This window comes from Scyliorhinus torazame, chromosome 9, assembly GCF_047496885.1.
Source record: "Scyliorhinus torazame isolate Kashiwa2021f chromosome 9, sScyTor2.1, whole genome shotgun sequence".
Taxonomy (NCBI): Eukaryota; Metazoa; Chordata; class Chondrichthyes; order Carcharhiniformes; family Scyliorhinidae; genus Scyliorhinus; species Scyliorhinus torazame.
The window spans coordinates 146430014-146718371 of record NC_092715.1 but is presented as its reverse complement, the minus strand read 5'-3'; the positions used below and the strand labels follow the sequence as shown (position 1 = coordinate 146718371).

Here is a 288358-nt window from a genome sequence, read left to right as displayed (position 1 = left end):
ATCGGGAAGGCCGTGCATTTTAACTGGCGTGGCTGCTAGCCCCTCACTGGTCTGAGGATCGGTGCTGGGGCTGTGCCAATTTTTCCCATGTAAAACACCACGGATCCTCCAGACAGAGCCCCAAGATCGGAGAATCCAGCCCCATGTATTGGCCAGGTATCAACAATTATATTCAGGTAATGATGAAAAGCTGTACACAGCTTTCATCGCAATCGTCTGTACAAACTTCCAAAGGAATCAGTTAATCGAAAACTAGAGAGGAAACGTATTTTTCAAAAAAGGAGGCAGAAGAGGGATTACGACAAATTCAAAAGAAGGCTCCAACCATTGCAAAAAGATGACACAGTCAGGCTGAAAGATCCCCTGATGGGAACGGATGGTTGAAGTATGCTAAGGTACTGCAGCAGGCAGGTCCTCATTCGTATATAATCATCACTGGTCATGAAACAGTCTTAAGGAGAAACAGGAGAGCTTTGCTGAAGGTTCAGCAACCTTTGGTTTTCAAACCACAAGAACACATTGTAAGCAATACAAAGACAGTTGAAAAAGAAACATTTCAGCATACAGAGCCCGAACACGCACAAATTCAAGTAGAACATCAAGAAACATCTGTAACAGCAAATTAAAATGAAGCATGGTCACAAGTTCAAGCTATGCTCAGAAGGTCAACATGACAAAGAAGAAAAACTGAGAGATTGAATTTGTGATGGACTGTAAATAGTTAAATGTTCTAAAGAATGATGTATATCATATTGTATTATAAAATAAAGTCATGTATGTAAACAGTTACATTTCCAAAGGAAAGGGGATGTGATGAAATGCATAAGCCACCATGTATATAGTGATGTAAATGACCTCCAACCAGCAGGTGGCAGTGTAAATCTACCACATGATCTGTGCCTCGAGGAGTCTGGAGCTAGTTATGTTAGTGGATAGTCATACTTGCAGTAGCACTAGGATAATTTATCATAATTAGTAGTTTGTAATATATTTCTCCTAGTTATTTGAACCACACATTTATTTTATAATAAAACACTTTAACTAGTCAAGGACTAGACATTCTTTTGTGCATCATTGCTACTGGCCAAGCACCAGAACATAATATTCCACGCACCCTCCAGTGCCAGTACATTCTTTCTCAAGTAAGGAGACCAAAACTATACACAGTACTCCAGTTGTGGCCTCACCAGCACCCTATACAGCTGCAACATAACCTCCCTGCTTTTAAACTCCATCCCTCTAGCAATGAAGGACAAAATTCCATTTGCCTTCTTAATTACTTGCTGCACCTGCAAACCAACTTTTGTGATTTATGCACAAGGACATTCAGGTCCCTCTGACAGCAACATGCTGCAATTTTTTACTATTTAAATAATAGTCCATTTTGCTGTTAATCCTACCAAAATGGATGATCTATCATTTACCATCATTGAACTCCATCTGCCAGACCATTGCCTACTCACTTAAACTATCTATATCCCTTTCAGAGTCCTCTGCACACTTTGTTATACCACTCATCTTAGTATCATCTGCAAACTTTGACACATTACACTTGGTCCCCAACTCCAGATCATCTATGTAAATTGTGAACAATTGTAGACTCAACACTACCTCCTTAGTGATGATGATTGTTTTTAGATCCTTACCTGCCATAGCCTCCTTGCCAACAATTATTGGCATATTATTTGTGTCTTCATTCTGAAGACTGACACTAAATACCTGGTCAATGCCTCAGCCATTTCCCATCATTAAATTCCCCTTCTCATCCTAAAGGACCAATGTTTACCTTAGCTACTCTTTTTTGTTTTATATATTTGTAGAAGCTATTGCTATCTGTTTTTATATTCTGAGCTCAGAGTTCACCACCCAGTAATAGTGCCTCAGATTGGGCAAGGCTAGGCTACCAAATTGTCGCTCCCTCTCCAGTAATGATTTATTAATCCAAGGGACCGCAACTGACCAGGTAAATGAAGAGATCGTCACCCATGAAAAAAGCTTTAGATGAAAAGACCAGAAGACACTGAAATAAAAATAAAAGCCAGGGCAGAACATTCATTTTTACCACTTGCACTTGGCCCACAAGCGATAGGGATAGGCTATCCCACATTTGTAAGTCTTCTTTAACCCTTGCTGTTAGGCTTGTAAAATTTAATTGACAGATCTGAGCCCATTCTCAAGCTACTTGTACCCCCCAAGTATCTAAAGTGGTTAGTTACTGATCGAAATGGCAAGTCTTCCATACTCTGTCCTTCCCTTGGTGTTGAGATTGAAAAGCACTCATTTTTTCCAAAATGTAACTTATAGTCTGAGAAGGTTCCAAACCTTTTTAGTAGCCCAATAATGTTTCCAATCATAGCTATCTGGTCAGTATATAAAAGTAAATTGATGGCATACATTGAGACCCTGGGCTGGATACTCTGTTTGGGAGATCAAGTCCCAACGCCGGCATGAAAATGGTGGTGTTTTATGGCAGGAAAACTGGCGCAAAACGGCCACCAATTTGCCGTTTTGCTGGGGCTAGCAGAGAGGCAGCGTAGAGCTCCCAGCTCTAGCTGCCGATACAGCCCTGAGCATTTCCGCGCGTGCGCATGGTGCCGGCCTGAAGCGGCTGCACTGTGCTTCATGGCGGTCTCAGCCCGTGGACCGGACCATGAAAATAGTACCCCGCCTTCGGCTGCTTGCGCACCCTGGACCACTCGCCCACAGTGCCCCCAGCCCCGATCGAAGCCCACCCTGCCCACGGATTGGCCCTCCCCCGACTGTGACGGCGCCAGACAGAGTCCGCAGCCACCACGCTAAGTTCATGACAGGTGAGACCACACGTGTCCCACGCAATGGCCAAGGGTTCTATCGCTAAAGTAAATAGTAGAGGGACTTCGGGCACCCGTGTCTCATTCCCAGCTGTAGCCGAAAGTACTCCAAGTTCATTTTGTTCATTTATACACTCGCTCTCAGATCTGTGTACAATAATTTGACCCAACCTGCCAACCCAGTCCCATTCAAACACTTCCATTCGACTCGATCAAAAGCCTTCTCTGCATCTAGTGCCAGTATCACGTCCTGCTGATTCCTCTCTGCCGGAGTCAAAACCACGTTTAACAGGTATTGTACATTTGAAGCTAACCGTCTCCCCTTTACGAATCCCATCTCGTCTTCCCCTACAATCTGAAGCAGATACTTCTCTAATCTAAGAGCCAATACCTTCATCAATATCTTAATGTCCACGTTAAATAATGATATCAGGCGATGTGACCCACACTCCACCGTATCTTTATCTTTTTTCAACAATAGTGAAATTGAAGCTTGCCTTATCGTCTCCGGTACCATCCTCCCCTTTAGTGCATCTTCAAACATCATTCCCAGTAGTGGAGCCAGCTTACCCATAAATTCCGTATAGTATTCCACCAGGAATCCATCCGGTCCTGCTGCCTTCCCCATCTGGCGAACTAATCACCAAGAGTAGTCATAATTTCCTCCAGCAAATATCAATCTAAGGAACGAGTATTGCAATGGGCGAAGCTGAAACATGAGGGAAGATGGGAAAACAAGGCCATTTGCATCTATCAAGATGTGGCAACTGAGCTAGCAAAAAAACATATGGGGCTGGATTCTCCAATTCAGCGGCTAAGTGCCAGCGCCAACCGAGCATGTGTGGTCTATTACGACCAAAATGTTAGTGCGAAATCCTCACCGATTCCGGGACCAGTGAGGAGCTAGCACCAGCGCCGAGTGGACCCCCGCCTCCCATGCCGAAAACGGCCGGAGAATGGCCGGGTCCCAGGCCGCTCATGCGCACGGCTGACGACCTGCAGAGGTCATGCCGTACGAGATGGCGACGGCCGTGCATGGACCCAACCTGCCATCCGCGACCCCCACAGCCCATCCCCTGGCCACTCTCCACCAGTCCCCCCAGCCTTTGCATAAGCCCCCACGGCTAGCAGCACTGAAATCGGCCGAGTGTGGCGGCGCTGGACACATGTGGTCCGTGCTGTCGGGAACTTGGCCCATCGGGGGCAGTGCACTGTGGGTGGGCTGGCTGGTGACGTGCCAATGCCGTTGCAACGGCACGCGGCGCACGTCTCGATGATGCCATTTCCGAGGGCGCGGAGCACGGCTGACCGGTGTCAAACAGGCGCTGGCCCTGATTTCGGCATTGGAGCCAATCCTCCACCCCATCGCCGAACACGATTTCGGCGTCGGCCAACGGAGAACCCCGCCCATGGTTTTCAACAAACCAAAAGCTGCACTCTATAAGAAGGGCATACAATTCAGAATGGTCTATCTGGCGAGATTACGAGTGACATACAACTCCAAGGATCTTTTTGCAGAGACGGCAAAGGTATTCATCAGGGCAGAAGGCCTGGGTCCGGGTTAAGTATTGCGTTAAGGCTTTGATATTATTGTTAGGTTGGATTGGTTTGATGTGGTGTTCTGTTATAGTTACTTCCATTTTATACGGTTTTGATGTTTATTGTCAACATATTTGGCTGTTTATACTATAATAGGATTGTATATAAATGTATAGGAAAGAATTGGGGTAAAGAATTTGTATGTTTAAGAGGGAAAAAAAGAAAAAACATATAATATTTGGGGAAAAAATAGATAAATAAAACATATTCTGAAAAAGGAGGAAGTAGTGGAGAAGAGCAATGTGAAGTCCCTTATATTTGAGACATTAATGTAGAGGGTTTTAATGGGAGCTACCTTGCTAGTAAGCTGCGGCTGGCTAGTGTACAGAAGTGTAGTGGGAAGTGGCTGCGGCAGGTCGAGCCTGCTAAAACAGGATTCGGCCGACCTAGGAGGTGTGAATGAATGAGAATAAGGGCAAAGATAAGGAAAATAGTTTCAAGAGTAAATATCTGGGGGATTTATGGGATAGGGTGGGGGCGGGGGCGGGCGTAGGGGAAACTGGCTGACATAGCTATGGTATAAGGGTCTGGCCCACCTGGCAGGTGAGGCCAAAGGTTATAAAAATGAGGTGAGGAATTGGAAATACTGGCAGGGGGACAGACATATCCCGCGAAAGGGCGATGGTCGAACGGGTAGAGAGAAGAGGCGGGAAACCCTCAGACCGGTTTCTGACTTGGAGCACAAGGAAACTGAGAGGTCCTCTGAAAAGGACAAGAGTCCTCTCACATCTGAACAGTTTGAAAACCAATGTGGTGCTGCAGGAGTCTCGTTTGAGGGTAAAAGATAGGTTACGGCTCCAAACTGGTTGGGTGAGTCAGATGTTCCACTCGGGTTTTAATTGCAGGACCCAAGGGGTGGCAATATTGGTGAGCAAAAGGGTTAAATTTCAGATAGAACAAGTAATAATAGATCAAGGGGGCAGGTATATCATTGTCAAAGGTATATTGGAGGGAAGATCAGTGGTACTGGTTAGTGTATATGCCCGAACTGGGACAATGTAGAATTTATGAAAAGGCTGGTGGAAGCTATTCCAAGTCTAGATACACATCAATTGGTTTTAGGTAGGGATTTAAACACGACTGATCCTTAAGTTAGATTGTTCAAATCCAAGCGCATTTACTCCTTCAGGTGGGGCGAAGGTGTTGATGAAAGGGATGGGGGTGCGAAGACCCATGGCGGTCCACCGGAAGGGAAGAGAAGACTCCTTCTTCTCTCCTATACACAATGTATACTTAAGGATTGATCAGCCAGTAAATTTGGTTAACATTTGCATCACACCAGAAATGTTGACCTATTTTTCTCTTTCAGCTGTTGGGTTTCTATTTCAGGTTTCTAACATTCACCGTTTTCTTTTTTTCTTTAGTAATTTATTGATGTCATTTCAAAATATATTTCTCTGCCACAAGACTTGCAGTGGCTCTGATTTCAGCTGTAAAGTTCTAGTCTAGTTTTATGGAAGTTTTCAACACATAATAAACAACTTTGACACTTACCATCACAAATGAATACGTGTAACAAATTTTACTATCATATATTACCTGAGGGAACCTAACATCATAGAATCATCCTCCCGTCCCCGGCGCTGATGCCCCTCCAGGCACTCCCCCGGAGCCCACCCCACTCTAACCCCCCCCCCCCCCCCCCCCCCGCCGCACACACACACACACTCACAACCCTACACACACCTCTCCCCCACACATACAGACTGCGGCCACGCCATCACCTCTCCAGCAGCCAACCCCCGCAGGCCGTCCCCCACCTCCACGCTGGTCGGCGTAAACCTTGAGCACTGGTTGACGCCGATTGAAAGGTGTTATGATTTACGCCGACGTGACCATGGGACTTCGGCCCATCCGGACGGGAGAATTTCGGCAGCCCCGAAATCCATTGCCTCGCGCCCACCCGTGCCATTCTCCGAGGCATGCGGCGTGATTGACCCCCCGCCGACTTTTCTCCTTTCGGAGATTTCGGCAGGCGGCGGGGGCGGAATTCACGACGGCCCACGGCGATTCTCCGGACCGGTGGGGGGTCGGAGAATCTCGCCCCAGGAATCAAGCCTTGCATATACCTAATTGATCTGGCTCAGATTCACATCAGGCAATACATTTAATACCTAAAAATGAGTGCATGTTTCCACTATAGATTACATAGACATCACAAGCAGAAACTGACAGCCTCGGCCAACCAGACCATGTTGGTGTTAATCCTTCTCCAAAACAGTAGTCCTAATGTGCTGTCTATCTAATGTATCTTGCTTCAGCCAACTAATTAACCTATTCTTAAAAATTGACATTATCATAGATTATCATAGAATTTACAGTGCAGAAGGAGGCCATTCGGCCCATCGAGTCTGCACCGGCTCTTGGAAAGAGCACCTTACCCAAAGTCAACACCCCCACCCTATCCCCATAACCCAGTAACCCCACCCAACACTAAGGGCAATTTTGGACACTAAGGGCAATTTATCATGGCCAATCCACCTAACCTGCACATCCTTGGACTGTGGGAGGAAACCGGAGCACCCGGAGGAAACCCATGCACACACGGGGAGGATGTGCAGACTCCGCACAGACAGCGACCCAAGCCAGAATCGAACCTGGGACCCTGGAGCTGTGAAGCAATTGTGCTATCCACAAGGCTACCGTGCTGCCCCATTGCCTGGCCTCTGTTTCAATCACAGGATTTCAGATTTCATTCTCCCGCCTCACAGATCAGTAAGTGTTCCATCCTAAATTTGAATCTGCATGTACACTTAAAGCAGGTTAAATATTTTTTTTATAAATTTAGAGTACCCAATTCTTTTTTTCCAATTAAGGGGCAATTTAGCGTGGTCAATTCACCTACCCTGCACATCTTTGGGTTGTGGGGGTGAGACCCACGCAGACATGGAGAGAATGTGCAAACTCCACACGAACAGTGACCCGGGGCCTGGATTGAACCCGCGCCCTCGGAGCCGTGAGACAGCAGTGCTAACCACTGAAGCAGATTAAATATAATTCGATAAGTATTTATGGCTGTCTTAGATGCAATAACCTAAATTAAGTAAATATATTAAAGTACAATAATGGATAAAATGTTCTCGTAAAAAAGCAAAAGATTTTCTAAAGACAAAGTTGCTAAATAGTTACTTACAAGAACAAACAAAAGCGTCCGCGATAGTGTAACAGCAAAATCCTGTAGGTGCTGGAAATCTGAAATAAAAACAAAAAACACCAGAAAAGATCATTAGATTTGGCAGCATCTGTGGAGGGAAACAGAGTAAATGGGTGGGATTTAGCAGCTAAATCTTGCAAGAGGCCAAAAGCGGGATTTGTGCCAGTGTGATTTCAGAATGCAATCTTCCCAGGGCCTCCCCGGTGATGAAATCAGGTTCATGAGGGGCAGCACGGTAGCATTGTGGATAGAACAATTGCTTCACAGCTCCAGGGTCCCCGGTTCGATTCTGGCTTGGGTCGCTGTCTGTGCGGAGTCTGCACATCCTCCCCGTGTGTGCATGGGTTTCCTCCGGGTGCTCCAGTTTCCTCCCACAGTCCAAAGATGTGCAGGTTAGGTGGATTGGCCATGATAAATTGCCCTTAGTGTTGGGTGGGGTTACTGGGTTATGGGAATAGGGTGGAGGTGTTTACCTTGGGTAGGGTGCTCTTTCCAAGAGCTGGTGCCGACTCGATGGGCCGAATGGCCTCCTTCTGCACTGTAAATTCTATGACCAGGCACAGCATGAACCTGATTTGCATGAATTTGAATCCATTATAATATAGTTTGTATACTTCATATACTCAGGAGCTATGCTGAGATGAAATAAAATAAAATTCTAGAAATCTCTCACAGACTTCACTACATAAAAACTCTAAATGATACAAGCCCATTCCAGAAATTTAAATCCCGTCAATCACTTAGTTTATTACAAAAACAAGCATTCCCATTTATTTCTTATTTCTTATCTTATTTTTATTAACTAAATGGGTTTACAACAATAACTCTGTTCCATGTGGTGTGTCAAATAGCTACTGACCAAAACCCATTATTGATTTATATCAGCGGTTACATGAATATGCCAAGCCTTAGTGTACAAAGGTATTAATGCAAACATTCCTCTTTTCGTAAAAAAAATGCATGCACTATCATTTCATGTTACTCCACATGCATGGCCCATAAAGAAAATGATCACATGTGAACAAAAACTGTTTGTTCTTGTTTGTCTGTTCCAATCTCATCTCACCCTGTACACACATTGCACACAATCTTTGACATGTTCAGGTCTTTTTATGTTACATGTGTGAATTGTCTGTTCACCTGGTGTCCGTTGGTTTCTGGGGTGTTGTTGGCTCGCTGGGACATGCTGCTGCTATGGTAATTGTTGCTGCTGATTTATTGCATTGGTCAGGAATAGTTAATCTCTGGGACTGATGGTCATTCTATTCCTTGTGCATTTGGTGAAATCATATCTGCTTCATCAGCTGTCTGCTGTGAAGGAGCAGCTTGTTCAGGTCGCAGGTAGATGTCTGTAGTTGCAACCGATCTGGTCATTCACTTTCACTGTGTACGATTGCAGTACATAGGTCTCTGCCAAGTGTGTTGAATGTTGAATCTCAGATCGTCTCTCCAACTTGCAGCTCCGACAACGATTTGTCTTTTGGTCATTTCACTTTGATCTTGCCACTCCTGTTCATACTTCTGGCTTGAGGAGATTTCTTAACTGTTGAAGAGAACCCTGGTGTGATGTGACATTATTTTTTGGACTGGAATACATTTTGGGCCTTCAATAAGTGTGTTTTTCCACTCTAAAATTGCCGACCACACATCTGTGCTGGATTTAGTAAATTTGTTGATGAGCACTTTGGCAATTTTCACCATTGCCTCAATCTTTCTATTTGGCTGGGTGAGTCGTAGAGTGCTGAAGTTCCCAAATATTCTTCAAGTCTCTCAATTCAACACTCATGAATTGAGGGCCAATATCACTCATCACAACGTCAGGAATGTCTGGACAATTGAAGGTACTCTACAATCTCAATGGTAGTCATTGGTGTCAGCTGGTCTAACTCCCAGTAGTCTGAATGAAAAACAACTGTGGTGAGATAATCAGTTCCAGTGAGAATGAAGAGGTCCAAGCTTCATCCATGGTCTGTTTATGATATTATGAGTCATGAGCAGCTCTTTAGTGTGCTTAGTTTGATGTTCATTACAAGCACTGCACTGACTGATGTGATCCTTAATCTCATTGCTCATGTTTGGCCAGTATAGCACTTCTCTTAAATGAAAACATAAAATGCTGGCAAAACTCAGTAGGTCTGGCTTCGTCTGTACAACGAGAAACAGGATTAAGATTTTGAGTCTAACATTCTTCTTCACCAGAACTGGAGAGAGGTAGAAAAGTTTTTGCTGTTGAAAAAGTTCAGAGTGAAAGGTCAAGAAAAATAAAAAGGTCAGCAATAGGTTGAAGGTCAGGAGAGATTAAATGATGATAATGTCTTGGAACACAAGACAAGGGGAGTGGTAATAATAGTATTAAATCAAATGTTAATAGCGGAACAAAGGTCAGAACGATCTGAAAGCAATAAGCAGAAGAGTAAGTTGTGAAGAGAATATAAAGAATCTGCAAAGGGATTTAAGTAGGTTAAGTGAGAAGTCTGCAAAGGTATTTAAATAGCAGATGGAGTTTAATTTAGAAAAATGTGAAGTTGTCCACTTTAGCAGAAAGAATACAAAAGCAATATGATATTTAAATGCAGAGAGATCGTAGAGCTCTGCAGTACTGGGGGATCTGGGTGTCCAGTTATATGAATCAAAAAAGTTAGTGTGCAGTGTCATGTCCATAAGGCTTGGAAGATGAGCCTAAATTGTGTAAATCAAACCTTACTTTTTCCTTATTTAAAAATCGACTTTGCAGGACTATAAACTTTGCTGTTACAGGTCACATGATTTTAAAGTTGGTTCTGGTTCTGGAAACTTCCAACAGTAATTATAAGACAAAGCTCAACACCCGTCCTTGTAGAATCTCACCCCTATCATTGTGCGGGGTCCATTACACTCAATGAAACAAGGAACGGGAAAAGGTCTGTCTCCCCAGCCTAGATTTATAACAGAGGCCGGGATTCTCCAAAATCCCGGCTAAGTGTTGATGCCGGCGTAAACACCGGAGTGTTTCACTCCGGCGTCAACGGGCCCCCTGGCTCAGCGATTCAGTGGTCCACAGGGGTCCAGCAGAGCGCGGTGACCATTTCCGCACTGGTTCCGCGCAACATGGCGTAGAGACACAGCGGGCCCGCGCAGAAGAAGATAGCCCCCCCCCCACACAGATCGCGCACGCCCGCCAATCGGTAGCCCATAATCACGGGCCTGGCCATCGTGGAGGCCCCCCCAGAGTCTGATCCCCCCGACCCCCACCACGACAGCACAAACACTTCTTCTTATGGACAAATGGTTGATGGATTGGGTGTTCTGGAACACATACAGGTTGTCAACACTTGAAGTAGTGCAACACTATTTTATTAAAAGGTTAACTATTTAAACATACTTGAACTGTGGGTAAATATGATACCAGCTTTCACTAAAGACCTTTGCCTTGTCCTAACCAGTTGATGCACTCAGCACATGGTGAATGTCTGTGTTGCAGGCTGTGAGCTCTGTGCTCCTAGCTAGCTGCTACTCGAATGAGCGGGAACTCTGATGTCCCCTGTCTTTATAGTGCATGTGCTCTCACTGGTGATTGGCTGCAGTGTTGTGTATGTTGATTGGTCCCACTGTGTGTCCATCAGTGTGTGTCTGCACCATGATATACTGGTGTATATTATGACATCCCCCCTTTTATGTAAAAAACAATGTGCCTGCGTGACAATAAATAGTGTGTGGTGAATGTTCCTGACTACGTGTGTGCGAAATACTTACAGGACTATGTACATAAAACTAAGCTATTTGCATGGGAAGGTGCCTGGTACAGAAAAAAACAGCGTGTCACACAAATAACGAGATGATCACTATATACAAACCACTTGAAAGATTAAACGGAAGAACAGAACAGAACAGAGAGTCCATTAGTGCAAAGTTCACAAATTAAGTCTCTGAGGTGGGCGACAAATTCTGGTTGACCGCCTCAGGGTGGGTCAGGAACCACCAGCTGAGGAGCGGGCTGGACTGCGTCAGAGTGAGGAGGATGCAGAGTAACTGGAATCTCTGCATAGTCCAGGTCACGGACAACAGGAGGGCATGGCACTGGCGGAGGATCATGTAGCGAGCGCGGAACGAGACGAAGGGCACGCCGATTACGGCGCAGAATGGAACCATCCGGTAGACGAACCAGGAACGAGCGGGGAGCCAGCTGCCAAAGAACCACAGCAGTTGCAGACCAGCCACCATCCAGAAGATGGATGAAGACGTTGCCATCTGGAGCCAGAGCAGGGAGATCAGCTGCACGGGCGTCATGAGCCGCCTTGTGCTGTGCACAAGACAGTTGCATTCATTGAAGGATCGGAACGTGGTCGAGGTCTGGGACGTGAATGGACGGCACCGTCATCCTCAGGGTGCGACCCATGAGCAGCTGGGCTGACGACAGGCCAGTGGACAGTGGGGGCCGAGCGATAGTCCAGCAGGGCGAGGTAGAAGTCGGATCCCGCATCGGCAGCCTTGCAGAGGAGCTGTTTTGACTATGTGGACGCCCTTCTCCGCTTTGCCATTGGATTGGGGGTACAGGGGACTGGATGTCTCATGCACAAAGTTGTACCTCCTGGCAAAGTTGGACCATTCCTGGCTTGCGAAGCAGGGGCCATTGTCCGACTTCACAGTGAGTGGGATGCCGTGACGAGCAAAGGTGTCCTCACAGGCACGGATGACTGCAGACGGTGCGATGTCGTGCAAACGTACCACCTCCGTGTAGTTTGAAAAATAGTCTACAATCAGAACATAGTCCCTGCCCAGCGCATGGAACAGGTCGATGCCGACCTTGGACCAAGGAGACATGACCAATTCATGTGGCTGTAGGGTCTCATGTGGCTGGGCCGGCTGGAACCGCTGACAGGTGGGACAGTTGAGCACCGTGTTGGCGATGTCGTCATTGATGCTGGGCCAGTATACTGCCTCTCGGGCCTGTCGGCAGCACTTCTCCACGCCAAGATGGCCCTCGTGTAGCTGTTCCAAGACGAGCTGGCGCATGCTGTGCGGGATAACAATGCGGTCCAGCTTCAGGAGGACACCATCGACTACCGCCAGATCGTCTCTGATGTTGTAGAACTGCGGGCATTGGTCCTTGAGCCACCCGTCTGTTCGGTGGCGCATGACACGCTGTAGCAGGGGGTCAGCCGCAGTCTCGCAGCAAATTTGGACGAGGCGTTTATCTGTGGCCGATAGATTGGAGGCTTCGAAGGCCACATGGGCATCAACCTGGCAGACGAATCCCGCTGGGTCACATGGGGTGTTGACTGCCCTGGATAGAGCGTCGGCTATGATCAGGTCTTTGCCCGGGGTGTATACGAGCTGAAAGTCGTATCGCCGGAGTTTGAGCGGAATGCACTGGAGGCGAGGCGTCATGTCGTTCAAGTCTTTTTGTATTATATTGACCAGCGGGCAATGGTCGGTCTCGACGGTGAATTGGGGAAGGCCGTACACATAATCATGAAATTTGACAACACCGGTCAACAGGCCCAGGCACTCCTTTTCTATCTGCGCATAGCGCTGTTCCGTGGGGGTCACGGCACGGGACGCATATGCAACGAGGGCCCATGATGAGGCCTCATCGCGTTGCAGGAGCACTGCCCCAATGCCAGATTGGCTGGCATCTGTCGAAATTTTTGTCCCTTTCGCTGGATCAAAAAAGGCCAATCAGGGGCCGTGGTAAGTTTGGTTTTAAGTTCTGTCCATTCGCTCTTGTGGGCAGGAAGCCATTGGAAGTCTGTCGTCTTCCTGACCAGGTTCCTGAGAGCTGTGGTATGAGAGGTGAGCTTAGGGATGAACGTCCCTAGGAAGTTGACCATACCCAGAAATCGGAGGACGGCCTTCTTGTCCTCTGTCTTTTTCATGGCTGTGATGGCAGCCACCTTGTCCGCATCCGGCCGCACACCCAACTGGGAGATGTGGTCCCCTAGGAACTTGAGTTCCGTCTGGCCGAAGGAGCATTTGGCTCTGTTGAGGTGTAGGCCCTGCTCCCGTATGCGTTTGAACACGCGCTGGAGGCGACTGATGTGCTCCTGCGGGGTGGTGGACCAAATGATTATGTCGTCAACATAGACGCGAACACCTTCAATGCCTTCCATCATTTGTTCCATGATCCTGTGGAATACTTCTGATACCGATATGATCCCAAACGGCATCCTGTTGTAACAATGTCTGCCAAAAGGGGTGTTAAAGGTACATAGTTTCCTGCTGGATCTGTCTAGTTGAATTTGCCAGAATACTTTCGAGGCGTCAAGTTTGGTGAAGAGCTTGGCCCGAGCCATCTCGCATGTGATCTCTTCGCGCTTGGGGATTGGGTAATGCTCCCTCATTATGTTGCGATTCAGATCCTTTGGATCAATGCAGATTCTGAGCTTGCCGGAAGGCTTCTTTACGCACACCATGGAACTGACCCAGTCGGTTGGTTCCGTAACTCTGGAAAAAACTCCTTGGTCTTGGAGGTCCTGCAGCTGCTGCTTGAGGCGGTCCCTGAGGGGTGCTGGGACTCTGCGAGGTGCATGCACCACAGGCGTGGCGTTCTGTTGGAGTAGGATCTTGTAAGTATATGGGAGCATGCCCATGCCTTCGAAGACGTCGCGGTGCTGGTCGATGATGGCGTTGAGTTGCGCCCTGAAGTCAGCATCCTGGAAGGCAGACGTGTCATCAGGAGAGAGAGAGAGTGAACTCTTTGAACGAAGTTTAGCAATTTGCACACCTGTGCGCCAAGCAGAGAGTCCTTCGAGGAGCCCACGATCTCGAAAGGAAGGATGGCTTTTCGTGACTTGTGCGTCACTTCGAGTTGGCATGATCCGGTAGCAGGAATGATGTTGCCATTGTAGTCCAATAGCTGGCAGGCCGATGGGAGAATGGTTGGTTTGACACGAAGGCTTTGGAAAGCAGACTACGCCATGAGATTGGCGGAGGCACCAGTGTCCAGGCGGAATCGTATTTGGGACCGGTTGACCGCCAGGGTGGCACACCACTCATCGACTGGATCGATGTTGTATACCGACAGCGGCTGCTGTCTTTCCTTCGGGGACAGCCTGTTTTTCGTTACGACACCGACTCGAAAAGGCACCTTCGGGTCCTCGGTGTCACTACTGTGTGGATGGTCGGAATCGGTGACCGTGGGTTGAATTGCCCGAACATTCCCGCGAGGCTGGCTGAAGCGATATGAATTGGAAGGCTGAGCGGCTCGACAGCAGGCAGCATAGTGGCCAAGTCTTCCACATCGTAGGCATTGTCGCGATTTTGCGGGGCATTGCCGCTTTAAATGGGTGGAGCCACAGTTGCCGCACGTCGTGACGTCAGCGCGTTCGCTGCACCACCGCGCATGCGCAGTGCGGTCCTGCATGGTGCGCACCTGCGCATTGCGTTCCTCCTTGTCGCCGTCCCCTCATTTGGTGCGTACAAGCGCGGGAGTCCGCGAAAAGCGCGCAAAATGGCCGCCCTCATCCAGGCTGAGGCCCTGGAGGTGTTCAATCTGTTGGACCCGTTCCGCCTCGTGGGGACCTTGCTGCACCGTTTCAGCCGCTTGTATATGGGAGTACCGACTGGTGGCATTTTTATGTAGGACACAGGTCTCGATGGCGGTCACTAGGGTGAGTTGCTTTACTTTGAGGAGCTGCTGACATAGGGGGTCCGACTGAACACCGGAAACGATCTGGTCGCGTATCACGGAGTCGGAGGTGCAAGATTGCGCAAGGATGCGGAGGTGCGTTCAAAAGGATTGGAACGGTTCGTCCTTACCCTGCAAGCACTGCTGGAACACGTAGAGTTCAAAACTTTCATTCACCTCTACGCTGCAGTGAGTGTCAAATTTGAGGAGAACCGTCTTGAACTTCGTCTTGTCTTCGCCATCTGCAAAAGTGAGAGAGTTGAAAATATGGATGGCATGGTCCCCGGCCGTGGAGAGGAGAAGAGCAATCTTTCTGGTGTCTGAGGCACCCTCCCAGTCCGTGGCTTCGAGGTAGAGCTGGATGCGCTGTTTGAAAATCTTCCAGTTGGCCCCGAGGTTGCCGGCGATGCGGAACGGCGGCGGCGGGCTGATGCTGTCCATGTTGCAGATTGACGGAATGCTGGCAGAAGGCAGATCACTTGTAGGTAGATCTAAGAAGTGCTAGTATGCAACCACCCCTGGTATCATGATGTGTTGGCTGTTCTGGATCACATACAGGTCACCAACACCTGAAGTAGTGCAACACTATTTTATTAAAAGGTTAACTATTTAAACATACTTGAACTGTGGGTAAATACGATACCAGCTTTCACTAAAGACCTTTGCCTTGTCTGAACCAGTTGATGCATTCAGCACATGGGTGAATGTCTGTGTTGCAGGCTGTGAGCTCTGTGCTCCTAGCTAGCTGCTACTCGAATGAGCGGGAACTCTGATGTCCCCTGTCTTTATAGTGCGTGTGCTCTCACTGGTGATTGGCTGCGGTGTTGTGTATGTTGATTGGTCCCACTGTGTGTCCATCAGTGTGTGTCTGCACCATGATATACTGGTGTATATTATGACAATGGTGAGAAAAATAAAGTTCCGTTTGCCTCTCTCCTGTCCGTAAGGCAGGTGATTTAGAAAACAAACAGAATGTTGTTGTTTATTGCAAAGGATTTGAATACAAAAATATGGGGCTGGATTCTCCGCCACCTCGGGCCAAAATTGCGTTTGGCGTGGGGACGGAGTATCCATTTTGGCGCACAAAATCAGGAGCGGCACCAGTTCTTCAATTCTCCGTCGCCAAAAATCAGTGTACTCGTACAGTACGTCGCGCTGAGTATCCACTGCCTCAGGCCATTGCCTGAGGCCCGCCTCACGATGCTCCCTCCCCGACTGGCTGAATTACCGATGGCGTGGACCCCTTAAGGTCCCACCGTCCGGGATCCTTGCATGGAGGCTGTGGATTCAGTCCGGGGCCTCCACAGTCGGGGGAGGGCCGATTGGCGGGCAGCGGGGCTTTATTTAGGGCTGGGAGAAATGTGTGCGGGCAGTCCGGTGCCGCGAGCGGCAGATACGTGACACTAATTTGCTAGTCCAGGGTCCAGGTCCAGACCGCCATGGAGCACGGCGGGGCTGCTGGAGGCCGCCGACATGCATATGCACGGCCTCAGGCCCGGAAATGCGGGGGGCCATATCGGCAGCTATGATGGCTGCCTGCTAGCCCCCAACAAAACAGGGAATCTGTGGCCTTTTGACACCAGTTTTCCGGGCGTAAAAGACCACAGTTTTCCCGAAGGCGTGAGAACATAGTCCCAAAAACAGAGAATGCAGCCCCATGTTCCATACAGTATGTCAAATGGCTACTTCCCAAAAGCCTTTATTCACATATGAAGACATGAGAGGTCACATGAATAGGTCAAGCCACAGTTTTAAGAAGTGTTTGATAAAGGACAAAAGTGAAATCAAGAGTTAAAGAGGGTTAGAAAGGGAATTCCAGGACTTAGGGCCATCAATGATAGAACCCTGATAACTGGGGATATACAAGAGGTTGAATTTAGAGGAATGCAGATCTCTAACAAGATTGTAGATCTGAATGAGATTGCAGAGATAGTCTGAAGTCAGCAAAACATTTCAAAGCAAGTATGAAAATGTTAAAGTTGTATTGTAGATTCAGGAGCCAGTGTGGGTCAATGAACACTGGGTTGATTGGTGAGTAGCATTTAATGCAAGTTAGGACAGGCAGCAGCGTTTTGGATGACCTCATGTTTACAGAGGGTGAAATGCAGAAGGACTGCAATAGAATAGTTAAGTCTTGAGGTAACAAAGACACAGAGGACAGTGTTGGAGGATGATAGTGATCAACTGTGTCAAAGGCTGCAGATATGTGTCATGTGAGAGTACCTTTAAGACATGGATGTTTAAGCAATGTACCTTTAAGAAAACAGTGATGTCAGAGAGTGGGTGGAGCTGAGGTCAGGTCAGCCATTTTGCAGTTTAGTTTTGCAGTTTGAAAAGAGCTTGGGGAGTGTCTGTTGTTGCTAATTTTGGTTGGCTCTTAATTCGTTGCCCATTGGGTCTTTACTGAATTTGCTCTGTTTCTATAACCTTTGTTCTAGAGTCGCCAGGTATCTTTATGATACCGCACGAGGTTCAAGTTCAAGTACTGATCAATAACTTGACACACCAATTAGTAAGATTCAAATCAAAACACATTTATTATACACAGTAAATCACTACTCATGCATAAACTCTACTTTCTAGACTATTCTCGATCACTAAAAGGCCTATACTTAGCTTTGGAATTGGCCCACCAGGTCAGGGGAACAAATGGCCTTTCGTTCGATCGGAGTCTGCAGGATTCAAAAGCTGGTATGGACTGGTAGCTAGGAGCACCTATCTCGTAGCGTGCGTTGACTAGAAACTTACTTGGCTGATACGGCAGCTTAGACAGTTAACTCTCAAGGGTTGAGTCGAGTTGCTGTGTGACCCTGCCAAGAAGACCGATTTGAACTTGGGGGCTTTACTTTATAGTCCCCAGGGCTTCCCGTCCTTCGGGGCAGACCCTGTGCCTGGTTCCAAGTGATTGGACTACGTTCCGATCACTTGGATCGATTTTTCCAATGCTGGAGTTGTTCCCTGATCGCTGGGTGGTCCCGGAGTGTCCGTTGGCCTTCCTTTGTCTTGGCTCTTGCTGGTGCCAAGGAATCTGGCTTGGCCTTATTCACCTTAAGTGTTTCAATTGTGCCCGGGGATCACTCATTAATATGCAGATGGTTGCTGGTTTCAGTGCTATATGGACTTTGCAAGTTCTAATACACAGGATTTCTACACTTGCTAGTTTTTGCCTGTGTTGGCTGAATTTCCCTGTAGTCTTTGCGGTTCTCCATTTTAAGTCGGGAAGTGGACAACCCAGGTGGCTACACTCCCTCCTTGTGATCCCTAACGCAAAGCATGAAGGATCACATAACTGCGTTGTCTTCTCTTCCTGACCCAGCGAGCACTCTTCCACGGCCTCTACACTGACCATAACTATGTATGAGAATTTTAACTAACAATTCTAAGTGGTGCTGTCAGACAGGGACATGCATTACAACAATAAAAAAAAAACGGTACCTCTAACTGTCCTCAATAAACTACACTCACTCAAACATTCAATCATACTAACTTCCTAACAATACAAAAATAATAGCAGCATTCACATTTGTCCTCTGTCTTGGCAGTCAAGCACAGAGGTGTACAATATTTCCGTTGTAAACGAAACACATTTCTTTATGTACAAAAGATGCAACACAAATGTTCTTTATTGTAGATCAATTCCTGGTGATAACAGAAGATAGGGGATCTTATTCCGTATACCGGGGTGCGAGCGCGGTAGGCTCTCCTTCTCCATTTCCTCATGCGGATAGTCTGCACAATGCTGCAGAGTATCGCCAATATTAGAAGGGATTCAATTATGTATGATAGTGAATACCAGGTTATGAACGTATCACAACATGATGGTGTGTAGATGACTATCTCGGGGTTAACTATTTCAGGGTGTAGTGTATGGCAGGGGTGGGAATCATTCACGGCCTGTGTGGTAGTGGTCAGGGGGTTCGCATTCGCGCGGAACCGGATACAAATTACAATAATGACGAAAATAATTTGGACTAGACACACTTAAAAAAACTGAAACAGTGCGAGCCGTCTCGCAGGCTGTGCGATTTACCATCCAAATGTTTGAGGATGTAAATAGCATAGGGATGGCAACCTAAGGGTTGCCCAAAAACAAAACAAAACATTTTGAACCAAGAGTGCCGAAATGAGGTGCGTATGGGCCGCGACGGGTAAGATTTGGATGGAATCCCCGGGTAGGATGGTGATCAATGCCGTATGTGCTCTACCTGAGAGTAGCTGACCAGAGGGGGGGTCCTCAGGCAAGGCGGGTCCCAATGCCGTTTCTCCACTGCCTGAGCAACCGGCAAGAACGGGCAAAAATGTTGTCATCATGGGGGGTTGCTGTAAAGGTTCTACCGTCGAACCAGAAGAGCAGTTATGAACGGGGGCTGGCAAGCTTTCAGCGGTTTCTGCCGATAAGCGTACTGGCAAGTTTTCACAGGTTTCTGCCGACAAATATGGCATGTGGCCGTGGAACTTCCAAGTGTACAAACAACACTTAACAATAACACTAACAAACAACATTGAACAACATGCTGCAGGTTCCATTAGAAAGGACACCGTTTCTACCAAACGGTTCCTTTTAAAACATCATCTGGACACCTCAGTTATCAGTTGCGAACAGGGTCGCGAAGGGGTTCTCGTTTTGGGAGTCAGACTCAAAGTCATCCTCTTCTCCCGGATGCCATACTCTGGAATGGATGAGGGTTGATAAAGCTGCATGGTGTGACTTAGGGTCCATCTCGTCGTTTCGGACGAGCCTGTATGAATTATCGCGGTGCCAAAAAGTTGTGTCTATTCCTGTGGGGACGGAATCGGGGTCGTTATCGTAGGGCGGTAGTCTTTGGTGAGGTTTGTTGAGGAATGTGATCAGGAAGGAATCACTCGAATCGTATTCAGATTCGCTGGGTGTGGGGCCTGTTGCATTGGGAGAGTAGGGAGGTGTGCTGTGGCTATTATCTATGTCACAGTCGCTGTCTCTGCTGCTGCTGTCTGTGGGTGTTCCGGGGCAGAGTCTAGAGTTCGGGGGTGGAGTCGAGGTTGAGTCCGTGGATGTGGTGGGCGTGTTGGGGGAGGGTAGGGATTCGTTGGCTGTGGGCGGGGGGTGGTCTGCTGCGTCGAGCATGACGTGGTGTGCGTAGTTAGACTGTGGGCCATATGCCTTAAGCTGGTTAATATGGAACCACGCAGTCTTTCCATTGGGGTACTTAATTTTGTAGACGGAGGGGCTTACTTTGTCCGCAATGGAGTACAGACCAGAATACTTCGGTGACAGGAACGTGCTGGGGTTGTAAATGGAGAGCATGACCTGCTGTCCTACCTCAAACTCGGTCGCTGCACTGTCTTGTCGGAACAGGCCTTTCTCTGTTTCTTTCTACTGCCTAATCTTATTGCGGCTGTTAGCTGAGCCGTTTTTACATTTTTGACTAACTGTTTTACTGCATTCTCATGTGTGAGGGCCGTCACTTTGGGGCTGGTCAAGTCAAGTCCTGATAATAAATCTGTGCCTTTCATGGGGCATCCGGTCATGAGAGTGTGTGGGGTGTATCCTGTGGATGTCAAAACAGTATTTCTCAAAAACATCAGCGCAAAAGGGAGGACTGAATCCCAAGTGGTGTTGTTTTGTTGGACCATTTTTCTGAGGGTTGCTTTTAGGGTCCGATTCATGCGCTCCACAATACCACTTGACTGGGGGTGGTATGCGATGTGGAATTTTTGGGTAATGCCAAATATCGTGAGGACGTTCTTCATGACACGTCCCGCAAAATGGGAACCTTGGTCGGATTCAATGCTGCGGGGCAGTCCCCAGCTTGTAAAGATGGGGTGGGTTAAGATCTTGGCTGTGGTCTTTGCCGTGTTATTTCTGGATGGGAATGCCTCTACCCATTTCGTAAAAGTGACTATGCCGACTAATATGTACTTGTAACCATTCCTGCAAGGGGGCAATGGTCCTATGAAATCAATCTGGAGGTTAGTCCAGGGGCCATTAACGAGGCGGGTGTGGCTAAGTTGAGCTTTCTTTGCGTATCTGTCCAGATTGTTTTGGGCACAGATAAGGCAATTCTCAACGTAGTGCGTTACGTCTTCTTTTAAACTTGGCCACCAACAGAGCTGCCTGAGGTGGGCTGTAGTGGGATCAATTCCCTGATGCCCATGACTGTCATGGAACAAACAAATAAGCTGATTCCTGTCCTGTTCAGGAACCACATAAAGGGTGTCTTTTAGGACCACACCGTCATGTGTGGTTAGTGCATTTTAAAATCTAACATAAGGTGCTGGAAATTTTCCTTACAAAATCTCCCTGAGATTACAATCTTGCTTCTGGGCCTGCACTAAATCCTCGATGTTAGTCTGTGAGACCTGAACTGCATTCACTGGGGCGCTTTCAGGGGGTGTCCAAAAATGTCCATGCCTGGAACCTGCCTTAGCCAGTGCGCCAGCTTTTACATTTCCAGGTGGGGAGGAACGGTGGTGACTTTGAACGTGAACAATTCCAAATATCCTGCCCTGTGCTTTCTCTAAAATGTGGCGGAGCAATGGGGCTGAAAGGAGGGGTATTCCGTCTGCAGAAACAAATCCTCTTGCTTTCCACAGGGGTAGGAATTCTGTAAAGCTGTTGCAGACATAGAGGCTGTCCGAATATATGTCTGCTGGGCTGGGTAAGGAATCTGGGTGATCCACAATATACGCAATGGCCACTAGTTCTGCCGCCTGCGCGCTTAAGTGTCCTGGTAGTTTTAAGGAGTTTTCTTCTAGGGCGCGTCCCTGCGCGTCCTCAACATAGATGCCACATCCTGTAACGCGCATCCCATCTAATACGGTGGAAGAACCATCCACATAAATCCTTAAAGGTGCGCATGTGTCTGTATACTGGGGGCCCTGGGGTGAACTACCTATCTTTTTGGTGGGGGGGGTTCGCAATAAAGGGGCCTGTGTTGTGGTGCGGAGAGATGATTTCACATTCGTGGGGGGTGCCTGGGTACTGAAGGTTGTCGGCTAGGAAAGTGTGGGTCTTGGTCCTTTTAACAGTGATGTCCCATCCCTGCAAAAGAAAGGTCCATCTGACTGCTCTAATCTGGCTTACTGTACCGTCCTTAAACGTCCGTCTAGTAAAAGTTGGGTGGGGATGTGTTCCATGAGGATTGTGATGGGGTTTAGGCTGGTTATGTAGGAAAAATACTGAACCGCCCAGAAAACTGCGAGCAGGTGCCTTTCACAGGCTGGAAATCCCTGCTCTACAGGATCTAAAAGTCTGGAGGCGTAAGCCACGGGTCTTAACTGTTCGTGCCGTTCCTGGAGGAGCACGGCCGAAAGGGTACGGTCTGTGCTAGCTATCTCTATCACATAGGGGGAAAGCGGGTCTGGAACCTGACTGCGGGGGCTGCAATGTGGGCTCTTTTCAAAGCATCCACAGCATCCGTATGCTGCGGAAGCCATTCCCAAGGGGCTCCTTTAGGAGTTCCGAGCGGGATGCTGCCTTGGTAGCAAAACCGTCAATATGGTTTTGGCAGTAGCCAACCAGTCCTAAAAATGACCGGAGGGCTGAAATATTCTGGGGAAGGGGCTATTTGACAATCGAGTCAAGTCTTTTATGCTCGATCTCGCGTTTACCATGCGTGATAATCGTACCCAAATACATCACTTTGTTTTCCAAAATTTGGGCCGTTTTGGGGTTTACTTTGGAACCAATCTGCTGTAGGAGTTCCAGGAGTTCGGACAGAAGCTCAATGTGCTCTGCCTTGGTGTCTGTCTGCAGTAAAAGGTCGTCCACATACTGGACCAGACATTCGGGGCGAGAATATTTTGATAATCCATTTGCCAGCTGTCGGTGGAAAATGGAGGGGGAGGTGTGGAATCCTTGTGGAAGGCATGTCCACGTGTACTGCTGACCTTTAAAAGTGAAGGCAAATTTGTATTGGCTCGCTTTTGCCAATGGAATGGACCAGAATCCGTTACTGACGTCCAAAACCGTAAAATATCGTGAATTGACTCCCTGTTTGAGCATGGTCTCGGGACTTGTGGCTACCTTGGGGGCTGCTGCAGGGGTGACTTTGTTGAGTTCCCGGTAATCGATGGTCAGTCGCCATGTTAGGGATTTTCTATAGGCCTCCGAAAAGTTCCAGAGATGTAGAGGAGAGGATTGCAAAGATGATTCTGGGTAGGAGTGAAAGCAACAGGGTAGTTGTTATGGGGGACTTTAACTTTCCAAATATTGACTGGAAACGCTATAGTTCGAGTACATTAGATGGGTCCATTTTTGTCCAATGTGTGCAGGAGGGTTTCCTGACACAGTATGTAGATAGGCCAACGAGAGGCGAGGCCATATTGGATTTGGTACTGGGTAATGAACCAGGAAAGGTGTTAGATTTGGAGGTAGGTGAGCACTTTGGTGATAGTGACCACAATTTGATTACGTTTACTTTAGTGATGGAAAGGATAGGTATATACCGCAGGGCAAGAGTTATATCTGGGGGAAAGGCAATTATGATGCGATGAGGCAAGACTTAGGATGCATCGGATGGAGAGGAAAACTGCAGGGGATGGGCACAATGGAAATGTGGAGCTTGTTCAAGGAACAGCTACTGCGTGTCCTTGATAAATATGTACCTGTCAGGCAGGGAGGAAGTGGTCGAGTGAGGGAACCGTGGTTTACTAAAGCAGTCAAAACACTTGTCAAGAGGAAGAAGGAGACTTATGTAAAGATGAGATCTGAAGGTTCAGTTAGGGCGCTCGAGAGTTACAAGTTAGCTAGGAAGGACCTAAAGAGAGAGCTAAGAAGAGCCAGGAGGGGACATGAGAAGTCTTTGGCAGGTAGGATCAAGGATAACCCTAAAGCTTTCTATAGATATGTCAGGAATAAAAGAATAACTCGGGTAAGAGTAGGGCCAGTCAAGGACAGTAGTGGGAAGTTGTGCTTGGAGTCCGAGGAGATAGAAGAGGTGCTAAATGAAGGGTGCCTCCTCCTACATTCTGTGGGTCGGAAAGGGCTGCTACGACTGAAGGGTCTACATTCAAAACTGTGAGCTTCACGTACTCACGCTCATCCAGGCCGTACATGTTCGCCTGCTTTTTTACTCTAGCAAAGAAGTGGTGGGTGTCTGAGGTGGGGAGGAACGGTGTGATCTTTGCGCACGCATCCCATAATTGGGTCACGGTTAAGGGGGTGGTGTAAAGGAATTCTGCGTCTCCTTCCAATGTGACTGTGCGGTGGGTAGTGACTGGATTCATGGGAACCTGATCTATCTGCTCGGTGGGGGTTGGGGTGCTTTTCTCCTTTGGGGCTTTCCTTGTGCATATGTTCCCTGAACATACCTATGCGCGGTTTCATTTAATTCTTGCCAATCAGGGCCGTCTGCCTCATTTAATTGGGATCTAAAGGTGCTCTGAAACCCATTTTGCACTGAAAGCAAAGACTGCAGTTCCGCAATCTGCTTCCTGCATTTCGCATGATCTAATGAGCTTTGTCTGTGCTCCGTGGTAGCAGCATGGATATCATAGAATTTACAGTGCAGAAGGAGGCCATCCGGCCCATCGAGTCTGCACCGGCTCTTGGAAAGAGCACCCTACCCAAGGTCAACACCGCCACCCTATCCCCATAACCCAGTAACCCCACTAAGGGCAATTTTGGACACTAAGGGCAATTTATCATTGTCAATCCACCTAACCTGCACATCTTTGGACTGTGGGAGGAAACCGGAGCACCCGGAGGAAACCCACGCACACACGGGGAGGATGTGCAGACTCCGCACAGACAGTGACCCAAGCCGGAAGCGAACCTGGGACCCTGGAGCTGTGAAGCAATTGTGCTATCCACAAGGCTACCGTGCTGCCTTGGAGCATGGAGAGCTCTTAATGCTGCTTTTAAATCGCTGCACTGCCTTTGCAATGCCTCTACCTGTTTCTCTGTCTCTTCTCTTACCAGGAGTGCACGTTGCGTATCCTGATAGGCCTTATCGTACTGGGTTTGGAAACTGCTCAGATGCGCTAGACAAGACTGGCGTGCCCACTTGGCATCATCCACCTCTCCGTCCTTTGCTGTCAACTTCCTCCTTAAATCTACATTCTCTTTCTCGATCTCGCTAACATCGACCTTGCTCATTCGAAGTGTCTCCTCTTTCTCTTTCTGGAGCATCCGAACGACCTCCTCTGTGCCTCGCAATTGTGCCAAACAGGAAACGATTGCCATCGGCTTGCAAGCTTTCCCTAAGCTTTTCTTATGGATCTCTGACAGGTTCTCCCACTAAGCATGTCCTATACTCCCGGGTCCTGTTTCCTTATTATCACATAATTCACTCCCTTCCCTTTGAGATATTTCCTGATCTCTTCTTCGCAAACGGGACACTGACCTGCTCTACTGCTGGTCGCTGCGACCGCGAATTCTTCAGGGTTCATGAGGCATTGCATTGCCATCTTTCCTCTCTAAATGCTATCTTAAAATTTGGAACGAGGGGTACTAAGGTGGTGCTGTAATTATGGGTACAGCTTTCGCTATTTTCCGGAATACAAACTCCCGACAGTTTTTTCGCAACAAAATTCTATTAGTTTTACCTTATAGCCCTGTTAGTTACGCATGCATTAACACACTTCCGAATTACGAGGATTGATCAGAACTGCTTGAACACCTGTGGTTTTCTGTTCCCAATTGGATTCTAATTCAAATTTTGGGTTCCCCCGGAGTGGTTAAGCCACTTCTAAGTCGGGTCCCGGCAGGATGTCGCCAGTAATATGTTGCTAACTTTGGTTGGCTCTTAATCCGTTGCCCGTTGGGTCTTTACTGAATTTGCTCTGTTTCTATAACCTTTGCTCTAGAGTCGCCAGGTATCATTATGATACCGCACGAGGTTCAAGTTCAAGTACTGATCAATAATTCGACACACCAATTAGTAAGATTCAAATCAAAACACATTTATTATACACAGTAAATCACTACTCATGCATAAACTCTACTTTCTAGACTATTCTCAATCACTAAAAGGCCTACACATAGCTTCGGAATTGGCCCACCAGGTCAGGGGAACAAATGGCCTTTCGTTCTATCGGAGTCTGCAGGATTCAAAAGCTGGTATGGACTGGTAGCTAGGAGCGCCTATCTCGTAGCGTGCGTTGACTGGAAACTTACTTGGCTGATACGGCAGCTTAGACAGTTAACTCTCAAGGGTTGAGTCGAGTTGCTGTGTGACCCTGCCAAGAAGACCGATTTGAACTTGGGGGCTTTACTTTATAGTCCCCAGGGGCTTCCCGTCCTTCGGGGCAGACCCTGTGCCTGGTTCCAAGTGATTGGACTACGTTCCGATCACTTGGATCGATTTCTCCAATGCTGGAGTTGTTCCCTGATCACTGGGTGGTCCCGGAGTGTCCGTTGGCCTTCCTTTGTCTTGGCTCCTGCTGGTGCCGAGGAATCTGGCTTGGCCTTATTCACCTTAAGTGTTTCAATTGTGCCCGGGGATCAATCATTAATATGCAGATGGCTGCTGGTTTCAGTGCTGTCTGGGCTTTGCAAGTTCTAATACACAGGATTTGTGCACTTGCTAGTTTTTGCCTGTGTCGGCTGAATTTCTCTGTAGTCTTTGCGGTTCTCCATTTTAAGTCGGGAAGAGGCCAACCCAGGTGGCTACACTGTGTTTGCAGTGAGCTGGATCTCTGCCATGAAAGACTATCTCTGGATCATTTGTGTGATTTAAACTCATAATAGTAAAGCCTTTAACCTGATGTGATTCTGTTTAAAGTTGTTAAGTCTCTTGGAAGTTTGAAGGAACATTTTGCGGAATTATTTACTGTTGCAATATTTTCTGAGTTATCTTTGAAGTAAGGGGTGTTCAGAGATCCAATGTTTATTTAAGATGTTAAGTTGAGTTCATGGAATAAACATTGTTTTGTGTTTAAAAACCCAACGTGTCCATAATTGTAATCCCATACCTAGGGAACAAGCCGTGTTCTGGGAAAAGCAACAAATACATTAAAGGGGGACGTTGGTTGAACTCCATGATACATTTTGGAGTTCTGAAAACGCCTTGCCCACAACAATTGGGGGCTCGCCCGGAATAAAAGTCTATCTATTGGACTGGCTTTTGTGAATTTAAAGCCAGTGAAGGATTGTTGCTTTTCCAGTGTGGTATTTTAGTTTAAGTGGGGAGAGTGTTGTGAACAATGGCTCTTTCAGAGGCTCAGAGGTTTTTGTGGGTGGAGAATGTCACACGTAGTACTTTACGGACAGAAACAAAAAGCAGACTGTTAGATTTGGCAAGAACATTGCAGTTAACATTACCTGACAAAATGCGAAAAGATGAGGTAATTATGGTGGTGGTTAAGTATTTAAAGTTGCCTGAGATAGAGTTTGACTCATTGGAAATGGCAAAAAATTCAGTTGCAAATTAAACAAATAGAACAGGAGAAAGAATTAAAGCGGCTTGAATACGAGTGAGAGAGAGGAAAAAGAAAGAGAGAGGGAGAGAGAGGGAAAAGGAGGTGAAAGAGAGAGAGATGAAAAAGAAAAGGAGAGAGAAGAGAGGAGAAAAGAAAGAATATCGCTAGCAGAACAAAAAGAAAAAGAAAGGGAGATACAGATCAGGGAAAAAGATAAAGAGAGGGAGTTTGAACTTCAGAAAATGGCCATGAAACATGGCAATCAGTTAAAATTGGCAGACGTAAAGGGAAACGTACAGTTGGATGATAGTGATGAGGATAGTGAGAAAGAGCGTCAAAGTCGAAGTCTTGGTGGGAATCTATTTAAATATGTCCAAGCATTACCAAGGTTTGACAAGAAGGAAGTGGAAGCCTTTTTCATTTCATTTGAGAAGGTAGCTAAAGAAATGAAATGGCCACAGGACATGTGGGTGTTACTGATTCAAACAAAGCTGGTGGGAAGAGCTAGTGAAGTGCTTGCATCACTCGCGGAGGAGGTATCTGGAACGTATGAGGAGGTGAAGAAAACCACCTTAAGTGCATATGATCTAGTGCCTGAAGCTTACAGACAAAGGTTTAGAAATTTAAGGAAAGAATTTGGTCACACATACATGGAGTTTGAAAGGCTCAAACAGAGTAATTTTGATAGGTGGATAAGGGCTTTGAAAATAGACAAAACGTATGAAGCTCTCAGAGAAATTATATTTTGGAAGAGTTTAAAAATTCAATTCCTGATGTATTGAGAACTCATGTGGAAGAACAGAGGGTTAAAACTGCGAGATTAGCAGCAGAAATGGCAGATGATTGTGAATTTGTTCATAAATCAAAGATTGGTTTCCAACATCAGTTTCAGCCGGTGAGGGATAGAAACTGGGGACTTGAGAAATACTCAAGTGGTAAAGGTAAAGGTGATCTGATGGGAGACAATAAAGAGAGTGTACCTCAGATTTAAAAAGAAATCCAGAAGGGTGGAAAAGAAATGAAAAGTTTCAGATGTTTTCACTGTAATAAACTAGGCCATATAAAGTCACAGTGTTGGTGGTTGAAGAAAAGCACTGGGAAGGCTGATTTGGTAAAACAGGATAAGACAGTAGGGTTTGTTAGAGTGGTAAAGGAAAGCCCAAGGGAAGCGAAGGAGGTGCAAACGATTGTACAGCCTGTTCAAGAAGTAATTGTTGAGAAGGTGCCAGATGTCTTGAAATAATGTACTTGTGTGGGTAAAGTTTACTCGTGTATCAGGAGGAGCAGGTAAAGAAGTCACAATTTTAAGAGATACAGGAGCTAGTCAATCTTTAATGGTAAGAGATGAGGAATTATGTAATTTGGGAAGAATGTTGCCAGAAAAGGTGGTGATGGTGATATGTGGAATTCAGGGTGAGAGGAGTAGCATTCCATTATATAAGGTAAGGTTGGAAAGTTCAGTGAAGAGTGGTGAAGTGGTAGTAGGGGTAATAAATAAACTATCTTGTCCAGGAATACAGTTTATCTTGGGTAATGATATAGCTGGATCGCAGGTGGGAGTGATGCCTACTGTGGTTGATAAGCCAGTGGAAAATCAGTCAACTGAAGTGTTGAAGGACGAATATCCTGGGATTTTTCCAGATTGTGTAGTAACAAGGTCGCAAAGTCACAGGTTAAGACAAGAGGAGAAATCAAAGAGTGAAGATGAAGTTGAAGTGCAATTATCAGAAACGATTTTTGATCAGATGGTTGAAAAAGAACAGGTGGAGGATGAGACGGATATTTTTAGCTCAGGAAAATTGGTGGAGTTGCAACAGAAAGATGTAGAAAAAAAACTGATATATCAGAAAGCATATACGGAAGAGGAATCTGAGAGTATACCAGAGTGTTATTACCGTAAAAATGATGTCATGATGACAAAATGGAGACCTGTACATATGCAGGCGGATGAAAAGTGGGCAGAAGTTCATCAAGTAGTATTGCCGGTAGGGTATTGAAAGGAGGTGTTGCAAGTTGCACATGAGGTACTATTGGGAGGTCATTTGGGAATAAGGAAAACTCAAGCTAAAATCCAGAAACCTTTTTATTGGCCTGGACTACATAAAGATGTAGTTAAATTTTGGCAATCATGTCACACGTCAAGTGATAGGGAAACCTCAAGCAATGATAAAACCAGCGCCCTTAATACCCATTCCAGCATTTGAGGAACCTTTTTACAAGGGTCCTAATCGATTGTGTAGGACCGCTTCCTAAAACAAAAAGTGGGAATCAATATCTTTTGACTGTAATGGATGTGTCTACTAGGTTTCCAGAGGCCACTCCAGTAAGTAATATTACAGCTAAAAGGATTGTGGAGGAGTTACTTCAATTCTTTACTAGATATGGACTACCCACAGAAATTCAATCGGATCGGACTTCCGGTGACGGCGGGCGGGAGGCGGCCGCACAATGGAGAGCCCCCGCTCGGGAACGGCAATTTCGGGGCTTTAAACCCGGTCCCAGGGTCCGCGGAGGCGGCAGAAGAAGGGAGAAGGCACGGAGGAGGCACTGAGAAGACACAGGAGGGAAAAAACCCCAAAGAAAAATGTCGAGGGTGAGCAAAAAAACGGCCGATAAAAAACCAGCTGGAGGTCCGTCGGGGAGTGGAAAGGTCACTACGGGGTCACCAGGAAAAATGGAGGCTGGAGCACCAGGGAAGGCCGCACTGCTTACGGCTGAAGAAATAACCAAGGTGATGGCTGCGGAATTTGAAAAGCAGTTGGCGCAGATTGCGAAATGCATGGAGACGGTGAGGAAGGAGATGAGGGAGGTCTTGAGTGTGCTGGTGAAGGAGGAGGTTGCCCCGGTGAGGACGGAGGTGGCGAGCGCAGTGGCAGAGGTGCGAGAGCAAGGGGAGGCGCTGAAGGAAGTGAAGGAGACGTTATTGCAGCACGGTGATCAACTTGTCTCGATGGGGAAAGAGATGCGGAAGGTGATGGATACTAACAAGGATCTGCGAGGAAAAATGGAAGACCTGGAAAATAGATCCAGGCGACAGAACTTGACGATTGTGGGGCTGCCCGAAGGAGTTGAAGGACCAAAACCGACTGAGTATTTTGCCGCGATGCTGGCAAAACTACTGGGGGATGGGGAGGACCCCTCCCGATATGAACTGGATTGGGCTCATCGGTCGTGGAGGCCTGTACCAAAGGCGAGTGAGCCGTCAAGGGCAGTGACTCTGTGCTTCCGTAGGTACAGGGTGAAGGAGAAGGTCCTGAGCTGGGCCAAGCAGAAGCAGGTGGTGCAGTGGGCTGGAGCTGGTACGTGTATACCAGGACTTTACGGTGGAGCTGGCAAGGAGGCGGGCTGCCTTCAACCGGGTGAAGAGGGCACTGTACATTAGCAAGGTGCGGTGCGGCACTGTATATCCAGCGAAGCTGAGGGTGACTTACAAGCTCAGGGACTTTTATTTTGGAACGGCGGAAGACTTTGCGAAAGCAGAAGGACTGTGGCAGAACTGACAAATTGAGGAATGGCCATGTGCCGATGTAACCTCATGACTGTATTTTCTTCTTTTTTGTATCACTGCGCGTGGGTGTAGAGATTAAAGGAGCCAAGGTGTTATATATTTGGACAAGGGAAGGGACGGGACTTTCACTCAAAATGAGAGTTCTTTGGGGTGTAGGTGGATAGGTGGGGTTTGTGTGCTAAAAGGGGATCTTTGGGCTTTCCTGGGGCCGGGCAAGTGGGAAAGGGACCCGGGCGGAGGCCTCCATGCTGGCCGGTGTGTGCCGGCCAGTGAATGGGAGTGAGGTGGGGGGAGGGGCTGCGGCCATCGGAGCCTGGCAGAACAGGGTCCGAGTGGTCTAGCCGGGGTGGAAAGTTGGGGCAGAAGGAACTGAGGGTAGGGGGAGGAGTTTTACAAGAGGCAGTGGACGGGAGGAGCTGGCGACCTGGGGTTGGGGGGTGGGGGTTGGGAGCGGTGTAAGATTAAGGGTGACTACGGGTAATCCCTGATTTATTTCTGTCATTTGTTTATGTAAACATGCGGGTTGAGGTTTGGGGGTTGGTGGGTAGATGGGATCGTTGTTGTTATTATGGGGACTGACATATCTTGCTGATTATTGTTTATTGTTGATGGATGTAAATGTGGGAGAAAATGTGAAAATGGAGGAGAATAAAAAAAAATTTTTTTTTTTTTTTTTTTTTTTTTTTTTAAAAGAAATTCAATCGGATCAAGGAACAAATTTTACTTCAAAGTTATTCAAAGAAGTTATGGATATCTTAGGAATAAAACAATTTAAATCAATTGCGTACCATCCAGAATCACAGGGAGCATTAGAAAGATGGCATCAGACATTAAAGACAATGTTGAGGGCGTATTGTCAAGATTATCCAGAGGACTGAGATAAAGGAATCTCATTCGTATTGTTTGCAATTAGGGATGCACCAAATGAGTCTATAAATTTAGTCCTTTTGAACTAATTTTTGGTCATGATGTAAGTGGACCACTTAAATTGATTCAGGAAAAATTGGTGGGTGAGAAATCGGAAATTACACGATTGGATTATGTGTCAAGTTTTAGGGAACGATTAAATAGAGCAGGTGAATTGGCTAGGCAACATTTGAAAGTTGCACAAAATGTGATGAAACGGGTAGCGGACAAGAATTCCAAAGTTCGTAGTTTTGCCAGTAGGGTTGTTACCAGTGGTAGGGGAGCCTTTAAGAGCTAGGTTTTGTGGGCCGTATCAGATTGAAAGGAAATTAACTGAGGTGAATTATGTGGTAAAAACACCAGATAGAAGGAAGATTCACCGAGTGTGTCATGTGAATATGCTTAAAAGGTACTTTGAAAGGGAAGGAGAGTAAAATGAGGTTTTAATGATTCTAACTCAAAGTGATAAACCAAATCCAGATTACTGTGAATTTGACATACCTCCAATTAAATTGAAAAATGAGGATGTTCTTAAAAATTAGGATGAATTGTTAAGTTACCTTCCAGAGGAAAAACGAACTGACCTGAAAGAGTCATTGATATCACATGGGCAAGTTTGTTGAGATAAAGTGAGAAGTACTAAAATGGCTACACATGGATGTAGATGTGGGAAATGCTGTTCCTAACAAACAACATCAATATTGACTTAACCCTTTAGAATTGGCACAGGTTAGTAGAGAGATTGAGAGTATGCTGAAGAATGGCATAATTGAAGTGGGATGCAGCCAATGGAGCTCACCCATAGTGATGGTACCTGAACCAGACGGTACCCAACGGTTGTGTGTGGACTACAGAAAGGTGAATGCAGTTACAAGAACGGACTCTTATCCTATCCCACGTTTGAAGGATTGCATTGAGAAAGTGGGACAATCTGCTTTTATTTCCAACTTTCTGACATGGAAAGAGCATTTAAAACATCGTATGGAGTTCTTCAATCGACTTCAGGAGGCGGGTTTGGTGATGAACCTTGCCGAAAGTGAATTTGGAGAAGCCCGAATCATTTTTCTTGAAGAGATTCCGATACCCTCAAGATGAAGGGAGGCAATGCGATCTCTTAACATGAATGAATTTGATCGAACGTTTGTGAAAAAGTTTTGTGGCGTGATTACTCCACTGATGGACTTGCTAAAGAAACCTAAAAAATTTCAATGGACAGCAGACTTTCAACAGGCATTTGACTGCCTGAAAGCTGTGATCACCAATGCTCCTGTATTGGAGAATTGCAAGGGACTCGGTGGTCAGATTGAACTAAAGTATCTGGGGCGAAATTCTCCCGAAACGGTGCGATGTCCGCCGACTGGCGCCCAAAACGGTGCCAATCAGACGGGCATCGTGCCGCCCCAAAGGTGCGGAATGCTCCCCATCTTTGGGGGCCGAGCCCCAACATTGAGGGTATAGGCCAGCGCCGGAGGAATTTCCGCCCCGCCAGCTGGCAGAAACGGCCTTTGTTGCCCCGCCAGCTGGCGCGGAAATGACATCTCCGGGCGGCACATGCGCGGGAGCGTCAGCGGCCGCTGACAGTTTCCCACGCATGCGCAGTGGAGGGAGTCTCTTCCGCCTCCGCCATGGTGGAGACCGTGGCGGAGGCAGAAGGGAAAGAGTGCCCCCACGGCACAGGCCCGCCCGCGGATCGGTGGGCCCGATTACGGGCCAGGCCACCGTGGGGGCACCCCCCGGGGCCAGATCGCCCCGCGACCGCCCCCTCCCCCCAGGACCCCGGAGCCCGCCCACGCCGCCTTGTCCCACCGTTCAAAAGGTGGTTTAATCCACGCCGGCGGGACAGGCAATTTATTGGCGGGACTTCGGCCCATCCGGGCCGGAGAATCCAGCGGGGGGGCCCGCCAACCGGCGCGGCCCAATTCCCGCCCCCGCCGAATATCCGGTGCCGGAGACTTCGGCAACCGGCGGGGGCGGGATTCACGCCAGCCCCCGGCGATTCTCCGACCCGGCGTGGGGGACGGAGAATGACGCCCCTGATTCTAAAGAGAATTGCTGAGGAGTAGAGGAATGGATGGACTGTGCAGAGACTTTGTTCAAAGAGACTGTCAATCGAGAAGGATTTTGGTTGGAGGAAGAAGAACAAAGAAAAATGGACTATATTATTATACCTGTTTGAGTGTGTTGTTTTCTTTAAATGAAAATGTATATTTACTGTGTACATTTCTTAATGGATGGTGCAAAAGTGAAAAACGAAACCATCTTGAAGTTGGTGGTTTATTTTTTTTTCTTGGGGGGAGGTGCCATGTGAGAGTACCTTTAAGACATGGATGTTTAAGCAATGTACCTTTAAGAAAACAGTGATGTCAGAGAGTGGGTGGAGCTGAGGTCAGGTCAGCCATTTTGCAGTTTCGTTTTGCAGTTCGAAAAGAGCTTGGGGAGTGTCTGTGTTTGCAGTGAGCTGGATCTCTGCCATGAAAGACTATCTCTGGATCATTTGGGTGATTTAAACTCATAATAGTAAAGCCTTTTACCTGATGCGATTCCGTTTAAAGGTGTCAAGTCTCTTGGAAGTTTGAAGGAACATTTTGAGGGATTACTGTTGTAATATTTTCGGAGTTATCTTTGAAGTAAGGGGTGTTAAGAGATCCAATGTTTATTTAAGATGTTAAGTTGAGTTCATGGAATAAACATTGTTTTGTGTTTAAAAACCCACGTGTCCATAATTGTAATCCTACACCTAGGGAACAAGCCGTGTGCTAGGAAAAGCAACAAATACATTAAAGGGGAGGTTAGTTGAACTCCATGATACATTTTGGGGTTCTGAAAATGCCTCGCCCATAACATATAGAAGGACGAGGAAGGATAGTTTGCCTTTGCCATGGTCAAAGAGGATGTAATTTTCGGTATAATATGCCTTTAAGGAATATGAGCATGAAAACACTAGAAGGAAAATGTGTCATGCGATCCAGTCTTAGTTTCATTTTTGCTTTATGCAGAGCACACAAACAACTCTAATGCTTTCAAGCTTTATACCTATGTATAACTGTTCTCATGTGCCTAGTCTTAATAAATGAATCCGCAATGTGTTTATCCAACCTGTTATGAGTGATTGGTGCCTTGTGTTTTGTACAGTAAATAAGCCCAAAGTATTGTATCATTATAATAACACAACATGGTGATCAGCAATGGTCAGACAGGTAGCAGCAAGATGAAGTACAAATATGACATGGTGAACAGCCCTTGATAATGCTACACGGCACGAAAAACTCTTTTAGTCAGACTGCAATGAATTTGCAGCATTGGAAAGTGTTACAAACGGAGTGTAGTGATTGCAAAGAAAAACTTTGGAGACACAGTGCCAAGCTAGTGTTCAAATGAAGAGCTGGTAACCTGACAGATCCCTCATGGTGACATTGCAGCACATAGACTGTCAGTTCCGTGAACAGGACAACAGGTCAAGAGGATCAGCACCAGGTTAGCTCACTTGGGAAAAGCCAGTGACCAGGGCGTGGACCAGGTCAGTAGTGAGCAAGAGAGAGTTAAACAAACAAAAAACATAGAAATTGGTCAGAAAAAGTTGCAATTATAACAGGCGGCTTCGAGAGTTGCTGGACAATAAATTGAATAACAAGTAAAGGTGCCATGACTCCATGGTGCATGTCCATCACAACTTGTTTTCATGGGCTGTTCTTTAGAAAGTTGGATAGTTGGGAGGAAAGTCAGGTGGTCAGTGGTTTTGTGGGAATAGAGTTGTGGGCAGCACGGTAGCATAATGGTTAGCACAATGGCTTCACAGCTCCAGGATCCCAGGGTCAATTCCTGGCTTGGGTCACTGTCTGTGTGGAGTCTGCATTTTCTCCCCGTGTCTGTGTGGGTTTCCTCCGGGTTCTCCAGTTTCCTCCCACAAGTCCAGAAAGATGTGCTTGCTAGGTGAATTGGACATTCTGAATTCACCCTTTGAGTACCCGAACAGGGGCCGGAATGTGGCGACTAGGGGCTTTTCACGGTAACTTCATTGCAGTGTAAATGTAGGCCTACTTGTGACAATAAAGATTACTATTAAGAGGAAGAGTTGGATCTAAAACCATAAGACCATCAGACATGGGAGCAGAAGTAAGCTATACGGCCTACCATTCAATGAAATCAAGACTGATCTGATGTGATAATCCTCAACTCCACTTTCCACCTTATCCCCATAACGCTTGATTCCCTTACTGATTACAAATCTGTCGACCTCGGCTTTGAACATACTTAACAACCCTGCCTCCATATCTCTCTGCAGTGAAGAATTTCATAGATTCACTACCCTCTGAGAAAACAAATTCCTCCTCAATTCTGTTTTAAATAGGTGACCTCTTATTCTGAGATTATGTTCTCTGGTTCTAGACTCTCCCACCAGGAGAAACAACCTTTCAGCACCTACTCTGTCAAGCCTCCTGAGAATCCTATGTGTCTCATTCTTCTAAACTCCAATGAGTACAGGTCAAACCTAATAAGCTTCTCCTCATGAGACAATCCCTCAACCTAGTGAACCTTCTGTGGACTGTCTCTAATGACAGTATATCTTACTTTAGATAAGGGGACCAAAACTATTCACAGTCTGATAGGGTCTGATAGATACAATGAACTCAGTGAGGGCATGAGGGGAGATGACAGATAAACTAGAAAGGGATAGAACCTCAGGGCGATAGTAGTCTTAGAGGAAACTTAGTTTTTATGGGATAGGAGAAAGGAGAGAAGTGACAGAAGCAACGGATCAGATAATCTCAACCTTAGTAACAAAGGGATCCATGTGCACTTTGCACTTGTTGAATGTTGTGGTGGAGGAGACAAGGGAGAAAATGGCTTGAGTGGTGAAAAGAAGCTTGAGATTATATTCCAGGATGTTCCTGGAATAGCGAGCAGTTTTTCTTTTTGCTCAGAGAGCTAGCCAGATAGTACTTTATGTTGTTTCACCACATCTGGTGATGAATGATGAGCCACCTAAATTGGCCAACTCCCGATTTAAAATGGCAAATGGCAAAGGCTGATAGGACAGTCAGCCAACATAGACAGAAACCAGCAGCTGCAGGTTTGCTGTGTATTTACCTCTGGAAAGGCCAGACAACATCGATACCAGCGAACATCAGCATAACAAAGTAGCAGCCATCTGCATACTGATGAGCAATCCCCGGGAACAATAAGTAACATTTTGGACACACAAAGCAAAGCCAGACTCCTCGGCGCCAGCAGGAGCCAACACAAAGGAGGTGAACGAGCACCTCAAGACCGCCCATCGATCAGGGAACCGCTCCAGTATTGGAGAAAATCGAACCAAGCGATTGGGACAAAGTCCAATCACTTGGGACCAGGTACAGGGTCCGCCCCGAAAGGCGGGAAGCCCCTGGGGACTATACGAGTTGAGCCCCAAGTTCAAATCGCGCTCTCTTCACCTCTGCGTCCTGCCCGGGTCACCCAGCAACACGAACCAACATTGACCGTGACCTGAGCAGTGACTCCCGACAGAAGTAAGTCTTAATTCAACGCTCGCTACGAGATAGGCGCTTCTAGCTACCAATCCGTACCAACTTCGAATCCCGCAGACTCAGAACCCGAACGAAAGGCCATTTACTCCCCTGACCAGGTGGGCCAGTCCGAAGTTAAGTATAGGCCTGTTAGTTGTAGAAGTAGCTTAGACGTAGAATTTGTGCATGAGTAGCGATTACTGTGTATAATAAATGTGCTTTGATTTGAATCTTACTAATCGGTGTATTGGGTTATTGATCATTACTCGGACTTGAACCTCGTGGCGGTATCATAAAGATACCTGGCGACCCGAGAGCAAAGGTAATAAAACAGAGCAATTGAACCAAGGAGAAAATCAGCAACAATGGCTAAAACAGTTGTCTGCCATATCCATTCAAGTCAAGTCTTTGGACTTAAGGGAGCCAAGATGAGGATCGTACTAGGAGGTTTGCCAGAGGGAGAGTGAGTAAATGGTTTTAATAAGGACTAGTGTGTCTGATGTGGAGGTGAAGGTGAAGGTGTGGTTGAGCAGATCGGTAGCTGACGAAATGTCATGGTGAATGGAGGGGCAAAAGCTAGATCATTGGAAATTTAAGAGCGCGGTTCTAAGTGAATTCTCGGGGCAAATACAGACGGAAGTAGAGTTTGGAAGAGGAACTGGAGTATGGGTAGAGAATAATACAGGGAAGTGATCAGACCTTTTCTGTGGTTTTCCAAAAGTAATATCATGAACGTTGTTTTGAGAGATAAACATACATTTCTGAGATGCCAACTGACCAACAGTAGTCTTCACCCTGTCACAAGTGCAAATAAGTGCTGTGGATACCTTTTGCATAGTGATTTATTAGTGGTGCTCGATTACTGTAATGCTGGCTGCTAATTAACTGAAGTCCTGTGAAATGTCAAGCTGAAGCTGTATGGATTTTAGGATTAAAAATATATGGTTGCTGGTCCAGGCACAATTTGAATAAATACAATATTAATTTTTGATTAATAAAGAACAATTGGACCATCTGGATCCCTTAAGATTTGGGGAACCCTCCCCTCCAGGACCTTGGAGCCCCTCCCCTTCCAGCCCCCCCCCCCCACCCCCCCTACCCCCGAATACCGAGATTGTCCCCCTTTGGCCACTGCAGCACTGTGCCTGGACGGGCTGGAGAGCTGTTGGCTAATTTTCCGAGGGGTCTCCAAGGTGGGACTACATTCCAAGGGCAGACAGAAGTTCCGCCTACTGCCACTCAACACTCATTTGAGCGTAAAACGGGAGTGGGACTGTCAGAGTTGGTGAGGCCGGATTACATCAGGCCATGAAGTTTGGAAGAGATGCAGAGATGGATGACAATGCTGATCTATAGTGCAAAGAGGCCTATGATTAAAATAAGGTTAAGAAAACGAAAAGTCCGCAGTCGTTCAAGAGAGAACTTTAGAAATGCATATAGGATAGCAGTTAATGGAAAAGGTGAACCTGGAGGGCTACTTCAATTTAAACCGCAACTACAGGTCAAAGAATAATTTAATCAAAAACAACTTCAGGAATAATGTCAGAAAGCAATTATTCACATTTCTCCTGCTTGAAAGGAACCTTTGATTTTAAAAATGAATGTCATTGTTTTTTTTTGACTTGACCGAGAGTACACTGCTTATATTATTTTTTATTAGCATCTGATTTAATCGGTGATGTTAGGTTCTTTCCACATTGTTTCCTGGTGATGTTGAAGAAGCAGTCAACAGCAGTAGACAGCTGCCTGCAATGTTAATTGATCCCAATGGTCCCCTCACTTGGCTTCACACTTGCTGGCCAACCTTTGTTGCTTGTTCTTAAATGTGTATTGTGGCTAACAGGACAACAACAAGCCATAAGTCATTTAATGCCTAATCTATTTATTAACACGTATCAAATCAACTCAGATCATGGGGGCTACATTGGGACAGTGGACAAAACTGTGTCAGAGTCATATGGCACAGGAGGAGGCCATTCAGCCCATCGAGTCCATGTCAGCTCTCATTGCCCCACTCCATCCTTGTGGCCTGCAAGATCATTTCCCTCAACTGCCTATCCAATTTTCTTTGGAAATCATTCATTGTCTCCACTTCTACCACCATCATAGACAGCAAGTTCCAGGTCATAACCATTTACTGTATTGAAAAGTTTTTTTCTCACATCCCCATTGTATGTCTTGCCCAAGACCTTAAATCAGTACCCTCTAGTTCTTGTACCATCAACTAATGGGAAAACAGATTTCTTTGTCTATCTTATTTAAACCTATCATAATCTTGTATGCCTCTATCAAATTCCCCCTTAATCTCCTTTGCTTCAAATAGAACAACCCCAGTTTCTCCAACCTAATAGTGCACCTAAAATCCCACATCCCTGGAACCATTATGATAATTCTCCTCTGGAAACACTCAAGGACCCGCACACCTTTGCCTGTGCTATTACTTTGTGATGGTCACATCCCAAATTACCGGTACTGCACATCTACACCTATTTCACACATGTGAACTATAGTACAGGTACATTTTATGCATCCAGAGGCAGTTTTGCAGTGTTTCTATGCTGACTAGAAGCAGAGCAGAAATTGCCCAGTTCATTTGACATATATTCTGGGAGATTGAATTCCATCTACCCTGGAATTCAGATCTAAGGCCTGAATTTTTGTAGTATGGTGGAAGAGTCGGCAGAGAATGGATCCACACCGACTCCGACAGACCAGTTGCCATTTAACACTCATTGATTGGTAGCAGGCACGACTTCCATCCTCATTTGAAAGGATTTCCTGCCTTAAGAACTTCTGGCCAGTCAGATTGGCTGACAAGAATTTGGGTTATCGGGGATAGGCCAGGATGGTGAAGCCGGGTCCTTAAGGGGAGAGCTCCCCCAGTCAGAAAGGGCTTCTGATAACCGCTCCCCCCACTCCCACCCCCTCCACCATCACCCCCGCCGCCAGCTCTCCACATTCTCACCCAAGGTCAAGGATTATAAATGTGTCTTTCCTGGAGCCATCCGAGATCCACCAGCCTAAAGATTGAAGCTGGATGTGAAATTTAGGTAAGGTTAGGCTTCCCTGCTGAGGCCCTGCCCGCCCCACTGTAAATTCCACCCAGGCCAGGACAAGCGGTACCCTGGAGGAAATCCCGTCCACGCAATTTCACACTCCCCACCCAAATCCCCTGCCTCAAAACCCGCTGGGCGAGAGCGTAAAATTCAGACCTAGCTTTCAAAGGACAATTATTTTTAATTTGCATTCGAAAAACATGTATTTATGATTCCATCATGATCTACATTGGTCATACAATGATCTGTGAGCATATGGAGTTGAGACTTTCATTTTGGATTGGCTCGTTTGCTTGAAGTGGGTCTGAGTAAGGTCAGATTGAATAGAATAAAACCCCTGCCCTTTTGTTGTTTCACTTTAACAAAGCTCCATTATAGCTGGCAGGAGAATTGCCTGCTGAGAGACAACACAGATGATGTTGATTTTCCCCTTATTATACGATACTCTGTTTCCATGGGAAATCTCACCTAGCAACCAGGTTAAGAACTGATGACACTCTTCACATTTATGGCTCTATTTCAGTGCAAAACAATGCTGAAACGGTAACCAATGGTCTCAGAAGTTTGATTTTAATGCGCCATCACTTTGCCAATAAGTCATTCATTTTACGTTTTCTGAATTTCTTTTTATTCTATCAAAGCTGTCGATAGAATAATAGAATAATTGAATGGCTATCAGACAGAATAAGGCTGTTGGGCCTGTCTTGTCTGTGCTGGCTCTCTGAAAGAGCAACTTAGCTAGTCCCATTTCCCTGACTTTTCCCTGAAACCCCACAATTTCTTTCGCTTTTGATAATGATCCAATTCCATTTTGAAAGCCGTAAGAAGTCTTACAGCACCAGGTTAAAGTTCAACAGGTTTGTTTTGAATCACTAGCTTTCGGAGCTAGGCCTGAATTTTACACTCTCCCCCAGCGGGTTTTGAGGCAGGGGATTTGGGCGAGGAGTGTGAAATTGCATGAATGGGAATTCCTCCGGGGTACCGCTTGTCCCAGCCTGGGTGCAATTTACAGTGGGCCGGGCAGGGAAGGCTAATCTTACCTAAATTTCACGTCAGCCTCAATCTTTAGGCTGATGGATCTCAGCTAGCTCCAGGAGAGACAAATTTACAATCCTTGACCTCGGTCGAGAAGGTGGAGAGCTAGCGGGGGTGGTGGGGATGGGGGGGGGAGGGGGGGGGGGGGGAGGGTCGGGGTTATCAGAAGCCCTTTCTGATTGGGGGAGCTCTACCGTCAAGGACCCGACTCCACCACCCTGGCCTATCCCCGATAACCCAAATCCCTCCCTCACAACCATCGCACCGCCCGCCAACCCATAGAGACCTGCCTTCCCCTCCCTCTACCACCCACTTGACCTCCATGTGCTGATAGTTGGTCCTGCCATGATTCTTCTAGTCATTGTAGAGCTGCACCTGTATGGACTGGAGACTTGTCAGCATTTGACATACAAGGCAGGAAATCCTTTCAAGTGAGGATGGAAATCCTGCCTGCTACCAATCAATGAGCGTTAAATGGCAACTGGTCTGTCGGAGTCAGTGTGGATACATTCCCTGCCGACTCTTCCCCAATATTATAAAAAATACAGGCCTTAGATCTGAATTCCAGAGTGGATGGAATTCAATCCACCAGAGTATATGTCAAATGAACTGGGAAATTTCTGCTCTGCTTCTAGTCAGCATAGGAACACTGCAAAATTGCCTCTATATGCATAAAAGTAACCTGTACTATGATTCACATGGGGAAAATACGTGTAAATGTGCAGTACCGGTAATTTGGGATGTGACCATGACAAAGTAATAGCACAAAATAATAATGTGAGGTTCACCTGAGGAAGGAGCTGCGCTCCGAAAGCTAGTGATTTGAAACAAACCTGTTGGACTTTAACCTGGTGCTGTAAGACTTCTTACTGTGCCCACCCCATTCCAATGCCGGCATCGCCACATCATGGCTACCATTTTGAAAGTCATGATTGAACCTGCCACCACCACACTCTAAGGCAGTGAATTCCATATCCTAACCACTCACTGCATGATTTTTTAACAGCACGTCTTTCGGGACTTGTGGGAGGAAACCGGAGCACCAGGAGGAAACCCACGCAGACACAAGGAGGAAGTGCAGACTCCACACTGACAGTAACCCAAGCTGGGAATCGAACCTAGAGCTGTGAAGCAACGTTTGTGCCACTGTATGTGTGTGGAGTGCACCAGATAGTGCCCCAGGTACCTCTTCACCAACCGAGGTGAGTGTCTTTGGGATGGTGGTCTTGGAGACAGCTGTGATGGGAAGTTGTGTCTTCTCCGGACTCGAGCTCCGGGGATCCACGGGATGCGGGTCGATGGTTCCCGTCCGTGTCGGTGTCATCATCGTCACTGCTCGACACCTGTGGTCGTGGTTGCAGTTGGGGGCAGGGGACACCAGAAGGGCCGCCTCATTACTAGCAGCTCCTGCAGGACACAAGACAAGACGCATGATTGCATCAGTGGCTGGGGGAGAGGGAGTGGGGCTAAAACTAAGTCTAAAACTATCCTCCTTTCCTCAGTTCACAATACTTTCAGATTTTGTGTCAGCTGCAAATTCTGACATTGTGCCCTATACACAGTATCCAGATGTGTTCTCACCAATGCCCTGTAAAACTGTAGCAAGACTTCCTGGCTTTTATATTCCATCCTACTTTTAATAAATGTGAACATTCCATTTGCCGTACCTGCATACTCACATTTTGTGTTTCATGTACCAGGACACCCAAATCTCTCTGCCCCTCCGAGATGTGCAATCTCTCTTATTTAAATAACATACTGTTTTTTCTATTCTTCCTGCCAAAGTGGACAAGTTCACATTTTGTCACATTATTCTCCTGCTGCAAAATTCTTGTTAACTCATTTAACCTATCTGTATAGTTTGGCAGACTCTGAGTCCTCCTCACAGCTTACACACCTACCTATCTTTGTGTCATCAACAAATTTAGCAACTGTGCATTCAGTCCCTTCATCCAAGTCATTGATGTGGATTATAAATAGTCAAGGCCCCAGCACAGATCCCTGTGGAACACCACTGGGTACAACTGCCAATCCAAAAGTGAACCATTTATCCTTACTTTCTGCTTCCTGTTAGCTAACAAATCCTCTATCCAATATGTTACTCCTACACCATGAGTTCCTATTTTGTGTTTTAACCATTGATGTGGTATTTTATTAAATGCCTTTTGGAAATGCAAGTACACCACATCCACAAGTTCCCCTTTTCTAAGTTGCTTTTTGCTCCCTCAAATAACTCTAATAAATCAGTCAAAGATAATATCCCTTTCACAAAATCATTTTGACACTACCTGATTCCATTAAGGTTTTGAAGGTGCCCTGCTATAATCTTCTAAACAATAGATATTAGCATTTCTCTATGGCAAATATTAAGCTAGCTGGCCTGTGTTTTCCTGCATTCCATCTCTCTCCTTTCTTGAATAGAAGAGTTCATACACTATTTTCTAATCTGATGAGACATTTACAGAATCTAATGGCTTTTCGAAAATTACAACCAATGTATCTACTGTCTCAGCAGCCACTTATTTTAAGATGCTAGGATGCAGGTCCTGGAGACTTGACAGCCTGTAGTTATAATAGTTTTATCTTCACCCTTTCCCTTGTGATTATTATTACTTTAAGCTCCCCTCTCCCTTACAACTCTTGATTTACAATTATTTCTGGGATGCTATTTGTGTCTTGTATAAAGAATCCTGCTTCTGATTCCATGAAATAGGCTTTATAGTCTTGAGTATATCAACAGCAAGTATTTGTTAACAACTATATGCAGTAGAGAGTAGAGGTATAGAGCTGACCCCATCCTAGGTCCATTTATATCCGCCCATTTCTAGACTGACTCTAGCTCAGGGTCCTATGCCTTCTTACATCACAGAGTGGGTGGTCCTGTACTCAGCCCCACATTAACCCTGCATGTTCCAGACCCTTAAGTCTTTATCCCATGGATATAGTTCATTTTCTTGACTTCAAGTTACATTGTTCAAAGTCTTGCACATTTACCTTATTGATACAACTTTAATGCTATTACAACATTATTGCTATTATAGTATTAACATTAACAACATTCTCACGAACCCATCTTCCCCTTCAAGTCCTTAAAGTAAATGTTCAGGCAATCTGGGGCCTTATATCCCTCCCGCATTGTTCGCTGTTCTGTTGGGACAGTGGTAGGTTCTGGTGGTTCTGGTTCCTGTTGTTGGCTTGGAGGTTGGACTGTCATTTGGATTTGGTTTTATCCATTTCTTCCACTGCTTGATGTTAACCCCCTTTGCTACATCTGGCTGGTTTGGCAATGCACAGTTGTGACTCTTGAGCTTTTCTTGCAGGGTGGACGACAATGCGATTTATCTGGGATTACCAAGAAGCTCAGCGAGGCTGAGAACGGGCGTTCCTTTGGTAAGAAGAAGATTGAGCAGCATGTTCACCTCTGCTTTTTGTTGTTGATGGTGCAAGATTGCTGTGAGGTTCCAGCATCCCTTGTGGTTCTGACATGCTGGCTGGAAGTTGACTTGTGTGATCAATGGTCCTTGAGTCTACCAAATGTACCATCATCGGAACAGCTCCTCAGACTGTTGATCCTTCTCTAGTACCACTTCCACCGAAGGTGCTATGGGATCCCATGGGCAGTAGGTTTGATCTGACCATTGGAGACTTTCCTGGACTTGGAATAATGATGGGCAAACTTGGTCCGCAAAAAGAAGAGAGATCGCAGGTGAAATCAGAGTCTGAATACTCTTTAGTGTTTGAGTAGTCAGGCCTGTGCTGTTTGAGCTGGCTAACATCAGCGGTGGTCTTTTTTTTAAAATTTAGAGTACCCAATTCATTTTTTCCAATTAAGGGGCAATTTAGCAGGGCCAATCCACCTACCCTGCACCAATCCACCTACCTTGCACATCTTTTAGGTTGTGGGGGAGAAACCCACGCAAACACGGGGAGAATGTTCAAACTCCGCACGGACAGTGACCCAGAGCCGGGATCGAACCTGGAACCTTGGCGCCTTGAGGCAGCAGGACTGCCCCACTGCGCCACCGTGCTGCCCTGACAGTGGTGGTCTTAATATCTTCTGCCATCTGGAGGAGATCTAGGGTGATACAGGGCCCCTGTTCAGAAGAGAGAAAGGGGACAGCGTATATCAGCACAAAGATCTGTTCATCGCCATATCTCAGTGTTATTAATGAGAACATAATATTAAAACAGCAACATCAGTCGAAACGCAGAAGAGTCATAACATTTCAATCAAATAAATTCAAATTTGAAGAAACTTTCAAAAAGCAAAATCAATATATACAGTTAGTGACCAAAATTACTGCTATTCTTAGGTTTCTTAACTTTACTTTGAATCCTGGTCCAAAGGAAATTGTTCATCTGTAATTATTGCTGGTGAAATTTTAATGACATTATTAGTTTGATCTAAATCAAGCACAATCCATGTTTACCACTATAATTTCTTATAGCAGGTTATGATGAACAGATGTAAATCTGACATTTTGATGCTTTTTTGTAGCATGTAACCACAGTTGTGGCCTATTGTATATAATCAAGACAGCTATCATTGATACATTTAAATATTGTCATTTAGGTCTATTTTTTCTACTCATTCAAATTAAGGTTGTCAGTGATATGGATGCAGCACTCTTCTGTTTTGCATCAGCATTCCGTGTCAGTACCAAGGACCTCTGGGTTAAACAGAGCCTACGAGAGTATGGACATGATTAAATGACTATATTGTGCATAAGTGAGAACTCGACGAGGCCGTTAAATCGCGGGAGAGGCCAAAACCAAGAACCGCGTCGGGCGGCGAACGGTTTGCGATCTAACCAGCCCGCTCCTGTAGGCGAAGTCAGGATCCTGCCGTAGCATGGCAAGAAACCAATAATCACCATTTAAGACCAATCTCCATACAATTAACAGGAGTGACCCCCTATCTAACGACCTCCCCAGCAAGTGGTCACGCGGGCACCAATTAATACTCCTTTTTTAAAATGTGAAGATGACGGAAGGGCTGCTGCGGGCACCCGAGCAGGTGAGTAGCCATCTTTACTCACAGGCAAAGAGCCGGGGGGGGCACTGGGGTTGCTGCCCCAGTGCTCAGAGGAGGGTGGGGAAGTCACCAGGCATTGGTGAGTGGGGGGGTGGCGACGGAGCTGGGGTGGGAGGTGGCCACCCATGGCCTGGGCTGGGTTTGGAGGGTGGGGAAGAAGATAGGTGTCTCAGCGTCCCACAGGTCTGCCATGCAAAACCCTGGACCATGTGGTCCTGTTCTGGGGGAAGCCCCAGCCACAGCCTGCCTGCCCCACCAACCACCCATAACTCCTATTGACCGTGGAGACCTCTGGCCACGTGACTGAAAACGATAGCTAATTTGGAATTGTAGTTAAGTGAGCACTTCACACCTCCCAAGTGGATCCTGTGGGTGGGCGTGCCATGTAGCATCCCAATCAGACCATGATGCATGGACACTGTGCCTCAACACTGTGGGAACCAACACCTAGGACACAGCGGCCAACATCCGAACACCCAGGGGTTGGGCCCCAGCACCAGGGGCAATTCCAAATCAGAGGGTGGGTGTGTGCATCGGGGAGGATACCAGCGCCCGGTCCAGGTAACGTTACGTGCGGGTGTCTAGGGTACAAGTTCTGGGGTCAGATGAGCAGCGGACAGAGATGTGTGGGCTGGGCGTGCCGGGTCAGGGTGAGATGGTGGGGGGGGGGGGGGGGGGGGGGGGGGGGAGAGATAGTGATGTGGGGACTGGAGGGTCCCAGGTTGGAAGACACCACTGGTTGTCTGCCGCACACCCTCCTCCAACTCCTTACAGATATTACACGCAATGGATGACACCTTGGACCCCACAGAAGTTGCCCTCATAGTGCTGCTGGCAGGCCAGCCGCCAGAAGCTGTAGGAGGCGGTGGCAGCAGCGTCAACAGAGGCTCGAGGCAACGGCCATGTGCAGGGCCCCGCCCCACACCCTGAGGACTCGGCTGCCCAACAAGCCAGGGCGGGACCCAGATGGGGAGGCCCACGCGGCCCAAGGTGTACAGGCGCCGCTGGTCTTTCGAACAGTTGATGGACAGCATGTGCCACAGGAGGCTCCTGCTCAACAAAGGGACGGTGCGGACCTGGCAACACGTGGAGGAGTAGGAAACCCGCTCCCGGTGGCCATCAAGGTCACCGCAGCCCTGGATGTCTACGCCCCAGGATCATACCAGGCTCAAGAGGGAGGTTGGGCAGCATCTCACAAGCTACAGCCCACAAATACATCCGTGGAGTCACAGATGCCCTGTTTACCCGGGCAGAAAACTATATAACTTTTCACATGGACCAGGTCCAACAAGATGCCCGGGCAGCAGGATTCTCCACCGGGATGCTCCAGTTCCAGGGGCGAACAGATCTGGAAGTGCCCCACATCAACAAGAAGGGGTTCCACTGCCTGAACATCCAGCTCATGTCTGACCACCACATGAGGATCGCGCATGTATGTGCACGCTTCCCAGGGAGTGTGCACGACAACTACATCCTGAGGCAGTCAGACATGCCTGGCCTCTTCGATGACCACCCCAGAATAGTCGGCTGGATTTAGGGGGATAAGGGGTGCCCACTGAGGATCTGAATAAGGGCGACGTACGGAGGCCGGTGACCGAAGCAGAGCCCTGGTACAACAAGGCGCATGTGGCAACCCGGTCTGTCATTGAGCAGTGCATCAAACACCTCAAAATGAGTTTCTGATGCAGTGACTGCTGTGGCCATGCAATGCAGTACACCTCCCAGAGGGTCGCCCGCTTTGTGGTGGTCTGCTGTGTCCTACACAACCTGGCACAAGAGCGGGGTGACGTGCTGGAGGTGGGGACAGAGGAACATATGACTACTCCGAGGAGGAGGGCAAGGAGGCGCTGGATCAAGAGAGCTGGAGGGCGAGCTCGGGCAGGATCCGCCGGACTACCCGTAGGATGGAGTGCAGGCTGGAGAGGTGAAGGTCCGGCAAGCCCGGAGAGCCAGAGAGGCCCTCATCCTCTCTCGCTTCACATAGGACGTGGCCTCGTCTATCATTCACCCTCTCTCCAACCCCTACCCTTCCTGCACACCCCATCCCTCTGCCTTCCCCCTCCCTGTTCAACATTCTCCCCACCCCCTACCCCCATTTCCCACCCTCCCAAGGTCTGTGTAACATTACTACAGTGTGCTGGGACTGTGTCGGCATTGTCAGCGGGTCACTGCCGAGGGCAGAGGGGTGATGATAATCTGCAGAGAGCGGAGTGCCGGTGCTCCTCATTCAATGCCATAGTCTGATCCCTGCCTGTCTGCTGAATGCTCGCTCACACCCATCACCTGCAAGTGATGTGCTGGGGGGAAGGGGGGTGGGGGGGTGGGGTGGGGAGAGGAGTCCAGGACCTCCATGTCCAGGGAGATGGGGCATGGGATTGGTGCTTGGCCTGCATAGCGGACGAAAATGCCAAGGCATCATATTGGTCGAGGTCAACAGATTTTAATCATTTACAGAAGTGTCCCCAACTGCCACTCTCCCGATTGTGCCACCCCACTCTCTCCACCCCTCCCAGACTCACCCACATCCCTTTTCCCCCCCCCAATGCATCCCCCCCCCCCCTTACCTCCTTCCCCTCCAGTACCCTCTCAGTGATCCTCGACATACTGCCCCTGGCCGGTGTCCCCTGGGGCTCTGGGGCTGGAGGCCCCGGCTCATTTGCAAGCCACACTATACTGGGTGCTGCCTGCCAGACGCACTGTTGTCAGGGGGATGAAACTCAGGGGAGCTGGTGGCTACCATCGCCACTCCATAGGATGGCTCTAAGTTGACACCCTGCACCCCCTGCACGCGGATGGAGCCCATAAGGCCCTGGGGTTCGCTTCAAGAGGCAGGGGCCGCTGATCGAGCCCCGACAGCCCAGCAGCATCTGTCTCTGCCAGTCTTGCAGATCCCCACTGTCTAAAGCACAGTGTTGATGTCCTCGGCGATGCTCCTCGGGACATGCTCGTGTGTCGCAGCAATGCACACCTGAGACTGGGACATGTCCCCCAGCAACCGGGAGATGCTCTGCAGCATGTTGGCTATGCCTGTCTGGGACTGGGACATGCTCCACTGCACGCCATCAAGGTCCAGCTGGTACTGGGTGAAGTGCCCTAGCGAGGCACTCAGCCATGGTCATCACCAACTGGGCCATGCCTTGATCACTTCCACTCATGCTGCTAACATCGTGTGCCAGGCTCTCCACTGTGTTCGCCACCCTAGCGGTGTTGGCCTCAGTGCCATGCAATGCCTGTGCCATCACCTGTGCCCGTAGCCCCTGGGACTCCTCCAACCGGCTATGGACCTGCTGGAGTGTTGCTGACGTCCCTCTCTGAATCTCATGGCCACACCCTATCACCTCCATCAGCTCTGGGTAAACCTATTCCAGAGGCTCAGCACCTGACTGGGGTCCAGCTGGGTCCTGGGATCGAGCAGACTTTCGACTGCTGTCTCGCCTGGGCGATCCTGCCTTCAACTGATGCGCAGCAGCAGCTTTGTGGTGTTCATCAGAATGTGCCCCAGAAGCCTGACCACTACTGCCACCCAACGTGATGTGTCTCTCTGTGCTGGTGGATGGTGGGATGATAGCTATGCCATGATAATGGTGGCAGTTTCGGATCTCTCCTCTGAAGTGTTCTCTTGGGGGGGCGGGGTGGCGCTGACGGCTGCACATCTGCGGGAGGATGGACATGTGGTCAGTGGGAGGGATGGGTCAATCTGTTTGGCATCAACAACTCACATTTGACAGGTCATCTGAGTGGGGGCTAATGAATCCTCACCTCTGCGCCATACGCCGACGTCTACGGTGGCCACTGATCTGTCCTCGGCCACTCCCATGACCTCATGGCCCGTTCCTCATAGAGGAGGGGGCTGAGGGAGATGAGCCATATGGGGGAGGGAATAGAATGGTTAGGGTGGCACTGCTGGACATGGCTGGCCGAGGCACGGAATGGTGCTGGGCAGAGGTGGTGCCAGGCGCATTCTCTTGGGTATATGGCGAGGGTCCATGCAAACTGACCAGAGCGGCCCGGTGGAGGTTGGTGATCTTCTTGCGGCACTGGGTGCCAGTCCTCCTGGTCACGATCCCCAAGCTGATGTCCGCTGCCACTTCCTCCCATGGGGGAACAGACATCCCATCTGGCCTTGACCACTTAGGGTAGTCTGTCCAGGTCTGCATCCCCGAATCGTGGGGCTGGTGATCTCGGCATCATGGCTGCGAGCTGAGTGGGGTTGGCTGTGCAGGATCGGTTTAAGTGCTGCCCTCACTTGTTAGCAGGGGTCTGGTAAGCCTGGTCCGGGCAAATCAGCCGGCGGGACCACGATTTGCGACGAGAAACCCTTGGGGCTTCGTTAACTGGACCAATTAAAGGTTTATCGTGGTAACGTCCTCGCCAGGCTGAGCATTGGGAAATTCCCGTGAACCAGAACACTTAGAAACCTTTCCATTAAATTGTGCCATATACCCTTCCCCTACCCTGCTTCAACAATGGGGGGTCTTTAATGTTCAGCATGGAGTTTTCTACTTGTTCAATTAATAAGCCTGAAGCAATAATCCCTAAGGCCACTCTGAATGAGGTGGATAACTTAGAAGTTGACATTGACAGTGTTACCAGCTGGTACTCAGTCTGCTCACTGATGCTCAGTTTGGGTTCCACCAGGGCTGCTCGACTCCTGACCTTGTTGCAACCTTGGTCCAAACACAAACAAAAGAGATGAATTCCAGAGATGAGGTGAGAGTAACCGCCCTTGATGTCAAGGCAGAATTTGACCAAGTGTGGTTCAAGGAATCAGAGTAAAATTGCAACCAATAGGAATCAAGGGGAAAACTCTCCACTCGTTTGCATCATACCGAACACAAAGGAAGCTGATCTTGGTTGTTTGAGGCCAGTCATCTTTATCCCAAGATATTACTGAAGGAGCTCCTCGGAGTAGTTTCCTTGGTCCATCCATTTTTAGCTGTTTCATCAATAACCTTCCCTCCATCATAAATTTAGAAATAGGGACGTTCGTGGAAAAGTGCATTATGTTCAATACCAATCATGACTCCTCAGATACTTTGGCAGTCTATGTACTTATTTGGCAGGCAGCACACAATTGTGCCATGCAATGACCATCTCCAACAAGAGAGAATCTAACCATTTCCTCCTGACATTCAAAAGCATTATAATTCCCTACTATCAGCATCTTTTGGCCTACCATTGACCAGAAATTGAACTGGACCCATTAAAATAAAACTGTAGCGACAAAAAGCAGGATAGAGGCTGGGAATTTCATGGCGAGTAACTCATTTTATGACTCCTCAAAGCTTGTCCATCCTCTACAAGGTACAAATCAAGACAATGATTAAATACTCTCCACTTGTCTGGATGAGTACACCTCCAACAACACTCGAGGTCACCATCCAGGATAAAGCAGCCTGCTTGACCAGCCCCCATCCACCATCTTAAATCCACCACCTTTCATAGCCAATGCACAGTGGCAGCAATGTGTACACAAACCCACGGCCTCTGCCACCTAGAAGAGCAAGGCCAACACAGGTATGAGAACATCACCAGCTGCAAATCCCCTTCCAAGCCATACTCAATCTCCTCTACGACAAGGAAAACAACCCCAGTCTATCCAATCTCTCTTCATAATGAAAACCCTCCAGCCCAGGCAACATCCTAGTAAATCTCCTCTGCACCCTTTCCAGTGCTATCACATCCCTCCTATAATTTAGTTTCCACAACTGCGCACAATACGCTAGCTTTGGCCTAACCAACGTTTTATACAGTTCCAGCATAACCTTCCTGCTCTTAAACTCTATGCCTCGGCTAATAAAGGCAAGTACAACTTCTTAACCACTTTATCCACCTGCCCTGCTAACTTAAGGTAGCAGTGGACATGCACACCAAGATTCCCCTGATCCCCAGTGCTTCCCAGGGTCTTGCCGTTCATCATGTGTTCCCTTGCCTTGTTTGTCCTGCCCTAGTACATCACCTCACACTTTTTAATAATCTTTTATTGTCACAAGTGTGAAGTTACTGTGAAAAGCCCCTAGTCGCCAGGTTCTTTTCCGGATTGAAATCCATTCCCCACTGATGAACACATCTGCCAGCCTGTCTGTATCTTCCTGTAATCAAAGGCTATTGTCCTCTCTATTTAGCACCCCATCAATATTCATATCATCTGCAAATTTACTAATTAACCCCCATACATTCAAGTTTAAATTATTTATATAAATTACAAAGAGAAAGGGTTCAACACTGATCCCTGCGGGACCTCACTGGGCACAGGCTTTCAGTCAAAGAAACATTCCACGACCATCACCCTCTGCTTCCTGCCGTCCAGCCAATTCTGGATCTAATTTGCAAATTTCCTTGGATCCCATGGGCTCTTACCTTTGCTATGAATCTCCCATGTGGGACCTTATCAAAAGCCTTGCTGAAGTCCAAATAGACTGCGTCAAATGCATTGCCCTCATCTACACACCTGGTCACCTCTTTGAAAAATTCAATCAAGTTGGTCAGACTTGACCTAACCTTAACAAAACCATGCAGACTGTTCTTGATTAATCCCGGTCTCTCCAAATGCAGATTCATTCTGTCTCTCAGAATTGCTTCCAATAGGGGCTGCACAGTGGCGCAGTGGTTAGCACTGCTGCCTCACGGCACCGAGGAACCGAGTTCGATCCCGGCCCCGGGTCACTGTCCGTGTAGAGTTTGCAAATTCTTCCCGTGTCTGCATGGGTTTTACCCCCACAACCCAAAGATGTGCAGGGTAGGTGGATTGGCCACGCTAAATTGCCCCTTAATTGGGGAAAAAACCTTAAAAGAAACAAACAATTAAAAAAAAATTAATTGGGGTGCTTCCAATAGTTTCCCCACCACTGAGGTTAGACTGACTCGCCTGTAGTTTCCTGGTTCATCCTTGCCTCCCTTCTTGAATAATGGTACCACACTGGCTATCCTCCAGTCCTCTGGCATGTTTCCTGTGGCCAGAGAGAAATTGAAAATTATTGCCAGTGCCTCTGCTAATTCCTCCCTTGCCTCTCTCAACAGGCTGGGATCCACTTCAGCTGGCACTGGAGATTTTAAGACTGCCAGACCATTCAGAACCTCCTCTCTGTCTATGTTAATTTCTTTAATTTTATCACAATCCTTCTCCCTGATTTCTATATCCACACCGCCCCTCCCACTAGTGAACACCAACACAATGTATTCATTTCGAACCCTACCTACATCCTCCAGCTCCACAAACAAATTACCACTGTGATCCTTAATGGGCCCTACTCTTTCCCCAGATATCCTTTTACCCTTATTGTAAAATAACTTATTTTACTTGCCAGTATCCTTTCATGTCCTCTTTTTGCTCTACTAATTTTCTTTTTAAGGAACCTCTTGCATATTTTATACACCTCTAGGCTTTCTGCTGTTTCAAGCCCTTGATATCTGACATGGGACTCCCTTTTTATCTTCATCCAATGCTGCATATATCCCTCTATATCCAGGGTTCACCGAAACCGTTGGTCCCACCCGTTTTCTTTATTGGAACATGTTGGCTCTGAACTCTCTCTTATTTCCTTCTTGAACGTGTCCCACTGTTCTGAGACAGATTTATCTAAAAAGTGTCTGCTCCCAGTGCACTCTGGCCAAATGATATCTGATCATATTAAAATTGGCCTTCCCCCAGTTTAGAACTTTGATTGCTGGCCCATCCTTGTCCTTTTCCATAACAATTTTGAATCTAACGGAGTTTATGATCACTGTCTGCAAAATGCTCCCCCACTGATACTTCGACCACTTGTCTGGCTTTGTTACCTAAAATCAAGTCTAGGACCGTCCCTTTCTTGTAGGATCTTCTACATATAGGCTTAAAATGTTCTCCTAGACTCATTTTAAGAATTTTGCTCCCTCTAAATCTTTCGCACTACGACTGCCGCAGTTAACATTGGGGTAGTTCAAATCCCTCACGATCCTGTTACTTTTACACTTCTCTGAAATTTGCTTATTCATCTGCTCTTCTATTTCTCTCGGACTGTTAGGGGCCAATAGAACACTCTCAGCAATGTGATTGCTCCTCTTTGGTTTTTACTTTTTACCCAGAAGACTTCATTTGAAGACCCTTCGAAGATGTCCCCTTGCTGGTGTAATTGATTTCCTGATCAAAATTGCGACACCGTTCCTCATTTACCTCTTTCCCTGTCTCACCGGGAGATGCTATATTTTGGAATATTGAGCTGCCAATGTTGCCCCTCTCTCAACAATGTCTCACCAACAGCACTAGTGTCATGTGAGGGTGCCTTTAAGAAATGAATGTTTAAGCAATGTACCTTTAAGAAATGGAGCTGCTCATATTACTGAAGTGACGTCAGAGGATGGGGGGAGCTGAGCTGAGCTCACTTCTGCTTTTGGTTTCAGTTTGAGGAGAAAGCTGGGGGTGTCTGTGTGTTTTGAAAAGAGTTGCAGGAAGAAAAGCACAGAGCTGGTCTGTGGATGTCTGCAAATCCAAAGACTATAAGTATATTGAATGTAACCTCATATCTGTTGTTAAAGGTGAAGTCTTTTGGAGGTTTGAAGGAACATTTTGAGGGATTATTTAGTGTTGTATTATTTTTGGGGTTATCTTTGAAGTAATGGGTGTTAAGAGATCCAATTAAAAGGTTAATTTGAGTTCATGGAATAAACATTGTTTTGTTTTAAAAACCACGTGTCCATAATTGTAATACCACACCTGGAGAACAAGCCGTGTGCTTCAAAAGCAACAATCCATTAAAGGAGGAGATTGGTTGAACTCCATGATACACTTTGGGGTTCTGAAAACACCTCGCCCATAACAATTGGGGGCTCGGGGGATAAAAGTTGATCTATTGGATTGGCTGTCGTGAACTTAAAGACAGTGAAGGTTTGTTGCTTTTCCGGTGTGGTGTTTTAGTTTAAGTGGGGCGAGTGTTGTGAACAATGGCTCTTTAGGGGGCTTAGAAGTTTTTGGGGGTGGACACGGTAACAGGTGATACCTTACGGACAGAGACAAAAAAACAGACTGTTAGGTTTGGCAAAAGCATTGTAGGTAACACTGCCTAGCAAAATACGAAAAGATGAGGTACTTAACGCGGTATCTGCACATTTACGTTTGCCTGTGATACATTCTGACTCATTAGATATGGCAAAGCTCCAGTGGCAGGTTAAGCAATTTGAACATGAAAAAGAATTAAAGCAACTTGAACATGAAAAAGAATTAAAGTGGCTTGAATATGCAATGAAAGAAAAAGAAGGAGATAGAGATACAGAGGAGAAAGAAAAGGAGAGAGAAGAAACAGAGAAAGAGATAGAGAGGAAAGGGAAAAAGAGAGACAGTTTGAACTTCGAAAAATTGCTCCGAAACATGAAAATCAGTTAAAATTGGCAGACGCAAAGGGACACATACAGTTGGAGGAGATGGATGAGGATAATGAGACAGAGCCTCATAGTCGAAGACGTGGTGGGGATCTATTTAAATATGTCCAAGCATTGCCAAGGTTTGACGAGAAGGAGGTAGAAGCCTTTATTATTTCATTCGAGAAGGTAGCTAAACAAATGCAATGGCCACAGGACATGTGGGTATTAATGATTCAAACAAAGCTGGTAGGTAGGGCTAGTGAAGTATTTGCATCACGACCGGAGGAGGTATCTGGAACATATGAGGAGGTGAAGAAATCCATCTTAAGTGCATATGAGCTAGTACCTGAAGCTTACAGACAAAGGTTTAGAAATTTAAGGAAATAATTTGGTCAAACATACATGGAGTTTGAAAGGCTCAAACAGAGTAATTTTGATAGGTGGATAAGGGCTTTGAAAATAGACAAAATGTATGAAGCTCTCAGAGAAATTATACTTTTGGAGGAGTTTAAAAATTCAATTCCTGATGTAGTGAGAACTCATGTGGAAGAACAGAGGGTTAAATCTGCGAGATTAGCAGCAGAAATGGCAGATGATTACGAATTAGTTCATAAATCAAAGATTGGTTTCCAACATCAGTTTCAGCCGGTGAGGGATAGAAACCGGGGACGAGAAATACTCAAGTGGTAAAGGTAAAGGTGATCTGATGGGAGACAATAAAGAGAGTGTACCTCAGATTAAAAAAGAAATCCAAGAGGGTGGAAAAGAAATGACAAGTTTCAAATGTTTTCACTGTAATAAACTAGGCCATGTAAAGTCACAGTGTTGGTGGTTGAAGAAAAGCACTGGGAAGGCTGATGTGGTAAAACAGGATAAGACAGTGGGATTTGTTAGTGTGGTAAAGGAAAGCCCAAAGGAAGCGAAGGAGGTGCAAACGATTGTACAGCCTGTTCAAGAAGTAATTGTGAAGAAGGTGCCAGATGTCTTGAAATAATTTACTTGTGTGGGTAAAGTTTACTCATGTGTATCAGGAGGAGCAGGTAAAGAAGCCACAATTTTAAGAGATACAGGGGCGAGTCAATCTTTAATGGTAAGAGATGAGGAATTATGTAATTTGGGAAGAATGTTGCCAGAAAAGTTAGTGATATGTGGAATTCAGGGTGAGAGGAGTAGCATTCCATTATATAAGGTAAGGTTGGAAAGTTCAGTGAAGAGTGGTGAAGTGGTAGTAGGAGTAATAGATAAACTATCTTGTCCAGGAATACAGTTTATCTTGGGTAATGATATAACTGGATAGCAGGTGGGAGTGATGCCTACTGCGGTTGATAAGCCAATGGAAAATCAGACAACTGAAGGGTTGAAGGACGAATATCCTGGGATTTTTCCGGATTGTGTAGTAACAAGGTCGCAAAGTCACAGGTTAAGACAAGAGGAGAAATCAAAGAGTGAAAATGAAGTTGAAGTGCAATTATCAGAAACGATTTTTGATCAGATGGTTGAAAAAGAACAAGAACAGGTGGAGGATGTGGCGGATATTTTTAGCTCAGGAAAATTGGCGGAGTTACAACAGAAAGATGTCAAAATAAAACGGATATATGAGAAAGCATATCCGGAAGAGGAATCTGAGAGTATACCAGAGTGTTATTACCGTAAAAGTGATGTCTTGATGAGAAAATGGAGACCTGTACATTTGCAGGCGGATGAAAAGTGGGCAGAAGATCATCAAGTAGTATTGCCGGTAGGGTATAGAAAGGAAGTGTTGCGAGTTGCACATGAGGTACCAGTGGGAGGTCATTTGGGAATAAGGAAAACTCAAGCTAAAATCCAGAAACATTTTTATTGGCCTGGACTACATAAAGATGTAGTTAAATTTTGTCAATCATGTCACACATGTCAAGTGATAGGGAAACCTCAAGCAGTGATAAAACCAGCACCCTAATACCCATTCCAGCATCTGAGGAACCCTTTACGAGGGTCCAAATTGATTGTGTAGGACCGCTTTCTAAAACAAAAAGTGGGAATCAATATCTTTTGACTATAATGGATGAGTCTACTCGGTTTCCAGAGGCCATTCCAGTACGTAATATTACAGCAGCAGGATTGTGGAGGAGTTACTTCAATTATTTACTAGATATGGACTACTCACAGAAATTCAATCGGATCAAGGATCGAATTTTACTTCAAAGTTATTCAAAGAAGTTATGGATAGCTTAGGAATAAAACAATTTAAATCAACTGCGTACCATCCAGAATCGCAGGGAGCGTTAGAAAGGTGGCATCAGACATTAAAGACAACGTTGAGGGCGTATTGTCAAGATTATCCAGAGGATTGGGATAAAAGAATCCCATTCGTATTGTTTGCAATTAGGGATGCACCTAATGAGTCTACCAAATTTAGTCCTTTTGAACTAATTTTGGTCATGAGGTGAGAGCACCACTTAAATTGATTAACGAAAAATTAGTGGGTGAGAAATCGGAAATTACACTATTGGATTACGTGTCAAATTTTAGGGAACGATTAAATAGAGCAGGTGAATTGGCTAGACAACATTTGAAAGTTGCACAAAATATGATGAAACGGGTAGCGGACAAGAAATCCAGTTTGTAGTTTTGCCAGTGGGGATAAAGTTTTAGTGTTGTTACCAGTGATAGGTGAGCCTTTAAAAGCTAAGTTTTGTGGACTGTATCAGATTGAAAGGAAATTAAGTGAAGTGAATGTGGTAAAAACACCAGATAGAAGGAAGATTCACCGAGTGTGTCATGCGAATATGCTTAAAAGGTACTTTGAAAGGGAAGGAAAGAAAAAGGAGGTTTTAATGATTCTAACTCAAAGTGACGAACCAAATCCAGATGACTGCGAATTTGACATACCTCAAATTAAATTGGAAAATGAGGATGTTCTTAAAAATTGGGATGAATTGTTAAGTTACCTTCCAGAGGAAAAACAAACTGACCTGAAAGAGTTATTGATATCACATGGGCACGTTTGTAGAGATAAATTGGGAAGTACTAAAATGGCTATACATGATGTAGATGTGGGAAATGCTGTTCCTATCAAACAACATCCATATAGACTTAACCCTTTAAAATTGCACAGTACGAAGTCTTACAACACCAGGTTAAAGTCCAACAGGTTTGTTTCGATGTCACTAGCTTTCGGAGCGCTGCTCCTTCCTCAGGTGAATGAAGAGGTCTGTTCCAGAAACACATATATAGACAAATTCAAAGATGCCAAACAATGCTAGGAATGCGAGCATTAGCAGGTGATTAAATCTTTACAGATCCAGAGATGGGGTAACCCCAGGTTAAAGAGGTGTGAATTGTCTCAAGCCAGGACAGTTGGTAGGATTTCGCAGGCCAGATGGTGGGGGATGAATGCAATGTGACATGAATCCCAGGTCCCGGTTGAGGCCGCACTCATGTGTGCGGAACTTGGCTATAAGTTTCTGCTCGGCGATTCTGCGTTGTGTATCTGTAGAAGCTCGTTGGATTCTCCTTTGCATTATTTGCCAAAGCAATTTCATGTCCCCTTTTTGCCCTCCTGATTTCCCTCTTAACTCTATTTCGACAATCTCTATACTCTTCAAGGGATCCACTTAATCCCAATTGTTTATGTACGTCATATGCCTCCTTCTTCTTTTTGACCAGAGTCTCAATATCTCGAGTCATCCAGGGTTCCCTACTTCTACCAGCCTTGCCCTTCACTCTAAAGGGAATGTGCTTACCCTGAACCCAGGTTAACACATTTTTAAAAGCCTCCCATTTACCAGCTGTCCCTTTGCCTGCCAACAGTCTCCCCCAATCTACCTCTGAAAGTTCCTGTCTGATACCATCAAAATTGGCCTTGCCCCAATTAAGAACTTGATTTTATGTTTGTGGTTTGTTCTCCGTGTTATTAAAGACACCCTCGGTAAAACCTTTGAGAAAGTGAACAGGTTGAAAGTGTCTGAGGTTTCACTGATACAACTCTTAGCTACCCTATGATATGGCCTGGGAAACCAGTCAATTCACAAGCAATTAGGAATGGCACCAAATGCTGGCAGTGCCAGCGAATCCCACATCCAAATGCTGGCAGTGCCAGCGAATCCCATATCCAAATGCTGGCAGTGCCAGCGAATCCCACCTCCAAATGCTGGCATTGCCAGAGAATCCCACATCCAAATGCTGGCAGTGCCAGCGAATCCCACATCCAAATGCTGGCATTGCCAGCGAATCCCACATCCAAATGCTGGCAGTGCCAGCGAATCCCACATCCAAATGCTGGCAGTGCCAGCGAATCCCACATTCAAATGCTGGCAGTGCCAGCGAATCCCACATCCAAATGCTGGCATTGCCAGCGAATCCCACATCCAAATGCTGGCATTGCCAGCGAATCCCACATCCAAATGCTGGCATTGCCAGCGAATCCCACATCCAAATGCTGACAGTGCCAGCGAATCCCACATCCAAATGCTGACAGTGCCAGCGAATCCCACATCCAAATGCTGGCAGTGCCAGCGAATCCCACATCCAAATGCTGGCAGTGCCAGCGAATCCCACATCCAAATGCTGGCAGTGCCAGCGAATCCCACATCCAAATGCTGGCAGTGCCAGCGAATCCCACATCCAAATGCTGGCATTGCCAGCGAATCCCACATCCAAATGCTGGCATTGCCAGCGAATCCCACATCCAAATGCTGGCAGTGCCAGCGAATCCCACATCCAAATGCTGGCATTGCCAGCGAATCCCACATCCAAATGCTGGCAGTGTCAGCGAATCCACATCCAAATGCTGGCAGTGCCAGCGAATCCCACATCCCATGAATGAATAATAAAACAACAGGTGGCAAGGGATCAGATGCAACAGTAAATAGAAAATGTACAACGAATAATTCAAGAAGAAGAATGAAATACATCGATATGACTTGCTAAATTGCTGCGTGCTATTTGCGAGGTGAGATTTTCTTACCTTTGTTCACTCATTTAAGTTTAGATTATTGGAGATAATACTGTTTCAACTAAGTTTTATCCCAGATGCTCCAAGCACCTCAGTCATGCTCATGAAAACCTTCACAAGTCGCATCAATTTTAAAGTGACCTTTGTATTGAATAGAGAAAATATTTAGAGGCTCTATAAAAAATGAAATCTCTTGGCATACTTAGCAAAAGAATGGCGCTGGTTTAGCACAGTCTTGGGGCTGGTTCAGCACAGTCTTGGGGCTGGTTCAGCACAGTGGGCTAAACAGCTGGCTTGTAATGCAGAACAAGGCCAGCAGCGCGGGTTCAATTCCCACACCGGCCTCCCCGAACAGGTGCCGGAATGTGGCGACTAGGGGCTTTTCACAGTAACTTCATTGAAGCCGACTCATGACAATAAGCAATTATTATTATTATTAATAAAACCTAATCCAACATGAAATGAGGGATATGGGGCGGGATTCTCCATCGGCCGAGGCTGAAATCAGGAAAGATGATTGGGTGGAGAATCGGTCTTGAAACCGAAATCGGGGCGGGTGCCGATTTCATGCCAAATCGCAATTCTCCGCTGTCTCAACAACCGCATTAATGCGTTCCACTCCGCAAGTACAGTAAACGCCGTTTGCATATAATTAGCGGGCCTGACCTGGTATTCTCCAGGGCCTCTGCGATTCTCCACCTCCACTGGAGAAAATTCACGATGGCGAGGTTCCCTTGTGCCGTGGCTGAGGTAGGACATGGAGAAGCGCGATAGTGGACTACCAGTCCTGACACTGGTTGGGCTGGCTGCGGGGGGATCATTGTGTGTGGGGTGGGAGGGTCCGTAGACCCAGGGTCCAGACACGGACCACCATTGCCACAGCCTGCAAGGCAGCCATCTTGCTACGCATCACACTAACCATCTACCGTGGCCTGGTAGATGGTTAGTGTGATGCGTAGCAAGATGGCTGCCTTGCAGGCTATGGCAATGGCGGTCCGTGTCTGGTTCTGCAGAGTGCCACCAGCCATATGCGTGCCCCCACCCCACCACCCCCCCGCACACGAGCCACCACCCTCCATCACTCCTGCACCTGAACTTCCACCTCTGCACCCCGCCCTCGGCGATACCCTCCCCCAACCGGCCACCTACCACCGGTGAGGCATCACGCAGTCCTCCCAAGGACAACGCTTACAATAGCTCCTACAAGGGGACGCCGGATGGGGGTTGTGGAGCGTACCACTGGAAGGGGCCTGCCAGCCGACGGGACCCCTGGCAGCACGGATGGGCGCCGGTGCCAGACACCGATGGGGCCAGGAGTGCAGAGATGGGGGGGGGGGGGGGATACATGAGGGGGTAGCATCTGCAGTGCCAATCGAGGCCACCATGTAGCCCATTGGTCATGGTTGGGCACGGGGGTACGCACCATGCTAACATGTCGGTTGTACAAGCTGGCGCTGCTCATGGAGGAGGAAGCTGCAGCAGTGAAGCCTGCCCCAGAGGAACTGGAGGAAGCCGCTGATGATGGAGAGCCGGCAGCCCAACAAGATGAGGTTCAACGGAGGCACCACATGAGGTTTCGTGTGTACGGCGGAGCCTGTCATTTGAGGACAAAGACCGGGCATGCCATCGAAGATTCTGGCTGAGTAGAGGGACAGGGCGATATACCTGCCAAATCATGGCGCACCTGGCACAGTGGGGGAATGGGAGACGACACCCGCTCCTGGTGGCTGTCAAGGTGACGGTCGCCCTGAACGTCTATGGCACGGGGGCCTTCCAGGCACTAAGTGGGGACCGGTCTGGGATCTCACAAAGCTTGGTGCACAGGTGCATCAGAGAGGCCCTATATACCCAGTCGGCACAATACATCCATTTCAATGTGAACTGAGCCCACCAGGACCCTGGGTAGGCGGTTTCGCTGCCATCGCCGAGATGCCCCAGGTCCAGGGGGTGAATGCCAGGATGCATGTCACCCTACGAGCATTCGCAGATGACCGGTCAATCTTCACTAACCGAAAGGGGTTCCACTCGATGAACGTGCAGCTGATATGTGACCATCAGATGAGCCTCATGCACATCTACACCCGTTACCCAGGCAGTGTGCACGATGCCTGCACCCGTTACCCAGGCAGTGTGAACGATGCCTGCACCCGTTACCCAGGCAGTGTGCACGATGCCTGCACCCATTACCCAGGCAGTGTGCACGATGCCTGCACCCGTTACCCAGGCAGTGTGCATGATGCCTGCACCCGTTACCCAGGCAGTGTGCACGATGCCTGCACCCGTTACCCTGGCAGTGTGCACGATGCCTGCACCCGTTACCCAGGCAGTGTGCACGATGCCTGCACCCGTTACCCAGGCAGTGTGCACGATGCCTGCACCCGTTACCCAGGCAGTGTGCACGATGCCTGCACCCATTACCCAGGCAGTGTGCACGATGCCTGCACCCATTACCCAGGCAGTGTGCACGATGCCTGCACCCGTTACCCAGGCAGTCTGCACGATGCCTTCCTCCTGGCACACTCGCTGGTTCCTGGCCTCATCGAGTCGCACACCCAGGTGGGGGGGGGTTGGCTCCTGGCTGACAGGGTTACCCACTGCGGTATTGGCCACCACCCCACCTGCAACCTCCTCCGTGATTCCTACCTGCCTCAAGAAGGGGTGCGGGCACTGGGTTGGCAGTAATAGCAGGTCTGGTCCATGGGATGGAGGATGATGACAATCCGGTCTGCAATGAGCTCTGGTGCTCCGCATCATTTGACAACGTCTGACTCCTGCCCACGATAGCACTTCCCAACGTCTACCTGGGCGATCCCTGCAAGCGAGCTAGCCATTCCATCACATGGTCGCATTGGATCCCTGGGGTGGTGGTGGGAAACTGGAGCGGTGAGCGCTGGTTGAACCGCGGTCCCTGGGTCAAGCCCACCCCCAACATCTGCCCATCCACCCTCCCCTACTTGCATCCCCTCTGCAGCCAGCCCAGTCCAGCCCACCCCTCACACCCTTCTGACAGTGCAGAGGCAGGTTGTAACATTGTGCACTGGTGTTTAGTGAAAACATATATGCAGGTTACTGCCCCGCCCCTATCGCTAAACTGTGCCCTGCACCCATGCCAACTTAACTGGTTTCTAACTTTCTGGTCTTACGGGCACCAACGCTACGTGTCAATGGATCCCCAGATGGTACATCAGGACATGAGGCAGCCTGCTGTGATTCCCATCCTATAACCTGAGTCCCCTTTGGCGGCAGTCTTCTGGGGCGACCGGACCTGGAGAGGACTGGCTGCTGTTTGCGTGTCCCAAGTGGCGCAGTGCCGCCCCATTCTGCACGCTGTCCACGTGATTTGGCGGGGGGGGGGGGGGGGGGGGGGGGTCCGAGGTGTTCTGAAACCTCCCCTGCCGGAGTCACCGGCACAGGCCCCATCACCTCCTCCTCCCTCGGGGTGCCCAATGGCCCCCAGGGTACTCGATGGGACATGGGTGCGAGCGGAGCTAAGCCCTGAGGCTCCCCCGCCACCTGGCACTACAGTCCTGGAGGCCTGCTGCCGTCTTGACCCAGAGTCTGCATACTTGCAGCGATGGAGTACAGGGAGTGGTCCACCTCCCTCTGGGACAGCGGCACAAATCGCTGCGACTGTACCAGCACCTTCTGGGTCTGTTCCACATCTACCAGTGACTGCGCCATCTCCTTCTGGAACTGGGCCACCTCCTCGGTGTCTGCACCACGTCGGCCACTTACGCTCCCAGCCATCACCCGTTGTGACTGGGCCATGCTCAGGAGCATAGCTGCAATGTCCAGGTGACTCTGGCACATGGAGGGTGACACAAGTGCCATGGGGAACCGCAAATCAGTGGTGCCAGTTTTGCTGTTGTAGAACTCCACAAATCCTGCCCCGGCGTCAACACTTAGGGCGGGTTTCTCCGATTGCTCCTGACTTCCCGACGGCGTGGGACACGTGACCTCTCACTTTTTGTAAACCTGGCTTGGCGGCTGCGGACTGTGTCCAGCGGCGCCACAGTCGAGGGGGGGGGGGGGGGGGGGGGGGGGGGGAGTGAGAGCCGTTCTGCTGGCAGGGGGGGGGGGGGGCATCGGCGGAGGCTGGGGTGGCGAGGGGGGCTACAGGGGAGCGGTTTTTAGCAGGCCGGGTCCGCGCGGGGCCGACGCCATGTTGTACGGCGTGGCCGCCACAGGACCCGGCCATTCTTTTTACATAGATTACATAGAACATACAGTGCAGAAGGAGGCCATTCGGCCCATCGAGTCTGCACCGACCCACATTAATCCCTCACTTCCAACTTATCCCCGCAACCCAATAACCCCTCCCAACCCTTATGGACACTACGGGTAATTTAGCATGGCCAATCCACCTAACCTGCACGTCTTTGGACTGTGGGAGGAAACCGGAGCACCCGGAGGAAACCCACGCGGACACGGGGAGAACGTGCAAACTCCGCACAGACAGTGACCCAGCGGGGAATCGAACCTGGGACCCTGGCGCTGTGAAGCCACAGTGCTAATCACTTGTGCTACCGTGCTGCCCAATCTGTGTCCATATTGGCAGGTAAAGCCGGGGGCTTTATGTGGCGCGGCTGCTAGCCCCCCACCGGGTGGAGCATCAGTACAGGGGCGGCATTGACGTTTTGGTCGTAAGACCAGATGGATCCTGCGTACATAGCCGCAGAATCGGAGAATCCAGCCCTCAGTCTCAGGAAAGGAGAATCCGGCCGCTGGACTAGGTTCAAACTCTGGTGCATTGTCAATTGACTGGGCTAGCTCCACAAACACTAAATTGATCTTAGTAGCCCAGGTTAGTGGGGGGATAAAATAAACTGGGGTTCTCACGTACATCATCCAGTGAGGCTTCCCCCTGAAGTTTGGCAGGCTCACATTAGGGTGAGAAAAAGATCAGGCTAGTTTGTGATAGAATCATAGAATCCCTACATGCAGAAGGAGGCCATTGAGTCCACACCGACGCTCTGAGTGAGCATGCCACTCAAGCCCACTCCCCCCGCCCTATTCCCGTAACCCCATAACCCTACTTACCCTGCACATCTTTGGACACTAAGCGGAAATTTCTTTGGCATTGCTAATCCACCAAACCTGTGCATATTTGGACTATGTGAGGAAACTGGAGCACCCGGAGGAAACACACGCAGACAGGGAGAAAATATGCAAACTCCAGAAAGACAATCACCCGAGGTTGGAGTTGAACCCACGTCCCTGGCACTGTGCCACCATGCCACCCTAAAAAGCTCTTGATGCCCCCTCTAACATACCAATATTACCTGGGCTGGTCATCTGGCTAGGAGTTGACAGCTCTCAAGAACTGCTTCCCTCTTCAACAGCAAAGGAAAATAACAAACACAACACTGAATTACAAATAATAAACCAGGAAACGAAATGGTACCTCTTACTCCTCTACACAGTGCACATCTGCCATCTACTGGCGAGAACACAGACTTGCTCAAAACTGCTCCTTGCCGTTGAATGCAATTTTTCTATTTGCTGGAGAATCAAAAGCTGAAACACTCATTGTAGCCGAGGTTAAAAGTCCAGTTTCAGGTTTCAAGAGTTTAATTTCTAAGACTTAAATATCTGGAAACCCAAAGGGGCAATGTCAACCTTGCCCACATGACGGAAACCAGAGGGCAGGCAGTTCAAATCACCAGGGAACTTACACACTGGCATCCGTTGTCACTCTGGGCAGGATTCTCCGAGCCTCCGTGCCAAAATCACGAATGGTGTGGGGGTGGAGAATGGGCGTCGACACCAAAATCCGGCGTGACGGCGCTCCCGCGATTCTCCAGTCCCCAGAGAATCGCTGCGAATCGCGCACGCACAGTCTACGTGGGGCGGGGTAGTGGGCCATAGACAGAGGGCCCCTCGGCGATTTACCAAGAGTAACTGGCCGAGTTCCCGACGGCATGGTTCTCTCATGGTCCCACCCGCCAGGAACTCAGCATGGTGTCTGCAGACTCAGTCCATGGCCGTCATGTTGTGGGGCTCCTTCACCGGGGGGGGGGGGCTCACAGATGGCCGGGCTATCGATCGGGGCCCACCGATCCGCGGGCGCGCGCGATCTCGGGGGTCCCTATCTTCTTGGTGCCAGTGTGGGTCTGCCATGTTGCGCAGGCGGCTGACACAGGCCGCTGTGGTGCGCATGCGCGGACCCCCAACCAGAAGTGCGGAGCCCCATATCGGCAGCAGGAGCTGCGAGGACAATTCCCGGGCCCTGCTAGCCCCCTCCAGGTAGGAGAATCGGGTTTCATGCTGGAGTGGGGACATAGGCCCATTATTGGAGAATCCCGCCCCCTATTTTTATTTTAAAATGGTTTTCTCCAATTAAGGGGCAATTTAGTGTGGCCAATCCACCTACCCTGTGTCATGATATTCCGATAAACATATCATGGTGCAAACACACATACACACTGATGGGCAGATCAACGGACCAATCAACACACACGCAACATCACAGCCAATCACCAGTGAGAGCACACGCACTATAAAACGGGGCACACCACAGTTCCCGTTCATTCCAGCAGGAGACAGCTCAGGGCACAGAGCTCACAGCAAGCCACTCAGACATAGACCATGTGCTGAGTGCCTCTCTAAGATAGTGTTAGGGCTAGGTCCACAGGTTAACGGGTAAATTACGAACCAGTCATAAGTTTACAGATGTGGTTATCAAGAGTAATAAAACTGAGTTGTACCATCTACAACCGTGATGGTTCGTCTGTATAGCGGAACACCCAACACGACATAGTTGCTGGGTTCCAATCCTGGTACTGTGAGACCTACCTGCACATGTTCAGGGATCCGCCATCCTGCGCCATGGACACCATCAGCCCGCCGCAGCCGCTCCAAATCGCTTGAAACCTCGGCATCAACTAGAAGCTGTTTAAACAGCACTTCCAGTTCTACCTAGAAGCCACAGAAAGGGAGAATGCATCAGACACCAGGAAAATCGCCCTCCTCCTCTCCACGGCAGGGCAACACGCCATCCACATCTACAAATCCCTGGTGTTCGCGGAAGGTGAGGACAAGACGAAGTACAAGACGGTCCTTCTTAAACTCGAGCAACACTTCAGCGTCGAGGTAAGTGAGAGCTTCGAGAGGCACCTCTTCCAACAGCGCCTGCAAGGTAAGGATGAGCCTTTTCAATCTTTCCTGACACACCTCCGTATCCTCGCGCAGTCCTGCGGCTATGAGGCCACCTCCGATTCCATGATTCGGGACCAGATAGTTTTTGGGGTCACCTCGAGCACCCTACGCCAGCAGCTCCTCAAAATTAAGAGCCTCACCCTAGCCACCGCCATCGAAGCCTGCGTCCTCCATGAAAACCATCTACAACCGTGTTGGTTCGTCTGTATAGCGGAACACCCAACACGACACCCTGCACATCTTTGGGTTGTGAGAGTGAGGCCCATGCAGACACGGGGAGAATATACAAACTCCACACGGACAGTCGGGGCTGGGATCAAACCCAGGTCCTAGGCGTCGTGAGGCAGCAGCACTAATCACTGCGCCACTCTGCCACGCTCTGTTTTTGATTTTAAAGAATACTCCACCTAGCCCGACTAAGGATGTTTAGGCCTTTTCTTTCCACAGGCTCCTTCATCCCAGATCACATGATCCTTCAAATCACTCACCTCCTGACAGTCTAAAGTGACACCCTGCCAGCTAGCATGGGGCTGTCACCCACCAGCCAATTTTCACCTCAAAAACAATAACATCTTGCGTTTAAAATGTCCATATTTGGTGAAAATGGCAGTGAATCCCTCTATTTGAGTGGCTTTGGCAATGGTAGAAGGCCTTACTGCTTTTAAAATTCCATTTCGGAATGGTGCACATTTTGAGAATTGTTATGGGCAAGGGTTTAGAGAACCCCAAAGTGTATCATGGAGTTCACCTGACCCACAACTTTTAATAGTGAGCACACAGCCCACTCTACAGGTGTGATGCAACAGCGAACTAAGAGTATTTTAAAACAAAAACAATGTTTATTCTATGAATCCAGTTAACATTTTTAAACACACACAGTAAACATCTTAGCAACTATCAACTCAAATATTCCCCCCGAAGAATACAGTACTCTATAAGTAAACCTTAATCTTTCCTTGCAACACCCATAAGACTAATACCCTCTTCAACACAGACATCAGATTTAAATTCTCTACTGAGAGCAGTTATCACTTTTAAATTAGCAAGTGATTTGAAGACATTCCTTCCATACAGAAATAAATCTGAATTATACCTGGTTTTGCTGGATGCAGCTCCTGATCTGCAAAACTAAACTAAACACACCCTGTAGCTGCTAGCTCAAAGCGAAAGTAAAACAGACAGACAGCCCAGCTCCACCCACACTCTGAAATCACAGCAGCTATTTGATAAACACCCATTTCTTAAAGGTACACCCACTACAGCTATTTGCTAAACGCCCATTTCTTAAAGGTGCATCCACTACAGCTATTTGATGAACACCCATTTCTTAAAGGTACTCTCACATGACAGAATGCAGTTCAGAGAGTCACGTATGGTGATGATCAGATCCAGGTGATATCAATGTCCTGATCTTGGATATTTCCACGACAGCTTGTGGCACGGTTTGCTCCTGAAAGAAGGCGTTAGTCACACAAAGCTCATGGTAGCAGCTGAGCTCAAGTCTTCTCTGTCTGTTCCCATCTATCTTTCCTAGGCCATTGTATCTGAGGTAAGAGGGCTTTGCATCATGGTTAACACTCACTCTTGTATTGAAATACCCTCAGTAGGTTAAGACGTTCTGACTAAGGAATACTGTGGACAGCAGTGTCAATCTCCTCACAGGATAGTCTTTCTCCTCTGTAGTGGAGCTTGGACATGGCGAGATGTCCAAGCTCCATCTCGCCTCTGTTCCTGTTGTCTTGTTGTAGATAATCCCCTGGTTTGGGGGAAGAGGACGAAGGACATGCTCTGCGACCCAAGATACTAGCCTGCCATGGAGTTTAGTGAGATAAGTGGGAGTGATCGAATTAGATTGGGAACAAAAGCTACCGTGCTGTGGGCAGCACGGTAGCCTTGTGGATAGCACAATTGCTTCACAGCTCCAGGGTCCCAGGTTCGATTCTGGCTTGGGTCACTGTCTGTGCGGAGTTTTCACATCCTCCAGTGTGTGCGTGGGTTTCCTCTGGGTGCTCCGGTTTCCTCCCACAGTCCAAAGATGTGCGGGTTAGGTGGATTGGCCATGATAAATTGCCCTTAGTGTCCAAAATTGCCCTTAGTGTTGGGCGGGGTTACTGGGTTATGGGGATAGGGTGGCGGTGTTGACCTTGGGTAGGGTGCTCTTTCCAAGAGCCAGTGCAGACTCGATGGGCCGAATGGCCTCCTTCTGTACTGTAAATTCTATGACAAAAAGGGAGAGTTTGGGCTCATTTGTGCTCTCTTCCTGAGAGTTTGGGCCAAACTTAAGGGAGACTGTGCGTATCTAAAAGTCCAACCTATCAAAATCCCAGGACGACTGCATCCAGCTAGGCGACACGACCCAATTAAAGCAGAGGTTCTGCAGGCAGTGGGTAATATAACAGATGATTTAAAGGAACAGGGAATAGTTACAGAAACAGCCTCAAGCACCAATTCACCAATTTGGCCAGTGAAAAAGCACAACGGGTCTTTTCGATTGACAATCGACCATACCACCCTGAATGCTGTCACACCCCATATCCACCCGATCGTGGCAAGCCCATTGACCATGTTAAATTCTAGCCACTAGAGCATAAGCCTTTTACTGTACTATATATTTCCAATGGATTTTCGGCAATACTCCTTGATCAGGAGTCCCAATCCAAGTTTTCCTTCACCGTCGGGAACAACAATAATAATAATAACTTATTGTCACAAGTATACACCTAGACCAGAGTCCTGCAGGGATTACATAATAGCCCTGGCATTTTGTATCTGAATATGGCCAAAGCCATTGAGGGGATAGACTTAACCAGGATGGGAGGGGTCCTACTTCATCACATGGACAACCTTCTTTTGGTCTCCACGGATTCCAGGAGCCACATCTTTGATCTTTTAGGCGACAGGTTTAGATGAAGGATTGAAGGGCCTGTTCCTGTGCTGTAATTTTCTTTGTAGTACAATTATTATGAATCATTGAGGAGGCAGGATTAAAAATCAATCCAACAAAGGCACCATTAGGACATCCAACCGTTACTTATCTGGGATATAATAATAACAATAATAATAATCTTTATTATTGTCACAAGTAGGTTAACATTAACACAGCAATGACGTTACTGTGAGAATCCCATGATCGCCACACTCCAGCACCTGTTCAGGTACACTGAGGGAGAATTCAGAATGTCCAATTCACCTAACAAGCACGTCCTTTGGAACTTGTGGGAGGAAACCTGAGCAACAAGGCCCACTCTCCCGCCTCATCCCTGTAACAGCAATCAGCACATCTTTGGGACATTAAGGGGCAATTTAGCATGGCCAATCCACCTAACCTGCACTTCTTTGGACTGTGGGAGGAAACCGGAGCACGTGGAGGAAACCCATGCAGACACGGGTGTCATAATATCCGCGCATGTATATAATGAAATGCAGACACACAGGATGACCAGTAAGCACATAGCACAGTGCAGCTAATCACCAGACAATACACCACCACAGCTTTGAACTGGTTGCAGCATTTATGTAGAGGATGCGCCCTGGAAGAGATTTCACTAAAGTTGCCAGGACATCTAGGCTCGCAGGCAGCAGAACTGGCAACCATAGCTTACACTGTAGACCACCCTGACTCATTTCCGACCCCAGCAGACACATATTTGGACAGCTTATATGTCTGGAATAGTCACCAGACAGGACACCACCACTATAAAGCCAGAGGGCACTAGGTTTCGCGCTCTCTCTGGACCCACTGAAACAGTCAGAGTCCACGAGCTAGCACAGTGCAAACACCATACGGTAGCTAGTCAGTCTGGTCAGGTTAGTACAAGGTCTCCCGTCAGTTCAGTATAGTGTCGACCCACAGTTAAATATGTATGTTAGTTCTATCGTTCAATAAAACCGTGTTGGATCTTCACAGTGTTAGAGGTCTGTTTCTCGCATCGCTGCATCAAGTGCAGTCCACACCGAACCGACCTGCCTAACACATCAACGGGGAGAAAGTGCAAACTCCACACAGACAGTGACCTGAGGCCGGAATTGTGGTGACAGAATGTTGAGGGAAAGGATCATGAGCGGGATTCTCCATTGGCTTACTCCAAAATTGCGAAACACGATTAGGCGCAGAATTGGTTCTGACACCAAAATCAAGGCGGGCACCGATTTGACGCCAAATCGCAATTCTCCGTCACCTCGACAGTGGCATCTGCACGTTACAGAACACACATACAGTAAACACTGTTTGCATGTCATTAGCGGGCCCGACCCGCTATTCTCCAGATCCTCCTCGATTCTCCTCAACCGATGGGCTGAGTTCCCGACGGCGCAGTTCACATGTGCTTTTAAAAATAGTTACGCGTTGCCTGAGCCACCACCTTTTGGGATTGTGCCGCATCAGCCAGTGGAATCTATTTATGTTTTTCTGATGACAAATCTTTTGTTTTCCATCTTCTTACTTGTGAAGCTGGGAAAAATCAAAATAAACAAAGTAAAATTAAGGTATCAGTGATTCTATTGGAACACAGAACATAGAACAGTACAGCACACAACAGGCCCTTTGGCCCACGATGTTGTGCCGACCATTTATCCTAATCTAAGATCAACCTAACCTACACCCCTTCAATTTACTGCAGTCCATGTGCCTGTCCAAGAGTCGCTTGAATGTCACTAATGACCCTGACTCCACCATCTCTGCTGGCAGTGCATTCCACACACTCATCACTCTCTGTGAAAAGAACCTACCTCTGGCATCTTCCCTGTACCTTCCTCAATCACCTTAAAACTATGTTCCCTCGTGACAGCCATTTCCGCCCTGGGAAAAGTCTCTGGCTATCCACTCTATCCATGCCTCTCATCACGTTGTACACCTCCATCAAGTCACCTCTCCTCCTTCCTCGCTCCAGTGAGAAAAGTCCAAGCTCCCTCAACCTTTCTTCATAAGACATGCCCTCCAGTCCAGGCAGCATCCTGGTAAATCTCCTCTGCACCCTCTCCAAAGCATCCACATCCTTCCTGTAATGAGGTGACCATAACTGGACACAATATTCAAAGTGTGGTCGAACCAGGGTTTTATAAAGCTGCAGCAAAACCTCGCGGCTCTTCAACTCAATCCCCCTGTTATTGAAAGCCAACATACCATACACCTTCTTAACAACCCTATCAACCTGGGTGGCAACTTTGAGGGATCTATGCTCGCTGGTTAGCGCAGTGGGCTAAGACAGCTGGCTTGTATTGCAGAACAAGACCAGCAGTGCGGGTTCAATTCCCGTACCGGCGGCGGAATGTGGCGACTAGGGGGCGTGATTCTCCCACGCCGCGCCGTTTACGCCACTTTTTCCCACGGCGTCGGTCTGACGCCATTCTGCCATTCTCCCGACCGGCAAGAGCAGTGTCACAGAGGTCGGCGCCGCGCATGCCGGAGAATCGCCCGAGCAAGTAATACATGCGATTCTCCCTGCCCCCCGCTACTCAGCAGCCCAGATGGGCCGAAGTCCCGACGGCGTGACCCCAGGTCACGCCGTCGCCATTCACCCCTACTAAATAAATTTGTCAGCCAGTCGTGGTGGCTGACGATGTGGATGAGGGAGGTGAGTGGGCGGGCTCACCCCAGGAAGCAGGAAGCTGTGTCCACGGACAGTGATGGCGGGTGGCGGGGGGAGGGGTTTCTGATGTGTATGCCTCGATTCCCCATGGGGAGGGGGGGGGTGGGGGTGGGGGGAAGGAGGAGGAGGGGGTGGGGGGAGGAGGGGGTGGGGGAAGGAGGAGGAGGGGGTGGGGGAAGGAGGAGGAGGGGGTGGGGGAAGGAGGAGGAGGGGGTGGGGGGAGGAGGAGGAGGGGGTGGGGGAAGGAGGAGGAGGGGTGGGGGGGAAGGAGGAGGAGGGGGTGGGGGAAGGAGGAGGAGGGGTGGGGGGGAAGGAGGAGGAGGGGGTGGGAGGGGAAGGAGGAGGAGGGGGTGGGGGAAGGAGGAGGAGGGGGTGGGGGAAGGAGGAGGAGGGGTGGGGGGGAAGGAGGAGGAGGGGGTGGGGGGGAAGGAGGAGGAGGGGGTGGGGGAAGGAGGAGGAGGGGGTGGGGGAAGGAGGAGGAGGGGGTGGGGGAAGGAGGAGGAGGGGGTGGGGGAAGGAGGAGGAGGGGGTGGGGGAAGGAGGAGGAGGGGGTGGGGGGAGGAGGGGGTGGGGGAAGGAGGAGGAGGGGGTGGGGGGAGGAGGAGGAGGGGGTGGGGGAAGGAGGAGGAGGGGGTGGGGGAAGGAGGAGGAGGGGGTGGGGGAAGGAGGAGGAGGGGGTGGGGGAAGGAGGAGGAGGGGTGGGGGGGAAGGAGGAGGAGGGGTGGGGGGGAAGGAGGAGGAGGGGGTGGGGGAAAGGAGGAGGAGGGGTGGGGGGAAGGAGGAGGAGGGGTGGGGGGAAGGAGGAGGAGGGGGTGGGGGGGAAGGAGGAGGAGGGGGTGGGGGGGAAGGAGGAGGAGGGGGTGGGGGGGAAGGAGGAGGAGGGGGTGGGGGGGAAGGAGGAGGAGGGGGTGGGGGGAAGGAGGAGGAGGGGGTGGGGGGAAGGGGAGGAGGAGGGGGTGGGGGAGGGGGAGGAGGAGGGGGTGGGGGAAGGGGGAGGAGGGGGGGTGGGGGAAGGGGGAGGGGGGGTGGGGGAAGGGGGAGGGGGGGTGGGGGAAGGAGGAGGAGGGGGTGGGGGAAGGAGGAGGAGGGGAAGGGGGAAGGAGGAGGAGAGGGTGGGGGAAGGAGGAGGAGGGGGTGGGGGAAGGAGGAGGAGGGGGTGGGGGAAGGAGGAGGAGGGGGTGGGGGAAGGAGGAGGAGGGGGTGGGGGAAGGAGGAGGAGGGGGTGGGGGAAGGAGGAGGAGGGGGTTGGGGAGGAGGGGGAGGAGGAGGGGGTGGGGGAAGGAGGAGGAGGGGGTGGGGGAAGGAGGAGGGAGAAGGAGGAGGGGGCGGGGGAAGGAGGAGGGGGTGGGGGAAGGAGGAGGAGGTGGGGGAGGTGTTGGGGAAGGAGTAGAGGGAAGGGGGAGGTGTTGGGGAAGGAGTAGAGGGAAGCGGGAGGGGTTGGGGAAGGAGCAGAAGGAAGGGGGAGGCGTTGGAGGAATGAGAAGGTGGAAGGGGGAGGGTTTGGGGAAGGTGGGGTGGGGAAGGAGTAGAGGGAAGGGGGAGGAGTTGGGGGAAGGGGAGGGGGTGGCGGAAGGGGGAGGGGAATGGGTGGGCAAATGATGCCACCATTCTGTCGGGGGGGGGGTGGGGAGATCTTCAAGGGTACCCGCGGGACCGACACCCCAGCTGGAGTGCCATGGCAGGACGGTGGCGAAGACACGCTTCCAAGTTGAGGTCATGGTGATGGGCTGAGGCCGCTGGCGCTGCAATGAGGAGGGATGGGGTGAACTGGGCAGGAGGCGGATACTGTGGGCAGGTGTAACGGTGCTTACGTGAATGAACCGTAACCAGGCAGCCGGGGCACCCATGCATCGAAAGGGCCCTGGCTGCCTACGTGCAAATGTCCTCGTCCCTCCCTCCCAAAGCCGCCCCCCCCCCCCCCCCCGTCTAGTTCGTAATGTTTGCACAACAGCCAACAATGTTTGCCGCCGTGGTGGCAGCGGCTGCCCTGCAGATAGCCATTCGGTGCGGCCGACCCTGGCGGCTCAGTGAAGCTGCTGCAGAGGCAGCAGAGGGGACTGGCTTCAGAGGGCCCCGTGCCAGCTGCTCCTGCTGCAGGCCCTCACGCCCAACAGGTCCAAGAGGAGGCGGAGGGTGACAATGGCCTCCACATCGTCGGGCAGGAAGAGGTCGACGAATCAGATCCTGATGGGGCACCAGGGGAGGAGCACGAGCAGGTGGTCGGGCCAAAGCGGCGGAGGCGCCCCATGCGGCCTCGTGTGTACCGGGACCGCATTTCCGTTACAGGACCTTACGAACGCGGCATGCAGGAGGAGACGCAGATTGAGCCGTGAGACGGTGGCACATATATGCCACCTAATGGCGCACCTGGCTCCACGTGGAACTGGGGGAGGACATGCCATACCGGTGAGAGTCAAGGTCACGGTTGCCCTCAATTTTGTTGCAACGGGGAACTTCTAGGCGCCAAGCGGGGACCTCTCTGGTATCTCTCAGACATCGGTGCACCGGTGCATCCGGGCCATTACCGACGGTCTCTATGCCATCGCGGAAAGATACATTGATTTCCTGGTGGACCACGCACACCAGGCTGCCAGGGCAGCGGAATTCGCCTCAATGGCCGGGATCCCGATGGTCCAGGGCGTCATTGATGGGGTGCACGTCAACCTGCGTCCACCCTCGGAGAACAGGGACGTTTTCCTGAACAGGAAGGGAACTATTTGTGGGCAGCACGGTAACATAGTAGTTAGCACAATTGCTTCACAGTTCCAGGGTCCCAGGTTCGATTCCCGGCTTGGGTCACTGTCTGTGCGGAGTCTGCACGTTCTCCCCGTGTCTGCGTGGGTTTCCTCCGGGTGCTCCGGTTTCCTCCCACAGTCAAAAGATGTGCAGGTTAGGTGGATTGGCCATGATAATTTGCCCTTAGTGTCCAAAATTGCCCTGAGTGTTGGGTGGGGTTACTGGGTTATGGGGATAGGGTGCTCTTTCAAAGAGCTGGTGCAAACTCGGTGGGCCGAATGGCCTCCTTCTGCACTGTAAATTCTATGAAGTAAATTATATGGTCAGGAGGCCGCACGACGCCACCGGCTGGGACAGCGAGCACGCGAGGCGTTGATCGCCACACGTTTTACACATTAGTGGGAGGGCATCGTTGTACAGGGCACTTGCACCGTCGATCGCGCACAAAGGCACCACCCAGCACCCCCCCCCCCCCCCCCACCTGCTGCACCAGCGCACAACCCTACCACCCACAGCACCACTCACAGCAATCTACACGTGCGGCACATCGTGAATTTTGTTACACATTTACTTCTGTCAGCGGGTGTGATCAGTGCCATGTTGGATGATGACAACCCGCTCTGCGATGAGCTGAGCGCTCCGGATCGCTACAGAATGTCTGACTCGTGGCCATATCTGAACCCTTCACCTCGGTGTGCCCTTTATGCGTCACTCCATCACATGTCCATGTGGGGCAGCTGGCGTCGGTGTGCTGAGGACAACGGCGTGCTTGGGGTTGGGGGTGGGGGCACACCCGGCCTCACCGTTGTGATGAACTTCGAACACCATCATCACCCGGTCTCCCTCACGACCCCTTCAGGCACCGGACATAGGACAGACGTCATCTAGTTTTGGTTTAACAACTTTAATAGTGACATTGAAAGACAAGTGCCCTAGCCCCTATAACTAATCCGTGCCCTGCACCTGTGCCAACTTACTATGTGTCTAACTTTTTGGCCTTACGGGCCCTACCACTAGTTTAGGCGTTTCCCCAGATGGTACAGCAGGAGTGGAGGTGGAATGCTGAGAATCCTGCCCTTCGACGTGGCTCCCCGTCGGCGTGCGTTTCCTGGGGCGGCCCGGCCTGGATGGCCAAGGCTGCTCGGCGGCGGGCGTGCTGGATGGTGTGGTGCCAGCCTGCTCTGCCCACTGCCCACCAGATGCACCAGGGACAGAACAGGGGGAGTCAGAGTGTTCCGGTCCATCCCTTGCTGGTGTAACCGGGATGGGCACCAGAACCTCCTCCTCCCTCGGGGAGCCCGGTGGCCCCTGGGCCTCTCTCTGGGGCGGTGGTGCACACGGAGACAAGCGCCGTTGCACCACCAACACCTGGTGCTGCCAGTCCTGGAGGCCCGCTGTGGAATCAACCAGGGTCTGAACATTCCCAGCGATGGAGCTCAGGGAGTGTGACATCCCTGTCAGGGACTGTGCTACCTCCTGCTGGGATTGTGCAACGCTATCCATCACATGGGCAAGGCTGCCGATGCTCTGAGTGATGGCCTGCTGGGACAGGGCCATGACCTGCTGAGACTGGGCCAGACCCCAGCGCGGCAGCAATGTCCAGCTGGCTCTGGCGCATGGCTGCCTGTGAGACGGCAGCCCTGTCGTGGGCCACGGATGACGCGTGCACACTAAGCCCCACGCCTTGAAGAACCTGACCCATGGCCGAAACCGTTGCCCCCATTGCGTCCATCGCGGACGCCACCCGTGAGGTGTCGGCCTGGGTGGCAGCCATGACCGGCACCATTCCCTGCTCGTGGACGCGGATGGACTCCTCCAGCTGCATGTGCAGTTGCCAGAAGACAGCCGTCATCCCGTTGTATTGTCCCTGGGGTTGCAAATGCATCGGGTCTGTGGGTGGGTCTGGCAAGTCCAGGAACCCGGGAACCGTCTGGGCGGCAGCTGGGTGCTGGGCCTGGGCTGCCCTCTGACCGTCCAGCCCCCCGGCTGCTCATACCTCCACCTGCTGTACCGGGTCGGATGTGTGGTGACCACCAGTCAGTGACCCGAAGTCTCCTCACTTACTTGTCGAACCGAGGTGATTGTATCTGTGATGGTCGAAGTGGTGGGTGACAGCAGTGTCACAGACGCTAGGTCCTCGTCTGTCCCCAGGTCTGGGGTATCCTGGCTCGAACCTTGGCCCGGTGCATTTAGTCCACGGCCCATGTCAGATGCCGTGCCCCTGTCCTTCGTCTGTCGCAACGTCCTCTGTGCGTCACTGTCCTGATGGGCTGTCCTGTCGCCATCACTGTCCTGTCTCACTGTCATCTGTGTCATGACTGTCCATCCTGACATCTCTGTCTGTCCTCTGTGCGCGCCCTTCAGTGGCCCGGCCTCAAAAGAGGGCCCTCCTGCCCGTGATCCTTCCCCTCTGTCCCATTCATCCCTGTGGCCGGAAGAGTTTGGAGCTGGATGGCGGCGGAGTGAACGAGCAGTTCCAGGATGGTGATCTTCTGGCCCTGGAGAACACAATAAAGCACATATTGTTAGACACGCGGGGTCATTTGTGAGGGGATTGAGGGGCGGCGGGGGGGCGAGGGGCGGCGGGGGGGGCGAGGGGCGGCGGGGGGGGCGAGGGGCGGCGGGGCGCGAGGGGCGGCGGGGCGCGAGGGGCGGCGGGGCGCGAGGGGCGGCGGGGCGCGAGGGGCGGCGGGGCGCGAGGGCCGGCGGGGCGCGAGGGCCGGCGGGGCGCGAGGGCCGGCGGGGCGCGAGGGCCGGCGGGGCGCGAGGGCGGCGGGGTGCGAGGGCGGCGGGGTGCGAGGGCGGCGGAGCGAGAGGGCGGCGGAGTGAGAGGGCGGCGGAGTGAGAGGGCGGCGGAGTGAGAGGGCGGCGGAGTGAGAGGGCGGCGGAGTGCGAGGGGGATGGGGATGGGGTAATGATGGGCTGAGGGACTGTATGCAGACAGGGGATTCTCACTTGGTGCTGTGCCTCCGACCTGGCAGGGCGCTACCTCCCCGCTGGCGGCTCCCCCAGCGAGGTCCAGAGCCCTCTGCTCGTAGACGGTAAGGGGGTGGAGCTCAGGTCACCCCCTCCGATTCTTGAACGCTCCCTGTGGTTGTGAGCAGTCTTGCCCTGTGGGGGTGGGGAACCCAGGGTTAGGCGGTCATCAGCAGGACGCACACGTTAGCACCATTATCACTAGGTGGGGACACTCGGACCCACGCCATGGCACCTCTCCACGGGTGGGGGGGGGGGTTCCACATATGTCTCGGGTGCAACGTGGGGCCCCAGGCACCCCCCTCCCTCCACATGTGGGCAGGGGGGGGGGGGGGGAAAACAGGATGGGGTGCTGCCCGGGGGAATTCTCGGGGTACTTACCCTCGCAGCGCTCGTGAGGTCGTGCAGTTTTTTCCTGCACTGGCCTCCCGAGCGGGGGCTGTGCCCCACAGCGCTGACCGCCATGCCAACCTCTCGCCATCCCCGCCTCACAGTGCTGCACGGCTGCCGGTGGCCACATTTGGGGGAAAGGATGGCCCTGCGCTCCTCTACTGCGTCTAGCAGTGTCTCTAGATCGCTGTCCCGGAAGCGGGGAGCGTCATGGCGGGGCTCAGCCATCTCCAGACTTCAGGGCCTGTGTTCTGATTGCGCACTTCATATGACACGGCGCGAAGTCATCCTGGCGTCGCGCGATGACGCCGCTGCTCTGGCGCCACACCCACCGCGTTTCTCGCGGCGCCGCTTCTGGCCCCTTTTCTGCCCCTGAATCGGTCGCGACGGGAGCCGTTTCGCACCATCATGAAATGCGACGGCGTTCACGACGGCGCGCACACTTAGCCCCGCGTTCAGAGAATCGCGCCCAGGGGCTTTTCACAGTAACTTCATTGAAGCCTACTTGTGCCAATAAGCAATTATTATTATTAGGACCTCAAGATCCCTCTGTTCCTCCACATTTCCAAAAATCCTGCCTTTAACCCTGTATTCTGCATTCAAATTCGACCTCCAAAATGAATCACTTCTCATTTATCCAAGTTGAATTCCATCTGCCACTTCTCAGCCCAGCTCTGCATCCTGTCAATGTCCTATTGTAACCAGCACAGTCCTTGACACTATCTACAACTCCACCCACCCATCAGCAAACTTACCAACCCACCCTTCCACTTCCTCACCCAAGTCATTTATAAAAATCACAAAGAACAGAGGTCCCAGAACAGATCCCTGCGGGACACCACTGGGCACCGACCTTCATGCCCAATACTTTCCATCCACTACCACTCGCTGTCTTCTTTCAGCCAGCCAATTCTGTATCCAGTCAAATTTCCCTGTATCCCATGCCCCCTAACTTTCTGAATGAATATACCAGGGGGCACCTTACCAAATGCATTACTGAAATCCATATACACCACAACCACTGCCTGACCTTCAACAATGCGTCTCGTCACATCCTCAAAGAATTCAATGAGGCTTGTGAGGCATGTCCTGCCCCTCACAAAGCCATGCTGACTATCTTTAATCAAACTATGTTTTTCGAAATAATCATAAATCCTATCTCTCAGAATTCTTTCCAGTATTTTGCTCACCACAAATCTAAGACTGACTGGTATGTAATTCCCAGGGATTTTCCTATTCCCTTTCTTGAACAGGGGAACAACATTTGCCTCCCTCCAATCATCCGGTACTTCTCCAGTTGAGATTGTGGGCGCAAAGATATTCGCCAACGGCGCAGCAATCTCCTCCCTCGCTTTCCGTAGAAACCTTGGGTATATCCCATCTGGCCCTGGGGACTTATCTATCCTAATGCTTTTTAAAACTTCCAGCACATCCTCCTTCATATCAACATGTTCGAGTCTATTAACCTGGTTCACACTGCTCTCATGAGCAACAAGATACCTCTCTCTAGTGAATACTGAAGCAAATATTAATTTAGGGCCTCCCCTATGTCCTCAGACTCTAGGCGCAAGTTCCCGCCACTATCCCTGATCAGCCCTATTCTCACTCTGATCATCTTCTTATTTCTCACATAAGTGTAGAACGCCTTGGGGTTTTCCCTAATCCTTGCCACCAAGGCTTTTTCATCCGCCTTCTAGCTCTCCTAAGACCATTTTTGAGTTCCTTCCTGGCTACCTTGTAACCCTCTGGAGCCCTGCCAGATCCTTGTCTCAGTGGGACAAAACTACCCAGCACTCACAGCAAGTGATTCTTAAACAACCCCCACATTACTGTTGTGCATTTCCCGGAGAATAACTGTTAACAAATTTATGCTCCCCAACTCCTGTCTAATAGCAGTATAATTTCCCCTCCCTATTTAAATAACTTCCATTACTGTCTGTTCCTATCCCTCTCCATGACTATGGTAAAGGTCAAGGAGTTGTGGTCACTGTCACCATTGGTTATAGCTATAGCCACCAAGTGAGATTAGCGAACACTTCCCAGATCAGGGGCGGGATTCTCCACTCCCACGCCGAAGTGCCCACACCATCGTGAACGCCGTCGAGGTTCACGACGGCGCGAAGCGGCCCCGATCCCGACCGATTCAGGCCCCGACAATGGGCTAGGATCGGGGCCGCCTGATCTACACGCGCCAGGCCTTGTCGCCACCTAAAGGCGGCACCGCATAGATGACACGGCCGGCGCCGCATAACTGGCGTCACCCGCACATGCGCGGTTGCCGTCCTCTCGGAGTCCGCCCCGCAAGACGATGGCGGACAGATCTTGCAGGGCCACGGAAGGAAGGAGGTCCTCCTTCAGAGAGGACGGCCCGACGATCGGTGGGCACCGATCGCGGGCCATCCCTCATTTGAGGTACCCCCGGTGCAGGATCCCCCCTTCCCCCCCCGCAGGCCGCCCCCCCCAGCGTTCCCACGCTGTTCCCGACGGCAGCGACCAGGTGTGGACGGCGCCGGGGGGAACCCGCCGTTTTGGGCTGGCCGCTCGGCCCATCCGGGCCTGAGAATAGCGGGGGTGGCGGAGAATCGCCATTTTGGGTGTCTCCGCCGATTCTCCGGCCTGCGGCCCAGTGTACTCGACGGGGCCGTTCCCGCCCCTTGGGAGAATCACGGGAGGGCGTCGGACCGGCGTCCCGGGAAATTTTGGCGGCCCAGGTGATTCTCCCAACCGGCGCAGGAGTGGAGAATCTCGCCCCAGATGTCCCGCTCACGCAATATGGATTCATGGATGTATTTTAAATGATTGTTTTACCTTAAAACATGGATAATGGACACATTCTTGTTAAACAAAATGGAGCTAAGAGGTCAGGTGATTTTCTCTTGACTGTCAATATACACGGAACTACACAAGACCCTATATGTCTGGACAAAACATTTAAATGCAAATGAATTTACACAACATCTTATTCGGGAGTCATTAAAATGCAACAAACCTTCTTGTGGATTAATTGTTTCCTTATCCAAATAATATAAATGTATTCACAATAGGCATACCAACCATTTGGCTTTGAGTGGAATTCCAAAGAATGGCTGTGTGAAAAGATCTATTCTATCAGACTGACATGCAAATGAGGGAAATTCAAAACCTATTGTGTGTCAATGGCCAGGTCGCTAGAGACCATTTGTGAGGACAGTGAAAAACAGATACTATGGTTACTTGACAGAAGCCGGGCTTCTGAGAAGGGACATTTAATAAGACGCATTTTGCGGGAGCAACAGAAGTGTCATGTGAGAGTACCTTTAAGAAATGGGTGTTGATAAAATAGCTGTAGTGGATGCACCTTAAAGAAATGGGTGCTTATTATGGACCAGGGTTTAGAGAGCCCCAAAGTGTATCATGGAGTTCACCTAACCCACAACTTTTACTAGATTGTGGTATGGGGAGCACACGGCCCACTCTACAGGTATGGTAGAGCTGAAATGGAAAATTATTTCTTAAAGCAAAACAATGTTTATTCTATGAACTCAAGTTAACCTTTTTAAAACATACAGTGAACACCTTAGCAACCATTAATTCAAATACAACCCCCAAAGAATACAACACTATGTTATCCTTTAAGCTTTCCTTTTAACATCCATAAGACTTAAAACACTTTTTATCAGAAGCACATCAGGTTAAAGTCACCAGGATCAGCTTTTTTACTTTCATTTTAGGCTGTTTGCTGCAGGGTGTGTTTTAGTTTCATTTTCAGAGCTGGATAGCTGCAGTCACAGCCGGAAGGTGTATTAGAGTCTCTCTCTGTAATGTAAATCGATCCTGGTGACTTTAACCTGATGTGCTTCTGATAAAAGGTGTTTTAAGTCTTATGGATGTTTTTTTCTTCTTCCTCCAACTGAAATTTCTTTCGTTCATCACATTTGTGACAAAGCATCGGCTATCACGTTTTCTCATCCTGCCACATGTACTATTTTTAAATGAAATGGCTGTAACAATAAACTCCAGCGAAACAGCCTTGCATTGTTATTCTGGAATCGCTCCAAAAATGTCAACGGATTATGATCAGTACATATAATGGTGTCAGACGGATTGCTGGTCACATAAATGTGAAAATGTTGCAAAGCTAGCACCAAACTCAACATCTCCTTCTCAATCGTTGAATACTTTTTCTGGTGAGAAGCACCGCACCTACACCCACATCACTCGCATCAACCGCCACTTTGATTGGTTTCGTATAATTTGGGATGGCTAACACAGGAGCAGTGGTTAACACAGCCTTCAGGCTGTGAAATGCCTGTTGACACTCCGCTGTCCACTAGAATTTGTTCCGCTTCTTGAGCAAGTCCGTCAGTGGAGCGACCACACTGCTGAAATTCGGTACAAATGTCCGGTAAAATCCACTCATACCAAGAAATCGCATTATTTCCCGTCGTGTAGAGGGTATCGGAAACTCCCCAATAACATTTGTTTTCACATCCCGTGGGACCATTTGACCCTGTTCAATTGTATGACCAAGGAAAATGACTTGGGCTTTTCCAAATTCACTTTTGGCTAGGTTTAGTACTTCCCAATTTATCTCTACAAACTTGCCCACGTGATATCAACAACTCTTTCAGGTCAGTTCGCTTTTCTTCTGGAAGGTAACTCAACAATTTATCCCAATTTTTAAGAACATCCTCGTTTTCCAATTTAATTGGAGGTATGTCAAATTCGCAGTCATCTGGATTTGGTTCGTCACTTTGAGTTAGAATCATTAAAACCTCCTTTTTCTCTCCTTCCCTTTCAAAGTACCTTTTAAGCATATTCACATGACACACTCGGTGACTTTTCCTTCTATCTGGTGTTTTTAACCACATAATTCACCTCACTTAATTTCCTTTCAATCTGATAAGGTCCACAAAACCTCGCTTTTAAAGGTTCACCTGCCACTGGTAACAACACTAAAACTTTATCTCGACTGGCAAAACTACGAACTTTGGATTTCTTGTCCGCTACCCGTTTCATCACATTTTGTGCCACTTTTAAATGTTGTCTAGCCAATTCACATGCTCTATTCAATCACTCCCTAAAATTTGACACGCAATCCAACAATGTAACCTCCGATTTCTTACTCACCAATTTTTCCTGAATCAATTTATGTGGTCCTCTTACCTCATGACCAAAAATTAGTTCAAAAGGACTAAATTTGGTTGATTCATTAGATGCATCCCTAATTGCAAACAGTACGAATGTAATTAGTTTATCCCAATCCTCAGGATAATCGTGGCAATAAGCCCTCAACATTGTCTTTAATGTCTGATGCCATCTTTCTAATGCTCCCTGTGATTCTGGGTGGTATGCAGTTGATTTAAATTGTTTTATTCCTAAGTTATCCATAACTTCTTTGAATAACGTTGAGGTAAAATTGGATCCTTGATCCCGATTGTATTTCTGTGGGTAGTCCATATCTAGTAAATAATTTAAGTAACTCCTCCACAATCGTTTTAGCTGTAATATTATGTACTGGAATGGCCTCTGGAACCCTAGTAGACACATCCAATATAGTCAAAAGATATTGATTCCCCCTTTTTGTTTGAGGAAGCGGTCCTACGCAATTAATTAGGACACTTGTAATAGGTTCCTCAAATGCTGGAATGGGTATTAAGGGCGGTGGTTTTATCACTGCTTGAGATTTCCCTATCACTTGACATGTCTCGGTCACTGGGCAGCAAACGTACCAGAACGTCTGTAAGGGCATCCACATCTGGGCCTAAGAGACACTAAGACACGCTTCTGGGCCTAAAAGACACTAAGGCACGGTTGGTGACATATACCGGATAGCTATTAACCATCATTGGAACAGGGACTATTTTGGTAAAGAGGCGACTTAATAGAGGCATACAAGTTGATCAGAGGATTAGGTAGGGTGGACAGTGAGGGCCTTTTTCCTCGGATGGTGATGGCTAGCATGAGGGGACATAGCTTTAAATTGAGAGGAGATAGATATAGGACAGATGTCAGAGGTAGGTTCTTGACTCAGAGGGTAGTAAGGGCATGGAATGCCTTGCCTGCAACAGTAGTGGACTCGCCAACATTAAGGGAATTTAAATGGTCATTGGATAAACATATGGATGATAATGGAATAGTGTAGATGGGCTTTAGATTGGTTTCACAGGTCGGTGCAACATTGAGGGCCTGTAATGTTCTATGTGTGACATGATTGACAAAATTTAATTACATCTTTATGTAGTCCAGGCCAATAAAAATGTTTCTGGATTTTACCTTAAGTTTTCCTTATTCCCAAATGACCTCCCACTGGTACCTCATGTGCAACTCGCAACACCTCCTTTCTATACCCTACCGGCAACACTACTAGATGAACTTCTGCCCACTTTTCATCCGCCTGCATATGTAAAGGTCTCCATTTTCTCATCAAGACATCACTTTTACAGTAATAACACTCTGGTATACACTCAGATTCCACTTCCGTGTATGTTTTCCGATACATCAGTTTTATTTCTATATCTTTTTGTTGTAACTCCGCCAATTTTCCTGAACTAAAAATATCCACCTCATCCTCCACCTGTTCTTGTTCTTTTTCAACCATCTGATCAAAAATCGTTTCTGATAATTGCACTTCAGCTTCATTTTCACTCTTTGATTTTTCCTCTTGTCTTTGAAAAAATAGATATATTTACTCAAATTTTTCAACAGGTTTTCAACAAATCCCCCCCCCCCCCCGCCCGCCCCCCAACAAAAAGAAAGAAACAAGAACACAACAATCAAAAATTATACAAAGATTATACGTTGGATTTCCCCCATATACAATAACCCCCCATATGACATTTAAAAGCACCAGTAGGGAAGCCCCCCCACCCACCCAAACACCCCCCCAAAAGAAGCCCCCCCCCCTCCCCGCCCCTGGGCTGCTGCTGCTGACCTCCTCCTAACGCTCCGCGAGATAGTCTAGGAACGGTTGCCACCGCCTGAGGAACCCCTGCACAGACCCTCGCGAGGCAAACTTTATCCTCTCCAGCTTGATGAACCCTGCCATATCATTAATCCAAGCTTCCACACTAGGGGGCTTCGCATCTTTCCATCATAGCAAAATCCTCCGCCGGGCTACCAGGGTCGAAAAGGCCAGAATGCTGGCCTCTTTCGCCTCCTGCACTCCCGGCTCGTCCGTTACCCCAAATAATGCCAACCCCCAGCTCGGCTTGACCTGGGCTTTCACCACCTTGGACATAGTCCTCGCAAAACCCCTCCAAAACCCATCCAGCGATGGGCACGACCAGAACATATGGACGTGTTTTGCCAGGCTTCCCGAGCACATCCCACATCTGTCCTCCACCCCCCCCCCCAAAGAACCTACGCAACCTCGCCCCTGTCATATGCGCTCTGTGAGTAACTTTGAACTGTATTAGGCTGAGCCTGGCGCAAGAGGAGGAAGAATTAACCCTACTCAGGGCATCAGCCCACAGACCCTCATCTATCTCCTCCCCAAGCTCCTCCTCCCACTTGCCCTTTAACCCCTCCACCGAGGCCTCCTCCTCTTCCTGCAGCTCCTGGTAAATCGCCGAAACATTTCCTTCTCCAACCCATACACCCAAAATCACCCTGTCCTGAATCCCGTGTGCCGGAGCAGCGGGAATTCCCTCTCCTGCCGCCTCACAAACGCTCTCACTTGCATGTACCTGAAAGCATTTCCCGGGGGTAACCCAAACTTCTCCTCCAGGCCCCCTAGGCTCGCAAACGTCCTATCGATGAACAGGTCCCCCATTCTTCTAATCCCTGCCCGATGCCAGCTCCGAAACCCCCCATCCATCCTTCCCGGGACGAACCGATGATTCTCCAGAATCGGGGACCAAACCGAGGCTCCCACCTTGCCCGTGTCGCCTCCACTGCCCCCAGATCTTCAACGTCGCCACCACCACCGGACTCGTGGTGTACCTTGTCGGCGAGAGCGGCAGCGGTGCTGTCGCCAGCGCCCTCAGGCTCGTGCCCACACAGGACGCCATCTCTAACCTCTTCCACGCCACCCCCTCTCCCTCCATTACCCACTTACGGATCATCGCCACATTGGCTGCCCAATAATAGCCGCACAAATTCGGCAGCGCCAGCCCCCCCCCTGTCCCTGCTATGTTCCAGAAACACTCTCTTCACCCTCGGGGTCTTATTCGCCCACACAAAACCCATGATGCTCCTACTTACCCGTTTGAAAAAGGCCTTGGGGATCATAATGGGAAGGCACTGGAACACAAAGAGAAACCTCGGGAGGACCGTCATTTTGACCGATTGCACCCTACCCGCTAGTGAGAGTGGCAGCATATCCCATCTTTTAAAATCCTCCTCCATCTGCTCCACCAGTCGCGTCAAATTGAGCTTGTGCAGGGCCCCCCAACTTCTAGCTTCTTGGATCCCTAGGTACCGAAAGCTCCTTTCCGCCCTCTTCAGCTGTAGCTCGTCTATCCCCCTTCCCTCCCCTGAAAGCACCACAAAGAGCTCACTCTTCCCTACATTGAGTTTATACCCCGAAAAGTCCCCAAACTCCCTTAGGATCCGCATGACCTCCGCCATCCCCTCCACTGGATCTGCCACATACAGCAACAGGTCGTCAGCATACAATGACACCCGGTGATCCTCTCCCCCCCGGACCAGTCCCCTCCATTTCCTGGACTCCCTCAGTGCCATGGCCAGAGGCTCAATTCCCAGTGCAAACAACAAGTGGGACAGGGGGCACCCCTGCTTCGTCCCCCGGTAGCCGAAAGTACTCCGACCTCCCAATTCGTAGCCACACTCGCCAGCGTGGCTCTATATAGCAGCCTGACCCATCTGGTGAACCCCTCCCCGAACCCAAACCTCCGCAACACTTCCCAAAGATACTCCCACTCCACCTGATCAAAGGCCTTCTCCGCGTCCATAGCTGCCACTACCTCCACTTCCCCCTCCACCGGGGGCATCATAATCACATTGAGGAGCCTCATCACATTTGTATTTAATTGCCTACCCTTCACAAATCCCGTCTTGTCCTCATGAATCACCCCCGGGACACAGTCCTCAATTCTCGTAGCCAGCACCTTTGCCAGCAACTTAGCATCAACATTGAGGAGCGAGATCGGTCTATACGACCCACATTGCAGTGGATCCTTGTCCCGCTTCAGGATCAAAGATATCAGCGCCCTAGACATTGTCAGGGGCAAGGTCCACCCCTCCCTCGCCTTATTGAAAGTCCTCACTAGCAACTGGCCCAGCAGGTCCACGTATTTCCTGTAGAATTCAACCGGCAACCCATCCCGCCCCGGGGCCTTCCCCGCCTGCATGCTGCCCAATCCTTTAACCAGCTCCTCCAGCCCAATCGGCGCCCCCAAACCAGCCACCTCCTCCTCCTCCACCCTCGGGAACCTCAGCTGATCTAAGAATCGTCGCATCCCCTCCTCCCCCGCTGGGGGCTCAGACCTGTACAGATCCCCATAGAAGTCCCTAAATACCTTGTTTATTCTCACCGCACTCCGCACCGTATTCCCCCCTCTATCCTTAACTCCACCAATCTCCCTCGCTGCCTCCCTCTTACGAGGCTGGTGTGCCAGCATCTGACTCGCCTTCTCCCCATACATCGCCCCCTGCGCTTTCCTCCACTGTGCCTCTGCTTTCCCTGTGGTCAACAGGTCAAACTCCGTCTGGAGGTTCCGTCGCTCGCTGAGTAGCCCCTCCTCGGGGGCCTCTGCATACCTCCTGTCCACACTTGGAATCTCCCCCAACAACCTCTCCCACTCCCTCCCCTCTCTCTTCTCCCTGTGGGCCCTAATGGAGATTAGCTCTCCCCTGACCACCGCCTTCAGAGCCTCCCAGACTACCCCCACCTGCACCTCCCCGTTGTCGTTGGCCTCCAAATATCTTTCAACGCCTCCTCATCCGCCAATAGTCCCACATCAAGGCGCCATAGCAGGCGCTGGCCCCTCTCCTCCCCCAACTCCAGCTCCACCCAATGCAGGGCGTGGTCCGAGATGGCTATGGCCGAATATTCCGTTCCCTCCACTTTCGGGATTAGCGCCCTACTCAAAATGAAAAAATCTATCCGTGAGTAGGCTCTATGGACGTGGGAAAAGAAGGAAAATTCCCTGGCCAGTGGCCTGACAAACCTCCATGGATCCACTCCCCCCATCTGGTCCATAAACCCCTTCAGCACCTTGGCCGCAGCCGGCCTCTTACCTGTCCTGGACCTAGAGCGGTCCAGTGCTGGGTCCAGCACCGTGCTGAAGTCTCCCCCCATTATCAAGCTTCCTACCTCCAGATCCGGAATCCGACCCAGCATGCGTTTCATAAATCCGGCATCATCCCAATTCGGGGCATATACGTTCACCAGTACCACCCGCACCCCCTGCAACTTATCGCTCACCATCACATATCGACCTCCATTATCCACTACAATATTCATTGCCTCAAACGACACCCGCTTCCCCACCAGTATTGCAATCCCTCTGTTCTTCGCATCCAGCCCTGAATGGAAGATCTGCCCTACCCATCCCTTTCTCACCTTCAAATGTGTCTCTTGGAGCATAACCACGTCTGCCTTCAGTCCCTTTAAGTGCGCGAACACCCAGGCCCTCTTGACTGGCCCGTTCAGGCCCCTCACATTCCAAGTTATCAGCCGGATTGGGGGGCTACTCGCGCTCGCGCCCCCCCCCCCGACTAGCCATCTCCTTTTCTAGCCCAGCCACGTGCCCGCGCCTCCCGCACCCTCCAGTCCCCCAGGCGGCGGACCCCCGCCCGACCATCTCTCCTACTTCCAGCGCCCCATTGGCCAATGCAGCAGCAACCCTGTTTCCCCCCCTCCCCCCGCTAGATCCACATCTAGCCACTTTGCTCCCCCCATGACACTCCCGTAAGTCAGCTGACTCCTGCTGACCCCGGTCTCTCCCGCCATTCCATCGACCCCCCAGTGAGAATCCCCCCTCCCCTTGGCAGTTAGTGTGCGCTCCTCTCTAGCACCGCCCTCCCCCCGGCCCCACCCCCGTCCTTCCCTAACACGGGAAAAAGCCCGCGCTTTCCTAAGACGGCCCCGCCCCCTTTGGCGCAGCTTTTTGCGGCCTTACCCCAACTCCCCATCCCCGGGCCTCTACTTCCCCTCTTCCTCCGTGGGGGCCTGATCCTCCAACACCGACGCCCACACTCTCCCACAGCCCCCACATCAAATCCATTCACCCATCCCCACCCAGCACTCAAACCAACAGAACATTCCCCAAACGTAATAAACAGTGAACACAGTAAACATCCCCCCACGACAAACCCTCAATTTGAGTCCAACTTTTCAGTCTGTGTAAAGTTCCATGCCTCATCGGGCGTTTCAAAATAGTGGTGCCGATCTTGGAACGTGACCCACAATCGCACTGGCTGCAGCATCCCGAACTTCGCCCCCTTCCGATGGAGCACCGCCTTAGCCCGATTGAAACCAGCTCTCCTCTTAGCCACCTCCGCACTCCAGTCCTGGTAAATTCGGATTTCTGTGTTCTCACACCTGCTGCTCCGCTCTTTTTTGGCCCATGTCAGGACACACTCTCTGTCCATAAAGCGGTGGAACCTCACCACTACAGCCCTTGGCGGCTCGTTGGCTTTGGGTCTCCTTGCCAGGACCCGATGAGCCCCATCGAGCTCCAGGGGCCCCGGGAAAGCTCCCGCGCCCATCAGCGAATTGAGCATCATGCTCATATATGGCCCAGCATCGGGCCCCTCCACTCCTTCAGGGAGACCCAGAATCCGAAGATTCTTCCTCCTCGACCTATTCTCCAGGTCCTTGAATTTTTCCGCCCACCTCTTGTGCAGCGCCTCGTGCGCCTCCACCTTCACCGCCAGGCCCAAGATCCCATCCTCGTTATCCGAGGCTTTTTGCCGCACCTCCCGGAACGCCGCCCCTTGGGCCTTCTGGGTCTCCACAAGCTTCTCAATCGCCTCCTTCATTGGCGCCAGCATTTCTGTCTTCAGCTCCTCAAAGCAGCGTTTAAGAAACTCCTGCTGCTCCTGCGACCACTGCGCCCATGCTGCTTGGTCTCCACCCGTCGCCATCTTGCTTTTCCTCCCTCGCAATTTTCGCTGCCCCAAGATCACTTTTTTCACCGCTCCACTCCTGGTCCAATCCATATAATGTCGGGGGGACCTTGCTGTGACCTTCCCACACTGGAAGCCGTCGAACAATTGCCGTTGGGGCCCCTCTGGAAAGCCCAAAAGTCCGTTCTCGGCGGGTGCTGCCGAACGTGCGACCTACCTAGGCATAGCCGCAACCGGAGGTTTCTCCTCTTGTCTTAACCTGTGACTTTGCGACCTTGTTACCACAATCCGGAAAAATCCCAGCATATTCGTCCTTCAACACTTCAGTTGTCTGATTTTCCACTGGCTTATCAACCACAGTAGGCATCACTCCCACCTGCGATCCAGCTATATCATTACCCAAGATAAACTGTATTCCTGGACAAGATAGTTTATCCATTACTCCTACTACCACTTCACCACTCTTCTCTGGACTTTCCAACCTTCCCTTATATAATTGAACACTACCCTGAATTCCACATATTACCACCTTTTCTGGCAACATTCTTCCCAAGCTACATAACTCCTCATCTCTTACCATTAAAGATTGACTAGCTCCCATATCTCTTAAAATTGTGACTTCTTTACCTGCTCCTCCTGATACACGAGTAAACTTTACCTACACAAGTAAATTCTTCAAAGAGATCTGGCACCTTCTCATCAATCACCTCTTGATCAGGCGGTACAATCTTTTGCACCTCCTTCGCTTCACTTGGGCTTTCCTTTACCACTTTAACAAACCCCACTGTCTTATCCTGTTTTACACCAGCCTTCCCAGTGCTTTTCTTCAACCACCAATACTGTGCCTTTACACAGCCTAGTTTATTACAGTGAAAACATTTGAAACTTTTCATGTCTCTTCCACCCTCCTGGATTTATTTTTTAATCTGAGGTACATTCTCCTTATTATCTCCCACCAGATCACCTTTACCTTTACCACTTGAGTATTTCTCATGTCCCCAGTTTCTAACCCTCAGGCTGAAACTGATGTCGGAAACCAGGCTTTGATTTATGAACTAATTCATAATCATCTGCCATTTCTGCTGTTATTCTCGCAGTTTTAACCCTCTGTTCTTCCACATGAGTTCTCACTACTTCAGGAATTCAATTTTTAAACTCTTCCAAAAGTATAATTTCTCTGAGAGCTTCATAGGTTTGGTCTATTTTCAAAGGCCTTATCCACCTATCAAAATTACTTTGTTTGAGCCTTTCAAACTCAATGTATGTTTGACCAAATTCTTTCTTTAAATTTCTAAACCTTTGTCCGTCAGCTTCAGATGTGGAGATGCTGGCGTTGGACTGGGGTGAGCACAGTAAGAGATCTTACAACACCAGGTTAAAGTCCAACAGGTTTGTTTCGATGTCACTAGCTTTCGGAGCGCTGGAAGGAGCAGCACTCCGAAAGCTAGTAACATCGAAACAAACCTGTTGGACTTTAACCTTGTGTTGTAAGACTTCTTACTGTGTCAGCTTCAGGCACTAGTTCAGATGCACGCGAGATGGATTTTTTCACCTCCTCATACGTCCCAGACACATCCTCCGGTAGTGATGCAAACACTTCACTTGCCCTATCTACCAGCTTTGTTTGAATCAGTAATACCCACATGTCCTGTGGCCATTTCATTTGTTTAGTCACCTTCTCAAATGAAATGAAAAAGGCTTCTACCTCCTTCTCGTCAAACCTTGGCAATGCTTGGACCTAGTTAAATAGATTCCCACCAAGCCTTCAACTTTGACGCTCTTTCTCACTATCCTCATCGCTATCATCCAACTGTACGTTTCCCTTTACGTCTGCCAATGTTAACACTGTCATGTTTCATGGCCATTTTCTGAAGTTCAAACTCTCTCGCTTTATCTTTTTCCCTGATCTGTAACTCCCTTTCTCTTTGCTCTGCTAGGGCTATTTTTTCTTTTCTCCTTTCTTCACTCTCCTTTTCTTTTTCCTCTCTCTCTTTCTTTTTCCTCTTTCTCGTATTCAAGCTGCTTTAATTCTTTCTCATGTTCCATTTGTTTAATTTGTAACTGAATTTTTGCCGTTTCCAATGAGTCAAACTGTATCTCAGCCAACTTTAAATGCTTAGCCACTGCCATAATTACCTCATTTTGTCAGGTAATATTAACTGCAATGTTTTTGCCAAATCTAACAGTCTGCTTTTAGTCTCTGTCCGTAAGGTACTGCGTGTGACTGTCTCCACCCCTAAAAACTTCTGAGTCTCTGAAAGAGCCATTGTCCACAACACACGCCCTACTTAAACTAAAATACCACACCTGAAAAGCACCCACAATATGCTCACCCCTCACTGTCTTTAAGTTCACAAAGCCAATCCAATAGATAGACTTTTATCCCGGACAAGCCCCCAATTTGTTATGGTCCAGGGTTTAGAGAACCCCAAAAAATGTATCATGGAGTTCAACTGACCCAAAACTTTTACTAGATTGTGGTATGGGGAGCACACGGCCCACACTATAGGTGTGGTACAGCAGAAATGGAAAAGTATTTTTTATAGCAAAACAATGTTTATTCTATGAACTCAAGTTAACCTTTTTAAAACATAGTGAACATCTTAGCAACCATAAATTCAAATACAACCCCCAAAGGATACAACACTAAGTAATCCTTTAAGCTTTCCTTTTGACATGCATAAGACTTAAAACACCTTTTACCAGAAGCACATCAGGTTAAAGTCACTACTGTTATTAGTTTTAAATCGGCAGGATCGATTTACAGTCTTTAGATTACAGAGAGAGACTCTAATACACCTTCCGGCCGTGACTGCAGCTATCCAGCTCTGAAAACGAAACTAAAACACACGCTGCAGCAAACAGCCTAAAACGAAGTAAAAAAGCTGACAGACAGCCCAGCTCCACCCCTCTCTGACATCACTGCAGTAATAAACACCCATTTCTTAAAGGTACTCTCACTACAGATACTTATATACACACCCATTTATAAACACCCATTTCTTAAAGGTACTCTCACATGACATTATCAGTGATGTCAGAGTATGGGTGGAGCTGGGCTGTGTCTGCTTTTCTTTTGCTTTGGGCTTGCAGCTACAGGGTGTGTTTAGTTTTGTTTTAGCTTTGGAGAAGCTGCAGTCACAGCAAGATATGTATGAATCTCTGCAAGCTAAAGAATGTTCATTTGGTGATTTCAAAGTGGTAACTGCTCTCAGTAGAGAAGTTAAACCTGATGTATTTCTGTAAAAAGGTTTCTTTTATGTCTTATGGATGTTGCAAGGAAAGATTAAGAGTTACTTGAAAATGAAATGAAATGAAAATCGATTATTGTCACAAGTAGGCTTCAAATGAAGTTACTGTGAAAAGCCCCTAGTCGCCACATTCCGGCGCCTGTTCGGGGAGGCTGGTACTGTATTCTTTGGGGATTTATTGGTGTTGATAGTTGTTAAGATGTTTATTGTGGGTTTATAAAGTGTGAACTGGTTTCATAAATAAACATTGTTTTAATTTAAAAGTACTTTAACTCTGTTGCATTACACCTGTAAGGTAGGGCTGTGTGGTTCCCATAACCACAATCTATTAAAAGTTGTGGATCAGGTGAACTCCATGATACACTTTGGGGTTCTCTAAACCCTGGCCCATAACAGGAGAGAAACATTTCCAGACCAGAGGAGAAACAGAACCCAAACTAAAATCCATCACAAGTCAGAGAAGTTGGATTGACTTTTCTTTTTTGTTCAATTACTCAGTAATGAGAAATAAGTAATTAATCAGAGGGCGGAATTAAACTAAAAACGTCTAAACTTCATTTTGGGTGGGTTTGGTGGAGTGTTTCTCGCCGGCTTTTTGGGTGAGGTCCAGCACTCTATTCAACCATGCTTGGTCATTTTTCGGAGCCTTGGGGAGTTTTTCCCCTGTCACGCCTGCACTTAGAAATGTTTTTATCACTGGGGAGCTGAACTCGCCAGTGAGGCTGGCTCCTCATAGATCAGGCCAGCATTTTGAAAGGGGGCCCCCGATCTCAAAGTAAGCTTGAGGGTCCCCCCACACCTCCCACCCATAGGCAATTTTAACCCTCCTGCACATATGGGCATTACCCCACACCCATTCCAAGTGAGGACATCCCACTATGGGATCCTGAGGGTCTCCCCTTTTCAGGCCTCCCCACCCACCCCCATACCAGGCCCCGCCTTTTAGGACCCTCACCCTTAACCCCCCAAAAAAACCTCATGAGGCTTCTTCATACCTGACCTCCATCCCCCCCCCCCCCACCTTTCATAGCCCCCCCTCAGACCCAGATCATTGGCGGTGTCCCTGCCTGCCTGGTAGTGCAACCCAGGAATCTTGGCAGTGCCAAGTGGTCAGGCTTGTGGAGCCAAGATGCTCAGATGCCAGAGGGAGAACAGGCAGAGCACTCTGCCATGACCATCAAGGGATCTCCAATGGCCTGGGAATCTCCCCAGGTGCCATTCCGTTTCGTCCTCATTTGGGTGGACCAGTACTAATCAGCTCCCGGTCAAGACCTCGCTGGGGAGGCCGTCAGTTCCCAGGCGCCTGGAGAATCCAGTACATGCATATTTAACTGAGCCATTCAGCTCATTTAAATATGCTAATCTGGATCGTGTCCAGCAAATGTGAGATCCAGATTGCAACATCTCGTGAGGTTCGGTTGGATGTAACAAGACACTTCAAGTGTCACAAATCGCTGAAGAGGACTCTCACGAAGTTCAACAGCCTTGTCACGTCACCAAGTCAGGCACGACGAGGCCAGTAAATCACACCCAGATAATTATTGAGAAGCAGATGATGTCTACTGCAGGTTTTCTACTAATGTTCCAATCTGTAATTTAAACATGCTGTGAGAATGAATAAGGTACTTGGGTAGCATTGCGTTAAAGAACACATGTTGATACAATCCATTGTCTTTATGTCTAAAGCAAAGTGAACAAATGGCTAGAACCAATGGAATTAAACCGTATAGTATTTTGAACAATTGCCTGTTAACAACACCTGTGGACCAACGTGGAATGATGCCAGGAATAGATAGAAAAGTGTTTTGAGAATAACCTCATTTGCATACATCAAGTAAAGGGTTATATTTTCTTGATGGCAGAGGTAGAAATTCTGTTGGCCCAAGAATAAGTGGTGCAACACTGGGCCCATGGAAAAAGGCAGAATTACCATTAGCGTGCATCCCGGATAGTGCAGTTTGCTTCTGAGACGGAGATTGAATTCCTCTTGGCGTGGACCCCGGATAGTTCAGTTTCCTTCTGAGACAGAGGCAAAATGGCGGTCAGCAAGAAAGGTCAAGGTCATTTCCCGCTTCTTCTGGACTGGCTCTTCATTTGAACTTGTAAAGTCTGGAGAGTATTATTGAAAGGGATACCTTTTTGTTCTTTTGCTCCATTAGTTAGTTAATAATTGTATTGGTTTATTTAATCTTATTCACTTAACTTTATTATTTTCTAATTCAGTGTCCGAGTCTTTGCCTGGTGGTCTCTGTCAAACTAAAACAGTTTAAAGAGTTAATTTGGGATCAGTAAATAGGTTACATGTAACTACATTAAATTGGTCTACATGTATCAAAACACCCTCTTATTACACACTGTGTTGAGCAATAAACAAGCTATCCTTTTTGAAAACTCATCAGAACACCTATAATTTGTCTATTCTTAACAGTCACAACACTGGCAAGGGTGGGGACATGAAAACACTTTTTGTTCTGTTGAAGAACACATCTGCCTTCATTCAGTCAAAGGTGGAACCATCTTACAATTTTTTCTCTCTTCATAACACAGGGAATAATCATTGGATCATTCTGGTCTGTAGGTTTCAGCCACTCACTGGGATATATACAAGGAACAATATTGTAATGTTTGGTAGATTTTTAATCATGCATCCAGAATATTAAAAGTCTACAACCCACAAGAGTTTTTGGTTTCAATAAAGATCAAAAGGTCAATTTTCCTGCTCCTGGGGAATGTTCAGATCCATAGGCACAAAGTTTAAGAAAAAGAAGTGGGCAGTATCTAAGTATGGGGCTGAGCAAAAATGATGTCAATTGGTCCCAATTACTGTGGCTACAAATCTCTTGGGTTTTTCTCCCCTACATTCTCCCCGTGTCTGCATGGGTTTCCTCCGGTTTCCTCCCACAGTCCAAAGATGTGCAGGTTAGGTGGACTGGTCATGCTAAATTGCCCCGTAGCGTCCTAAAGTTAGGTGGGGGTGCTGAGATACGGGGATAGGGCGGAGATGTGGGCTTAGGTGGGGTGCTCATTCAGGGTCAGTGTAGACTCGATGGGCTGAATGGCCTCCTTCTGCACTGTAAATTCTATGATTCGATGATACTGCTAGCAATAAGGTACTGTGAGCCCTTTAAATAACCAGAAATCCCAATGACTGGAGAAGCAGAGGGCCCCAACTGTGATGTTGGAATGTCAGTCAATAACTTGCACCATTTCAGGCGGTTCTGGACTTAAAACAAGACTTGTGGCAAATGAAGCTTATTAACAGAGTCTGTATAAAAAGAGTCGGTATGAACATTAGCAAACAGATCTCAGGACTAAAACTGCAGCAACTGCACCTGCTCCAGGCAGAGTACATTTTTCAGCAAAATGCAGTGACTGGAGGACATTTACATAACACAAATTAAGTACAACAAACTAATCCTACTGTGTGGTCTTCAAGGATGATAGATTGGGAATTATCCAGTAATCTTCATTCTGGCTCGGAATTATGGTGTCACTATCCACAGCCAGAGATAGATCATGATGTGGAGATGGACTGGGGTAGGCACAGTAAGAAGTCTTACAAACCAGGTTAAAGTCCAACAGGTTTGTTTCAAATCACTAGCTTTCGGAGCACAGCTCCTTCCTCAGGTGAATGAAGAGGTGGAAAATCTGCTCTCCCATGCCCGATAGGAAGTTACTCATGCATTCAAATTCTGATAATCAATCTTGCATTTGTGAGTAAAGGCTAAATTGAAGAGATCTCTGACGGCATCTGTGGAGAGAGAAGGGAGCTAACATTTCAGCTCTGGATAATTCTTTGTCAAAGCTAGAGACCTGGGAATATATTGGATTTATACTGTTGTGGGGTAGGGGCGTGGAGCACTGGGCTGGATAGAGGGAGAGGGATAGGTGGAGATTGACAAATATATTGTGGACAGAAAGATAAAGAGAATGTAAATGGTGGTGATCAAGGCTGCGAAGGGTGCTGATAGTGGCACATTAAGAGATCAGAATGTGTTAATGGCACAACAAACCTGAGCAGTGTGTCTAAAGACAACTAGGAACAGGGGTCAAATGCCCAAGTGGGGTGGGGTGACAATGGAGAGGGGAAAACGAATCAATGGAAGAAATGAAAATGAATTGATAGAAATAAAAATGGGGTGAAGGTAGAAGAGAGAATTCACAGTCTGATGTTGTCAAACTCAATGTTAAGTCCAGAAGGTTGTTGTACCTAATTGGAAGAGGAGGTGCCGCTTCCTCCAGTTTGTGCTGGGCTTCATTGGAACATTGCAGCAGGCCAAGGATGGACATGTGGACATGAGAGCTGGACAGTGAGTTGAAAAGGCAAGAGACAGGGAGGTCTGGATCCTGCTTGCGGACTGACCGAAGGTGTTCTGTAAAGCAGCCACCCAGTCTGTGTTTAGTCTCTCCAATGTAGAGTAGACCACATTGGGAGCAACAAATACAATAGACCAGATTGAAAGAGGTGCACGTGAAGTGCTGCCTCACCTGAAAAGTCTGTTTAGGCCCTTGGATGGTGAGCAGGGAGGAGGTAAAGGGGCAGGTGCTGCACCTTCTGCGATTGCATGGGAACGTGCTGTGGGAAGAAGGTGAGGTGTTGGGTGTGATGGAGGAATGTCCAGGGTATCCCAGAGGCAAGGACCTGTGGAATGCTGCCAGGAGGAGTGAGGGGAAGATGTGTTTTGTGGTGGTATCAAGCTGGAGTTGGTGGAACTGTTGGATGATGATTCTTTGAATGCAGAGGCTGGTGAGGTGAAAGGCAAGGACACGAGGAATCCTATCCTGGTTCTGGAAGGGAGGAGGCGGGGTGAGGGCAGAGGTGTGGGAGTTGAGTCAGACATGGTTGAGAGCCCCATCGGACCAGCGGGTGGGAAACCACGATTAAAGGATGAAGACATGTTAGCAGCACCATTTTGGAAAGTGGCATCATCAGAACAGATGCGTCAGGTTGTCCAGTATTTTCTGTATTCCCAATAATTTGCATTTATCTAAATTGAAGGGTACGTTTCTGCTTTGCACTCATGTTAAAGTTGGCCTAACTTTACCTCATTCTCAGCGTAGCGCACACACTGAAAATCTCAGTCCAGAGCTACACAGAAAGCTGTTGGAGAGAGATGCGAACTTCAGAGGCCTGCCACTGCAATTGCGGTCATGGTGATTGGGCCCAATTGTTAACATTATTGTAAAGCCCTAAACTGGAATATTCAACAACTGCGTGACTCAGAGCATGAGAAAAAAAACAATGGTATATTTGAGTCAAAGATATTGGGCGCAATTCTCCCATCGGGAGTCGAAGTGCCGAAGCCGGAGTGAAAACTGGAGTGTTTCACTCCGACGTCGGAGCCCGCTCCCAGCCCCCTATTCCCCCGCCCCGGGGGACTAGGAGTGGCGTCGCGTCATTTACGCGCACAGGGCCTTGGCGCCGCGTAAAGGCGGCGCCGCGTAAATGACATGGCCAGCGCCACGTAAATGACGTCACCCGCGCATGCGTGGTTGCTGTCCGCCCCGAGGCCGCCCCTCAAGAAGATGTCGGATGGATCTTGCTGGGCGGCGGAGGAAAGGAGGTGCTCCTTCAGAGAGGCCGGCCCGCTGGTCGGTGGGCATCAATCGCGGGCCAGACCACATTTGAGGGCCCCTCCCCCCCCCCTCCACCAGGTAGGAGTTCGTCGTGTTGGGCAGGCCGCTCGGCCCATCCGGGCCGGAGAATCGGCACTTGCCCGTTGCAAACTGCGAGCGGCGAATCTCCGAGCGGCCAGCCGTGATTCTCGCCGTGCCAGTTTGGGGTGGGTGGGAGAATCGCGTGCGGATGTCGGGGCGGCGTGGCGGTTCTCCCACCTGGCGTGGGGGGGGGGGGGGAAGAATTCCGCCCGATTGACTTGGTTCAAATTGAATAACAATAATGAAGCTATTACTCTCCTGGCTGTATCCCACAGGCCACCAAATAATGGGAAGGAGATGAAGGAGCAAAATTGCAGGCAAATTAAGGATAGATGCAAAAACTATATCATAATGTTAAGATGTGAATTATCCTAATATAGACTGAAATAGTAAGAGCGTAAAGGGCAAAGAGAGGGAAGAATTCATGAAATGCGTACAAGGAACTTTCTGAATCTGTGTTTTGAGCAAACATTAGAATGTAGTAATGATGGATCTACTTCTGAAGAATGAGCTGAGGCAAGTGGAGCATGTTTCAGTGGGAGAACATTTGGGAAACGGTGCTCAAATATTAAGTTTAGAATAGTTATGAAAAAGCAGGTGGTGTAAATATACTTAACTGGAGATGGGGTGGCTTCTGGGAGTTGAAAAGGGATCTGGTAAAAATGGATTAAAAAAATTAATAAATAAAACAGCAATTGAGCAACGGGAGTCTTTCAAAGAGGAAACGGTTTGGGTGCAAATTAGGCATTCCCAAAAGAGGAAAAGGAATGGCATCCAAAGCATATTGGGATCAAAATTAGATGAAAAATGGCTGATGACAATAGTGAGGTTCATAATACAATAGAGAACAAAGCCAAATACAGAAAGTACAGGGGAGATTAAAATAGTAACAGGGAAAAAAAAGAGAAGTTGTCAGAATAGTTTGGGTGTGAACAAAAAGAGGAACCCAGAGGTCTTCTTTGAATGCATTCATAAAATAAGGTAGTGAAAAGAAGAGCGGAATAGATTAGGGACCAGAAATGAAATATTCTTATGGAAGCAGAGGTACTGAGTGTTAAAAAAGAATTTGGGATCCTTGTGCTAAGGCTTTATAAAAGACTGGTTAGGGCACAGCTAGAGTATTATATTCTAATCTGAGCACCACCAATTCTAGGACATAAAGGATTTGGAGTGGGCGCGAAGAGATTTACTTGAAATTGTGAGGATACTGGAGAAACTGGATTTGTGAGCCTTAAAGCAGAGAAGGTGAAGAGGAAATAGGACCATGGTGTTCAAAATCATAAGTTGCTTTAAAAAATGTGGAGAAACGGTTTATTAATTAATAAGGGGACCAGGGGTTATGTGGAGAAGGCAGGAGAATGGGGATGAGAAAATACCAGCCATGATTGAATGGCGGAGCAGACTCGATGGGCCGAGTGGCCTAATTCTGCTCCTATGTCTTTTGTTCTTATCGGTGGCTGACAGGTCGATAAACAAAGGACAGAAAGTTAAAATGATTGGCAAAAGAACCATATGTGACACGAGGAGACATTCTATTGCACTCTACAGCCAGTGCCACAAGAGATATGTCTGTAGACATCAACAGTAGGTTCCATTCCCTCCCTGCTGTTTGCACTCGCGATTGAGCCATTGGCCATCACATTAAGAAGTTCGGGGGTATGGAAAGGAATAGTGCAGGGGGGGGAAGGGGGGGGATGACAGAGCATAAGGTGTCCTTATATGCCGATGACTTGTTATAAGTGTCGGAACAGAGTGTGTCAATAGGTTGAATATTGGAGCTGCTTTGGGTGTTTGGGTCTTTCTCGGGGTACAAACTAAATCTAGACGAGAGTTTTTTGTGGTGTCTCGGCCAGGGGTGTGGTCAGGGGAAGGGGGGGGGGGGTGGGGGCTGCCATTCCGTCGGGCAGGGACTCACTTTAGATACCTGTGGGGTGCAGGTTGCCCAGGAGTGGGGGGAGCTCCGCAGGTACATTTCTAGTTTGGTGGGGAGAGTGAAAGCTGATCTGGCAAGGTGGGATGGCCTCCCTCTGTCACTGCCGGGTCGGGTACAGGCGGTTAAAATGAACATGTTGCCACAATTTCTGCTTATTTCCCTGCCAAAGGCATTTTTCAGAGAGATTGAAGGAATGATTACCTCGTTCATATGGGGAGGGAAGGTGGCCAGAGTCAGAAAGGTGCTGCTGCAGAGGGGAAGGGTTTGGGTCTTCCGGACCTGATGCATTATTACCGGGTGGCGAATGTGGAGAAGGTGCTGAGCTGGGTCAGATGGGTTGATTCTCAGTGGGTCAGAATGGAGGAGAGTTTGTGCAGGGGGTTGGGATTGAAAGCACTAGCAACAGCACTGCTCCAGATGGCCCCAGGGAAATATTCAGAGTCCGGTAATAATAGCTTCATTGAGGCAGTTTCGCCAACACTTCGGGTTGGGGGGCAGGGTCAAGGGAAATGCCGATTCGGGGGAACCACAGATTTGGTTGTGGGATGGAGATTTTCGGAAATGGGAGAAGGGCATTAAGACACTAAAAAGATTTGTTTCTTGGGGGGTGGTTTGCAGGATTGAAGGAGCTGGAAGCGAAGTATGGGCTGGAGCAGGGGGAATTGTTTACATACATGCAGGTTCAAGATTTGGCCAGAAAGGAGAGAGAGCTTCTTGGTGGAGCTGGCCTCCACATTGCTGGAGGAGGTGCTGACGACAGGGGGACTGGAAAAGGGGGTAGTGTCGGCAGTTTACGGAGCTATTTTGGAAGAGGAGAAGGTACCACTGGAAGGGATGAAAGCAAAGTGAGAGGAAGAGTTGGGAGAGGATATGGAGGGGGGGGGTTCTGGTATGAGGTGCTCCGGAGAGTGAACGCCTCCACCTCGTGCGCGAGGTTGGGGCTGATACAGCTGAAGGTGGTATCTAGAGCACATTTCACAAGGGCGAGGATGAGCCGATTCTTTGAAGGGGTAGAAGATGTGTGTGAACGTTGCAGGGGGAGGGGCCCCCCACAAATCACATTCATATGTTTTGGTCCTGTCCAAAGCTGGAGGATTACTGGAAGGAGGTTTTTAGGGTAATCTCTAAAGTGATGCACATGAAACTGGACCCAGGCACTCGGGAGGCCATATTCGGTGTGTCGGACCATGCAGGGTTGGAAACGGGTGCAGAGGCAGATGTTGTAGCCTTCGCCCCAAAGGTGGATCCTGATGGGATGGAGAGCAACCTCTCCACTCTATGCCCTGGCATGGCAGGGGGACCTGTGGAATTCTTGACTCTGAGAAGGTTAAGTTTGAACTGAGGCGAGATGGAGGGGTTCTACAATTCATGAGCATTATTCATTATGCACCTTGAAGAACTGGATAACATCGAACATTAGTTGGGGGTGGTGGTTGCTAGGGTTAGGGGGAGAGGGACTGTGTGTGTTAATGGTGACTATGGACGATTCCTGATTCCCTTTTGTTATTTGTTTCTGTGAACAAGCGGGCTAATGTTTGGGGTTTAGTGGGAGGATGGGATAGTTGTTATTGATATAGGGATTGACATATTTGTTACTGATTATTGTTTATTGTTGGTGGGTGTAAATTTGGGAGAAAATGTGAAAATGGAGAATTAAAATATAAAAAAAAACATTTAGGTTCCATTCACAGAACTTCTTTGATGGCGTCAGACTGCGCGCCTCCACCAGTCAGTCTCAGACTCTGACAGTAAAGCAAAACACTGCGGATGCTGGGAATCTGAAATAACAGAAAATGCTGGAAATACTCAGCATTTCTGGCAACATCTGTGGGGATAGAACAGAGTTAATGATTCAAATTGAATGTGACTCTCCTTCAGTCATATTACTTGAACAATAAGAATCCAAATGGGGCAGAGAAGCAAAGCGACCTAGGAGTACAAGTTAACACTGCCGTCAAAAAGCAATTTAAACACACAGGTTTATTTCCTTAAGAGCTAAAATAGAAAAGTAAAGTACTGCTAAATTAGACCCAAACATTTATTTAAACTACAGCTCGAGTATTGAAAACAATTCTACTCACTATATTAATAAAACACGCGAGGGGGTGAAAAAACATGTACAGTATAGAAACGTGGGGGTATCCCCATCAGGAACAAGTGAACAGGATGGATCGCTTTTCTCTTGAAAAGTGAAGGCCGAGGGGGTGACCCAATTAAAGTCTTTGAAATTATTAAAGGTTTTAATATGTTTCCACTTGTGGGTATGAACAAAACTAGAGGTCATCAATGCAAAATAGTCACCGGAAATAAAAGACAGAATTCAGAAGTAACTGCTTTATGCAGATAATACGAAGAATGTAGAACTTGCCAATACATGGATTAATTTAAGTGAATAGTATAGATGTTTTTAAACGGAGCCTAGATAAGCATAATGAGGGAGTAGGGAATAAAGGTTTAAACTGACAAGTGTTTGATAACAAAGGTGAACCGGGGCTGGAGTAGAGCATAAATGCTGGCATAGGCTGGTTGAGTTGAATGGGCCGTTTCTATGCTATCTATTCTATGTAATCAATTTCTGTCTTTGGAAAAGACAGTTATGAAAGCATGATTCTTGTAAACGTATGACAAATTATTACACCCCGTAAATTTGTTTATTCGTTTCTAGCCACCAAACACAATCATTTGATGAACAGTGGTTTGGTCTGGAAAATAAATTAGATACGGCAGGTTTTTACTCATTCCCTTTTAGGGCTTTTTCAACATATTACAGTCATAATAAGCAGAAAGGTTTTCAAGCACATGTTGATATTTGTTACTTAACAGGCTGTTTCCAAGTTTTTAAATGAGCTTTTATTTCCCTTCCACAACATAAAAATGTTAATCCACGCAATTCTGCCATGTGATCAAAGTAACGGAAAAAGAGCCTTTGTTATTCAGCACAGTGATCTGCAATCCTCATATTCAGCACCTTGTATATGCTTTTCATGTTGCACAAAATGGACTGCAAACTTAACAGGAAATCAGAGGTGTTTTGACAAAACAGAAACAAAGCTGTTACCCGAAAAAGTAGTCATGGATCAAGTGTAGGTAGTTCTGTTCATATGCTTTATTGAAGATACATTGCGGCTGGGAGAGGAACCTTGCTTATCCTTCACTCAAGGAGTTAGCTTGTCTCGTCTCGGCTTACAAGCATGAGAGCAGAGGTATATATTTTAAGACGCTCATCCCCTCCCACTGTTGGGAATCACTGTTTTTCTCTATCAAGCAATCTCGGTTCAGACCCTCAGAGGTTTGACTGATAACAAAAGGACAAAAGAACAAAGAAATGTACAGCACAGGAACAGGCCCTTCGGCCCTCCAAGCCCGTGCCGACCATGCTGCCCGACTAAACTACAATCTTCTACACTTCCTGGGTCCGTATCCCTCTATTCCCATCCTATTCATGTATTTGTCAAGATGCCCCTTAAATGTCACTATCGTCCCTGCTTCCACTACCTCCTCCGGTAGCGAGTTCCAGGCACCCACTACCCTCTGCGTAAAAAACTTGCCTCGTACATCTACTCTAAACCTTGCCCCTCTCACCTTAAACCTATGCCCCCTACTAATTGACCCCTCTACCCCGGGGAAAAGCCTCTGATTATCCACTCTATGCCCCTCATAATTTTGTAGACCTCTATCAGGTCGCCCCTCAACCTCCTTCGTTCCAGTGAGAACAAACCGAGTTTATTCAACCGCTCCTCATAGCTAATGCCCTCCATACCAGGCAACTTTCTGGTAAATCTCTTCTGCACCCTCTCTAAAGCCTCCACATCCTTCTGGTAGTGTGGCAACCAGAATTGAACACTATACTCCAAGTGTGGCCTAACTAAGGTTCTATACAGCTGCAACATGACTTGCCAATTCTTATACTCAATGCCCCGGCCAATGAAGGCAAGCATGCCGTATGCCTTCTTGACTACCTTCTCCACCTGTGTTGCCCCTTTCAGTGACCTGTGGACCTGTACTCCTAGATCTCTTTGACTTTCAACACTCTTGAGGGTTCTACCATTCACTGTATATTCCCTACCTGCATTAGACCTTCCAAAATGCATTACCTCACATTTGTCCAGATTAAACTCCATCTGCCATCTCTCCGCCCAAGTCTCCAAACAATCTAAATCCTGCTGTATCCTCGGACAGTCCTCATCGCTATCCGCAATTCCACCAACCTTTGTGTCGTCTGCAAACTTACTAATCAGACCAGTTACATTTTCCTCCAAATCATTTATATATACTACAAACAGCAAAGGTCCCAGCACTGATCCCTGTGGAACACCACTGGTCACAGCCCTCCAATTAGAAAAGCATCCTTCCATTGCTACTCTCTGCCTTCTATGACCTAGCCAGTTCTGTATCCACCTTGCCAGCTCACCCCGATCCCGTGTGACTTCACCTTTTGTACTAGTCTACCATGAGGGACCTTGTCAAAGGCCTTACTGAAGTCCATATAGACAACATCCACTGCCCTACCTGCATCAATCATCTTAGTGACCTCCTCGAAAAACTTTATCAAGTTAGTGAGACACGACCTCCCCTTCATAAAACCTTGCTGCCTCTCACTAATACGTCCATTTGCTTCCAAATGGGAGTAGATCCTGTCTCGAAGAATTCTCTCCAGTAATTTCCCTACCACTGAAGTAAGGCTCACCGGCCTGTAGTTCCCTGGATTATCCTTGCTACCCTTCTTAAACAGAGGAACAACATAGGCTATTCTCCAGTCCTCCGGGACATCCCCTGAAGACAGTGAGGATCCAAAGATTTCTGTCAAGGCCTCAGCAATTTCTTCTCCAGCCTCCTTCAGTATTCTGGGGTAGATCCCATCAGGCCCTGGGGACTTATCTACCTTAATATTTTTTAAGACACCCAACACCTCGTCTTTTTGGATCTCAATGTGACCCAGACTATCTACACACCCTTCTCCAGACTCAACATCTACCAATTTCTTCTCTTTGGTGAATACTGATGCAAAGTATTAATTTAGTACCTCGCCCATTTCCTCTGGCTCCACATAGAGATTCCCTTGTCTATCCTTCAGTGGGCTAACCCTTTCCCTGGCTACCCTCTTGCTTTTTATGTACGTGTAAAAAGCCTTGGGATTTTCCTTAACCCTATTTGCCAATGACTTTTCGTGACCCCTTCTAGCCCTCCTGACTCCTTGCTTAAGTTCCTTCCTACTTTCCTTATATTCCATGCAGGCTTCGTCTGTTCCCAGCCTTTTAGCCCTGACAAATGCCTCCTTTTTCTTTTTGACGAGGCCTACAATATCTCGTTATCCAAGGTTCCCGAAAATTGCCGTATTTATCCTTCTTCCTCACAGGAACATACCGGTCCTGAATTCCTTTCAACTGACACTTGAAAGCCTCCCACATGTCAGATGTTGATTTTCCCTCAAACATCCGCCCCAATCTATGTTCTTCAGTTCCCGCCTCATATTGTTATAATTAGCCTTCCCCCAATTTAGCACATTCATCCGAGGACCACTCTTATCCTTGTCCACCAGTACTTTAAAACTTACTGAATTGTGGTCACTGTTACAGAAATGCTCCCCTACTGAAACATCTACCACCTGGCCAGGCTCATTCCCCAATACCAGGTCCAGTACTGCCCCATCCCTAGTTGGACTGTCTACATATTGTTTTAAGAAGCCCTCCTGGATGCTCCTTACAAGCTCCGCCCCGTCTAAGCCCCTGGCACTAAGTGAGTCCCAGTCAATATTGGGGAAGTTGAAGTCTCCCATCACCACAACCCTGTTGTTTTTACTCTTTTCCAAAATCTGTCTACCTATCTGCTCCTCTGTCTCCCGCTGGCTGTTGGGAGGCCTGTAGTAAACCCCCAACATTGTGACTGCACCCTTCTTATTGCTGATCTCTACCCATATAGCCTCACTGCCCTCTGAGGTGTCCTCCCGCAGTACAGCTGTGATATTCTCCCGAACCAGTAGCGCAACTCCGCCTCCCCTTTTACATCCCCCTCTATCCCGCCTGAAACATCTAAATCCTGGAACGTTTAGCTGCCAATCCTGCCCTTCCCTCAAGCAGGTCTCTGTAATAGCAACAACATCATAGTTCCAAGTACTAATCCAAGCTCTAAGTTCATGTGCCTTACCCGTAATACTTCTTGCATTAAAACATATGCACTTCAGGCCACCAGACCCGCTGTGTTCAGCAACTTCTCCCTGTCTGCTCTGCCTCAGAGCCCCACTGTCCCTATTCCCTAGTTCTCCCTCAATGCTCTCACCTTCTTACCTATTGCTCCCGTGCCCACCCCCCTGCCATACTAGTTTAAACCCTCCCGTGTGACACTAGCAAACCTCACGGCCAGGATATTTATGCCTCTCCGGTTTAGATGCTACCCGTCCTTCTTATATAGATCACACCTGCCCCGGAAGAGCTCCCAGTGGTCCAGATAACGGAAACCCTCCCTCCTCCACCAGCTGTTTAGCCACGTGTTTAGCTGTTCTATCTTCCTATTTCTAGCCTCACTGGCAGGTGGCACAGGGAGTAATCCCGAGATTGCAACCCTAGAGGTCCTGTCTTTTAACTTTCTGCCTAGCTCCCTGAACTCCTGCTGCAGGACCTCATGCCCCTTCCTGCCTATGTCATTAGTACCAATATGTACAACGACCTCTGCCTGTTTGCCCTCCCCCTTCAGGATGCCCTCTACCCGTTCGGAGACATCCTGGACCCTGGCACCAGGGAGGCAACATACCATCCTGGAGTCTCTTTCACGTCCACAGAAGCGCCTATCTGTGCCCCTGACTATAGAGTCCCCTATTACTATTGCTCTTCTGTGCTTTGACCCTCCCTTCTGAACATCAGCGCCAGCCATGGTGCCACTGCTCTGGCTGCTGCTGTTTTCACGATAGGCTATCCCCTCCAACAGTATCCAAAGGGGTATACCTGTTCGAGAGGGGGACAACCACAGGGGATTCCTGCACTGACTGCCTGCCTTTCTGGTGGTCACCCATTTCTCTGCCTGCACCTTGGGTGTGACCACATTTATATAACTGCAATCTATGACGCTTTCCGCCACCTGCAAGCTCCTACGTGCATCCAATTGCTGCTCCAACCGAACCATGCGGTCTGTGAGGAGCTCCAGTTGGGTGCACGTTCTGCAGATGAAGCCATCCGGGACGCTGGAAGCCTCCCGGACCTGCCACATCTCACAGTCAGAGCACTGCACCCCTCTAACTGATTAATTAATTAAAATTAAAAGTTTTTCAAAAAAAATTTAAAATATATATTTTTTAAATTTTTTCAAAGTTACTGTCAACTATCTGTTTCCTAGCACTAGATTTCGAATATAAATGCGAAAGCTAAATATAGTACTCTCCGATCTCTGGCTTAGATACCCCTCTAAATTATAATTAAGTAATTATGTTTAATTAGTTACCAATGCTTAATTTGTTTTAATTTAGTGTAGATTCCCAACCAGCCACTCAGGTCACAGCTTTTCTGTGATGTCACTTCAGTTTCCCCCCGACACACACAATTTGAAAAAGGTATAAAAGTAAAAATGAGTAAAAATCACTTACTTACCTTCTGAGTGTCTTAGATGTTCTCAGGTTCTCTCCCTGACAGAGACTGCTCCTCCTCCGAACGGCTCCCGAAACTAGGCCGCGATCTTTTAAAATCGCCACTCTGACTCGCAGCTCCTGCGCTTTTTAAATCTCCCGCGCTTTTTAAATCTCCCGGCTCTCTCTCCTCCCGCGCTGTTTTCACTGTCCCGGCTCACTCACCTCTCGCGCTGTTTTCAATGTCCCGGCTCACTCACCTCTGTTTTCACTGTCCCGGCTCACTCAGCTCCCGCGCTGTTTTCAATGTCCCGGCTCACTCAGCTCCCGCGTGGTTTTCAATTTCCCGGCTCACTCTCCTCCCGCGCTGTTTTCAATTTCCCGGCTCACTCACCTCTCACGCTGTTTTCACTGTCCCGGCTCACTCACCTCCCGCGCTGTTTTCACTGTCCCAGCTCACTCACCTCCCGCGCTGTTTATTATTCAAAATGTTAGAGGAGTCTCCTGAAACCTTTAGAAATAATAACAGGCCACATACATTAGACATATCTGTTACCCTGAGACTTTCTTCAGAACCTGCTGAGAAAGAACTTACGGCTGATAAGATCACTTAACCAACGGAGGCCAGTAGCCTAGATCCATAAAAAAACAAAGAACATCAGTTTCCCACATCAGCTGTCTTGCTATGAGGCCCTAGTCCTCTTTACTGTGTGCCTTGGAAACTGAACTAGGTCACTTTACTTTTAAAATAAAGGATAGTGTGGTAAAGGCTTATGACTTACAGAATGTTACGTAGTACTGGCACAGAAATATAATACAACTTGCACTTAAAATTATGCAGACTGAATGTACAGCAATAGTCCGTTTAAAATGTGACATCCTAAACCAGTCTCCTCATACATTAGTTAATAATGAGCTCATGGTGAAGACGATTCATAGATGACAGAGATTAAATCACAATCAAATTTCATGTTCAGTTTGAGGGCGAGAAGAGTGGATCCAAGACTAGTATTTTTAACTTTTAAAGGGCATAAAGGCACAACTAGCTAAAGTGAACTGGCAAATTAGGTTGAGGGACAGGTCAATAGCGATGCAGTGGCAGATATTTAAGAGGATATTTCAGAAGACACAGAATATGTACATTCCAATGAGAAATAAAAATTCCAAAGGGGAGGACATATCATCCATGGTTAACTAATAAAATTAATGATAGTATCAAACTTATATAAAAAGCATCGAAGTACATAAAAATGGGTGGCAGTTCAGATGATTTGACAGAATAGAAAAAACAGCAAAGACAGATCAAAAGATTTATAAGAAAAATTAGAGTAAAAGAAAAAGCTAACTAGTAATATAAAGACAGATAGTAGGAGTTTGTACAGATATTTTTTAAAAAGTGATCGTTGGTCCTATAGAAAATGAATCTGGAGAGTTAGTAATGGAAAATAAGGAAATGGCAAATGAATTGAACTGATATTTTGCACTGGTCTTCACTACAGAGGACAAAAGTGAATGTATCAGCAGCAAAAGTGGTAGAGAAACAGGCTACGATTGGAGGAGCAGCCTCTTGCAGAATCTTCAACGTCACTAACTTGCTTTCCTGGCATTTTGAACAGTGGCTTAAGGTGCCATATAGAATGGCTTTGGAGGATACAATCTGGCCTGTGAGCTGGACAAGCCAGATTTATAGAAAATCTTCCATGATCCCAGAACCCCAAAGTGTTCACTTGACTTAATTCTGTAGTGTGATCATTGTTCTGCAGTCAAATACAGTACTCAATTTGAACAAAGCAGTCCCACAAACTATAAATCAGTTAATCATCTGTTAATTGGTCATTGGTGAATTTGATTTAAATATGAATATTGACAACAGAGAACCCGTCTCTCCTGCTCCTCTGAGAAGTGTCATGGTGTCATGTATGTCCGCTTGAGCAGGCAGACAGGGCTCTGTTTAAAATCTCATTAACAATGCAGTCGCTCAGTACTGCACTTGCTCAAGTCCTGGAGTAGAGCACCTCATTCAGAAACATTGAGCAAAAATGATGGCATTTGATATAAACATTGAGCAAAGCCGGGAGCATTAGATATATAAGGAAAAGTTAACACAAAATCAGGAGACTGGGATGGGGCGAAATAAGTGCAAACATGCAGAGAGAGTAAACAGGGCTGCACAGTATTTACTTTCTTTTTCAAAATATATTTTGAGTGCCCAACCAATTTTTTCCAATTAAGGGGCAATTTAGCGTGGCTAATCCACCTACTCTGCACATCTTTGGGTTGTGGGGGCGAAACCCACGCAAACACAGGGAGAATGTGCAAACTCCACACGGACAGTGACCGCGGCTGCACAGTATTTAACAATATAGTTTTGGTGTACAGTCATAATAATCTTGGCTTCTAAGTATGTTACTTTAATGCTAGGGTGCCCAAACTCAGACTTGTGGTGCATATGCAGCCCAGAATCCCACTCTCCTTATCACATGATCCTCTTTTGCCATTGACCATTTGTTTTTCACGTTCCATGATTCTTAAACTGTGAATCCAGAGTGACAGCTGACTCCAGGTTATCGCCAGTACATAGTAGTATTCGTGGGTGAAGCTTGATAGATGGGAGAGCTGCAGCAAGAAATCAAACAGATGAAAAACAAAGCCTGTAGTCCTGATGGTATTCCAGTTGAGGCCTTCAAAGCTGGAGGATTTTCACTTGCATCAAGACTCCATGCACCATCCTACCTATTAGGAAGGAAAATTAACACCTCCCTGCACCCCTAACTTCAGGAAAGCAAAAATTACAACCATCGAGAGAAAAATCATGCTTCATGAAATTATCGAGGTACTTCCATAGCAGGGAAAATCCTAGCATGCATTCTCCTGAATCACCTACTTCCTGTGACTGAGGAAATCCTCCCAAAGACAGTGTGGCTTTAGACCATCCAGAGGTAACTCCATCATGGTCTTTGTTGCGAGACAAATCCATGAAAAATGTCAAAACCAATACTCGGGAGTCTTTACATTGTATTAATTGACATGACCGAAATATTAACTCAGTAAATTGCTAGGCTCTATGGATTGTATTCCAAAGATTTAGATGTCAAAGAAAATTCATCACAATCCTGCAATTGCTTCATGGTAGGAATACAAATGCCTGGATTGCAAAATCTGATTCAGACACCTTCCAAATTCAAACCAGCGTCAGCAATAATAATCTTTATTATTGTCACAAGTAGGCTTGTATTAACACTGAAATGAAGTTACTGTGAAAATCCCCCAGCCGCCACACTCCGGCGCCTGTACAGGTTAACTGAGGGAGAATTCCCGGAGGAAACTCATGCAGACACAGGGAGAACGTGCAGACTCCGCACAGTGACCCAAGCTAGGAATCGAACCTGGGACCCTGGTTCTGTGAAGCAACAGTGCTAACCACTGTGCTTGGGCACAGTGCCTGGGCAAGGCAGTACGATAACCCCATACTATTTACAATCTATTTGACAGTGGCTATTCACCTCAAAGAACAACTTCCCGTTGGTGTCAGTGTTAAATACCACCTAGATGGAAAACTTTAACTTCAGCCACCTCCATGTCAAAATTAAATTGACCCCCACATGACCTATAATTTGCACATGACTGCAGTGTCATTGCCCACTCCGCACGAGATTTGAAAGCAACACTCGATATCAGTTCTGCATAAAACAAACTTGGCCTGTGCCTTGCATGCCACCAAAACAAAAGATATCAACCCGCACCTGGTCAGCCAAATTGTCCACTCCCATTAATGTGGAAGGAGACACTCTGGAATATGTTGAGCGCATCTCACACATTGGCAGCCAGCTCTCTCAAATAGTTGCCATCGATGAGGAGATCCAGCACTAGATTAGATGTGCAAGCTTAATATTCTTCAAACTATGATAGTGACTGTTTGACAATAATGATCTCCCTAAGTCAACAAAGGTCATAGTGTGGAGCAGTTTTTGTCACTGCTCTCCTGTATTGCAGCAAGACGTATAGAACATAACAGCGCAGTACAGGCCCTTCTGCCCTCTATGTTGTGCAGACCTGTGAAACGACTCTAAAGCCCATCTACACTATTCCCTTATCGTCCATATGTCTATCCAATGACCATTTGGGTATTCAAATGGTCATTGGATAGACATAGGGACGATAAGGGAATAGTGTAGATGGGCTTTTGAGTGGTTTCACAGGTCGGCGCAACATCGAGGGCCGAAGGGCCTGTACTGCGCTGTAATGTTCTATGTTCTATATTCTATCAGCGACACAAGAGTGCTAGAGAAAGTCCATTAACAATGCTTCCAGCACATCATCTGGATTCAATGAGAATCATCAAAAAAATGCTAGTGTCCTTCTTGAAGCTAGCTCCACAAGCATTCAGGTAAAATTCCTGCATAAACAACTTTGACGTACTGGAGTATATGTATGGCCAAAGTGTCTCCCCACCAGGTTCTGTTTTCTCAACTCTCAAATGGCCAACGTTCCAGGGAGAACAATGGAAATGCTTCAATGGTGCTCTGAAGCTCTTCTAGAAGCATGGCAGCATTGACATTAATGACTGGAGCATCTTGTTATCAATCAAAAACGTGCCCATCAAGCTGCATTATGCTTTGCATGAAACATAACTGTGGCAGAGAAGGAAAGAAATGGAACCAAAATCCTGTACTCCAGATCCCATTACTTTGTGGAGCTTCCTGCCCCGTATACCGTATACCAAAGATCTGTGGGTTGAGAATCAGCATGTTCAGTCACATCAAGACGTATGGCAGAAACTCAGGCAAGTCGACATTATCCTCAAACCAAGCAGATTTTACACAGTGAGCTGGCTTCTTTGTGCAATTGATGGGTATACTGATCATAGAATCAGCAGTACAGAAGGGGGCCAATCGGTCCATTAAATCTGCACCAGCTCTTGGAAAGAGCACCCCACCCAAACCCACCCCTCCACCCTATCCCCATAATCCAGTAACCCCACCCAATCTTTTTGGACACTAAAGGCAATTTAGCATGGTAAATCCACCTGCACAACTCTGGACTGTGGGAGGAAACTGGAGCACCCGGAAGAAACCCACAGACACAGGGAGAACATGCAGACTCCACACAGATAGTGACCCAAGCCGAGAATCACACCTGGGGTCCTGGAGCAGTGAAGCAACTGCGTTAACCACTGTGCTACCATGTCACCCATTTTTTTTTTCTGAAAGTGAGGAGTGTTTGAAAGATTATTTCGAAATGTAATGATATGTCTCTTCTGTTTACTTTGTGCCATAAATAAAACTCAAATGTTATTTTCTTCAAAAAGTTTATTCCAAGAACAGGAGAAGCTGCTCAATGGCCATACGTTTCTTAAATTAGGTTATAAAATATTCAAAATGCATAGAGATTCACTTTGAAGTTCTTCGGTGACAGATAACGGACCTGAAGTTCAACAGCTGCAAAGGACATTTAAGCACTCAAAATCGTAATTTATAGAAGAGTTATGTTGACCCTAATACTAATTTTACACTTCATAATTTACATTTTACTGATTCTTATTTGATCAAAGCAGAAGCCTATAATCTCGGTCATTGAAAAGCTCCTCTGAAGACTCAGCTTATTTTGCTCTGCATCACATAATAAATTTGGAATTAATTGATTTTCTGTGTATTTACAAATGGTCCCAAGCACCATAATTAATCAATCCAGTTACAATAAAATAGCTAAAAAATCAAGTCCAGAGTGATGCTTGAATGAGCAAATGCACACTAATCTTGGTGATACAAACAATACTTATTTTTATGGCATAAACATATTTTCTAGGAATATTTAAATACATTTCCATGATTCTGTAGTTTTATATCCTGTCTCTTCTAACTAGGCCAAGTACATGGCTTGCTTTCAGGCTGCCTCCCACTGGATGGTGTTACTGATCACCTCGGCAAGCCACTTGGCTCTTTCTTTTTCCCTGGCGAAATGTCACTCGTTTCTGCCCTGTGTCTCCTCCGTCAATAGGTAGAGAGGCTGCTACTGGCTCTAAATCTAGGTAAGGAAACATTTTAAGTTCTATCGTCTTATTGCTAATGCTCATTGATATCTATTTAACATGATCATGAGAAGTAGAAAGATCATGAGAAGTAGAAAGATCATGAGAAGTAAAAGGATCATGAGAAGGAAAAGGAAGTACAATATTCCAACCAGAGTTATTACTATTGGGTTATTTTATATTCCAACTAATTTCCACATAGCCAAAATCAGACATTCCAGAGCATTGACTCATTTGAATTATTCACTCACTAATTCCTGTAACGCAAAAAACTATTTAATTGTAATCAGAACTTTGAGAAATAATAAAATGCCATGCAGTCATGTCAGTTTAAAGGGATCTTTTACTCATTCCAAATGAGGTGCTTCAAATGTTTCAGAATTAATACACATAATGAAGCATGGTGAAATCTGGTTTAAATGTGAGAAGCAGCAAATAAAGAATTTTAATGCCCTCCATTGAAAGATCTGAGCTGCCTGTCCACCAAATCAAAAAAACTAACAGTTAAATGAAATAGTTTTCATTAGCCTTAAGCATTATGAATATTCAGTGTCATACAAAAAATGACATCAAATCTGCAAGCAGCTGCTATCTAGTAAAAATGTCACTCTAAACATGACAATTCTTTCCAGTATGCATAAGAATACTGCTGTAAAATACCCACACACAGCAGAATTATGGCAGTAAGCATTTTGCAGGGGGCGGGTAACTTCAATTGCAATGTTATTGCCATAGATGAATTCATACTATGTGATCATTCCTATAAAATTGTCGTAAAAGAGCTGTCCAAATGCCAATAATAAGGTTATTATATTTGTTTGTTGTAGCTAAGACAACAGTAATAAAGGTTAGAAATAACTTGATTTGGCTTGCGCTAATTAGTCAAATTATGATTTCCGCCAGAGTGCAAAGCAACAAATAGATCAGGGAACATATAAAGCTCTCAAACATAACCCGCAAACTATGTGCATTCATCCACTGTGGTAAAAACAGCACAGTACGTTAAGAAAAATTTACTCTCTTTGATTGTCCAACGGCATACATACACTTTGGTATAGTCACAAGGAAAATTATTTTCAGTATGGAGCTTTTTTTAAAATTACATTTTGACCTCCAAATCTTGCATGTTTCAAATTGGTTCAATCAGTATCAGCCTAATAGTAAGATTAAATCACATTTTTCTTCATGTAATCACAGCAGAGCACATGGGCAAATGGAAGCCAGAAAAACAGCAATGAAGTGTAACACTTCTAGAATAATCCTACAGTTCATTTTTGAAATTTATTTACTTTGTTTTTTTTTAAAAAAACAGTCGCCAAGAAACTTCAAGCAAAATGGAGATAAAACAAACCAGGGGAATATTAGCACAAGTTTGATGCTCTAACTTTTGGTGAAAAAACTTAATCAGAGTCTTCATCATCAAGGTATTCCTCTGCATTGCTTGTAGTTCTTGTGATACCTGAAAGGAAAAGGATTGTTGATTTAGATTCCAGGTTTGCAGGTACACAGTTAAAATGTGTAACAAAATTCATTAAGGTAGAGGAACAGAACCAAGCCATTTGGCCCATCGAATCTGCTCTGCCATTTGATCATGGCTGATCTCACCCTGGCCGGAACTCCTCAACTTACCTCCAGAACACTTGCAAATCATTCAATATTAAAAGCTTTAAAAATGATTAGGTTTTTCTTTTTTTAAATAAATTCCCCTGAATCAATGACTTCACATATTGTTTCTATCCCACGTCTCCACAAGATCCTTCTTGATTTCATACAATAGCAGAATAAAACTACACAAGACTTGTTTTAAGCTTTGAATTGCCAAGTTCATGTAAATAGTAACAGAGTAATCAGTAGCTACTAACTTTTCAGCTCTTTTTATTTTAAATAGTTCTAAACTGTATTATAATCAATTGTATTATTGGAGATTTATTTTCCCTACAGAAGTTCTCTGCTTAAACTCTGTTTAGAATTTGCACATCTTTGAAAGCTCAAAATAAAAGCTGTAATTTTCAAAGTGAAAGCCGATAAATACCTTGGAAAAAATTGTGAAGCTTTAACAATCTAAATAACTATGGAATTGAAAAGTAACAGCTAATCAAACGGCACGTTTGAATTCAGATTGAGCAGCCTGGCACAGTCCTTGGTTTTGCAGACAAACTGACATGTTTATTATGACAAAATAAAATGGCATATTCTTCTGTGATGAAAGCGGTTTTAAAGAAATTAATACCAAACTAAATCTTACACAATTGCTCATTTCTGCCAGCCAATATGGAAGGTTACATGAGAACTGGGTCAGATGGAATACACCAAAGATACGAGGAGGAAACACAAAGATTCTGGCTAATATTTTTGACAGTTCCATAAAATGCAGAGATCGTAAAAGAGGAAAGGAGGGTTGCAAATATTATCCCAACATTTAAAAAAAAAAGGTACATGGAAACTTAGGGATTTCAAAAGAGGGGGGATTTCAGAACAGGAGGTGTACCATCAGTACTACAACAGAAACCAGAAAAGCATTTTCGGGTGTCATCAGCATGTATCTAAAGAGGATTCTATGAGAAGGTAAATGAGCAGTGAACAGGGCTCTTCGGTGGATATAATTTGACCTTTCAGAGCAATAATCATTTACATGCAAGTGTTCTCAAGCTTAAGGTTCATAGAATTAATTCATGGCAAATTAGCTACTGGACTCAAATACTGGCTTGTCAATGGAAGTTAATATTAAATGAAAAAAAATCAGAGAAAACAATTTTTTTCACATAGAAATATGTTGTTTTGGAAGCGGCTGGGCTAGTATTGCACTGGAGGGCATTTAAGAATCAACCACATTGCAGTGGAGCTAGAGTCACATGTAGACCACACCAGGCAGATTTTCTTCCCTAAAGGACATTTAGTGAATAAGGTGAGTTTTACAACAAGCGACATTTACTTTGTCGTCATCATTAGACTTTTAATTCCAGATTTCTTTTATTAAATTCAAATTTCCCCTTCTGCCATGGTAGGATGCAAATCCAGGTCCCCAGAGCACAGCCTTGGGCCTTAGAATATTAGTCCAGTGAAAATACCACTTTGAACAACACTCAAGAAGCTCGCCACAATCCAGGACAAAGCAGCCCTCTTGATTGACACCCAATCCTTCCACCACCGAAGCAATGCGTACCATATACAAGATACACCACCACGGCACTTCTGGCAGCACAATCCAAACCCATGATATTATGATCCTGGACCAGAGCCAAACAGTGACTAGGATACTGGACAGAAACCCCAATATTTTATTATGGCATTGTAAGACTGTGAGGAAGGGATACCTTGCTCAACGAGCAGTTTCATGCAAAATAGGGATGCGGTATATTAAAATACAGCTTTATTACTGACAAAGTATTAAAATATCTTTACCACACAAGATAATAGTTTACAATTACCCCTTAAACAATGCTAATCAATACAATGACACAATAACCGTTAACTGCTATCTTTATTTCCACTCAAACAACAAAACCATCCCCGATCCCAATCCATTTTTAAATATAGTTAGCATTTAGGAATACTTGCTGTACAGAGATGTCATGAATACTCCATTTTGCAAAACAGCGATCTTTTGAGACTGTTTTAAAGAAGGAGACCTGACCCCTATCAGAATAATGCAGAGGGCAACATGGCGGCGCAGTGGTTAGCACTGTTGCCTCACGGTGCCGAGGACCCGGGTTCAATCCCGGCCCTGGGTCACTGTCCATGTAGAGTTTGCATATTCGTCCCGTGTCTACGTGGGTCTTACCCCCACAACCCAAAAAGATGTGCAGGGTCATCTGAATTTGCCATGCTAAATTGCCCCTTAATTGGAAAAAAAGAATTGGGTACTCTAAATTTATTAAAATAATAATGCAGAGTTTCTGGCTGTATTTCTTCAGAAACCTTTTCTCAGCTTGCCTTCCATCCACCGACTAACTCTGAACAACACCTGACTGCTTCAGTCCTTGGCTCCTCCCAATAATCACAACTTACAAAACTGAACACAATGTCTCTAATGAACTAATTCGCAAGGAACCCATCAGATCAAACTTTTAGAATGTTTAAATTGCACCTATGTCTCCAAAAAGCCTAGCTCGTCTTGCAACCAGGATTTAAAGAAAAACACTACAACAATATTCTTACAGACACTAGCCAAGGTTTTTAACACTGCCTGCACCAACTACATAAAATACCATTGGCGGGTTTCTCCGTCCCGCTGCACCCGATTTCTGGTGCCAACATGCCGTCGGGATTCTCCGTTTCACCAGCTGGTCAATGGGGTTTCCCATTGTGGGACAGCCCCACGCCGTCGGGAAACCCCCGAGCTGCTGGCAAAACGGAGAATCCAGACGGCAGAAAATTCAGCCCCATATATCTGAAATCCCTACATTCAGCAACCTCTACCAACTAGAAGGACAAGGGCAGCAAATATACGGGAACATCACCACCTAGAACTTCTTCAGCAAGCCACACACCATAAAAGCAAATTACTGCGGATGCTGGAATCTGAAACGAAAGAGAAAATGCTGGAAAATCTCAGCAGGTCTGGCAGCATCTGTAGGGAGGGAAAAGAGCTAACGTTTCGAGTCCGATGCTTTTACATAAGAGTCATCGGACTCAAAACGTGAGCTCTTTTCTCTCCCTACAGATGCTGCCAGACCTGCTGAGATTTTCCAGCATTTTCTCTTTGGAGCCATGCACCATCCTGACTTCAAAATATATCATTCCTTCACTGTTGCTGGGTAAAAATCTTGGAACTCCCTCTCCAATAGCACTGTGGTGGTACCTACACCACATGGACTGCAGTTGTTCCAAGGAGGCACCTCACCACCACCGTCTCCAGGGTAATTAGGAATGGGCAATCAATGCTGGTCTCACCAACAATGCTCACATCCCATGAAGCCATTAAAAAAATTTGAGCCTATTTCAACGACTTTGCTTTTAGAGGAGAAAATGTTTTCTTAATTTGCTGAATGATTCAAGTCGCAAAATGCATATTCCTTACAAGACTTTCTATAAGAATCCAATAGTGTAAATTACTGCTCAGACAGATTTCTGAGTTTTTTCAAACTAAGTAGTCCACTGCTCCTTTGCTCACAATCATGGAAACAGTGAAACAAGCTTATCAGCAAAACCACAAAAAAATTCAAAGTATTTGAGAGTTCTCAGTGCAGTATCTGAATGATACAGCCGATTTCTTCTCAATACAAGAGAACAAAGATCACCAATTCTCATCATGGCCCTAAAACCTCCAGTCTCTGGAGTGTGGGAGACAGGACATATGATTGAAATGCTCATCAGAATGCTGTGCAAGTTTTAACGATGACCTTTATGGAAATTGTCTGGTAAGTTTCAACTTCCGATGGACAATTCCTCTTCTCAGTGGGACCCTCCACAAATGTCTTTGACTCGGAGCTAAATTTGGAGATTTTGGACAGTTCCAATGTACTTGCCTGGATAGTTATCCAGGATATGTTGGACAGATTAAAATCTCGTCCGACTACAGAACTGACTACCTGACTATGCACCAAACCAGATTACCATCTCACATCTGCCAAATCACCCACTTATTTATCCAATCACTAACATTAAAACTGGACTTTTAAACTTACCATCCAGTGGGTGCCGTTAAAGGGGGGACTTGCCCTGGCTCCCCCCTGACATTACTCCGCTGCAACAGAGCTCTCTGCATTTCTGGAAAAGTCCAAACATTCGGAATAATCCAGAAGAAATGCAGTAGCACTGAGTTGGGGAAATGTTCCATTGGAGAGACAATCTGACGACAATAGCTCTCCTCAGAAGATCCGGGCTAATGTTAGACATGTAAAATCAATCCTGTACAAATTGGAGTGAGATTAAAATATCTAGAAAGGAGACAATAAACGATATACAAACTACACTGTGGGCACCACATGCTATGCTGCCCTTTTATCCACCATGAGGATTGGGAGCAGTTTAGAATTCAGCAAAGGAGAACCAAGGGATTGATTAAGCAGAAAATAGAGTACGAGTAATTTTGCGGGGAAGATAATCATAAAATCCCTGCAGTGTAGGTCATTCAGCCCATCAAGTCTGCACCAACTAACCGAAGGAGCCAAAATTCCCCAACACGACCGAACAAAGAAACATTACAGTCACCGTCAGAAAGCTAATCCCCCCCCCCCCCCCCGCAAACTAACACACCCAATAGCCCTGTTAGGAGGGATCAGGCAACCAAAGACTTCCACTCAGTCCCCTCTCCCCTCCTCTTTTCTCTTCTCTCTCCCCCTCCCCTCCCCCCCCCCCCCCACAACCACCCCCCCCCCCCACAACCACCCCCCAAACATGAAAACAAAACCTCAAAGCTCATATTTAATAACCCCTCCACTGTATGTATTGCAGATATCCCCATCCCTTCGCTCCCGTTAACTAACTACTTTAGCTAGCAGGGTGGCCCCACACAGAGTACTATCCACTAAAATTCCAAAACACCAACCAACCCCTCCACCCAAGTCCAACTTTATTGGTTCCAGGAGAAAGAAAAAAAAGGAAACATGAACAATAAACAACACTCCTCCCTCAAACCCCACAATACAATTTCACATAAAAGTTACATAAATGTCCAATAAATACCCCATCAAATACCAGAAATCACCTACCCTCCTCCGTACAACTATCACACAACTAATACAAAACATATTTATCTCAGTTCCAGTCCATTTCTTTCCACAACACTTCAGCCTACTCTCGAGTCTCAAAGAAATAGTCTCTATTATCATAAGTCACACGGAGGCGTGCGGGGCAAACCTCACCAAATTGAACTTTATTGCGATACAACACAGCCTTGGCCTTATTAAACGCTTTGCGCCTTCTGGCCAGCTCCGCTCCAACATAGTGATAAATTCTCTTAGTAGGCCCTCCCATCTGCAATCACATTGATCCTTTGCCCACCATAGAACTCTTTCTTTATCCGGGAAGCTGTGCAAGTGCATGATAATCGTATGCGGTGGCTCATCTACTCGGGGCATCTGCTAAACGACCTGTGGGTTGTACCCAACTCAGGAGGGGTCGCCATTTCCCCCACCCCACCATCCACTAAAACAACTGCAACATGAACTTTGTCGGGCTCAGGGCCTCCGGCAACCCTACCACCCTCAAGTTGTGTCTTCTAGACCCCTTTTCCTTGTCGTCCACCTTGACCCTTAATATTTTATCGACCACCACCCGAGCAATCTCCACCTCCAGGGAGGTGATGTGATCACTCTGCCTAGGTGGAGTTACCCCTAACTCTTTCAGCTCAGCACCCTGCACCTTCACCACCTCAGCCAAGGCCACTCGTACTGAGGATATCACCACCTCAATTGCTTTCTCATGGTCCTCAGAGACTGCCCAGTATAATTTCTGAAGCTCCATCGCTAAGATGCCTGTAAGCATCTCAGCAATTAGTGGAGTGGAACCCGATACCACTGCCGCCTCGCATTTCTTTTCCCAGACTAGGCTCGCGAAGCTTCCAAGTTCAACAACAATGCCTTCTTTTTCTGCTGCCTAGTCCTGCATCCTTGATGTGGAAAATTTAACCCATCACTATGAACAAACTTCAGCCCAGACTTCTTACAAAAATTGGGCGAAAAGGGCTTAAATAATGTTCTCTGGCAGGAGCCACCTCATGTGCGACTGCTTGCCTACACGTTGCCACCTGAAGTCAGGAAAGTCGACTCTTTAAAGGATGCAGAGATTATTGAACCAGGGAGGAAAGGTATTTGATGAGCAGATCTTTCTTGATAAAATCTGCTCTTGAAGAATTTTGACAAAGTAAAGTGGGTCATAAACAATAAGCATTACTTAGTATTTCAGTATTACTGTTACAGGAAAAGGCTACAATCCCTCAGATGCAGGACAACTCCATTCCTGAACTCGTTTGTGCCCATCTCCAAGAACTTTTAACAGTAGTTTGATGTATGGATAAGAATATACACTCTCGGTGGGACTCACTAACTTATTATCTTAATGTAATGGAATTGTTTTTTTTTTAAAAAAGTATATTTAATTAAAATTAGATCTTGTGATAGGCTGGTTTTATTATTCATTTATATGCACATTTTTTTAAACAAGCAAACAATGTTTCCCCAAAATGAAAATCCATATGGATAGTAAACTGAAATTTAATATGTCACTGAACCACATAGGAGATATTAGGCCAGATGACCCAAAGTGTCATGAAACAAGTTTTATAGTCGCTTAATGATAATCATTAGTGTCACAAGTAGGTTACATTAACACTACAATGAAGTTACTGTGAAAATCCCCTAGTCGCCACACTATGGCGCCTGTTCGGGTACACTGAGGGAGAATTCAGACTGTCCAATTCACTAACTTAAAGGACAAAATGAGGTGGAGAGGCAGAGTATTAGTTACTGAAGGCATCCTGTGAAAATTACACCCTAATTTTCCCACCCACTTTGCAGAGAATTATCCAGCATCTGTTTAACACATCCGCTTGAATAGGAAGAGGAACTGCAAGTATTGCCATAGCTTTCCTCAGCTTTCTCAAGCTCAAGCAGTGTATATGAAGTAATTAGTTATTTTAAAGACATATCTATGTAGGCAAAAACATTTCAATGAAAGGAAACTATCCCCAAAGCAGATTTAGAAACCAACAAAAAAAAGAAGCTATTTGCTTTATAGACTACATTTGCAAAATTAATCTCTCATTTCCCTTAGGAACAAATCAACAAATAATTCCCTTAGCCAGCTTGGTCATGCAAAACACTAAACTCAAGAAACATTTACGATAAAATCACAGACCTAATCACAAACCAAGAAAATAAATAGTTTACACCTTGAAAGAGACACAGAATATTCATTTTGGAGAAATACAAACCTAAAATTAGCTAAACTGAAAAACATGATCTAGATCAACAAAACACCAATAAAATAACGAACTTCAAAAGACTGCAGACAGGAGTTATATGGTCCACTGGGAAGATTACAGGAGTGTTTGAAAGTGTGCATGGAAGTTAAAGAGGAAACTAGAAGTGAACATAGTTGTAGGAACTTAACACACGAGTAAGCAATTACTGGAATAACATTAAAACCATCAGGGATGGAGTGAAAGCAACAAAGGACATAAATGGGGATGAAGCGAGGATGAGAAGAGAATCATTTACATATTTCATTTGGGGCAGCATGGTGACTTGCACTGCTGTGTCTCAGCGCCAGGAACCAAGGGTAGATTCCGACCTTGGGTGACTGTGTGGAGTTTCCACTTTCTCCCAGTGTCTGCATGGGCTTCCTCTGGATGGGTTTCCTCCCACAATCCATATGATGTGCCGGTTAGGTGGATTGGCCATGCTAAATTGCCCCTTAGTGCCCAAAGACGTGTAGGTTAGGTGGCGTTACGGGGATAGGGTAGGGGAGTGGGCCCAGGTAGGTTGCTCTTTCAGAGGGTCGGTGCAGACTTGACGGGCTGAATGGCCAACTTCTGTCACTGTAGGAAATGTATAGTTCTATGGTAAATTGTATCCATCCTGTTTTAATAGAAGACACATGGGAAAACATTTAAGTGATAACAATCATGATGGGAGAGGTACTGAATGTCAGGGAGGTACCACTAGATTGAAAAGAAGGTAACAGTACCTATATTCAAAAAAATAAGACCAGTGTAATCCAGGGAACCACAGATCCATTAAACAAGCATCAGTTACAACAAAGGAACAAATTCTCAGGAACAAACCTGGGAACTACATGGCCAATAATCAAAGAACAGTCACATGGTTTTTGAAAGGAAGGACTGTCTGACTAGGTTCCTTAAGTAAATCGTAAAAAACAATACCATACTTGATTGGAAAAGGTTCTTAATAACATTTTCCACAAAAGATTGTTTCTGCAAGTAAAAGCAACACAAACGGTAAAACTGGGTATGAACAAAGTACTGGACAATGAAAGGAAGCTTATTCAGACCTGGATTATTGTAGTTATCTTAAACCATCATAGAGCCATGAAAATCAAATTGTTTTGCTACAAATTGGCAGCATGACCTACAACTACTCTGCCGTACTATTCGAGATTTGAACAATTATCCATTTAGTTAAGTTACCAAGTTGGGCGGCACAGTAGCGCAGTGGTTAGCACAGCTGCCTACAGCACTGAGGACCCTGGTTCAGTTCCAGTCCCAGGTCACTGTCTGTGTGGAGTTTACAAATTCTCCCCGTGGTTGCGTGGGTTTCACCGCCACAACCCTAAGATGTGCGGGTTAGGTAGATTAGCCATGCTAAATTGCCCCTTAAATTGAAAAAAAGTAATTGGGCACTCTAAATTTATTTTTTTTAAAGTGAAGCTACCAAGTTTAGTTATACAAGATCAATGAAATCTTACATTGTGTGCTCAACTTTATCTCTGTCTGCGGGGAGGAGCAGAATCAAAGTGGGCAGCACTCTTGGAAGCCATGAGGGGCAAGAGTCAGGTGCCTGATGACTCAAGGAAACAGTAGTGCTAACCTTTTACCTCGAAGGCCTAAATGCCCCTAGTAAGACCAGGGAGAACTCGTGTAACACAAGGACGCTAAATAAAAGTTGCATTTTTAATTTAACTTGCACTCTTCCTGCAACAATGCAATTCCCATCCTGGTTTAACCATTAGAGTTGGTCACATGTGGGCCCCTGAATACTAAAGTTAAAATATTGTTGCAGTGCTGATGACATCATCAGGTTGTAACTTTTAAATTTATATTGACTGGCTTCAAAATTGGTGAAGATAAAATGCAGGGATGGAGAGACCCCAGGCAGTTTTATTCCCCCCCACATACTTACTCTCAAGAGTGATGGCAGTGAAATAAAATCAAACCATTTGTTTCAATATGTCAAATCCAGTGTCTATGTCATATTCTGATGCAGAACATTATTAACACCAACTCAGGTGCATGGCATATTTGTGGATGTGGGTAAACCTCGATTTGTATTGTGTACAGCCAATGCACTGAGCCATTTACTTTACCAAATACACTTTTATTTGGTCCAATTCAATCATTCGTCCCCCTGCAAAGTAGGGGTAGGATTGGGAACTTAATATTCCCAACAATAAATTCAAGAAAGTTAGAGAACTGGAAAAAATATGATCATAATACAATCAGGTTTAGAATTGTTCTAGAAAAGGAACGGAAAGAATAAGCAAAAACAAAATTAACTGGAAAGGGGGTATCGTAAGTGAGTTGAAGAGATCTGAACCAGGTGGACTGGCATTAAAAGCCATGTAGGCAAAAAAACCAAAATATTGGGAGGTCTTCAAAGGAGTTGATTTAGGAACAAAATAGACATTCCCAAGAGGAGAAAAGGAATAGCATCTGTCATGATATTCAGATAAACATATCATGGTGCAAACACACACACACGCTGATGGACAGATCAACGGACCAATCAACACACACGCAACATCACAGCCAATCACCAGTGAGAGCACACGCACTATAAAACGGGGAACACCGCAGTTCCCGCTCATTCCAGCAGGAGACAGCTCAGGGCACAGAGCTCACAGCGTGCCACTCAGACATAGACCATGTGCTGAGTGCCTCTCTAAGATAGTGTTAGGGCTAGGTCCACAGGTTAACGGGTAAATTACGAACCACAGTCATAAGTTTACAGATGTTGGTTTCAAGAGTAATAAAACAAAGTTGTACCATCTACAACTGTGTTGGTTCGTCTGTATAGCGGAACACCCAACACAACAGCATCCAAAGCTAAGGAGGAGAAAAAGATTGAGAACAGAATCGTAGCTAACAAAGGGGAACTCAAAGGTTAAGGGAAGTCAAAAGGGTGGGCCAATTAGGAACCAAAAAGGGGATATTCTTGTGGAGGCTGAGATATTAAATGAAATCATTTCACCAAAGAAGATGTTGCTAACTTGGCAGGAGAGAAGGTGGTAGTTTGATTGATCAGGCAGAAACAAAAGGGGTGGGGGGGGCGGTGGGAGGGACTACTTAAAGATTGACAGCCCTCAAAGTAGAAAAGTCACCCGGTCCTTATAGGATGCTTCCTAAGTTACTACGAGAAGGGTGGAAAATACCCCCAATAGGAGATGTAGATAGGCTGGTAATCTGGGCAGGTACCTACCAGATGAAACTTAATGTAGAGAAATTGGAAATGATACAAAACAATAATGCTGGAAATATGCAGCAGGTCTGGCAGTGTATGTGCAGCGAGAAGCAGATTGATCATCAGATCTGCTGTTGAGCTTTCTCTAGTTTTATTTCACATTAGGAATGTAGGAACAGGAGTAGGCCATTCAGCTCCTTGAGCCTGCTCGGCCATTCAATGAGATCATGTGCAAGAGGCCATTCGGCCCACAGTGCAGGAGGCCATTCAGCCCATTGGGTCTGCACCGACCCTCTGAAAGGGTACCTTATCTAGGGTCAAGCCCCCGCCCTATCCCCTTAACTAACCTAACCTTTTGGACATTAAGGGGAAATTCAGCATGGCCGATCCACCTAACCTGTCCATCACTGGAGCATAGGAGGAAACCGGAGCACCCGGAGGAAACCCATGGTGACACAGGGAGAAAGAGCAAACCCCACAGACTGTCACCTGAGGTCTAAATTGAACCCCGCTCTCTGGAGCTGTGATGCAGCAGTGTTAACCACTGTGTCACCATGCCACCCAATTATCTACATAATATTCAACGGCATGCTTCATGTCAAGTTTCATTTGTGCCTTTTTCATAGAAGTCGACTTAAAAACACAGGCTACATCAGTACTCATAAAATGGCTTACTACTTTTTGTGGAATTATAACTCTCTTCAGTGACCTCAAAGTGTTGGCATTGCCAAGTCTAAAACAAGTAGTACTTTTATATTCCTTAACCTTTAATGAACCCTCAGTGCTTAGCAAATCAAAGTAACATTTTAACCAATCTGTCCCACTTACCGTTGAAGTGGGCGCACTACCCAATGCTGCGTGGTTAAGAGAGTCACCACTAATATATTCATCAGAACTAAAACACCTAAGTGATGGATACAATTTGTTCAGATTCTTACATAGAACATAGAACAATACAGCGCAGTACAGGCCCTTCGGCCCACGATGTTGCACCGAAACAAAAGCCATCTAACCTACACTATGCCATTATCATCCATATGTTTATCCAATAAACTTTTAAATGCCCTCAATGTTGGCGAGTTCACTACTGTAGCAGGTAGGGCATTCCACGGTCTCACTACTCTTTGCGTAAAGAACCTATCTCTGACCTCTGTCCTATATCTATTACCCCTCAGTTTAAAGTTATGTCCCCTCGTGCCAGCCATATCCATCCGCGGGAGAAGGCTCTCACTGTCCACCCTATCCAACCCCCTGATCATTTTGTATGCCTCTATTAAGTCTCCTCTTAACCTTCTTCTCTCCAACGAAAACAACCTCAAGTCCGTCAGCCTTTCCTCATAAGATTTTCTCTCCATATCAGGCAACATCCTGGTAAATCTCCTCTGCACCCGCTCCAAAGCCTCCACGTCCTTCCTATAATGCGGTGACCAGAACTGTACGCAATACTCCAAATGCGGCCGTACCAGAGTTCTGTACAGCTGCAACATGACCTCCCGACTCCGGAACTCAATCCCTCTACCAATAAAGGCCAACACTCCATAGGCCTTCTTCACAACCCTATCAACCTGGGTGGCAACTTTCAGGGATCTATGTACATGGACACCTAGATCCCTCTGCTCATCCACACTTTCAAGAACTTTGCCATTAGCCAAATATTCCGCATTCCTGTTATTCCTTCCAAAGTGAATCACCTCACACTTCTCTACATTAAACTCCATTTGCCACCTCTCAGCCCAGCTCTGCAGCTTATCTATATCCCTCTGTAACCTGCTACATCCTTCTACACTATCGACAACACCACCGACTTTAGTATCGTCTGCAAATTTACTCACCCACCCTTCTGCGCCTTCCTCTAGGTCATTGATAAAAATGACAAACAGCAACGGCCCCAGAACAGATCCTTGTGGTACTCCACTTGTGGCTGTACTCCATTCTGAACATTTCCCATCAACCACCACCCTCTGTCTTCTTTCAGCTAGCCAATTTCTGATCCACATCTCTAAATCACCCTCAATCCCCAGCCTCCGTATTTTTTGCAATAGCCTACCGTGGGGAACCTTATCAAACGTTTGCTGAAATCCATATACACCACATCATCTGCTCTACCCTCGTCTACCTGTTCAGTCACCTTCTCAAAGAACTCAATAAGGTTTGTGAGGCATGACCTACCCTTCACAAAGCCATGCTGACTATCCCTGATCATATTATTCCTATCTAGATGATTATAAATCTTGTCTCTTATAATCCCCTCCAAGACTTTACCCACTACAGACGTGAGGCTCATCGGTCTATAGTTGCCGGGGTTGTCTCTGCTCCCCTTTTTGAACAAAGGGACCACATTTGCTGTCCTCCAGTCCTCTGGCACTATTCCTGTAGCCAATGATGACATAAAAATCAAAGCCAAAGGTCCAGCAATCTCTTCCCTGGCCTCCCAGAGAATCCTAGGATAAATCCCATCAGGTCCCGGGGACTTATCTATTTTCAGCCTGTCCAGAATTGCCAACACCTCTTCCCTACGTACCTCAATGCCATCTATTCTATTAGCCTGGGGCTCAGCATTCTCCTCCACAACATTATCTTTTTCCTGAGTGAATACTGACGATAAATATTCATTTAGTATCTCGCCTATCTCTTCAGGCTCCACACACAATTTCCCATCCCTGTCCTTGACTGGTCCTACTCTTTCCCTAGTCATTCGCTTATTCCTGACAATCCTATAGAAAGCTTTTGGGTTTTCCTTGATCCTTCCTGCCAAATACTTCTCATGTCCCCTCCTTGCTCATCTTAGCTCTCTCTTTAGATCCTTCCTCGCTACCTTGTAACTATCCATCGCCCCAACCGAAACTTCACACTTCATCTTCACATAGGCCTCCTTCTTCCTCTTAACAAGAGATTCCACTTCCTTGGTAAACCACGGTTCCCTCGCTCGACGCCTTCCTCCCTGTCTGACCAGTACATACTTATCAAGAACACGCAGTAGCTGATCCTTGAACAAGCCCCACTTATCCAGTGTGCCCAACACTTGCAGCCTACTTCTCCACCTTATCCCCCCCAAGTCACGTCTCATGGCATCATAATTGCCCTTCCCCCAGCTATAACTCTTGCCCTGCGGTGTATACTTATCCCTTTCCATCATTAACGTAAACGTCACTGAATTGTGGTCACTGTCCCCAAAGTGCTCTCCTACCTCCAAATCCAACACCTGGCCTGGTTCATGACCCAAAACCAAATCCAACGTGGCCTCGCCTCTTGTTGGCCTGTCAACATATTGTTTCAGGAAACCCTCCTGCACACTGTACAAAAAAACGACCCATCTATTGTACTCGAACTATATCTTTTCCAGTCAATATTTGGAAAGTTAAAGTCTCCCATAATAACTACCCTGTTACTTTCGCTCATATCCAGAATCGTCTTCGCCATCCTTTCCTCTACACCCCTAGAACTATTAGGAGGCCTATAAAAAACTCCTAACAGGGTGACCTCTCCTTTCCTGTTTCTAACTTCAGCCCATACTACCTCGGAAGAAGAGTCCCCATCTAGCATCCTCTCCGCCACCGTAATACTGCTCTTGACTAGCAGCGCCACACCTCCCCCTCTTTTGCCTCCTTCTCTGAGCTTACTAAAACACCTAAACCCCGGAACCTGCAACATCCATTCCTGTCCCTGCTCTATCCATGTCTCCGAAATGGCCACAACATCGAAGTCCCAGGTACCAACCCATGCTGCCAGTTCCCCTACCTTGTTTCGTATACTCCTGGCATTGAAGTAGACACACTTCAAACCACCTACCTGAACACTGGCCCCCTCCTGCGACGTCAAATCTGTGCTCCTGACCTCTATACTCTCATTCTCCCTTACCCTAAAACTACAATCCAGGTTCCCATGCCCCTGCTGCATTAGTTTAAACCCCCCCAAAGAGCACTAACAAATCTCCCCCCCAGGATATTTGTGCCCCTCAGGTTCAGATGTAGACCATCCTGTCAGTAGAGGTCCCACCTTCCCCAGAAAGAGCCCCAGTTATCCAGAAATCTGAATCCCTCCCGCCTGCACCATCCCTGTAGCCACGTGTTTAAATGCTCTCTCTCCCTATTCCTCATCTCACTATCACGTGGCACGGGCAACAACCCAGAGATAACTCTGTTTGTTCTAGTTCTGAGCTTCCATCCTAGCTCCCTGAAAGCCTGCCTGACATCCTTGTCCCCTTTCCTACCTATGTCGTTAGTGCCAATGTGGACCACGACTTGGGGCTGCTCCCCCTCCCCACTAAGGACCCGGAAAACACGATCCGAGACATCACGTACCCTTGCACCTGGGAGGCAACATACCAAACGTGAGTCTCTCACGCTCCCACAAAATCTCCTATCTGTGCCCCTGACTATAGAGTCCCCAATTACTAATGCTCTGCTCCTCTTCCCCCCTTCCCTTCTGAGCAACAGGGACAGACTCCGTGCCAGAGGCCCGTACCCCATGGCTTACCCCTGGTAAGTCGTCCCCCCCACAAGTATCCAAAGCGGTATACTTGTTTCTCAGGGGAACGACCGCAGGGGATCCCTGCACTGACTGCTTTTTCCCAGTCCCTGGGAAATTCTTCCTTCTCTTCCTCAAAATTCTTTGCTTGCATCATTTCAAGGATCCTGCCTCTTTGCTTTGGACAGTTCACCGCATAGTGATAATTGGGGCAGGATTTTACAGATGATAGGGTTTCTGCTCCACTAACTGAAGAGTCAGCAGGGGGTAGAAAGGGAGTCTGAGAGAAACACCCAAACACCCAGCACCCCCCACCCCCAACTCCCTTCCTGCCAAAGGCCTGAGCAAGGTGACCTGCTGGGCTACACCCTGTCCCAGGACTCCTCTTACACTTGCCTCAAAATTGAGGTTGGGCAGGAAGCCAACTGTAAATACTCAATAATTGGCCACTTAAGGGCTTCAAATGGGGTGAAGGAGGGTGGTTCATCTTAGACTTCCCCCGTCCCATGTAAAATTGCAGATAGGTCGGGGGTGTGGTGGGGGTGTGGGGAGAGGGGGGGGAGAGGAGGAGAGGAGAGAGAGGCAGGCAGGAGGGCAGCAGAAAGGCTGCCCAGGGAATTTTACTCCAACACCTGTAAACTCGCCAGTGAAGATTGTGCTCTTGGATTCAAATTGGAGACACCTAATAACTGTTCTTTGGGCAATCATGGGATTCATTTACGGATTTTTGTCGCTCCCACTTTTGTCCACTGCTATCATGGCCAAACCTTTTAAAATGCTCTTTCATTCTTTATCGCTAGTCTTTAATCCGTCCATTATTTTGATGCTGGTGTCCCGGTATCTTGACTATTTCAAAATCTTAAACAAGTCTTCTATTCATTTGAGTTATAGCAGAATCTCTCATTTGTTCCATGAATAATAAAAGGCAATTTTTGGGTGGAATCATACCAAAATTTGGCGAAATGGCGGTTTTGGTGAAATAAATCGGTGCAAATACCACCAGTGCTGTCAGCGGGAAATCTCAGGGGACATTGAGTCTCTTTAACAATTTTTTTTTAAAGCACGTGAATCGCACTGCACTCGTGGTGACCTCCCGCAGGTTCACCCGCCCTGGGGCAACAGTGAGGAGCTCCACATAATTGCCTCCTAAGCATTTGTTCCAGATCCATTTGAGGGATGGCTGCCAAGATGCCAGGAGCACCATGGTCCTCAGAGGGAGCCCTGACCAGACTCCTGGTGTGCAGCGGGGGCGGGATGTCTTCTATCTACAGTCGTGCAGATATCCATCCAGCAAGGTGATTACCCCCACCTGGGAGGCAGTGGCAGCCCTAATCAGTGTCAGTTCACAGATGAGGGCGGGACAACAGTGCCACAAAAAGACCTCCTTCGCGTGACCAAGGTAAATCTTCCACCTTTGTGCCCCTCACACCTCCAAAGTGATCTCTTACCCAGCCACCGTGCGGGTTGCCAACACCTGTCACAAGATCCTCTCCCACCACTAACCCCGAATCCCCATTGTCCCCTCCAGTAGCTATTCTGTTCCACACATCCCCACTCCCACTCAAGTCCCACACCTCATTACCATCTGAACTGGTAGGTCTCCCACCTACAATCTTCCCATCTGCCTCATTGCAGGACAAACTCAAGCATAACAGGCGTGAGTGGGTACAGCCCCCTGGAGTCACGTGCGAGCTCAGAAATCTCACACTCTTGAGCAAGACCTTGCCTGTGCAGAGGGTGAAATGGGGGCTGCAGGCAAAAGCGAGGACCCTCAGGACACAGTAATTCAAGCCTCACGGGAGTGAACTTTGTCCCATCATTTATCCCCCATGACGTACTGATACCATCTCCCTTCCCTTGCAGGGTAATCTGTTGACCAACCCGGACCATCCTTTCACCCATTCGAGACCACAAACACGAGCAGCTCCGCGGTAGGCATTGCGGACCCCACCATTCAAGAGGCGTCATATTTGTCACCCGCATCGTCCACTAGCGCAGATACACCACAACTCAGCGGGATTTAGTAGAAGGCAGGGTTAGACCATAAGACATAGGAGCGGAAGTAAGGCCATTCGGCCCATCGAGTCCACTCCACCATTCAATCATGGCTGATTTCAACTCCATTTACCCGCTCTCTATCCACAGCCCTTAATTCCTCGAGAAATCATGAATTTATCAACTTCTGTCTTAAAGACACTCAACGTCCCGGCCTCCACCACCCTCTGTGGCAATGAATTCCACAGACCCACCACTCTCTGGCTGAAGAAATTTCTCCTCACCACTCACTGTGAGCACCTCACAAATCGAAGATCAGGGAACTGGCATTGGAGGGATGCAGGAGCCCAGGACTCTGCTGAGCCCCTGGCCAATGATGTGCCGCTGGGTCCAGTCATTCCAGAGCTGCTGGAAGACAGAGTTGTGAGCATCAGGAAGGAATGACAGCATCTCTCCTCAGAGTGCAAGGCCAATTTGAGGAGTCCCATCGCCTTCTGTCTCCGGAGATGGCACCATCACTCCTACACAACAAAGCCCACACTGCGAGGGTGGGATCCGTAGTGAAGACTTTGGTGCAGGAGATGCACTCCCATGGCGGGGATGTCTGCTCCATGGCTGAGGGCATGAGCCCCATGGTGCAGAGCTTCACCTGTATGTTACAGGCACTGGTGGGAATCCATGACTGTCAGCACTAGAGGATGGCAGGGCTTCTGGATTTCACTCCAGCTGCCCCTCTATTCCATGGAGGATCTGTGGCCTAACTCCATACTTCTGCCTTTGGTCCATATCCCCGAATATCTTTGTTTAACAAAAATGTATCCATCACATCAGATTTAAAATTAACTGATCTAGCATTAATTTGTGGAAGAGTGTTCCAAACCTCTACCACCCTTTGTGGATAGAAGTGCTTCCTAACATTTCTCCTGAATGGTCTGGCCTAATTTTTATACTATGTCGTCCTAGTTCCAGAATTTCCAACAAGTGGAAACAGTTTATATTTATCTAGCCTGTCTTTTCCCATTAATATCTTGAAGATTTTAATCAGAACATATCTTAACCTTCTAAATTCTAGAGAAAACAGGCTTAATTTGTATAATCTCTCCTCATAACTTAGTCCCTGAAGCCCAAGTATCAATCTTTTAAACCTAAATTGCACTCCCTCCAAGGCCAAAATATCCTTCCTAACGTATGGTGCTCAGATCTGCTCAAAGTACTGCAAGTGGGGTCTAACCAGGTTTCTGTAAAGCTGCAGCATAACTCCTGTGTCCTTATATTCTTGTCCTCTAGCTATATTAGCCTTCTTGATTACTTTCTGCACTTGCTTGTGGCATTTTAAAAATCTATGCTGCTGAACCCTCCCTGGTCTTTTGGACATCCACTGAATTTAGCTTTATGCCATCTAGAAAGTATGCTGATCTATCCTCTTTTTCATCCAAAATGGATAACCTCTCACTTGCTAACACTGAAATCCATCTGCCACAGTTTTGCCCATTCACCAAAATCTATCAATATCCTTTTTTAATTTTATGCTTCATTCACACCATCTTTGCCACCCAATGCCACCCAACTTTGTGTCATCAGCAAATTTGGATATGACTTTTTATGCCATTATCCAAGTTGCTAATGAAAAGTGTGAACAATTGAGGCCCTAACACAGATCCCTGTGGTACACCATTAGTCACATCATGCCAATTTTAGCACCTACCCATTAGCCCTACTTTTGCGCCTGCCACTCAACCAATTCCCATCCAGCTCAGTAATATTTCCTCAATTCCATGGGAATCTACCTTAGTTAACAGTCTCTTATGTGAGGCTTTATCAAATGCCTTCTGGAAGTCCATATAAAGATCATCCATAGACATTCCCCTGTCCACACTGTGGTTACCTCGTCAAAAAATTCAATGAGGTTTGTCAGGCACGACCGGTCATGAATCCATGCTGGTTCTCCCGGATTAGCTGAAAATTTGAGGTGTTCAGTCACCCTATCCTCGATTATAGACTCCAACATTTCCAGTATCAGCAGCATCTTACATCATGGCAGGAAGAGTAAGGAGAAGCAATACAAACCAAATGATGCACCCAGTGGGTGCAAGGACAAAAAAACCTGGGGATATGCATATACACATCTCTGAAGGCAACAAGGTCAATTGAAAAGACTATTAAAAAAGCATTTGGAATCTGATCGCCCAAAGGCAGATCCTGATGGGTTGGAGAGCAACCACCCCACCCTGTGACCTGGCGTGGCGGGGGGGACCTGTTGGATTTCTTGACTCTTGAGAAGGTTAAGTTTGAACTGAGGGGAAGGATGGAGGGGTTCTAAAATTCATGGGCATTACTCATCATGCACTTTCAAGAACTAGATAACATTGAACATTAGTTGGGGGGGGTGTTAATGGTGACTGTGGGCGATTCCTGATTCCTTTTTGTCATTTGTTTATGTGATCATGCGGGCTATGTTTGGGGTTTGGTGGGAGGACGGGATCGTTGTTATTGATATGGGCATTGACATATTTGTTGCGGATTATTGTTTATTGTTGGTGGGTGTAAATTTGGGAGAAAATGTGAAAAAGGAGGAGAATAAAAAATATTTTTTTAAAAAAGCATTTGGAATCCATGCTTTTATTAATTGGGGGGCAGAGCACAAAAGCTAAAACTTTATAAAATACTGGTTGGACTACAACTGGACCATCGAGTTCAAGTTTGAGCACCACACTGAAGGCTTTAAAGAGGGTGAAGAAGGCATCTACTGAAAATGATACCAAGCGACTTCAGTTCGGTGGAGAGAAGCTGGGATTGTTCTCCTGAGAGCAGAAAGGTTAAACAAAGATTTGGTTGATATTTAAAATCATGAAACGTTTTGATAGAGTCACTAAAGAGAAGAGGTTTCCAGTGGCAGAAGGATCGGTAACCAGAGGACACAGAGTTAAGATGCTAGGCAAAAGACCCAGAGACAAAATGAGGAAACACATCATCGTACATAGTGAATTGCTGCGACATTGAATGCACTGCCTGAAAGGACAGCAGTAGCGGACTGAATATTAACGTCCAATAGGAGTTGAGTAAATATGTGAAGGGAAAAAGCTTTGACTATGGAGAAACAGGTTAGTTAGATAACTCAACATTTGAATTGGCACAAGGGCAATGAGCCGAGTGGCCTCTGCCTGTGGAGTATCTTTCCATGATTTTGAAGAAAAAGGGTTCAAAAGCAGAGCACATATAGTACAATGTATAGTACCCTCCACTTGTCCTCCACAAAATGATGATTAATTTGCAAATAAAATTCTACATTAAATCTTTTCTGTGTACAAGGATACATATTTTTTTGCTTCTTTTTAAAAACAGCTGAAAAATATTATCTGGCACAGAGAGCACTCAGGGAAAACACATTTCCTTCATAATTGAAGCTGTTAATACAGGAAATTCTGATGCAGCACAGGTGCCTCACAAGTATCCAGTTACTTAGTGACCCGAGCTGGTGCAAATTAATGTATTGAAAAAAGCTTTCACTTCGGTTTTTGCTGCTTACCTTGTCCAGATTTCTTTTTAAGAAGAGAAGAACATTGTGGATTGGTTGCCATGTCTAGTGGCACTTTGTTCTCATTGTTTTTCAGATCTATTCTGACGCCTACAGATGGAAAGAGACAGTTACACAAATATAACAGTCAGGTTTTTTTAAAATACCTGTAAGGCTGGTGAAACAATCAGTTTAATGTGGAGGTTAATAATCTTTTCAACAGTTTCAGCTGACGGTGTGAATGGTTATGATGCCACCAGGAATGGAAATTCAGGGCAGAAGTCATTGTTCAGGAGATGGTCTGCCTTAGATAGCTAGTGTCACAATTGGAGCTGTTCCTCATGTTCCACTTGTGGAGCAAATGTCACGTCTTCACGTGGTCAGTAACAGTCAGTAACACCAAGACATGTCAGTGCCTCAAATATTTTAGTAAAGTGAGTGTGAGACCACAGTAATTAAATGCAACGTTTCCTTATGTATAGGTGATTATTTTTGCATTTGACTTTTAAAGTAGGTAAATTCAATCTGAAGTTAACCTTTTTAGATGTGAAGCTTCAACGCATAGGCTCTGAAGTTTCAGCAAACTTGCATGTTAATCCAGCGCTGAAAGAGGTGCATTGACTCTGAGTCAATCCAGACGATTGCAGAACCTCATTACATTTATGAACTGAATTAGATAGAAGAAAACGAAATAACATAGGGGCAACATAATATTTTAGTTGCTCTCCTCTCCAACAATGGACAAGTTGAAGTATCAGAAAATTGAATTTTGGGAGATCAATCTGAAGCAAGAAATGACCAATGCTTTTTGCAGCTTCACGTACATTCTTAAGGTGAGAAGGAGTAAGACAAGGAGGCAGAATAAACATTGAGGTGAAAATAATGTTCCTTCACAGTGAAATCAAAAGTTAAACACATCCAAGGAAATGAGTTTGAACTCTACAAGGTTGAAAAAGAATTGCAAGGTCAATCATGCACATCCTATCATAGCCAGCTGTCCAGGTCAAGTTTCTTTTTTTTAAAAAACATTTGAATCTCCATTTTAAAAAATCTTATGTCTGTGTATACCCCCAATTTTTATACCCCTTACATTTATAATGAAAACTACTTAAGCAAATAGGGGGCACGGTAACACAGTGGTTAGCACTTTTGCTTCACAGCTCCAGGATCCCAGGTCCGGTTCCTGGCTTGGGTCACTGTCTGTGTGGAGTCTGCACGTTCTCAGTGTGTCAGTGTACCCGAACAGGCGCCGGAGTGTGGCGACTAGGGGATTTTCACAGTAACTTCATTGCGGTGTTAATGTAAATTTACTTGTGACATTTAATAATTATCATTTTAACACCTTAGCCTATCCTGCAATGAAACCCCCCTCCGACCGACTCCCAGACTTGCCCCTCCCCCCCCACCCCCAACCCACTCCCACCAACTCTCAAACTCCCCCACTCCCACCAACTCTTAGACTCCCCTACTCAGGCCAACTCTTCTTGTCTGCTTCAATGTAAATAAAATAGTCAAACATTGAAAAGTATGGGCAAAATACATGACTTTAGCCAGGTATGCAAGTATGCCTGTACACTTTGCTCCAATTACCACCTGTACTCTAACTCTGCTTCACCTCAAGACTACATCTGGTCAATCATTTCACCAATGCAATGCCACAAATTAAATCTGAATTACCTGTTGAGACAGACCAGGTAGACAGATGGCCTTCTCAGTTAAAGTTTCAGAGCAAAACATTGTGGATCTCAAATCACAAAATGTATTCAATTAAATTTTATAACTTGTCAAGGTGGAATTTCAGCTCCTCAAATGCTGACACAGTCCCGGTCCATATGCCAAAAGATCTGACAACATTCAGGCTTGAGCTGACAAGTGGCAAGCATCATTAGCATCACATAAGTGCCAGGTAAAGACCATCCCGAACAAGAGAGAATCCAACATCTTCCCCTTATCATTTAGTGGCATTACCACAGTTGAGTCTATCACTATCAAAATCCTGGGGATTTCCATTGACCAGAAATTGAAATGGACCAGCCATATAAATAATGTGGCTACAAAATGTCAAGAAGCCCAGAATTCGACCGTGAGTACTTAATCTCCCAACACCTCAACCCTGTCCACCATCTACATGGTACAAGTCAGGAGTGTTAAAGAATACTCCACTTATCTGGATGAGTATAGCTGCATCGACACTCAAGAAGCCAGATACCATCCAGGACAAAGAAGTCAGCTTAAATGATACCCGATCAACCACCTTCAATATTCACTCCCTCCACCACCTCTGCACTGCAGCAGCAGTGCACAGGACAGCTTCCTTCAACAGCAATGTCCATACCCATGAACCATACCAACATCCAGACCTAGGACAAGGGCAACAGATGTATGGGTACAACACCACGTCCAAGTACCATCTTGACTTGGAACTATATCACCTTTCCTTCACCGTCACTGGGTCAAATCCAGAAACGCCATCCTAACAGCACTCTGTGTATCCGCACCACCGGAACTGCAGCAGTGCAAGCGGCAGCTCACTACCACGTTCTCACGGGCAATTAGGGATTGGAAATAAATGCTGGCTTAGCCAGTGACACCCACATCTCATGAATCAAAACAATAAATTGGTCCCGGTTCTGTTCAGGTTCAACCTATCCAGGTCTCACCTTCCCAGAACTGATCCTATTGTCCCAAATATCTAAAGCCTTTCCTCCTGCACCATCTTTTCAAACAGACATTATGCTGCTTTATCTTCTTATTTCTGTACTCACTCCTAATCTTGCTGTTGTAAGACCCTGCTGCTCCTCTTGCAGTTAATAGTCATGCTGCATTTCTCCTTTAATGAAGTAGTCAATAAAGAGAAGTTTGGCCGGTTAACGTGCCAGTTTACTTCAACATGGAAGGGTGGCATTACTTCAGAGAATCTCCTTTACAGTTAAGGAATTATAACCATTTAAATCCATCTACTTAAATTGGGAAATCTTATTTTATAATGTTCCACTAAGCAGAGCGGAATCTTGCCATTTGGCCAAGTGTACTCCTCTTGGATTTGATAAATTATCTCAAGGTTGAAGGCGAATTTAATAATGCTTTGCTCTCATGCACAAGTATCTTTCTCAGTCAACCTAATTAGGGTGAAAATGTCCTTCACAAACTTCAAGATTATATCGAAGACTTGCACAGCGGACAATTGAAGTTGCCAAATTTACCTCAAGCAGATTACGAGTCAATTCTCAACAACTCTTATATAAAAAAAAATCTGCCTTTACCACATCACATGATTAGATTACTGATAACACTTAAATGCGCTTTTTATTGCAAATGCCCAATTAAAACAGTGAAATGTGACTTCATAATACTACTAGAGTCTAAAAAGATATGACAGAAGTACAGCTCCAAAAAGTGACAGATGATTTGCATAGATCATAGAATTTACAGTGCAGAAGGAGTCCATTTGGCCCATCACGTCTGCACCGGCCCTTACAAAGAGCACCTTACTCAAGCCCACGTACTATCCTATCCCTGTAACCCAGTAACCCCCACTTAACCTTTTGGCACAATTTAGCATAGCAAATTCACCTAACCCGCACATATTTGGACTGTGGGAGCACCCAGAGGAAACCCACGCAGACGCAGGGAGAACGTGCAGACTTCGCACAGACAGTGACCCAGCCGGGAATCGAACCTGGGACCCTATAGGTGTGAAGCAACTGTGCTAACCACTATGCTACCGTGCTGCCCTATAGCTGACAACAGAAAAATGCAAAACAATGCAGTAGTGATAATTGTGACTTCCACGCAGATGTCCCACAATACTCCCAACCTATCTTAGTACAAAGTGCATACCAGTTAGCTATTCCTTAATTATGGCCATAAATGTTCCATTTTAAAATACCTATTTTCTGAAGCTTTTTTAAAAAAATTCAACTTGGACCACATTATGGGACAAAATTAAACTGCAGCAGAGGCACCAAGTAGCTGATTAGCTGCCCCATTTTACACCTTCTCAATTTTCCTTTGAAGTCCAGAGAGAACAATTGGACAGGGAAATAACAGAAAGCTGATCCACAATCAGTTACCATCCATTTCACCCCCATTGACGTTAGTCATATTATTGCAAATCTGATCTCAAATATACCTTCTTTAAAAAAGTGTATTGAAATTTGCCATAACTAAATAACAATGAAAAGACAAGAGTGCAAAATCAAAAAATTACAAGCAAATCTGAAACAAAACACCTAATTAAAAACTTAAATGCTACAACTACCCCCCACACACTCAAACAGCTGACGGTGTCTAGATCCTTAAAAAAGGAAATAAAAGGTTACCATCTCAGGTAGAACTTCCTCAGTGACCCCTTGATGGTGCATTTAATTTTCTTTTAAATGTAGGAATAACATCAAATCACCCAACCAACAGAAGCACTGGGCTGGATGGAGACCTCCAACTAAGCAGTATTTGCCTCCAGTCTCTGTGAGGCAAAGGCGACAACATCCGCCCTCACCCCAGAGTGAAACACCAGTGAATCAGAAACCCCAAATATGGGTGCCAGTGGACATGGACTTAAATCTACCCAGAGAATCTCTGATAAAGTGCTAAAAAAAGGAAGCCCAGAAACTAGCAAGTTTGGGGCAGGACCATAACATATGCGTATGGTTAGCTGGGGCAAGCGAACAACGATCCAGTCTGTCCTCTGTGTTTGGAAAGAACCCACTCATCCTTGTCTTGGTCAAGTGCACCCTGTGCAACACCTTGAACTGAATTAAGCTCAACCAGGCACAAGAGGACATGGTGCTGACCCTGTAAATGGCCTCCTTCCAAGCCTCACTAGTAAGTACAGGACTCAGCTCACTCGCTCATGTCGCTCGCACCACGTTTAGTGGGATGTGATCCGACAAGAGAATATAGCCATATAGGCCCGAAATAGACCCCAGGCTGAGCCAAGGATAAAATCCTCTTCAGTAAGGAGGAAGGTGGAGCCAAAGGAAGACCTTATGGGGAAAGCCTTGAACCCGAAAATGACAAAAGAGGTTAGAATTGGGTAGCTGAAACTGGTCAGCCAGCAACTGGTAAACCTCCCCTTTACAATCAAGTCCTCAAAATGCTCAAGTTTCTTTTCTTTCAAGATTTAAATGATGGATCTAATCCAGAAGATAAGAAAAGGTGATTGATATAAATAGGGCCAGCGAAGACAGGGAGAGGAACTTAAAGTGCTGCCAGAACTGTTTCCAAATCTAAAGAGAGATATCCACCACTGGGTTTGGGCAAAATCTAGTGAGAGAAAAGGGCAATGGTGCAATAATTATGGCAAGGAGAGTAGTAATAGTGCACAAGTGAGCCTCCATTTGGCCCCAAATAGAAACAGGGCCACTAATCTACAACAAAACATTTTGGATGTCAGCAGCTCAGTAATAAAACAATAAATCTGGGTCAGTTAAGCCTCCTGTCCGTTTGGAGCAGAACACTGCAGATTGTGGGATTCTTACCCACCCAAATAAAAGCAGAAATCAATTTGTTAACCTTATGATTTGGGCAAAAAAATGGGGAGACATTAAAAGGAAAATATAAACTGAGGGAGTAGGTTCATTTTAATTGTTTGGACCTACCCGCCAGAGACAGAGGAAGGTTGTTCCACCTCTGCAGACCCACTTTAGCACTACTGATCAGGTTTGAATAGTTTAACTTATAAAGTGAGGCCCAATTATGGGCCACCCCAATCCCAAATAGCAGAAACTTGTATTAGAGAGGCGGAAAGGTAATGAGCCTAATCAGACCCACTTACAAGGGGGACGGGTTAACCGGAGAACATGGACTCTTGACTAGATTCAACTTATAACCAAAGGAGCCAAAAATATTAAGCGTCTTCATTGTGCAATCTATGGAGGGAGTTGGGTCCATAATACAGAAGGTGGTATATCGCTTAAAGCGATACCCGATACTCCATCCCAACACAACAAATAGCGAGAGGCTCTTTGCAAAGGCAAACAAAAGTGAGAAAAGAGGACAGCCTTGTCTAGTGTCCCAATTTAAGGGGAAGTAATCAGAGTGTAGTGTGTTTGTGCACACAATGGCTGTCGGGGCATTATGTAACAAGCGAATCCAAGATGCAAATTTATGTCCAAATCTCCCGATAATCTCAAATATTCCCATCCCACCCTATCTGATGCTTTTTCAGCGTTAAGCAATTCTATCACCTCAGGTTCTACAGGAAGGGTGGGGGGGGGGGAAATAACATTTAAAAGGTGACGTATATTGGCCGACAATTGTGGGCCCTTCACAAAACTGGTTTGATCCTCCAAACGTATACTTGGTAGGCAAAGCTCCAAACGGAGCGGCAGAACCTTAGCGAGCAGCTTAAAGTTGGCATTTAAAAGGGAGATGGATCGGTATGAACCACACTCGGTCAGGTTCCTGTTCCCCTTAAGGAGCAAGGAAAGAGAGGATGGAGTATGGTTTGCAGGCAATAAACCCCGAGACAGGGACTTATTGAACATATCCAATAACAAGGGTACAAGCTGTTCCGAGATTTTCTTGTAAAACCCGGGAAACCATCCGGACCTGGGGCCTCGCCAAACTGAATCAGCCCAATAAATTTTAAAAATCTTGTTAGGGTGCCATGGGGAGTCCAACTCGCAGCTCTTGCCCACCTCAACAGCTGGAATGGGCAGACAACCAAAAAGTCTGACATGATCGATTTATCTGCAGGACATATACAGGTTGTGGTAATAGGATTTAAAAGTCACATTAACCGAGAGGGGTAGAAACGAGGTTTCCGTCCTAATTGAGTATCTGAGGAATCTTACAGGAGGCCACTTGCTGCTCGAGTTGGTGAGACAGAAGACGACTGGCCTCTCCTTACTCATAAAACGTACCCCTGGAGTGCTGTAACTAACATTCAGCCTTGCTAGTGGACAGTATCGTGAACAGAGTATAATTTTTTCCCAGCTCGTCAATAGCTCCGGAGTAGGATCGAGCGAGAATTGGTGATACACCTCTTCAGATGGAATCCACCAGCCTCTGCTGCTCCAACTTCACCATCCTTAGCATGTACATGTAATTTAGCATGTAATTTCCTCTGCCGCCCCATCTGTTCCATAAAACATGACCAACCCCTGGCCACCCGGATAGGACAGAGATTTGGTTTGGAACGATACAAGCTAGGGTCCAAAACACAGTTCAGGTTGCCTCGTAAAATGAGTTGGTGCGAGTCAAGGTTGGGGAGAGACAATAAGAGAGCTGATGAAATTCATCCGTCCCAGTTTGGGGCATACATGTTGACCATGACTACTGAGTGTTCGACAGGGAGTTACAAACAATAATATATCAGCCATTGGGGTCAGCTCTAACCCTAGATATCAAAATGGCCGTAGGGGTGGCACAGTGCAGCAGTGGTTAGCACTGCTGCATCACGGCACCCAGGTCCTGGGTCAATCCTAACCCCGGGTCACTGTGTGGAGTTTGCACATTCTCCGCGTGTCTGCGAAAGTCTCACCCCCACAACCCAAAAATATGTGCAGGGTAGGTGAATTGGCCATGTTAAATTGCCCTTTAATTGGAATAAAAGAATTGGATACTCTAAATTTATTTTTTAAAATTAAAATTGCCATACTCCTGGCCCTGCCATTGAAAATGGAGTGAAAAACCTGCCCAACCCAACCCTTGTGTAACCTGGTCCGGTCCTGGATACTGCAAGAAACCAACATTGGAGTTTAGGATTTTAAGATGGGTGAATGTCTCTACTGTTTCACTGGGTCATTCAAACCCCTAACATTCCAAGTAACCAAATAGGAAAAGAGGTCTCCTGCCACCCCTTAATCTGGAGTCAGCCATTCCCAAAAGAAATACCAAACAAGGAACACTGGAAAGATAAATAAGATAAATGAAAATGATCCACCCAAGATGGCCACCGAGCCAAGTCAAATGACTCGACAAAGGAGAATCCACAGGCACTGCCAGCAAACTAACACAAACTCCTGCCTCTCCCCCTCCCCACCCAAATATACCATATTGAAACAGTAACAATACCTTATCCTACAACCTACAGTTAACGAAACACAAGTAAATACAAGCTCTAAACTCATTCTTAAAAACTATTATAATGAGCAGCAGAAAACCCCTACCACTAACAACTTTGTTATCAGGGAGATCCCTAACAAATGTGAGGTAATGCATTTTAGAAGGTCTAATACAGTTAGGGAATATACAGTGAATGGTAAAACTCTTAAGCGTATTGAAAGTCAGAGAGATCTAGGTGTACAGGTCTACAGGTCACTGAAAGGGGCAACACAGGTGGTGAAGGTAGTCAAGAAGACATACGGCATGCTTGCCTTCATTGGCCGGGCATTGAGTTTAAAAATTGGCAAGTCATGTTGCAGCTGTATAGAACCTTAGTTAGGCCACACCCAGAAGGATGTGGAGGCTTTAGAGAGGGTGCAGAAGAGATTTACCAGGATGTTGCCTGGTATGGAGGGCATTAGCTATGAGGAAAGGTTGAATAAACTCGGCTTGTTCTCACTGGAATAACAGAGGTTGAGGGGCGATCTGATAAGACGTCTACAAAATTATGAGGGGCATAGACAGAGTGGATAGCCAGAAACTTTTTCCCAGGGTAGAGGGGTCAATTACTAGGGGGCATAGGTTTAAGGTGCGAGGGGCAAGGTTTAGAGGAGATGTACAAGGCAAGTTATTTTACACAGAGAGTAGTGGGTGCCTGGAACTCGTTGCCAGAGGTGGTGGAAGCAGGGACGATAGTGACGTTTAAGGAGCATCTTGACAAATACATGAATAGGATGGGAATAGAGGGATACGGACCCCGGAAGTGTAGAAGATTTTAGTTTAGACGGGCAGCATGGTCGGCGCGGGCTTGGAGGGCCGATGGGCCTGTTCCTGTGCTGTACTTGGTGTTCTTTTGTTCTAACTGGAAAATAAGATCTTATTCAGTGCTAGCTTACAATGCCACACTAGCGCGCCCAACAGCAATGAAAAGAGAAAAGGAACACCAAGTTGAGGCAAAAAATATATAGCAGAGATCCCTCAAATTTAACCAAAGGAATTATGAGTACACCCAAACACGGAACATGAAAATGCATGAAATACAAAGTGCCTGCCCTCACAATCATAGAATAGATTAAACAGAGTCCAACTTGAGCTTTCGAACAAAGGAGCCCGCATCCCACGGCATGTCAAAAATGCGGTCATTTTCCCCAACAGTCACTTGACTGGATCAATCATTCCGAATTGGACTCTATTCTGATAAAAGATAACTTTCACTCTGTTAAAAGCAGCTATTAACTTTGCTGGATCCACACACTTCTTGGTATAGTTTAATGGAGTGGACTTCCCTGTGGAGGTCACAATGTTTTCTTTCCTATCGAAGGACCTGTTGCTTTTCTTTTAAAACTATGAAACCTTACGATCACCACACAAGGCGGATCTCCAGAACGAGGCTGCAGTCAAAATGAGCGATGGACCCAGTCTAATTCTGGGGAGGGATGCAAAAATCCCCTCATCCACTGTCTTGTAATACATGCCCGAGAAATATTCAGTAGGGGTGCGGCCCACAGTCCCCTCAGACAACCCAACTGTACGAATGTTCTGCCTCCTGGATCTATTTTCCAGGTCACTCTTAATTGTAGCTCCATGAACTTCCACGGTCTTATTTGTGTTTTCAAGAGCCAAACGAATGAGGGCCAAGGCTTCTGCAATTGGTCTTTTAAGGTCCACCGCCAAGCTTTGATGGCGTTTGTCTAGCTCGCTCGCCAATATGGCGAGAACCTGGGCCATTAATGGAGTGGTCCGAGAGGAAGAATCCACCCCCACCATCTTACCTCCAAGATCTCGGAGAGGCTTCAGAATCAGTCAATAGAATTAGACTTCAATTTTTGTTGGTTTTGTCTCTCCTGGGAATCTCAGAGAAGGGGGAAAACTATATTCCGCTAAATTACAAGAGTTCCTGAGAAGTAAAAGGTTCTTGGCACCAGAAAAATGGGGCAAAAGATCAGCTTTTCAGCAGAAGTCACCTCGTGCACATCCTCCCCTTACATCATGCCATTGGAAGTCCCCCAAATATCCCTTAAAAGGCAGAAAGCTGAGCTCATTTCTTCTCCTACTCTGCTGAACTCACGTTTTAGTTATTCACCGAGATAAAAAAATCAGTTAAGCTATTTCTGGAAATGGGACCAGAGAGTACAAAGGAGAAATATGGATTGTGATGAACAAATATTCAAAGGAAAGGCTTTTCAGTTATTATCATTTCACTCCCAAATACCCAGTTTTTAGAAAAAGCATATTAGATTAATTTGTATGTTATTATTTGAAGGAAACTGGGACGCTCCACTCCAAAACTGTTCAGATTGATCAGTTGACAAGTAAACCAAAAGACAGCATTCAGAGTAACTATAGAGATGTGCAAATTCATTCTACTGATGAGAAAAAGTAGACGAAAGTTAACTTGTGGTAGGTGGAGATGGAGAGTAGGATTAAAGACAAGAAATTAAAACATTTGTATTTGAAGATAATTTGATGGAGATTTACCTTTCACAAGCAACAGCTCTAGAATATCTTCATAACCTTTCCATGCAGCAGCATGTGCGACAGTGTCTCCCAGTTTATTCTGTGTAAATACAAATCGAATCCCAAATTTACACGAGTTTGACAATCTCATGATCATGTTGCAACTGTTCTGCAGAAAATTTAATAATCCTATCATCCCAGTAACATTACTAGCACATTGGAAGCCTTCACAGTGCTGCCATTTGGAAACGCTGAGAAAAGTAGCTCTTCCTAAACATCGAAGTATAACTACCCAATATCAGCAATTGCTTTTAGATAGGACATTAAATTAGTGGTAACATTCCTATTTTATTATTCATTTGCCTCCCTCTCTTTTTTAAAATGAACTTTCCCTGTTACCTTTTTTATTCTGGTCATCAAAGTACATTATAAATTGCGAAGAAAACCATGAGAGATTAAAGGCTGCTTACATTGTCTATTTAAAAATACAAACAAAGTCGCTGCAAAGGCTTCTCTTTGCATCAGAGATGAAAGACAAGACACTGGAAACTAGAAATGGGCCTAAATCACAACATACTGATCTTAGGGCTGAACTGTATCCATTCAAAGCATAATAGTACCTCAACAGCTCTGCTCAATTTACACTATGGTCATGAAGTCACACTTCCAAATCAAGCTTAACATGTAATAATGCATATTTCCAATCTGGCACCCTCAATTATTCATGTTTCTATTGAATTGAGAAATTGAACTATGCAAGATACAGTAAGAGGTTTGTGATTCAGTTATAGTTCAACTCCAAAATGCTCTCGTTAAAAATCCCTGCAGTAACTGTTGATCGAGTCTACTGATCAAAAACACTGTAGAATATTTCTGACCTTCAGTTATAAATCAAAAACTATGTCGAGTCTAACTGTCTTACCTGTTGATTTAATTCGATGCTTGGTTGGGAAAGCAGAATTTTCACTACACCTAGATATAAAAAAGTCAAATTTTAAATCACAGTTGACAAAAGCACAGGCAAAAATCATCACCGGGACTTTCAACTTCAGCCCAAAAAGCTTAATATTAAACAACAGAACCAAGATTTGAATTTGGATACTGCGGAGTTCAGCTGGCTAAAAGTGCAGTTTACCTGCATTGAACATTAGAAACGTTTCCACTCCTTATCGACTTGGTGCGATCTAATCTTTAGCCTTTGTGTTCTAGGATTATACAATGCTGAGTAGCAACATGGTCAGACTGAAATTCCAAGTCTACCTCTCCAGGTCCTACTAACATAGGAACTTCAGAAATAGGAACAGGAGCAAGTCATTTGGCCTCGCGAGCCCACTCTGCCACTCATGGACGATCTTCCATCTCACTGCCATTTTCCTCCAAATCCCTTGATGTCTTCATTATCTAGAAATTTATCAATCACTGTCTTGAGCATACTCAATGATTGAGCCTCCACAGCCTCTGGGATAACTAATCCCAAAGTGTTACCACCCTCCAAATGAACAAATTCCTCATGTCAGTCCTAAATAACCAGTCTCTTATTCGGAGACTGCGTTCCCTGACTTTAGACCCCAGTCAGAGGAAACATCCTTCCAGCATCTCTGGCCGAGCCCTCTATGAATGTTGTATTATTCAATGCGATCGCCTCTCATTGCTCTAAATTCCAGGGAATACAGTCCGTTTTCCTCAATCTCATCAATAGGACAATCCTGCAGTCCCAGGGATCAGTATGGTGAACCACTGATGCACTTCGTCTCTGGCAAGTACATCTTTCCTTGAGATCAAAACGGAATGCATACTCCAGGTCCAGTCTCACCAAAGCTCTATACGATTGCACCAAGACATGTTTACTCCTGTACTCAAATCCTCTTGCAAGGTCAATGTACCATTTGCCATCCTAATTGCTTGCTGCACTTGCATGTTAGCTTTCAGCAACTCAGGAACAAGTACACCAGGTCCCTTTGGACATTAACACTTCCCAACCATCATCATGTAAGAAATACACTGCCTGTGTTTGATCTACCAAAATAGATAACTTCACATTTTTTCCACATCATATTCTATCTGTCACATTGGGCAGCACGGTAGCATTGTGGATAGCACAATTGTTTCACAGCTCCAGGGTCCCAGGTTCGATTCCGGCTTGGGTCACTGTCTGTGTGGAGTCTGCACATCCTCCCAGTGTGTGCGTGGGTTTCCTCCGGGTGCTCCGGTTTCCTCCCAGTCCAAAGATGTGCAGGTTAGGTGGATTGGCCATGATAAATTGCCCTTAGTGTCCAGAATTGCCCTTAGTGTTGGTTGGGGTTACTGGGTGATGGGGATAGGGTGGGGGTGTTGACCTTGGGTAGGGTGCTCTTTCCAAGAGCTGGTGCAGACTCGATGGGCCGAATGGCCTCCTTCTGCACTGTAAATTCTATGATGATATTAACAAGGACAAGGATGAGTCGGGTGTTTGAACATAGAACATAGATCAGTACAGCACAGTACAGGCCCTTCAGCAAACAATGTTGTGCCGATCAATTATCCTAATCTAAGATCAGGGGTAGAAAGTGCGAGTGGTGTGGGAGGGGTCAAGCGAATCATGCACATCTGTTCTGGGCATGTCCTAAGTTGGCAAAATTTTGGGGCTCATTCTTCAGCACCTTGTCGGCAATCTTAGACAGGGAGCTGGAGCCGGGTCCTCTAGAGGCCATATTCAGGGTGTCAGTGCTGCTGTAGGTGAGAGCAGGGGCAGAGGTTTTAGCCTTCGCCTCAGATTGCTCATAGACGGGTTCTGCTGGAGTGGAGGTCAGCTTCTCCACCCAGTGCCTCGGTGTGGCTGAGGGGCGTCCTGGAATTTGTAAGTTGTATTTGGAGAAAGTTAAGTACATGCTGAGAGGGTCGATTGGGAGGTCCTATTTAACATGGCAATCGTTTGTTATGTATTTTAACCACTGTCAGCTGTCCGGGAGGGGGGCTGGGAGGTTCTCCCGGTTTTCTTTTAAATAAATTTAGAGTACCCACTTCATTTTTTTCCCAATTAAAGGGCAATTTAGCGTGGCCAAACCACCTACTCTGCACATGGGTTGTTGGGGAGAGACCCACGCAGACATGGAGCTAATGTGCAATCCCCACAGGGACAGTGACCCGGGGCCGGGATCGAACCCGGGTCCTCGGTGCCATGAGGCAGCAGTACTAACCACTGCACCACCGTGCCGCCTGGCTATTCTTGTGCCATGTTTTTGTATTTGTATATAAATTTAAAAATGTTCAAGAAAAATATTTCCCAAGACTTCTGGTGGCGGCCATGGTGTAGTAGGTCGCGTATTCGGCAGCTCCCGTCTGGAACAGACTCTTTTTTCAGGCGTTTTCACGGATGTTTTGGGGCAGATTGGTGAAGCGAACACTGCCAAAAGGATTCCCTCTCTGTTGTATGGATAGCTGGACCAGGAGTGGCCGGGTGAAGCGTTTAAGTCCCAACAGACAGAAGCGTGCGGAGCGTGCGCCGAGGCACGGCCGGTATAGACCAGGGTGCATGGGCGCAGTGGTCACAGGAGCAACAGGAGTTCCTTAGGGGCTGCTTTGCTGATCTTAAAAAGGACATGCTGGCCCCGATGAAGGCATCAATAGACCAAATGATCGCAACTCAGGCGACACAAGGGAAAGCGATTAAGGAGATGGAGAAAAAGCTGTCCGACCATGAGGACGAGTTGGTCGTGTTGGCCCTTAAGGTGGAGGCGCAGGATGACCTCCACAAGAAGGAGGAGAGGCTGGAGGACATAGAAAACAGGTCCGGGAGACAGAACTTGAGAATTGTGGGCCTCCGCGAAGGTGTAGAGGGGTCGGATTTGGGAGCATTTGTGTCCAAGATGCTGGAGACGATGATGGGGACTGGGGTATTCCCTCGACCCCTGGAGCTGGACGGGGCGCACAGAGCCCTTGCAAGGAAGCTCCAGGTGAATGAACCGCCGAGGGCCATGGTGGTAAGATTTCATCGCTTCTCGGACAAGGAACTAGTCTTGCGGTGGGCAAAAAGAGAACGGAGCAGCAGGTGGGAGAACAGCGTGATACGCATCTACCAGGACCTGGGTGCGGAGCTGGCCAAGAGACGTGCTGGATTCAACCGGGTGAAGGAGACCCTCTTCAGCAAGGGGGTGAAATTTGGGATGCTACACCCAGCGAGGCTATGGGTCACGTACAAGGAATGGCATCACTATTTTGAGACGCCGGACGAGGCGTGGTCATTCGTCAAACAAGAAAAGCTGGACTCGAATTAAAGGACAGTTAAGCTTTGGTGGAATGCAGCGGTGGGGCTGGGTAACACGGTAGCGTTTCTAACATAAGATTGTATACAATGTTGGGTGCGTGTAAGGGCTGTGGTGGTGGCTGGAGGGTGCAGTGTTTTCGGCAAAGTTGAGATACGGAGGGGGCCCTGTACTTAGTGCGATTTTTCGGGCAGTTGGAGCCTTGGTTCAACAAGTATCTCCTCACGGGGCAATGTTAGTGACTTCTGTTTATTTTTCGTTTTATATTACTATTTACTCACTGGGGCTGGAGAGGTAGTTTAATTGGTTTATTCATGTGGGGAGGGGGGTCCGGACAACGAGGCGACAGTCTGATCGGCGCCAGGGGCGGGAGCTGCCGGGGTCAGCTGACTCCCGGGAGTATAGTGGGGGGTGAGCAAGTGCTCAACTGGTGCTTGGTGGGGCGTTTTGGATCGTGGTGCTGTTGAGGGGCGCGGGGATGCTGCTTTGCTGACAGAGGAGGTACCAATTTCGGGGTACCAATTGAGGGTTGGGGGCGGTGGCTCCCTGTGGGGGCGGTGGCTCCCTGTGGGGGCACTCGAGGAAGCGAAGGGCGCCGTCTCTCGAGGTTGGCCAAAAAAGGGCGATGGCTAGTGTCGGGGGAGGGAGGCAGGGAAGCGACCGGCACTGGCTAAGGAACTGAAGGGTTTTATGGAGCAGATGATGGGGGGTGGATCCTGGAGGTTCACGCGGCTGAGAGCGAAGGAGTTCTCTTTTTTCCCCCCACGTTCATACGGTTTATTCCCGCATAGACTTCTTTGTCTTGAGCAGGGCGTTAATCCCAAACGTGGCGGAGACAGAATGCTCAGCAATCAGTCTAGGACCATGCCCCGCACTGGGTGGACCTGCGGCTTAGTGAGGAGAGAGGCCAGCACCCACTTTGGAGACTGGATGTGGGGATGCTGGCAGACGAAGAGGTTTGCGGGCGGATTAGCAGGAACATCCAGGATTACCTGGAAACAAACGATACGGGTGAGGTAGCAGCGGCAACGGTCTGGGAGGCTCTGAAGGTAGTTGTCAGAGGTTGGCGAATCTCAATTCGATCCCATAGGGAAAAGAGAGAAAGAGCGGAGAGGGAGACTGTGGAGGAGATACTCCGAGTGGACAGGAGATACGCGGAGATCCCCGAGGCGGGGCTACTGAGGGAGCGGCGGAGTTTGAACTGCTGACCACAGGGAAAGCGTTGGAACAGCTGAGGAAGGCAAGGGGGGCAGTCTATGAGTACAGGGAGAAAACGAGTAGAATGCTGGCACACTAACTGCGAAAGAGGGAGGCGGCATGGGAAATCGGGGGAGTAAAGAATAAGGAGGGTAACATGGAGTTGGATCCAGGGGGGGGTGAACTGAGTCTTTAAGGAGTTCTATCGTAAACTATACGAGTCGGAGTCCCCAACGGGAGCGGAAGGGATGAGGCAATTTTTGGACCAGTTGAGGTTTCCAAAGGTGGAAGAGGACCTGGTGGAGGGGCTGGGGGCCCCGATTGAATTGGAGGAGATTGTCAAGGGTATAGAGGGCATGCAATCGGGTAAAGCCCCGGGGCTGGACGGTTACCAGGTAGAATTCTATAAGAGATTTTCGGAAATATCAAGCCCACTCCTGATGAGGACCTTCAATGAGGATAGAGAGAAAGGAACACTCCCGCCAACAATATCACAAGCCTTGATCTCACTCATTCTTAAACGAGGGAAGGACCCGGAACATTGCGGGTCATACAGGCCGATTTCGCTTTTCAACGTGGATGCCAAATTGCTAGCTAAGGTTCTGGCCACAAGAATTGAGGATTGCGTTCCAGGGGTGATAGTGGAAGACCAGACTGCGTTTGTTAAAGGCAGACAACTCAATACCAATGTCCGGAGACTTTTGAATATTATGATGCCCTCAGAGGGAGGGGAGGCGGAGGTGGTAACAGCGATGGACGCAGAGAAAGCGTTTGACCGGGTGGAGTGGGAGTACCTATGGGAAACGCTGGGGAGGGTCGGGTTTGGTGGGGGCTTTATTGGCTGGGTGAAATTGCTGTATCAGGCGCCTGTAGCAGGTGTATGTACAAACCGGCTGAGGTCGGGGTACTTCGAGCTTCACCGGGGAACAAGGCAGGGGTGTCCCCTCTCCCCGTTACTATTTGCCCCAGCTATAGAATCGCTAGCTATGGCGCTTAGAGCCTCGAGGAACTGGCGGGGACTGGTTCGGGGGGCGGAACATCGGATCTCGCTGTACACAGATGATTTGCACTGTACATTTCGGACCCTGTGGAGGGGATGGGGGAGGTTCTGCGGATCCGGAGGGATTTTGGTAGTTTTTCAGGGTGCAAACTGAAGATGGGAAAGAGCGAGTTGTTTGTGATCCAGGCCAAGGGGCAGGAGGAGAGAATGAAAGAGCTGCCGCTCAGGATGGTAGAGAAAGGTTTTTGTTACCTGGGTATATAGGTGGCCAGGAAATGGGATGCCCTGCACAGGCTCAACCTGACCCGGTTGGTGGAGCAAATGGAAGGGGACTTTAAAAGGTGGGCAGCCAATATAGCTATGATTAGGAAGTGGGCGATGGGGTGGGAGCAGCTGGAGGCGGCGTCATGTAAAGGTACTAGTCTGGGAGCTTTGATAACGGCTCCTTTGCCATTCTCGCCGACCCGTTACTCCACAGGTCCGGTGGTGATGGCGACACTGCGGATCTGGGGACAGTGGAGGAGGTACAAGAAGGTGGAGGGAGCGTTGGTCTGGACCCCGATATGTAACAACAGGTTTGTCCCGGGTAGGATGGATGGTGGGTTCCTGAGCTGGCAGAGGGTAGGCATCAGAAGGATGGGAGATCTGTTCATAGACGGAAGCTTTCCCGGTTTGAAGGCGCTAGAGGACAAATTTAATCTGCCGCCAAGAAACGCCTTTAAATTTCTGCAAGTACGAGCCTTCATGAAAAAACAGGTAGTGGCTTTTCCGACGCTGCCGCCACTGAGGACACTGGACAGGGTGTCTCTGGCACCTGGGTGGGGGAGGGGAAGGTGTTGGATATCTACCAGGAACTACAGGAGGCGGAGGAAACCCCGGTGGAGGAGCTCAACGGCAAGTGGGAGGAGGAGCTAGGTGAGGAATTGGAAGTGGGCCTGTGGGCAGAGGTCCTGGGCAAGGTTAATTCCTCCTCATGTGCCAGGCTCAGTCTCAATCAATTTAAGGTGGTCCACCGGGCACACATGACGGCAGCGAGAATGAGCAAGTTTTTTGGGGTAGAGGACAGTTTATGAGGTGCAAGGACAGCACTGCAAACCATGTCCACATGTTTTGGGCATGCCCAGAGCTTAGAGAGTTTTGGCAAGGGTTCACGAGGGCAATGTCCAAGGTGCTTAACACACGGGTGGTGCCGAGTCCAGAGATAGCGATCTTTGGAGTGTCAGAAGACCCAGGAGTTCAGGGGGCGAAAGAGGCTGGTGTCTTGGCCTTTGCCTCCCTCGTAGCCCAGAGACGGATTTTATTAATGCGGAGGGACTCGAAGCCCCCGAGTGTAGAGACTTGGGTCAACGACATGGCTGGGTTTCTCAGCCTCGAGGAAATAAAGTTTGCCTTAAGAGGTTCTATGCTAGGGTTCTCTCGGAGGTGGCAGCCGTTCGTCGACTTTCTCGGGGAAAATTAAAATGTCAGCAGCAGCAATCCGTAGGGGTGGGGGTTGGGGCGGGGGGGGGGGGGGGGAGGAGTGCTTCATTGGGATGGTGTGGGAAGACTGAGTCGCGTGGGGTAATGTCTATTTAATTGTTATTGTATATTCTCTTTTTGCACTAATGTTCACTCTAGTTTGTTTTGATATTATTGTTATTACTGTTTTATTATGAAAAATTCTGCAAAACCTTAATAAAAATACTTGAAAAAATAAAATAAAATATTTCCCCCCAAAATTCCATCTGTCACATGCTTACCCGCTCAGCCTGCCTAAATTCCCTGGAACCCTCTTGGCATCCATCACAATTCATTGCTACCTAGTTTTGTTATCAGCAAACTTGGAAATATTACATTTTGTCCCCACATGCAAACCACTGATAGATTGTGAATAGCTGGAGCCCAAGCACTGATCCTTACTGCGATCACCGGTCATAGCATGCCCTCCTGAGAAAGACATTTATTTCTCCCATTTTCTGTCTGTTAACCAATTCTCAACCCACGCCAGTATATTACCCCTAATTTCATGTGATTTAATTTTGTTTACCAACCTCTTATGTGGGACCTTATCTAAAGCTTTCTGAAAATCCAAATACACCACATCCACTAGTTCCTCTCCATTTTTCTGCTAGCTCTACCCACAAAAAAGCTCCAACAGGTTATCAAACATGATTTCCCTTTCATAAATCCTATGTTGACTCTGCTCAATCTTACCATTATTAAGAATTCAGCTAACACACCCTTAGATTCTAGCTGGGCTCGGCTCAACCACTAAGACTACAAAAATCTGTCTGGCTCAGGTATAATACTCTTTAATCTGCTGCCAAGGTTAACCTAATTAATTACAGCCTATGAGGAAATATTTAGCTCATTAACATGTCAACTACTCAGCTTTTCCAGCCCCCACACATTTTTATAAAATTACATATTAGGCTCCCAAAACAGTAATTATTTTTTCGCAAAAGGATTTCAAAAATTAAAGCAAAATTCTGAAAGTAACAGGAAGGTATGTATCTTCTATTCTATGCAATTCATGTTTAATGATATTTCATTCCTAGTCAGTTGACCTGTTTGCCAATTTTTCCAAACATGCCTGGTGAAGTGATGACAAGTGCCTTTTACACTTTCAAGACAATCTAAAAAGGTAAAGGGATTGAACTCTCAAGGTTACTCATACCTGTACATTCAAATTGGCTCCAATTTGATTAACTTTCAGTGATAAAGTAATATGCATCTCCCTGAGCTTATTTTTAAATGTTGACATTTGTATATGTATGCCTCTATTTAAAAATATATTGGGTCAGATTCTGCCATAACAGCAGTGAGTACAGTTGTAACAAGCAAATGAGACATTAACTTCTGGCATTCAGGCATGTGCAGTTAAATGCAGAGATACAGAAGTTGCTGATCATGGTAGCCTGCTCCTTCACAGAGTACATTATTGCAGGCCTTGAAGGTATATTTGATAGGAAAGATTAATGCAGTGTCTTGGACTTTCCGTTAGTCTTCTAATAAAGGTGCTGAAAAGGTTAAGGTTTATGCATTCTGGGAGTGAGTTATGACAGCAGTAAGTAATAAACATTGTGGAACAAGTTTTCTGATCCCACAGAGGTTCATGTCCTCTAAAGATAATTTGTTTGGAAGATTTATCGCCAACTGATGTTTTGCTCCTCCCTGTGACGTTCATCACTCTCCCTTAATCCCATCTGTATTTCCTAATCTCATCCACAAAAAGGATAAATCCAAGATGGCCAATTACCACCCCATCTGTCTACTCTGGATCAAAGGAAGGTTCATGTCTAACAAGAGAGAATCCAACCATCTCCCCTTGACATTCAATGACATTACCATTGTTGAATCCCCATATCAACATCTCCAGATTTTCCAATGACCAAAGACTGAACAAAACCAGCCAATCATATAAATACTATAACTATAAGAACACGTTAAAGGCACGGAATTCTGCAGAGAGCAATTCACCTCCTGACTTCCCAAAGCCTGTTTACGATATACAAGGCACAAGTCAGGAGTATGATGAAATATTCTCCACTTGGCTGGATGAGTGCAGCTCCAACAGTACTCAATAGGACAAGGCAGACTGCTTGATTGGCACCCCATCCACCATTAACGCAGAGGCAGCAGTATGTACTATAAGATGAACTGCAGCAACTCACCAAGACTCCTTTAACAGCACTATCCAAACCCACAAACTCGATCCCAAGAAGGACAAGAGCAACAGGCACTTGGGGACATCACCACCTGTAAGTTCCCCTTCGAGTCATATCATCCTGACCTATAACCATATTGCCTTTTCTTCACTGTTGCTGGTTCAAAATCCTGGAACTTCCTCCTGAACAGCAATGTGGATGTTCCTACACCACATGGACTGCAGCAAATCCAGGCAACGGCTCATCACCACATTCTCAAAGGCAATTTGAGATGAATGGTAAATGCTCAGTTAATCAGTGAAGCCCAGGAACAAATAAATAAATAAACCATTCCACACATGATTTAAATGTCATTTCTATTACCCCGGTTTTATGCTTCCTGGTTTAAGCTCTGTATATCTTCAATTTTGAAAAATCATGCAGTTTTTGACTTGCTCACAGATCCCCGTAAAGAGTGCCACTCTTGATCAAATGCTGGATTACAGCAAGTGTCCTCCATAAATCCTGCAAAATTGCAGCAGTTGCCAGCGAGCTATTTCACTGCTGACTGAAAAAGCTGGCCCACTGATCTAAAAGACGATAAATGTTTATTTTTATCTGTTTCATTTTAGATCGACGGAGGTTAACAACAAAAAAACTGATTGCACTATACATCACAGCTGTTTTTTGTTTAAAACCAATTGAAGATGCATCAACGTGAGAGATATTGGAGGCAATTTTAATCCCCTGTTATTCGCTTGGGGTGAGGCAAAGGTGAAATTGTGAAACATGAACCCGCCCAATTCCTGGTTTAACTGCAGTGGGACAAGGCACAAGCACCAACCTAGAGGGTGGCATGGTAGCACAGTGGTTAGCACTGTTGCTTCACAGCGCCAGGGACCCAGGTTCGATTCCCGGCTTGTGTCACTGTCTGTACGAAGTCTGCACGTTCTCCCAGTGTCTGCGTGGGTTTCCTCCTGGCGCTCCGGTTTCCTCCCACAAGTCCCGAAAGACGTGTTTGTTAGGTGAATTGGACATTCTGAATTCGCCCTCAGTGTACCCGAACAGGCGCCGGAGTGTGGCGACTAGGGGATTTTCACAGTAATTTTATTGCAGTGTTAATGTAAGCCTGCTGATGACAATAATAAAGATTATTATTACCAGGAGGCAAGTCAGTCATTAAAAAGGAGGCTATATGCCTTTACTTTACAAGGTTTATTTTTAAACAAGTTGACCGGTCCCAGGGCTTGGGAAACCTGGCAGGAAAGATTTATTGAACACAATAGTCAAGCAAATAAGTGTTCTTTTATAATTCCCTAGAACCATATATAGTTGAAGTATAATTGTTTGGGACTAAATAAGAGTTGAAACTATGACCACATTTACTTGACATGTATTTTTTTTTTTTAAATCCTTGTTTATTACAGGATAATCATTTTGCAAACTGCACAATCCCACAAATAACGGAATGTTATTGGTGGCATTGGTTAAAATAAAGAATTCTAAGCAGCTTTGAATTTTTATTTGTATCCCTTTTATTAATCAATTGAAAATAAATTCAAACATAGCCGACAATGTGAAAGGTTGTGAATGTTGACAGGTAAGCAATTTGAGCCAAACATTGGATTTTATGTAGCAACAAAGGTAATTTTCGAACATGCAAATCCTGAACACCTTACAAATTAAAAACAAAACACTTTCTATAATTCTGAGCTCTAATCGGCAGTAACAGAGCCTTACCCATGTGTCCTCCATGGCACGCCCAATAGAGAGCTGTGTTTCCAGCTTTATCAAGAGCATTCACTGCAACTCTGTTGTCTAAACATTCTTTCAACCAGCTTTCATTCCCTGAAAAATTAAAGTGCAAGCATGAGTAAAGTGTTTTTTGGAAGGGTCACCAGTTTTAACAGCAAGTATAGAATGTAATAAATCAGCCAGCAGTTTGAGGTGGTGTCTTCTACATCCTCGCAGCTACAGAAAAAATGCAAAATCATAAAGTTAATTTGCTTAAATGAATAACCATTTTAGCTGCCAAGACTTTTGTTGAAAAGCTGTTGGGCCGAGCAAAGGAACGGATTAGTAAGCCTAAAGATCACCCACTATATCTGGTGCTGTATTTCACTTCAGTAGATTTTATGTCAACTTCACAACTATAAATGTAACTCCAGGGGGTTTAACTATGTTAATTGGTTCTGTGGAGTGGTCAGTTGGTTCACTTCCCAGGCAGCTTCTTTGAAAGTTTACTGACAGTGGGCGTGAGTCAGAGAACCGCCCTAATACAGCTTCTTCTATTTTTCCAGCACACCCATCTCAGTCCAAAGTGTTCAGGAAAGGTTAGGAAAGAAAGATAGAAATGGGGTGGCAGTATTGGACGAGGAGAAAATTACAATGCTGGAGGGGGAAGGGTCAAAGACAGAATCTATTTGGTTAGAGTTGAGAAGAACGGTGCACACTGCAAACTATGTGTGCGGGTCTAATGTAAGGGCATCTCTTTCTTCTTAACCACGTGCACATACTTTGGTATATGTTCTACCGTATCTACTTAAAGAAGGAACCCCTAAAAAAATTCAACAAAAATATAAACGGTAATGACTGAAACAAAATACTGCATATACTGAAAGCCTGAAATAAAAACAGAAGTACCAGAAATACTCAGCTGGTCTGGCAGCATTTCTGAAGAGATAAACAGAGTTAACTTCTTGAACTAAATGGGACTCTTCTTAGGAACTACAGAAGGAAATGATACCACGAGACTGCATTACACAATAAATAAGTTAAAGAGAATGAAAAAGGAGCCTCTGAAAATCTGAAAGTAGCCCACAGAAAAACAAGGCAGTCCCCAAGAAAATTTCAAGAATAGCCTCAAAAAATGTATTATTTTGATATCTGCTTTTAAATCCACAACTGCTACCACACAGAAGGACAAGGCAGCAGGTGCATGGGAACCTCATCACTTACAAGTTCCCCTCCAAGACACACACCATACTAATTTGGAACAATGGGCAGGATTCTCCAACCCCCTGCTGGGTCGGAGAATCCCCGGGGGGCGGTGTGAATCCCGTCCCGCCGCTGGCTGCCGAATTCTCCGGTGCCGGTTTTCGGGCAGGGGCGGGGTTTACGCTGCGCCGGTTGGGGGCTGTTGGCAGCGCCCCTCCCCGGCAATTCTCCGGGCCCCGATGGGCCGAGCGGCTGCCCCTTTTCAGCCAGTCCCGCCGACGTGAAATGGACATGGTCCATCACAGCGGGACCTGGCTTGTAGGGACTTCGGGGGGGGGGGGGGGGGGGGGGGGGGGGGCACGGTGGCCTGGCCCACAATCAGGGCCCACCGATCTGTGGGCGGGCCTGTGCCGTGGGGGCACTCATTCCTTCCGCACCGGCCTCTGTAGGGCACCCCACGCCAGTGGTTCTGCGCATGCGCGGGACCACCGCGGCCCTTCGGCGCCAGTTGGCACGGCGCCAACCCCTCCGCCTCCAGCCTAGCCCCCGGAAGTGCGGAGGATTCCGCAACTTCCAGGTGGCCCGACGCTGGAGGGGTTCGCGCCGTTCTTGGCGGCGGGCCATCGCGCCAAGTGTGGGAGAATCCCGCCCAATGTTTCTGTTCCTACACTGTCCTATGTCTCTGTTCCTACACTGTCAATGGAACAAAATCTACACATTTCCTTACGAAAAGCACTTTAACTGCGCCAGATGGATTCCAGTGTTTCAAGAAGGCAGGCTCCCCACCACCTTATCAAGGGCAATTAACGGGCAACAAATACTGGCCTTGCCAGCGATGTCTACATCCGATGGAGGAATTAAGAAAAATGCATCACCTCACACTCCTCTGTATTAAGTTACACCTGTCTATTCATTCTGTAGTCTAGATATATCCTGTGGCAGTTGATTGGTATCACCCTCACTGTCACACCTCCCACATTTGGACTACCAAAAGTGGTTAATATGCTACATAATAGGTACCAGTAAAGTTGAAGTCCATGCAATAAAAGGGACAGTAGCAACATGAATAGGAAATTCGTTGTACGTCAAGAATCAGAGTACTGGTGAACAATTGGTTTTTGGACTGGAGGAAGATGTACAATGGATTTCCTGAGGTCACTCGAGGACCACTTGTGTTATATTGATAACCTGGACAATGGGTTCACAGGGCATAATTTCAAAATTTGCAGATGACACAAAACTTGGTTACTGAACGGTAGTGAGGATAGCGATAGACTTCAAGTGGACATGACAGGCTGGTGGATTGAGCAGAAATATCACAGATGAAATTTAATGCACAAAATTGTGAAGTGATACACCTTGGTAGGAAGAATGAAAAGATGCAACATTAAAAAAAGGGTATAATTCTAAAGTGATTGCAGAAGTAGAGAGATCTGGGGGTCTATTTGCACAGATCAAAGGTGGCAGCGCAGCTTGATGATACACAATCAATACGCTTGAGTCCACGTGGAGTCATATCGATTCAGCTTTAATCAGATAGAACTGTACCCAGCAGCGATGTTACAGAAGTGGAGGCTGCTGGGACGGCATTGGTTCTTATACCCCGCCTCTCAGGGCAGGGCTATGTACATTGCCCAATGGTAGACCCCGCGGTCTAGCCAATGGTTATTCCTCTCCCTGGTATCGCAATACCTGGTATTACCACATTCACCCCGTTTAAAAAAAAGTCAGCGGGGTGATGGCCAGTATTACTGTCGCCTTTTCATGGTAGGACCAGGTATTGCAGGTACCATGCTATCGAGGGTTGCGGAGAAAGTTCTTGCGTTGTTAATTTTCCTCATGGTGCTGCAATCAGACGATCGGGCGGCCTGGTCGTCCTACTGGAGTGTCTAAGTTTCGGCGGCGATCCTGGTGAAGGCCCCGGCAGTAGTGACTCCGGGAACGTGGTGTCTTCCTCCCAGGCAGTTTTGTCACCCCTAGGCGGCGCTGTAAGGTCGAAAGATGGGCAGAAGGAAGGGGTGCCAGTAGGGGGCGTCGGTGCCTGCTCGGCTCTGGGTTCTGGCGGCAGTACTGACCCTCCGGTCAGGTACGGGCGGGGGGCAGTGGCTCGGGTGGTGCTCCGGCGGGCGCCAGGTCCCGGAGGGAGACCGTATCTTGGCGTCCGTCGTGGAACGCTACGTAGGCGTACAGGGGGTTGGCATGCAGCAGGTGGACCCTTTCGACCAGCGGGTCCGACTTGTGCGCCCTCGCATGTTTCCGCAGCAGGACAGTTCTGGGTGTTGCTAGCCACGTTGGGAGCGAGGTCCCCGAGGAGGACTTCCTGGGGAAAACAAGGAGACGTTCATGAGGTGTCTGGTGCATGGTAATACATAGCAGTGACCGAATGGAGTGCAGGGCCACTGGGAGGACTTCTTGCCAGCGGGAGACTGGTAGATTCCTGGACCGAAGGGCCGGCAGGACGGTCTTCCAGACCGTTCCGTTTTCCCTTTCTACCTGCCCGTTTCCCCGGGGGTTGTAGCTGGTCGTCCTGCTCGAGGCGATGCCTTTGCTAAGCAGGAACTGGCGCAGCTCGTCGCTCATAAAGGAGGACCCCCTATCACTGTGGATGTATGCGGGGAAACCGAACAGTGTAAAAATAGTTTGGAGTGCCTCGATGACGGTGGTTGTGGTCATGTCCAGGCAGGGGATGGCGAATGGGAACAGGGAGTACTCATCAATCACGTTCAGGAAATACGTGTTGCAGTCGGTGGAGGGGAGGGGGCCTTTGAAGTCCACGCTGAGGCGTTCAAAGGGACGGGAAGCCTTTATCAGATGCGCCCTCTCTGGTCGGTAGAAGTGCGGTTTGCAGTCCGCGCAGATTTGGCAGTCCCTGGTGACAGTCCTGACCTCCTCGATGGAGTAAGGCAGGTTCCGGGACTTAACAAAATGGAAGAACCGGGTGACTCCCGGGTGGCAGAGGTCCTCGTGGAGGGCTCGGAGGCGGTTTACTTGTGCGGTGGCACAAGTGCCGCGGGATAGGGCACCAGGAGGCTCGTTCAGCTTCCTGGGACGATACAAGATCTCGTAATTGAAGGTGGAGAGTTCGATCCTCCACCGCAAGATCTTGTCGTTCTTAATCTTGCCCCGCTGTGCATTATCGAACATGAAGGCAACCGACCGTTGGTCCGTGAGGAGAGTGAATCTCCTGCCGGCCGGGTAATGCCTCCAGTGCCGCACAGCTTTCACTATGGCCTGGGCCTCCTTTTCGATCGAGGAGTGGTGAATTTCGGAGGCATGGAGAGTGCGGGAGAAGAAAGCCACGGGACTGCCTGCTTGGTTGAGCCACGTCAGACGCGTCGCTCTCGACCTGGAAGGGGAGGGACTCGTCGATGGCGCGCATCGTGGCTTTTGCGATGTTCGCTTTGAGGCAGCAGAAGGCATGGGGGGGCCTCCGTCGACAGGGGGAAGGTCGTGGATTGGGTTAGGGGGCGAGCCTTGTCGGCGTAATTAGGGACCCATTGTGCATAGTAGCTAAAGAAGCTGAGGCAGCGCTTTAGGGCCTTGGGGAAGTGAGGGAGGGGGAACTCCATAAGGGGGCGGATGCGTTCGGGGTTGGGGCCTATGACTCCATTTTGCACTACATAGCCTAGGATGGCTAGACTGTCGGTGCTAAACATGCACTTCTCCTTATTGTAGGCAGATTCAGGAGGTGCGCGGTCTGGAGAAAGTTACGGAGGTTGGTGTCGTGGTCCTGCTGGTCATGGCCGCAGATGGTGACGTTGCCAAGATACGGGAACGTTGCGTGTAAGCCGTACCGGTCAACCATTCGGTCCATTTCACGCTGGAAGACCGAGACCCCGTTTGTGACACCGAAGGGAACACTTAAAGTGGTAGAGCCGCCCATCTGCTTCGAAGGCAGTGTACTGGCGGTCGCTATTACGGAGGGGTAGCTGGTGGTAGGCAGACATGAGATCCACCGTGGAGAAGACCTTGTATTGCGTGATCCTGTTTACCAGGTCGGCAATACGCGTCCAGTTGCGTAAGCCGGTTGATGGTCTGGCTATAGTCGATGACCATCCTATGCTTCTCCCCGGTCTTTACCACCACTACTTGAGCCCTCCAGGGGCTGTTGCTCGCTTCAATGACCCCTTTCCTTCAGCAGCCTTTGGACCTCTGACCTGATGAAGGTCCGGTCCTGGGCGCTGTACCGTTTGCTCCTGGTGGCGACGGGTTTGCAATCCGGGGTGAGGTTCGCAAACAGGGAAGGCGGGGAGGGACAAAATGGCGGCGCAACAAAGGGTTTTGGTCCGGCAGCACGTAGCCAGCCGCGCTGGGGGCGTGAGGCCCCATCCAAGATGGCGCCGGCCAGGGATCGCCCATGGAGTTCGGGGACGGAGACCCCGACGATTGGACCGGCGAGGGACAAAATAGCTGCGCATACTCCTCCAGCATGGTTGCCGGGGGGGGAAATGGCTGCGTCTGCGATGCTGCCTGGCGGGGCAAAGGCTGCGGTGCGCGTTGGGCCGGCGGGGCTGGGAAAAGGGAGTGCGGCGGCGGGCCTGGGACGGTCAGGACGTGGAAGAACGGCTGTGGTTGCGCAGCGGGCGGCTGGAGGAATGGCTGAGGGTAGTCATTGGACACTGCGTTCATCGCGCGGGCGAGGCAGACCGCGGCATAGTGGCCATTCTTGCCGCACCCTTTGCAGGTGACGGTGCGGGACAGGCAGCGCGCACGCGGGTGATTCGCCTGGCTGTAGGAGCAGCAGCGTTGGCCTACGGCGGTAGCAGGGCGCCTTGCCGCGCAGGCCTGCGGAGTTAGCGGGTAAGTCTGGGGGGTTAAGCGGGTAAGTCTGGGGTGCTGCCGCGGCGGGGTGCCACGCAGCCCAGGGGGGCGCGGTGCGCGCGGGGGGCGTACGCAAGATCATACCTGCCACAGAAGCGTCTCAAATTAAAAGTTTGGAGTGCTCGTTCGCCGTCACCGCTGGGCAGCCGCAGTTTTGGCCCAGCACGATCAGTGCCCTGTAGAAATCTTCTAGCGGCTCATCTGGGCTCTGCCGTCTCATTGCCAGCAGGTGACGGGCGTAGAACTGATTAAGTGGATGAATGTAGTGTCCTTCCAGCAGTTCCATGGCTTTATCATAGTTCGCCGCCCCTTCGATCAGGGGGTAAATTGCCGGGCTGACCCGCGAGCGTAGGAGGTGCATTTTCTGCCTTTCCGTGGGGGTGTCGGCAGCAGTCTCGAGGTAGCTCTGGAAGCATGCCAGCCAATGCTTAAAAATCGCAGCGGAGTTTTCTGCGTGAGGGCTGAGCTGAAGGCACGCCGGCTTGATGCGGAGATCCATCCTTCAAAAGTACTTATCTGATTAAATTGATACACAATCAATACGCTTGAGTCCACGTGGAGTCATATCGATTCAGCTTTAATCAGATAGAACTGTACCCAGCAGCGATGTTACAGAAGTGGAGGCTGCTGGGACGGCATTGGTTCTTATACCCCGCCTCTCAGGGCAGGGCTATGTACATTGCCCAATGGTAGACCCCGCGGTCTAGCCAATGGTTATTCCTCTCTCTGGTACCGCAATACCTGGTATTACCACACTTGACAAAGTGAATGAAAAGGCAAATTGGATCCCAGACTTTTTTTTAAATGGAGGCACCTGGTACAAAAATAAGGTGGTTGTGAATAACCTTTATCATCAAATAAAGCAGGGCTTCGGCCTCAAATGGAGCAGTGCCCAACTCTGGGCAACATGCTTTAGGAAAGATGTGAAGGCTTTAGAAAAGATGTGGAAAGATTCATGAGAATTATCCCAGGAATAAGGAACTTTAGTTATGCGGATAGATTGGTTTAACTGGATTTATTGGGCGTGCTCTCCTTAGAGAAGATGAAAAGGAGATTTGATGGAGATGTTCAAAATCATGTGTGGTCTAAACACGGTGATAAGAGATAAACTGTTCCATTGGTGGACACATACTTGGAAAAAAAAACTTTTTATTGGCATTTTCAAAATTATATACATTGTCGTTCGTTTACATTTATTGTACAGTACAAAAGGCTTTTCTTAGGTTTCTCTATTTACAGTCTGTCGCTGTCTGACTCAGTGTACAATCCTCCCTACCCCCCTTTCCTCCCCTCTCTTTTATTCTTTCATTTTACCGATCATCTAACTGGGGTGGAAGGGGCACCTGGGTGGTGCCACCTAATGCCTTTTACATTCTTTTGTTCAGTTGCCTTGGCATCTGCCATTGCTCGTTTCCCCTTCCCATTTTCTTTGCGTTTTCTCGCTGTGCTGTGGTTGCTGCCACTGTCGGTTTCCCCTGTGCTCCCCCTCTTTCTCCCCCCCCCCATTTTGTGTTTGCTTATCTGTTCTCTCCTTCTGGCTCCCCTTTTTTGTTCTCTTCCCCCCCCCCCCCCCCTCTCCATTCCCTCCCTTCCCCCCCCCCCCCCCCCTCCCCACTGCTGCCCCCCCCCATTCTTTCTTGTTGGGTTTTGCTACCTCACATTGCTCCCCCCCCCCGGGGGTTCTCCCTCGATTTTCTCTTTCCGTCTTGTCCTGGCCCGTTCTCCCTGGCTACTTATTTATTTATGTGTTGCCCACAAACAGGTCTGAGAACTGTTGGGTGAATGGCCCCCATGTTTTGTGGAAGCCCACGTCCAACCCAAGGATGGCAAATTTGATTTTCTCCATTTGGAGAAATTCCGGTAGGTCAGACAGCCAGTCTGAAGCTTTAGGTGGTGCTGCTGACCCCCAGCCAAGCAGGATTCTACGGCAGGCGATCAGGGAGGCAAAGGCATCTGCCCTCCTCTCCAGGAATAGATCTGGCTGGTCTAATACCCCGAAAACCGCCACTTTCGGGCATGGCTCCACCCTCATCCCCACCACTTTGGACATTGCCTCGAAGAAGTTCCAGTACCCAGCAAGTCTGGGGCAAGACCAGAACATGTGACCATGGTTGGCCGGGCCTCCTTGGCACCATTCACATCTATCCTCCACCTCCGGGAAGAACCTGCTCATTTGGGTTCTGGTCAAGTGGGCTCTATGTACCACTTTTAGCGCATGTGGAGGTAGAGTTGACCCTGTGCAGTGCTTCGCTCCAGAATCCCCACCCTATTTCGAACCGCAAGTCTTCCTCCCATTTCCTCCTTGTCGTGTCCAGTGGTGGACACATACTTAAGGTGACGCGCCAAAAAAAACAACGGTGGCCTGAAGAAAATTGATTTTACAGTCAATGGTTAGGATCTGGAATGCAATGCCCGATAGTGGAAGCAGGTTCAATTGAGGCTTTCTAGAGGAATTGAATAAGTACTGGTGTGAAAATATTTGGGGGAACACAGGGGAATGAGACAAGTTAAATTGTTCTTGCAGAGAACTGGCATGAATACGATGAGCTGAATGACCTCCTTCTATGCTGCAACCATTCTATAATTGTGAGTTCGCTTCTCAACATTCGGAGTTCAAAGCAAGCTGATTCTGCCAGCTCCAATCATAGTTCCAGCAGCCAATATTGTCCTCGTACTACCTGGCTCCAAATTGGAATCTCCACAAATCAGAGCGCTCCAAGTCCATTCTGGATAAGTTTAAAAAGTGCCTGAAATATTTATTAAAACAATTGCAGCCTTGCAATGCCATTTGTTACATTCCATGCAATGTCAAATCCTAAAGCAAAATGACTGACTTTGCACCTACGTTGTAGTTTTCATATCCTCAGGATATCCTAAAGAGATTCAGAGCCAATTAAGGACTTAACTGTTGTACTGCAGGGAAATGTGATAGTCATTTTTACACAGCGAGTTCCCACACAGTAATAAAATAAAGCAGATAATCAATTTAGAATTCAGGAATAAATGCTAGCCAGGACATGGAGACCTCTGTCGCTCATCTTTGATAAGAGCCATGGGATTTCTTATGTCCACCTGATAAAACAGAGGATGTTAAGTCTCATCTGAAAATTGGCACCTCCAAAAGTGCATTATGCCTTTAGTCCTGCGCTGAAGTGTCTATACTGGTTATGTGTGCCAGTCTTTGGTGTGGAACTTGAATTCATAGTGTTTCAAGAGCATCAACTTTCTTGCCTTGAGGGGCAGCAGTGTGGTGCAGTGAGTAGCACTGCCGCCTCACGGCGCTGAGGTCCCAGGTTCGATCCTGGCTCTGGGTCACTGGCCGTGTGGTTTGCACATTCTCCCCGTGTTTGCGCGGGTTTCGCCCCCACAACCTAAAAATGTGCAGGGTAGGTGGATTGGCCACGCTAAATTGCCCCTTAATAGGAAAAAAATGAATTGGGTATGCTACATTTATATTAAAAAAAAACTTTCTTGCCTTTAAATAATTCTAGTTAAATTGCAACTGTTTCAGTGACACAACAATTGAATTATAAATGTTTCTCTCTAACTGTGTTTCAGGTATTGCACCAAGTAATTCTCAAGGATTATGGCTGAAGCTGTTAGAAATATCACCTTACACTTATCATTTACTTCCACAACCATTACTTACCGCGTTTGGCAGCTTCATGCAATGGGTTATCAATCGACTCTACATGCTCAGCCACTGTGGAGAGAAATTAGAAATTAACTTTCACGTGAAGAAAAACTATATTTTGTACCAATTTTTCAGATCACTGCAAGTTACATAATTGGCCCTGAAATCCAAAAATGAGAATCAGAAAGCATCCTACATGTTAAACTGAAAGGGGACATTTCAGCCTCTGTTAGGGTTTTACTTTAAAAATAATATTCATCATCCCTTTCTTTTTGACTCTTTCTCTTTGTGTAAAGTCCTTCCATTCATAACTTCATCTTTTTGGAAATTCCCTTATCTGCACAAATGTCTTTGCACACCAGTTCACCCACTGCAGGCCCAAGTGTTTACTTGTCTACAATTTTTAAAATAAAAAATAAAAAGAATGTCCAAATAAAGTTACGAAAGAAATGCATCGAAGGCATTTCCTGCAGTAGAAAGTGAGTATAGTGCATGTGTATGTCTACCGCTGTTTGCACATGGGAGTTTCTTGTTGCTACGGTTTAATTCCTGATTGCAGTCCATCTCCACTCTCAAGTACTGGAAGTGTGACAGGTCTTACATTCTTCTTTTGGTAAACAATTTCTTGTTAAATTTATTACAAACAGTTTTTATTGCCTTTGATGTCTTTTATTGCCTTGAACTGGCCTTCACTGCGAGAGGATTCGAGTCCAGGAGCAGGGATGTCTTGGTGCAATTATACAGGGCCTTGGTGAGGTCAAACCTGGAATAGTGTGCGCAGTTTTGCTCTCCTTATCAGAGGAAGGACGTTCTTTCTCCAGAGGGAGTGCAGCGAAGGTTTTCCAGACTGATTCCTGGGATGACTAGACTAACGTACGAGGTGAGATTGAATCAATTAAGATTGCATTTGCTGGAGATCAGAGGAATGAGGGGGGAATCTCACAGAAACCTATAAAAATCTAACAGGACTAGATAGGGTAGATGCAGGGAGGATGTCCCCAATGGTGAATGTGTCCAGAACCATATGCCACAGTCTGAGGATATGGGATAGGCATTTAGGACAGAAATATCTTCACCCAGGGATGTCTTGGTGCAATTATACAGGGCCTTGGTGAGGTCAAACCTGGAATAGTGTGCGCAGTTTTGCTCTCCTTATCAGAGGAAGGACGTTCTTTCTCCAGAGGGAGTGCAGCGAAGGTTTTCCAGACTGATTCCTGGGATGACTAGACTAACGTATGAGGTGAGATTGAATCGATTAAGATTGCATTTGCTGGAGATCAGAGGAATGAGGGGGGAATCTCACAGAAACCTATAAAAATCTAACAGGACTAGATAGGGTAGATGCAGGGAGGATGTCCCCAATGGTGAATGTGTCCAGAACCATATGCCACAGTCTGAGGATATGGGATAGGCATTTAGGACAGAAATATCTTCACCCAGAGAGTAGTGAGCCTGTGGAATTCTTTACCACAGGAAGTAGTTGAGGCCAAAACATTGTAGGCTTTCAAGAAGCAGTTAGATATAGCACCTAGGGCAAAGGGGATCATAGGATATTGGGGGAAAGCGGGATTAGGCTATTGAGTTGGATGACCAGCCATGATCATAATGAATGGCAGAGAAGGCTCGAACAGCCTTATGGCCTCCCCTGCTCCTATTTTCGATATTTCTGTAATCCGTTTTATATGTCAAATGTAGGGCAGCTAGAAGCTATCTAATTGACTCCCATTTTAAGCATGTTTGTCATTAGTGATTTCATGGTTTGTGTGGTTCCGCAGGAACATAATCCTTGCAAATGGCGGAGCTTTACTGTACACATTGAGCGGTTTTCCAGGAAACATACACACAAACGAATTAGAAGAAGTAGGACATTCGGTCTTTTGAGCCTGCTTCGCCATTTAATAAATCATGGCGGTTTGTGTTTTAATAACAGCACAGCCATGACGGTAGACAATCTGGAAATATAATTTTGAAAGCATTTGCCAATAGTAAAGAAAATCTGAAAACTACAGTAAACAGAAATAAGAGTATGAACAGAAATATGTAACCATTAATACCCATACAAAGGCGGAATCTTCTGTGCCCCCACAGCGTGTTTCGTGGTATCAGAGGCGGCCCCCCACCGTTGGCCAATAGTGAGGTCTTCTGGTCACAGCGCCGTCAACTGGGGTTTCCCATTGTATGCACAGACTTCCCGGTGGCAGGTATTCACTGTCAGCGGAAAGAGGATCCCGGCGGCGGGAACAGTCAGAAAACCCCAACCAATGTTTTGACAAGTAATAATCCCACTTTATTCCGATAAACAAAACTCAAATTGCTGCTCTTCTCAAAGAAAAATGCATTCTGGGTCATTTTATGACTGTAGTATTCACAAATTTAGTTAATTTGGAAACCTATAGTGGAGGAGGACATGGATGACAAGGGCAATCCCACTCCCTGTGAAATTAGTTGAAATACAAATGAAACTTTCGGAAAGTGGCGCAGTAAACTTGAACCGAGATTGTAGTTCTCGGCCCAAGATATTAATAAGCAAGCTAGGGTGAGTAAGGTTGTGCCTATTCCAAACACTGCATTCAGAAATTTTTTTTTTTTTTTTTTAAAAAGAATTATTTTTAGCCAACCATTGAAAAGATTTGAAAAAATAATATCACAATCATGTGATAAAGAAAAGGTGCTAAAAACACTGGCAACTCCAGTTAGAGAAGTCGCCAGGCCGCGTGCTCAGTTTTCCTCCCACAAGTTCCGAAAGACATGCTTAAGGTGAATTGGATATTCTGACTTCGCCCTCTGTGTACCCGAACAGGCGCCAAAGTGTGGCAACTAGGGGATTTTCACAGTAACTACATTGCCACGATAATGTAAGCCTACTTGTAAGCATATTGCGGTGCATTTGACAGAAATTTTCCAGGCCTCTCTGAACACAGTATTAGTCTGGAGGATTGCAAATGTGGCGTTGTTGTTTAAGAGGCAAAGGATAACCCAGGAAACTACAGACCTGTCAGCTTGACATCAATAATGGGAAAACTGATGGAGGCCATAATATGGGATGAGGTAAATATACACAGAAAAATAAGTTAATACTAGATAGTCAACATGGCTTTGTCAAGGGCAGATCATGTCTAACAAATTTAATTGAGTTCTTTGATGAGGTGACACAGGCAATGGATGAAGGTAGTGCCGTGGATGTTGTACATCTTCCATAAAACATTTGATACAGTGCCACATGGCAGGTTGGTTAGCAAATTAAAAATGTTTGGGATTGATGGGTCCTTGGCAGCATGGATTAGACGTTGGCCAAGAGATAGAAAACAGGGGGTAGGTATAGATGGGCATTTCTCAGACTGGAAACGAGTTGAAAATGGTGTTCCCCAGGGCTGTGTTGGGACCGTTGCTTTTTATGATATGTATAAAATGATTTAGAAGTGGGTGTTGAGGGCAAAATCTCCAAATTTGCAGATGATACTAAGCCAGGGAGAATAGTGAATTGTGAGGATGACACTGAGCGACTTCAGAGGGGCATTGATAAGTTGGTCAAATGGGTAGACATCTGGCAGATGAACTTCAATACAGCGAAATGTTTGGTAATGCATTTTGGTAGAAGAAACATGGGGAGACAACGTAGGCTCATTGGTACAACTTTGAGGGGCGTACAGGAGCAAAGGGACCTCGTGCTTCAAGTGCCTAATTCTCTGAAGGTGGCCAGGCAAGTTGAACCAGTTGTTAAGGCGGCTTATAGCATCCTTGGGGTTATAAATAGAGGCATAGAGTATAAAAGGAGTGATGCTACACTTCAACAAATCATTGGTCAGAACACATTTAGAGTTTTGTGTTCAGTTCTGGGCACCTTATTTAAGGAAGGATGTTAAAGTCCTGGAGAGAGTGCAGAGAAGATTTACTAGAATGGCACTAGGAAAGAGGAATTTTAGATAAAAGGAAAGACTGGAGAAATTGGGATTGTACTACTTGGAGCAGAGAAGATTAAGAGGCGACCTTATTGAGGTGTTCAAAATTCTGAACAATTTTGACAGGGTAAAGAAAGATATTCTGTTTCCACTAGTTGGTGCGTCAGTGACTAGGGGTCACAATTTCAAGATGGTCAGCAAGAGAGCTAGGAGTGAGATAAGGAGAAACTTCTTTACACAGAGTTGGTGGGGTTTGGAATGCACTGCCTGGGAGAGTGGTGGAGGTGGATTCCATGGGAAGTTTCACAAAAGATTTGGATATATCTTTGAGTGATGAATTTAGAGGGCTATGGAGATATGGCTGGAGAATGGGACCAGATAGGTTGCTCATTTGGGAGCTGGTGCAGACACAAATGGACCAAATGGCCTCCTTCTATGCTGTAAGTAACAAACAAAACCCTTATGCTTACCATAGTTGCTTGGAATTAATCCTGTTCGGCCTCTGCAAGTTCCTTTCCACCAATTGGGATCACTCTTAAAACAAAAATAATGAAAATAAATTTATGTAACATAATAAATTAATACATCTAGGATTAAAACATAGAAAGATATATAATTGATTAAGAACTTACAATATCTGAAATGTAAAGTACATCTCCTTCATCAAAGTATAACTCGTCTGGCTAAAAAAAACAAAAAGGCATATTCAATTAACAAAGTTATCAAATATACAAGTCATTACATAGTTAAATGAACTGATTACATCACAAGTGTTGAATTCTACACATTGTGATTGCGTAATTAACAATTTCATAGAATATATAGAAGTTGCAGCAGAAAGCAGACCATTTAGCTTCATCTGTCTATTTTGACACATACAAATAATCATATTTGCCCACCCGACTGGAAACAAACCTATAATCTTGAGTCATTAGATTACACAACCATAATTTGCATGCATAGGCTAAGGATTAGTGGTCAAGCATATTCAAATGGTTCATTGGTCTGTTAAAAGAAAATATACAATTTACAAATGCGTTAATTATTGAGATCAGTCAGGACATGGAAAAATACTTAGATGGAAAACACAAGATACTTTAGAGCAAGAGCAGGGTCATTGAGAGGTCACAGAGAAACTAATGCAGTAATTACTTAGTGTCACAAGTAGGTTTACGATAACACAGCAATGAAATTACTGTGAAAATCCCCTAGTCACCACACCCTGGCGCCTGTTCGGTACACTGAGGGAGAATTCAGAATGTCCAATTCACCTAACAGCACATCTTTCAGGACTTGTGGGAGGAAACCGGAGCACCCGGAGGGAACCCGCGCAGAAACCGGGGGGGGGGGGGGGGGGGGGGGGAGAAACATGCAGACTCTGCAAAGACAGTGACCGAAGCCAGGAATCGAACCCGGGTCCCTGGCGCTGTGAAGCAACAGTGCTAACCACTGTGCTACCGTGCCGCCCACCTTTGTCAGAAATCTTGAGCACGTTATCCCAAAATATTGCCAAATACACAAAACAAATTCACATTTACCTCAACAATAACACATACAAAAGTTTTTACTTGTATAGCACTGCCAATATACAAGAAGGCCCAAAGCATTCATCACATTGCGATATTTATGAAACAAAATGAACTTGCACCAAAATGTGGCCACGGCATTGAAGACTGCATTAAACCCAAAAATGCCTCATTGGAGGATGTCACAACTCATATACTATTTCAAATTCACACAATGAGATTCTGTTGCCTCATCACAGACCCATTTGTTAGGATCACCCCACGGCAGTGAACAATTCATCACCTTGTCACAGCTGGCCTATTTTCGCATCCATTGTGATCGTGCCAATTTTATTTATGTGGCACGGTCCATATAGCGGATATAGTCCTGGGGCACACAATTTGCACAACAAACCTGCTGGAGGCCAAAGATGATGTCAGAGACATTTCGCAGCTTTCGAGGGCAAAAACAAAGAGAGGCGACGAGACAGGCCAATTTTAAACAAGAGATTGCAAGGTGAATCCCACAGCTGGAACTAAAACTTTTGCATTCAATTTTTGCTCTCAGTAATAATAAGAAAACTGCTGCCAAAACACATTAGCTAGGTCACAAAAGACAAAACATATGGTTTAATAGTTTTCCTATCGATAAGGAGGCAAGTGAGATTGAGTTAAGCAAATGTAATTTGTTTTGACTGTTTCACTGTAAATTAATTTGCTGCCTGTGAAATAAAGCACTTTAAAGAATCATCTCAATTTTTCACATGTTTCAGTCTATCAAAAATCAAAGGAAGAAATTCATGTGATAGCACTTGTAAAAGACACAATATTCATTTTGGACATCTGGGTTTTGCTATGATATGTTTAGCTATTGAGCTGTTCAGGCACACTCCTGAACAGTTGCTTGGATTGCTTGCAGGAGTGGACTTGCAAGAACACTTCAAAACATAGAAATAAAATAATCCCAATAGGAAGGAAGAAATTTGAAGATGTGACTAAAAATTTGGTTGCAAGGGCAGCACGGTGGCGCAGTGATTAGTGCTGCTGCCTCACGGCACTGAGGTCCCAGGTTCGATCCCGGCTCTGGGTCACTGTCTGTGTGGAGTTTGCACATACTCTCCGTGTTTGCGTGGGTTTCGCCCCCACAACCCAAAGATGTGCAGGGTAGGTGAATTGGCCATGCTAAATTGCCCCTTAATTGGAGAAAATGAATTGCGTACTCTAATTTATTTCTTAAAAGTTTGGTTGCAAAGGTAAAGAGTTTGAACGGTGATGAAATTTAGGGAAGCAGCACAAGCTGGCTGAAAACTCTTACCAATGGTGGAGCAAAGAGAGGGTTTGCACACAAGTCAGAGGACCAGGCACATGGAGGAATGGAGAGAGATTGCAGAGGTGGGGCAAGGGGAAGAAAAGGTCTTGGAGCAATTGGAAAACTTAAACATTTAATAACTGCTACAGAGGGATTCAACATAGATTACAAACCAATAACTATGATAGGTATTTCTAATATTGTGCAGGAAATCACATGGGCACAGAATTATGAACCATTCGATATTTGTGGAGGACAGGAGAGCAGCAAGGTGAGCATTACAGTTCATTTACTCCAAAGCTGTCAAAGATCACAAAGTGGAGAAATTGTGGTATGCATGTATCTGGGAAATATTGCAGACATGGAAATAGATGGTCTTGATAATGGTTATACTGAGCTCACCCTCAGCTCAGCTTGAACAAGATATTCCAAACAATCGTATTCAGTCCGAGTGCATTTCCATCAATTCTTCAAGACCAGTTGCAGACAAATTTAGTGCGGAACAAACTTTAGAAATCACAGGAGGTCACATTCTGCTCTCTACCACGTGTGTGATGTGTTACAATTCACTCAGGAAGTTTGAACCGCTGTGGCAACATCCACTTAGAATCATAGAGTTTAACAGCACGGAAAGAGGCCCTTCGGCCCATTGTGTCCGAGCCAACCATCAAGCACCTAGCTATTCCAATTCCATTTTCCAGCACTTGGTCCGTAGCCTTGTATGCAATGGCATCTGAAGTGCTCATCTAAATATTTAAAAGTTGAGGGTTCCCACCTCCATCAACTTTTCAGGCAGTGAGTTCCAGATTCTAAACACCCTCAGGATGAAAACGTTTTTCCTCATATCTCCTCTAAACCTCCTGCCCATTGCCTTCAATCTATGTCCCTTGGTTATTGACATCTCGACTGAGGAGAGAAATACCTTCCCATCCATCCTATTTCCATCAGGTCCCGCCTCCGCCTTCTCTGCTCTAGGAATAACAAACCCAGCCAATCCAGTCTCTTTTTTTAAAAAAACATATTTTATTACAAACATGTATCAAAGCAGGTTACAGCAAATAAACACCATACTTCCCAACAATAAACTATACAGTCTGTACAGATTGTTCCCCTTTTCCACCCCCCCCCCCCCCACCACCTCCCCACACCACCCATCCCCACCCTCCTGCGACGAACAGCTCCTCAAACACGGCCACAAACACCCCCACCTTTTCTCAAAATGCCTTGCTGAGCCCCTTAACTCATTCTTTATCTTCTCTAACCGGAGGAAGTTGTACAGGTCACCCAATCATGCCGCTCTATCCAGTCTCTCTTGATAGCAGAAACGATCCAGCCCAGGCAACATCTTGGTGAATCTCCTCTGCACCCTCTCCAGTGCAATCACTTCCTTTCTATAGTGTGGTGACCAGCACTGTACATCTCTAGGGCCTAACCATCATTTTATACAGCTCCATAACCTCCCTCCATGCATCTTGAAGTTTGGAGCTAGCTTGATAGTCTAAACCAAATCTGGTAACAAAATCATTATTTCTCATGTTCCTATTCATTTTTCAACTAACTGGACACTTGTTGTGCTTTTGTACCTAAAGTGAGGATGAGAAATACCTGCTGCAAATCACTCCACAGTTGAAACCACAAAAAAATTGTATTAAGGACAACAGCGAGGCATGCATGCAGGATTTTGTGAAGGAGTATTACAACATTGCCAACGGAAAGTTTAGCAATTCCTTAATACTGGCTGCATGTGCTAATGTTTTCTTAGCTGCAGAATAAATATTGTGGGCCTGGAAGTACCATTTCTTCGGTAAAAACAAATAGAAAGGTCGTAGATATCTACAAAATGTCAATATTCTAATTTTGTTCTAATTACCTCCAAACCATGTTATAACCCAGGTATCTTTTAATTGCATTGTTATGTAGCTATCTCACACATGTTGTCATGTGAGAGTACCCTTTAAGAAATGAGCTTTTAAGAAATGTACCTTTAAGAAATGGAATTGCTCGTTATTGGAGTGATGTCAGAGTGAGGGTGGGGCTGAGCTCCACTTCTGCTTTTTAATTTCAGTTTGAGAAAGCTTGGGTGTGTCTGTGAGCTGCACTGCTGTTGATCTCTGCCATGAAGGACTATCTCTTAATCATTTGGTGAATTCAGAAGAATTATAAATGTTTCAGTCTTGAATGTAAAACCCTAATGTGCTCCTGTTTGAAGGTTTGTTAAGCCTTCTGGATGTTAAAAGGACAGCATACAGATTACTTTGTGTTGTATTCTTTGGGGCGTGTATTTGATTTACTGGTTGCTAAGATATTCACTGTTTGTTTTAAAAAGGTTAACTTGAGTTCATAGAATAAACATTGTTTTGGTTTACAAACCACTGGTCCATTTTCTGCTGTACCATACCTGTAGAGTGGGCCATGTGCTCCCCATACCACAATCTATTAAAAGTTGTGGGTCAGGTGAACTCCATGATACACTTTGGGATTCTCTAAACCCTGGCCCATAACAATGTATCAGTTAACCTGCTTTTGGTCGTGCTGATTGAAGTAGGAATTTTGAACCATACAACAGAAGTATTCTGTGCTCTTCAGGTAGTTCCATGGCATCCTACTGGCCAAGCAAGTGGGACCGCAGTTTTAGATCTTGTGAAACAGTATTTTTCTTATCTAGTTAACTTCTTATTCAATTTTATGCTCTAGCCTGGATCCCAAAGCTATTAGTTTGTATTTCATGTGGACTTTGACAGTAGAATTCTGAAAAGGCAAATAACAAATAATATACTCCCGTCTTCTGGAAGCTCACTAATGTCCAATAATTTCTTCCATCTCCTTTAGAATCCTATGGTGTATGCTATTTATTAAGTAAAGTGATCACATAGACTTCAAAATAAATGTCAAATAATCAGGTTTTGAATCGACTAGGGCACTCACCCCATACACAAACATTTATCCATCAGGAAACTTGCTATTGAAATTTAGAGTCATTGTTCTTTTAACCATCCCTTGCATGCGGATGAAACAAACAAGTCTTTATTCTTCAGATTTCTTAAATTGACCTGCTGTGCATTTCCATTTTATTGCAGTTCTCCACCATTTGCAGTTTCCCCTACTGACCCCCACCACCTTTATCATTGAACTATATTGCAAAGAGCTAAAAACATTACCGTCTCATCACAAATGAGGGCAAAACAATTGGCATCAAATAAGGAACTTATCCCCTCTGTCATAATATGCACTCATGCACATCATGAGGTAAAAACAGGCAGTGACAGACACCCAGGTTAGCCAATCAACATACAGGAAAGAACACAACCAATCACCAGACAGAACTTCCAGCTATAAAACACACGAGACATCAGCACTCTGCCTCTTTCCACTGGTGACAACTGTAGTGACAGTCAGGGTGTACAAATCATTCAACACCTTCTATACGTGGATCGGAGCTAGCCTGGTCTACGAACCTTCACAGTAGAGACTGACCACAGACCCCTAGTCCATATCATTCACAAGGACTTGAATGACATGACGCCCAGGCTTCAATGCATTCTCCTTCGACTCCGCAGGTATGATTTCGAATTGGTTTACACACCGGGCAAGGAGCTAATCATTACGGATGCCCTGTCTCGCGCCATCACCTCGTCCTATGAACAGATCGACTTCATCCGCCAAATTGAGGCACAGGTGCAACTGTGTGCCAGCAACCTCCCGGCCTCAGACGAACGAGTCGTCAACATTCGAGAAGAGACTGCCAAGAACCCTCTTCTGCAGCGGGTCATACACCACCTTGCAAATGGTTGGCAGAAAGGGCAATGCTCCCAGTTCTTTAATGTCAAGGATGACCTAACAATTGTCGAGGGGATCCTCCTCAAGCTGGATTGTATAGTTATTCCTCGCAGCCTCCAGAGCTTAGTGCTCAAACAGATCCACGAGGGACACCTCGGTATCGAGAAATGCAGGCGCAGGGACCGGTAGGCTGTCTGTTGGCCTGGCATCAACGAGGACATATCCAACATGGTCCTCAATTGTGTGACTTGCCAGCGTTTCCTGACTGCTCAGCCCAAAGAAACACTCCAGCAACACGAGATCATGACCTCTCCGTGGCCTAAGGTGGGAATCGACCTTTTTCGCGCCAATGGGCGTGACTACGTGCTTATAATTGACTACTTCTCGAGTTACCCCAAAATGTTGAGATTGTCCGACATCACATCAAGGACTGTCATCAATGCCTGCAAGGAGACATTTGCCAGGCATGGTATTCCACTCACGGTCATGAGCGACAACGGTCCCTGCTTCTACAGCCAAGAGTGGTCCAGCTTCGCGAAGCTATACCAGTTCAAGCACATTACCTCGAGCCCGCATTACCCGCAATCTAACAGGAAGGTTGAAAAAGGAGTCCATATCGTGAAGCAACTGCTCTGCAAGGCTGCGGACTCGGCTTCTGACTTTAAACCTTGCACTCCTGGCATACAGGGCAACCCCTCTGTCCACCTGTATGTCTCCGGCACAACTCCTTATGAATAGTGACCTGCGGACGACTGTTCCGGCCATTCATTTGCCTGACCTGTATCACCTCCCAGTGCTGCAAAAGGTGCAGCAACTCAGAAACCGGCAAAAGCTGAATATGATGCTCAAGCTACTGATTTGCCTGTGCTCTCTCCGGAAGATGCTGTTCGCATCAAGTTGTCTGGTGGAGACTGGTCAGCTCCAGCTGTTGTTGTTCGACAGGCTGCTCCCAGATCGTTTGTGGTTCGCATGGCTGATGGATCCATTGTCAGGCACAACAGAAGGGCACTACGCAAACTTGCCTGCCCACCACCGGATCTCACCTTCCCAGCTGTCGTTATGCCTTTTCCAGTCACCTCGCTCCACAAGGCCACCAATCTGGCTGCAATCCCGCCTGTCAAGGCTCCGTCGTCCCCACCTCCACCTCTCAGGCGGTCGACAAGGATCCGACGCCAGCCCCAGAGATTGGACTTATAAATATTTCCTTTGTACATATTGTTCTGTATCTGCATGCTAGACACCTTACATGTACATATGCCTTCACTCGCCATTTGCTGTAAATAGTTATATCTGTAAATATGTTGTATATGCTCTTAAGCTTTTAAAAAGGGGGATGTCATAATATCCACCCATGCACATCACGAGGTTAAAAACAGGCAGTGACAGACACCCAGGTTAGCCAATCAACATACAGGAAAGAACACAATTAATCACCAGACAGAACACCAGAGGGGGGCTTCCAACTATAAAACACACAAGGCATCAGCACTCCGCCTCTTTCCACTGGAGACAACTGTAGTGACAGTCAGGGTGTATATATCAGTCAGCACCTTCTACACGTGGATCAGAGCTAGCCTGGTCTAGTAAGTTAGAGTAAGTACACTTAGAGTAGTAGAGTGCCAACCCACAGCCAGCTGTGTGCATTGTTACAGAAGTTCAATAAATCGTACTGAACCAACGCCTACGTTTGGTGTATGTTTTACCATTCATCTGCATCCTGTTGCAGTCAGTGTTACGCCAGGGTGAATAATACGACACCCTCCCCCATTCTGTTCTAGCCATTTACATTGGCAGAAGTGGAAAAAAATCTCAAAACTTTCTGCCATTCATTGACCACACATTGCACATTCCAAAACCTGCAATTCAATATGATTGGACCTTTTCCAAATGTTATCGTTTTTTGTCCACAAACGAGCATTAATAAATTAATATGGAAAATCTATATAGTGCTGATATTCTTTCAACAAAGAAAAAGCACTTTAAATCACCTTAAGCTTTAAATATGTCTCCTCACCGGTCAAACCATGTAATGCAAATCTCCTTAGCCAAGAGTAGTTTGCACTGTACACAGAAAATATACTGATCCAAATCTGAACATTATATCTGGCCATCTTTCAGAGACGATAGCTCCCATCTCAAGCAGCAATTCACAAACATTTGGTGTCTCATACGAATTCTGGATTTGCCATTGCATCAGATGTGTCTGGTACAGGAAGTGCTTGCTGCAACAGGAACCTCCGGCTTTCAGCAACCTCCTCACACAATACAATGATGGCAGCACATTTTAAAATCTTAGTTGGGGTGATGCATTTCCTGCTTCAGCCACATTGCATAACATTCTTTTGAAAATCGATAGCAATTCAACTTTTACTTGGTTTAAATAATAACAGCAATTTTCATGTCATTAGAATTAAGCAGCTTTTAAACAGGAGTAGACTAATCGCCATTACTGGGGTGTCACTACATTTATCTTAATTGTACTTAATTTTGAATTCTGCACCATTTGTTTGGTCACGGGAAGAAAAAGACAATACTTTCGATTGAATGCATCCTCCTGCCAACTCCTCCATTTTGAAAACAATTGTCAAAAATATCAATTTTATCAACATAAAGACACTCGAGATCAGCCTGCTTATTACTAGTCTGCTCCAGTGAAGAGCACTTGCATAAGACTGTAAGAACTAGGAGTAGCCCCTCGAGCTATTTAAATATAATCATAGCTGATCTCATCTGGACCTCAATTCCACTTTCCTGATCATTCTCCATAGCCCTTCACCCCACGCCTAAATAAAAATTTGCATCTCCTCAATTTGTTTCGTGTTGCACCATCCACTGCACTCTGGGGTACAGAATTCCACAGATTCATTACCCTTTTTCCCTCCACATTTCGATTTTAAATCTGCAACCCCTTAGCCTAAAACTATGGCCTCTCGTTCTACAATGTCCAACAAGGAGAAACATCTGCTCTACATCTATCCTGTCAATCCCCTTTAGCACCTTACTCCTAACCTAAACTCCTGCTAATGTAGGTCTAAACTGCTCAATCTCCGTTCATAAGACAAGTCCTTCATCCCTGAATCAATCTAATGAATCTTCTCTGATGCACTTCTCTGCCTTCAGGTAAGGTGACCAAAACTGTGCACAGTACTCCAGATGCAGTCTCACCAATGCCCTATGCAGTTGCAACAGCAATTTCCAACTTTTATACTCTATTCTATTAGCAATGAATGCCAAAATTTCATTTGCCTTCCTTACTACCTGCTGCACCTGTGTAAAAACTTTGTGATTCATGCACAAGGACACCCAGATTCCTCTGCACCAAGCATTGTGAAGTTTCTCTTCATTTAGATAATAAGTTGCCTTTTTATTCCTCCGATAAATGACGAACCTTACACTTCATTATTTAGAACTTACCCACATTAAAGTTCCTCTGCCAAATTTTGGCCCACCCTATCCACACCCATTTATAAATTTCCTCATTGCAAACTTGCTTTCCCACCTATTTTAGTGTCATCTGCAAATTTGGCTATAGTACATTCCATCCCTGCATCCAAGTAATTCACATAGATTGTAAGTAGTTGGGTAAATAGCAACATACGACTTGGGAGCAAGAGTATGCCATTCGACGCCTCAACCCTGCTCCGCCTCAGATCATAGTTGATCTAATTGTGGTCTCAACTCACACTTTTCTGACTGCCCCCTATAACTCGGACTTCCTGGGCTATCAAAAATCCTTCCAAATCAGTTTTGCATAAATGTTTGACCCAGACCCCACGGCGTTCTGGCGAACAGAATTCCACAATGACTGAAGAGAAAAGTTTGCTCCTCATCACAGATTAAAAATAAGGAGTGTCCCTTTTAAGATAATATCCTCCAATTGGAGTCTCCTTTACAAGGGGAAACCCCCACCAGGTATTCAGTCTGGCAAGTCCTCTCAGGACCTTATGTTTCAATAACATCACCTCTCACTCCTCTAAACTTCAATGGGCATAGGCCCAATCTGTTCAACCTTTCTTCATCAGCCAAGCCCTTCATTTGTAAAAAGGTAATTCAAGGGTGTGGGCTTCGATGGCCAGGCCAGCACTCATTGGCCATCCCCAAATCCACTTGAGAAGGTGCCGGTGAGTTGCCTTCTTAAACTGCTATGGTCCAGGTGCTGTTAGGGAGGGAGATCCAGGATTTTAACCCAGCAACAGTAAAGGAATGGTGATATATTTCCACGTTATCATGTTGAGGGGTTTGGAGGGGATCTTCCAGATGGTGGCGTTCCCAGGTATCTGCTGCCCTCGTCCTTCTAGATTGTAGTGGTCATGGGTTTGGAAGTTCTTGCTATGAATCTTGTAGGTGGTACACACTGCTGCTCATCAGTGGTGGAGGGAGTGAATGTTTGCAGAAGGGATTGCCAAAGGGATGCCAATCAAGCGGGCAGCTTAGTCCTGGATGATGTCAAGCTTCAGGTGGTGAGTTACTTGCTGAAGGATTCCTCGCCTCTGACCTGCGTTGGCAGCCACAGAATTTATATGGCTAGTCCAGTTCAGTTTTTTGTCCCAGGAATGAGTCAAGAACTTTATTGCTTCTAATAAGCCATTTATATCCTTTTTCAAATAAGGACACCAAAACTGTATATAGTCCTCTGGATTCAGTCTCACCAACGCCGGGCAAACCTGCAGTAAAACCTCCTTATTTATATCCCAGTCCCCTTGCAATAAATGGCAACATTTCACTTGCTTTCCTCATCACTTGCTTGACCTGCATACTAATTCTTTGGGATTCAGATACCAGAACACCCAAGCCCCTCTACACCATCGGGTTCTGCAATCTCTCGTTCCTGCTAAAGTGGAGAACTCCCATTTTCCTGCAACCCCCCACTGATTTGACCTATCTACATCCCTTGGCAGACTCTCTACCTCCCTTCACATCTAACTAACCACCTGCCTTAAGTGTCATCAGAAAATGTAGCTCCATACATTCAGTCTTCCCCCCCCCCCCACTCATTTAGCCTATTTATAACCCTTTCCGATTAAAAGTTTAGGGAGTTTCAAACTTGAACACCTGGACACCAGGAACTACAAATTATTTTCTGGGAAACTTATATCAGTCATTACCACAAATTCCACAACTCCAATGAACTCTCCAAATACTTCCGTTCACGATGTCCATATTTCCCATGGAACCACCCATTGGTAACATCTTCAGACTAGCGAGGAAGAAGGCCCAACTCCAGCCTCATTTCAGTCGGTGAACTCACATTTCTTCAAAAAGTTAGTAATCCAAGAGTCTTCTCAAACTTACTATGGAGGACCATTTTAAATTAATACAACGTTGAGGTTTTACTTTGACTTCATTAGGATGGCCATACTATTACAAGTGTGAGGTTTTATGATTATTAGGCTCAATCCAACCCATTTTTAGTGATAGTTGCAGCTGTGCAGATCTTGCGAGTACTCAAAGATGCAAAAAATTTCAATAAGGGGATGAAACTAGAATAGGGGAAAATAAAATACAAGGTACCAAGATACAAGCCATTGTGCTCTTTTGTAAACCGATCAACTGCCAAGATTAATCATAAAACTCCATTAAACTATTACGATGTTCTAATATATGAACTATCAGTTAATACTTTTAAAACCAGCACACAGACTATTAAAATGGCCACTGAAAACAGTGTGAACTTTGGTATTTTAGTATTTTAGGTTTCAGACAGTCCCAAGTCTTGAAAAAATCCAATTAAACCCACTGTCATCTGGGCAATTCACACATCCCTTTGTTTCAGGATGGATCACGGAAAAGGGCAAAAGAACTTCTGCCAACCTGGCTCTACTCCACTCTGGACAAAATAGGACATTGAAAATGTGTGTAAGACGGATGTGAATAGATCCCACCAATCTTCTATTCCATTATGATGGATTTCCTCAACCAAACTAGACTGGGTGAATCTCAAGCCAAAACAGAATTGCAATCAACATATACACCACTCTGTTTGGGAAAAATGACTTGAAATATGATGAGGGAACCATTTTCATTGTGTCCTTGAAAACTAGCAAGTAGCAGCTTGCAGGCAGAGCATTACACCAAAAGCTATCAAACTGCCTGCTTTGGTGACTTGCAGCGAATGTAATAAACAGCAATACCTTCAACGTGGGCTACCCTACCAGTGAGATAGATTCCACAATCTGTTCCAGTTAAGTTAACCTGAGAACTAACTTCCTAGAAGTTCAACTACATGAAACCTCACAGCTGGAGAATCTTTCACTTTATAAGACCTTCACTTCAACTGAAGCATCAATTTCATCTATGAAATTACAGGCCTGCCCAGAAAGTCACAGAGATACTTTTAAGCTGCAAGCATGGTGCCCTTATGTATATCTTTTGAGTGTGTGCGAGATAAGTTTGTGAAATGTTGCATTCAGGATGTGAGAGAATAATATTTTGAAGCTCTCAAAAGGTTTGCTGCTGGAATTATTTAATCGGGGCCCCTACTCTGGTGGTAGGAAAACACACCTTTTACTTAGCAAAATGCTGAATATGAGCAGTAACTAGAAGCACAAATTGGCACTATAATGGTGCCTTGTAGCTAAGGAAATAACAATAAATATTTGAATTGGAATGAGTGTGTAATGTTAGTTGGTTAAGAACATGAATTCACTAATTGCATCACATTTAAAGGATTTCAGGAAGAACACTTTCATTTATATAGAAAAGGTCACACCCTCCAGATGTCCGAAAGTACTTCGCATCCAGTGAATTGCATTTTGAGGTGTAGCAACTATTATTTAGGCATAGAATAAACATTATACATTTAGGTTTACTTGTTTTTCCTTCTCCCCATCCTCGAACCTCACATTTTTGGTTCAGCAAAATAAGAGGTGTCAAACTCAATTAGTTAATACATGTAAAAAGGGGGCATTTGGTTCCCTGGTGTAACTCCTGCGTCACTGGGTGTCATGTTGTGCTATTAAGAGTGGACAAAACTGCATACCCTGAAACAATTACATTCAAATTAACTTGGATCGGAGCTCACCCACACACAAATCACCAAACATATGCAGCAGAAAAAATACTTACTGTTCTGGGTTCAAAGGCAAACAGGGCTCTGTAAACTCTCACCTGACCTGAAAAATAAAGATAAACAGTTAACTCTAATTACTGATCATTTCTTTTCTAAAATGACATTTTATGCAAATGAAATTGTCAGCTTAAAACGCTGGTCCTACCCTACAGTTTTCAGTCTAAGACCCAGTTTTGCACGAGTACAGAAACTTGGAATGTCTAAAGCTTTACACGACAGGCAACAAAAAAAAGTTTTCATTTAACAACCACAGACATTTTCTTAGATCTTGATAACTGTATGCTTTCGCACATTGGGATTACACAGCAGAAGGGTATTGCTAAAAACAGATGTATCACAGGCACACACCTCATAAATCTGACCCTAGTTATGGTAATGACCATGAATGGCAAAGAACGCTCCACAGGCAGGAACCAAAGTGTGGGGGTCTGAAGCTGTGGGTTGCATACCCTGATGGGGATGCAGAGACAGCGTTTAGAGTCATAAGCACACACCCCCGCAACCCCCCCCCCCCCCCCTCCTCAGAGGCAACAGCACTGTGGTAGTACAACACTGGACACTCCAGCAAACACCAAGATGGGTGAGGGGAAAAATGTGATCCCAAAGGTCTCAATTTTTAAAAAAAACACTTAACAGCCAGTGCTGAAGAGGCCCTAAATGATTGTGCACCTACTTGGTGCAGCCAGAGGCAAGCAAGTGTAACTCACTTTTTTTTAAAAATTCATTTACGGGATGTGGATATAGCTGGTTAGGCCAGCATTTATTGCCCATCTCTAGTTGCCCTTCAGAAGGTGGTAATTGTTATATTATAGATGTAATATATATATTACTCATTTGTCTTGCCGAGTTGTATTTAACTTGATGATAAACAGTCAGTCTTCCAGTTGATGACAAATTTTTTATTGAGTAACAAAATAATATACTTCTGAGTTCTTTTACTTTAATACTTTGACTAGTAATAGAATTAACTAAAATTAGATTAAATTAACAATTAATATAATACACTACACTCTGAGCTGGTCACGTTTATCCTCTAACTGCAATACACACACACTAAAACTAAGAAAGAGCGGGAAACTCCTCATATAGTTCCTGTTAGTGTTGCCATCTAGTGATTATCTGACTGTACATGAACTAATCATGTATTAACATATACAGAGATCACTGCAGTGATGAGTTGCTTTCTTGAACCGCTGCAGCCCTCGAGATGTATGTACACCCACTGTGCTGTTAGGGAGGGAGTTCCAGGATTTCACCCAACGACAGTGAAGGAACGGCAATATATTTCCAATTTGGGGTGGTGAATGACTTGAAGGGGAACATCCAGGTGGTGGGGTTCCCATGTATCTGCTGCTCTTGCCCTTCTAGATGGTAGTGATCATGGGTTTGGAAGGTGCTGCCCAAGGAACCTTGGCGAGTTATTGCAGTGCAGTACACAAGGCTGTCACTGTTCGTCGGTGCTGGAGGATTTAAATGTTTGTGGAAGGGGTGCCAATCAAGCCAACTGCTTTGTCCTGGATGTTGTTGAGCTTTTCGAGTGTTGATGGAACTGCACTCACCCAGGCAAGTGGAGATTATTCCATTACACTCCTGACTTGTGCCTTATAGAGGGTAGACAGGCTTTGGGAAGTCAGGAGGCGAGTTACTCGCCGTAGGACAGACAGAGAGAACAGTTGGCAGGTTATTGCAACTGAGCCAGAAAGGTGAGCGGCAGCTTCAAAATTTACGGTGTTCCTGCTCTTGTAGTACAGACCACTTACCCTGGGGTGGTGAGTCTTCTTCAGAGGCACCGGCAACTAAACCGAAAAAGAGCATACATTGGTGGGGGATGGTGGAGGAAGATGAGCTCATTACAGTGTGTGTCGGGGAGAAGCTGTGGGGCCGATAACTGTGCGTTTCTCATGGGAGAGGAGTGAATTACTGTGTGTTAGGGGAAAGAGAAGAGTTGATCTTAATTCTTTCATGGGATGTGGGCGTCTCTGGCAAGACCATCATTTGTTGTCTCATTGCCCTTCAACTGAATAGATTGCTAGGCCATGGTAGGAGACAATTAAGAGTCAACCACATTGCTGTGGATCTGGAATCACATGTAGGTCAGACCAGTAAGAATATCAGATTTCCTTCCCTAAAGAGCATTAGTGAAACATGGATTTTTAATGACAATCCATTTCAATTCCCAATTTAACAACAACATTTAAATTCCACCACTTGCTGTAGTGGGATTTGGATCCTGTATGAGTATATAAAATATTAGCATTTTTACAAAGTACCTTAATGATGTTGATATTATGTATATGTTGATCTATAACATGCAAACTTTAATAATTACATACCAAATGTTACTATGCTGCTTTTGAGTTTTATTTATAATATAATCATTGTCACAAGTAGGCTTACATTAATACTGCAATGCAGTTACTGTGAAAAGCCCCTAGTCGCCACATTCCGGCGCCTGTTCGGGTACACAGGGAGAATTCAGAATGTCCAATTCAGCTAACACCACGTCTTTCGGGACTTGTGGGAGGAAACCGGAGCACCCGGACGAAACCCACGCAGACACGGCGAGAACGTTCAGACTCCTCAACGACAGTGACCCAAGCCGGGAATCGAACCTGGGACCCTGGCGCTGTGAAGCAAAAGTTCTAACCACTGTGCTACCGTGATATTTGCTGGCACATTAATTTTCAGGTCTAGTCACATTGGAAAATAGTTAGCAAAGCTCTGGTGAAGCACTGCTTTATGACAATATTTTGTACAGAACTCAAAATTGAATTGAAAAACTCTATTGCCAATGATCTTGTATCAAAAACAAACCAATTTTAAAGTTAAAAAATCTGAACACAGCTAATGCATATTCATCATCTCATTGGATGTGAAGGATCATCTGATTTAAACAGCAGTCATAACATCTGCAAGCAACCAGATAAAATACAGATCTCAAGAGGCTAAGAAACAAAATGGCACAATTCTGAACACATCAGAAACAAGAAGGCATACAATGGTATCGCTGCTCAAGCCTGCAACCATATTTGGCAATTCTTTCACTGAGAAATAATTTGCACATTAAGCACAAGGACAGGGTGGAGGGGAAGAAACAGGAGCATTTCCACCACATTTAAAGGATAAGGGCAGGATGGTGCTCATAGCTGTAACCGCAAGCGCAGGAGAACTCCACTCCCTGCCACACAGCCACCCGAGAAAAAAAGTACACACTGATAGACATCTACCCACTGACCAACAGAGAGCCTGCCACACAATGGCAGAGAAATGCTTTAGCACAGTAAACCCAAGAATAGAGGTAAAACAGGGATCAGTGCCATTTACCCATGGAAAAGCCACACTGAAAAGGACTTCTGTTGGATTTGTGGCCTCACATTGTTGATTGTTTTAGTTTTTGGTGGGGTTGATGATCTCGTGCAATTCTGCACCCATGGGCTAATAGTTAATTCAATTTTACAACATTCATTGTCAAATTATGGTACTGAGCATGACAATAATTTCATCCATTTGGCAGAAGGCACCCAAAGTGAATAAGGGGTACAGTCACTTGGTTCCGGCCAGGTCATTTCTTATTTCAAGGTTACTTATTTTCTTCAGGTTACGGCGTGAAAATTAAACAAGGTGGCAGAAGCTTAAAGTTGCTGCTTCGGGGAGCACCTAAGGGAGGAAAGGCTTTGGGAGTATAGTTTTATCTGAATTCATTAGCAGTTTGAGATAAGCTCGTGAGAGAGAAGGCAGCTCTCACAACACTGCTAGAAGCAGTTGGTTTAGAAGGCTAGAGAAGGCACATCTCTCTCAGCTTTGCTAAAAGAGCCATACCATGTAGTAGCGGTTAAGAAATCTAGTGCTGATTGACTTCCGGGTGCGGCGATGACCAGCTAAGTCGCACGTTTCGGCAGCTCCCGGTGGAACGGACTTTTGGGCTCTTGATAGGAGCCCCAACGGCAATTTTAACGGCTGAAAACACCGTGCGGTAAACCAGAAGGGTGTTCCCCCTGGACACGGATGGAAAAAGGAGAGGAAAGTGGCCGGATTGCAGCGGATCCTTTGGAACAACGGCAAGGAAGGCAAGCAGAAACCAAGATGGCGTCGGAAGGTGGCAGTTTCATATGGGGCCCTGAACAACAAGAGTTCTTGAAACGCTGCGTGGAGGAGATAAAAAAGGAAATGAAGAAAGAGTTGTTGGCCCCGATATTACAGGCGATTGAAGGGCTGAAAGAGGAACAAAAGACCCAGGAGCAGGAGCTTCGGGTCGTGAAGGCGAAAGCAGCAGAGAATGAGAACGATATACAGGGTCTGGTGGTGAAATCGTAGATACAGGAGGCACACCAGAAACGATCTGTGGAGAGGTTGGAGGCACTGGAAAACAACGCAAGGAGGAACAACTTGAGGATTCTTGGCCTTCCTGAAGGTGTGGACGGGGCGGACGTCGGGGCATATGTGAGCACGATGCTGCACTCGTTAATGGGAATGGAGGCCCCGACGGGTCCGTTGGAGGTGGAGGGAGCATACCGAGTTATGGTGCGAGGATCGAGAGCAGGAGAAGCTCCCAGAGCCATAGTGGTGAGATTCCTCCGTTTTAAGGATAGAGAAATGGTCCTTAGATGGGCGAAGAAAACTCGGTGTAGTAAATGGGAGAACGCGGTGATCCGCGTCTACCAAGATTGGAGTGCGGAGGTGGCGAGAAGGAGGGCGAGCTTTAATCGGGCCAAAGCGGTACTTCACAAAAAAAAGATAAAATTTGGAATGCTGCAACCGGCAAGACTGTGGGTCACATATCAAGGGAGGCACCACTACTGTGAAACGGCGGATGAAGCGTGGACTTTTATTGTAGAAGAAAAATTGGAATGATTGGACTACGAAAATGAACGTTTGGACAAAGTGGTGGGACGAGTGGGGGGGGGGGCGAAGAGGGATTGTATGATTAATCCTGCGGTATGGTAACTTTTCTTTCTCCCACAGGTGGTCATGGGGGGAGGTGGGGAGGGAGAGGAGATGGGGCGTTGGCTATGGGAGGCGGGGCCGAGGGAGAAGCGCGGGCTTGGTTCCCGCGCTATGATAATTATGGCGGGAATAGAGAAGCAGGAAGGAGGGGGCGCCGCACGGGGCGAGCCGTGATCACGGGGGGATGCCGAGGTCAGCCAGAGTTTGCTGACTTCTGGGAGCAACATGGGGGGAGTAATTACGCTAGCGGGGGGTCTAGCGGGGGGGGGGGGGAGGGGGGAATTACTGGGTTGCTGCTGCTGGGGAAAGGGGGGAGTGGGTACGGGAAAGGATGGGCGGGGGGGGCACCGTCTGGGAGAAATACAGCTGCGTGGGAACTGGGCGAGAAGCTGGAAAAAGATGATGGCTAACCGGCAAGGGGGGGGGGGGGTGGGAAGCCCCCCAACTCGGCTGATCACGTGGAACGTGAGGGGGCTTAACGGGCCGATAAAGAGGGCACGAGTACTCGCACACCTTAAGAAACTTAAAGCAGATGTGGTCATGTTACAGGAAACGCACCTGAAACTGATAGATCAGGTTAGGTTGCGCAAAGGATGGGTAGGGCAGGTGTTCCATTCGGGGCTGGATGCGAAAAACAGGGGGGTGGCTATATTAGTGGGGAAGCGGGTAATGTTCGAGGCAAAGACTATAGTGGCGGATAACGGGGGCAGATACGTGATGGTGAGTGGCAAATTACAGGGAGAGATGGTGGTGTTGGTAAACGTGTATGCCCCGAATTGGGACGATGCCAATTTTATGAGGCGAATGCTAGGACGCATCCCAAACCTAGAGACCAGAAAGCTGATAATGGGGGGAGACTTCAACACGGTGTTGGAACCAAGGCTGGATAGGTCGAAGTCCAGGACTGGTAGGAGGCCGGCAGCAGCCAAGGTGCTTAAGGATTTTATGGAGCAGATGGGAGGGGTGGACCCGTGGAGATTCAGTAGACCTAGGAGTAAGGAGTTCTCGTTTTTCTCCCATGTCCATAAAGTCTATTCACGTATAGACTTTTTTTGTGTTGGGTAGGGCATTGATCCTGAGGGTGAGGGGAACGGAATATACGGCTATAGCCATTTCGGATCATGCCCCACACTGGGTAGACTTGGAGATAGGGGAGGAAACAAGAGGGCGTCCACCCTGGAGAATGGACATGGGACTAATGGCGGATGAGGGGGTGTGCTTAAGGGTGAGGGGATGCATTGAAAAGTACTTGGAACTCAATGACAATGGGGAGGTTCAGGTGGGAGTGGTCTGGGAGGCGTTGAAGGCGGTGGTTAGGGGGGAGCTGATATCAATAAGGACACATAAAGGGAAGCAGGAGAGTAAGGAACGGGAGCGGTTGCTGCAAGAACTTTTGAGGGTGGACAGACAGTATGCGGAAACACCGGAGGAGGGACTGTATAGGGAAAGGCAAAGGCTGCATGTGGAATTTGACTTGCTGACTACAGGCACTGCAGAGGCACAATGGAGGAAGGCGCAGGGTGTACAGTATGAATATGGAGAGAAGGCGAGCAGATTGCTGGCACACCAATTGAGGAAAAGGGGAGCAGCGAGGGAAATAGGGGGGGTGAGAGACGAAGATGGAGAGACGGAGCGGGGAGCGGAGAGAGTGAATGAAGTGTTCAAGACATTTTATAAAAAATTGTATGAAGCTCAACCCCCGGATGGGAGGGAGAGAATGATGGAGTTTTTGGATCGGCTGGAAATTCCCAAGGTGGAAGAGCAGGAAAGGATGGGATTGGGAGCACAGATCACGGTAGAAGAAGTGGTGAAAGGAATTAGGAACATGCAGACGGGAAAGGCCCCGGGACCGGACGGATTCCCAGTTGAATTTTACAGAAAATATTTGGACTTGCTCGCCCCGCTACTGACGAGGACCTTTAACGAGGCAAAGGAAAGGGGACAACTGCCCCCGACTATGTCAGAAGCAACGATATCGCTTCTTTTAAAGAAGGAAAAGGATCCGCTACAATGCGGGTCCTACAGGCCAATCTCCCTCCTCAATGTAGATGCCAAGGTCCTGGCCACGGTAATGGCAATGAGAATAGAGGAATGTGTCCCGGGGGTGGTTCATGAGGACCAAACTGGGTTTGTGAAGGGGAGACAGCTGAACACGAACATACGGAGGTTGTTAGGGGTAATGATGATGGCCCCACCAGAGGGCGAAACGGAGATAGTAGTGGCGATGGATGCCGAGAAAGCATTTGATAGAGTGGAGTGGGATTATCTGTGGGAGGTGTTGAGGAGATTTGGGTTCGGAGAGGGGTATGTTAGATGGGTGCAGCTGTTGTATAGGGCCCCTGTGGCGAGTGTGGTCACGAATGGACGGGGATCGGCATATTTTCGGCTCCATAGAGGGACAAGGCAGGGATGTCCTCTGTCCCCATTACTGTTTGCACTGGCGATTGAGCCCCTGGCGATAGCGCTGAGAGGTTCCAAGAGTTGGAGGGGAATACTTAGGGGAGGAGAAGAACACCGGGTATCTTTATATGCGGATGATCTGCTACTATATGTGGCGGATCCAGCGGAGGGGATGCCAGAAATAATGCGGATACTTGGGGAGTTTGGGGATTTTTCAGGGTATAAATTGAACATGAGGAAGAGTGAGCTGTTTGTGGTGCATCCAGGGGAGCAGAGTAGAGAAATAGAAGACCTACCGTTGAGGAAGGTAACAAGAGACTTTCGTTACCTGGGGATCCAGATAGCTAAGAATTGGGGCACATTGCACAGGCTAAATTTGACGCGATTGGTAGAACAGATGGAGGAGGATTTCAAGAGATGGGATATGGTAGCATTGTCAATGGCAGGGAGGGTGCAGGCGGTTAAGATGGTGGTCCTCCCGAGATTCCTCTTTGTGTTTCAGTGTCTCCCGGTGGTGATCACGAAGGCTTTTTTCAAAAGGATAGAAAAGAGTATCATGGGTTTTGTTTGGGCCGGGAAGACTCAGAGAGTGAGGAAGGGATTCTTACAGCGTAGTAGGGATAGGGGGGGGGGCTGGCACTACCGAGCCTAAGTGAGTATTATTGGGCCGCTAATATTTCAATGGTGAGTAAGTGGATGGGAGAGGAGGAAGGAGCGGCGTGGAAGAGATTAGAGAGGGCGTCCTGTAGGGGGACCAGCCTGCAGGCTATGGTGACAGCCCCATTGCCGTTCTCACCAAGGAACTATACCACGAGTCCGGTGGTGGTAGCTACACTGAAGATTTGGGGACAGTGGAGACGACATAGGGGAAAGACCGGAGCACTGGGGGGGTCCCCGATAAGAAACAACCATAGGTTTGCCCCGGGGGGAATGGATGGGGGATATGGAATGTGGCAAAGAGCAGGTATAACACAATTGAAAGATCTATTTGTGGATGGGAAGTTTGCGAGTCTGGGAGCGCTGACCGAGAAATATGGGTTGCCCCAAGGGAATGCATTCAGGTACATGCAATTGAGGGCTTTTGCGAGGCAACAGGTGAGGGAATTCCCGCAGCTCCCAACACAAGAGGTGCAGGACAGAGTCATCTCAAAGAAATGGGTAGGGGACGGTAAGGTTTCGGATATATATAGGGAAATGAGAGACGAAGGGGAGACTATGATGGACGAACTAAAAGGGAAATGGGAAGAAGAGCTAGGGGAGGAGATTGAGGAGGGGATGTGGGCAGATGCCCTAAACAGGGTAAACTCGTCGTCCTCGTGCGCCAGGCTAAGCCTGATTCAGTTTAAGGTATTACACAGGGCACATATGACTGGAACACGGCTCAGTAAATTCTTTAGGGTGGAGGATAGGTGTGCGAGGTGCTCGAGAAGCCCAGCGAATCATACCCATATGTTTTGGTCATGCCCGGCACTACAGGGGTTTTGGACGGGGGTGACAAAGGTGCTTTCGAAAGTAGTAGGAGTCCGGGTCGAACCAAGCTGGGGGTTGGCTATATTTGGGGTTGCACAAGAGCCGGGAGTGCAGGAGGCGAAAGAGGCCGATGTTTTGGCCTTTGCGTCCCTAGTAGCCCGGCGCAGAATATTGCTAATGTGGAAAGAAGCCAAGCCCCCGGGGGTGGAGACCTGGATAAATGATATGGCGGGGTTCATAAAGTTAGAGCGGATTAAGTTCATCCTAAGGGGGTCGGCTCAAGGGTTTACTAGGCGGTGGCAACCGTTCGTCGAATATCTTGCGGAACGATAGATGGGAGAGTACAAAGTAGGCAGCAGCAGCGGCCCAGGACTTGGGGGGGGGGGGGGGGGGGGGGGGGGGTGGCCTGAGACAAGGCAGTTGCCAATTAGGGCTAGTTTTATTTTTTGTTATTTAATATTTATTTATTTGCTGTTGTTTTTGTTTAAATTAAAAAAAGGACATTATTATCTGTATTGTTACAATGTTGTGTAAAGGATACACAATGTACTGTGTTGGTTGACCAAAAATTTTCAATAAAATATTATTTAAAAAAAAAGAAATCTAGTGCTGAGTTCTAAAGAGCCACTAATTATGGGACCGAGTAAATGAAGAGAAGTTTCCAAGAAGTCTGGAGTTAACAGAGCAGAGGAAACTGGGAACCTGAACAGTAAAGTCACAGGGTTAAAAAGACATCGGGTTGCAAGGCGCCAGAAAAATATCTGCAGTCATGCTCAGGCTTAAGAGAAATAATCTGTGGAAATTGGTGGCTGTATCTCAAATTTTCTGTAAAAGTCTTTAAGACAAAGGAAACCTGAAGAGGGAGGTGTAAAACCCGAAAGCAAAACCTTCATGGAAGCAGCTGAGGGAAAGCATTATTTAAAAGACATGGGATGGCACAGAGGCACATTGGTTAGCACTACTGCCTCACAGGGCCGAGGACCTGGGTTCAATCCCAGCCATTGGTTACTATCCATATGGAGTTTGCACATTCTCCCAGTGTCTTACCCCTACAACCCAATGATGTGCAGGGTAGGTGGATTGGCCATGCTAAATTGCTCCTTAACTGGACAAATTAAAATAAAGTGCTGAAAGTATGTCTTTTTGAAAGCAGAATTAAAAATCACCCGTTTGGAAGCCAGAGGTCAGTGCGACAAGGTGGCTCATGGTGGGGTATTCTTTGAGGAGAAATTCACTCGGATTCAGAGGAAGTGTATTTGACTACAGCCAACTTGTATGTTTAAAGGGACTGTGTGTTACTGAGACCATTGTAGCCTAGGAAGTGTTTTTCAAACTTTTTTTCACGGGACCCACTTTTGCCAACTGACCGAACGTCGGGACCCAAGTCACATTTGCTTACCTTCAATAGAACAAAGAAAAAAGAACAGAGAAAAATTACAGCAGAGGAACAGGCCCTTCGGCCCTGCAAGCCTGCGCCGATCCAGATCCTCTATCTAAAACTGTCACCTATATTCTAAGTATCTGTATCCCTCTGCTCCCTGCCCATTCATGTATCTGTCTAGATATATCTTAAATGGCACTATCGTGCCCGTCTCTACCACCTCCGCCGGCAATGCGTTCCAGGCACCCACCACCCTCTGCGTAAAGAACTTTCCACGCATATCTCCCTTAAACTTTTCCCCTCTCACCTTGAATTAGTGACCCCTAGTAATTGAGTCCCCCACTCTGGGGAAAAAGCTTCTTGCTATCCATCCCGTCTATACCTCTCATGATTTTGTAGACCTCAATGAGGTCCCCCCTCAACCTCCATCTTTCTCATGAAAATAATCCTAATCTACTCAACCTCTCTTCATAGCTAGCGCCCTCCATACCAGGCAACATCCTGGTGAACCTCCTCTGCACCTTCTTCAAAACATCCACATCCTTTTGGTAATGTGGCGAACAGAACTGTACGCAGTATTCCAAATGTGGCTGAACCAAAGTCTTATACAACTGTAACATGACCTGCCGACTCTTGTACTCAATACCCCTTCCGATGAAGGAAAGCATGCCGTATGCCGCATACCTTCTTGACCACTATCGACCTGCACAGCCACCTTCAGGGTACAATGGACCTGAACACCCAGATCTCTCTGCACATCAATTTTCCCCAGGACTTTTTCATTTACCGTACAGTTCGCTCTTGAATTGGATCTTCCAAAATGCATCACCTCGAATTTGCCCGGATTGAACTCCATCTGCCATTTCTCTGCCCAACTCTCCAATCTATCTATATTCTGCTGTATTCTCTGACAGTCCCTTTCACCATCTGCTACTCCACCAATCTTTAGTATCATCTGCAAACTTGCTAATCAGACCACCTATACCTTCCTCCAGATCATTTTATGTATATCACAAACAACAATGGTCCCAGCACGGATTCCTGTGGAACACCACTGGTCACAGTTCTCCATTTTGAGACACTCCCTTCCACCACTACTCTCTGTTTCCTGTTGCCCAGCCAGTTCTTTATCCATCTAGCTAGTACACCCTGGACCCCATGAGACTTCACTTTCTCCTTCAGCCTACCATGGGGAACCTTATCAAATGCCTTACTAAAGTCCATGTACATGGCATCTACAGCCCTTCCCTCATCAATCAACTTTGTCACTTCCTCAAAGAATTCTATTAAGTTGGTAAGACATGACCTTCCCTGCACAAAACTATGTTGCCTATCACTGATAAGTCTATTTTCTTCCAAATGGGAATAGACCCTATCCCTCAGTATCTTCTCCAGCAGCTTCCCTACCACTGACGTCAGGCTCACCGGTCTATAATTACCTGGATTATCCCTGCTACCCTTCTTAAACAAGGGGGCAACATTAGCAATTCTCCAGTCCTCCGGTACCTCACCCGTGTTCAAGGATGCTGCAAAGATATCTGTTAAGGCCCCAGCTATTTCCCCTCTCACTTCTCTCAGTAACTTGGGATAGATCCTATCCGGACCTGGGGACTTGTCCACCTTAATGCCTTTTAGAATACCCAACACATCCTCCCTCCTTAAACCGACTTGACCTAGAGTAATCAAACATCTATCCCTAACCTCAACATCCATCATGTCCCCCTCCTCAGTGAATATCGATGCAAAGGCGGGAACCGGAAGTTCGACCCGCGGACTTCTGGGAAGCCCCCCCCCCCCCATAACCAATAAATTCTGGTGGAGAGGTAACCCGAGACAATACACGTGTAGTGTCTCCCACCCACCCTCCTCCTCTAACCTAATAATAAGATCCATTGGTGTGAGGTAAGTGCCATATTATATTATTATTATTAGCATTATTATATTATTAGAATTGCGCAGGTCAAGGAGACACAGCCTGAGTGAGAGAGATACAGACAGTGAGAATTTGGTAGTTTGGTGCAGTGAGGTAACCAGGAAAGGCAAGTGGTTAATCTAATTGTGCTGTTTTTCAGTTAAAAGTGCAGTGTAGATTAGTGTCTGATTGGCTGAAGCTGCCCCCACCATAAACTTAAATTAAACTAATTAATTAATTAGTGATGGCTGGTCAAGTGATGTGCTTTAGCTGCTTGATGTGGGAGCTGGCAGATCCCATTGCGAGCTGCAGCGACCACATCTGCAGTGAGGTGTTGGCTGCTCGAAGAGCTCCGGCTCAGAGTTGATGAGCTGGAGTCTGAGCTTAAAAAAACTGAGGCACATCCGGGAGGGGGAGACTTACCTGGACACTGTTTCAGGAGGCAGTCACACCTGTCAGAGTAAGTAGTTTAAATCCTGCCAGTGGCCAGGGACAGCAGGGTGTGACTGCAAGTCAGGCAGGTAAAGGGAACCAGCAGTCAGGAACTCAGGAGCCTCAGCCCTTGACTCTGCCCAACAGGTATGAGGCACTTGCTCCCTGTGTGGATGGCGAACAGGGCTGCAGGAAGGATGAGTCAGCTGACCAAGGCACCATGGTTCAGCAGGCCATTCAAGGAGAGGGAGTAAATAGGCAAGTTGTAGTTTTAGGGGATTCTATTATCAGGGGGTTGATAGTATCCTTCGTGAGCAGGATAAAGAGTCCCGCATGGTATGTTGCCTGCCCGGTGCTAGGGTGCGGGACATCTCTGACCGGCTTGAAAGGATACTGGAGAGGGAGGGGGAGGATCCAGTTGTTGTGGTCCATGTCGGTACCAACAACATAGGCAAGTCGAGGAAAGAGGACCTGTTTAGAGATTATAAAGAACTAGGATTCAAATTAAAAAACAGGACCTCAAGGGTCATAATCTCTGGATTACTGCCCGAGCCACGTGCAAATTGGCATAGGGAGGCAAGAATAAGGGAAGTTAACACGTGGCTGAAAGAGTGGTGTGGGAATGAGGGGTTCCTTTTCATGGGATAGCTGAAGAAATAGTGGAGGCGTTGGTGATGATGTTTCAAAAGTCACTGGAGTCAGGGAAAGTCCCAGAGGATTGGAAAATCGCTGTTGTAACTCCCCTGTTCAAGAAGGGAACAAGGAAAAAGATGGAAAATTATAGGCCAATTAGCCTAACCTCGGTTGTTGGCAAGATTCTAGAATCCATTGTTAAGGATGAGATTTCTAAATTCTGGGAAGTGCAGGGTCGGATTACGACAAATCAGCATGGATTTAGTAAGGGGAGGTCATGCCTGACAAACCTGTTAGAGTTCTTTGAAGAGATAACAAATAGGTTAGACCAAGGAGAGCCAATGGATGTTATCTATCTTGACTTCCAAAAGGCAAAGGCAAAGGATAAGGTGCCTCACGGGAGACTGCTGAGTAAAATAAGGGCCCATGGTATTCGAGGCAAGGTACTAACATGGATTGACGATTGGCTGTCAGGCAGAAGGCAGAGAGTTGGGATAAAAGGTTCTTTTTCGGAATGGCAACCGGTGACGAGTGGTGTCCCGCAGGGTTTAGTGTTGGGGCCACAGCTGTTCTCCTTATATATTAACGATCTAGATGACGGGACTGGGGACATTCTGGCTAAGTTTGCCGATGATACAAAGATAGGTGGAGGGGCAGGTAGTATGGAGGAGGTGGGGAGGCTGCAGAAAGATTTAGACAGTTTAGGAGAGTGGTCCAAGAAATGGCTGATAAAATTCAACGTGGGCAAGTGCGACGTCTTGCACTTTGGAAAAAAGAATAGAGGCATGGACTATTTTCTAAACGGTGACAAAATTCATAATGCTGAAGTGCAAAGGGACTTGAGAGTCCAGGTCCAGGATTCTCTAAAGGTAAACTTGCAGGTTGAGTCCGTAATTAAGAAAGCAAATGCAATGTTGTCATTTATCTCAAGAGGCTTGGAATATAAAAGCAGGGATGTACTTCTGAAGCTTTAGAAAGCATTAGTTAGGCCCCATTTAGAATACTGTGAGTAATTTTGGGTCCCACACCTCAGGAAGGACATACTGGCACTGGAGCGGGTCCAGCGGAGATTCACACTGATGATCCCAGGAATGGTAGGCCTAACATACGATGAACGTCTGAGGATCCTGGGATTATATTCATTGGAGTTTAGGAGGTTGAGGGGAGATCTAATAGAAACTTACAAGATAATGAATGGCTTAGATAGGGTGGATGTAGGGAAGTTGTTTCCATTAGCAGGGGAGACTAGGACCCGGGGGCACAGCCTTAGAATAAAAGGGAGTCACTTTAGAACAGAGATGAGGAGAAATTTCTTCAGCCAGAGAGTGGTGGGCCTGTGGAGTTCATTGCCACCGAGGGCGGTGGAGGCCGGGACATTGAGTGTCTTTAAGACAGAAGTTGATAAATTCTTGATTTCTCGAGGAATTAAGGGCTATGGAGAGAGAGCGGGTAAATGGAGTTGAAATCAGCCATGATTGAATGGTGGAGTGGACTCGATGGGCCGAATGGCCTTACTTCCGCTCCTATGTCTTATGGTCTAAAGTACTCGTTAAGAATCTCACCCATTTTCTCTGACGCCACGCATAACTTTCATCCTTTGACCTTGAGTGGGCGAACCCTTTCTCTAGTTACTCTCTTACTCCTTATATATGAATAAAAGGCTTTGGGATTTTCCTTAACTCTGTTTGTGAAAGACATTTTACATAGAATTTACAGTGCAGAAGGAGGCCATTCGGCCCATCGAATCTGCACCGGCTCTTGGAAAGAGCACCCTACCCAAGGTCCACACCTCCACCCTATCCCCATAACCCAGTAACCCCACCCAAAATGATCCCTTTTAGCCCTCTTGATTCCTCGTTTCAGTTTAGTCCTACATTCCCAATATTCTTCCAAAGCTTTGTCTGTCTTCAGTCGCCTAGACCTTATGTATGCTTCCTTTTTCCTCTTAGCTAGTCTCACAATTTCACCTGTCATCCATGGTTCCCTAACCTTGCCAATTCTATCCCTCATTTTCACAGGGACATGTCTGTCCTGCACTCCAATTGACCTCTCTTTAAAAGCCTCCCACATATCAAATGTGGATTTACCTTCAAACAGCTGCTCCCAATCCACATTCCCCAGCTCCTGCCGAATTTTGTACAGTTGGCCTTCCCCCAATTTAGCACTCTTCCTTTCGGACCACTCTCGTCTTTGTCCATGAGTATTCTAAAACTTACAGAATTGTGATCACTATTCCCAAAGTAATCCCCGATTGAAACTTCAACCACCTGGCCGGGCTCATTCCCCAACACCAGGTCCAGTATGGCCCCTTCCCGAGTTGGACTATTTACATACTGTTCTAGAAAACCCTCCTGGATGCTCCTTACAAATTCTGCTACATCTGGACCCCTGACACTAAGTGTATCCCAGTCAATGTTGGGAAAATGAAAATCTCCTATCACCAGCATCCTGTTGCTCTTGCATCTTTCCATAATCTGTTTACATATTTGTACCTCTATCACACGCTCGCTGTTGGGAGGTCTGTAGTACAGTCCCAACATTGTTACCGCACCCTTCCTATTTCTGAGCTCTGCCCATATCGCCTTACTGCTCGAGTCCTCCATAGTGCCCTCCTTCAGCACAGTTGTGATATCCTCTCTTGACCAGTAATGCAACTCCTCCACCCTTTTACCTCTCTCTCTATCCCGCCTTGAATCCCCTATGACTATAGCCCTTCCATTCTTTTTCCCGCCCTTCATGTACAGCAGAGCCAGCCACAGTGCCATGAATCTGGCTACTGCTGCCTTCCTCTGGTGAGCCATCTTCCCCAACAGTATCCAAAACGGTATACCTGTTTTGGAGGGAGATGACCGCAGGGGACACCTGCACTGCCTTCCTGCTTTTTCTCTGCCTTTTGGTCACACATTCCTGTTCTCCCTCAGCAATCCTAATCTGTGGTGTGATCAATTCGCTAGACGTGCTATCCACGACCTCCTCAGCATCGCAGATGGTCCGAAGTGAGTCCATCCGCAGCTCCAGAGCCGTCATGCAGTCGAACAAGAGCTGCAGCTGGACACACTTGCCCGCACGTGAAGGAGCCAGGGACATCAGCCACGTCCCTGAGCTCCCACATTGAGCAAGAGGAGCATAACATGGGTCTGAGATCTCCTGCCATTTTTAATCTTAAGCTCAACTTAGTCCAATTATAATATCAAATAATAGATAAAAGGAAAAAAATGAAAAATTGTTACCAATCAAACGATAAAAAAGAGAAATAGAAAAACTCTACCTTATCAACACACCTCAGGGAAAAGAAAAACTACTTACCAGTCATCAGCCAATCACTTACCTGCTGGCTGTGACATCACGGTTCAACTTCTTTCTACTTCTACCTGCCCTCGAGTCTCCCTCTTGATCTTTACTCGGCTTGGATCCTTACAGTGATTGTTTTTTTTTTGGTTAGGAGGAGGAGGTAGGGAGGGAAGCATTTAAGAAGTGTTTGGGGTTTAACTGTCACTTGACAACAGCTCCTCCACAAATCACCTTCTGGATACAGTGACCGCATGCACGGATGCAAATCTTGCCGGCAACAGCCAATCAGCAGCTCCATTCTGCTGCCCTCTGCTGGATGCTTGCCTTCACTTGAACATGGAGGGCGTCTTGCTCAGGTACAACTTCTGGATACTGTGACCACAATGCACTGATGCAAATTTTCCCCGTAACAGCCAATCAGCGGCTCCGCTCGGCTGCCCTCTGCATAAGTAAGCAGGCTTGGTCCTCACAATCTCACTCCAATCAGGTTTCATGTCTTGTAACCAGTCGATCCAGTTTTATTTCATTTCCTGCCTACAATCTTCCATTGAATTTTAGGCTTCTTGCCGCCTGCCTCTTCCAGCATTTGTTGCTGCCATTGAGCAAACACACCTTCAAATTTTTTTTGTCTTCCATTTATTCCACTCTTCCTTTTAACTGTGATTTTCGTTGCAAACATAATGAAAGGGACCATGAGTTGGGATTGGCAGGGCAGCACGGCAGCGCAGTGGTAGCACTGCAGTCTCACGGCGCCGAGGTCCCAGTTTAATCCCGGCTCTGGGTCACTGTCCGTGTGGAGTTTGCACATTCTCCCCGCGTTTGCATGGGTTTCGCCCCCACAACCCAAAGATGTGCAAGGTAGATGGATTGGTGCAGGGTAGGTGGATTGAACATGGTAAATTGCCCCTTAATTGGAAAAAATGAATTGGATGCTCTAAATTTATATTTTAAAAAAATGATTTGGGCATGGCCAAAGGCAGAGGAACAGCTAGCAGAAAGCACATGGAGCCTGTTTCAATAGTTTCCCTGACAGCTGGGAAGTGATAAAATAATGTGATTGCGCATCGTCCATCTGGCATTGCTCACATTTCTGAGAAACGATTTGTGATCAAGGATGGCCTGATTTGCTCTACAACTTCCATGTAATACTTTCATTCTTAATTCTGTTGGGTTTTTAAACAGACGGTAACACAAGGTAACGCCAGCAGTCGGGCGGAATCATTGATAATCCGCTGGTATTTCCCCTCACTGGCTGGAATCCGGTCTACGATGTTCACGATATCTCTCAATTTTTAAATATCCGGAGCACCCGGAGGAAACCCATGCAGACACAGGGAGAACATGCAGACCCCGCACAGTCAAGGTGCTGTGAAGCCACTGTGCTAACCACTGTGCTACCGTGCTGCTCAATTGATTGATACTGAAGCTGACAAAACTCAAAGCTATTTCTACAGACACTCGGAACGCCAGCATTGGGTATCTACTGAAATTCACAAAGCCAATCCATTTTAAGCACATGGCTACATTAGCAGTTTATACTTGTTAACACTTGATTCAGTGGCAGCCCCTACCTGCACATGGTCATATTGCCAACGCAGAGGTAATTTCCCCAACACCTGCCACAAAGAAATTAAAAGCTGACCAGTCTGACGTCTGTTGTGGATATTTACAAGAACCGCTCACTCGTGACAGATTGATTCAACACAGGAATGACTGCAAAGAAGTATCGCAAAAATGGTTCGTAGTTTTGAAAAATATTTTTAAAAATCGATGGAATGCATGATTATTTCCCCCCCCCCCCCCCCCACCACCAAAAAAAATCTGGTTCAATCTTTTTTGTAAGATTAAACCAATCAATCTATGCTTAAAATGGATTTGCTTTGTGAATTTATGGAGTTTGCACTTTCTCCCTGTGTCTGCGTGGATTTCCTCTGGGTGCTCAGTTTCTTTTCACAGTCCAAAGATGTGCAGGTTAGGTGGATTGGCCATGGCAAATTGCCCAAAGGTTAGGTGGCGTTATGGGGATAGGGGCTTCTATCGGAGCAAAGGCTGGTGCAGCCTCGATGGGCTGAATGGCGTCCTTCTGCACTGTAGGGATTCTATTCTATGATTTTGAGGGAGTTCGACAGCTGATCAAACGGCTACTAATCGGGAGCAACGGAGTTTGGGAATGCCCAAAAGGCCAGAATTAGATGAAGACAGGGAGGGATGTAGAGTTGGCAGAGGTTAGAGAGACAGGAAGTAACTTGAAAAGATGAGGATTTTAAAATTGTGGCTATACTTGACACATTTGGCTGTTAATATTGTTGTTCACTACTTTGTTCTCTATGGCCTCGTTTGAACAATTGTAAGGATGTACTAAATTGCTCAATATCAAAATAATGGTCAAAGGACTTAAAAGTTTTTGAATCTATTTAGTGATTTACAAATGCTTTGGAATGGGCGACATGGTAGCACGGTGGTTAGCATGCACAGCACCCGTCCCCCAGGTTCGATTCCCGCTTGGATCACTGTCTGTGCGGAGTCTGCACGTTCTTCCCCTGTCTGCGTGGGTTTCCTCCGGGTGCTCCAGTTTCCTCCCAAAAGACGTGCTTGTTAGGTGAATTGGACATTCTGAATTCTTCCCCAGTGTACCCGAACAGGCGCCGTAGTGTGGCGACTAGGGGAGTTTCACATTAACTTCATTGCCGTGTTAATGTAAGCCTACTTGAGACACTAATAAAGATTATATGACAGAGCACATGACATGTAGATAATTTACTTCACATTCTGAGCCATACAGTATATCTGGCAAAGAAAAAAGTAATATGTGGTGTTGGGAGACGCTGGGAATATGTGCCACACCCTTTAAAATTATACCTGTTTGTATCTTCCACCTTCCCCCTCCAGAAGCAAGGTGGTTCAAAAACCAATTTTCCTCGAGGCGTGCTATTCTACTTCAACATGACTACTGCTCGCATTAAGTCACAAAAATAGAAGTACGATTTGAAACATTTCTCCTGATTTAATAACCCCAATACATGTCTCCCCACTTCCACCACCCACCCCGATTAGACCATTTCTACAGCCGTCCAACAGAAATAGGTGAGTTGGAGTGGGTGCAAGAATAAGGGGCCTCCCAGGCTATTAAGAGAAATCTCATTTGCCCAGGTTCGGGTCTATGTAAATAGACCATTAAAAAGCAGTGGTCAAGTAAAAATATAATCCCAACAGCTGACGGGATGTTCGTCTTTATAACTAGAAGGCTGGAAGAGTTGAGAAAAGTTGAGAAAGTTTTGCTCCAGCTATGCAAAGCCCTGGTTCAACCATTTCTGTGGAGTGCTGTGTATAGTTCTTGGGAACACACCTTGGAAATAATATATTAGCCGTCAGTAGAGTGCACTGCAGATTCACCAGCATGTTACTACTGCAGAATACAAACTCCCTGGAATATACCATAGATGTCAGCGTGCAAGTCAACCTTCAAGGCCTTGAAATATCCCTCCAAACAATAGGATAGACTCGTCCGTCAAGTATAAAAAGTGAATCGACGGCGTGTGTGTGGATTGTCACCATCTGTGCCCAAAGTAGGGTCTGCTCTATGTGGGGCTGCCTCGCATCTTCAAAACACAGCCCAATCACATGCCCGATTCCTTGCACCCAGTTCTAAGGTGCTAATAAGTAAAACACACATGCGTGAGATGAGAAATCGAGGCTGATCACTAATGCAAGTAACAGCACATATAGTGATTGAAAAGGTTTGACTTACCTGCCAAGTACATGCAAAAACATGATTTTTGAGGCTGACAAAATGGCGTGTGGCCTTATACAATCTACCTCGCGATGATAGAAGATTAAGGGACATTTTGATTGGTTGACTTTTTGAAAGGAGTTAATAGATTAGAGGGAGAGAAAATGTTTCCTCTGTTGCTGAGTCTAAGACAAGAGAACGTGCCTTAAAATCAGTCCAAGGCCATTTAGGAAAGTGTTACGACCCCCTACAGGGACGGAGCTGTATAACATCGGCTTCCCCACTTACAGATATTTTTAATTTATTGGCAACTTAAGAATACAAAAGAATCGGCAAATGCTAAAAACAGTAATACGCAAGAAGCATTTACAAGATACCACAAAAATCACCAGCTCTCAAGCCAGCACACGAGCAGCACAGACGACTGGAAAAGGACACACCGAAAAAGGGCATGGCAGAAAAGAGAGAACTCCCTTTACAAAAAAAAGACATAATACATGGCAACCACAAGAAACTCAACAAACAATTAAGTAGGAGGCAAAGTCAGCAGCACTCAAGCCAGCGCCCACTTCCTTCCCCCACCCTCCCCGGCTCCTCCAACAGCCCCACGTCGTGAAGAGGCGCCCGCAAGCAGCTCAGTCCACGGAAAAGGACAGGCAGTGCGAGATGGAGGAGAAAGTGCGAGAGTACTCCTCTCCTTCATGAGCACCGGGGAAGGACTTCTCAACCCCCAGTACGGAAGCAAGAGGGCCTCAACTTGCGAGGAACCACCTGCTGGGCCCAAAATAACAATACACAACAATAATAGCCAAACAATCCCACAACAATAAAACAAAAACCAGCATCAGTACAAGCAGTACACAGTCAACTGAGCCACCACCCTACTGTTCTCAGTTCTGGCATCTGGTCTCCGGACAACATCCAGTCCAAAACTGCAAAAAACGAGGCCGTTCTCATCCACTTTCAACCCGGCAGCGAGCCAACCAAAATCCGCCCCATGCCCCACTCCCAGCCGGTAAGCAGAAAGGCAGCCAGTAAGAAGTACGAGTCCCAGGCGTGGCAACCGAAGGCAGGCAAACTCAATCTTTTCTTTCTCCTGCAACAACCTCTCCTCCACCCAACCGGTCACAGCACCGTTCATCCTTGCAGCAATCCAGGCTTCAAAGTCCGAAAAAGGCAGGCAGCATACAGAATAACACGCCAGGTCCAAAGCAGTATTGCAGCCAGAAACAGCTGGAGCTCAGAGAAAGATTCCCCTCCAACACCTCAGAGGGTGAGCTACTCCGGTGAATAGCGGGCGGAGCTCCCTCCCTAATTGGAGGAACTCTCCACAGAATATAAACCCCAACCTGGAAGCAGTTAGGGGAAGGAGACCCTGCGGAGAGGAGGATTATTGTGACTAGTGTGGAATAAATTGAGTTGTACCCCATCAGCCGGGCCTCTCATGGAGTCTTTGTCTTCATCTACAACAGAAAGAAGTTAAGCAGACACCTTTATATAAAGTATGGAACTCTCTCCTACGAAAAAGAAAACTCAGTTAACTGCTTTAACGTTGAGATTGATAGTTAATAAAAGTTCTTCGTTTTAGAGAATATAATGAAGTCCCGTTATTATAAATTTCACTGCCTACCATAATAATCAACAGAAACTAGTCATGGGCAGGAGTTCACATAGGGAATACCAAGAACAACATTTTCCCTATAATAATCAAATGCAGTTACTGGTCACATTATCCCCACTAGATGAAAGTGATGTTAGGAAATTGCTCATTGAAAGAGTAACTAAAATTTCAAAACCAATTATTCAAGCCCCGTAGTTGGGGTGACAACTTGGATTCATTAACAGTGCTGACATAACATAAATTTCCATTGTAAATTTTCAAAGCGATTTACAGTGTTCCCAAATACCACTCCCCAACCTAATTCTGAGTCTATGCTGAGTAGCTCCACCTTCATTACAAAGGGCAATTCTAAGTAGTATGAAATAAACTCAATATTCTGGTTCTATATTGCAGAAACAAAAACTACATACAGCCAAAGTGGGCTCCTTGTGATTATCAGTGACAACAGCAGCATGCTGTTTAAGGCGGGGGACAGAGTCAGGGAAAAATATGTCAGATCAAAATAGAAGACTTAATATTTGCACAACACCAATGATAAAAACCACCAACTTGTTCCCCCAAATATAGAAACCATATCAGCAGAATATCATAACGCTCAGGGCAAACGGGGTTACGGTACCACAAAGGGGCTGCATTTTCCCAGTCATTATGTTCTGATCCCCAATTATATTAGGTGACATTAGTCCATTGCTTACCAATGTGGAGCTCCACATTCCCCATGATTATAACACTTCCAAAGACAAATGGGTTGCCAACACTGGTTTGTGAACAGAAGCCACTTGGGGGATCAAGGGTTATGGGGAGAAGACAGGACAATGGGGATGTGAAACACATCAGTCATGATTGAATGGCTGAGCAGACTCAATGGGTCGAGAGGCCCAATTTTTCTCCTATGTCTTATATTGCACCTTTCCTAACTTTTAGACATTAAAAGCACTTCACAGCCAGTGTCTGGAAGTCATGTTATAACATTCATACAATTATACAACATGTGCCATTAGCGGACAGGACGGTGGCGCAGTGGTTAGCACTGCTGCCTCACAGCATTGAGGACCCGGGATCGATCCTGGGTCACTATCCATGTGGAGTTTGCACATTCTACCCGTGTCTGTGTGGGTCTTACCCACACAACCCAAGGATGTGCAGGATAGGTGGATTGTCCACAATAAATTGCCCCTTAATTGGGAAAAAAAAAAGAACTGGGTACTCTAAATTTATTTAAAAAACATTTGCCATTAGCTTCAACAGAAGAAACATTCTCACTAATTTTATCTTGGAGCTTTCTCCATTACAGATGAATGATTACTCACATGCTACATAGAGAAAATCTGCAGTATAACAAGCCAAATATTAAAAAGTTGAAAGCTGATTGGACACTACTTCAAACAGCAGAAAAAAAAACACAGCAGACATATCTATTCCTTTAGACAGCTGTAATTTTCACAATCCTAAATGGCTTGAGAATAATTTGTCCCACTGAGTACTTAGTAAGAAAACAAAGTTAACAGTTCAGTGATTTCATATCTTTTCTAACTTGCTTATGTGAAATCCCCTTCACATGAACAATACCTCAAAACACTTTATAAATGGGTGTAATAAAAATGAACACCTACATAGCAGACAGGAGATTAAGACAAGGAAATCAGAAAATACAAATGAACAGAAACAGATTTAAGGGAAAGGGTTCCAAAGAGTAAAGCCAAAGCAGTTGGAGGTTTTAATACCAACAGTCAGGTTCAGTAAAGATTATTGCACAGAAGGCCAGAGCTAATGAGTGGAGCATTTGGAGCGCATACAGGGATGAAGATGTTTGCAGATTTACAGTACAGCAAGATCATAGAAGGACAGCACAGTGGTTAGCACTGCTGTCTCACAGCATCAGGTATCTGGGTTTAATTACGATCTTGGGTGTATATCTGCGTGGAGTTTGCACATTCTCGCCGTGTCTGCGTGGGTTTCCTCCGGGTGCTCTGGTTTCCTACCACACTCCAAAGAAGTTAGGTGGATTGCCCATGCTAAATTGCCCTGTGTCCCCAAAAAATGTTAAGTGAGATTACTGGGTTACACGGATAGGGTGGGGGTGCGGGCACTCTTTCAGGGGTTTGGTGTAGACTCGATGGGCCGAATGGCCTCCTTCTGCACTGTAGTGATGTTATGATTTATAGATAAGTGAAGTGTTGGGTACTCTGCTACACAGGCAAACCAACACGGTTGCGAATGGTACAACGCAGTTTTATTTCAAACATCTATTTACACTGGTAAACTGTTTACTGAGGTTCGATCATGACCCTTGATTCTGTGGACCTATTCCTAATTCTATCGTGTAGTGGCACTCAGCACATGGTGGATGTCTGAGTGGCTTGTAATGAGCTCTGTGCCCTGAGCCGTCTCCTGCTCCAGTGCCCAGGAAGTGTCGTGTTCCCTGTTTTGTACTGTGTATGCTCTTGCCTGTGATTGGCTGTCGTGTTGTGTGTGTTGATTGGTCCGTTGATCTGTCCATCAGTATGTATGTATGTGCTATGATGTTTACCTGAATATCATGGCAATAAGAACCAACGTTTTGTATTCAATGCATTGAAGCTCTGTGAGTCAGTGAAGGTAATTGAGGAGTGTTTGGAGTTCATCTCAACAGAATCCATTCAAACCGATTCAATTGAGACACATTTATGAAATCTGCTTAAAATCCATTGGGGTCAGCACTTGCAGATGCAAGTCAGCACTTGCAGATGCAAGTCAGCACTTGCAGATGCAAGTCAGCACTTGCAGATGCAAGTCAGCACTTGCAGATGCAAGTCAGCACTTGCAGATGCAAGTCAGCATTTGCAAGTCAGCATTTGCAGATGCAAGTCAGCATACACAACGTTCCCTTGTTGTAAGGGAACCACCAAGAGGAAGTCATTTGCAAAATGGTCTCAAATCTTAAGAGTTCCATGTCATCATTGTAACTGAAAACTAGCCCATTCATGGTGTGCGATAGTTTAATCAGCAAGAGGGAAAATGGCTGCCATAAAACCTGGCTGCCATAAAAGCAGCTTAGCATCCAACCTAACTATTGTGGGAAGTATTGTAATTCAAGAAATTGTTAGCACCATCGCTCCTCAGATTGCAATACAGAGGAGGCAGTGGTGTTGTCACTGGACTAGTAATTCAGAGACAGAGGGTACTGTTCTGGGGACCTGGGTTCAAATCCCACCCGTGCAGATAGTGAGATTTGAATTTGATTGAAGTCTAATGGTGACCATGAAAACTTTGTCGATTGTCATAATCTAATTCAGCCTAGGGTCTTAAAAGAGCTGGCTAATGTAGAAGTAGATGCATTGGTGTAAATTTTCCACAATTCTCTCGGTTCGGGAAAGATTCCATTAAACTGAAAAGTAGCAAATACTTGTAGTGAAGAAAGAGGATGACAAGAAACTACAAGCCAGTTAGCTTGATGTTTGTCATGGGAAAAGTGTTAGAATCGATCTAAAGAGTTTTCACTGGTCACTTATAAAAACTGAAAATAATCAGGAAGACTCAGCATGGTTTTGTGAAAGGAAAATTATGTTTAACCAATTTATTCGGATTCTTTGAAGGAGTAACGTGCTGTGGATAATGGGGAGCCTGTGGGCATACTGTGCTTGGCAGAAAATTAAAGCTCATGGTGTAGGGATAACATATTAGCATGGATAGAAGATTGGCAGAAATCAAAGAAAATGCATACATGGGTTTTTGTCTGTATTCACCAAAGAGAAGGACTTGGTGGATGATGAGTCTGGGGAAGGGTGTCTAGATAGTTTGGGTCAGGAGGTCAAAAAGGAGGTATTGGGGGTCTTGAAAAACATTGAGGTAGACAAGTCCCCAGGGCCTGATGGGATATACCCCAGAATACGGAGAGGCAAGGGTGGAAATTGGTGGTGTCTTGAGGGAAATCTTTGTATCCTCACTGGCTACAGGGGAGGTCCCAGCGGATTGGAGAATAGCCAATGTTGTTCCTTTGTTTAAGGGTAGCAAGGATAATCCAGGTAATTACAGGCCGGTTCTTATGTCAGTGGTAGGGAAATTATTGGACAGGATTCCCTTCCACTTGGAACTAAGTATTAGCGGTAGGCAACATGGCTTTGTGAAGGGAAGATCGTGTCTCACTAACTTGATCGAGTTTTTCGAGTAAGTGATGAAGATGATTGATGAGGGTAGGGCAGTGGATATTGTCTACATGGACTTCAGTAAGGCCTTTGACAAGGTCCCCATGGCAGACTGGTACAGAAGGTAAAGTCGCATGGGATCAGAGGTGAGCTGACAAGATGGATACAGAACTGGCTCAGTTATAGAAGACAGAGGGTAGCAGTGGAAGAGTGTGTTTCTGAATGGAGGGCTGCATTCCTCGGGGATCAGTGCCGAGACCCTTGCTGTTTGCAATTTATATAAATGATTTGGAGGAAAATGGAACCGGTTTGATCAGTAAGTTTGCGGACGACACAAAGGTTGGTGGAATTGCAGATAGCGATGAGGACCGTCAGAGGATGCAGATCGGTTGGAGACTTGGGCGGAGAGATGGCAGGTGGAGTTTAATCCATGCAGATGGACACCACGGTAGCATAGTGGTTAACACAGTTGCTTCACAGCTCCAGGGTCCCAGATTAGATTCCCGGCTTGGGTCACTGTCTGTGCGGAGTCTGCAGGTTCTCCCCTTGTGCGCGTGGGTTTCTTCCGGGTACTCCGGTTTCCTCCCACAGTCCAAACATGTGCAGGTTAGGTGGATTGGCCACGTTAAATTGCCCTTAATGTCCAAAAGGTTAGGTTGGGTTACAGGGATAAAGGGAATAGGGTGGAGGTGTGGGGCTTAAGTAGGGTGCTCCTTCAAAGGGCTGGTGCAGGCTCGATGAGCTGAATGGCCTCCTTCTGCACTGTAAATTCTATGATATCTATGATAATCCAGACAAATGTGAGGTAATGCATTTTGGATGGTCTAACATAGACATACAGTAAATGGTCGCACCCTTAAGAGTATGGCAGAGGAGGGTGGCACGTGGCAAGCATTGCTGCCTATGCCGCTGAGGACCTGGGTTTGAATCCCAGCCCTGGGTCACTGTCTGTGTGGAGTTTGCGCACACTCCCAGTTTCGGTGTGAATTTCACCCCATAATGTGCAGGTTAGGTGAATTGGCCATGCTAAATTGCCCCTTAATTGGAAAAAAAAACAACTTGGGTACTTTAAATTAATACATTTTAAAAAAAAAAAAAAAGAGTATGACAGAGGGATCTGGGTGCACAGGACACTGAAGGTGGAGAAGATAGTCAAGAAGGCATACGGCATGCTTGCCTTCATCAGCCGGGGCATTGAGTTTAAAAATTGGCAAGTCATGCTGCAGCTTTATAGAACCTTAGTTAGGCCGCACTTGGAATATAGTGCTCAATTCTGATCACCACACTACCAGAATGATATGGCGCCTTTGGAACGATACAGAAAAGATTTACCAAGATGTTGCCTGGCATGGAGAGCATTAGCTATGAGGTTGGAGAAACTTATTTGTTCACACTGGAATGACGGGGTTTGAGGGGCGACCTTTTAGAAGTCTACAAGATTATGACCTGCATGGACAGAGTGGACAGTCATAAGCTTTTTCCCAGGGTAGAAGAGTCAATTACTAGGGGCAATAGGTTTAAGGTGCGAGGGGCAAGGTCACGGAGGATGGTGGGAGACTGGAACTCGCTGTCGGAGGAGGTAGTGGGAGCAGATATGATAGTGACTTTCAAGGGTCGTCTTGGCAAATACATGAATGGGATGGGAATAGAGGATTATGGCCCCTGGAAGGGTAGGTTTTTTTTTTTTAAAGTTCAGACAGGCAGCATGGTCGGTGCAGGCTTGGAGGGCCGGAAGGCCTGTTCCTGTGCTGTAATTTTCTTTTTTCTATGCCCTACGTCAGACTCCTATTCATTGACTATAGTGTTGTGTTCTGTGACCTTGTCTTTGCAATGATTCACACAGAATTGCTGGTGACTTGACTAGAATGACGATTTATTAACACGTGGAGCGGTAACACTGCTATACAGACTAAGTTATTGTTCGAGTTTCATGAACTCTCCTGTAACTACCTGATGCACGACTGTCCAGTTGTGCGCCTTACTTCCAACTGACGAGTGTTGGATGTCATATGACAAATGACTGGGGCCACCAGCTGGTTGGCGGTCACACTGCTAACTACATCACCACATACAGCTCGGTCTTCAACACCATTATCCCAGCCAAGCTCATATCAAAGCTCCGACACCTAGGCCTTGGCTCCTCACTCTGCAACTGGATCCTCAATTTCCTGACCCATAAACCACAATCAGCAAGGATAAACAACAACACCTCCTCCACAATAGTCCTCAATACCGGGGCCCCGCAAGGCTGCGTACTTAGCCTTCTACTATACTCCCTATACACACACAACTATTGTGGTAAACCACTGTGTTCTGATATTAAGGGTTGTAGGGTAGAACCTGCACTACAGGTTCACCTGGGCCCCTGCATGCTAGCTCGCCCAGGAGCCGGGTTATAAATACGCATGGCCTCCAGCTCGTAGCCATTTCGTCAGCTGTTGTGGGAGGCCACACATCTGACACTAATAAAGCCTCAGTTTGGATTCAACTTCGTCTCCAGTCAAATTGATCGTGCCTCAATTTATTAGTAACTGATCAGCCTGCAGCTGGATCCACACGCAAGCGACGCCAGAAAGGACTTCCAGCACTGGCTAGCTTGTTTTGAAGCATATATCAACGCGGCGCCAACCCCTGTTCCAGAGGCTCAGAAGATTCAAATATTGTACTCCAAACTGAGCTCCAAAGTCTTCCCGCTGATCCAGGATGCGCCCAATTACGCGGATGCCATGACTCGACTCAAAGAAAATTATGAGCAGAAAGCGAACACACTCTTCGCCAGACACGCGCTCGCAACGCGTACTCAAACTACCTGGTGAGTCAATCGAGGACTTCTGGAGGGCCCTGATCCCAGTCGTTCGTGACTGTGACTGCCAGGACGTTACAGCTAAGGAGCACTCAGACCTCCTCATGCGGGACGCTTTTGTAACTGGGATTGGGTCTGATGTTATCAGGCAGCGGCTCCGAGAAGGGGCCACGCGCGACCTCGCAGAGACTAAAACACTAGCGCTTTCCATGACGGTCGCCCTGCACAATGTCCAGCCCTACGCCCCCAACTGCACGGCCCACTCCTCCTACGCTTCACGGGCCCCACAGGCAGCCGCCCCAGCGGGGGCGCTACCCACCCAATACGCCTGTGCTACGCGCCAGCCAGTGATCTCCGGGGGGCTCCGATGCTATTTTCGCGGCCAGCAAAGACATCCCCGCCAACGCTGCCCGGCCAGCACTGCCCTTTGTAAGGCCTGCGGGAAGAAGGGCCACTACGCAGCAGTGTGCCAGGCCCGCTCAGCGGCTGCGGTCGTCCCCACCCCGCCCCCCGGTCACCGACAATGGGCGCCGCTATCCTCCTCTCCTCCCCAGGCCATGTGCGAGCAATGGGCGCCGCCATCTTCTCCCCCGCACAACACGTGCGTTTATGGGCGCCGCCATCTTGCTCCACCCCCGCAACGTACGTTCCATGGGTGCCGCCATTTTGTAATCTCCAGGACCTCCGGGCGCCGCCATCTTGTCCACCCTGCAGCACATGGATACCAACGGCGTTTCAGGACTCCAACTCAACAGCCGCCTCACTACCCGACGATCAACCACGGCTCGCATCCATGACAATCGATCAGTCCCGACCACATACTCTGACCAACGCATCCACCAGCGTGAAAGTCAACGGCCATGTGACCTCCTGCCTACTGGACTCCGGGAGCACCGAGAGATTTGTACACCTGAATACGGCAAGGCGCTGCTCCCTCAAGATACACTCTACCAATCAAAGTATCTCCCTGGCCTCCAGATCCCATCGTGTAGCAATCCGGGGGTACTGCACGGTCACGCTCACAATCCAAAGCGTAGCGTTCCACGGTTTTTGCCTCTAAGTCCTCCCTAACCTCTGCGCTGCACTTATCCTCGGCCTGGACTTTCAGTGCAACCCCCAGAGCCTGACCCTTAAATTCGGCGGACCCTCCCTCATGGTGTGCGGCCTTGCGACCCTAAAGGTCGATCCTCCTTCCCTCTTTGCCAATCTAACTCCAGATTTCAAACCTGTCGCCACCAGGAGCAGACGGTACAGCACCCAGGATAAGCCCTTCATCAGGTCAGAGGTCCAGCAGTTGCTTCGGGAGGGAGTCATTGAGGCCAGCTACAGTCCCTGGACAGCTCAAGTGGTAGTGGTTAAGTCTGGGGAGAAAAACCGAATGGCCGTGGACTACAGCCAGACCATCAACAGGTACACGCAGCTCGACGCGTACCCACTCCCACTCATATCTGACATGGTTAACCAGATTGCACAGTACCGGGTCTTCTCAACGGTGGACCTGAAATCCGATTACCACCAGCTCCCCATCCGTAAATCGGACCGGCCATACACCGCCTTCGAGGCAGACGGCCGGATATATCACTTCCTCAGGGTCCCCTTCGGCGTCACCAACGGGGTTTCGGTCTTCCAAAGGGAGATGGACCGAATGGTCGACCAGGATGGCTTGCGGGCCACGTTTCCGTATCTAGACAATGTGACCATCTGCAGCCATGATCAGCAGGACCACGACGCCAACCTCGCTAAATTTCTCCGCACCGCCAGTCTCCTCAACCTCACGTATAACAAGAAGTGTGTGTTCCGTACAAACCGCTTAGTCATCCTCGGCTACGTAGTCCAGAACGGAGTTCTGGGGCCCGATCCCAACCACATGCGCCCCCTCATGGAGCTCCCCCTCCCCCACTGTCAGAAGGCACTCAAACACTGCCTGGGGTTCTTCTCGTACTACACCCAGTGGGTCCCAAACTATGTGGACAAGGCCCGCCCACTCATACAGTCCACTCATTTCCCCCTGAAGGCCGAGGCCCAACAGGCTTTCCCCCAGATCAGAGCTGATATTGCCAAAGCTGGAATGCACGCTGTAGACGAAACACTTCCTTTCCAAGTAGAAAGTGACGCATCGGACGTTTCCCCTGCCGCCACCCCAAACCAGACAGGCCCGTGGCATTCTTTTCCCGCACCCTCCATGCCTCTGAAATTCAGCACTCATCCGTCAAAAAGGAGGCCCAGGCTATCGTTGAGGCTGTGCGACATTGGAGGCATTACCTGGCAGGCGATTCACTCTCCTCACTGACCAACGGTCGGTAGCTTTCATGTTGAACAACAGCGGGGCAAGATCAAAAATGCTAAAATTTTGCGGTGGAGAATCGAGCTCTCCACCTAGAATTACGAGATTAAGTATCACCCTGACAACCTCAGCGCACAGGTAGACCGACTCCGGGCCCTGTCCAACAGCCTTTTGTCACCCAGGGGTCACTCGGTTGTACCACTTCATTAAGGCACAAAATTTACCCTACTCCGTCGAGGAAGTAAGTACGATCACCAAGGACTGCCAGGTCTGTGCGGAGTGCAAGCCGCACGTCTACCAGCCGGACCGCGCGCACCTGGTGAAGGCCTCCCACCCCTTTGAACGCCTCAGCGTGGATTTCAAAGGCCCCCTCCCCTCCTCCGATCGACACACACATTTCCTCAGTGTGATCGATGAATACTCCTGGTTTCCCTTCGTCATCCCATGCCCCAACATGACGTCTGCCACCGTCATTAAAGCCCTTAATTCTATCTTCACTCTGTTCGGCTTCCCCGCCTACATCCACGGTGACAGGGGATCCTCATTCATGAGTGATGAGCTACGTCAGTTCCTGCTCAGTAGGGGTATCGCCTCCAGCAGAACGACGAGCTACAACCCCCAGGGAAACGGACAGGTAGAAAGGGAGAATGGGACGGTATGGAGGGCTGTCCAGCTGGCCCTACGGTCCAGAAATCTCCCGGCCTCCCGCTGGCAAGAGGTCCTCCCTGATGCACTACATTCCATTTGCTCATTACTCTGCACTGCTACTAACAGTACACCGCATGAACGTCTTTTTGCCTTCCCCAGCAAGTCAACATCCGGGGTATCGCTTCCAACTTGGCTCACAGCTCCGGGAACCGTGCTTCCCCGTAAACATGTGCAGCTCCACTGGTGGAAAGGGTGCACCTGCTCCACGCAAACCCACAGTACACCTATGTGGCGTTCCCCGATGGCCGCCAGGATACCGTCTCCCTCAGGGACCTGGCACCAGGTTTCCCCCCCCCCCCCCCCCCCCCCCCCACCCCCGAGGATCGTCCGTCCTCCCCCTGCCCACCCCCGTTGATGAAGAGGATTTTTGTACACTCCTGGAGTCAACTTCGACCACGACAGCACCAACATCGCTGGCTCCACTTCGTCGATCTCAAAGCACCATCAAGGCGCCGGACCGGCTGAACGTCTGACCGGCCCGCCGGATGACCAGAGACATTTTTTTTTGCTGCTCTGTAAATATTAAAGATTGCCAATTGTATATAGTTATCCACCACCCCCGCCGGACTCAATTTTAACAAGCGGTGAATGTGGTAAACCACTGTGTTCTGATATTAGGGGTTGTACGGGAGAACCTGCACTACAGGTTCACCTGGGCCCCTGCATGCTCGCTCCGCCCAGGAGCCGGGTTATAAATATGCGTGACCTCCAGCTCGCAGCTATTTTGTCAGCTGTTGAGAGGCCACACCTGATACTAATAAAGCCTCAGTTTGGATTCAACTTCGTCTCCAGTCAAATTGATCGTGCCTCAACTATGTCAAAATTTGGCTCCAACGCCATCTACAAGGTTGATTACAGGACCGTAGTTGGTCGGATCTCAATGATGAGTCAGAGTACAGGAAGGGCTTAGAGAACCCAGTAGCATGGTGTAACAACAATCTCCACCTGAATGTCAGCAAAACTAAGGAGCTGGTCATTGACCTCAGGAAGCGAAGTATCGTACTTACTCCTGTCTGCATCACTGGTGCAGAGGTAGAGATGGTTGACAGCTTCAAATTCCTCGCTGTGCACATCACCAACAATCTGTCCTGGTCCACCTACACTGATGCGAAGAAAACACAACAGCGCCTATACTTCCTCAGGAAAGTAAGAAAATTCGGCATGCCCACATTGACTCTTACCAATTTTTACAGATGCACCAAAGAAAGCATCTTATCTGGCTGCATCACAGCCTGGTATGGCAACTGCTCGGCCCAACACTAAGAAACTACAGAGAGTCGTGAACACAGTCCAGTCCATCGCGTGAACCCGCCTCTCACCTACTGACTGTCTACACCTCCCGCTGCCTTGGGAAACCGTGCAGCATAATCAACGACTCCTCCCACCCGGGTATTCTCTCTTCAGCTTCTTCCATCAGGAGGAGACACAAAAGTCTGAGAACACACTTACAGGTTTAAAACAGCTTCTTCCCCAGTGTTGAACTGATCTCTCCATACATCTTCTCTACCGAGTATACTAGACTCGGGGCAACACGGTGGCGCAGTGGTTAGCATTGCTGCCTACGGCGCTTAGGACCCAGGTTCGATCCCGGCCCTGGGTCAGTCTGTGTGGAGTTTGCACATTCTCCCTGTGTCTGTGTGGGTTTCACCCCCACAACCCAAAGATGGACAGGTTAGGTGGATTGGCCATGTCAAATTGCCCCTTAATTGGAAAAAAATAATTGATACTCTAAATTTATGTTTAAAAATATAGTACTACACTCGGTATGCTTCACCCGATCTTTGTGTCTATGTATTTACATTGTGTATTTATCTTATGTCCCATGTTTTTTCATGTATAGAACAGTCTGGACTGTACGCAGATCAATACATTTCACTGTACCTCGGTACAAGTGACAAATCTACATCCAATCCAATGACTTAGATGAAGTGATGATGTGGAGATGCCGGCGTTGGACTGGGGTGAGCACAGTACGAAGTCTTACAACACCAGGTTAAAGTCCAACAGGTTTGTTTCGATGGGATCGAAACAAACCTGTTGGACTTTAACCTGGTGTTGTAAGACTTCGTACTTAGATGAAGTGAGCAAAGGCATAGCTAAATTTACAGGTGACACAAAGATAGGCAGGAAAGTATGGCGTGAAGACATGAGGTTGCAGATAGATATTGATAGGGTGAGTGAGTGGGCAATAATCTGCAAGATGGAGTATAATGCAGCAGAAAGTGAACTTGTTCACTTTGGCAGGAAGAACAAAAAAGCAGAGTATTACTTACTACGGAGAGCTGTAGAATTCCGATGTTGAGAGGGACATAGCGGTCCTCGTGCACGAGTCTCAAAAAGTTAGCGTGCAGATACAGTAAATAATTAAGGTGGTTAATGGAATTCTATCCTTTATTACGAGAGGAATTGTAAGGGTGTTATGCTTCAGTTATACATATCTTGAATACGGTGTGCAGTTTTGGCCTCCTTATTTAAGGATGGATGTGAATGCTTTGGAGATGGCTCAGAAAAGGTTGACTAGATTGATAACTGGAATGAGCAGGTTGTCTTAGGACAGGGATAAGTTGAACAAGCTGGGCTTATCTCCACTGGAGTTCAGAAGAGTGAGCAGTGACTTGATTGAAGTATAACAAGACCTTGAATGGATAAAAGCAAATTAATGTGGATGCCAGAATCTGAAAACCCCCCAGAAAATACTGACAATCTCAGCAGGTCTGACAGCATCTGTGGAGAGAGAAGGGAGCAAAGGAGCCAAGATCCTGAATGGTCTTGACAAGGTAGATGTGGGCAGGATTGCATATTTTTAAGGCGGAGGTAGACAGATTATTGTTAGGCAAGAGGGTTATTGGGGATAGGTGGGAATGTGAAAGCTGAAACACAGATCAGGCATGATCTTATTCAATAGGCCTACTTTTGCTCCAATTTTGTATGTTTCTATGTTCATTACCATGCCACTGTAACAAATGCCACTAACTTTTGCTAAATCATTAAAAAGATTTGAACACTATTTACAATAACAGTGGAGTTAATTAGAGGTTTGCTCATTCCAATAAATCAAGTTCATATATGTACATGAATATTCATTGATGGATACAGCACTATATAAACCTTCCCAATGGCTCACTGCCATACAGAAAAAACTATTCAGGGTTAAACCGTCTCTAGTCTTCACTCATGATAATCTACACAGCAAGTAGTCCAAAGATCCATTTCTGAATTGGAAAGGGTTGTTTCAAATTAACATTTTGCTTGACAGCTAGCAACATGACTAATTGCTTAAAGACCGTCAGGAATTTCAGTTTCACATCTTATGTTGCTGTCAATATCAATCCGTGGGTAGTAGGCAAAAATAATTAAGATGGAAATTCTTCCTGGACTACACAACTTTTTCCAAATGTGTCATGATCTTCAAAAGGAAAACAATATTTGCAAGATGGAAAAAAACTTTCATGGATAAGGGTGGATTAGACCTTCCAAATTTTAAACTCTATTATCTGGTAACAGCTCGTAGTTTAGGAGAATTATGGCTTGGAATACAACTTCGACACACATCCCTTAGCTGGGTGCAGAGGTTGAAACCTCTCAATCTACCCCTGTGTAGACTGCATTGCATACATACTGCCAGGAAATCAGAGGGAGTAAACAAAACACACTGGATACACTAAAACTATTGATTGAGAAAGAGCCTTGTGCATGCCTGAGTATCCTAGTCACGCCCACCCAATCCAGCACATCAGTAAATGCCTAGATGCATTAGCCGCCAGCTGATTCAGTTTAGCATAAAAGCACGATTGATTGAAAGAGTCAGCTTCTCAAAGGTGAGATTTTCCCCTCGTACAAGTGTCAGCTTGGCTCAGTTTATGCACTCCAATCTGAAGCACGTTGATAAAAGCAACATTAAGAGCATTTACCACCACCATATCAATGGGGGAAAAAAAACACTGGAAAATTGTTCCCTTTGACAGTTAAATATTTGGCCATTATCCTATTGCAAATTATAATGCCTGGCTTCTAGAAATAAAATTCAATTAAAAGACTGAGAACTCTTAGTTGTTACTAATGAATTGGCTTAATCCACAGAATCCCTGCAGTGCAGAAGAACATTCGGCTGCACCGGCCCTACAAAGTTCACCCAACTTATGCCGACTCCCTGCACTATTCCCGTAACCCCAACTAACTTTTAGACACTAAAGGGCAATTTAGCATGGCCAATCCATCTAAACTGCACATCTCGAGACAGTGGGAGGAAACCCATGCAGACACAGGTAGAACAGGCAAACTCCACAGTCAACTAAGGCTGGAATTGAACCCGGATGCCTGGCAGCAAACCAACCCGAAAATTCATTCACGAAAATTCATACATCTTGGTATACAATGGAGTTATTTGATCATGACTGAGAGTTCTCAAATACTGCACATGGCGAGAGAGATAGATTTGAATGAACCAAACCTTTCATCCCAACTGACCTCTGTAGAATAGCAGTTTTATGAAGTTCCAATAACAACATCCAGTTAGAATCAGTTATTCATTCCAGCAATCCAATTCAGGAGATAACTGTATATGAAAACAAAACTTTCTGATGCCAATACTAATTTTACCCTTCACAATCATGAGCCTACACAGAATTAGATACAGAATGATTATACGTGGAATCCTGCATATTAGGGCAACCAGTCAAAGGCAGTGTTTATTTTCTACATGAGCTCAATATCATGTGCATCCATACACCTTTATCTCAAACAGTAGCCAATCCATGCTTAAAACATGACATGATCGCTGCATCAATTACTATCTGATAATGTGTTTTGCAGCTAGACTTCCAGTGGCGGCGATGGTGTGAGTGGTCGCACATTTGGCAGCTTCCACTCGAGGCGGTTGTTTTGGTCCTTTTCCCCAGTTACCGGGTGGATGTTTTGGAGAACAAAGGTGTAGAACTGGTGGAGAACAAATATACTCCACTGGTGAGGTCGGTGGATGAATCCGCAGCCCAGAAGTGGGTCTAGAGGAAAGGAGCTGCAGGAACAAGAAACTCTTTGTGCGACACAGGGGAAGATGACGGAGGGTAGAGGGTCGGCCCTCCCAGCCCAATGGTTGACGGATCAGTTGGTGGACTTTCTAAACAAAACGTTCAGCCAACAGAGGAGGGAAGCTCAGGAGGACCAGGCGAAGGTGGTAGGCCCGCTGAGAGCGGGGATTGACCATGTGGAGCTGAGGCCGGAGACCCAGAGCCAGGCGATCCAGAAGGCGGTGAAGGAGCAGGAGGAGCAGCTTACCTCATTGGCAGCCTAAATTGGGATGCTGAGGAAGACCCAGAAGATCCCCCAAGGAGAAAGTGGAGGATTTCGAGAACCGCTCCCGGAGGCAGAATCTGAGAATAGTGGGGATAGCGGAGGGCATCAAGGGAGCAGACACAGGCTCTTATGTGGCCAAGATGTTGGTGCAGCTAATTGGGGAGGGGGTCTTCCAACGGCCCCTGGAGGTCGATCGGACACATCCAAGCGGTTAATCTTGGACCCGGTGGAGGCGAATAGGGCATTGAGGTTATATGAATCAGAGCCCCCGGCAGGGGAAGAGAAAATGCGGCGATTTCTAGATAGGTTGGAGTTCCCTAAAGTGGAGAAGGATCTCGTAGAGGGGCTCAGGGCACCCATTGGACTGGTGGAGGTGATGGAGGGCATGGGGGCGATGCAGGCAGGGAAGGCCCAGACCCGGATGAGTTCCCGGAGGAATTTTATAAGCTGTTTTCTGAGGATCTGGGGCGCCTGTTGGTCAGAGCATACGATGAGGTGAGGGGGAAGGGGTTGCTTCCTCCTACGTTATCGCAGGCTTCAATATTCTTAATTTTTAAGAAGAACAAGGACCCGGAGCAAAGCGGGTCATACCGCCCGATCTCGCTGCTAAATGTGGATGTCAAGCTATTGGCAAAGATCTTGGCCTCGCGGATCAAGGACTGTGTGCCGGATGTGATAGGGGAGGATCAGACACGGTTTGCAAAGGGGAGGAATATCTCTGCGAATGTTAGGTGCTTATTAAATGTGATCATGATGCCCCCGGTAGGACAGGTTGTAGTGTCGGTCACTATGGATGCAGAGAAAACCTTTGATAAAGTAGAAAGGGAATATTTGTGGGAAGTAGCGGGACACTTCAGGTTAGGGCATGGATTTGTGGATTGGGTCTGGTTGCTATGTAGGGCGACGGTAGTGAGGGTTAGGATGAATCAGGTGAGTTTGGGGTATTTTGGACTGCATCGTTGGACAAGGCAGGGATGCCCACTCTCCTCAATGAATTTAGTCTTGGCGATAGAGCCATTGGCAATGGAGCTCAGAGTGTCAAGGAGTTGGAAAGGGATAGTGCGGGTGGGCTGGAGCATCGAGTTCCGCTATATGCAGGCGGTCTGCTACTTTACATTCGCTGACATTATGTCTGAGGTGTTGAAGGTGGTCCAGAGTCCTGAAGTGGCAGTTTTCAGATTCGGGAGTCCTGGGGATGAGAGAGGCAACGTCTTAGCCTTTGCCTGCCTGGTAGCCAGGAGACGGATCTTGTTGGAGTGGAGGGACTCGAAGTCGCTGAAACCGGGGGCGTACTGAACGACCACGTGGAATTACATAAGCTGGAAAAGATTAAGTTCGCCTTGAGGGGGTCTGTGGGGGAGCTTGCTCGGAGATGAAAGCTGTTTATTGACTTCTTCAAAGATAGTTAAGTCGTCAGTAGTTGGGGGGGGGGGGGGGTTTATAGGGGGTAAAAATGGGGGAGCAGGTTGGATGGAGGGGAACGGCGGGGAGGATTGGGGGTTATTTATTGCTTGAGATTTCCCGTTTGTTCTCTTTTTCTTCGTTTTGGTTGTTGTTTTATGCAAATGTTTATAAATGCCTTAATAAAAAAGTTTGAAAAGATAGTAATGTCATAAGACATAGGAGCAGAATTAGGCCACTCGGCCCAATCGAGTCTGCTCTGCCATTCAATCATGGCTGATATTTTTCTCATCCCCATTCTCCTGCCTTTTCCCCATAACCCCTGATCCCCTTATTAATCAAGAACCAATCTATCTCTGTCTTAAAGACAGACACTCAGTGAATTGGCCTCCACAGCCATCTGTGTCAAAGAGTGCCACAGATTCAACACCCTCTGGCTGAAGAAATTCCTCCTCATCTCCGTTTTAAACAATCGTCCCTTTAGTCTGAGATTGTGTCCTCTGGTTCTGGTTTTTCCTGCAGTGGAAACATCCTCTCCAGATCCACTCTATCCAGGCAAGAACTAATACAAAAAGTGATCCAGATATTTCTAATAGTTCTTCCCTTCAACACTATCCATCAATCTTGTTGTTCTCCTCTGTACAACTTCCAAGGACTCATCATGTAGGTGAGCCAAGATGTACACAATGCTCCAGACAGGTTCGGATCAGGTGTGTCTACAGCTTCAACATGGCTTCTGGGTTTGCAATTCAACTAATTTGGTAATAATGCCCAGAATGCTTTGCTTATTGCCATTTGTTACAAATCTATAGGTCTACAATATATACCCTTCAGTTAGGTATTACCAGTCACTCCCATTAACAGTTCTTCCATCTTTAATCTCATGAGCATCATTAATACCCAACATCAACTCAAACAATCGCATGGGTTGGGACTAACAAAAGATCACTTAACGGATGGGCACAGGCATCGCAGAGGGTTTTAAGGCTGGAGAAGATTATCAAGATGACAAAGTCACTCAGGGATTTGACCCAGCAACATGGAAGTCAGGATGGCGAGTGGCTTGGAAGAGAACATGCACATGTTGGTGTTCCATGTGTCTGCTGCCCTTCTTCTTGATGGCAATCGTCATGGTTTTGGGAGATGCTGTCTAAGGAGCCTTGGTGAGTTCCTGTAGTGCATCTTGCAGATGGTACATTCTGCTGCTGCAGTGCATCGATGGTGGAGGGACTGATTGTTTGTGGTGGGGTGCTTATCAAGTGGGCTGCTTTGTCCTAGATGGTGTTGAGTTTGAGTTGTTGGAGCTGCACTCATCCAGGAAAGTGGAGAGTATTCAAACACACTCATGGCTTGTGCTTTATAGATGGTAGACAGGCTTTTGGGTGTATGTGGTGGGGTATTTATCAAGTGGGCTGCTTTGTCCTGGTTAGTGTTGAGTTTGAGTTGTTGGAGCTGCACTCATCCAGGGAAGTGGAGAGTATTCCAACAGGAGAGGAGGAGGAGGAGGGGGGGGAGGGGGGGGTCTGACCTGCTCTTGTATCCATAGCATTCATGTAGTTGGTCCAGTTCACCTTCTGGTCAATGTCAATCCCAAAATGTTGATCGTGGGGCATCAGTGAAGGTAATGCCAATGAACAACAAGAGGCACAGTTAGATTCTCTCTTGTTGGAGATGGTCATTGCCTGGCACTTGTGTGGCATGAATGTTATTCATCGGCCCAAGCCTAGATATTGTCTAGACCTTGCTGCATTTGGATATGGACTGCTTAGTATCGGAGGAATCACGAATGGTGCTAAACATTGTGCACTGATCAGCGAACATCCCCACTTCAGACCTGTGATAGCAGGAAGGTCATTGATGAAGCATCTGAAAATCATTAGGCCTAGTTCTTACCCTGAGGAACTACGACAGTGATGTCCTGGAGCAGAGATGACTGACCTCACAGACATCTTTCTTGCTGCTCGGTATGACTCCAATCAGCGGTTTGTCCTTCCCCACCCACAATTTCCATTGACTCCCATTTGCTCGGATTCAATGATGCCATACTCAGTCAAATGCAGTCTTGATGTCAAGGGCCGTCACTCTCACCTCTAGAGTGAGCATCAGTAAGAAGGTTATTGCTAAGCAAGTGCCACTTGATAGCTGTGGTTCTCTCACTGTTTAGTTGCAAGAGATTTCTGCTCATCCAGGATTGGATATCAGACAATCTAGAGGAAATATACTGATCGAGAGAGGTGTTGGTGTGGTTGAGCTGGGTTTCATTAGCATACATGAAAATTGATAGTGTTTTGAGATGATGTCACAGATGGAACAAAGTGAGATGCTGAAATAAGGGTCCAGAGGAGCATTTGGATGCAGCACGTGGACAACATGACCATCTGGAGGTGGACATATGGTCAGGCAGGGTGGCTTTTTTTTTAAAGGGGAAGATGTGATTTACTTTAGCCATATTTCTGTCAAGGCCAATGATATTGATGCAAGCATCCACACCCAAGCTCATGGATGGCAAAGACGTTGTCCATAAATGAACGGATATTCTAGAGGGAACTGCGAAGAGGGTTAGTGATAGTTGATCTGCTGGCAGAGTCCACAGGGTTAGCACTTAGTCGGCACAGGTCAGACGTGGAAGACATTGGCCAGATTACCCTCAGTGAGCACAACAAAGTCAACCACAAAATAGGATGGGGCAGTTGGGATTGTTGCTCATCAGGAGGCTGCAACGAGTGAACCAGCAAACTTATTTATTTTGCATGAAATATGTAAATAGAATATGATTTCAAACAGTTCCATTTATTTTGTATCACTAACTGATCAAAAAGAGAGGACAAGAGGTACATTCAACTCCTGGACATGGATGAACATCCAGACTCAAGCACCCTGTTGCAGACAGAGATTTAGAGCTAGGAAGAGAAATGCTGATCTCGAATCCTCCCTGCTATCTGATAAAGATTAGTCTATTGAGCTTCTAAAGCCAACGTTGAAGCTCACTGCATCAAATTTCCATGTTTCAGCTCATCTACTGATGAAACACTGATTCATGCCTTCATTACCTCGAGACCGGAATATTCCAATGCATTTTTGACTGGCCATCCACATTCTACTCCACAAATCACACCTCTGATTAGGCTTTTGGTCATCTGACCTAGCTTTTAAAAATGTTTTTGGTGCCATATTTTGTTTTACAATGTTCCTGTGAAGCATCTTCGGTTATATTATTAAGTTAAATGTGTTTCATTATTTTTTTATTTTTTTTAAACTAAATTTAGAGTGCCCAATTCATTTTTCCAATTAAAGGGCAATTTAGTGTGGCCAATCCACCTACCCTGCACATCTTTGGGTCGTGGGGACGAAACCCACACAAACACGGGGAGAATGTGCAAACTCCACACGGACAGTGACCCAGAGCCAGGATCGAACCTGGGGCCTCGACGCCGTGAGACAGCAGAGCTAACCACTGTGCTATTGTGCTGCACCCTAAATGTGTTTTATAAATATAAACAGTTTTTGTTGTCTTTTAGGAAGTTTACTATTTTCCACGTTTTTGCTTTCAAATCACAACAAACATTTGTAACCAGAATCACTTTCAGCCCCATCGTTGATCCAAGTGCCTTTTCTGTTAATTACTGATCTAACATGCAACATTAGCACACAATGGGAACAACTCCATCCACATCACCCCATCACTTGAGCAATATTCATGTAAGAGGATACAAATGCCAATTAATAAAAAACCTGTGCAACATTTTCTAAGCTCCAGTAACTTACAGAAGAAAGACTGTTTCAAATTAATAGCTTTAACCAAAATATCTCTCCGCAGAAAAAACACTTCAATATTTTCTCCCTGAAAGAGAGGTGTTATATTTTATCCAAAAATCATTCACTTGGAGCTTTATACTGTTGACCCTCTGAGCTGAAATAACTCAGATGATATAATAATAATCTTTACTGTCACAAGTAGACTTACATTAACACTGCAATGAAGTTATTATGCCCTATATCTGGCTCAAAATAGCCATCAAACCACAGCCAAAATATAAATATTGATGATATGTATCATTTAGGCAGTCAGCTGGAAATTAAGTCACTAAAGTAGGTCTTATGTCACAGGAAGATACAACCTTATCCACAAGTACCACGCAGCAAAACATTCTCAACCACATATTGCCCCAGTTTATTTGAGACTTAACATTTGTTACTTCCCCCCCCCCCCCCCCCCCCCCCGGTCAATATTGCTCATTTAAAACAATAATAGGAAAGGTTATATCTCTAGCTGCTGCTGGTCCTACAAGCCTGCAAAATTATTCCCAATTCGGTCTTCTTGTGCATCCATAATTTTAACTTGATGGCGTATCAGACCAGACCCCAACTTTTTTTTTAGATACTGGACAAGATCCGGAACTGTGAGGAAAGGATACTTCATGCCAGGAGCGATCATTCTTACCAATAGGTACTTTTATATTAAAACTAATTTTAATTTTAAACTCAGAACTAACCACATTAGCATCAAATAAATAGCTGTACAATTATTAAATAGTTCACTTGGTAATTTACTATCTACACCTGCCATTAATTTCAATTAAGCAATCCACACCGTCAAATGACACTTATAAAGTTAACAAAACAGGGTACTTGCTTAGCTCTGTCGAGACTTTTGGTGAGAGAATCTTTCAAAAGCAGATCCAGTACACCTCTGCTCAACCTAACAGAATTTGGTAGAACTGTTGTTCAACTTAAAATCCTACATCAGATTTCAAATCTACAGGTAGACCTGGCTCCTCCCTTTAATTAATTCATCTGTATCCCACAAAGTTCAAAACATGATTTAATTAGCCCTTTATCAGTGACCAAGTGGTTAAAATTAATAATTACTCAATCTTTTAAGACTCCTTACTTACAGCTTAGCAATCACAGTCTGGGTACCTTAACCTAGGTTCTTTAATAATATTACTGCAACAGATATACCTTAACCCTGGGTTTAAAATATTGCAACCAATGTAAAATATAACAATTTTAACATTCATCACAAATTGTTCAACTATTGCTGGCCAGATCAATAGTTGTCTCGGCACAAAGCGCTGGAATTTCTCTCCTCCATCTCTCTTTAGAACCAACCTCTTTGGCTAAGCTATTGATAAACTGTCCTAATGTTATCTTGTGTCTCAGTGTCAAATTTTGTCCAATAACACTCCCAAAGTCTTGGGATATTTTGTGAAGTTAAAAAGCACTACTTAAATGCAAGTTGTGATATGTTCTGAATGAAGTGACAGTTCTATGAACAGGTTTGGTACTGGGTTGTGGATGTACAAAATCAGTAGCCTACTCAAGGTATTCTCAATTAACTAAAAATAAAATTTAACCAACGCAGGTAATTAATTCTATGCACATTGCTGGCCAAAGCGAATCTGTCAATAACTACATAATCTACATTACACCTTTTGTCAGATGCTACTAGCAAAGGATGTAGTTGCACAGAAGTTATTGAGAATGCACATCCAGCCCTTCCAGTTGGAATGCCAGACAAAAGAGCGAACAGAATCATGGGTGGCACTGCAGCACATTGATTAGCACTGCAGCCTCACAGCACCAGAAACCCAGGTTCCCATTCAGGTTTGGGTGACTGACTGTGGAGTTTGTAAGTTCTCCCCGTTTCTGCACAGGTTTCCTCCAAGTGCTCCAGTTTCTTCCCACAGTTCAATGATGTGCAGGTTAGGTGGATTTGCCATGATAAATGGCCCCTTAAAGTCCAGGGATGTGCAGCTTAGGTCATGGGGTTACAGGTATGGGGGGGGGGGGGGGAAGAGAGAGAGAGAAAGAGTGGGTATAGGTAGATTGCTCATTTTGAAAGATCGGTGCAGACTCGATGGGCCGAATGGCCTCTTTTAGCACTGTAGTGATTTTATGATTCCACGATATGATTCTATGTTTCTCACCTAACAATTAGCATGAGGTAATGGGGATCATACAACAATCTCCAAGATTATAATTATAAATTCATACAAGTCATCCATCTTAGAATTATTTTCATTCATTGTTACACCATGAATTTCGGCTAAACAGGCAGCATTCTTGCTTTCGAACTATGGGGGTGCAGGGGGGATGTCGAAGTTTGATTTTAAGTGGTAGTTTTAATTGGCAGCAAAATCAAGCTGATATGTAACACATTTGTAAAGCAAGGAAGGCCCATTTTAAAGACAAACTACGACTAATGTATTATTTTTGCTGCTAACACAGAAATTAAATCTACTGAAAGTGTTTTGGTTATTTAGATATGTTACATTAAACCAGACTTTTCATTTGAAAATGGCAACGGCTCACTAGAGTGCTCATCATCATTCTCCAGAAGAGAAAACTGCTGTATATACAATCCAGAGGTCATTTACTGTTGTGTCTCAGGGCCACGCCTGCGTTCAGCCAGACAGTCAAGCTCTGCTCCTGATCAGGGAGGGTGAAGGATCCGCGTAGGGAGAGTCGCCAGAGACACTGATCCTGAGTAGCTAGTACAGGTCTGAAATTTTCAACTGTAGTATTTTTATGATTCAACACTGGTTTTAGGTTGTCGAATTTTGGTTTAAGAGATAGAAGACCGAGGTAAAGATCAGAATGTGGTCTATACATTGCACCGAGCATCGGTTCTTGCACAAAATGCTGTACAATTACATGAGTAAATCGCAAAAATGTAGTTTAATGAATGCTTCCAAGTAATATTTGAAGAAAAGCCTACAATTATGGTCGCTCGTGGTAACCCACAAGTGTTAGCAGCGCAGACAGAAAGAATGACAAACTGACATTGTGGGGGGGGGGGGGGGGGCAGGAACATGCTGCAGATCCATTCAGCCAACAGAGGATAGTTATTTTTATGTCAACACCAGGTCACAACTTGACACTAGGAATAAGTGAACTAATGCAAACTAGGCATTTAATATCTTTGACAAAGTGGAGCCCGGGAGGTAGGAGTTTGTCAATCACAGGGGCAGCTGCCTCCTGAACCCCACCCATGGATCTCAGCTGCGTTGACACCGAGAGGAGAGGAACCAACTCTGCGACATTTATCCCGACTTACCCCCAAATCCTTCACTTTTGCTGGGAAAATGTAAAAACAAAAGAGCGTCTGAGTGAGAAAGAATTATGTTTCGTATTTAAATTGATTTTTAATTGATCGTATTTAATTGACTTAAAATCACCAGCGGATTCGGTAGAGGCTCTGGACTCAAAGTTACAATGAGAGCCCGGAGAGAAAAGCTTCAAACTCCTCAGGAGAGATTTTACATGAAGCTCTCTGTGGGGAAATAGGTATGAAGTCAGTGAATCAGGCTCCCAAGTTCATATAAACATGAAGGGAAACACACCTTACCTGGTTTGGCTGGTTTAGGCGGCGGTTTCGACATGTTGCTGTAATTAATTTGTATTTCTTGTTAATTCTAAAATTTGCTGCTGCCACAAGATGTCCAAAAAGTTTGCACGATTGAGGAAGTCCTGGCCCAGAGCGCGAGGGGTAGAACCAGGAAGTGCGGCACGGAACACCCCACCCCTCGCGCTGAACGCAATGATATCTGCACGATCGACCAGCCACACGCTGAGCGCGATGACATCAGGACGTTCGACCCGCCACACGCTGAGCGCGGTGACATCATAAAAAATAACGACCGCTTCACGCTGAGCGCGGTGACATCGAAAAGAACGACTCGCCTCACGCGATGCCATCTGAAAGAAAGGCGGGTCGTATCTGAAAGAACGACCCGCCTCACGCTGAGCGCGATGACATCAGAAAGAACCATCCTCCCCTCACGTTACCGGAGGTCCAGGTAACAATGAAGGCTGGGTTCGAATGCAAGAACATAGGCCTGAATCGTTAGTTTCCTGTCTCTTTGTACACATGCTTCTTGACATTCTGAATATTTCCAGCATTTTGTGTTTTTTTAATAAAAGTTGGGGTTGAGGAGTTGGGCAGGTCAATCACTGTTTCAATAAAAAGCTGCAGCATCTCCTTCCCCAATAGCCGGCAGAGGTAGTTGGAGATAGATCATTGGATGGATGGGTTGGATTTGTTTATTGTCACGTGTACAAAGGTGCAGTGAAAAATATTTTTCTGCCTGCAGCTCAAACAGATCATTAAGTACATGAAAAGAAAATACGTAAAAGGCCGTCACAAGGTAAATACATAGACACCGGCATCGGGTGAAGTATACAGGAGTGTAGTATTAATCAGATCAGTCCATAAGAGGGTCGTTTCGGAGTCCGGTAACAGCAGGGATGAAGCTGTTTTTCAGTCTGCGTGTTCTCAGACTTTTGTATCTCCTGCCCAATGGGAAGTTGGAAGAGTGAGTAAGCTGGGTGGGAGGGGTCTTTGATTATGCTGCCCGCGCCCTCAGAAGGGGAGAGGGGAGGGGAGGGGGGGAGGATTTGGAGGAGAAATTTGAACAGCAAGCAAGGAATGGGTTTAGATATCTGCAGGTACCGGATTTTCTGAGATATCTGCAGGTACTGGATTTCCGACCTTCCCGCTCCTGCCAACACGGGATACAGGACTGGGTAGTTTCCAAAACATGGATGGGAGTGGGGAGTATCAGATATCTACAAAGAACTTATGGAGTCGGAGGAAACTCAGATAGAGGAACTAAAAGGGTAAGTGGGAAGATGAGCTAGGGGGAGAGGTAGAGGGGGGTCTGTGGGCGGATGCCTTAAGCAGGGTTAACACATCCTCATCATGTGCCAGGCTTAGCCTGATACAATTTAAGGTAGTTCACCGGGCACACATGATGGTGGCCCGGATGAGCAAGTTCTTTGGGGTAGAGGACAGGTGTGCGAGGTACGCAGGAGGTCCAGCAAACCACGTCCATATGTTTTGGGCATGCCCGAAGCTTGGATGGTTTTGGCAGGGTTTTGCTAAGGTTATGTCCACGATACTTAAAAAACGGGTGGTGCCGAGTCCAAAGGTGGCGATCTTTGGAGTGTCGGAAGAGCCGGGAGGCCAGGGACAAGAGAGGCTGATGTTTTGGCCATGTCAGTGTGGACATGCTGAATTTCCTGAGGAAGTATAGGCACTGCTATGCTATCTTGGTCATAGCGTCGATCTGGGTGGACCCGGACTTATTTCTGGTGATGTGCACACCTAGGAATTTGAAGCTGTCAACCATCTCCACCTCAGCCCCATTGATGCACACCGGGGTGTGCACAATACTTTGCTTCCTGAAGTCAATGACCAGCTCTTTAGTTTTGCTGGCATTGAGGGAGAGATTGTTGTCATTACACCACTCCACTAGGTTCTCTATCCCTCCTGTATTCTGACTCGTCATTGTTCAAGATCCGACCCGCTATGGTTGTGTCGTCAGCAAACCTGGAGATGGAGTTGGAGCCAAATTTTGCCTCGGAGTCGTATGTATATAGGGAGTATAGTAGGGGGCTAAGTATGCAGCCTTGCGGGGCCCCAGTATTGAGGATTATTGTGGAGGTGGTGTTGTTGTTTATTCTTACTGATTGTGGTCTATGGGTCAGAAAGTCAAGGATCCAGTTGTAGGGTGAAGAGCAAAGTCCTAGGTTTGGAGCTTTGATATGAGCTTGGTTGGGATTATGGTGTTGAAGGCAGAACAATAGTCAATAAATAGGAGTCTGATGTAGGAGTCCTTGTTGTCAAGATGCTCCAGGGATGAGTGTAGGGCAAGGGAGATGGCGTCTGCTGTGGACCGGTTGTGGAGGTATGCGAATTGCAGTGGATCTAGGCATTCTCGGAGTCTGGAGTTGATGTGCCTAATGACCAACCTCTCAAAGCACTTCATTACGATCGATGTCAGGGCCACTGGACGATAGTCATTGAGGCATGTTGCCTGGTTCGTCTTTGGCACCAGTGTCATGGTCATCTTCTTGAAGTAGGTGGGGACCTTGAAGTAGGTGGGGACCTCGGAACGGAGTAGGGAGAGGTTGAAGCTGTCCACAAACACATCTGCCAGCTGGTCCACGTAGGATCTGAGTGCACGACCAGGAACCCCGTCCGGACCCGTCACCTTCTGAGCGATCTGACTTCAGAAGCTATGACGGTGGGTATGATGGGTGTGTCCGGCGCTGGGGCAGTCAACAGCGGTTTGATGGTTTCCTGCTCAAACCGAGCATAGAATGCATTGAGTTCATCAGGGAGGGGTGCGCTGCTGCTGGAGATTCTGCTCGGCTTTGCTTTGTAGCCCGTTACGTTGTTTAGGCCTTGACACTACCGATGAAAGTCTGTAACGCTAGTCTGCCACTCTAGCTGGATCTGATATTGTCTCTTGGCATCCCGGATGACTTTGCGGAGGTCGTACCTGGATTTCTTGTATAGGTCAGGGTCACCTGACTTGAACACCTCAGACCTGGCCTTCAGTAGGGAGTCAATCCCGAGCAAAACCTCTTGCTCCTTTTTTATGTATAAAAGGCCTTGAGGTTTTCCTTGATCCTGCTTGCCAATGACATGTGTTGGAGCTACTTTGATGAAGTACTTTGATGAGGCTCTCTGAAGCTGAGGCTATTCCAAGGTTAAAAAAAAATTAAATATGGAAAAATGTGGCCCAAAGAACATGAAATTAGCAACTTTTAGTGATACTTCTTATACCAGTCTTCCTGATGAATGCCTAATCAGAATATTTTGGTAGATGAAAATAGAGAATGTCACCATTTAGCCTGGGAAGCTAAGAAAATAAAAGGGTTGTTAAAAGTACTTTTGCTGCAAAAAAGCAGTTCTTTTGAAACCACTGAATGTGGAATTTTGTTTTGAAATATTTTACAGAAAATTCTGTAAAAGGATATTCAGAAAACAGTTCCCCATTAAATGTTACATAGACAGTCATTCCTTGTTGGATCATAGAATTTACAGTGCAGAGGGAGGCCATTAGGCCCATCGAGTCCACATCGGCTCTTGAAAGAGCACCCTACTTAAACCCACACCACCACCATATCCCAGTAACCCCACCTAACCTTTGAACAGTAAGGGGCAATTTAGCGTGGCCAATCCACCTAACCTGTAGATCTTTGGACTGTGGGAGGAAACCGGAGCACCGGGAGGAAACCAATGCAGAAACTCCACATCGACTTACATCCAAGATTGGAATTGAACCCGGATCCCTGGTGCCGTGAAGCAGCAGTGCTAACCACTGTGCCAGAGCCCCGCCCTGGATGGATAACATATAGATAACATACACTTCCACAAAAAGTGCGAGTGAAAAAGATTAATGATTGGTCTTGCTAGTGTGAAACAAATGATCAAAATGAAAGGAATTTTCCAAGATTAAATACATTGATGCAAGTCATCATTTACCTGATCGTTTCATGAAGAGGAATGCTTTTACCTCCAAGATTATTTGTGGTCCTAGAACTGTTGTGTGTTGTATGGTGTGGGGAAACGTTTTCTCTCTTGATTTGTTTGGGAATATTATTTAAGCATTTTTTTTTAAAAATGGAATCTGTTAACTGTAATAAGTTAAGAGCCTATGCTGGTCAGGGTAAGATCCTGGCATGGATAGAGGATTGGCTGACGGGCAGAAGGCAGAGAGTGGGGTTAAAGGGGTCTTTTTCAGGATGGCAGCCGGTGACTAGTGGTGTGCCCCAGGGGTCAGTGTTGGGACCACAACTTTTAACAATATACATTATCCTGGAAGAAGGAACTGAGGGCATTGTTGCTAAGTTTGCAGATGATACAAAGATCTGTAGAGGGACAGGTAGTATTGAGGAAGCAGGGGGGCTGCAGAAGGATTAGGACAAGCTAGGAGAGTGGGCAAAGAAGTAGCAGATGGAATACAATGTGGAAAAGTGTGAGGTTATGCACTTTGGAAGGAGGAATGAAGTATTGGACTATTTTCTAAATGGGGAATTGCTGAAGAAATCAGAAGCACAAAGGGACTTGGGAGTCCTTATTCAAGATGCTCTTAAGGTTAACGTGCAGGTTCAGTTGGCAGTTAGGAAGGCAAATGCAATGTTAGCATTCATGTCGAGAGGGCTAGGATACAAAAGCAGGGATGTACGTCTGAGGCTATATAAGGCTCTGGTCAGACCCCATTTAGAGTACTGTGAGCAGCTTTGTGCCCTGTATCTAAGGAAGGATGTGATGGCCTTGGAAAGGGTCCAGAGGAGGTTCACAAGAATGATCCCTGGAATTAAGAGCTTGTCGTATGAGGAATGGTTAAGGACTCTGGGTCTGTACTCGTTGGAGTTTAGAAGAATGAGGGGGGATCTTTTTGAAACTTGCAGGATACTACGAGGCCTGGATAGAGTGGACGTGGAGAGGATGTTTCCACTTGTAGGAAAAACTAGAACCAGAGGACACAATCTTAGACTAAAGGGATGATCCTTTAAAACAGAGATGAGGAGGAATTTCTTCAGCCAGAGGGTGGTGAATCTGTGAACTCTTTGCTGCAGAAGGCTGCAGAGACCAAATCACAGAATGTCTTTAAGACATAGATAGATAGGTTCTTGATTAACAAGGGGATCAGGGGTTATGGGGAGAAGGCCGGAGAATGGGGATGAGAAAAATATCAGCCATAATTGAATGGCAGAGCAGACTTGATGGGCCGAGTGGCCTAATTCTGCTCCAATGTCTTATGTCTGATGCCTATAATTAGGTTAATTGTATACAGAGGGGGGCTCATTGGAGCTATATGGAAACAATTATTGACACTGGTGGTGCAACATCTCACTTTGTGAATAAATGTCAAGCTGAGTAAAGATTGACTTCTGATTGTCCCTTTTGCCAACAGTCCTGTGCTCCCATCATTGCAGTGTTGGCGAATGAACACATGCACCCCATACTATGGTATTGAGGGTAAGCAGTCCCATGTTCCTCGCACGGTGGTATCGGGGATGAGTGGTCCCGTGCTCCCTGCAATGTTGCATAGGTGTGACTCATCCTTTGCTCACCACACTTGTTGTATTTGGGGTTTTTGTTACCTGAATCTGAGGGACATTCCTTGGTGCCCCATGGTTTGTCTGTCACATCTCTGCTCAGGAAAAGGTGCTCAATAATGAGAGGAGGTTGATGTTCCATCTCGGGGAATCTTGTTGTAAGTTGGGAATAAATGGATGAGAATGTGAAAGCATTTTAATGGTAGAAAGAAATTGAAATGAATAATGAAACAATTCTCTCAAAATCCTTCGCCGAATGTCAATGTAAATTCGTGATTCATGACAAAAACAGAGTGGATGTTAAATTCCTATGCAATAGTATACTAATAATAAAGAAATACTGGCATTTACATAGCGCTTTTCAAAACATCAGCCATCTCAAAGCATTTTACAGCCAGTAATGGTGTTGTTGCTCACTACAAAGGAGCAGGAGCAAAGTGGGGATATAAAAAGCACAGCAAGAGTGAATAAAATCACAGGAGAAATTAAAACCTGACGTCAGAATGCTGTCACCATCTACAAAGAGGGAGGAACCACAGAACCCAAGGCTTTTAAACCAGGTTTATAGGTTAAATATTATACCCGTTTTTTGTGTGTTTAACACTTTTGGGATCTGATTGGAGCTAAAGTAGCAAAAGCATGAGGGCGAGAAAAATTGAAACACCAAAAATGACATCAGCATAAAAGAAGGGGCCGGTGAGTAACTGCAAAGTTCAGTTTATTTCCAAGTTAGTACGCAGCCTGATACATTGAGCCATAGCAGGACCCTTCAGGTCCGTGGAACATAAATCTAGCTGCACATGGAAAACCAAGCACATTAACCGAGTCCTAGATAACCATGTGTGCAGTAAGTATCATCATCTGAAGGAGCTTGAGCAGCAACGAGGAGCTTCTTGAGGCTGCGAGTTTCATGGATAGTACCTTTCTGGAGTTGGTCACCCTGCAGCTTGAAAATGTGTAGATGCAGAGGGAATGGCAGAAGATCAAGCAGTTAGTGCAGGAGTCCCCGAGTGCGTTTGCTCACTAACCGATATTCAGTTCTGTCAAAGTGATGGTTTCCTCTGGGAGGGTAGAGCGAGAGCAAAACCCAAGGCACCACAGATGGCACAGCAGTATGTGGGGGTGGAAGGAAGATTGGGAAAGCAGAAGTGGCTACATATGTTATTCCAAGATGGAATGTTGATTCCTGGGAGTAAAATAAAGGATGTCACTGAGCAGTTGCAGAGCATTCGGAGCGGGGGGGGGGGGGGGGGGGGAGGTGAACAGCTAGCAGTTGTGATCACATCGGTGTCAATGACATAGGTAGAAAGAGGAATGGAGATCCTGCAGCCAGAGCTTTGGAACCTAGGAAAGTTAGTAAGTTGATGTGGTGTATGTAGACTTCCAAAAGGCATATATTAGGCTAGCTGGGAAAGTTGAAGCCCGTAGAATAAAAGGGACAGCAGCAACACTGATACAAGACTGGAAACAGGAAGCAGTGGCGATTAGTTGTTTTTCAGACTGGAGAAATGTATAGAGTAGGCTCCCCAGTAGTTGAAACTGGGACCACCTCTTTTCCTGATACACAGAATTAAAGAATGGTTATGGCATTTGGCCCTTCTTCTCTGTGCTGGCTCTCCGAATGAGCAATTCACCTTGTGCCATTCTCCATAACGCTACACATTCTTCCTTTTCCGATAATAATTCAATTCCCTCTTGAATGCCTTGATTGAACCTGCTTGCACCACACTTCTGGACGTGCGTTCCCAATTTTAACCAGTCACTGTTTGGAAAGGTCTTTTGTCAGGTCACCTTGCTTCTCTTGTCAATTCTTGCTGAAAAGAGAGAGACATGATGTTGAAACTTTTCATCTTGCACTCATCAGAAAGATGCAAGAATGTCAAATTTAACCAAATCTCATTCCGTATTCTTGCATTTGTCCTAATGAATGTAAGACAATTTTTTTTTCATCAATCTTAGACTCGCTACAGTGCAGGAGGCCATTCGGCCCATCATGTCTGCACTGACCGTTGGAAAGAGTACCTTACCTAGACCCATGTCACGACCCTATCTCCTTAACCCAGTAATCCCACCTAACCTTTTTCACCCAAAGGGGGCAATTTAGCATGGCCAATCCACCTAACCTGCACATCTTTGGACTGTGGGAGGAAACCCACGCAGACACGAGGAGAAAGTGCAAACTCCACACAGGCAGCCACCTGAGGCCAGAATTGAACCCGGGTCACTGGTGCTGTGAGACAGCAGTGCTAACCACTGTGCCACCATGCCGCCCTCAAGTTCTCAATACTCAAGTTCCGTACGATCAAGCAACTATTTGCCAATTATCTTAAATTTGTGCCGTCTGGGTCACATTCCTTCCACCAATGGAAACAGTTTCTCCCTATGTACTCAGTCCAAACTCCTCATGACTTTAAATACCTCTGTCAATACTCCTCCCAATCTTCTCCTCCCCGAGCGCAGCCCTAACTTCTCAAATCTATTTGCGTAACTGATATTCCACATCCCTGCACAACTATGGTGATGTTTTTCTGCATCCTATTGAATACATTGACATCCTTCCTGAGGTGTGGTGCACAGAACTAGACACAATCCCCCAGTTTAGGCCAAACCAGTGGTTTATACTGATTTAACCTAGCTTCCTTGCTTTTGTACTCTGTGCCTTAAGAGTTCCAAACTTACCGTGTTGTCAGGCAGAAGTCGAGAACTATGAGTCCTGACAGGACCCAGGAGTTTCCGCACATGTTCAGATTGGGAATAGAACGTGTATGCACAGCACAACATTTGGAGTTCTTCGGGCAGAGGACAAGGGCTCAGTTCTCATGCATGAAAAAGAAATGGTGCATCAACCCTCCAACACAGGACCCGGGAGTGGGGTGCCTTACGGAGAGGAGTCCCAGACATGGGATAGAGAGGTACCAAAGAGGGAACCCAGAGGGAGGTCCCAGAGAGTTCAAGAGAACTGGAGAACAAATTACCGGAAGATGGGGAAATGGAGCACCGAAAGAGGCTCCAAGCAGTAAAAGTGCTGTTCTTGACATGATTCAAGTAGTGAGGGCTTGGTGAAAGCACTCGAGAGCTGATAAGGCAACAGAAGGATGGTGACTCTGTGCTGTGGGCTATTGAGGCAAAGATGACTCTTTTGAGGTAGTCCTTTTCTGCTTGGCAAAGCCGAAGAGCTATGCTTTTGAGCTGGTGCTGTGATGAATGTAAAAAATTGTTATATATATTGTATTTTACATCTGTTGCAGTAATGTTTTAAAAGCCTGAGTTACGGTACATATTTCATAGAATTTACAGTGCAGAAGGAGGCCATTCAGCCCATCGAGTCTGCACCGGCTCTTGGAAAGAGCACCCTACCAAAGGTCAACACCTCCACCCTATCCCCACAACCCAGCAACCCCACCCAACACTAAGGGCAATTTTGGACACTAAGGGCAATTTATCATGGCCAATCCACCTAACCTACACATCTTTGGACTGTGGGAGGAAACCGGAGCACCTGGAGGAAACCCACGCACACACTGGGAGGATGTGCAGACTCCGCACAGACAGTGACCCAAGCCGGAATCGAACCTGGGACTCTGGAGCCGTGAAGCAATTGTGCTAACCACAATGCTGCCGTGCTGTAATGTTGCAGTAATATTATTAAAGAACCTAGGTTAAGGTATCCAGACTGTGTGTCTGCAAAAAGGTAACTAAGAAGTCGTAAACGGGAGGTCATGATTGATTTCAACCATTTATTTGTTTACATATAGAGGGCTAATGGAACATTGGTATGATTGCTGGAGATCCCCTGGAGAGCAGATAATTATTGAGGGCGTGTATTTAGTCCTAGCTAATCAGGTCATGTAACATTTTAGAAAGCTACTGATGATGTAATTAACGGGAGGAGCCAGGCCTGTCTGTAGTTTTGCAGTTCGCCACAGGAATTAAGTCTGACAAGACAGAAGGATGTTAAGTTAACAGCAGTTTTGCCCATGCTGCTCGGTTGAGCAGACATGTACTGAATCTGCTCTTGAAAGGGTCTCTCCAAAAGTACACAATGAAGCACGTAATATGTTTGTTAACTTTATTTATAAGTGGCATTATAAGTGGTTGCTTAATTGGAGTTAGTCGCAGGTATAGATAGTAAGTTTTAGTTTTTCCTTGTGTTTAAGAACTGTTAAACTGATAATTGTAAAATTATTTTCTTTGATAATGTGGTTACTTCTGTGTTTAAAATTAAGTTTAATTTAACATAAAGATACCTATGGTCAGAGTCATCACTCCTGGGGTGAATTTAAAAAATTGGTTTGGGTTCTTGTCTGGTATTCTGATAAAAGTTGAGCTCTGGTCCAGTACCCTAAAAGTGGTAAAGTGCAAACTGACCAGCAAAACCGAGTTTCGGGAAACCTTGCGAGGGGAGCAGATGTTGAGGCAGTCCAAATCAGAGCAGGTTATGGAGATAATTCCAAGACTTGATCTTCGGAGGTGAAGACTGGAATCCCTCGTGCAACAATCAACCAGCCTACCCTCTGAAGAAACCCTCCATTAGACATTCTATTCTGAACTCGCGTATAACCATAACTTGTATTGTTATTGTCTGATCCTGTATTTCTTTCTTTCCTTTCTCCCTATTTTATCGTACGAGTGCAAAAAATGGGGCGAACATTATTTTTTTAAAAATATATATATTTATTAAAGTTTTTTAACACAAATTTTCTCCCTTACAAACAATAACCCCCCCCCCAAAACAAAAAAAAACGAGAAATCGAGCAGAGCAAGATATACACATGGCAAAATGATATATTTACACAGCTTTGTACACTGGCCCTCACCCGTACGTGCCAGTTTCCCCAACCTTTCATGTTATCTCTTGCTCATCCACCCTCCCAGGCAGTCCCCCCTCCCAATCCCAAGGTTGCTGCTGCTGACCGACCTTCCTCTAACACTCCACGAGATAGTCTAGGAACGGTTGCTACCGCCTGTAAAACCCCTGCGCAGACCCTCTCAAGGCAAACTTAATCCTCTCCAACTTTATGAACCCAGCCATATCATTTATCCAGGCCTCCAGGCTGGGGGGGCTTCGCCTCCTTCCACATTAGCAAGATCCTTCGCCGGGCTACTAGGGACGCAAAGGCCAGAATGCCGGCCTCTTTCGCCTCCTGCACTCCCAGTTCATCCACCACTCCAAATATTACTAGCCCCCAGCTTGGCTTGACCCGGACTTTCACCACCTGAGATATTGCTCCCGCCACTCCTCTCCAGAATCCCTCCAGTGCCAGGCATGACCAAAACATATGGACATGGTTCGCCGGGCTCCCTGAGCACCTTCCACATCTGTCCTCTACCCCAAAGAACCTACTCAACCTCGCCCCCGTCAAGTGCGCTCTGTGGACCACCTTAAATTGTATCAGGCTGAGCCTGGCACACGAAGAGGAGGAATTAACCCCACCTAAGGCATCAGCCCACAGACCTTCCTCGATCTCCTCCCCCAGCTCCTCCTCCCATTTACCCTCCAACTCTTCTACCAGCGCTTCCCCCCTCTTCTTTCAACTCCTGGTGTATTTCCGACACCTTGCCCTCCCCGACCCATACACCCGAGATCACCCTATCTTGAACTCCTTGTGCCGGGAGCAACGGGAATTTCCTCACCTGTCGCCTCACAAAAGCCCTCACCTGCATATATCTAAAGGCATTTCCCGGGGGTGGGGAGAACATTATTAAATCCCTTTCTCACGTTTTGGCTGTGTGAGAAATAAACCAACCCCTTTTATGTTATCGTATCTCAAGCTTGTTTTGTGAGTTTTCATAAAGGATTGGAACACTCCATATCTAAGGGTTTGGGAAAATGCACCACTTACAAAGGTGGGGTAGGGGAATTAAAAATCAAAAATACCTTTCTGTTTGCGGGCAGGCACTGAGAGGAGAAATCAGGGGTGTTCAAATTTACCCCTGTCCATAAAAGAAATTGGGAGCTCAAGTCTGGGTTCGAGCAATTTCAATTTGACAAGGGTCCAAGTTAAGAGACAAGCCAAGGTAGAGGTAAAAGAGTCAATTGGAAACCAGAAGAGGTCAACCCGGTGCCTGGAATTAACTTTAAGATGAGTAAATTACGACAGCAAATTCCTTGTCCTAACACTAAGAAAATGGCAACATTTGATGTTTATTTAGCAAGAAAATTTAAGGGAGGAAATTTTGGAAACACTTAGCGCAGATCAATTTAGAGCTCAGGCTAGGGAGTTACAGGTAAAATTGCCCAGCAAAATCAAAGTAAATGAACTAATCCTGGCATTGGTAGATCGTCTGGATTCGACTTTACCAGGAGAGCAGTCAGAGGAAGAGCTCAATTGTGATTCCGAATCCCCTACCCAAGACAATTTTGAGCTGGAGAAGCTTAAATTGCAGTTAGAATTTCTGGAGAGAGAAAGGGAAGCTCGGAGGGAAAAAGAATTTTGGCTCCAAAATTGAAAATGGAGCTAGCAGCTAAAAGGGAGAGAGAGGCTAGCCAATTGGATGCGACAAGAGAAAATATCTCTCTACCAAGTAGCACCCTTTACTCCCCCTAACCCAGAACAACTCTGCGGCTTGCAAGTATGCGAGATTCTTTCCCAAATTTAACATATTTGAGAAGATAGCAGGACAGCTAAAAAAAACCTCAGAAATCTGGACATTTTAATTTAAGGGCAGCTGTCTGGGAGGGCCCAAGAGGGCCATACTCCATGCTACCTTCTGAGGTGTCCCCAGATTAAATGCAGACCAAAGCTACCATTCTAATTGCCTATCAGTTAGTCCTAGAATCATACCGTCAACAATTCTGGAATGCTCGTAACAATGCTAAAACAAATTGCATTCAGCCGAAGGATAAGATTCCTAAAACTCCCATGCACCTATGAAGGGTTGCGTGAACTAGTACTTTTGGAGGAATTAAAACATTTTTTTTTGTATTTTTAAAAATTAATTTAGAGTACCCAGGGCGACACAGTGGTTAGCATTGCTGCCTCACGGTGCCGAATCCCAGTTCGATCCTGGCTCTGGGTCACTGTCCGTGTGGGGTTTGCACATTTTCCCTATGTTTGCGTGGGTTTCACCCCCACAACCCAAAGATGTGCAGGCTAGGTGGATTGGCCACACTAAATTGCCCCTTAATTGGAAAAAATGAATTGGGTACTCTAAATTTAAAAAATAAATACATTTTAGAGTACCCAATTCATTTTTTTTAAAATTAAGGGTCAATTTACATTCCTGCCATCCCAGGAATCAGCCTGGTAAAACTTTGCCACATTCCCTCCATAGCAAGAACATCCTTCCTCAGAAAAGGACACCACAACTGCACACAATACTCCAGGTGTGGTCTCACCAATACTCTTTACAATTGCAGTAAAACATCCATATTCCTATATTCAAATCCTCTCACAATGAAAGCCAACATACTTCTTTACTGCCTGCTGTACCTGCGTGCTTACTTTCAGTGACTGATGCACGAGGATACCAAGGTTTCGCTGAGTATCCACCTCTCTCAATTTACACCCATTCAAATAATAATCAGCCTTCCTATTTTTGCTACTGAAGCGGTTAACCTCACATTTATCCACATTATACCGCATCTGCCATGTATATGCCCACTCACGCAGCCTGTCTAAATCCCACTGAAGCATCTGTGCATCCTCCTCACAGCTCACCCTCCCACCCAACTTTGTATCTTCTGAAAATTTGGGGATAATACATTTAGTTCCCTCGTCCAAATCCTTAATATATAATGTGAACAGTTGCGGTCTTAGCACTGCAGTACCCCACTAGTCACTGCCTGCCGATCGGGAAAAGACCTATTTATTCCAACCTCTTGCTTCCTGTTTGCTGATCAGCTTTCTGTCCATCTCAAGACACTACCCGCAATCCCATGCGCTTTAACTTTACATAGCAATCTGTTATGTGAGACCTTGTTGAAAGCCTCCTGAAAGTCTAAATAAACCACATCCACCGTTTCTCCCTGGTCAACTCTACTAGTTATATCTTCAAAGAATTCTACAATAGTAGATTTGTTAAGCATGGATTTCCAAACATGATTTCCCTTTGTAAATCCATGCTGACTTTGTCTGATTACACTACTCCTTTCCAAATGCTGTGCTATGAAATCTTTGATAACATGACTTGAGCAACTTCCCTATTACCAATGTTAGGCTCACTGATCTATAGTTCTCTGTTTTCTTTCTACCTCCCTTCTTGAATAGCGGGGTTATATTAGCTACCCTCTCTCTAGCTCCCTTTTTGAATAACGGGGTTATATTAACTACCCTCCAATCTGTAGGAACCATTCCAGAAACCAAAGAATTTTGGAAACTGACCACCAATGCATCTACTATTTCTAGGGCCACTTCCTTAAGTACTCTGGGATGAAGATCATCAGGCACTGGACGTTTATACTTCAATCCCATTAATTTCCCCAAAACCATTTCGCTCCGAATACTAATTTCCTTCAGCTCCTCACTAAAAGTTGTGTTGCTCAGAGGCGAAGACGATGAGACGTTTGGATCCGTCGTCCATGGTGTGGGCCAGTACGACCCCATCGCTGTACGGAGAAGCGTTGCAGGTCAACAGGAATGGTCGGGATGGGTGAAGTGGATTAGCAGTCTTGATGAGGAGAATTATTTTACCTTGACGAAAGTCACCTTCTGCTCGCGGGGCCCATTCCCAATATTGCCCTTTCTTTAACAGACGGTGGAGGGCTAAACTGGTGGCTAGGTTTGGGAGGAACTTGCCATAGTAATGGATCGGAGTGCTGTTGGGCCACCTGGTACGGGAGCCTGCCGAATTGCCTGTACCTTTTTTTCCACCGGATGCACGCCATGGTGGTCTATGTGATCGACGAGGTACGTTACTTTGGCGGATTTGAAGACATATTTCCCTGTTGGAGACGGACGCCGGCTTCCGCGAAGCACCTTGGCACCACAGCCAGGTTTTGTAGGTGCTCTTGGTCGGAAGGGTCTGTGATTAGGACGTAGTCTAGATAAACTGTCACGCGGACTAGGCCTCACAGGATATTCTCCATTGCGTGCTGAAATATTGGTCACACGGAGGAAACCCTAAAGGGCAGGCGGGTATATTCATACAGCCCTCTATGTATGTTCAAGGTTAGGAAGCATCTGGAGTTGGGGGCCAAAACCAACTGGAGGTAAGCGTGACTTATGTCGAGTTTTATGAACGTGTGACCTCTGCTGAGCTTCGGGTAAAGACTCTCGATCCTAGGGACCGGATAACAGTTCGGTCGAGACACACAGTTGGCCGACATCTTATAGTCGTCACACAAACGTACTGATCCATCCGGTTTCATGACCGGGAAGACCAGCGCCGCCCAGTCAGAGAACTGCACCAGGCATATGATGCCCAAATTCTCCATCCAGTCCAATTCCGCATCCATCTTGGGTCGTAAGGTGTACGGGACAGGTCGGGCGCAGAAATAATGTGGCTGAGCCATTGGGTCCATGCTCATTTGGCCACATCCCCTTTTATGGTGCCCAAGCCATCCTGGAATACCAATGGAAACCTTGTTAAAACCCCTTCAAGGCCATGTGGGTGCCTGCGGCACACCAGCTGCCAATCTCACTGCCTAACTAGTCACGCCCCAACAAGCTCAGACCGCTCCCATGGATCACTACCAGAGGTAGGCTTGCAGATTCTTGACCATACTCTTTTTTAAAAAATATATATTTAGAGTGCCCAATTCTTTTTTTCCAATTAAGGGGCGATTTAGCGTGGCCAATTCACCTACCCCGCACATCTTTGGGTTGTGGGGGTGAGACCCATGGGGAGAATGTGCAAACTCCACACAGATAGTGTCCTGGGGCTGGGAACAAACCCGAATCTTGGCACCCTGAGGCAACAGTGCTAACCACTACTCCATCGTGCCGCCCATGATTCGTGACCATACTCGACCGGAAAAGTTGTAGTGCCCGCTATTGTCAGTCGTTCCCCGTAAGCTGACCAGCATTGCGTTGGTGCCCGACAGGGTCAGGGATAGAAGGCCAGAGCGGATGCAGTAGCGACTGGCTACTGACCCTGCTTCCCAGTGTCGAGTTCCATGCAGATTGGGTGTCCATTAATTTGCAGGGAGATCCAGTTGGGCGCCACTTTTAGTGCGGCTATGCAGTGTAACTGCTGGTAGGTGCTGTCGTCGTCTTCCACATAGTACGCCCTGTCACATGGGGGCAGACGCGCCTAGCGGGTCGGCGGGCGGGCAGATCCTCCCGTGGTCTCCTGTTTCCCTGGTTTCTGCGGTCTGTTTCGCCCCCAGCTGGCTGGTGGTCATATTCCAGTTCCTCCTGGTTGGGGGAGAACGTCCCGCGGTGCTCCCAGCCTCTATTACGGTGGCTCGTGTTCCTCCAGTAGGTGTTCCATTGTCGGGGAGGGGGGAGTTTGAGTTTCTAGCCAAGTGTGATTGGCGCTTGCTTTGGCGACCCAGACTGAGCATGCCAGTCCCTGGAGTTCCTGGATCCCTTGTTCGGTGCTTTCTCTGGAAATGGCCATCTCCACCGTGCGTTGCAGGTCCAGGCTGGCCTCAGCTAGTAATTTCCGTTGTATGGCCACACAGTGGAGTCCACACAGCAAGCAGTCTCAAAGTATCTCATTCACTCACTTTCGCTCCGAATTCGCAAGTCTCAGCCAGTCTTCGGAGACGGGACAGCAAGTCACTCATCTATTCAGCCTGGACCTGAGCAGCGTATGGAACCAGAAATGGCGCACGATGAGCGGGGGTTTAGAGTCGAAATGCTCTCCCACTATGGCCGCCACGGCAGCGAATGAAGGGATATCTGGGGAGTCCGGGTGTGTCAGGCTCTTTATCACACTCTAGGTAGGCCTCCTGCGAGCGGTTAGTAATATTAAAGTTGTCTCCCATCGGCGGTAGTTGCACTTATTTAAAAAAAATAGTTAATGCGTTCCACATATTGCCCCCAAGTTCCAGCTTTCCTATGTGCGGCATTTCAGCGGTTAGTAGTAGGGTCTCCCGAAGCCTATACTAGGTGGACTGGCCTCGTAGCAACCGGTGTCGACGGCAGCGCCACTGAATCCTCGTCACCAGTGTTGAATCCGCAATAAATAGAACACAGAGACGATAGTAGAAATAACGAATAAGGTTCATTCCAATACAATTCTAATACTCCTCCATTCCCCTGAGGGTCTCCTTCCCCAACCTGAACCTGGGCCGGAGGGTTTATACAGTAGGGGCTCTCCTTGAGGGGACGCCGCGCTCCCTTAAAAGAAAAGTTCATATTCCGGGGAGGTCATGGGAAATCGTTTTTTTTTTTTTTTTAAATGTTTTTATTCTCCATTTTCACATTTTCCTTCAAAATTTACACCCCACCAACAGGCAACAAATGGTAACAAATACACAGTCAATAACCTTAACATCAACAACGATCCCATCCTCCCACCACCCCACCCAACTGTCAATATATGCCTCAAATAAAACAAACCCTCCCACGGTGGGAAAAAAAACAAAAGCGAAAAAGGAGTCAGGAATCGCCCATGGCCACCATTAACCGATAAAGTCGCCCCCCCAACGACAACACTCAATGCCATCCACCCTCCAAAAGAGTACCGTTAATGACACCCAAGAGTTGTAAACCCCCCCCTCCCCCCACCCAACTTTCCACCCTGGCTAGACCACTCGGACCCTGTTCTGCCAGGCTCCGATGGCCGCAGCCCCTCCCCCACCTCACTCCCGTTCACTGGCGGCTTAAACCGGCCAGTGTGGAGGCCCCTGCCCGGGTCGCTTTCCCCCTTGCCCGGCCGCAGGAAAAACCCAGAAGTCCCCTTTTAGCACACAAACCCCGCATATCCACCTACACCCCAAAGAGTCCTCATTTCGACTGAAAGTCCCATTTCTTCTCTTGTCCAAATGTACATGACCATTTCTCAATTCTGCCACAGTCCTTCTGCCTTCACAAACTCCTCCGCTGCTTCTGCCGTCCCAAAATAAAAGTCCTTGAACTTGTAGGTCACCCTCAGCTTTGCTGGATATACAATGCCGCACTGCACCTTGCTAACGTACAGTGCCCTCTTCACCCGGTTGAAGGCAGCCCGCATCCTCGCCAGCTCCACCGTAAAGTCCTGGTATACGCGTATACCAGCTCCAGCCCACTGCACCACACGCTTAGCCCAGCGCAGGACCTTCTCCTTTACACTGTACCTACGGAAGCACAGAGTCACTACTCTTGGCGGCTCACTCGCCTTTGGTACAGGCCTCCACGACCGATGTGCCCGATCCAGCTCATATCGGGAGGGATCCTCCCCCTCGCCCAATAGTTTCGCCAACATCGCAGCAAAATACTCAGTCGGCCTCGGTCCTTCAACTCCTTCAGGCAGCCCCACAATCCTCAAATTCTGTCGCCTGGATCTGTTTTCCAGGTCTTCCATTTTGCCTCACAGATCCTTGTTGATCTCCATCACCTTCCGCATCTCATTCCCCATCGAGGTAAGTTGACCACTGTGCTGCAGTACTGTCTCTTCCACTTCCTTCAGCGCCTCCCCTTGCTTCTGCACCTCCGCCACTGCGCTTGCCAACACCGTCCTCACGGGGGTAATCGTCTCCTCCACCAGCACTTTCAAAATCACCCCCATCTCCTTCCTCATTGCCTCCATATGTTTCGTAAACTGCCTTTCGAATTCCACGGCCATCAGCTTAGTTATTTCTTCAGCCGTAAGCAATGCAGCCTCCCCTAGCGCTCCAGCCTCCATTTTCTTAACTGACCCCGCCGTGACCTTTTCACTCCCCGACGGACTTTAAGCTGCTTTTCTCACGGCCGTTTTTTTGCCGGTCTTCGACATTTCCCTTCTTTGTGCTGTCTCCCGACTTTCACTGCCTTCGCTGGCCCTAAGACCGGGCGTTAACCCCCGACAATGTCGTTCCCGAACGGAAGTCCTCCAACGCGCAGCTGCCTCCCGCCCGCCGTCACTGGAAGTCCCACAGAGAGGGAATCCTTTTGGCAGTGTTTGCTTCACCAATCTGCCCCAAAAAGTCTGTGGAAACTCCTGAAAAAGGTCTGAGAGTCCGTTCCAGACGGGAGCTGCCGAATGCGCGACCTACTCCTCCATGGCCGCCACCGGAAGCCTCGTCCCCGCTTCTTCAATGGCCTTGGTGAGATCTTTTCAGTTGTTCCCTCTGCTGCTAGAATTCACCTTTAATAAAGGCCCTCAAGTCAGCTTGAAGCCTTTAAGCTTGCCCTTCCCCCGTCTGCATGCTGGAAGAGGCTTTTGTCTTTACAGCAGCTCCAGCCAAATCCTTTACTGTTTCTGCCGGGTCTGGTAACCAAGAGACATACCATTCCTGGGGGAAATTACTCCTCCAACATTCTCCTACGTCTTTTCATCAAAATTCCATCCCGTATTGATTAAAAAAGAGCTCTTTCCTGTAACCTTGGGCAGGAGCTGCCTTGTGTGTGACCACTTACTCCATGGTCCACACCGGAAGTCTGGGAAATCGTATTGTCTGATCTCGGGACCTCCATTGGGGTTACGACAGAATCATTTCACATTTCTCCATATTGAACTTCATCTGTCACTTGCCCACCCATTCTATCAACTTATCGATTTCCTTTTGAAGTCCTACATGATGATCCTCAAAACTTACAATGCCTCCAAGTTTCGTATCATCCACAAAGTTTAAAATTGTGCCCTTTCGGAGGTCATTAATTCAGGAAAATCCAGTTGAAAAGTGTGAGGGTTCAGCATGGTTTCAGGCAGTTTTAGCTCTAAATGCAACAGAGGCATGAGAAGCAGTGTATTTTGGGATACTTTTTTCCCTATTTTGTTTTCAAGGTGCCAGGATAATTTAAATAAAATAAGATTGGAAGGGTTCATCCGAACGCAACTTTGGTTCAACATCAGGGACGAGATTCTCCGACCCCCCGCCGGGTCGGAGAATCGCAGGGGGCTGGCGTGAAACCCGCCCTTGCCGAATTCTCCGGCACCGGCTAAAATGCCTGTCCCGCCGGCGTAGATTAAACCACCGACCTTACCGGCGGGACAAGGCGGCGCGGGCGGGCTCCGGGGGGGGGGGCGCGGGGCATCTGGCCTCGGGGAGTGCCCTCACGGTGGCCTGGCCCGCGATCGGGGCCCACCGATCCGCGGGTGGGCCTGTGCCGTGGGGGCACTCTTTCCCTTCCGCCTTCGCCACGGTCTCCACCATGGCGGAGGCGGAAGAGATTCCCTCCACTGCGCATGTGCAGGAATGCCGTCAGCGGCCGCTAATGCTCCCGCGCATGCGCCGCCCGGAGATGTAATTTCCGCACCAGCTGGCGGGGCACCAAAGGCCTTTTCCGCCAGCTGGCGGGGCGGAAATTCGTCCGGCGCCGGCCTAGCCCCTTAAGGTTGGGGCTCGGCCCCCAAAGATGCGGAGCATTCCGCACCTTTGGGGCGGCGCGATGCCCAACTGATCTGCGCCATTTTGGGCGCCAGTCGGCGGACATCGCGCCGATACCGGAGAATTTCACCCCTCATGTCAAGGGTGATATTTCCAAAAGTACAACATACCCACAGTGCTCCATTGAAATGTCAACTCCAGTCCTAATCTTAAATTCTGTATGGGGGAGGGGGTTGGATTAGTCCACGATCTTTTGACTCCCAAGATAAGAATGCTGTTAACTGAAACAAGCTCATACTTGGTGCTAGAAATAAATTAAATAGACTGTTATAAAGATCACAAAAAAATTATTGTACTGATGTACACAGTTTCACCTCCCCAAAGTGTATCTGAAATTCCCCCAATATGTTTCCTGTTGGAAGCTTGAGCTTTGAGAAATCTATTGATTTAGCTGAAGGATCTTCCCAATGTTATCAATTCAGCTGTATGGAGAAACTCTGCATGGGTGCAGACTTCGTGCTTAAAATCTACTGTTATTCCGTGGTGTTAGGCAGGTTGGTTCGATGTGGATTGCACTCGATGCAGGGAAGTTAGAAACAGACGTCTAACACAGGAGAAGATCCAACACTGTTTTATTCAACGAGATGAACTGCTGCACATATTCAGCTGTGGGTCGACACTATACTGATCGGACTAGTGACCTTGTAGTAGCCTGACCAGATTTACTAGTTACCGCATGGTGTTTGCACTGTGCTAGCTCGTGGACTCTGACTGTCTCAGTAGCTGGATCCCGAGAGAGCGGGAAACCTAGTGCCCTCTGGCGTTATAGTGGTAGTGTCCTGTCTGGTGATTGGCTGTGCTGTATTGTATGCTTACAAGTCATCGTATGTGTCAATCACTGCCTGTCTGCATCTCATTATATACATGAGTGGATATTATGACATTCCGTACAGTTAACTGTAGCCAAAGTTCGTTTCATTGTTAATAGTCACTCTCCAGCAAAAATAGCCTTTGATGAGATGGGGTGTTACTGCTGCATCCTGATTAACGATTTGAGATTTTGAGGAGCTAGTTTGTGATAATAAATCTTTTATAAATATAAGCAGAGTTTCTGGACCAGGGAAAGACGGCCTGTTTTGGAAAGCACACTTTTCCCAGGTTGGATGAAAACAACAACTTACATTTTTGTAGTGCCTTTAACATCTTATGTTCCACAGTGCTTCACAGGACTACTATCAAAAATCTTGACACTGAGCTACATAAGGAAATATTAGGACAGAGGTTCATAAGCTTGGTCCAAGAGAGAGGATAAAAGAGCAATTTAAGAACGAATTAAGGAGTTTTAAATCCTAGGCAGCCAAACAAAAGTGTGTTCATGGTGGAGCAATAAAAATCAGAGGTTGGTAAGAGATCAGAATTTAAGGAGCGCAGAAATCTTGGAGAAGGTTATCTTGGAGAAGGTTACGGAGATGAGGGGTGTGCAGAACTGACTTTTTGACACCCGAGAGATCACAGCAATGCAGTTCGATTGGCTGGTTGGTGGCGGTGATTGGGCCCTACGCAAGTGAGGTAGTTTTCAGAGTTCTGACGTTCAAAAGGCTATGTCTCCAGTAGCACTGTACTATTTTGCAACTTTTGAGCTCCTCACTTCCTCCGCTCGACTTGAAGGTATATGCCCATTAAATATCCATGGATCAAAATGATAATCACAAAGTAAAAGAAATGGGAAATAAGGGAATCAGCAGGAAGGGCACTTTCAATATATTTAGAACCTGTGTGCTTTAATTTAACCTAAATATCACCTAAACTCAACTCAAAATCCATGCAACAGTAAATTGTTGTGGTAAAATCAACCAAATCAGTTGGCCCGTTTACGAGCAAACAACTGGTAAATTTTCACAAAATGATGCATCATCCTATTCTTTAATCTTGCCTTGAGCACTTTCTGTAGGGCACTGCTGTATTTTTTTATTTGTATTACTGGCAATCATTGTGATTTCCCTTGAGTGAAAACTCCCAAATCATGCCTGTTTGTGATTTTTATTAATTAATTTATGAGATGTGGGTGCCGTTGGTTAAGCCAGCATTTATTGTCCATCCCTAATTGCCCTTGAGAAGGTATCGGTGAGCTGACGTCTTGAACCTCTGCAGTCCATGTGGTGTTGGTACGCCCACAATGTTGTTAGGGCGGATGTTCCAGCATTTTGACCCAGCGACAGCGGCGTGGTAGTTCAGAGTCAGAATGGAGAGTTATTGGAGTTGTGTTTTTATGGTCCCTCATAACAGCTTATCACTTCAACCTAGCTCGAATGTGGTCCTAAGCCTTGGTGGTGAGATGTTCTGCACCACACAGCCCCTAAAGCAACCCTTAACAAAACCATTATTTGCACACTGTTATAATAAATATTATAAAAAATACTGTTATAATAATGGGGCGGCACGTGGCACAGTGAACAGCAGTTGCTTCACAGCACCTGGGTCTCAGGTTCGATACCCGCTTGGGTCACTGTCTGTGCGGAGTCTGCACATTCTCCCAGTGTCTGTGTAGGTTTCTTCCGGGGGCAAGGCATTTTCAGTACCCCAAAATGTATCATAGAGTTCAACCAACCTCTCCCTTTAATGGATTTTTTGTTTTTCCTAGCACACGTTTTTGTCCCTAGGTGTGCGATTACAATTATGGACACGTGGGTTTCTAAACACAAAACACTGTTTATTCCATGAACTCAACATCTTAAATAAACACTGGATCTCTTAACACCCCTTACTTCAAAGATAACTCAGAAAATATTGCAACAGTAAATAATTCCTTAAAATGTTCCTTCAAACTTCCAAGAGACTTAACCCCTTTAAACAAAATCACATCAGGTTAAAGGCTTCACTATTATAAGTTTAAATCACCCAAGTGATCCAGAGATGGTCTTTTATGGCAGAGATCCAGCTCACTGCAAAACACAGACACACACCCAGCTCTTTTCCTCCAAACTGCAAAACTAAACTGCAAAATGGCTGACCTGACCTCAGCTCCACCCACTCTCTGACATCACTGTTTTCTTAAATGTACATTGCTTAAACATCCATGTCTTAAAGGTACTCTCACATGACACCTCCCACAAGTCCCAAAAGAACTGCTGTTAGATGAATTGGACAGTCTGAATTCTCCCTCTGTGTACCCGAACAGGTGACAGAGTGTGGCAACTAGGGGCTTTTCACAGTAACTTCATTGCCGTGTTAATGTAAGCCTACTTGTGACAATAAAGATTATTATAAAAATCACCAAAAATGAAAGCTTTCAATGAGATGGTGAAATTTGAGACATACATCTAATAATACCAAACAGGGCATTTTCTCATTTTAGCAGTGGGCGCAACTGAGATATTGGGCATGATTTTGTGGTCCCCTGCCAGAGGGTTTGAGGGGGGAGGGGGCACGTAAAATACAGCAGTTGGCCTCCCCACTGCCTACCTTCCCCCAGTCCTGTCTCAGGGGACAGTGAAGGCATTGGACTGCCTGCTGGCCTCGAGCCTACTGAAGCCCTTAACTGACCAATTAATGACCACTAATGAGAGAACGAAGGGTGGAAATTACAGAGACTGGTCACACTCTTTTCATTCCTCCTTGGATAAGGGGGTGGGGTAAGAGGACTGGAGGATTGCAAATGTTACACCTGTGTTTAAAATGGGTGAAGAGATAAACCCCAGAAACCATAGGCATAGTGAGAGAACGTTTACAAAGAAAAATCCAAGACAAGATTAATTGGCATTTGGAAAAGTATAGGCTAATTAAATGAAAGTCAGCAAGAATTTGCTAAAAAAAAAAAAATGCATTTGATTGAATTCTTTAATGAAGTAATGGAGAGAGTTGATTCTCCATATGGACTTTCAGAAGGCATTTATTAGATATGTTAGCAAAATTAAAGACGTGTTTTGGATACCACTGATCTGGATACTCTTCAGGAAAGAAAGTAATGAAGTGAGAAATGAACAGACAGCTGAAGGCTTGACATAATATCATACATCTTACAGAAATACAAGATCATAAATATCTTTCTTTTTCAGCAACTGCAGGATTTATGCAAAATCGTTTCATGAATTCAGTAACAAAGTTTATTAGAGATTTGTATGAAAGCTGGAAATGGAAAAACTTATTGTTGGAATTGGAGGGTAAGTATGAGTGAATTTAAATCACTGTTGGAGTTTATTACTGTACATGAGAGTATATGAGAGTGAGTTTACTTTCCCTGTATTTTTTCCACTGAAACTATACAGACAGCATCTTTTGATATTTACTCATCTGGAATTATTACTTACAAAGACTAACAGCACAAAAATAGACCCAGCAGGTCAATGCTAGTGTTTCATAGAATCCCTACAATGCAGAAGGAGGCCATTCAGGCCATCGAGTCTGCATCAACCCTCTGAAAGAACACCCTACCTAGGCCCCTGCCCTATCCCCGTAATCCCACCTAATCTTTTGGACACTAAGGGGCAATTTAGCGTGGCCAATCCACATAACCTGAACATCGTGCGTGTGTGTGCGTGCGTGCGGCAAATGCACGCAGACACGGGGAGCACATGCATACTCCACTGACAGTTGCCCAAGGTGGGAATTGAACCCGGGTCCCTGGTGCTGTGAGGCAGCAGTGCCAACCACTCTGCCATCATGCCACCCCAAAACTGGAAACAGTTTTTGAACTGTCATTCAACTCAAAGCTGCCCTTTCACTCTTGTTTTTTCGTTTGCTCACTTTTGGTTGCTTTTTTGATGTTACTGCTTACTGGCATTCCCTTTTGCTTCTTTTGTGCATCCTTTCTAACAGAGTTTGCCTCAGGGAACCATTTCATTAACTGCTGCATACAGATTCGGTTTTGCGGCTTAGCCCCTCCCTAATAACATAATTAACATCCAGCTTCTAAGATTTATTACCGCTAGTGCTGTCGTTTTAGAAATAAAAATCTTTTTTATACCTTCATGGGATGTGGGCGTCTATTGCCAATCCCCAATTGACCTCCTCTCCTTTATCTAACCTAGTGCTGAATCGACATGCTATTCACATAGTTTTTCCAAAGCAGACTCGCTTGAATTTCATGCCACTGTTGAAAGCTCTAGTTGGAGACGATTTGATGCTTTTAGATTTTGTCTCAGGCTGTGGGCATAACTGGCAGAGCCACAATTATTTGCCTGTATTGCTGGGTTCGATCCCAGCCCCAGGTCACTGAATGTGTGGAGTTTGCACATTGTCTGCATGGGTTTCACACCCAGAGTCAAAGATATGCACACACTAAATTGGCCACACTAAATTGCCCTTTTATTGGAAAAAAATAATTGGGTACTCTAAATTTATTTTTAAAAATATTTGCCTGTATTGTCCAAACCAGCTGCCAATAAGTCTTTTTCTGGTGGTCGTTTTAGGATAGAGAGTGGGCAGCATGGTGGCGCAGTGATAGCACTGCAGTCTCACAGCACCGAGGTTCCAGGTTTGATCCCGGCTCTGGGTCACGGTCTGTGTGGAGTTTGCACATTCTCCCCGTGTTTGCGTGGGTTTCGCCCCCCAACCCAAAGATGTGCAAGCTAGGTGGATTGAACACGCTAAATTGCCCCTTAATTGGAATAAATAAATTGGGTACTCTTAAATTTAAAAAAAAAAAAAATTTTTAGGATAGTGCGCCTCCCTATGCCATTTCTGACGATGCTACAAATCAACTAGAAATAGTCGATTTTGCAGCGGGCTTTGGGGTAGGGGGTCGATTTTGGTGAGTGTGCGTGAGGGGATGGAGGAGCTATGCAGTGTGTGTGTGAGACTGTGCGCCTTACTCCCAGCATTGAATTTCTCACTCGCTCTCATCGCCCCATGCCAACACATGCTCATGCATCCACTCAGGGGATGAGGAAGAGTGAGTGTGTATCCTGAGAGTGAGCCGGACACAAACACACACACTGGCCCGCTCACCTTCTCATTATTATGATTTATTCTTTTTTAACTTAGATAATGTGCTGACATTGCTTTACATTTACTCAGAAATTCTTTCCTTTCTTAATACCTCAACTATTTTTGATATCCAGTTTATTCTTGTGCTAAATGTTATCTTCCTGAAATTTGCTTTTCAGCCTTTTGAGTATGAAATAATTCCAAATGTGGCTCCCCAAAGAAAAAGGTTTGGCAAACCTGTTCTAAGGGAATTGAAGGATATGTGAATAGTGTGGCACAACGAAGCTGAGGTAGAATATCAGCCATGATTGTGGTGAATGGCAGAGCTGGCTCAATAGGTCAAATGGCCTAAACCTGCTCCTATGTCTTAGGATCTTTTATGAACCGTATATTGTGGAACTGGAGTCTTATGTAGGCCACGTAGGGGTGGAAGTTTCCATTCCCTGAAGGAGGGGGAATCAGTTGGGATTCTGTGAAAATTGAACAGATTTCATGGTTATTTCTCATGTACAAGTCTACAAATTCCCTGTTTCATTGAAGAACCCATGGCATCTGGTTGTTAGTTCAGCACAATAATCTGTAAGCTACCCTTTGGATTGTGTGAAGAACGCCTAGATTCAGTGCTGGGTTTACACTGTACCTTAGGCATTTGCACATAAAATACCAAGTAAATCTCAACTACCACATCACAGCGTTCACACAGAACTGGCAGAATTTAATCTAGGTTGTTAAACATCTACCTTGCATAAATTAATGATCAACTTGCTGAGTTATCAATAACAGCTGCAAAACTTGAAATAAAGGAGATTGTCAAGTGGATGGATAATGAAATAATATAAAAGTGACAATTGTAAAGAAGCAAGATGGGAACTGGGCCATAATATGAGAGAACTGCATTGTAAAGTTAATGTATATTTATCTGGAAAACCAAATGTTGAGTCAAATCAATGGACTTCTAAATGGCACTGGTACCAGCAGTGCTGGAACTGTCAGACCACCTGAGAAATAGCAGCTAAAATATTGCAACGGCAGGATGTCATTGTGCATTATCAACTTCCCTCAGTTTTGCAGATATAATACGGTCATATCAAATTCAATTTCAGGATGAAATAGCCTCCTTTTGCAATAACTTGTTCCAATTTTGTGGCTATTGTATGATAAGTTTTACAGCTGGAGTTCAGTGTAGATTTTCCGAATTGTTCCAGAAAGTATAGATCAGCAGCTTTCAAGTTATTGGCTGCAAGGGCTGGCCTGTTAGCTAGTACACAGTATTGCATTACGAGTGCCATTGACTGTCAACATACAGATCTTGCAGTCAGTGGCATTTCAGACATAAAGATGACATTCTCCCAAGCCCCAGAAAAAATTGCAAAACTGATTCAAGTATTCGCTCTGGCAAAAATTTATAATAGTAGCTGACACATTGGTCTCATGTGATGTCTATAATAAACATTGGACATTCTAAACAATACTTTCTCAAGTACTTTGGTGCAAAAAAGTACTCACCCAGACAGAAGCACCAGTGCTGAGGTCCACATCATATTTAGGCAGGTGATGTGAAACTCAGCTCCAGTAGGAGGCAGCCCCAGATCACTTCAATTTTGCATCAGCTATAATGTGACTGCAACTATTGTAAAGGGGGTTATCCACAAACAATAACGAGAAGCTCAGCAAAAAGCACTTGCGGGTGTTCTTGAGGTCCCAGAGGACAGGAGTTCCATGAGTATGAGCTGTTCCAGTTACAGCCAGAAAAAGTGAATTAAACCCGATTGCAAAACAGAGCCTGGAACATCAGAACTGATGAAAGGTCATCGACCTGAAACTTTTTTTTGTTTCTCACTCTACAGATATTGCCTGACCTTCGGAGACTTTCTAGCATTCTCTGTTTTTATGTTGCTCTGCCTGACCTTCTCAAAAACTTACCCGCATACTCTGTTTTTATGTTGCTAAAAACGTTGTCGTTTTGGCAGATCAGTATCTTTGCATTGGAGCATGCATTATGCACCAGGCTAACTCAGCATATTTTCCTAGGTCTACAACTCCAATCAATGTCATTAATCATTTCGATCCAGCCTACACCCTTGGCATTGTGGGTCATGCAAACAATTTTTGGTTAGTTCAAATAAACATTATCTAAAGCTAAATGTAAACAGAAAACATCGATACAAGCTCTTTTCATATCTCAGCATCCAAAAGTGTTTCACAGCCGGTGAAGTACTTCAGAATTAGTCACTATTGTAGCAGGAAAATACTGCATTACAACGTCTTACAAAAAGCAATGAGATGATAATCAGATAAATATGTTTCAATGATCTTGGTTGAGGGTTAACATCTGTCAGGACACCAGAATAATTCTCTTGTTCTTGTTCAAAGAATACCATATGATAGTTCATGTTCAGTATGCCAACTCATTTAATGTCCCACCTGAAACTTAGCACCTCAAGCAGTACAGTGTTCCTTCAGTACTGCACTAATGTGACGGCCTAAATTGTGTTCAAGTTCTTGGAATGGGGTATAAAATTAGCCAAGTTGATTGTCACAAATATCTCCTTGACTAAAAGAAAAGCAATTAAAATGTATTTGGGAATGGAAAAAAAATCTCTAAACAGCAAAATCAAACATCACAAAACCACCAACATAAATTATAAAATATACCTCAAACAAAGAACCAAGTCTGCTGACACAACTTGTACGGACTGTTTTTGGCTACTATCATAGAATCCCGACAGTGCAGAAGGAGGTCATTCAGCCCATCACGTCTACGCCTACCCTCTGAAAGATTGCCCTACTTCGGCCCACTCCCCCATCCTATCCCATTAACCCCACCTAACCCATACATCCCAGGACACTAAGGGGCAATTCAGCATGGCCTATCCACCTAACCTGCACATCTTTGGACTGTGGGAGGAAATCCACGCAGACACGGGGAGAAGGTGCAAGCTCCACACAGTCAGGCACCCAAGGTTGGAATTGAACTGCAGTCCCTGACACTATGAGGCAGCAGTGCTATCCACTGTGCCACTGAGTCGGTCCACCTTCCCCCTTCAGTCTGGTTACTGTTTATAGCAAACTCTATGTAGTAAACAGTAACAATTATCACAAGCACGTAAATAATGCATGCTCCTTTTTTAAAAATAAATCATTGAAGCTATCAATGAGATTGCTAATTCTGTTGCAAAGTCCTGCATGGAGTTTCCCCTACATAAGCTCAAACCACTGATTAAAACCTAGGGTTTGAATTAGAAATTTCACTTGGAATTGAATGCTGGTTATCGTCATCTGTTATTGAAAATGATGTCCCACTGTTAGTTATCTGGGGCGAGATTCTCCGACCCCCCCCGCTGGGTCGGAGAATCGCCGGGGGCTGACGTGAATCACGCCCCCACCAGTTGCCGAAGTCTCCGGCACCGGATATTCGTCGGGGGCGGGAATCGCATCGCGCCGGTTGGCGGCCCCCCCCCCCCCCGCGCGATTCTCCGGCCCGGATGGGCCGAAGTCCCGCCGCTAAAATGCCTGTCCCGCCGGCGTAAATTAAACCACCTACCTTACCGGCGGGACAATGCGGCGCGGGCGGGCTCCGGGGTCCTGGGGGGGGGGGGGGCGTGGGGCGATCTGGCCCCGGGGGGGTGCCCCCACGGTGGCCTGGCCCGCGATCGGGGCCCACCGTTCCGCAGGCAGGCCTGTGCCGTGGGGGCACTCTTTCCCTTCCGCCTCCGCCACGGTCTCCACCATCGCGGAGGCAGAAGAGACTCCCTCCACTGCGCATGCGCGGGGATGCCGTGAGCGGCCGCTGACGCTCCCGCGCATGCGCCGCCCGGAGATGTCATTTCCGCGCCAGCTGGCGGGGCACCAAAGGCCTTTTCCGCCAGCTGGCGGGGCGGAAATTTGTCCGGCGCCGGCCTAGCCCCTTAAGTTTGGGGCTCGGCCCCCAAAGGTGCAGAGCATTCCGCACCTTTGGGGCGGCGCGATGCCATCACCACCCTCTGTAAAAACTTTCCACCGCACATCTCCACTGAACCTATCCCCCCTCACCTTGAACGTGTGCCCCTTTGTAATTGTCATTTCCGCCCAAGGAAAAAGCCTCCAACTGTTCACCTTATCTATACCCTCCTAACTTTATAAACTTCTATCAGGTCGCCCCTCAGCCTTAGTCTCTCTAGGGAGAACAATCCTAGTTTATTCAATATCTCCGCATAGCTAATTACACTCCATACCAGGCAACATCCTGGTAAACAGTACTCTCTCCAAAGCCTCCATATCCTTCTGGTAGTGTGGTGACCAGAATTCCAAATGTGTCCTAATCAATGTTCTGTATAACTGTAACAGGGTGGCATGGGGCACAGTGGTTAGCACTGCTGCCTATGGCGCTGAGGACCCAGGTTCAAGTCCAGGCCCTGGGTCACTGTCAGTGTGGAGTTTGCACATTCACCCAGTGTCTGCTTGGGTTTCACCCCCACAACCCAAAGATGTGCAGGTTAGATGGATTGGCCACACTAAATTGCCCCTTAATTGGAAAATAAATAATTGGGTACTCTAAATTTTTTTTAAACTGTTACATAATTTGGGAGCTTTCATACTCTATACCTGGTCCGATGAAGGCAAGCAGACCATATGATTTCTTTACCACCATTTCCACCTGTGCTGCCACTTTTAAGGAACTGAGCACCTGCACGCCCACATCTGTGTCTCTATGCTCCTGATGGTTCTGCCATATATCTTGTAGCTCCCACCTGAGCATTTGGTTGGGTAATTTTGGGACCACAGTCTTATTTCCATAGCACCACACAACAATTCCAGTGCAGCTTTACAGATAATAACTGGCCAAGTAAAGGGCAGCACGGTGGCACAGTGGTTAGCACTGCTGCCTCACGGCACTGGGTCGCTGCCCGTGTGGCGTTTGCGCATTCTGCCTGTATTTGCGTGCGTTTTGCCCCCACAACCCAAAGATGTGCAGGATAGGTGGATTGGCCATGCTAAAAAAAATGCCCTTAATTGGAAAAAATGAATTGGGTACTTCAAATTTTAAAATATATAACTGGCCAAGTAAATACAGGAAGGAGGAGGGTGGGAGCAACAACCATAATCTCAATGGAGGGGGCAGAAGCACCCTAGATTATTTTTGTGAAACCTGAAGTGCACTTCTGTGATAATGTTTAGCTATTTTGATGGAATCTCGTACTGTAAAGCACTGATGCACTCTGCTTTGCCTGATCTTATTGCAGTACATCATTTTATGCAAATAAATATAAAATTGGTGATGTCTCTTTTTGATTCAGTGTCACAAATGGTGGAAAAACAACACTTGCATGCAAACTTAAGAAAGCTCTTCCAAACAGTATTTTACTATGTCAAGATACATTTTTCAAGGTAAGGCATAAAATGCTGTAGATTATTTGAAACCAATTTAGGCTTTGTCTGATATTACAGTGTTGTGATATGTTACGTACTCGAGATTAGAAAAAGAGGCCATTAGGCCCGTATAGGCTTACTTCCATATCCACACTCTTTGCTTCGCTCCAGCAGGAGTAAAAGAGATAAAGAAATAGTGACCAAACCAACAAAAAAATCTCAACTTCTATCGCAATCAGCCAAACCCCAAACAAAATGGTTATTATCCAAAATCATTCCTCCCTCTGGTCCTTCTGCCATCTGTTCTAAATGTATTTCTGAAGGCTTTCAAAAGCTGGAACGGTGTAATTCTATAACAATACTATCTATTTATATTGCACCTTTAATGAGAAAACATCCCAAGGCACACAGAAGTAGAATCAGACTATTGTGAACTGCTCCTTCACAACTTGATTATCCTCCGAGAGGATACTTACTCCAAACTTACTCTCTGCTTTCTCAATTTAACTGGACAGTTCCTAATTTTGCTTGGTCTCAGCTCCTTACCAGATCGATCCACTTTTGTTAATGCCCTTAATAATTTTGAATATATGAATGAGTTCCAAGCCTTTCCACTGAATCCAAGCCCAAGGTATGAAGTCTATCTCCATAACTATTGACTGTGACATCGCAAATCACCTCCACTATTACTTGAGAACTTTCGGGTAAATTAAATCTGTCCTTGATTGTTCTGTTTGAGCCCCCCTTAAATTTATCCCACATGGTTTCTCTTGATATATTTAAATTATCCATTTAAATTTTAATTTCCTCAGCCATACGAAGGCAGATTCAAACCTTCCACAGTTATAAACATACAAAAGTCTGAAAATTCTTGGTTTTGCACTGCCCCTTCAGAACTCTCTGCCTGCCCTGATGAGGCAAATGATTTTGGGGTGGAGCCAGAAGCATGGATGCTCTGTGTTGGTAGTAATGGCTTTACTTGGAACCCATTGTAGTTTTAGATGCAAGTCAGGCGCAGTCCCACTGATCCTGCAAACTAGTGGGGCTGACACAATGCCGGCTTTAACAGTTGCTTCATGTCCTGTGGATTATTGAGGTCACTATCTATTCAAATCTCATGCTCTCGGGATCATCTGTAAATGAGCTATCCTGCATGCATCCTTAATATTTTATAAATTCTTAACAAACAAAAAAACTACCCTTACACTTGATTAAGTTTAACTATGGCCCTTTCTAAATTAAATTTAGAATGTTTTTTTGTTAATACCTTTTGCTCTCCGAAAGACCTTTTTTTAAAAATATATTTATCAAAGTTTTTTTATCAAAACAATTTCTCTCCCTTACAAACAATAACCCCCCCCCCCCCATAACAAAATAACAAGAAATCGCACTGAGCAAGATATATACATGGCAAAATGTTATATTTACATAGCTTTATACACTGGCTCTCTCCCGCACGTGCCAGTTTCCCCCACCCTTCATGTCATCTCTTGCTCATCCCCACCCCCCCCAGTAATCCCCCATTCCTCCCGGGTTGCTGCTGACCGGCCTTCCTCTAACGCTCCGCGAGATAGTCTAGGAACGGTTGCCACCGCCTGTAGAAGCCTTGCGCAGACCCTCTCGAGCTTTATGAACCCAGCCATGTCGTTTATCCAGGCCTCCACGCTAGGGGGCTTCACCTCCTTCCACATTAACAAGATCCTTCGCCGGGCTACTAGGGACGCAAAGGCCAGAATGCCGGCCTCTTTCGCCTCCTGCACTCCCGGCTCGTCCACTACACCAAATATTGCTAGCCCCCAGCTTGGCTTGACCCGGACTTTCACCACCTGAGATATTGCTCCCGCCACTCCTCTCCAAAACCCCTCCAGTGCCGGGCATGGCCAAAACATATGGACATGGTTCGCTGGGCTCCCCGAGCACCTTCCACATCTGTCTTCTCCCCCAAAGAACCTACTCAACCTCGCCCCCATCAAGTGAGGTCTGTGAACCACCTTAAATTGTATCAGGCTGAGCCTGGCACACGAGGAGGAGGAATTAACCCTACCTAGGGCATCAGCCCACAGACCTTCCTCGATCTCCCCCAGCTCCTCCTCCCATTTACCCTTCAATTCTTCTACTAGCGCTTTCCCCTCTTTCATCTCCTGGTGTATTGCCGACACCTTGCCCTCCCCGACCCATACACCCGAGAGCACCCGGTCTTGAATTTCTTGTGCCGGGAGCAACGGGAATTCCCTGACCTGTCGCCTCACAAAAGCCCTCACCTGCATATATCTAAAGGAATTTCCCGGGGTTTACTCGAACTTCTCCCGTGCCAAGAGGCTCGCAAATGTCCCGTCAATGAACAGGTCCCCCATTCTTCTAATCCCCGCCCGATGCCAGCTCTGGAACCCACCGTCCATCTTCCCCGGGACAAACCGGTGGTTACCCCTGATTGGGGACCACACCGAGGCTCCCACTGCTCCCCTGTGCCGTCTCCACTGGCCCCAGATCCTTAACGTTGCCGCCACCACCGGGCTAGTGGTATACTTTGACGGCGAGAACAGTAGCGGTGCCGTCACCAACGCTCCCAGGCTCGTTCCTTTACAGGACGCCATCTCCATCCTCTTCCATGCTGCCCCCTCTCCCTCCATAACCCACTTGCGGATCATCGCCACATTTGCTGCCCAGTAGTAGCTCCCTAGGTCCCTACTGCGTTCCAGGAACCCTCTCCTTACCCTCTGGGTCTTATTCGCCCACACAAACCCCATAATACTCCTACCTACTCTCTTAAAAAAGCCCTTGGTGATCACGATGGGAAGGCACTGAAACACAAATAGAAACCTCGGAAGGACCACCATTTTGACCGACTGCACTCTACCCGCCAGCGAGAGCGATAACATGGCCCATCTTTTGAAGTCGTCCTCCATTTGGTCCACCAACCTCGTCAGATTCAGTTTATGTAGGGCCCCCCCAACTCCTGGCTATCTGGATCCCCAGATACCGAAAACTCCCCACTGCCCTCCTCAGCGGTAGGTCCCCTATCCCTCTTTCTTGGTCCCCTGCCTGTAATACAAAGAGCTCACTGTTCCCTACATTGAGCTTATAGCCCGAAAACTCCCCAAACTCCAGAGTCTGCATGACCTCCACCATCCCCTCCATTGGATCTGCCACGTACAGCAACAGGTCATCCGCATATAGAGACACCCGATGCTCTTCTCCCCCTCGGACCACCCCCCTTCATTTATTAGACGCCCTCAATGACATGGCCAAGGGTTCGATCGCCAATGCAAACAGCAGGGGGGACAGGGGGCACCCCTGCCTCGTCCCTCGGTACAGTCGAAAGTACTCCGACCTCCACCGGTTTGTCACTACACTCGCCACCGGGGCTCTGTAAAGGAGCTTAACCCAATTGATAAACCCTCCCCCGAACCCAAACCTACGCAGCACCTCCCAGAGGTACTCCCACTCTACTCGGTCAAAGGCCTTTTCCGCGTCCATAGCTGCCACTATCTCTGCCTCTCCCTCCTCCGATGGCATCATTATCATGTTTAAGAGCCGCCGCACATTGGTGTTTAATTGCCTGCCCTTTACAAATCCAGTCTTGTCCTCATGGATCACCCCCGGGACACAGTCCTCAATCCTCGTGGCCAGCACTTTTGCCAACAACTTAGCGTCCACATTGAGGAGCGAGATCGGCCTGTACGATCCACATTGTAGTGGGTCCTTGTCCCGCTTTAGGATCAAAGAAATTGTCGGGGGCAGGGTCCCCTCCTCTCTTGCCTCGTTAAAGGTCCTCACCAGTAGCGGGGCCAACAGGTCTACGTACTTTCTGTAGAACTCCACCGGGAACCCATCCGGCCCCGGGGCCTTCCCCGCCTGCATACTCCCCAAACCCTTGCTCAGCTCCTCCAACCCAATTGGTGCCCCCAAACCAGCCACCTCCTGCTCCTCTACCCTCAGGAATCTCAGCTGGTCTAGGAATCATCTCATCCCCTGTTCTCCTGCTGGGGGCTGGGATCTGTACAGCTCTTCATAAAAGGCCTTGAATACCTCGTTTATTTTCGTCGCACTCCGAACCGTGGCTCCCCTTCCAACTTTGATTCCCCCTATTTCCCTCGCTGCCGTCCTCTTACGGAACTGGTGTGCCAGCATCAGACTAGCCTTTTCCCCATACTCGTAGGTCGCCCCCTGCGCCTTCCTCCACTGTGCCTTCCCTGTGGTCAACAGGTCAAACTCCGTCTGGAGCTGTCGTCTTTCCCCAAGTAATCTTTTCTCCGGAGCCTCTGCGTATCTCCTGTCCACTCTCAATCTCCCCCAATAACCTCTCCCTTTCCATGCCCTCTGTCTTCTCCCGATGAGCCCTGATGGAGATTAGCTCCCCCCTGATCACCGCCTTCAACGCCTCCCATACCACCCCCACTCGCACCTCCCCGTTGTCATTGGCCTCAAAGTACCTTTCGATACACCCCCTCACCTTCCCACACACCACCTCATCTGCCCGCAGTCCCACATCCAGCCGCCACAGCGGACGTTGGTCCCTCTCCTCTCCCAGCCCCATTTCCACCCAGTGCGGGGCGTGGTCCGAAACAGCTTTGGCCGAATACTCCGTCCCCTCCAGCCTCGGGATGAGCGCACTGCCCAGAACAAAAAAATCTATCCGGGAGTAGGCTTTGTGCACGTGGGAGAAGAAAGAAAATTCCCTGGCCTGCGGTCTTGCAAACCTCCATGGGTCCACTCCCCCCATCTGATCCATAAACCCCCTAAGCACCTTGGCCGCCACCGGCCTCTTTCCAGTCCTTGATCTGGAGCGGTCCAGTGCTGGGTCCAGCACTGTATTGAAGTCCCCTCCCATTATCAGGCCTCCTACCTCCAGGTCCGGAATGCACCCCAACATGCGCTTCATGAATCCAGCATCATCCCAGTTCAGGGCGTATACATTTACCAACACCACCCACGTCCCTTGCAACCTACCGCTCACCATCACATATCTCCCTCCATTATCCACTAAGATAGTCTTGGCCTCAAATGACACATGCTTTCCCACCAATATTACCACCCCTCTATTCTTTGCGTCCAGTCCAGAGTGAAATACCTTTCCTACCCATCCCCTTCTTAACCTGACCTGGTCCGCCACCTTCAGGTGTGTCTCTTGGAGCATACACGTCTGCCTTCAGTCCCTTCAAGTGCGCGAACACTCGAGCCCTCTTCAGCGTCTCCCTCCCCCTCCAGCCGGGGGACCTCCGTCCCGACCACCTCTTGTGTCCCATTCCCTTTCGGCCAGTGCAGCAGCAACCCTTTTTCTCCCTCCCTCTTTCTCCCCCCCCCCCCCCCCCCTCTCTCGCTTTCCTCCCCGCCCCGCCAGACCCGTCTAGCTTTTTTTGCTCCCCCCCCATATCGTTCCCGCAAGTCAGCTGACACCTGCTGACCCCTGCTTCCCCCGCCGTCCCTTTGACCCCCCCCCCATGTGGGAGTCTCCCAATCAATATGCGTTCCTTAGTTCCCCTTCCCGCCTTTCTTCCCGCGCAAGGGAAAAAAACCCGCGCCTTCCAAAGCCTGCCCCCTCTGGCGCAGCTCCTGTCGCGGCCTTGTCTCTCTACTCCAGCCCATGTAACATTTCCTGCACGTGATTGATCCCCTATATACAACCACCATCACACATCAACCCTCAAATATCCCCCCCACCCTCACAAACCTCAGTTAGAGTCCAACTTTCCAGTTTGTTTGAAGGTCCACACCTCTTCAGGCGTTGCGAAGTAGTAGTGTTGGTCCCTGTATGTGACCCACAATCGCGCTGGCTGCAGCATTCCAAATTTCACTCCTTTCCAGTGCAGCACCGCTTTGGCCCGGTTGAAACCCGCTCTCCGCTTTGCAACCTCCATGCTCCAGTCCGGGTATATTCGGATCTCTGCATTGTCCTACTTGCTGCTCCGCTCCTTCTTGGCCCATCTCAGGACCCTCTCTGTTCGTGAACCGGTGAAATCTCACCACCATCGCCCTTGGTGGCTCATTTGCCTTGGGCTTCCTAGCCAGCGCCAGGTGTGCCCAGTCCAGCTCCAGCGACCTCGAAGGGGCCTCCAAAGGGGCCTCCAAAGGGGCGCCCATCATCGCCCCGATCATCATGCCCGCGTATGCCACGGCATCGGCCCCCTCCACTCCTTCTGGGAGACCCAGGATCCGCAGATTCTCTCTCCTCGACCTGTTCTCCAAGTCTTCGAGTCTTCCCGCCCACCTCTTGTGTAGCGCCTCGTGCCGCTCCACTCTCACCGCCAGGCCCAAGAGCTCGTCCTCATTCTCACTTACTCTTTTCTGTAACTCCTGGATCTTCACCTCATGGGCCTTCTGGGTTATCCCTAGTCCTTCAATTACCGCCAGCATAGGCGCCAGCATCTCCTTGCGCAGCTCCTCGAAGCAGCACTTGATGAATTCCCGCAGCTCCGGCCCACACTCCGCTTTGTCCCTGGCCGCCGCCATTTTGATTTTTTTCCCCCTCGCTTCTCCCACTGCTCCAATGCCGCTTTTTTGGCCGTTGCACTTCTGGTCCGGTCCATAAAAGTTGGAGGGACCTCTCTCTTCACTTCTCCACGGGTTGTCGTCAAAAAAAATTCCGTTGGCGCTCCTCCAATGAGCCAGAAAGTCCGTAGTAGCGGGAGCTGCCAAATCGTGCGGCTTAGCTCCGCATAGCCGCAACCGGCCCGAAAGACCTTTTTTGAGAGCAAGTTGCCTAATGAAGTGTCCAAGTGCCACTGTGGCTTCAACTCCTCACGCATTCTTCAATCTTTCACAACTTTGTTTTGGTGCAATAATTGTCCCTCAGCTTCCTTTACTATTAACTTGCTCTCGGTGAGCAGAACATTTGAAAGCATGGTATCAGCACACCACCATCCATATACTTTCCATACCCCGAACGATATAAATATTTCTAACAAAAGTGGAGGTTCATTTCTTAAACTATGAATGAGGAACTGTATTTTTGGAGTAAATTTACAACAAATTAAGTTTTTATGTTTTATCCAGCCTGTCAATGAGGTAGAGGTCGGAGAAGATGGGTTTCAGCAGTTTGATGGTAAGATTTGTCACACCATTGGGAAAGGTCTTGATGCAACAATGCAATGGTCACAAATTTTTAATTCAAAAGAACAGAGTTGTTGGTCGACTGGATATGACCTGATTGAAACAGATCTGGGATCTGCATAATTCAAACTTACAAGAACCTACAGAAACATATAACAAATATTTAACATACTGTATTAGATGGTGGAACATGCAAAAGGAATTGTCTTAATGTTGGAAAATGTATTTTCTTTACCACTACTTAAATCTGTGATATATTTTCAACTAATCATGAGAAAAATGCTTTCAGTATCTTCCCTTCCTCAGTCTCTCCAAACCCTTTTGATTTCTCCTGTGCCCTCTCATGGAACTGAAATGTTCCACCTGGATGTGGCTCTCCTTTCAGGCTCTTGACTTCATTTATGCACCAAACCAAATGTTAATAGTGTTGGAACTCAAAACCAGTGAACCTCCATAGGGAAATGAATAGAACTCTGCTGTATGTACTAAAAAGGGAAAAAATGCATTTACATGTGTGCAGACATTTGTGTTTTATGTTTTTAAAGAGTATTAGTTTCTCATCTGCCAGTAATTATTTTATTAACATTTAGTTATCACAGCTCTGGACATGGAAGCCATGATGAATACAGTTTATGCCTGGATGGAGAACATGACTACTGTGCACATTGAGCAAAAAGCTCCAATTTTATCAGAGAACAAAGGCCCCAATATCCTACTAGTAGAAGGTTTCCTCCTTTACAACTATAAGTAAGTTTGCTGTGTCTTTGAAAAATAATCAGTTGATGTAATATGCTAATTAATTTATAGTTTTATTAAATTGTTATACAGAAACTAAAAATTAACTGGGTTGGAAAGAAATTATTGGACTGGTCAATATCAAGGTAACAACTCTGCTTGGAACATGGGAGCACCAATTATTTGTGCCACAGCAGTGTTCAGTTTGCTTCAATTTTCGTTTTTACAAATTTAGAGTACCCAATTATTTTTTTTTCCAATTACGGGGCAATTTAGCCGAACCAATCCACCTACTCTGCACATCTTTGGGTTGTAGGGGTCAAACCCACGCAGACATGGGGAGAATATGCAAACTCCACACAGACAGTGACCTGGGGCCAGGATCAAACCCGGGTTCTCGGTGCTGTAGGCAGCAGTGCTAACCATTGTGCCACCATGCAGCCTTCAGTTTGCTTCACCTTTACCAACTGCTGAAGCACAGAAATAAATGAATGCACCAGTTCCCATTTAAATTAACTCCGAACAAGGAGCTTGAAGAGGTTTTTAAAACCAGTCCTAACAGGAATTTTGTGGATCCTGTATTCCACTCTCAAATGTGAGGGTGTTGATACATATGACTGGATTTATAATGCTGTATGTAGTGCTTTACACACACATTTGTTTTTAGGCCCTTGAATGATGTTTTTAATCAACGCTACTATCTCTCCATTCCATATGAAGAATGCAAGAGAAGACGATGGTAAGGTCTGATTAAAAATGCTTTAAACACATCATTATCATCAAATGATCTAAAACTGAACAGAATCTCTTTATTGTAGTTCAAGAGTCTATGACCCACCTGATCCACCTGGAAACTTTGATGGACACGTGTGGCCAATGTACCTCAGAAACAGAAAAGAAATGGAAAAGAAAGTAGCTGACATAAGTAACCATTTTCACTTTCATTTACATTTTTCTGACCGAATCATGGTTGTTAGATTTCTGCGAATAACAGTTTAATGTCAGAATGTTCTCAATTTAAATTTCTAAACACTGTTGCTGCTGTATTTTGAGGATATTACTTGGTAGTGTAGATAAAGGAGAACCAGTGGATATAAAGTGGGATTCTCCATCCCGCCACACCAATTTTCTGGTGCAGCAAGTGCGCACCGGCAGCGGGATTCTCTGTCCCGCCAGCCAACCAATGGGGTTTCCCATTGTGGGGAGCCCCACACCATTGGGAAATCCTCAGGCGTGGGTGTGCTGCTGTCGTAATGCAGAGTCCCGACAATGGAGAATCCAGCGCGTGGTGTATTTGCATTTTCAGGAGGATTTCAGGTAAAGCATGAGTGGGTCACAATGCAGATATGAAGCTTGGTAGGGTTAGTGGAAGAGGTTAAAGGGGACTTTGAAAGGTGGGATATGTTGCATTTGACATTGGCAGGTAGTAAAGATGTGCTGCCTAGGCTCCTGTTAGTCTTTCAGTCCCTCACGATTTTTCCTTCTATAGTCTTTTTCTGGAAGGTGGAGGCACTGTTCTTGGATTTTGTGTGGGCAGGGAAGGTGCCGGGGGGTGAGGAGTGCCCTACTACAATGACAGAAGCAGGAAGGGGGGCTGGCGCTCCCAAATCTGATGCACTACTGCTGGGCAGCGAATGTGAAGAAGGTGAGGCACTGGTGGGGAGGGGTAAAGTGGATCAGGTTGGAGGAGGAGGCCTGCAAGGGCTCCAGAATGCAGACTCTGGTGACAGCCCCGTTGCTGCTCGCTCCTGTATACGGGGAGTCCAGAGGTGGAGTCAACTATTAAGTTCTGGAATCAGTGGAGGAGGCACTATAAACTCAGCCACGTGTCGGTGCTGACACCATTCTATTGGAACCACAGGTTTAAGCCGGGGCGGATGGATAGGATGTATAGGCGGTGGAGGGAGGAGGGGTTGGAGCGGGTCAGGGAGGAGGGGAAATTCGCTGGATTGGATGAGCTGCGGGAGAGGTTTAAATTACCGAGGGAGAGTGAGTTTAGGTACTGACAAGTGCGGGAGTGTGTGCGTAAGGAGCTACTGGCGTCCCTACAACCAGAGTATACACGGCTAGAGAAATTGTTACTCCCAGGTGAGGTGGGGAAGGGCAGGATCAGGAACGTTTACGAGTGGCTGGGAGAGCATGATGAGGCGCTGCTGGAAAGGATTAAGCGGAAATGGGAGGGGGGGGGGGGAAGAGTTGGGGAGAGAGATAAGATGGGGGTTCTGGTGTGAGGCGATGTGGCGAGTGAACTCAACTTCCTCCTGTGCGAGAATGGGCTTAATTCAGTTTGAAGTAGTGCACAGGGTACACCTGACACGGGCTCAGATGAGTGAGTTCTTCCCGAGGGTAACAGATGGGTATGTAAAGTGTTGACAGGGGCCGGCGAATCATGTTCACATGTTTTGTGGTTGAGAGATGTTGGGAGAGCTTCTAGGAGGCAGTATTTGGGACCTTATCGTGGATAGTGGGGGCCGAGGTGAAGCCGGACCCAATGGTGGCAATCTTTGGGGTCTTAAGAGGTTTCAGAGCTGCTGGAGGTCGGATACGCAACCGGGGATTGCAGCCTGGCTGGGGGATCTGTACAGGTTTCTCTGGTTGGGAAAGACTAAGTTTGATTTAAGGGGGTCGGAGAAGGGCTTCAAGGTATGGTGGAGGCCGTTCATGATAATATTGGAGGAGCTGTTTGGCAGGGGGGGGGTGCGGAACGAAAGGGGGAAAGATGTACAAACTGTTAACTCTGTTTTGTTGGAACGTGGTGTTGTTATTTAAGTTTGGAATAAAATATCTTTACAAAGTGAACAGCTAGCATGCAGGTGCAGCAAGCAATTAGGAAGGCAGATGGTATGTTGGCCTTCATAGCAAGGGGATTTGAGTACAGAAGTAAAGATGCCTTGCTGCAATTGTATCGAGCCTTGATGAGACCACACCTGGAATACTGTATGCAGTTTTGGTGTCCTTATCTAAGAAAGTCTATACTTGCCAAAGAGCCGAGCAGGGCAGTCAGTGGAACAGCAATGGCAGGAGTTTTTGGGGGTTATTCAGGATGCATAGCAGAAATTCATCCGAAGGAGGAGGAAGCATGCTAAGGGCAGGACAAGGCATCCATGGTTGAGGAGGGAAATCAAGAAGGACAGCATAGAAGCAAAAGAAAAAGCATACAAAGTGGCAATGATTAGTGGGAAGCCAGAGGATTGGGAATCCTTTAAAAGCAAGCAGAAGACAACTAAAAAAGCAAGGGGGAGATGAAATAGGAGTACACGCTAGCTAGTAATATAAAAGTAGTTAGGAAGAGTTTCTTTCAATATATAAAAGGTAAGAGGCAAAAATAGACAATTGGACTACTGGAAAACGTGGCTGGAGAAGTAAGAATAGGAAACAAAGAAATGGCAGACAAACTGAATAGTTACTTTGCATCAGTCTTCACGGTGGAAGACACCAGTGGGATGCCAGGAGAACCAGGGGGCAGAGGTGAGTGCAGTGGCCATCACTAAGGAGAAGGTTCTGGGGAAACCAAAAGGTCTGAAGGTGGATACATCACCTAGACAGATGGACTACACCCCAGGGTCCTAAAAGTGATAGCTGAGGAAATTGTGGAGGCATTGGTGGTGATCTTTAAGGAATCACTGAATACAGGAAGGGTCCCAGAGGACTGGAAAGTGGCGAATGTAATATCACTGTTTAAGGGAGGGAGGCAGAAGACGGGAAATTATAGGCCGGTTGGCCAGACTCTGTCATTGGTAAGATTTTAGAGTCAGTTATTAAAGATGAGATCGCGGAGTACTTGGAAGTGCATTGTAAAATATGACTGAGTCAGCAAGGTTTGTCAAAGGGAGGTCATGTCTGGCAAATCTGTCAGAGTTCTTTAAGGAGCTAAGAAGGAAGTTAGACAAAGGAGAACCAGTGCACTTGATTTATTTAGATTTCCAAAAGGCCTTTGACAAGGTGCCGCATAGGAGACTATTAAATGAGTTAAGAGCTCATGGTGTTAAGGGTGAGATCCTTGCATGGATAGAGGATTGGCTGACTGGCAGAAGGCAGAGAGCGAGAGCGAGGATAAAGGAGTCATTTTCAGGATGGCAGCCGGTGACTAGTGGGGTGCCTCGGGGTCGGTGCTGAGACCACAACTTTTCACAATATACATTAATGATCTGGAAGAAGGTACTGAAGGCACTGTTGTGAAGTTTGCAGATGATACAAAGATCTGTAGAGAGACAGGTAGTATTGAGGAAGCAAGGCAGCTGCAGAAGGATTTGGACAGGCTAGAAGAGTAGGCAATATGGAAATGTGTGAGGTTATGCACTTTGGAATGAGGAATTTAGGCATAGATTATTTTCTAAATAGGGAAATGCTTAGGAAATCAGAAGCACAAAGGGGCTTGGGAGTCCTTGTTCACGATTCCCTCAAGGTTAATGTGCAGGTTCAGCCATCAGTTAAGAAGCCAAATGCAATGTTAGCATTCATGTCAAGAGGGCCAGAATACAGAACCAGGGATGTTATTCTGAGGCTGTACAAGGCTTTGGTCAGACCCCATTTGAAGTATTGTGAGCAGTTTTGGGCCCCATATCTAAGGAAGGATGTGCTAGCCTTGGAGGTTCACAAGAATGATCCCTGGAATGAACAGCTTGTCGTATGAGGAACGGTTGAGGACTCTGGGTCTGTAATCGTTGGAGTTTAGAAGGATGAGGGGGGGGGGGGGGGGGATCTTTGAAACTTACAGGATACTGCGAGGCCTGGATAGAGTGGACGTGGAGAGGTTGTTTCCACTTGTAGGAAAAACTAGAACCATAGGACAATATCTCAGACTGAAGGGAGGATCCTTTAAAACAGAGATGAGGAGGAATTTCTTCAGCCAGAGGGTGGTGAATCTGTGAAACTGTCGCAGAAGGCTGTGGAGGCCAAGTCACTGAGTGTCATTAAGGCAGAGATAGATAGGTTCTTGATTAATAAAGGGGATCAGGGATTATGGGGAGGAGGCAGGAGAATGGAGATGAGAAAAATATCAGCCATGATTGAACGGCGGAGCAGACTTGATGGGCTGAGTGGCCTAATTCTGCTCCCATGTCTTATGGTCTCATGAGTGCAACAAAGGTTCATCAGACTGACTACTGGGATGGCAGGGGATTGTTTTATGAGTAGTGATTGAAGAAACTGGGCCTGTATTCTGGAGTTTGGAAGGATGAGAGTTGATCTCATAGAAACTTGCAGAATTCTTACATGGTGTGACAGGACAGATATGGATAGGATGTTTCCCTTGGCTGGTGAGCTTGGAACCTGGGGACACGGTCTCACAATAAGGAGCAGGCCATTTAAGACGGAGATGGAGGAATTTCTTCATTCAGAGGGTAGTGAATCTTTTGAATTCTCTGTCCCAGCGGGCCGTAGAAGCTCAGTCAATGGATTTCTGGGGAAGATTGACATCTAGGTATAGTGGAAAAAAATGGCATAAGAGGTAGATTATCAGCCTTAATCTGCTTGAATGGAAGAACAAGCTCAACGGGCTGAATGACCTACTTGGATTGGATTTGTTTATTGTCACGTGTACTGAGGTATAGTGGAAAGTATTTTTCTGCAAGCAGCTCAACAGATCATTAAGTACATGAGAAGAAAAGGGAATGAAAGAAAATACATAATAGGGTAACACAACATATACAATGTAACTACATAAGCACTGGCATCGGATGAAGCATACAGGGTGTAGTGTTAATGAGGTCAGTCCATAAGAGGGTCATTTAGGAGTCTGGTGAGTGGGGAAGAAGCTGTTGGAGTCTGTTCGTGAGTGTTCTCAGACTTCTGTATCTCCTGCCCGATGGAAGAAGTTGGAAGAGTGAGCAAGTCGGGTGGGAGGGGTCTTTGATTATGCTGCCCACTTTCCCCAGGCAGCAGGAGGTGTAGATGGAGTCAATGGATGGGAGGCAGGTTCGTGAGATAGACTGGGCGGTGTTCACGGTCCTGGGCCGAGCAGTTGCCATACTAGGCTGTGATGCAGCCCGATAGGATGCTTTCTATGGTGCATCTGTAAAAGTTGGTAAGGGTTAATGTGGACATGCCGAATCTCCTTAGTTTCCTGAGGAAGTATAGGCACTGTTGTGCGTTCTTGGTGGTAGCGTCGACGTGGGTGGACCAGGACAGATTTTTGGAGATGTGCACTCCTAGGAATTTGAAACTGCTAACCATCTCCACCTCTGCCCCGTTGATGCTAACAGGGGTGTGTACAGTACTTTGCTTCCTGAAGTCAATGACCAGCTCTTTAGTTTTGCTGGCATTGAGGGAGAGATTGTTGTTGTCGCTACACCACGCCACTAGGTTATAGATAGAATTTACAGTGCAGAAGGAGGCCATTCGGCCCATCGAGTCTACACCGGCTCTTGGAAAGAGCACCCTACCCAAGATCAATACCTCCACCCTATTCCCATAACCCAGTAACCCCACCCAACACTAAGGGCAATTTATCATGGCCAATCCACCTAACCTGCACATCTTTGGACTGTGGGAGGAAACTGGAGCACCTGGGAGGAAACCCACGCACACACGGGGAGGATGTGCAGACTCCGCACAGTGACCCAAGTCAGAATCGAACCTGGGTCCTTGGAGCTGTGAAGCAATTGTGCTATCCACAATGCTACCGTGCTGCCCTTCATCTCCATCTCCCTCCTGTATTCAGACTCGTCGTTATTAGAGATCCGGCCCACTATGGTCGTATCGTCAGCAAACTTGTAGATGGAGTTGGAACCAAGTTTTGCCACGCAATCGTGTGTGTACAGGGAGTAGAGTAGGGGGCTAAGTACACAGCCTTGCGGGGCCCCGGTGTTGAGGACTATTGTGGAGGAGGTGTTGTTGTTCATTCTTACTGATTGTGGTCTGTTGGTCAGAAAAGAGAGGATCCAGTTGCAGAGTGGGGAGCTAAGTCCTAGGCTTTGGAGCTTTGACATGAGCTTGGCTGGGATTATGGTGTTGAAGGCAGATCTGTAGTCAATAAATAGGAGTCTGATGTAGGAGTCCTTGTTTTCGAGATGCTCTAGGGATGTGTAGGGCCAGGGAAATGGCATCTGATGTGGACCGGTTGCAGCGGTATGAGAATTGCAGTGGATCAAGGCGCTTCATGATCAATCTCTAAGCACTTCATTACGACTGAAGTCAGGGCCACCAGACGGTAGTCATTGAGGCACATTGCCTGGTTCTTCTTTGGTACCGGTAGGATGGTGGTCTTCTTGAAGCAGGTGGGGACCTCAGAGTGGAGTAGGGACAGGTTAAAGATGTCCACGAATACCTCTGCCAGCTGGTCCGCACAGGCTCCGAGTGCACGACCAGGGATCCCATCCGGGCCAGTCGCTTCTATTTCCTGAATTTTTAAAAAACTGTTTTTATTCAAGGCTTTTCAATGAAAATATAAATATACAAAATATCAAAAGAACCACCAAAGAGCATCAGACAAATATCACATGAATCCCAATCCTCCAGTCCCCCCATCACCGACCCCTGTCCACGTCCCACCATTCCCATTTTAACCTCCATACCCCACTGCTGACCCCTCAATCCTCCTCAAAAAGGTATCAATGAATGGTTTCCATCTCCAGGTGAACCCTTCAACTGATCCCCGCAGAACGAACTTGATGAATTCTGCCAGGTTGCTCACTCACATCCCTGCATTTGGCAGCAATGCGTCTCGCCCCCGGCACTCCTGGGTCTTCTGACATCAAACATGGTCCCTGCCACCTCCGGACTCGGAACCATCCTCACACCCAGAACCTCAGACATAACATCCGAGTGCAGCATGATAGCACAGTCGTTAGTGCTGTTGCTTCACAGCACCATATAGCAGTGGTTAGCACGGTTACTTCACAGCACCAGGTTTGATTCCCGGCTTGGGTCACTGTCTGTGCGGAGTCTGCACGTTCTCTCGTATCTACGTGGGTTTCCTCAGGTTTCCTCAAGTCCTGAAAGTGCGGTTAGGTGAATTGGACATTGAATTCTCCCTCAGTGTACCCGAACAGGCGCTGGAGTGTGGCAACTAGGGGATTTTCACAGTAACTTCATTGCAGTGTTACTGTAAGACTACTTGTGACACTAATAAAGATTTAGAACCCCTGCCAGAACCCTCTTAATCTTGGATACAGAAGAGAAATACATGATTAGCGGGACCCCTACACCTATCCTCCACCCCCACAAAAACCTTATCCTCGCCACCGTCAGATGGGCCCTATGCAGCACTTTAAACTGGATGAGGCTTAACCTCACACACAAGGACACATTCACCTTCCGCAAGGCCTCAGCCCATGTCCCATCCCCCACTTCCTCTCCCAGCTCCTCCTCCCATTTGCGCTTATCATCCTTCCAGTGCTGCCTTCACTGCCCCCGCACCCTCAAAGCTGACACTACCACTGGGCAAGAATGGTAGAGGCGGCAGCTCGATCTGCTACAAGATGCCTCCACCGATCCCGAAACCAATCTTTCCTCCACAGCCAGTTTCCTCACCATCGCAATGTTTGCAGCCCAATAATAAATCAAATTCGACAACACCTCCCTTGCCCCTGTTTCGAAAAGGCCTGCCGCACCCACGGGGCCTTCCTGCCCACACAAACCCCAAGATCAACCCATTGACTTCCTTGAAAAACGACTTCGGGACAAAGATAGGGGGCAAAACTCCCGTTTCTGAGACTAAGTCTGTATATGCGGCTACAGCTTGTCAGCCTTTGTGTGAATAGTGAAACCGACAAATCCAGCAGTTTCTCATCAGAATCAATTGCGTTCCATGTGGCGTCGGTTCTAGCTCCTGAGCAGTAGCAGAAGCGGCCAATGCAGAATTCATGGACTTTCACAACAGAAAAACCGGCGGCTCTCCAGATAAAAAGTAAATTGCTGCTTAAAAGCATTCCAGTTGGTATCTACATTACCAGTCGTGAGGAGTGGACCGGGAATCCTGAGTGCCTCCATCTCGCTTCATCTGGTCATAGAGTGTCGCAGCCGACCTCTTTCCCGTTGAGCCTCGATTGTCCTTATCAATTTTTTTTTTTTTATAATATTGTTTTTTATATTGTATCTAGTTTTTCCTAACTACACTAGTTTGACACTCACTCCGTGATACTATGTAATGTTTTCAGTATGCACGGATGGCAATGTCTTTGTTGTTGAAGTGATCAGAGAACATATGGCTTTGTAAATGAACAGAACTGTTTATGAACTAATTAAAATACTAAAGGGTTTCTATGATGTCTAATATGATTGCCGTTGGATACGATGGCTAAATACAAATAATTATCATTAAGTTGTATTAATGACTATTGACTAGGAGCTACTCAAAATATGAGACGGGTCTCAACGCCTGTTCTCCATGTTCTGCTTCACATGCATGTGTGTTCCAATAATGTTCTCCTGTCGCCTCGCCAGCTGTGGTCAGAGGCTGGAATTGTAATCTATGCATGCAGGCACTAATGTTTATATACAATTTGGTTATTATATTATATACACAGATGATAGTTCACATATCACTCACCTTACCCCCATCGCTCTACTGATCTCCATTGCCGCTGCCTGTTTCCTCAACTGATGGGGCAGCATCCTTGATGACTTCTGCCCGTACTCATAAACTGCCCCCCTGGCCCTCTGCAACTTATTTCCTACATTTAAAAAAATCAAATGAATCTTCAGAAATTGATGCACATGTCTGCATGTTTTAAAACTCGAATATAAAGAAATCAGAATAATAGAGTAAATTTAGACGATCATAATTCTAACCACAGCTGTAAATGTTACGATGAACAGAAACTAGGGTCGAGTTTTTATGAAGGAGACTGGAAGTGGGAGTCAGGAAAGTTCCTGACTCTGTAAAACATCGCCATGAAGGAATCCCTGCTCATTAGGTTTTCATTCCAGGATAGTGGAACGGGATGTAGTCAGGCCCTGTTGGCTCCAGGGACAGGCTCAAGGCTGAAATGGAGACAGATGGATGGCAAGGCCAGCAGGCTAGCCGGCCCGCTTCCATTTTCTGGGACATAGACCCAGTTATTATCAAGACTGTCAAGCCCCTACCCTCATCATCAACCCTCCTCGCCTCCATTCCTCACTGGCCATTTCCCCGCCATGTTCCCTCCAGATCCCCCAGGCCCCCCTCCATATTCCTGGCCATCATGTCACCTGATATTCTCAAAGTGTCCCAATGGTCCCCATGCTCCTCATATCCTCCATTCACCCCACCTGCATATCTCCTCTATCTCTTCCATGCCACTCATGCCCACCTCTATTATCCTGTATGAGCCTCGAGCAAGTTGGGCAAATCTGCAAAATCATTCTGAAACTAATGTGAAGCAGTCTTTTTTTTGTGTGAAGCAGTCTTTTTTTTTTAAAAAAAGGTCAGTTTCAAATTTAGAGTATCAATCAAATCAGTCATTCATAGTGTCAATACCAGAAGCTTTATTCCACTTCACACCTTTTAACCTTGTGAATAAATACCGAAACCACATCTAGAAAAACAAGTGTCTGCTTCTGTTCATACAATTGCCAGATGGCCTCATTATGAATGCTTGGCCGAGCTCCAAGAATGCCTAGAGCACTTAGCTCAGCCAGCAATGTTTATGCAGCCTACAGAGGAGTACAAGCTTGGTTTGATAGACATCCCTATTATCTTGTAATAGCGTTTTTTTATGTGGCTTTTTTTCATTTATTTGCAAAAGATTAACAACTCGAGTGGAGAAAAGCTTATGACGTTGATGCCATGAATGGCTGTGATTGACTGACAGCTTATTGAGAAGATAAGAGGGCAGTATATTACGATGGAAATATTGAATTTTTAGTGGATGACTTGGGACCAGGGTTACTCATGATTGACAAGTTGAGGCCGTAAATCACAGTGACTTACAGAAAATGTCCAAGTGCACCCAAATTTGAGTGAGGGTGGAGGTGGTGTGGGTGGTTTGATGTGCCTGCTCCCACAATAGAGTGAACAAGAGCTGGAGGTCTGCATGTGGGCTGGCTACCTGCACCCTGTGATGATATGCATAAGAAATCTTGGAGATAATAATGTACATGACCTCCGACCACCAGGTGGCAATGTAAACCTACCATGTGGGGTACGTTGGGAGTAAGTCGAGTTGATGGATAGACTTTTTTTGCAGTAGCTCTAGGATTGTTAGTTAGTGTTAGTAGTTTGTTTCTATTCATTTTAGTTATCTTTACCTCTTTTGTTTTACAATTAATTATTTTAACTATCAAGAACTAATGTTCTGTAGTGTATCATTCAGACTGACTAGTCTACAGAACATGACACACCCTTCACCCACGTCAACAAATTTTGCCAGAGGTGGTAAATGAGGACAGGGATCCCAGAATAATCTCCCACCCACCATTTTTAAATTCCACCCACGTCAGCTGACCTGGTAAAAATCTGGGCCTATAAAATCTTTCTGCGTAACCACTAATGCTTATTTTCTTTTTAATTAATCATAAAATTATTCATTGTAATATATATTTAAACCTAGCTGGTGAATTCATGTTTTGATATTTAACATTTTCAATGCTCCTGGCATTTATAGTCATTTGTGCATTTTTCTGTAAGTTAATGCTGACAATAAAGATCACAATGTTTAACTTCAGAAATACACAAGAGCATCAAGTAATTCAGTATATTTTTTTGTTTCAGTTTACTTGGATGGAACAAACTCCCCAGATGAGTTGTTTGCACAAGTATATGAAGATATTCTAAGGGAAGTTCAAAAACCCCCAAGGTCACGCATTTTTTTTTCTTGTGTTTCATGCTTCTGTTTTGATAGAACAAGGAGCCGCAATATAAACTAAATGGTTTAATCTTAAAATGAGTACAGGAACAGATAGATCCTGGGTTTTGCCCATAGAAGTCTTTGGTGGCAGGGTAAATTGAGAAACCTCAGAAAAATACTTCAGATCCTTGGCTTTATAAATAGTGTAGAATATAACAACAAGGAAGTTATACTAAACCTTTATTAAATCACTGGATAGGCACCTGCTGAAATATTGGGTCCAATTCTGGAAACCACACTTTAGGAAGGATTTCAATGCCTTGGACTTGGCAGTTTACTGGAATGATAGCGGGATGAGCAACTTTAATTAATTAATTGCTTAATTAATTAATTAACTTTAGACGAGAGAAGCTGTTTTTCTTCCCTCCCAAGTACAGAAGGATAAGGGGAGATTTAATAGAAGCAGACAATTAACCATTTTTGATAATGTAAATAAATGGTTTACAATAGCCGAAAGGTCAGTAACCAGAAGCCGCAGATATAAATGACAAAAAGCAGAGGCAAGATGAAGAGGATTCTTTTCACACAATGTTATTATGATCTAGAATGCACTGTCTGAAAGGGCAGTGGAATAATTCAGTCATAATTACTGTTTCGTAAGAAAATTGGAGGAATGCTTAAAAAGGGAAACATTTGCAGAATTCCAGGGAGGGGGCAGGGGAATTGCAATAATTAAATAGCTCTTTCAACAAGCTCGCATAGAGCAATTCAGGCCATTGTGCCTATGAATTAAGAAGGCAAACAACCTCCACTTTTCTCTTAGAAAGTGACCTTCTCTTCCACACAAGTGGAATTAGGAATGATTTAACGAATGTGTTTGCACCAGACTTACGGTTTTACAAACAATTGTTGCCAGGGCCTCAATTCCTGCATGGGTGCTCTGACCAACATTCTGCCAATTGAACATTAGTTTACACCTATTTAACCAGCTTGCTTTTATCATTATGCCATACCACATAATGGAAAGTTACTGATTTGAGTTGAAATCAGCTTTCTTTCATTAACTGTATCATAATGATTGGCTTTGATGGTTGTCTCTTATAGACAGTTGCTGACTAACTGACACCTCTGAAATAGGATATTGGAAAATTGAAGATTCTGCTGCACAAATGACTTGCAGCACCGAGCTACCTGTGACTGAAGGCGATTTGGTGAAAATCCAGAGATTCGTTTGGAATGTGCATAAACCAAGCTTTAGAATAATCCATGCATTCAAGATTTTACATTTGAACATTTCCTGTCCTCAAAATTTCACATCCTGTTATTATCACAACATTTGAGTGATGCTTTAGTTTTATTTCTTTGTCAACATTAATCATGGGAATTCTCTATTTACCTAGCAGTAATAGTCTGGTCATATTTCTGAAGTTTCCTCCAGCAAATGGGATTGTGGTAGCTGCTCTGATCATCTCGCAACCAATTACCTTTTAGTGGCCACATGTTTGAAAGTGCTTTCTCTTGCTTCAGCCGGTGGCCAGGATTTTCCAGCACCACTAGTGGTGCATATCGTCGCTGGCAGCACTGGAAAATCCCAGCCTATGTCTAGGAACTAAACACAAGTTCAGCGATTCAAGAACACATTGTGCTTTTATCCCCCCTCACAATTAATTTTAAAAACTGATTCTTCTTTTAATTTCAAATTTTCTGCAACAGTTTTTGCAGTCTGTAGTCACACTTCTAGAATTCACCACATGCTCCAATTTTGTCCTGTTCCGAATTTCCAAGCATGACTCTCAAATTTCTTGCTTCCCCAATGAGACTCCATGGTCCTGCCCTTTTCAAAATTTCTTTGCCACATTGTTAGAAGTTCCAACTGTCTGCATGACTATTTCCATCAGAACTTTCCAGTCCTACCTCTTTATAAAAATATATTTCCCTCATTCATGCACCAATAATGCTGAGTTATGATAGGTTTCTTAATTCTTGTGGCATAGCTTTACTGCAACCACAAGCAAATTATTGCACCTTTTAATAAATGTGGTGTCTGTTATTATTTTTAAGTGTCTAGCCATTTACAATTTTCATATCATCTCCGCCGAGAGACTTTTTTTCCAGCTACCATCTCTTTGCCGATACTCAGCCAGAGTATTGAAATGAAATCCCTGTCCTACTTCCCATACCCTACATTCAAATTTGAAGCTTTCATATTTTCATGCAATGCACACACATTACTCAATTTGCTTTCTTCCTGCTACATCAGACCCATGTCTTTCCTATTACTAGTCTATCATTTTTCATGCTGAAGGCCCCCGCCTCTTCGGCTATCCTAATCCCACTTCATTTATTTTCCCACCCCGCTCCCCACCTTCTCGTTAGATGTTCTACTGCAATGCTACCACAACCTGTCTCTAGCTTCCATCTCAGCCCTACTCTTAGTTTTCTCAGATTGCATTTGGCCTAACACCAATGCAAATTTCATTGTCAATTCTTCATCTTTCCTCGGTCGTTATGTTCCAACTTTAATCTAACATTTTATTCCAATACTACTTTGTCTCATCCATGTCTAATTCTTTTCTTCCATCATGCTTTACACCTCTTCGACATCCCAGTCCACTCCTCAATTCTTCAAATCTCCACCCCCAACCCATCCCAGATATAATCTTTCAGTCTTATATTCCAAGTTGGGCTTTATCTCAACCAACCATCTAAGCATCAACTAGACCCAATCATGGCCAGTCCAATCTTTCTAATTTCAAGTATATAAAATAGGCTCAAAGAACTCCCGAGCTAGATTTTAATAAGCCAAATTCAGAGTCTATAAGATATATACTTCATTTCCAGTTCCAACTTTACTTATTGTACTTTGTTCATTACACTGCTATTGCTATGAAACAGTTAATACTTGACACATGAAAAATATTATTTCATAATAAAAGGTGGACATAGCATGTTGGAGTAATGTCTGATTGTAATGTGAAAGTTTTTATATTATCCAATGAAATATTAAAATGACTGCATTCTGATTATTGTTCAATAAGTATATTGACAGTTTATACCTGAAATATAATTGTTAAATTAATAGCTATAAACTGCAATAACAGCAGTAAGAAAAAATAAATAATGAATGACACATCAGGTCTTCAGTTTGTCATCCGTGCTTCATATCCAATTCATTATTTTTTGAATTTCATTTATTGTTGTTACATAGGCAGATATGGTAGCTAGTTTACAAATAGCAAGTGTAATAAATGCCAAGTTAATCTGTTGTGTTAGTTGGGGGCTATATACCTGCTATGACACTAGCACAGCTTCTTACTCTTCAAATAGTGGCCCAAGAGGTGGAATTTTATGCCTAGATGGTCTCACTGGGTGCAGTCCGGAAGCAGGAAGAGATGGGGCAACGTCATAAAATTGGATAGCAGGGGTGCTGTACCAATCACTGGTAGTGGGGGCTTCGGGCAGCTCGCCATCCTTGGGCTAATTGAGGCCCTTAAGTGGACAATTAATGCCCTGTTTAGGTCTTCCTGCTGCTGCTTGCTATTTTACCATCGGAGGGGGTACCCAGCCCCATGGCGAAGGCACCAGAATTTACCAGCTGGCGACTTTGCTGGGGGGTGAGATGGAGCCCTCTAGCTTGGGCACTATACCCAGCTGAGGCCCCACCCCATGCATTCCTTCCTGCTCCTGGTTTCCATTTGCCCCTCACTGGGAACTGCCAGACTGGCCTGGCAAATCCCCCCCTTACCTAGGTGCCTGGCTGCAGTCACTATCTTTTGTTAGGAAATGAATGTAATCCAACAGTGGCAACCAATCTTGGAGGTGCTACGGAGACCAGAGCTCAGTCCGATGGGGCGACCACCCGGCTGTGTTTGATGTTCGATGTCCAGCAAGGAATCTACCAAGACTGGAGTCTTGTCCAAACCAGGATCTTTATTGAATCACACGTGGTAAGATAGCGAGCGATCTGTTACAGAGCAAGTTATCATGGAGTTTTTGTGCTCCTCTGGAACTACACCTAACATGACTATCCACCTGTACGTCTTAGAACCATCTGGTCGTGACCAGACATGTCCACACATTCCCATGTAAAATTTCATCCAAGATCAAGTATCAGTAAAAATATATAGTTTTGTCACATGCCCAATTACTTACATTTATATAGCACATTTAACACAGTAAAATATCCTAAGGGACTTTTTGGAGCAGTAACAAAACTTTAAAATTCTTTCATGGGATGTGGGTGTCACTGGCTTTTCCAGTAAATATTAGGTCTGCAATGT

At 46.6% G+C, this 288358-nt stretch overlaps 2 protein-coding genes and 1 long non-coding RNA gene across 7 annotated transcripts; 1 reads left to right on the top strand and 2 right to left on the bottom strand.

Moving 5' to 3' along the window:
• Positions 1–44509: 44509 nt before the first annotated feature.
• Positions 44510–66186, bottom strand: LOC140429514 (uncharacterized). Its single transcript, XR_011949105.1, has 2 exons — positions 66110–66186; positions 44510–45614 (listed from the first exon to the last, which is right to left on the bottom strand). It is a non-coding gene; the product is annotated as an uncharacterized lncRNA (long non-coding RNA).
• Positions 66187–115375: 49189 nt separating this feature from the next.
• Positions 115376–233644, bottom strand: ostf1 (osteoclast stimulating factor 1). Its single transcript, XM_072516601.1, has 10 exons — positions 233467–233644; positions 187686–187732; positions 174662–174712; positions 174500–174563; positions 170146–170199; positions 160479–160586; positions 149597–149646; positions 148696–148774; positions 138181–138279; positions 115376–117571 (listed from the first exon to the last, which is right to left on the bottom strand). Exons 1-10 carry the CDS (start codon positions 233498–233500, stop codon positions 117513–117515), a joined length of 645 nt encoding a protein of 214 aa, XP_072372702.1. The 5' UTR covers positions 233501–233644; the 3' UTR covers positions 115376–117512.
• Positions 233645–233703: 59 nt separating this feature from the next.
• Positions 233704–287208, top strand: LOC140429512 (nicotinamide riboside kinase 1-like). 5 transcript variants are annotated; one of them, XM_072516606.1, is made up of 9 exons: positions 233704–233917; positions 257367–257471; positions 264513–264603; positions 271579–271627; positions 272226–272382; positions 273038–273109; positions 273189–273295; positions 284003–284087; positions 285216–287208. In XM_072516606.1, exons 2-9 carry the CDS (start codon positions 257443–257445, stop codon positions 285229–285231), a joined length of 606 nt encoding a protein of 201 aa, XP_072372707.1. In that variant the 5' UTR covers positions 233704–233917; positions 257367–257442; the 3' UTR covers positions 285232–287208. The 5 variants fall into 5 exon arrangements, with proteins under 5 accessions (XP_072372707.1, XP_072372703.1, XP_072372705.1 ...); XM_072516602.1 differs by having other exon boundaries at positions 285183–287208; XM_072516604.1 differs by having other exon boundaries at positions 233704–233963; positions 285183–287208.
• The last annotated feature ends 1150 nt before the right edge of the window (positions 287209–288358 follow it).

What these genes read in the sequence shown, in the direction of transcription:
- ostf1 (XM_072516601.1), bottom strand. Translation starts at nt 233,500, where the DNA reads ATGTCGAAACCGCCGCCTAAACCAGCCAAACCAG. An exon ending in TACTTTACATTTCAGATATT is followed by an intron (nt 174,564 to 174,661) that starts GTAAGTTCTTAA and finishes TTTTGTTTTAAG; the next exon opens with AGTGATCCCAATTGGTGGAA. An exon ending in TAAAAAGAAATCTGGACAAG is followed by an intron (nt 117,572 to 138,180) that starts GTAAGCAGCAAA and finishes TTTTCCTTTCAG; the next exon opens with GTATCACAAGAACTACAAGC.
- LOC140429512 (XM_072516602.1), top strand. Translation starts at nt 257,443, where the DNA reads ATGGAAAAACTTATTGTTGGAATTGGAGG. An exon ending in CTTATTGTTGGAATTGGAGG is followed by an intron (nt 257,472 to 264,512) that starts GTAAGTATGAGT and finishes TTTTTGATTCAG; the next exon opens with TGTCACAAATGGTGGAAAAA. An exon ending in TTCCTCCTTTACAACTATAA is followed by an intron (nt 272,383 to 273,037) that starts GTAAGTTTGCTG and finishes ATTTGTTTTTAG; the next exon opens with GCCCTTGAATGATGTTTTTA.